Raw genomic sequence first — 268,931 nt, 5'->3', positions numbered from 1 at the left:
CAGCACGAAGCCAACAAAAGGAATCAAGTGGCAGGTGGCAGGGGCTGCGGGGGGAGCTACGTACGGGTGATGCGATACATGTACGAGGCACTTCTCACTCACCTATCGTTGTAATTAATGTCATGGAGTAGAGAAAGGCCGAGGCATAGGTCCACTTGTGGGTCGGTGCGTTCAGCTGGATGCCGCCTGGTGGGTAAACCTTTGACTGGCGAACGGCCCGCAGCAGTGTGTCCTGCGGAAAGAAATGCCACCAAAGGCAGACAGAGAGAGAGAGAGAGAGAGAGAGAGAGAGGGACGCGCAGGCAGGATGCGCCATTAGCATGAGAGCGGGAGGACAACTGGGCGACTGGGAGGCTGCCCGGAACACTCACCTGAAACAGCTGCACCTCCTGGGCGGCGAGCCGTGTCCAGTTCTCCTTGTACAGGATATTGAGATCCTCCGTTATCGACCACAGGCGATCGACAGTTCTGAAAAGATTCCAAGCAATTCCAATTAGTGGATGCCGAATGGGTGGATCCATCAGTCAGTTGCCACTTGCCTGGAGCGTATCTCGGCGTTGGCCAGCTCGGTGCGGGGATATGGCTTGGAGGCGGCCACGGCTGTCTCCACGGCACTGCCGTCCTCCAGCTCGCCCTCGAGGGTCACGAAGATGATCGACCCCATGGCGGTGTACAGCAGCACCAGCAGCAGGACACCTGAGGGCAGAGGGCAAAGGGGAAACTCTCTTTGAAGCAGCGCAAATAAACGACAGGCTGATGGCAGGATTACTTGAATGAATGATTGGCCCCGCCATCGACTGACTGGGTGATGGATTGACTCACCTGTTGCGGAGATGCAGTGGGACTTGGGCGCCCTGTTGCCGCAGCCGCAGAGGATGCCGATGCCGCCCTCCTCGCCGTCGTCCTGCTTCTCCGACTTGGACGATGGCCCGGAGTTCGACGCACTGCCCGTGGCGCCATTCGCGGCACCTCCTCCCTGGCGACCACCGCCGCGGCCACCGCCACCGCCATTGAGTGCTGCTGTGGCAGCTGCGGCTGCTGTGGCGCCGCTCCGCAGGCCGCCGCCGCTGCTGCCGGGGCTGCCGCTGCTGATGTCGTTGCCGAGAAAGGCCGCCATCGGAATTGGCGCCGTTTTAATCGCTGAGCGCTGAATCGTTGTTGGGTTTTGCCTGCCTGCTGCCTGCCTGCTGCCTGCCTGCGGCTTGGTCACTCAATCAGTCAATCAATCGGCGACGACGTTTGCTCCCACTTGGGAATTTGAATTTGATTTTGGACTCTGCTCCTGCTCCTGCTCCTGCTCCGTTGCTGGCAATCAAATCAAAAGCTTTGACGCTTCATGTGGCACATAATTTGCATCCTCCTGTCGCTGCTCCGTTCACCGTTCACCGTTCACCGTTTAAGCGTTAAGCGTTAAGCGTTAACCGTTCGACGCTCCGCTGTGTATTATGTGACCGTCATAAAATGTTGTCGCTTCCGCCCTGCGTCGGGCATCAGGCATCAGGCGTCGGGCATCAGCCACGAGGCATCCAGGCACCAGGCGCCAGGCAGATCTCCGGGTGGGGCGGGGCTTTTATGCTGCTCGGAAATGCTGCTGCTGTTGTCTCTTTATTGCTCCACTGGTGGCATGTGGCACAAGGCGGGCGCGAGCGAGGACACCGTGTCGCCGGATGCTGCAAATGCAAAAATATTTTCATGAAAAAAAAACGCTGGCAAAAATGTAAATGAAAATTGCGAATCTCTCTGCCTCGCTTCGTGTGTGTGGCATGTGTGTGTGTGTGTGTGTGTGTGCGTGTGTGTGCGAAGAGGCAAATTGCATGGCAAACGCCGTGTAATTGAGTCAACGGCATCAGGCTAAGGCCGGGAGAGTGCACGGGGAAAGCGAAAGCGAAAGCGAAATCGAGAATGTGCCGGTGGGTAAAAAGTAATATCCTGGCAAACCAATTCCTGACATGCCCCCATAAACACTTCATTAGCGATAAGAATTTTAAACAAGCGAGGGAAGGAGGGGGCTGCTTTCTTTCATTTAAGATCTCAACTCTACAGAGGGGCAGCCCCAGCAGGCAGCAACCGATGGGAAACAACAGAGGAAACGCTGCTCCTGCAACAGGGGAATCTTCCAGATGATTCCAGCTGCTTGTGGAGGGCATTGTCTTCCCCTGAAGCTCTGCAAATCAGCGGCAGCAGGGAGCTCTCATTGAACTTCCCATGAATCCAGCTCTCCTCGGGTCATCGTGTGCAGCTGCTGCCACTTGTTGCTCCGCAGACTCAAGACTCACATTTCGGTGTTTGCTGGCAGCTAATCTTCGCCTCAATCCCTGTCGTATCCCAGGAAATCCAAGCACTTACTCGAAGCTGCAAAGTGGCGACACAAATGAAGACAATTTCCATTCCACGGAGAGGCTGCTGCCAGGCTCAAAGGGAGTGCCAGTGGGTCATTATGCTGCTAATCACGTGGGTGCACACACACCGGACTGTATGTGTGTGTGCGTGTGTGTGTGTGTGTGTGTGCTTTGTCGCACATTCATCTGATAAACGTGAAGAGATGGCTGGCATTTAAATTAAAGATTGCGCCACCGCAGCACAAAAACTTGTCAAATTATCCACGAGGACACGATGGGGATCCTTTTTCGGCTGCTGTTAGGCACGTGCCACGCCCTGCCACATTGGGTCTGCGCCTCGTCCAACGGCACTCCAATTAGGGGGCAGGGCTCCGTTTTGTTTTTGCTTATTACTTGCATTTCTGTGTGCCGTCCCGCCCTCAATGCTAATTGTGTGGAAGACATCGCATCGCAGCACGTGCCGCCTCCATCTACGCTCTGTCGCCGGAACATGTTCAGTTGTTGCTGACACGAACGCTCCTCGCAGGACTGCTGCCCACTCCTTTGCTGTGGCATCCTTCCATCTGCCTCACGGCACAGCCACACAGTTGCCCCACCGATAGGTGAAGCGAAGGGCTGAGCATGTGGTGGTGGCCAGTGGTGCAGCTCGGCATCTGGGAAATCAACCGATTTAATTGCTAATTGTATTTGCATCTGCATTTGCATCTTTCAGTCGGTCGCTCACACAATGGAAATGGATATTGAGGCATCCCAAGCACACAGCTGCAGCCACAGCATACAGGATACAGGATACAGCGTACAGGAGATACTCTGCTGCTGGTGCAATTGATATTGAAATATTTTTGGCTCACCTCAAGCCAGGCGGAGAGTTCTCTGCCAGTTCTTGCAATGCAAATGCGCAATTTTGAGCAAACAGCAAAAACCCAGCAGCCCATCATCATTATCCTTCGGACTACTGCCCGATTATCCTGCCAATTTGCACACACAGAGCCCACCCCAAGTTCCTCTCCTTCACTGACTTTGGCCATCAATCATTTGGCGAAGCGAAAGGCCACAGACCAGAACAAGAGCCAAACTGCCAACAACGAATCAATCTCGCTCTCTGTTGGGGATTTAGTAAATGGACCACAAAGAAAGGCCTCAAAAGTGTTCCATTCCACGTGTTTCTGCTCGCACTGCGCAGAGATTTGTGCCTCGATCGCACAAGTGAAGAGAGAATGCAGGAGAAGGCCACAGAAAGACAAAATACCGATCCAAACTCGCTGATCTCAATCCATGGTTACAATAACTCTAATCTATCGTGCAGCTTGACATTTTTCTGTCAATTGAGTTCCATTCCATGCATTCCAGTGCAGAAAGTGAAGCTCTTGCCACCGTGCTGCCAATATTTAACACTAAATTCCGACCAGTTGTGCGTTTGCCGTGGAATACTCGCATCTCGCATCTCGCATCTTTTTTTGCAATACACAAATTCCTTTGACGGGGCTTTCATGGCGAGTGTTTCAAGGAATGCAGCTATTACACCCAACACGGCACACACACAATTCACACGCACATTTTGTGAGAGGAAATTAAAAAGAAATCCAAGCATTTTGCCTGGGAATTTACTTCGATTTTTAGCTTGAAGCTTGGCATTTTGTGGCAGAGGCTAGATTGCCTCTCGACACTCGCATGTGGACTCCGATTCCACATTCCGCGCTCCGATTCCGTGCATTCCGTGACACAATATTCAATATTTGTTTTTGCGTGCGCCTCGAGGGGTACGTGGGCGGTGCGTGGGCGGATGTGGCATTTAAATATTACACCTGTTTACCGCGCTATTTGACGCCCACTCGCGTGGCAAGCCGAGCTCCGCAGCCACGCCCACACACGCAGAGAGGGAGAGGGAGAGGCGGTCTGGCATGGCTTCTCCTCCGTCACCTTTCGCTGGGAACAACACTCGTTGCGTCTTTTTAATTGCTGACATTTATTGAACGCCCTCCTGCCTCGTGTTAAATCTACCGTGCGACGAGACGAGGCAAGAAGGAGTACGAGCACGGGTAGGGGTAGGGGTACGGGTACCTGTTATACGTATACATACATAGATGTATTGTTAATGTGTGTTTGCCTTTGACTTAAGTGCAAACTTATGCCAATTATGTGGAAGTCCCAGTTGCCGAGGGAGCGCTGCGCTGGTGTGCAGATTACACGGATCATTAGCTCAAATGAGAAAGCTGACATGCTTCCATGTGGCCACTGCCACACCTACTCTACATCTACATGTACATGGTGTATCTACATGTATGTAACGCAACCGTCCAGCACTTAATCAAATGCAAGAAGAGACTTTTGCGTTGAAGCCCTGCCAGGAGGAAGTCCCAGAAGATGGCACTGAAAGTGATAGATAAAGCTGAAGGGGAAGGAGGAAAAGGAAGAGCTGGGAGCTGCGGCTGTAGCTGTAGCTGAAGAGGGAGTCCTGACAACTGGGGATGGATTGTCAAAGCCCAGGAAAAGATGGATGCTGTGTGGCAAAGATGATGCCTGATTGAAGCGAAGTTACTTTCCAGCACACACGTGCAGTTATTTGCGGAATTTTGATGGATTTTTTTCTTCAAAATGATTTGCGCACGTACCTAGAGCAGGGCAGGAAAGGGCAGGACGGGGCAGGACGGGGCAGGACATGAAATTCTCATGCTTTCATACTCATACAGGATGGGCTGGGATCAAATGAAGCCGAAGTCCTCCTCAAATGGAGCGGGAATCTCCCCCCAACTAAGTGCAAAGCACTGTCCGTCCTGTCCTGCCACGAGTTCTGGCCCCATGTGCCGGGTCCTTGGTCTCTGGCGTCCCCTCCCTGGTCCCCTCCCCCTGTCTGTTCGCAGTCTGTTTTGTAAGTTTGTTGGCTTATTGATGAGTGCAGAGGCCAGAACGGGCCTGGGACTGGGGCTGTGGCTGGGACTGGGGCGCTGGCAAATCACGCATGCCGCCAAAAACGATTCTCGTGTCTAAGCTGACATGGCAGCAGGATTCCGGCCAGGACATGAATTCGCAGATGAAGGGGCCAAAAGGGAAGACGACACACAGAGCCACAAAAGTGCAGCAGCATAATGGGGCAATGGGCTAAAAACGAGACAGAAACAGAAACAGAGACGCAGAAATACCCAAAGCCAGAGAAGGAGAAAGGGAAGGAGAAAGAGCCAGGGGCATGAGGGTGAGGCAAAGGGGTAGAGCGGGGTAGAGCGGGGTGGCAGAGGTCAGAGATATCCAAATATCCATTTCTCACTCATTGCGTTTTTGGCAAGTTGCTGCACAATTAAACGGCAAATCACGCCTAGGACTTGGTAAAAGCATCCAACATTCGGCCCCGGCACTGAATGCAGCCACAAAAGGTTGCTGGCCAAGCGGGGGGAAGAGGGGAAGAGGGGAGGGGGAAACCACACAGAAAGCAATTGGGAAAATGGCACAAAAACTGGAGCATGGCCAAAGGCGAAAGAGAGAGTGTGTGGGAGAGAGCAGATCGGAGGCAGACGGCTGGCAGATTGATGACGAGTTGTGTGTGGGCAAAGCCACCAACCCAGCGGAGGAAGTGAAGGTGCAGAAGAGGAGCCACAGCCACAGCCATAGCCAAAGGCAGCGTCAGCGAGGAGCAAATTGAAAGTTGGCCCGGGGGCAAAAAAGTAAATTGCAAAGGACATAAAGGAGAGTGTGCGAAACCAGAAGACGGGAAGACGAGCCGCAAGAGAGCGTGGCGAAAACTGATCAGCGCGGCAAGGTGGAGAGTACCGGGAAGTACCAGGGGGATAACCAATTACAGTCCACTGTAAGGAGAGCGGAGAAGAGCAGGAGAAAGCGAGTTGGGAGTTGAATGAATACTCGCAGCGAGCAGCGACAGCGCAGCGAGAGAGCAATAAGTAGCGAATGGGCAGCAACGAGTAGCGAGAGGAAAGCAGCGAGCAACGAGCAGAGAACATAATAATGCCCATCAAATGCCAATGAATCGATTTCGGGCCAAACATTTTCCAAAACACACACACACACACACACACACACATAAAGCCACAGAGCTACCCACACAGAGAGAGGGAACGCACAAGAATTCCAATCCAATAAGCTCAAAGGTGGGCAAAACTATCAAATTGATTAGACCCATGCCAGGTGAGATTCCTGCATTACCTTTTCCCTCCCCCTCCCCCTCCCCCTCCCCCATCCACACTTACCGCAAATGGATCCAAACAATAACTCACAAAAATCCTCACAATTTGCTGGCCAACAACAGGCTGAACTTGATCCTGGCTGGGGCACGAGCGGGCACGAGGCCCGAGGCTGGGTGGCCGGCAAATGCTTAGGCTTAACCCACTCGACGGGCCCTGGGGCTGGATTGTAACCAACTCGAGTTAACCCATTAGTGTAGCGGCTGACGGGGGGCGTGTGGGATTGGGATTGCGAGGAGGACAGACAGGGGCGAAATGGAAATGAAAAACAATTTCATTGCAAAGTGAAACTTAGAGTCACGTCTGACGGCAGGCCGGAGTGGGAGTGGGGAAGAGATTGGTTCAAGGAGTGTAGGTGTGGGGTGTGGGGCGTGGGGTGTGGGGTGTACGTGTACTGTGGAGCAAGCAAATAAATTGAAAGAGCAAAAAGAAAACGGGAAACGGACAACAGACATACGTACTCCAGGACAAATAGGAGAAGCCGCACGGAAACATTGAGACCAAAGGATACCCTTTGAGGGCAAAGGGAGAGAGAGATTAATTATGGAAGGGCTCCTCCGTTACAGCTGGCAAACACAACAGAATGTGGAGTGCGAGCACGCCCTGTGCTCAAGTGTCGAGGGTGCAGGATGAGCAAAGAATTACGTACAAGAGAAATCAGTCGGAGCTGCCCCTTGGCTCTACACTTTCGTCATGTTGAGTCCTCGCAATGATTGAATGCCCCGGCACACAGACTGGGGGAAGACCGAGTGGAGAGCAGCTCTAAATTCAATTGAAAATCCGCTCCTCGCAGCAGCAGCAACGGGAAAGCAAATGAGGAATTTTCTGTGCATTTTTCTAGGGCACACGTACCCAGTGCGGGCTGTGTGTGGGCTGAGACCTTGACTGAGAAGAGACTGAGGCTGCGGCGGAGGCGACGGATCAAGACGTCCGAGCTAACATAAAATTTGTTGTACACAACATAAAAACCAAACAGAAACAGAAACAGCAAACGACACGAAAATGTGGCAAGAAAGAAATAGAAAATAGACGACGCCAGCAGACCAGTTCAGAGAGTAAAAAAACCAGAAAAAAAGGGGGGAAATAATGTAAAGCGAACGAAAATACTGAAGGCAGAGAGGAGCAAAAAATGCAGCACGGGCAAGTCATGAAAAATGTAAAGTAAGAAGCAAAAATAAAGACTTGCAACATGAAGCGAAGTGGAGGAAGGGGAAGGGGAAAAGCCAGAGGCGGAGGCGGGGACGGGGGCGGAGGCTGGGCTGAGGCAGGAGAACTAAATCAAAAGGGAAAAACACACAGAACGAGATACAAGTCCAAGTCCTCTTTGCTAAGAATTTCGATGCACTTGCGAGAATGTGCCACACGCACACATGGACACACAATGAAGGTAGAGCCTGCCTGTCGGGGGGGGTGGGGGTGGGGGGAGCTGCCACAAGTGGCACTGACGGAGGCAACGCTGATTGGCACAAGGACACGAGCGTTGGGCAACCAAACAACATTTCACTCTCGACTCTTTGCCTCCCTCTCTGTCTGCCCATCTCTATCGCACTCGCACTCGCTGTAAAAACTCACGACTTTCGAGTGCTGTGCTCCGCACAATGCGCCTGAGACTCTGGGCAGAGCGAGCGGCAGAACGGGCAGCAGGTGGAGGTGGAGGAACAATTACAATTGCAGAGGGACTCTCGCTGTTAAGCAGATTACACTCGCCACTCGCCACTCGCCACTCGCCACTCGTTCATATGGTAAGCGTCTCTCGCTGCTGAAAGGGTTCCTGCGGCTACCAGTAATTGGCAGCTTGAAGTTACTTCCATTGAAGGGGACACTAAAATGACCTTCTAATCCTCTCTCGCTTCTTACTTCTAACCAAAAACCACTCGCCACTCCTTGCTTTGGTCAAACTCCAACCCAAACCCAAGCCTTGGTCCGTGGCGGCATTCCAATTTCTCCATCAAGCTTACACATCGAGTGCGTGATGCCGCAGTCCGGCAACGAAGTGCGATGAAGTCGTGCTCGATTTGATTGCCAGTCAGAGCGCTCGCCCCTTCAAAATGAAGTCTCGGGAGAAGGGAGCTTAAAAACCGCAATAAATAAATCTTCTGGGCCCCGCCACTCGCACCAAAAAAAGGAAAGGAAGGAGGCAGCCAGAGGCACACACATCGGACATAACTGGGCCTGATGCTGCGGCTGTCAGGCTCTCTGATGGTCTGTGGCCACCAAAAACGGACACGAATGCGGTTGGAAATGGGAGCTACGAGACTGAGAGCTGAGCTGGGTGCCCGGTTGCCCGGTTGCCTGGTTGCCTGGGGGTCGGGTCATGGGCCTGCATAATGACCCACAAGCATAGAGCCAAGTTTACTTTATTTTATTTCATTTTGGCTCCCCCTTTTCGCCTCTTTTCTAGCCGTGTACCACATCCACATGCCAACAACTTGGTAATCTTTTGCATCATCGAGAGCGAATGAAGTACGTGGCCCCGGCCCCGGCCCCGCACGTTGGGGAGGAGCGGCGTAGATGCGGTGACTGTTGCTTCTTTTGGGGCGCCGCTGGAAATGCATAAACAAGCAGCCGCTGGTTGGATACTGCTCCTGCTCCTGCTCCTGCTCCTGACACTGGCAGACTTGAAATTACACGACCCTCGTGTGCTGGAGAAACTGAGAAATGGGCAAGCGAGAGCATCCCTTTCTTAGTCCGTGCAGGACGGAAACCTAAACCGACACTGAAACCCAAACCGACGCTGAGAATCGACACTGAGAGCTCACAGCTCCTCCCTCTCCGCTGCCGAAAGGAAGCCGCACAGTGTGACAAGAGCACAATCGAATGACAAACCGCAATGGAAAATGTTCGCAGGAATTGCAATTCAAATGGAGACTTAATGTTGGGCGCTCAGCACTTAATCCTAATCGATTTCGTGTGCAGTCATCGCATTAGCAACATTCGGGCGATATTCCTTTGCGCATAATTCGGGCAGGAGACCTTTTTTGCTGGGAGCACAGACCACTGTGTGACGGCGAGAGGCGACTGCCCTGCCCTGCCCCGCCCTGCCACGGACACTGCCTGCTCTTACATGTGTAGCCGGCAGCAGCACGTCCCTCATTCAATGCCATGAAACGTGTTGAGGAGTCGGAGGATTTTACTTCTCGTTCTTTTTCTTTTTGTGTATTTTCAATGCAAGTCTCGAGGAGTCCCCCGTCGAGCCCTGCGTGAGAGCGGGGCAGAGGGGAAATTTAATCAGTATGTGGCACTGGCACAGCCACTGCGATAGACAACCTGAATTTAGATAACAAATTATGCATTGCCCCCTGCCAGAGCCCACCCAACGATCATTGCGATTGCTGCACATGTGTGCGTGTGCGTGTGTGTGTGTGTGGTGTGTGGTGTGTGTGTGTGTGTTTGTGTGTGTGGAGCAGACGTGCTGCTCGGCTCTTTGTGGTGTGGCTGCTGCTCTTCCTTCTCCTCTCTCTCCTTCTTTTCGGGCAGAGGTCAGCAATTTTCATTTGAAGCTTCGAGCTGAAGCTGAAGCTGATGCTGATGCTGGTGCAAAATTTAGTAGGTCGACTACGAAATGACAGTTATTGCCATTTGCCTTTCTCAGCTCTCACCCGCCCCTGTCCTTCCTGTCCTTCCTGCCAGGCTGCTCCACGGACTTCGTTTTTACGCCACAATTACGGGCGATGAATGGAAATGCAATGGAAAATGCCTTTTTAAATGGACCCAACACAGGCCACGGACAGACAGTGGGCAGGGGGCTCTTCTGGGTGCGGAGTGGTGGAGTGGGTTGTGGCTGCCACACCGCCCCCACCCCTGGCTGACTGCGGGATTTGGCACAAAGCGCTCGACGCTCAAAAGTATGCTACAATTTTTGTTTATTTCTGGCCTGTCAGTCACGTGTTGACGCAGCTTCTCTTTGGGCCACACACACTCTCTCTCTCGCTCACTCTCCCTACCCTACTCTCTCTCCCCGCAGCCACATTTTTGGGCTCCCTCTTTTTTGCGGCGACTGCCGACTGGCCTCCTTCTGTTCCTTTCGTTTTATATTTATTTTTTGTTGGCTATAATTGCACTTTGGGTTGAGTTTCCAGCTCACTTCGCTCCGTTCCAATTCGGTTTGTTGTTTAAGCTGGAATTGAGTTGTACCACAATGCTGCAGAGGGGCGGGCGGAGTCCGCGGAGCGCTGCAAGCAGCCGCCCGCCCGACAGCCTTTGAGCACTTGCTGGTGGCTCAAGTCAGCTGGAAGGCAGCCTAAAAATCGACAACCCAATTGGACACACTGATTGTGCGAGAGACGACTAGCCAGCAACAGAAAGAATAAATATACGCAGCGGTCGGAGGAGTTTTTTCCCCCTGATTTGATTGGCAGGCCATGAAACTGATGAATAAGAGCAACGAAAACGCACGAATGACAACCAAATGGAAGCTGAAACTCTATGACTAGAAAGGGGACAGCTTGCAGCCACCAAAGAGGTCCCAAAGGACCTCCGCTCTACTCTCAGCTGATGTTCTATGACTGCAAACGTCTGGCACGCTGGCTGCTCCATGCCTTCTCCTGTTGCACCTTCGAACTCAACCTCACCGGATCCACTCCTCGCGCAACTTAATCTGCGGCACATAAATAAATGGCGAACAGAAATGACACAGCAAATGTCGATGGCTTTGAGGGCTTTAGCGGCTGCTGTAAAAAGCAAAAATGAAATACATACAAAAATGTCACGCAAAGCAAATCAACTTCAATCACTCGCCAAAGTCGCCAGCAGAAAGGGGACAGACCAGAGGGGAAAGGGTCAAGAGTGCAGCGCCAGCACAAACCCCTGGCCCGACACTTTTTGTCATAATCCAAAGCCAAAAAACCAATAGACCGAACCACTTCATACTCTGCCCGCCAGTGGACCGCCTGATCTAAGTCCCGTCTCTGCTCCAGCCAAAAGCAAAGCCCCAGCCACCAGCCACCAGCCACCAGCCCGCCGCTCTGCCAACCAAACCACAGCTGAACACACACACTGACACACTGACAGACAGATCAACACACACATGCACACATGCACATGTAAGCGCACATACGTGAGTGTCGAATTTTTGCACGGATTTCAGTTTTATTTGGTTTTTTTTTGTTTGGCTCCAAATACATGAAATGAAATGAAACATTTGAACAATAAATGCAAATTTAGCTAAGCCGTCTATTGGCAACTAAAACCGACACGGTCGACAAAATAGACAAACACCAACACACACACAAAGAGACACACACACACACACAGATGCTGCTGCTGCACACAAATCGGAAAGTCTACAAAGCAAACAGAAACCCAAAACCCGAAATACAAAATATAAAATAATACACACAAAAAATGTAAAGCTTCAAATAAAAGTAACGCGGAAGCATTTGGCGGCAGCGGGTCGAAAGTAATACTTTACATAGATTATTATTTCCATGCCCGAAGATAAAACAAAAATATTACAAAATGATTTCAATTAGCAACTGATCAAAGGCAAATCTGGCTACATCTTAACCGCAACTGGCAGCAGCTAAGGAAGTGCGAAAATGTACACATTATGCGAGCTTTATGTTGAATATTCTGTTGCACATTTAAGGGAAGGCACATCCATATGGTGCCCCTTTCGGCCGGGCAAATGTCGGGTATCAAAAGCTAACCGAAAAATGCGATGAAAGGAAAGTGGCGATGGGCGATGGGCGATGGGTTGGCCATGCAAATTGTTCGTTTGATTTTCACGCGCATCTGGCACACACACACACACACACACACACACGCACACGCCCAGCCAGAGGGAAATGAAAAGCTCTTTGCCGCTGTGTGGGTGCGCGTGAAAAGTGAATGGCAAAATGTGTCACAGATGGAGCGAGAAAAGGCAAAGAAATCGCTTTAAAAAAATATCTACAAATATTTCCAAATATATTTTTTTCCTTCTTTTTGTATTTGCTTAGCTGGCGCCTGACCAATTGTGTGATTTGGTGTGGCAATGTGTGTGTGTGTGCGTGCGTGTGTGTGTGTGTGCGTGTGTGTGTCCACATATGCCTGCTGGGCAAAGCACTCGACTAAGCCCTGATTCGATACGAAAACCAAGCACACAACGAATATTGGATTGGATTATAAGCCAACAAAAAGCAGCCACAAAGGATCAGCGACTTGCAGCATACACTGCCCCAAGCGACATGGCTGTTGGAATAATCGATGGGGTAATACGGATTTCCAACTGAATTTGAGAACTATTTGCTGTCTGCTTTGACATCTCCAAATGCTGCCATCAATTCGAACACTCTCTCGACTGCAGCATGCCTCCATTTGACTCCGCCGATGTCTCCCAGGCGGTTGGCTCGATAACTTTATCATCTTTCTGCAACAACACTCCGCCATTCGGCCATGCCGTTCGCCGTTCGCCATTCGCCGTTCTATAAAATGTACCCACAATAGCCGTACACAAAACCCCAACCCAATCAATTTGAGCATCCCAAACGGAGCAGGAGCAGGAGCCGGAGAGCCAGCACATGTGTGTGTGGCTTGGGTTGATGATTCGATAGCAAAGTTCGATGGCAATCGCTCAACTGGAACATGGGTTCGCGGGTGCTGCGGATGCCGTGGCTGGCTGGTCCCCGGGACCCACGTATGAACCGCGTTTCAGATTCTCTCGGCAAACGACTTGAAATTTGAAAAGTAAACGAAACGCTGATAAAATAATACAAATACAAACACAAGCACACGAGCACAGAGATAGAGTATGCAACTAGCATACATACATACATATATGTATGTATGTATATGTACATCTGTACATATCTGTATGTATGTATGTACGAGTAGATGGTTTCGGTTTTGGTTATAGATGGCTGCATATAAACTGGAAATCGAAAACCATATTTCAATTTGCGGCATTTAGCGCGCACACACACACACACACACAGAGAGAGAAAGAGAAAGGAAAGGGTAAAGGATACGCATGATCGAATTGATACGCTTGCCGTAACGAGCGGCAGCTGAATGAGGCAGAGGTGTGTGGCGTGGCGTGGCATGCTGCGGTGTGGCAAAAAGAGTTGTCTGTGTGCGTGTGCGTGTGGCATTTTGTAGCTGCGGCAACTAATCGCCTTCCACCCGCCCACACGCTCCGACTGTAGTGGCAGTGGAATCAAATATAAATTGCAACACGCTTCATGTCCGCTGTGCGCTGCTATGTACAAAGGTATGTAAATATGTACATTATGTACATACCTATGTACATACATATATGCACGCTCCTTCTGCTGCAATGCTGCTTCTGTTACAGGCAGTCTCCACTGTAGCTGCTGCTCCCACTCTCACTCTCTCCCTCTCTCCCTCCCCCTCGTGATTCCGCTTGCTGCTCAAACACGATTTTACACCTCGTCCGCTGCTGGCAGCCAACATTGCGGTATTTGCGTGCCTGCAGCTTCTTGGCGAGTGGGCAGAGGGCGGAGGGCAGCTGCCGGCGCTTCATACATCATTCAACAATGAACCGTTATCCCAGTGTCTGTGCCGTGTTGTTGCTTTCTTTGTGTGTGCGTTTCCACTGCTCCTCTGCGCGTTCCGCCTGCACCCGGATGTCATTTGTGTAAGTTTATATGGTGGGATTTTTCTCTCTCTCTCTCTCACTCTCCTTCTCTCTTTGCGGCATGTGTGGAACGACAGTGGGCGGAAGAGTGAAATAAGCTCGGCCTTTACAGGCCACAGAGAGTCCTCAAGGAGCCAGCGGCAGAAATTCGCCGCAAAAAGGCGGAGCAATTAATGCGAAGCGCGTCAATTATGCGCCTGAAATATGAACAAAGACAATCGCCAAAAGGCAGCAGCAGCAGCAGCAGCAGCAGCAGCAGCAGCAGCACCAGCAGCAGCACAAAGCTTAAGACATAAGGCAGAGAAGGAGAGAGGACAGCGGGAGAGGACAGCGAGGGAGGGAGCGAACGAGAGATCTGTGGGACAGGGAAAACATTTGTACTGGCTTCTGGCTTAAGTTCTTGCTTGGAGCTTTAACACTTATTTGGATGTTTCTTTGCTTTCTTTTTCTTTTTTCTTGCTGTTGTTTGTCTTTGTCTTTGTTGTTTTTGTTCGCTTTTCTTCTTGCTTGCTGTTGACTTTTTCCGCTCTCTTTCGCTCCGATCTCGTTGCAGTAGCTACAAATAGTTCTCCCATCCACTTCCGCTCCCTTCCCTATGTCAATATACACAAATCTGTCTTGCAGCTGAATCGCTTCCTCTTTTCGCCCGCTCACCTTTTCCCTCCTGCCGCTCCGCGATTCCATTCCATTCCATTCCATTCTCACTTATCGCATCGCTGCACACCGCTCTGCTCTCTCTCTCTCTTGTTTTTTTCTCTCTCTCTCTCTTTATGGCCGCCACCCTGTCCCCTCCATTGACCACAATTATGAGGTGCTTTTAATCATATTACAGTTATCCCTCCACCCTCCACCACTGGCGAGGCGTGTCTCAGTTGGCTTTCTCTCCTCTCCTCTGCCCTCCCTTTCTATTTTTGCATTGTTTTCAGAGCTACCCTTGACCTTCAACCTTTCCCCTTGTGCCGTGGAGAGTGACTTGGCTCCTGGCGAGGTGACCTTTTTCGAATGACTCTCCCTGGAATAAGCGCGTTCGCCTCGCCTCGCTGCCTATCGGTGCCGGCAGCAGCAGCAGCAGCAGCAGCAGCAGCAGCAGGACTCTGTGCCACAATTCTTATCGCTTTTCTATTAGACACGCGCCACGCCCACGCCCACTGGCAGTGCCTGCTCCTGCCACTCAGTGGTGCTCCTCCTGCTCCCCCCCCCCCAGCCAGCTTCCACAATTCATTTTTGTGGGGACGTTCACATTGTTTCAAAAGTTTTTGGCGCAATTTGAGCCACAAAACAAATTCCAACCGCAGCGAGGGGTGGGTGGGGGAGGGTGCTCCAAGCTGCTGGCTGGTGGCTGCTGGCTGCTGGCACTCCTGCAACTGTTATCCTTATTTGTTGTGATTGCTGTCCTCAACTTAAGTGATTCATTTGCGCTTAAGACGCAGAAATGATTTCGCTCAACGTTCAGTTAACTAAGTAAATAAGTCGGCAAGAGCCTCTCCTGCTGGCCGTCGCTTGTTTTCCCACTCGCATTTAGCCCAAAAACCGCAAAATGTAAATGCAAAGTGCGCATAATTTTACGAGGAAGGAGAGCGGGGGAGGGAGCAGCCAGGAGCCAGCCCGGACAGGTGTTGGACAAGTCTCTTCTGTGCCTAATTGACTGCCGCTTCAAGTGGGACTTTGACAAGCAGAATCTCCCCCAGGATTGGGGCACGGGGCACGGGGCACGGGTTATGCCAGACTTTTCGAAAACTTCCCTGCGCTCCTCCCCCTTGGACATTTTTATGCACAACACACGCCCGGCCCCTTCTGGCCGGTTGACAGGCAACTGACACTCGACGGAATATAATTTACAGTGCCCGGCGCAAGTTTTCTGCCGGGCAATGAAAGAAAAGAGAAAACCCCGCCCCTGGAGCGTGCGAATAACTGCGAAAGATTTTCTAATGAGCAAACTTGAAAGGCCGCGGAGGGAGGGAGGGGAACGGAAACTTCTGAAGGTGTGCTGGAGGAGGGGGAGGGGGAGGGGGAGGGGCTGTGGGAGGGGCATACATTAGGCTCATTATTGCATTCAGTTGAAAACAATCGGAGAAGCTGCCAGACAAAACTCCAATCAAAAACTCCAAATTAAAGGAGAGGGAAAGAGGCGACCAGAATGGTCCAGGGAGAGAGAGGGAGAAAGGGAGTGGCAGCTGTAATTGAGTTGAAAGCGGAGGAGTCCCAGAGTGGTGGCAAGTGGCAAGTGGCGACCGCGTGGTCGGGGTCGGGCTGCGCGCCACTCACAAAGTTGTATGCGAATTATTGAAGCGATAAATATATTAATTAAAGTCAAGTTGCTCCATAAATAAATAAATCAAAAAGATGTGCTGAAAAGTGAGCGAAAAGAGAGCCACTAAAAGCACAAAAAAAGCAGAAAGCAGAAAGCAGAAAGGAGAAAGGAGAAAGCACAAGGAGAGGCAACATTGAGAAGAAGTGCCAAAAGATGGTGGGCAAACCCACAGCGAGAAAAAGTATAAAAAAGTAAATAAAAAATGAAAAATGAACGGGAAAAAATAATGCGGAGGAGGCAGACAGCCTTTTGGCAGTGGAGTGCCGATCGGAGGATCCTGGCAGAACGCAGAAGCCAAAGGCAGGCTGCTGCCTGGAAAGTGTAGCAAAAAAGTCTCAGCAGCAGGCATTAAGGAAAGGGAAGGAAAGGAAAGGAAGGGAAAGGAGTCATAAGTCACAAGTGCTGTGGGAGTGGGAGTGGGGGACAGTTCTGCCTGGAAATGACGACCCTTCAGAAGGGGAGGGGCGAGCGCGGTCTGTTTGAGTCCTGTCCCCGACCCTTTGTGGAGTTGAAGTTGAAGTGCGGTCACAGCTGCGGTTGCTCCGCAAAAGCAGCCCCAAAGGCTGGGTAATTGGTGGTGAATTGATAAAGCGAAAGCTTAATGAAGAGCATGCCACCCCCCTGGGGCGCATGGCGTGCACTGGAGAGTGAAAAGTGGAAGGGAGGGGAGCTGGAGCTGAAGTCCTGAGGTAGATTAAATTGAAAGGCGCACGGAAGGCATAACGAATTTAATACAAATAAAAGGCTTACCCGAAAGGAATGGGAATGGGAATGGGAATGGAAGTAACGGAACGGAAGAACGTTAAGCGAACAATGTGGCAACGCCTTGTCGCTGCTTTCCAACACTGGCTTTGGGTTAAGTGTGCCAAAAGTTCACTTGATCTGCGGCAAGATCTGTTTCTGTTTTCCTGTGAATTTTGATCCACAAAAGAAAAGGTTGCTGGCCCAAAACCCTCTGCGGCCCACCAGCCATTCACCCGTTCTCCCCTCCAATACCAGGTGGCAAAGAAAGCAGAGAAATCCTTAGCCGCTTAATGAGAGAGCCGGTCCCAGTCGCGAGTCCCGATTCCCTTGCCTCCCCCGCCTGTTCGCCTTTTAATGAGTCTCAGCGGCATTTGGCACGGCTGCAGGACGCAGGACGCAGGCAAAGCGCATTAAAATGGTCGCCAGAGCGCTCCCAACTAAGAATCGGAATATTATATGGGCTAAGCAGCTGTGGGGAGTCTCGCGCTGTGCTGGGGCTGTGCCTGCAGCTGCGACATCAACTCGCTTGCTCTCGCTTAACTTCAATTAAAGATGCAGCAAATCTAACAGAACCGCTTTGGGCCACAGCCAGCAGCGATGGGGTCCTGCCACGAAGTAGTCCTCGAAGTGGGTTCCCGCGGACACAGAGAAGGATGCCGAAAATTGTGCCACACAAAAGTTTGCCCGTGCCGGCGCCCTGCAGGTGAGGGCGAAAGTTTTCCAAGACGTGCAGCTCATAAAAAGGAGTTCAGCGCTGAGCGCTGAGTAGGTGGAGGCTGCAGGGATGCCAGTCACTTGCTGGATAATTATGAAGGCGCAGAGCCAGAGACAGAGCCAGAGACAGAACCAGAGCCTATCCGCGCGACATCTCGGATAATGGCAACCGACGACAGCCAAACAAAAGGGCGTTGAGAGACATCTGTCTCCTGGCCCCATTGCCCTCGCTCCGCACTCTCTCTCCTGTGTCGTTCACCCTCTCCCTCTCGCTGCTGCCTGCTGCTGGCAAACGAAATAAATGAAAGGTTCGGGCAACTTAACCCGCTGCCTGCGGCGCCCCCGCCATAGCAGCCACGTAAATGTAATTAAACCATACATCAACGTGAAATATGTCGACGGCGACTGTCGACTGTCGACTACACAGACGAGGCCCGACTGCCGCACACACTCGCAGGTGCGGGGTGTGCCCCTGGGGGCCAGGGCCTGACTCCGTTTCCCTGTGCGGCCAGGGATCCCCTTGGAAGTGTCAGCCTCGCTTTGAACTGCTGTCAGCCGATCAGCAGATTGCAGGAGTCGGGTGTGGAGTGTGTGGAGCATGCCTCCAAGGAAGCAGCACTTCGGGCAGGGTATCCACAGTTCGAGGCCCAAGGAAATTCGCTAGTTTTCGGGCAGCAGCTAAGCTCTGCCTCCGCCTCCGCCTCCGCCTCTCGCTCTCTCTGTGTGTTGTAGGCTACAGGAAAAGGTAATATAAATACACGTAAATATAAAGCAGAATTGTAATTATGTGCTTAACGTGAGCGATGCCAGGCATCCACACAGTGTGGAGCTGCTCCTTCCTCCCTCCCCTGTTGCTCCCTCCGCTGACAGCCGCCGACTCTGCATAGCTGTGCCCTTGGGTGGGGGTGGGGTTGTGGCTGCTTCGGTGTTGAAGCCAAGTGCCGTGCAAGCGGGGCTGAAGTTGAATGGCATCGGGACAAGTTGCTCCTCGTTGAATTCCCATGCTGCCTTTTGGCCGTCGTCGATGAGGATAATGCTGATGCTGGTTAAGCACCCCCCTCCCCCCGCGAACACCTTTTGCTCTGCGGAGTTTGGAGCGGCTTTAAGTTGCGTTCTTCTTGACACATTTATTGGCAGTGCAAAAATGCATAAAACAATGAGGAGAAAACAGACGCAGCGCTGGGCGAATGCATCAGGCTCGGGGCTCGCCCGGAGGCCGCTGCTAATGCGAATTTCCCTACGTCCTGCCAAGGAGTCTCCCCCAAGCATGGCAGCCGCCTCCAGACTATAAATTTCCGGCAATGGGGAGTGAGGCAGGCTCCTGCCGATTGACGGGATGCTGGCCTCGTCCCAAGCAGTCTAATGATGGCAAACGTCTATGCCCAGGCTGTCCCCACCCTCCATCGGCTGGCAAAAACCAACTAAGACAAACTAAAGGAAGACATGAAAATGTTCGATATCCGTGCCTAACGACTGCCGGCACTTGAGAGAGCGAGAGGGAGCGAGAGGGAGAGGGAGGGAGAGGTGAGAAGAGGCAATGAGATTTTAAGAGCTTCCACTTCCTTCTAAGCAAAATTTGCTATCGCCGGGAACTGCTTTTTTCGGGGTGGGCTGCGGGGAGCGACGGGGCTTGGCCCCGCTTCAAATAGGGTGAAAAATACTATATTATATTGGTGCACAGAGGATGCTGTAGCTGTGTGTGTGTGTGTGTGTGTGTGTGGTAGTGGCACCATCCAGCGGCTGCTCTAACGAGCGTCGTGGGGGCTGGGGAGTGGGCGATGGGCGATGGGCGATGGGGACTCGGCTCCGATTTGCTGCTTGTCTTGCATTTAATGTCACACGCTTCATTATTTCTAATTGGCAAATTTTCAATCAGCAAAACGAACAGAGTGGGAGGGTGGGTGGCTGGATGCGGGTGCGGGGGGGTGTCGGCCCCGCATATTCCCAGCGCGTACATTTTGGTGCCCGCGCTGTGACTTAGCAACTTCAGAATTCAATTAAGCGCGACACAGCGAGCGAAATCAACATTATTGATAAGCCGCAAGGACAACGCGGACAGCAGGCAGCCAGGCGGCAGAGCGAGGAGCAAGGAGGTGAGAGATGGCGACAGATGGAGATGGATGGCAAGCAGAAGATGGAGAAGAGGAGCAATGAAGGAGAGCCTACAGCAAGAAGCGATTGCAGGCGAGTGGCAAGGAGGCAGCTAGATTGAGGCTCGGAGGGAGAGAAAGTGAGGTTGGGGCACAGCAAAAAGTGAGCTTAGACTGTGGCTATGGGTGGGATCTAAGCCGCAAAGAGAGAGTGGTGCTTGGGTGGGATCGAGAGAGAAAGGAAATTAACTAAGATCAGCTGCAGCTACCATCGAGAGAGCGAGAGAGAGAGAGTGAGGTTAGGCTACAAAGCAGAGCGCAGAAGTGAGGTTAGGTAGCAGCTAAGACACGCTGTGAGAGGGCGCCTAAGGAAGGGAGTTCCGGCTGCAGCTCAGCCACTGGGCAGATTGTGAGCCCAGCAAGACGCAAGTGAGGTTAGTGCGGACACAGGAATTGAGGTTAGGTAAGACAAAAAATACCTTCAGGTTAGTTGAGAGAGAGAGAGATAATCAGCAGCAGCGAGGCCAGGCCACAGGGGGAGGCAGCCAGTCCCAGTGCCACCCTCACACCCCTGCCCCCCCACCTTACCCCTTACCCCGCCATGCAAACTAACCAACAAAAGTTTGCCTCCACGCCCAAAATGGCAGGAGGCTGCCGCTGATGAAGAAGACGACGACCAGCCACGAGCCACGAGCCTGCATCGAGCATCCACCCGCCCAGCAGCCATCGCCCATTCAGCAGCCAGCAGCCAGCATCCAGCAGCCAGCATCCGAAGCAGGCCAACAAAAGAAAACGTAATGCGCAAATTATCGTAATTATAAATTAAGTCGACGTTGGTTTGGCGGGCCACGGACCGCGCGGACCGCACGGACGACTCGCGGCCAGAGGGAGCCAAGGGAGACGAGGCGCAGGGCGAACTCCTCTGGACTTTGGCAGGCGCTGAAATGTTGGGGGAAGAATGTAATGAAAAATACTTTTTGTAATGCGCACAGAACGCAGAGGGGCGGAGGGGTGGAGGGGTGGAGGGGGGCGGACCGCCTGACTGGCATTCGAAAATAGATTTCCAGCAAGGGCGGCCGGCCAGAGTCGTACATAAAATAAAATGCGACTACGACCACAGCTACGGGCTGCGATATATATGCGATATATATGCGATATATATGTGTGTGTACGATATATATGTACGATATATTTTATGTACACAATATCTATTTTTACTCGCTGGCTTGGGGGTAAGTTTCGGTAGGAGCGGAGCTCTGGCAAACTTGCGTCTTCGCTGTAAAGTGGAAAAGTTTCTCCAGCACTAACCAGACGACAGGCAGCAGCCTCCCCCCATGCCTTGTCCATAAAAAATAAAAATAGAGGGACTGCTGGAGGGGGGGGTTAACAAACAACTAAAGCTCTACCCCAAAGCTTGTGAAAATTTGCACTCTTTGCTGTTGTTGTTCCGGCTTTGGCGCTCTGGCTTCGGCTTTGGACTCGGCTTCGGCTTGGGTCCGGGCTCTGTGGATCCAGCTGTAAATGAAGCCATTTTGCGGAGGCCAATGGAAAGGGGTGCGGGGCACAGCTTGAGTTACCGTTATGATGCCTGAACTCCGCCGAGTTGGCATTATTTGCTCGGGCGCGCCTAATTGTTGCCCCCCAAGAATCAAGCGCATAGAAATGAACCAGAAATAGATTCGAGTAAGCTGTCGAGAGATTGGATACCCTGTGGGAGGGAGCCTTGGGCTGCACTTAGGAGCTGCCCGCAAGGGTTTATGGAGATATTTTTGGGCTGATACAAAAATAAACACAAAGGATGTCGCCCAACTGGTCGCCAAATCGATTTGCTAGCTGCTCAAAATGCTCAGAATGCTCGGAATACCCTTCAGAATGACACACAAAAGTGTTGCCTACTTGACGGCGTCTTTTAAGCAAATTCTTTGGCCATAAAGCAAAAGCGTTAATTGAGCGCCCAGCCCCAAAAGTTGCGCCGCCGAAGACAGAGTCGGGAAATTCTATTAAATGGATGAGGGATGGGAGGAGGGGCTGGCGGCAGGATAAAGGCACAAACATGAATGAAAATCTGGAAAACAATTGAAATGCCTCAAGTTGTAGGGCAGGACGAGGGGCAGGACGAGGCTACTTGGAAAAATGTACAACTTTTAATGGCGATGGCAGGGGGCAGGAGCAGGGGCAGGGCAGGGCAGCACAAAATGGCGCCCATTATAAGTGTCTCCACACGCACGCACAGAAAAAACTAAGCATAAAAAGTGTAAAGTGTCTGTCAAAAAGGAATTTAGTAGTCGGCAATCGTTTTGGCCAAACGAAGTTGCGATGCTCTTCCGTTGGGTTTGCCCCTGCCCCTGCCCCTGCCCTTGCCTCCCCCTCTAATGTATGCAAATCTTCCCCTAGCCACCCCCACCCGCTGTTTACTTTGATCCTTTGCCATGCGAAAACCATAACCATTCGGGGGTTATTGATGCTTGGCAACTTCTTGCACTTGGAGCCCATTCGCACATATCTGAGCAGTCCGATCGCTTCGGCTCTGCGCCTCGGCTCGCATGGTTTAATCACAAAGGGTGTTCCACCACCCCCACACATATCCCGCCCTGCGGGTGTCATCGACACGCAAGGACCACTCCCTCTCCCACTCCCCTCCCGCTGTCTGACAGACTGATGGATGTCCGGAGGCCGGAGGCGGGAGGCGGGAGGCGAGCGAGCGAGCGAGCGTCTTCCTCCGTGCATAAGTAGCCGGCAAAGCCCAGGGGAAGTGGAGCTGGGGCGGGGGCCCTAAGACAGCGATTGATGCGTGACAGGGGAGGGCTGGTCTGGGAGGGGAGAAATTCCATTGAATTGGTTATAAATTGAAAATGACTAAATGAAATGCGTAAATATTGACAGATTGACTGAAGTTGCCCGTCTCCACACTCGCCTCTCTTCACTCCCTCCCGCTCTCCCTCCCGCTCTCACTCTCGCTCTCTCTCTGGGGGTCACTTGAGCTACCCCCCTGGCGCACCACTTGAAGAGGTTTTCTTTCTTTTGGCGAGGCTAATTTGTTGATTTGCTTCAATTTGACTTTCCCTCCTACTTAATGCTGAAATTGTTAGTGTCCACTCAGCGTCAGCGTCAGTCCCCCACCCCTCTCCACCCCTCTCCACTCCGCTCCACCCTCCGCTGTGCCGAATTCCATTCCATTTCAGCTGTGTTCCATTCCATTCCCATTTCTGTTTTGGTCAGTTCTTGGCACTAGGCAAAGTTTTTTCCTGTCGTGAGCGACTAATGAGCTTTGGCGTTGGCTTTGGCAGTCGCAGGGGCAGCCGAATGGTGGGGGGTGGGGTGGGCTGGGGCACGGAAGTAATTATAATGGGAGTGGACATGATTTTTGGCATTCTAATTGAATTGAGTGTGGGGGAGGTGGCAGAGGGCAGGGGGCACGCTGAGAACTTGAGCTTTTGGGCTGTATAAACTCTGCACACTCCCCTCCCCTCCCCACCCATCAATGTCCCTGATTTAGGGATGAGTTGAGTTGAGTCTATTTGCTGTAATAACATTCCCCACTCCCCACTCCCCGTCCCACTCCCCCATTGAAATCTATACAGCAAGAAGGAGGAGGAAGAAAAGACAAGCAAAGGGTGGGGGGACATATGCGACGCATCGTCTGGGCCCCGAGCTTATCCTCAGAATATTCAACTAGACTTTATCTCTCTCTCTCCCTCACTCCCACTGTCGCTCTCTCTCGCTCGTGTAATAAATCGAAGTCAGGACAAATATAAATAATAAAATGTATTTTATTTTATTTCCACTCAATCTACAACCCGCACCCACACCCCCGCTCACCCTCGTCTCTTCTCTTTGCATTTCAACGTGCTTTTAGTACATAAATCTCGGGCTTAGCGTCGGTCGGGTAGCCCCCAGCCACCCCCCAGCCACCCAGCAAGCAAATCACCAAAAAAAGTGAAATACAAATAAAAATAAATAAATAAGCAAAAATAAGAGAGAGAAATAAAAGTTTGAGGGGAGAGCGCCCGAAACAACAGACAGACGGAGGACACGGAGGACACGGCGGACACGGCGGAGTATCTGCCCTCCCCCTGCACCCAGCCCAGCTGGTGTATGAATATTGTTTGTGCATATAAAACACTCGCAAGAACAAGCAGCAAAAAAAACCCCAGGGGGAGACGCCAGACAGGAAGTGGAACAGAAATTCCATGGCCGAAGCGCGGGTTGCCTTTTCGGATCGTTTTAGCCCATTCCCAGATATTCTCTGGCAGGTTTCGATCCTGCATGGGACAGCCCATGGTGCCTGTGGCAGTGTATGAAGCAAAACCAAGGCAAACCCCCGAAGTAGCAATAACAAATTCAATATGAGACGACAGAGAGACACAGAGCGAGAGTCAGAGCCAGCAAAAGAGATTGTCCATCCATCCATGTTTCGGTTACAATATTTGTGGGGCCAGCTGCTGCCCGAAACTTCGTTGTGCCACTCGTTGCTGGATAATATTTGCAGCGACTGCGGCAGTTAGCCCCACGTCCAAGGATGCGACAATTATCTTTAAATTTAACTGCAAATGTTCACCTTGGGCCCAAGCGTCCACCAGCCCACAGAAATCTCTGCAAAATACAATCAAGAGCGATCAAAATGTGAGCAAAAACAGGAGCAGACCCAGCCCTGCTCCTGTCCTGCCCTTCATTTGAATGGAAAACTACTCCACATCGAAGCCTCATCCTCTGGCCGGAGTCCCGTAACGGGCAAGGGTTCGACCCAGTCCCTGCCCCTGCCCCTACCCCTGCCAAGTGTTGCCAAGTGGCATGCCCCAAAAAGTGTTCTGCACTAACACCCCAAATCTAATTTATATCACGTTAATGAGCTTTTATGTCACCATTTTTCGTTCGGCAAAAGTTTTCCTTTCTCCTTTCTCCTTTCTCCTTGCTCTCGCAGCCTCCTCTAAGCCCGCTCTGGTCTAAGCCCGCTCTGTAGCCCATGCTCCGCTCTGTCTATGGTATTGTAAGGGTCGTTCACGAGGGGAGGGAGAGAGAGAGGGAGAGGGAGAGAGGGAGAGAGAAACTGTCAATTGTAAAAAGTTATGCCCGAGGGTTATCAGACGAGAATTTGTGGCAATAAAACGTAGGCGAAACGGAATGGCATGGAATGGCATGGAATGGCGTGGAATGGAACAAGGAAATGAAGAAAGTGGACCGAAGTGGGGAGTGGAATGGCGCTGAGGTGGGGCTTGGGCTTGGGCTGGGGCCTGGGCCTGGGCTTTGGGTAGAAACTAAGCCAATAACCGAAAGGTTATTTAATATTTGGCTCCCTCCCGCTCTCTCTCGCCCACAAAAAGCAACATCAAAGCCACACACACACACAGCCACACACAGGGTAAAGGCAGGGCGTGGCTGCTAAGAATTTCGCCCACTTCTCTTTTTTTCCTTTGTTTTTTTTGCGACTGCCTGCGGCCAAATATTAAACAAATCTAAGCGAAACGCATTGCCAAAGTTGTCAACTCTCTTTCAGATAACAAAACACAACCCTGCCGCTGCCGCTGCCGCTGCCGCTGCCCCTCTTGGCATTTGCAAGCGAAAACCTCACTCGGATTTTGTGTTGCCTTTTGTTCGGGCGACAGGAGCGAAGCGAAACGAGAAAAAGGCAAAACATTGGCAAATTTAAATGCAAATTACCAGACAAAGCTGATGAGCGGAATGTCACGAGTGGGCGGCTGATGGGTGGCTGCTGGGTGGCTGCTGGGTGGGTGGACTCTGCAGCACCCAAACGTATTGACAGCATGGAAAATAATGGCTTAAACAGAGCCAGGCACAGGGCAGGCGGCGGATGGGTGGGGCGCACAGGTGGCACAGCACCACAGGACGGGCTCTCCGGGCACGAAACAAACTGCCGCATATGCTGCTAATAGAAGTTTATCGACGGCAGGCGGTGGTGCCACACGCGAACGTGGCCATGGAACACGAAATGAAGATCCCAGCGGACAGAGAGCGAGCTTTGGATGGGCTGGGGATCATTTATTGAGCTGCAAAGTGTGTGGCAGAAATACCCAAGAATGTGGCTGATGTCCCCAAAGGATTTGCCAGCAATAAGCCCGCAGATGAAGCAGCAACTCAGAGCTATCGGAACACCGGGAGGACTGCGAGTATAACTTCTTTTGGGGCACACGATCCACGATCAAGTAGGGGAAGCCGCGGCCAGGAGGCGTCGCTAGGACTCTTAGTTGGGAGACTTGAACGAACCGCAGTGGGTAGACTCGATGGAATTACTTTTCCGCCCATGCTCTATGCTGCTGCCACGCCCACACAGAGAGAGAGAGAGCGAGAGAGCGACACACGCACAGGGGAATAATGTGGCTGGGGGGCAGACTCCACTCCACTCGATGGCTCGGCACGCACATACGCAATATTTTGATGCGATTTTGTGGCTCGCCAAATGATTGCGCTGATGTTGCTGCCACAGTCAGGCAGGCAGCACCCCAACCCCTGCGGGATTTGTAGCCATGCGACAACATGACAAAGTTCTCTGCCGGGAGACCAGAGCCAGGCCAGAGGTGCGCCGAGGTAGCTGGCATCATTCAGGTCGGGCCACAGAGCTCATCATTCGCTGGCTGTCTGGTTGTTGGCTGTTGGCTGGCTGGCAGGCAGCAATGAGACAGCAAACAGAGCAACAAGCAGACAGAAGCAAGCAGCAGCGAGTGCGGCTGAGTTTTAACGCAGAAATAAACATGTTTAGCTGCGGCTGTCATCGGATCAAACTACCAAAGGAGCGCCACAGAAATGGCGAGTCCAATGCTGCGCCACGTCCACGTCGAGTGTTCCCTTATTTGTTTCAGCAAATCATAAATATGAGGGTTTCCTGCACACACTTGGCATGAGATTTTCCGGGGCACAGCCCCGCATACTTTGCTGAATAAACAGAAGAAATTCGTTGGGGCAAAAGCGAGAGCAAGGAGAGGGAGAGCCCCATAGTTGCCGTCATAATTCAGAGACTGAATCAGCACTTGACTCGGACTTGACTCTGCCTCCCTCCCTCCCTCCCTCCCTTCCTCCCTCCCTCCGTTCTGTAGTGCTGGAAATTCACAAACAATTTATGCACTCTCCCGCTCCCGCGCCCGCTCCCACATTTGCCATTCGAGCTGCCCGACTGCTCCACTGCCCTCTGCTCGGCTGCCCTTTGCTCCTTTGACCATAACGCATGCCACCCACTCCCACTCCCACTGCCACTCCCACTCCCCCGATTGTCCTCCAACCAAGCGACAAACTTCATGACGGCGCCGAGCAAGGGGAGAGTGAACCTCAGGGACACGGGGACACGGGGGCACGGGGCACCCACTTGGAGCTCAAAAATCCAGCGCTCCAGCGCTGCATTTGGGAAATAGAAGCAAAATTTATTATTTATTTATTTCGTTATCACTTGGATGTAAGTCGGCAGCGCTGCTGGTAAACATTTATGAACTCGGCCACAATGGGGGGAGGACTGCCGCAGCTCCTGCCACAATCAAGTAAGTCCGAGGCAAGGACGAGGCGACCAATTGCCGCCCACAATGGAAATAAAAGTAATAGTTTAGTCCCCGTCCCCGCCCCCGCCCCTCGGTAATCCCTTCTGAATTATGGAGAATGTGTATTGAATGTGCCACGGGGTAGCGCGCAGGGCAGGGCAGGGCATCTGCAACACTCACCTGTGCGGCATTTGGTGGCAGAGTGGATACAGCCAGGGGGTAGCCCTAGGACCCAGCCAGTGCCAGTTTGCCTTTGCTGCCGCTTCCTTCTTTTTTTTGTTGGTTAGCAGCTTAAGCGAATCATTTCAACCCACTCCCCACTCCCCGCAGTTCGATTTGCCCACGCTGTGCACGCATTTACGATTAGAAAAAGGATACACGTAATTTTCCTGTCCGTGTCCGTGTGTGTGTCCGTGTGTCCGTCCGTCCGTCCAAACATTCCTTTTACGAGCTACGAGCCATAATAAAGGAGTTGCCTCCTCCCCCAGGTGGCAGTGTGGCAGGGTGGGCCGTGTGGCACTGTGGCAAGGTGACAAGTTAGCGGTTATTATTATGCCATACGTAGGGCTACGCTCCGACGAGCCCCAAAACCCCGTGAACCAGCCACCGACCGACAGACCCACCGACGACAGTCGCATTTACAATGGATTTGTTTTTGAATTGGAATTGGTTTTGCTCCCACTCCCACTCCCACCCACCACTCCCCACTCCACCCACCACCCCTTTTGGGGTTCGCTTTGATGGCATTTTTAATGGCAAGCAAGGGCCTCGCTTGAGGCTGAGGTTTTGAGTTGCTTTGGGTCAAATGTGGCCTACAATTGGGCTAGTAGAGAGCCAGACAAAGTGGCGATAAATCATTGTTTAGTTATCATCGATAACGATTATTTGGGGCACGGCACAACGACTGCAAAGTTCACGGAGACAACGAGGCGGTTGGATAGATTTTTGGTGACGCTTTTAGCAGCGATTATTGGTGTAACGATAGGCCATAAATGAATGCCTATCGGCTATCGATAACCGCGATAGCTAGCGATAGCCAATAAATGAATGCCCATCGACTATCGAGAGCAGCGTTAGCCTTTGATCTTGATCTCTGCTTAGCTTTGCCACAATTTCTCTTTCTTGCCTGCCTACAATGCTCTTTGGATATGGCTTTGGGTCTCCCTCTCTGTCGCTGTCTCTCCTCCACGCTTCCACGATCTATTTTGCATGTCACAAAAGTTCGTAATCAAGTGAAAATACTTTGACAATCACATTGTTGTCTCCCCAATCCGGAGGAGCTGCACAGGGCACAGGGAAAAGGGCACCGGGCGCAGTGCTTTAGCGTTTTGTGTCTAAAACTATTCGAGCATCAAAAGTTTGCCTCAAATTACCGTCGCGCTACATAATTCAGGGAAACTTTCGCCCCCGAAATGCCACCCAAAACGCCAGGCGCTCTAGCTGCTGCCATTTGGGGCATAGAATGAAGTTGTGCCCCCAAAGATGTTGCCTGCAGCTTGAGGCAGATGCAAAATGCTGCTGCCGCCACTGGAGTTGCATTTGTTGGCTGATTAGCTCGACAGCCGGCAGTTCGCAGAGGGGCAGAAGTGTGTGGGGCGGAGAGGAACTGCAAGTGGGATTCCACTGCAATTCCTGACATTTGCCAGCAAGTTTGTGCCTGCAAAACGTGTGCCTGCACGCCGCTCCAAATGAAAACTTTTCAATAAGCTAAACACTCGCCAAGCTGCCAGACAGAGGGAGGACATGGCAGAGGCGACAGACAGAGAGAGACGACAGAGAGACAGACGGACGGACAGAGAGACAGACGGACAGACGGACAGAGACAACTCCCCAAAGTCAGGCAGACAGGAACTTGACGCTGTTTTTCTGCTGGCATCACGAGAAGCTAATGAATTCGAGCGTGGCGCATAAAAATGTTCACGCCAGAGCTGCCACAGTTTGCCAGAGTTGCCACAAAAAGTGCAATGAGTATGCAGAGCAGTTGGCCTTAAAGGCAACTCCAAACTGTGCATTTAATTGATTTTGAGTGCCTCAAGCAAATGGCAACTGGCAACTGGCAACTGGCAAACGGCAAATGGCAAATGGGTTTCGGGTGGCACTGTTCAGCAAACACATTAACATTCCAAGGCAGGCAGAGGCTGTCAGGCAGGCGACTCAGTGCTTGAGTTTGAGTTTGAATTTGAGTTTGAGGCACTGCAACGGCAGCTCAGGGTGTGTCAGCAGGAGACACTTGGAAGGGGCAGGAAAAATGATTCAGATTAGAGACTACAATTCGGCAGAGAGTGTATTCAAGTGTCGCCTCTCCACTGGCAGACGGGCACAAAGGAAGTTTTTAGACAAATTAAATTTTGTGGATTAAGAATTGAAGAGGAATTCGTTCTCTTTTTTTGTGTGTGTTTGGTGTAGGGTTTGGGGATCATTTAATGCCACACCTGGCAGCAGTTCGTTTTGCAATTAAATATCCCCCAAGGGTTGCTCTCCCACACCCACACCCACTCCTGCTCTCTCTCTCTCTCGCTGTTTGCCTCTGCCTTGCATTTAAATTAATCATACGCACTGTGGCGCGCTGGGCCTTAAAGTGTTTGCCAGTCAAATAGCTCTGTATGTGTGTGTGTGTCTGCATTTGTATTGGTGCAATTTGCAAGATTGCTTGCCTGCCTGCCTGCCGCCTGCCTGCCTGCCTCAAATAATGCTGTTAATGATGTTGCCGCTTGCCGTTTGCCTGATCATCGCCTTTGGGCGCTTCAAAACTCAACTTTCGAGTGTCTATACACAGCCTGTCTGTGTGTGTGTGTGTGTGTTTAATGCACACAAAAATAAGGTTAAGAAAACGCTTTGCCCGCCCTCCCTCTCTCCCTCTCTCTCTCCCTGTCTCTGAGTTGCTCGTTGAAGTGGCGCCGGCCCTAACCTTAATTTATGTACAGTTTGAGCAGCATTGCAAATGTCTCTTCCCCGTGGTGTGTGCGTGTGTGGGTGCATGTGTGTGTGCTTGCTGGCTCTTGTTTGCATTTATGTGTGTGTATAAATCAGGCCCAGGAAGTACTTAGCTTGGCTTAGTAAGCAAACTACTCGGAGTCCTGCTGCAAGGCTCCATTGGGTAGCATCCCTGTCTGTCTCTCAGTCTGTGGTTCATTTCTGCTTAACTCAGCTGAAAAGAGCAAACATGTCAAGCACTGATCACTGATCACTGATCACTGATCACTCTCTAGTCACAGCTGCTACCCCCACAAATCGAGGCAGCTGGCTGGTGCTTTGCTGTCACACAAATCCTCAGATACTGGCACCAAACCACTTCCGAAACTACTGGCAGCACGAACATAACTAAACAGAAATATATTTCAAGTAGGAATATTCCAAGGTCAAAGGTGAGTGCCCGCTCCCAGCCCGGATCTGCAGCAGCTAAAACCCCCCACAGACCCCACAGATGGAGGCCAAGAAATATATTGACAATCCGTTCAAGGACTTTATGCAGGGCGAAATCGCGAGCCTGCAGAGCAGCGAGCAGTACATCAAGCGCTTGATCTGCCGCCATGTGAACGCGATCCTGGCACTGCCCGTGTCCGACAACGAGTACGAGGACGAGCGCGAGAACCTGTATGTGGGCAGTGCCGGCATCGCGTACATGTTCTGGAAGCTGCACGGCAGCAGCAAGGCCCACGACCTGTGCCCCGAGGCGCTGCAGCACGCCGCAACCTACATGGAGCGGGCCAAGGAGTCGGCGCAGCAGTTCAAGCGGAGGAGCTCGGAGCGCTTCTCGTTCCTGAACGGCAATGCTGGGATCTATGCCGTTGCGGCGGCCATATCGAAGGCGCGCGGAGACGACGACGAGCTGGTCGAGGATCTGGTCAACTTTCGGCTGGGCATAGCAGCCAGCAAGGCCAAGCTGCACACGACTGCCGGCTGCGACGAGGTGCTGGAGGGGCGTGCTGGCTACCTGGCCGGCTGCTACTGGCTGAACGATCTGCTGGAGAAGCCCGTCAGCGACGAGGAGCTGCTGTCCATTTGCGCCACGATAATAGAGAGTGGCCGCACACACGGCCAGAAGCAGGGCGGCCCCATGCCGCTGATGTACGGCACCCATAAGACCCATTATCTGGGCGCATTGCACGGGCTGTGCGGCATTCTGCACATGCTGCTGGACAGTCCCTGGTTCCGCAAGGGTTCCGCCAGCGCACCCCCCGCTGGAGTCGCCGCGGAGATCAAGAAGTGCGTCGACTACCTCGTCGGCCTGCAGGACGAGGAGGGCAACTACCCGTGCTCCCTGGAGTCCGTCCGGTACGGCAACTGCAAGGAGCTGCGCCAGTGGTGCCATGGCGCCCCGGGATTCGCCTACATGCTGGCCAAGGCCTATCTCGTCTTCAACGAGAACAAGTACCTGATGTCGCTGCAACGCGCCGCGGACCTCATCTGGCAGAAGGGGCTGCTGCTCAAGGGTCCCGGCCTCTGCCACGGCATCGCGGGCAACGGCTACGTCTTCCTGCTGCTCTTCCGCCTCACCAACGAGCCGCAGCACCTCCATCGGGCCCTCAAGTTCGTGCTGATGCTCGGCAAGCCGCACGATGCCCAGAAGACGCCCGATCATCCCCAGAGCCTGTTCGAGGGCTGGGCCGGAGCCATTTGCTTCCTCATCGATCTGCTGGAGCCCGACCAGGCGGCGTTTCCCTTCATGGATGTTTTCCATGACCCAGCCACGAATGCTTAGAGCCAAGCTCTATCCTTCCTTTCTAGTTTCTAGTTTCTAGTTTTGTTTCTTGTTTTGTTTATATTTTTGTTCACTTTTGTGGCTGTGTGGCGGGTGCAGGCGTACGCCAAAATTTAATTCGTAAATCATGCAACTCAAACAGAAACACAAACACAAACACACCGAAGAAGCAAACATTTTCGAAGATTATTTTAGGCAAAAATCAGTCAGTGGAGCGTAGGAAAAGCAGCCCCAAGGGAGGGAGAGATAAATAAATTGAAAGTGAACAGAAAATCGGTTCATCGGGTAGCATTTATGATCGCAAAGTAAGCGAAAGATCAGCGACTTGGAGGGCTAAGCAGAACTCCATAAATCACACCAAAGAGGCCCACAAATCAGCAGTCAGACTGAAGATCCCCAGGGCTTTCGGTGTGGTCCTTTGGCGCGCTCATCCGAAAGCATGATTTATGCGGATCAAGCGCGCTAAACGCCTGCCGTCTCTGGTTGCGACTCCCAGGATAATCCACAGACAATGGCTGGCGCCCCCCCCCACCGAAAAGTGCGGAGCCCTCGTAGAAGCGGGTTAAACGGTTTCTCGGTGCTGCAAAGATAATCCACAGAGCAGGCTGAGACACGCCACCCCATGCCCACACACACACACACACACACACAGCCATTTCAATCTATTCAGGTTATCCTTGCGATCCAGCAGCAGCCTCCTTCCCCATCTTGGTCGGGGTTCCTTGAGCTTCCCCTCTCATCACCCCTCCCAGTGCCATATCATATTTTTCTCTGCTGCTTGCTCCTTGCTCCTTGCTGCTTCCCCTCTAAGCAAAGAGTCGCCTTAACAAGCAGCTGGGCCTGACATTTTCCTGCTGCTGCTGCTGCTGCTGCTCATCCTCATCCTCGCCCTCATCCTCGCCCTCGTCCTCGTGGTGTTGGATATTATTTCGCCAACAGTTTTAGTTGCTTGTCGTGTGCAGGACTATTACCGTTAGTTGTTATAGCTCTTACTGTTGCTAGTTGCTGGTTGCTGGTTGTTGCTTTTGGCACTTGACACTAAACGAAAATGAAAATTGTTGGTCGAGCCGCAGGCGTCGACAGCGCTAAAACAGAACCAAACATGAGGGGGCGCCGGGGGAAACGCACCGCTTCCTCCGCTCACAAAAAGTTATAGCCGAAGACGGCATGCTCTTTCTTCGTCGAGCAGGGAAGCAAAATGAGTGCAGATTAAAGATTGAAGTTCCTAGAAGAATTGCTTAAAATAACATTGAGTTGTGGAATACAGATCGAAGCAATTTTGCTTTCTATTTGCTGTTCGAGTTATTTCTGGCAGCTCTTTCCCTGCAAACTTCTCTTTCGAAATCGTTCTTCCCTTTTGATATGTGCATATGCGTACGCGTACAATTTGTTATCAGTGTTGCCGCAGTGCATATGCTGACTGCCCTTTGCTGCTTTTTGCTTTCTTCCTTCCTTCGTTTCGTATGCTGAAAAATCGCACAGTTTCGCAGCCACTTGAGAAAGTTCCCATGCTCCCCGCTAGCTGCTGTCTCTCTCTCCGCCTTTCCTCGTGTCCCCTCTTTGTCTCTCTCTCTCTGTCTGTCTCCCTCTTGCTGCGACTTGGAGTTTTGCCTGCTTTCTGGTGGGTTATTTATAGCTGTCGCTCGTTTGTTGTGCGTATTTTTTAATAAGTTGTTTTTGCCTGTCGCTCGGTTTATATTTTGCATAAATTATGTCAGCCCCCCACCCCCTTTAGCCACTCAACTCAGCCACCTAGCCACCCGCTACTCCGCACACTGTCAACCGCCTGCTCCGCGCGGCTCTTCTTGGCTATGTCCCCCATCCCGCCACAACCTCCGCACCGCACCGCACCGCACCGCACCACACCGCCTTTATGCTCCACTCATTTGTCAGGCGGTGCGGGGGGACAACACTTTAAAGTTTTAATGGCACTGCACACTAGCCTACATGCTACGGTGGCGCTCTCCCGCTCTCTCCCGCTCTAGGCCGCTCTCTCCCGCTCTCCCTGTGTGCTGTATTTTATTAATGAGCTGTGCGCCAAATTAAGTTTAATACGAGTATGTGTGTGTGTGTGTTTGTGTGTTTAAATGCTGCTCCCCGTCACTCTCTCTCTCTCTCTCTCTCTTTCCCTCCTGTGTCCCTTCTCCTCTCTCGCTTTGACATTTATCATTTATAATTGTTTCGACTGTGTGGCCAAAGGATTCTCCCTGACTCCCTGATGAAGGAGTGCTTTCGGTTTTGGTTTTCGCTTTCCGTTTTATTTCCTTCCTCTCTTACGTTTTCGTCTGTTTCTTTTTTTCTGCTATTGCGTGGCGTGCGGGTGCGGGTGCGGGTGCGGGTGCGGGTGGGGGGCGTGAAGCGATGGCTTGCTGTAACGGTTACTTTGTGCATGCATATTTTGACATTTTGACATGCATTAAATCAGTCAAGCATAAGCCACTTTGAGACACTCTCTCCGCGCTCCCTGCTCTCCCTTGACTTCTTCTGGCGAGCATATTCAGCACGCTCTCCCACACTCTCTCTCTCTCTCTCTCTCTCGTACACTCTCTCGCTTTCTTCCACTCTCCGCTCTATGTTTACTTTGGGTGTTTCTTGGCGGGGCTTTGGGTGGCCAAATGCAAGCCACTGCAACATGCTTGTGCTTAGATTTTAAGCCCAAGCTAAGGCTTAAACTAATATTACAAAATGAATAAAAAGGAGAGAGAAGGAGAGAGTTTGCGTTAAAGAGGAATGTAAATATAACGAAATATTAAAGATGGTTAAGCCTCTTAAATGAGAAGTCTGTGAACAAATACTTTTCCATTAATTGATGTAGATAATTTTTATCTGAGCAAAGAATTTATCCGACACGAAACCTGCACTGCCTGACTGACTGCCTGACTGACTGCCTGACTGACTGCCTGACTGACTGACTGTTTGTGTGGTTGGTTTGCTATTGAGTCGCTTTTCAGCTGAAGGACAGTGTATGGTTAGGCATTGGTAAAGTTCCACTTCCACTTGTCGTCTGATGTCTCTTCTGCTCTAGTTGTTGTCCTTCGTCTTTGACTTTATCTGTTCCACGTGTTGTCCTTGCCTTGATTCCTCCTGTTCTACTTGCTATCCAGATCAGCCAGATTGCCCTGCCCCTGCACCTGCCCCAGATTCGCAAGATCTATTGCCTGTCTTTGTCTTCGTCTTTGTCTCTCAGTGACCCCAGACCCAGACCTCGACTCTTCGAGCCACACAATTAATGGCCACCCGACAGACGCAGATTTGGCGCTGGGGGCAACAACACAGTTTACTCCAAATTTATGTGCACAGAAATTTGCACATGTTTATTGCTACAAGCAGGGGCGTAGGGTGCAGGGTGCAGGAGGGTGGGGGGCAGATCTAACGGCTACTCAGCGCCAACGGGCTACTAACGGGCACATCCGACGGTCGCGACGTCACGACGGTGTCCGTTGACGCCGAAAATGCTGCGCGAACAAAATTTATGGATAAATTATCGAATTTATTTATTTTCTTTTCTTTCCGTTTTTTTTTTGTTTTTGCTGTCAGCTCTGTTCCGTGTTACCGTTGATACCCCGTGATAACATTTGGGCATATTGAATATAATTTCTTTTCATTTTATTTGGGTATCAAAAGTGACCAAAAGGGCCCAAGCACTCGATTTTTAAGTTTTCTTTAAATATTTCACCATAGTCCCAGCCTGGCCTGTGGCATTCCCTTTGGAAATCAGCTTTGGGGGCTATTTTATATGTTTATTGACTTTAATAACTGCCATGAAGGATACACATACAATAATTTATCCAAGAAATACTTTATTATGGCCATTCGGTAGATATTTTTAATGGCTTAGTTATCCATCGAGTAATGGGCGCATTGTAGTCGAAAAGCCTTTCGATATTCGATTTTGTTTCCTGTTTGTTTACTTGCAAATTTTCCTTTTTAAATTTTTTCATAATTTTGCCGTTGGCATAAATCAGGCAGCGCGAAAGAGTGGGCACAGAGAAATAGCTAGAGCGAGAGTGAGGGAGATGGAGACATATTTCTAGACATTTGTTTTAGGCAACAGTTTTGCAGTCACCGCACACACACACACACACATTTCCCCCCTGCCCCGACACTCCTCCCTTTGCCTTGCTGTTCTCTATTCTCCTCTATCGTTTTTCTCTGTATTTTTCTACTAACAAAAGCAAACAAGGACTAAAAAAAGGACTAAGGCGAGAGAGGAGGAGCGAGTGCGGGTGGTGCGGGGTGCAGGAGGGGGTGCTGGGTGGAAGAAGCGTAAGCGAGCATGAGCGACGATGTCTGCCACAATTACGACAGCAACAACAGCAGAACCCACTTCGGTCGTCGTTCTCGTTGTCGGTTATTACCGTTACTCTTTGGCGTCTTTAATTAAGGCCTGGCCAGAGAGGCGCTGCGGCCAACGGGACGACGGGAGGTCGGGAGGTGCCCATGATGTGACAAGGAGGCAGGTCGCAGCAGAGAAATTGTAATTTGTTTGCAATTAATATTCCGAGGTTTTATTTATACATTCAGCGAAATTCAATTTCCATGTGCAGTCAGTGGGTGCAGCATGGATGGATGCCTGGATGCAGGTGGAGGGGGAGGAGTGGAGCGGAGTGAAAATTCAGCAAATACGGCCACTCTGCACGGAGTGAAGATGAAGACCGATCACTACTGAGAGCCATAGATTTCAGTCAAGGAAAACTGTGGGGAGCATGACATCGGATAGACTCAGGCGTAAGATTCGGTCAGAAACTATGGGGCCTTAACTTGAAAAGTCATTAAGAATCGAACTCAACGTAATTTTAGATATTTGTCGGGCCATCTGGGTACATATTTCTATTCATCAGAGGAGACTGGCAGCACGTTGCAAAATATTCATTAATGATTCAGTGAAAATTCATTAATTATGATCTCTGTACAAAAATGTGGCGGCGTACCCCATCACAAAACACATAAAATGTTACAAGAAAGTGCCGCTCCTCTCGAGAACCCTAAAAAGATCCAAAATGTACCCAATTATTGTGCAACACTCAACGGTCACACTTATCGTTGGAGCCGCACACACACAATGGAGGAAATAATCAACGAACCAACGAATCCAACAACTAACGCACACGATCATCGGACACGAAATCGGGATTAACCTCTGTATACTCCCTCCCCTCCCATTCTCTAGTGGACTCACCTTTGCGGGGGGGCAACGAGCACTCAAGTGCGACGCTGCCAACTGTTGGTTAACGGTTTCACTCTGCCTCTCTGGCTCTGGGTGGATAACAATGGCAGAGCTAACGGAATCGGAATCTCTCTTTCGCTTTCGTTACGTTCGTTTTGATTTTGGTTTATGATTTATTGTGTGATTTATGTGAAACACGAATATTTACACTAATGCTGTTGGGTGTTCTGCTGCTGCTTAGGCTGCTCCTGCTCCTGCTGACGGGCACGCCGCTTGCACGTGGCGGCGTTGGCTTTGGCTACCGCCGATGACCGCATGGCTATTTGTCCCTGTTCGATTCGCACACACGATTCAGCTCTTTGGGCAGATCTCGATTCGCACTTCTCTCGCACAAACACTCAAAAAAAAATTGTCACAGATTTGGTTTTTAGATGTTTGGTTGTGGGGTTTCTTTTTGGCACAAATGTCGCGATTTTGGGTGGACCTCCGCTCTGTGTTGTCGGCTGTTCGATTTGCTCGATGTTTTTGGGGCTCTTTCGTTTTTCGTCCGCGCAGCATCCGTTGGGGCTTGGATTTGGTAAACAATTGTATACTAGCGAGCTAGTTAGTAGGAGCGGGAGCTTTCAAAATCGGCGAAACTTGTGGGAAAATGTAAGGTGTCGACCACATGTAAAACGTCACAACAAATTCCGAGGCTGCAAGGTAAATTACACCCTGCGAGTTCAATCCCCAAAAGCTCACGTCCTATTGGGGAGCTTTCAGTAGGGTGCGATAAGGATGAGGGCCTTAAAAAAAGTTCGTCCCATTTACCTGTGATGCCAAACCTTGCCATGCTCCTCTCACAGAGATGTTCAGGTGGCGAATTTACTCTCTCACTTTCTCCACTCTTTTTTGCGCATCAAATATGAGTCCAAAAATACCCCAGAAATATACCAAAAATATTATACTATAGTATGGGTCTTTCTCTACCCTATTTCCATTAACTAATATTACAATTTGGATGTTTATATATATCCATAGAAATACATTCTCGGTATCTATAATCGTAAAATATAGTTAAAACTTATCTCCAATACAGATGTACATGTTTTTGCATTCTAGGATATCCCTCCCCCCAAGGGTACTTAATGTGTCTGTAAAGATTATGTGCGGCGCAAGCTGGCACCCTACATCGAACATACCCTGCAGCTGGAATTAGCTATGTGCTTACAGCCACATGTTGAGTGTTTCCAGCAAAATGCAATGCTAACAACAGCAGCTGCCAGTGTGTCCACACCCTGTACAGTAGCGGAACCAGTTTCTCGCTCATAAATATCAATCATTAATATAACTGCAAACAACTGGACTAACAGGGCAAAACGTTGGTAATTATTAAATTTAATTTTCAAGGTTTATTTGGCGCGCTCTAACTCATTTGCCAAAAAAGCGGTCTGAAGTGGGATAAGTAAAGCTCTTTTTCCTATCTAGTATATTTTGGTATATTTCTGAGGGTCGCACGGTATATTTGATCAATAAGCCCCCGCTGTCACACTGGCGACCAAAACTACGTGGCTGAGAACGAGCTGGCAAAAATAACAATTTCCTGGGCAGAAAAACCAACAAACTCGAATTAACAAGATGCAACCGATGCTCGCCAAGCTGCTGCTGACTTTGTGCGGCCTCTGCCTGCTGGCCACCGCCGGCCAGGGCTTCATAGTCAGCGTAGATGCCCACAACGAGGAGTGCTTTTTCGAGAATGTCGAAGGCGGCACCAAATTCGGTGAGTGGCAGGCTGTCCCCTAAAGACTAAAGAAACATAACATTGATGTGGATTTGTTGCATGTTGCGACAGGCGTTACCTTTGAGGTGATTGATGGCGGCTTCCTGGACGTGGACATTAAGATCAGCGGCCCCGAGAACCATGTGATGCACGAAAGCGAAAAGGAGTCGTCCGGCAAGTACACGTTCGTGGCACCCGCCAAGGGCACCTACACGGTCTGCTTCAACAACGAGCGCAGCAGCATGACGCCCAAGCTGGTCATGTTCTCCATCGATGTGGGCGAGGCGCCGCAGCGTGCACCGGGCGCACCCGGCGAGGAGGAGGTCGGCCACACCAAGCTCGAGGACATGATCCGTGAGCTCTCGGGCACACTGACCAGCGTCAAGCACGAGCAGGAGTATATGCACGTGAGTCTTTGCCGTTTCCCCTCATTCCCTCTTCACCAAAGTCAATAAACTTTCTTCACCGATGTCCCAGGTGCGCGATAAGATCCATCGATCTGTGAACGAGAGCACCAACTCCCGTGTGGTGTTGTGGTCGACCTTCGAGGCGCTCGTACTCATCCTGATGACCGTCGGCCAGGTCTACTATCTGAAGCGCTTCTTTGAGGTCAAGCGCGTCGTGTAAAAAACAGGAAAAAAGAGGAATGGAGCGTAGCGCTGGCATACCACAGCGGGGGGGGTTGGGGGATTGTGTGGTGGTAAAACTAGCTGTGTCTCAGTCTAATTTAAATGAATGTTTAAAAGCCTTTTTGTAATAAACCTTCTCAAACAACAACAAAACACCAAAAACATTCAAGTTTCGTTTGCCTGGAACCCCTCCCCACCACCGCCGCATGAACTTTCCAGCACTGCAGACAGCCAACAGCTGTATGTGTGTCAAAAAATGGCCACATGCTCGTTTAGCCCATACGCCTTGTTGAGGCTGCAGCATGAGTTTTCCCAGTAGTTCCTGCTAGACAAATAAACTCTCGAATTATATTTACAATCAATAATCGCTGGCCAAAAATTGCATTTGATCTGCCTGTTGTGCGCTTTCCAGCACTACACCAAACAGCTGCACAGCTGCTGCCGGCCAGCAGCAGTAGCCTTGTCCTTGTCTAACGAGCGTCCCCAAAATATTTGGGGCTGATAGTGGCTCTGCCAGCCGGATATGAGACTGCGGTCATTCGTGCGAATTAATCAGCAGCTCAAATCTGTTTTGGACGCTCTATCGATGAGTCGCGACATGGGAAATTGTGATTTCAGCGAAATACTGACCTGGCCAAAGGCGCAGCCGGCACTGCCCAGCACTGTTTCGGGGAAGGGGCTGCTGGACGAGTGCCGTCAGCTGGCGAAGCCCCAGGTGCCGGTGAGTCTGGAAAAGTTGATGTCCCTATCGGATGGCTTTCCCGTTAAGGTAAGCGAATCCCAGCGAAGCTCCCCGTCGCTCAATGACTCGACTTCAATCTCTAATCTCCAAGTTTGGGACCGACAACTGCCGTGCGAGGACGCAGCCGGTGGGCCGCTTCGCGAATATCATGCAGCAGGTGGCCTCCGCCTATCCGGTCATACACGAGCGCACGCTGCTGCTGTACATTGGCTTCCTGGAGCACAAGCTGCAGTTTGGCAACAGCCGGGAGCGGAGCTTGTACCAGGGCATGTCCCTGGTGGCCTTTGTCCAGCGGCTGCTGAGCAAACGTTGCGTTTGGTTCTTCGACAGCTCCGACTTCTATCGGCTGATGGACGGCAGCCAGGGCCACGAGGGCTTCGAGGCGGTGGGCAGCGAGCAGGAGGTGCCGCCGCTGCTGCTGGCCGATGTGCTCAGCTACGACGAGATCAAGCTGTCGGCCCTGCTCTACGTGTCCACGCACTCGGAGTTCATCAACAACGGCAACCGGTCCAATGCCGGCGAGGTGACCCAGGACAAGGGCAGCATCGAGCGCGAGGGCGTCATCATGGGCCTGATCGGCGCCCGCTTCGAGCGACCCAATGTGATGGAGTACCAGGACATCATCGTCTCGCCCTCACAGAACATCGAGGCCAATGGCTATGGCAGCGACGACGGCGCGACGCCCAGCCGCGCCTCCGACTACCGGCGGCTGTGGCGCCAGTTCTACGAGGAGCCCAGGGACTTCCAGTACACGGAGGTTGCGGCGGATGGGAAGCGCTTCTCGCGCGTCGGCCCCGGCAGCCTCATCTTTGATCAGTTGATCATGAAGAAGCGCTACGCCATCAGCTTCGACACGCTGCTGCTGGAGGCTCAGGGGCGTGCAGTGGCAGCGGGGAAGCCCGCGTACGTCCATGTCGTGGGCATCGGGCTGGGCGTGTGGAAGATCAGCGAGCAGCAGGAGCAGCTCTTTCTGGAGTCGTTCGAGGAGCGGCTGCTGGCACTGGGCGATCGCCTCAGCCACATTGCCGTGGTGCACTTCTCCTGGTTCCACCTGCAGCGTGTGCGCAGCCTGCACGACGGCGCCACCATGCCCCAGTCGGGCATCCGCATACGCATCTCCAATCGCAATCCGGCCGACAAGCTGCCGACGGAGAACATGCTGCCGGTGGTCACCTATGCCTGGGATGGCAACGCCCTGCCCGGCAATGAGTTTTGGGCGGTAAGTTCAAGTCTTCATTCTTCCCTTCCCTTTGCGCGCTCTCTCAATGCTTTTTGCATTTTGCAGGGCAATTTGGTGGGCACTAGCGATCCCGCAGCCGCCTGTTCCACACTCATCACGGAGCTGCAGAATCCGCACATCAATGTGGACTACATGTGTGGCCGGAATCTGCACATTGCCTCGCTGGAGCACGGCCTGCTGCACATCGGGGAGTACGCACGACGCGTGACAGCCACAGTCGTGGATGTCTAGAGTCTCCCCCGTGCCATGCCACGGATTATCGCATTTACTCTTATGCACATTAATCGTTCTTCAATCGTTTTCCATTAAACTTTATAAACTAATGCCAGAGACAACTGCCCAAAGATGTTTTTTACGAGAGCAAAGTGGCAGAGGCAGCGGAAGGAAACGGAATTCACTTCATTGATAACACTGTGCGGCAAATGAGAGCTTTTTGAATGTAATTTGCTCTAGCGAAAAATTAGGTCGTAGTTCCAGGATGAGTTCCGTCCATTTGTTCGCACTTAGAACTTGCAATAAACCCCCAAAAATCTTTTATTTTTAACTCAAAACCTGCCGTTGGGTGGCTGTTTGCTCTCCTAATATTTACACAGAATCTGCAGCGCGGATATTCGCAAAACAGATTGATTTCGATAGACGATTTGACCATCTTTCACAGTATTTTTGATGCTTAGTGATGGAATGGAAGATGTGCCTGAAGTTTTCTACCAATTTTAAAGTTTCTTCAACTTTGATAATTTTTTAAAATATATTTTTGTATGGTATGATCATATTTTAAGACGCGAACAGGTTAGTGGCATCTGTTCTCCACAAAAGGAGCTACAAACCATTGAAATTGTTCAAAGAATGCCAAAGGTACGCATTTTTGAGTAGGGATCCACTCCTCGAGTGTCTCGGGAAAAGTGCAACTAGACTTTCGCACAGTGTAATTAGTAGTTCAAGTTGCAGTCTGCCAATTGCTGAGCTCTGTTTAAATTATGTTTAAATGATAATTGGAGCTGGAGTCCGATTTCGTTATTTGGAGAGCTTGAGGCTTGAGTCATCGTAATCCACACATCAATCACTAAGCCGCAAATTGATTCTCTCATTATTGTTTATTTATGCCCATGCCCCGACCACTCCCCCACTCAAGCTCGAGTTCCTTGGCTCTTTAATTTCAAGTGGTAAATGGATATTCTTTGGGGCTTCAAGCTAAACCAAACAAAGTTCTGGCACGGGAAATCGGATGTTTACATTGAGCAAAGGAGAGCGCCGCAGCTCGCGTTTGCTGCTGCTTCGATTTTCTGCTAGTCGCCAGGCAGGTGCAGCCTCCGATATCGGAGCTGCCTCAGCGGCTGCTTCAGTGCTTCGAGTTTCCAAGCGATAATTCTGGATTTATAAACATCAAATGTCAACCAGTGGCTACTCCGCTCTCATGGATATCCATGTTCGTTCTGCGAATATAAACATTAAATGTGAATGAAGTCCCAGACCCATTCGCCTCGAACTTCAAACTGCCAAACTGGGAACGGAACCCTTTATGGATCGTTTCACTTAATCTAAGCAAAGAAATTCCCCCGAATCGACCCACATATGTATGTATAAGTCTTGAGACAAATGAGACTCTCGGGGCCCGCATTTCAATGAGAAATAATCAACAGTTTGTGTGTGGCGTTTGTTTTGCTTTGTGTTTGCATTAACCATTATTGATTTCGTTTATTGAAATTGAATAGAATTATTTATTATTGGGGCTGTCAAACGACAGAAATATATTATGATATTATTGTATATAGATAGCAACAAGTAACACAAAATATTTGTTCTTTCCATGCTGTCCGTTACGCTGTCCGTCAGTCTGTCCGCTGTTTATCGTCTCTTGCTGCCTCGGTAGATACATATGTATATTTGTCTTTTTTTTGGTAGCGTTCCCACGGGCGTACACAATGCAATTCAGATTTATGTAGGTCCGGGCATGTGCGTACTCCTCCCCTGCGTACTCCTCTGTGTTTGTGTTTGTGTTTGTGTTTGGCATTCTGTCATATTCCATTTAAATATTAAAAATTATCATATGTGAATGTGTGTGTGTGTGTGTGTGTGTGTGTGTTATATATAATATATATATATTTAATTAATGCTTAAACAACTTATGAAATATATATGTAAATCGCCTTTTTCCTTTATGGTGTATACTTCTGGAAACATCATAGTCGTATATCGAAAACAATGATATAACATTCACAACAATTTCTGTGTTTATTTGTTCAACTATAATATGATATTAATATTATTATTTATGTTATTATTATATGGGTTTCCATACTCTATCAACAATACACCGGTAACAGCATCAATCAGAGCAGAGCGCAGCGCACTCTGTCGCTCCTTTTGTCTTTGAGTTTGTAGCACAAATTTATATGTACAAATGGGGCGAGGGTGGTACGTACATATATATGTATATGTATATGTATATATATAATATATATCATTAACAAGATGGTATATAGAGTTCTATTTGTTTCTTTGTTTGTATATATATAAATCTGCTAGTATTTTCCTTGGTTTTCTGTAGGTAATTAGTGCGAGAAACAGTGTACGTTACGGTATTAAAATCGAATAAACACGGGCACACAAAATGTAACAATATATGTATATTCCATTCCATGGTGTATGGCCTTGCAAGTAGAGCTATGCATTCTGTTGTATGACAAGGTATGGCTTTAGTCAAAAAGGTAGTTAGTTGGTAGTTTAGGTATTCGTTAACATTATATAGGAGATACATATACGATGGTAGGCAGGAGCGGGGGTATAAATGGGAAGTGTGTTTAAGTAGCTAAAGGCTTCAGCCTGCAACAAAACCAAAAGTTGTGTGTAAAATGAGTGACAATCCTTCAAACATTAAACATTAACATAGAGTTGCATCTGCAATGTTTAACAAGAAAAATCACTTGTCTTTCCAATTGTTTATTGTACGTGGTACGTCGTTCTTTGGAGGATGCTCTGTTGCACGTTGCACGCTGCACGTTGCACGATGGAGGGACGAGCCAGCCGTCGGACCTCTATGCTCGAACTACTCATCGTAGTCGGCTATCATGAGGCCGCGCTTGCCAAAGGCGCTCATGCCCATGCTCATGCCCATGCCCATGCCCATGCCCATCGGGTGTGGCCCACCATCTATGCCATCGAAGAGGTCACTGGTAGCGGAGCTATTCAACGAATTGAGCGTCACATTAAACGAGCCACCGCCACTGCTGTGGAAGCGTTCCTGCAGCTCCTGTTGCCGCTTCAAGCTGTTCAGCTCATCCCGCAGCGTCTTGTTGGTCACACGCAGCTTGTCCGCCTCCCGCAGGCCCTCGCGTAAGCTGCAACAAAAATACTTGATGCACTCTCCCTTCATTCTGCTCGCTGTCCCTCTCTACTCACTTGTCTATCTCGCCCTGCATGCTCTTGATGTACTCACAGGCCTTGATCAGTATCTGCGACTTGGAGTCGTTGGGCGGCGTGCGACCATTGGCGCTTTGGTTTACTCTGAGGCCGGGACTGGTGCTGGCCTCGCTGGTGCTCGAACTGAGACTGATGCTCACCGACTCCATTTGCCCGTTGCCATTGCCATTGCCATTGCCGTTGGAGTGCGCTGGTCGGTAGCGGCTGCCCTCGGTGGGCAGCATCTCCTTCAGCTTGAAGATCCAGCAATTGATTTTGTCGCGACGTCGACGCTCCACCTCGTTGTGTGTGGCGCGACGCTTGTCGTCGCGTTTCTTGTACGCATCCAGCTTGGCGGTGGATGTTCCTCCGACTCCTCCGACTCCTCCTGCGCCCACCTGCTCCTCCACCAACTTTAGAGCTCGCATTGTGCTCGGCGGTGAGGCTGCTGTTGCAGCCACTTTGGCTATCGTTGCGGCCACGTTGGGCTTCTGAGCTGATGCTCCTTTTGGCTCTGGCGTAGCAGTGGAGGAGACACTTTTGGAGGGATGCCCGCCGTTGCTCACGTACAGAATGTTCGTGGATGAGGTGCAGAGTTTATTTACAGTGAGGCCACAGCGATCGCTCATCGTGTCCGGCTCCAGCTTGATGGTTGCCTTTGCTGGAATGCTCTGCGCTTGAATGTGGCCCTGTGTCTGGGTCTGCGTGTGGGTCTGCGTGTGGGTCTGCGTGTGGGTGTGGTGGTGTCCACCCAGCTGGATGGGCGCACTGATGGTGGTGTCCTTCACCAGATATATCTCACAGCCCGTCGGCAGCTGCAGATTGCTCGGCAGCAGCGAGTTCAAGTCCATGTCGGGCTCCTGCTTGATGGCGTAGTACTCCTGCGACTCGTCCGAGTTCTCGTCCCCGCAGATGGTCAGTAGGATCTGGGCGCCGCCACTGCCATTGCCGCTGCTGGTGAGGAACAGGCTCTGGCCGTTGCCAAACGAACTGGCCAACAATGCATCGGACAGGTCGCTGGCAGCGGCACCCCCGGCACCCGCAGCACCCGTCACAGTGGCCGATGTTGTGGTCGGTGTGGCCGATGTGGCTGTGGCTGCGAGATCCAGCCCCAGGTCCAGGCGTTGACGTTTCTTGGCGTTCATGGCGTCCGCGCACGTTCGACTGCCCTCATCTGGCAGGCAACGAAATAATCTGCTCGTGTTTCCCCCTCTGCAGCGCCCGGTTCACGTAACGGTAACTCTAATCGGGATGGGAATCGGATCGGATCGGATTGGATTGGATGAGATCGCTCCAATTGGAGTTTTTGGCTCTCAGGCCCGAAGCGCGCTGGCTGCGAAGTTGCACTGCCGAATGCCTGCCTTTGCTGGACCTGGACCCGTTGCTGCCTGCTTCCTGGATATTAACTGCCGCGGTGGTGTTTGGCCACCAGGTTCTTCGCGATTAGAGGGCTCAACGGCGACTTTTCACGTATTTGCGTTGCCATTTATCCACACTAAATTTCGTTAACAACAACGATTGTTTGGGCTTCATTCAGTGGGACCGCGGAGTTATCGATACAATATACCGTGTTACCCTCATAAATATACCGACATATTCCTTCTCATTTTCAAAATATACCGTGTATATTCCGAGGAAAAGCATATTTCTTAATTTTGATATTCGATTAAATATGACAAGCTATTTAGGACTCTCAGCACTGAGCATATAATTTTATCCGATTGATGGTTTCATTTTCTTCAAGATAGGTCAAAATGAAAGACTCTTCTTTATTGGAGTGTTTATAAATACTCTAAATTAATGAGATCTTTTTCTGCAAAAAAGCTAAACAAAAACTACCTTTCTTACATGGTAACTACACGGTGAATGCTCATCATAAGAACTGATTTGAGGCTTGGTGGGCAACTGCTTTTCTTCGCCACTGTATCTATTGTGTATATCGATATATGTCAATATATAAATATAAATACATTTAACAATTATCCAGCCGACCGGACCGCCCGGGAAGAACCAGCCACCGCACACCCAGACTTCTGGCAAAGGCCTGAAAACCTTGACTTCCCCGATGGCGGCCCAAAGTAATAATAAGGCGACAGCAGCTGCTTCAGGACACGGGGCCGGACACGGTGCCGGCTCGGGCATTGGCGGCTCCTCGAAGCTGTCCCTCTGCCTGATACACTTCGTGCTGGCCATCAGCTCGGGACTGGGACTCAAGCACAGCATTGGCCGCTATGCCCAGGCAGCCTTTGGCATTTTCTTTGGCCACAGCCTGCTGTGCCTGCTGCGGCACACACACCCCAATCCGGGCGCAGTGCAGCGTCTCATCTGCGACAAGTCGCGCCGCTACGCCTCGGTGCTCTTCATCACGCTCATCATTGGCGAGCTGCAGCAGCTGAACAGGCAGCTCCAGCTGGGCACGATTGCCGGCGCCGACTGGCAGTGGATCTCCCTGATGCTGTGGTCCACCACGCTGACACTGGCCATCAGCAACCAGTGCCTGGGCGGCCGCAGCGCCCTCGGAGCGAAGATCGTTCAGCTGGATGCCGCCAATCTGGGCCTGTGCGTCGTCTGGAACATCTACTGCCTGTGGCACATTGCCATTGTCGATGAGTTCTGGTGGTCGCTCGGCCTCGCTCTCCTCGTGCTCATGAACCACTTTGTGCTGTGGCGCCTGCCGCTGCAGTTCAACATAACCCAGCTGGAGGTCGGCACCGTGGGCATGTGCTTCTCCGTCATCTTTGCCATCAATGCCATCCAGGAGCAGCTGGATGCCAGCTGAGGGCCGGTGCTCCTGCCCTTGGATGTGGATATGGGGCCAGGTTCTACGCTTAAGGTTTCCCATTGACTGGGATCTTTGTGTTTGTTTTGTAGTTGAAAATAAATCATCAAATGATTTGCATTTTGCCAACTTCCTGCGCTCTTTTAGCAGTCCCGCCCCGAACTGTCGCTTGAATGGACATTGGGTACCCTCCAACAGCTGATGGAAGGAACCCCACTGTGGGGCTTTGACCTTTCAAATGGCTACCAACGGCTAAAGGTGTTCGTGTGGTGCCACAAAAGTCGTTTAAAGAATATTTCAAATTTGATTTGTAATTAAATGAATTGCGGGAGGGAGCGAACTAAAAGAAAATGCTATCAAAAATGGTGCAAAATATATTCCAACAACCTTCAAGCCAACAAATTGTAGATTCAAAGTAAAGTTTGGACTTCAGCCTTTAAATCAAAGTGTTCCCCCAATGAGAGATTTCAGGTATCAGAGCTCCTTCCTCTACTATTTGTAGTACACATTTCTATTTGTTTTTTATTGGTAATTGTAAATCTATTTAAATTATTTTCTATAATGTGCTTCTGGGGGTATTTTTGCTCTGGACTCCTCTCGTTATCCGTGTCTGCGTCTGTGTGTGTGTGTGAGTGCCTATAACTATGTATACATGTATATATATCTGTAACTGTAAGTGTAACTGTAACTGCTTGTGTATGTGTAGGGTAAGGGTAAGGTGGCGGGGCGTGGGGGATGGGGATGGGGACACAATGTACGAAAACTGAAGTACAACTCTTACAACGTAACGTAAATCCAAGAGATTAAGGAAACGAAAAATATTACATGGAAGAAAAAAACACAGTTGATAATCCGAAAATAATTAATTAGTTAATATATGTATAAGTGTGTGTGTGTGTGTACTGTCTAGGCATGTGTGTTGTCATCCTCGACAAAGTCCTTGGCCTGCTCGCGGGTCACACAGTCGATGTGGCTGACCTTGTTGCGGAACCGCACGCCGTAGAACTTGTGCGCATTCTCGAGCAACTCCGGCCGGAACGTGGTCGTTATGAACTGCGCCGTGTCGCTCAGCTCATGGATCATGTCCGCCACCGCCTTTCGATGCATCGCATCCAAGGCCTGTCACAGAAACAAAAGGGAAAACAAATAAGTTGCGGTGCTAGAGGGGAATCTATGGGGGGGCCACTCACCTGATCAATCTCATCGAATAGATAAAACGGAGCTGGATCGCACTTTTGTATGGAGAAAATGAGGGCCAGGGCGACGAGCGACTTCTGGCCACCCGACAACTGGTTCATTTCGCGCATCTCCGCCTCAATGCCGGTGAAGGAGACGCGTATGCCGATGCCCGTGAAGGCATCCGAGTTGGCCACCTCCTTGGCCATCTCCTCGCCCTCGTTGTCCTTGGTCTTCAGTATCAGGTAGCCGGCGCCCATGGGCACCAGCTTCTTGAAGACCTTGGTGAAGTTCTGCGCCACCTGACGGAACGTGAACTGGATGGCCTCGACCTTCTGCATCTCCAGCGACTGGATGAGGCCGTGGATCTTCTGGTCGCCCACGTCCAGCTCCTCCTTGCGGCGGTAGAGCTTCTCCTTTTGCTCGGAGAAGCTGAGGAACTGGTCGAGCGCCTTCTTGTTCACGTGGTTGTACTTCTTCAGATGCTGGTTGGCCTTCTCCAGCTCCTTGAAGATGTTCTTCAGCGAGATGCGGCTGTAGTCGGCGTCCACGAGGGGCAGGGCGCCCAGGCCGGCTATCTTCTCGGTGCACTCGTCGATCTTCTGGTTGAACATGTTCTCCTTGGTGGTCCACTTCTCCAGCTGCTTCGAGTCCTTGTTGATGTTCTCCTCGGCCTCCTTCTCCTTGCGCACGTGCGTCTCCAGCTCCAGCTGGAGCTCCTTCTGCATCTGCACCGCCTCGTTCACGCGCTTCTCGATCTCCTCCAGGTCGGCGTTCACCTTCTTGATGCGCTTCTCCGCCGACACCAGCTCCGTGGTGCAGTTGTTCAGCTTGCGCTTGCGATCCTCCACCGAGATCTCCTGCAGCGCCTGAATCAGCTCGTCCCGGCGCCGGAACAGATTGTTGATCAGCAGATTGTCCAGCTTGTTCTTGCGCACCTCGAACTGCATGCGCTGCGTGAAGGCCTCCTTGTTCTCCTGGTTGAGGCGCCGGATGTCGTCGTTCAGCTGATCGATTTCGCGCTGGTCCTGCGAGGAGAGCGTCGACTGCAGCTCCTGCTTGAGCTCGGCCTCGAGGCTGATCTTGGTGCTGTCCATCGACTCCAGCGAGGCCTTGCACTGCGCCAGCGAGCGCTCCTTGGGCGCCCGATACTGCTCGATGCGCACCAGCTCCTCCTTCATCAGCCGGATCTCGCCCTGCACCTTCTCGAACACGTCCTTCGACTTGCCCTGCTTCGTCTCCGTCTTCTGCATCTCCGACACGATCGAGTTGATGTTGTTCTCCGTGGACTTCAGCTCGTTGCGCAGCTTGCTCAGCTTCTTCTCGAACTCGGCGATCTGCTGCGAGTACTCTGTGCGCTTCTTCTGCATCTCCAGGCGGGAGCGCGACGTGTTGAAGTAGCCGCCGGTGAGGGAGCCCTTCGAGGACACCTGGTCCCCGTCGAGCGTCACACAGTCGAGGCCCGTGCTCTTGGCCAGCTCGGTGGCGCGCTCCAGGTTGCGGCAGATCAGCGTCTTGCCGAAGATATAGCGCAGCGCCTTGTCGTGCTGCTCGTCGTACTTGAGCTTCGATATCATCGGTATGGAGTCCGGGTCGTCCGGGTAGTCGTGGATCTTCACCTGCAGACGGTTGAGGGGCATGAACGTCACCTCGCCGGGCAGCTTCAGCTTGTTCATCTCCTTGAGGATCTGCGTGCCCTCGTACTCCGACTCGACGATGTGATGGAACAGCCGATTGGCGGCGGTCACCTCCACGGCCGTGTAGATGGTCTTGTCGCAGCTGAAGTTCTCTATGACGGGGCCGTAGTAGGCGCGCGCAATCTCCGCCGACTGCCCGCCGCGCTCCACGAAGCTGTCGAGCACCTTGCGCACCGAGTCGCAGCCGTTGAGGATGGGTTTGCCGGCCATGCTGCGCAGTGCCTGGTCGGCGCGCGACAGCTCCTCCTTCTGCGTCTGCAGCTGCTGCGTCATTTGGGTCTCCTTGCGCCACAGCTCGTTGCGCATGGACTGGTGCTGGTCCTTGGTCTTCTTCAGTTCGTAGTACTTCTTGTTGTGCTCGTCGATCTGGAGACGGAGCTGCTCCAGCTCCGAGGAGTGCTCCTCGATCTTCTGGCCCAGGTCCTTCTCGGAGGTGGCGTCCTTGCGCAGATCCTCGACCAGCTTGGAGTGGTGATTGATCTTGTCCTTGGTCTGCTTGCTGATCGACTTGAGCTCGTTGTGGATCCACTTGTCGCGGTCCTCGCGCGACGAGAACTGCGAGCCGCGGCCCTGCTTGGCGTACAGCTCCTTGCGCTTCTGCTCCTTCAGCTGCAGCTCGCGCGAGCAGTCCTCCTCCTTACGCTTCATCGCCTCGTACTTGGGCTTCACATCGTCCAGCTCCTTCTCGCGCTCGGCTATCGTCACCTTGAGGTTCTTGAGCTCCTGGTCGGCCCGCTCCTTGGACTTGTTGTCGCCCTGCACCTCGTCGTTCAGGTCCACGATGGTCAGATCCAGCTTGGTCTTCTCGCGCAGCAGCTGCTGCTGCTCGGTCATCAGGACGGAGCGCTCCTCCTTGGTGCTCTGCACCTTCTTCTTGGCCTCCTTCAGGTTCTTCTGCACATCCTTGATCTTCTCCTGCGCCTTCTGGATCTCGATGTTGTAGGTTTTCTTCTTGTCCGAGGAGGACTTGCGCTGCGTGAGCAGCTCGCTGAGTGCCTTGCGGGTGTCCTTTAGCTCCGTCTCGTAGCGTATGTACTCGAGGGTGCGCCGCGTCTTGTCCCACTTCTGGTACTCCTTCAGCTCCTCCTTCTCCTCCTCGAGCGTCTGCAGGCGGTCCTCGATGGTCTTCAGATACTCCGAGATCTTCTCCAGCTTGCTGTCCGTCTCCCGCAGCAGGTTCAGCGACTCCTCCTTGCGCTCGTCGTACACACGCGTGCCAGCCACCTCGCGCAGCAGCTTCAGGCGATAGGAGTCGGCCGCTGTGGCCATTTGATTGATCTTTCCCTGCTTCACGATGTAGTACGGATTGGAGCTGGAGAAGCCAGCCGACTCCAGCAGATTGACCACCTCATTGCGCGGCACCACCTTCTTGTTGAGGAAATACTGATCCTTCTTGGCCCCAATCACGCGTCGCAAGAAAATCTCCTCCTTGTCAATCTGCACACGAGCACACGAGCACACGAGCACATGGAATAATTGAATATACTAATTGCATGAATGTGGAGACTAGAACAGTGCAGACTTACCGGCACTCGGTTGTCCGTGTTGTCAAAGATGATCTCCACATAGGCGGAGATGACGCGCGCCCCAGTGCCTTCGTGGAGCAGCGACTGCCGCTGCTCGGGCCGCAAATGTGTGAATTCATCGCTTAAAACAAACTGAATGGCTGCGAGCACAAACACAATCACGAGTCAGTAACCAATCCTGTCGTTTTAGCGCCTTTTCGACTCACCATAGAAGAAGTTACTCTTGCCGGAGCCATTGCGTCCGACCACAACGTTGTGACGCTTGTCGAATGGTTCCACCACCGTCTGGTCCTTGTAACTTTTAAAGCCTTGTATAATAATCTGCAATTGGAGGGGAATTCGTTGTAGCCAGTGTGTGGGCGTGTGCGGCACTGTTTACCCACCTGCTTGATGTGCATTTTATTATTGTAGACAACGATTTTTGCACAAAATCGCGCTCTTTTTGTTTACAACAAATACATATATGCCCAGCGCTCGAGTGTGACCGATCAAGTATGCCGTTTGACCCTCACAAATATACCGAAATATACCTTTGTATTTCCAAAAAATATACCGTGAATATACCAATGAAAATCATATTGCTTAATTTTGATCGTCGATTAAATATAAAAAGCTATTTAGGACTTTCAGAACTAAACTTGTAATTTTATCCGATTGATGAAGCAGTTATCTAGAATGTAGGGCTCCACTTGATTGGATTGTATGGAAAAAAAACACAACAAAAATCTACCTTTTATAAGTGGTAACTACTCGGCAACCACAAGCTTGCTTCATACCATCGACTATTGTGAGGAGTATAGACATATTTTGCACCCGATCTCAAATCAATATTAGAGCATAAAATATACATCTTCTCACCATCACTGCTTGCTTTTCAGATATAGTTTTAATTGCTGGTCCCACAGTCTTCAATTGAAGTGCAGTGCATGCGAGCATCATCGTGGAGCTGTATCAGCACCAGCACGAAGCAACCTATCGGCACGATTCCCATCTCCAGCACAGCTGTGTTTCTGAAGGAAAGAGAAAAACTTTGCAATTTTTTGGAAACGAGCTCGCAATGTCGGCGTTTGTGAAGTCTGTGTGCCTGGCACAGAAATTGTGTGCGGCCAATCCCGCCCTGGCCCGCCAGGCGGTGCGCAGCAGTAAGTTTTCCCTGGGCCGAACAACTTGCGACCATCTGCGGGTCCGGTCCGGCATTCTGTTTTCTTTACGTAACTTTTGTTACTTTTCGTTCTCGCTGCACAGTGGCTGGATGGAACAAGGACTACAAGCCAGCACCATTCCCAAAGACAGAGAAGGAGCGCGAGGCGGCCGCCAAGAAGTACTATCTTCTGCCCGAAGAGTACAAGCCCTATGCCGACGACGGCTTGGGCTATGGCGACTACCCGAAGGTTGGCGGTGGCCTCGGAGTGGAGAACAAGGATAGCTACTATCCCTGGGACTATCCCGAGCACAAGCGTAACCTCCACGAGCCCGTAAGTAGCAACAAGCATGGACACAATACCCAATAAACATTTTCCGCATCCCTTGCAGGTCTCGGCGGATCACGACTTGTACAGCGAGGATCGCTACTCGCAGGCCGAGCAGCCGCGCTACAGCACCTCGTACTACGTCTGGTGCTTCGTGGGCGTCATGTCCGGCTGCCTGGCCCTCTACTACTGGCTGGAGGACAAGAAGATGTATCGTCCCGTGGCCGCCAAGCAATACCCGGCTGCTGGCGTCAAGCACTACACCTTCGAGAAGTAACTGCTGCGGGAGGGGACTCAGTTCTGACCCGCTTCATAGGCCATTTATCCAAGCATCTGTAAAATTAAACTGAAGACAAACCCAATCGGCCCAGTCGCTCATCGGTGTAAACATTTATTAGGCGGAAACAAAAATTCAGGAATCGGTGCGGAGCTGCGGCCATCCGAGGACGAGCAGGACCAGCAGGACCAGCAGCCAATGCAAATCGTGGAAACTTAGAGACTAAACCTAAGACTGTGTGTGTGCGTTGGTTTGGGTGCGACTTACGTTTAAGGGAGCAACAAAAAGCGGAAAAAAGCGAAGGGGAAATACTAATGGATGTGCTGGGGATGTGGGCTTGGGCTCACTCCACGACATAGTTGGGATGCACCACGAGCAGTGGGTCATTGTCCACTGGCTCGTCGGCTCCGGGTCGGAAGCTGGCCAGATTCGACGTCTTGAGGGGAAAGATGACCTGGTCGTGGTAGATCAGGCGGTCGATTAGCTTCTCGATGAGGTTCTTGCGCGAGATGAGCTCGTCCTCGGACTCGATTTGGTCGGCGACCTGCTCCAGGTACCAGGTGACCACATCGCTGCGCTTCATGCCCGAGTCGCTGCCCTCGACCTCGCAGCGCGCCTCCTCGCCGCGCATGTGCAGCACCAGCATGGTGGACAGGTTCTTGTAGTCCTCGAACGAGAGGGTGAACTTCTTCTGGACGGCGGCGCCGCCGGCAGTGTCCGTGGAGGCGTCGGCGTCGGTGTTGGCCGCCGCTCCGTTGTTCTCCGCGTCCATGTCATGCTGAATGCCATCGTCCACGTCCAGATCCTCGTCGTCGTCCAGGTGGATGTCGGGCTGCTCCACGCGGATGATGGACTTGTTCAGCAGGCGGAAGGCCTCCTTGACGTGCCGCTCCAGCACCCGGTTCGAGCACTCCAGCTTGGCCATGGCCTCGCTCAGCCGGATCATGGACTCCAGCTGGCGCACGGTGATGCGCCAGGTGCTGCGGCCGGCGGTGCCGGTGTCGCGCTGCCGCAGATGGCCGTAGTTCTCGACCAGCATCTTGCCGGCCTCCTTGCCAATGACCGGCTTGAACTGGCGCGCGAATGTGACGTAGCGCAGCACCTCCTCGCGGCTGTAGGCCCGCTCCACGGACTCCTCGATGTTCGAGTGGAGATCGACAATCTTGCGGGCAATGGCATAGTCCACCACCTCGTTGCACTCGTCCACGAGGATGAAGAACAGGTCGAAGCGCGACATGATGGGCGCCGAGAGCTGAATGTTCTGCTGCAGGCTCTTGGATCGATCGTAGCGGCCGTTGATGGGGTTGGCGGCGGCCAGAATCGAGGTGCGGGCATTCAGCGTGGCCCGGACGCCGGCGCGCGCAATCGAGATGGTCTGCTGCTCCATGGCCTCGTGTATGGCCACCTGATCGCGCAGATCCATCTTGTCGAACTCGTCGATGCAGCAGATGCCGTTGTCGGCCAGCATCAGGGCGCCCGCCTCGATCACGAAGTCGAAGCTCTCCTCGTCGCGCACCACCGCGGCCGTCAGACCCGCCGCAGAGGAGGCCTTGCCCGAGGTGTAGATGGCGCGCGGCGAGAAGTCCGAGACCTGCTTGAGGAACTGCGACTTGGCCGTGCTGGGATCGCCGACAATGCACACGTTGACGTCGCCACGCAGCGAGGTCTTCTCGATGGTGGTCTTGGCCACGCCCCCGAACAGTTGGAGCAGAATGCCGCGCTTCACCTCGTCGTTGCCGTAGATGGAGGGGAAGAGGCAGGTGATGAGGTTCTGGTACAGATTGCGGTCCTTCGACATCTCGTAGATCTTGTGCCACTCGGCGTCCGTCATCTGCTTCTTCATGTCCTCGGCGGTGACCTCGGACATGGGCAGATCGGTGCCGCCGAAGCGCGCCGTTGTGGCCTGGACGCTGCACGCCAGGAAGGCCATGCGGTAGTTGAGTTCGCGCATGCCGAGCGCCTTCAGCCCGGTGACGCCCTCCATGCCCTCGCCGGGCTTGTGGCGGGAGCTGGACTCGGCCTTGGTGCCGGGCATGGCCAGCACACTGACATCGGGCACCACGATGAGGGTGCCGGTGAAGTCGTAGCGATCGCCCGCCTGGACGGTCTCCACCAGCTCGGAGCGGAGAATGATCTCGACGGCGCGCGGTATGCAGCCGCGGGGCAGCTCCGCCTGCGTCTCCTGGATGCGGATCTTCTGGAAGTCGAGGAAGAGGCTCTTCTCCACGTCGAGCATGAAGCGGCGCCGGTTGGCGCACACGGGATTGCGGCAGATGGTGGGATTGGTGAACTTGAACTGCTGCTCCACGTTGCGGATCTCGGTCTGGCAGTCCAGGCACATGAACGTGCCCGACACGAGCTCGGGGTGCACGGGATGGGTGCGCACCACCTGGCCGGAGATGCGGATGAGGGTGCCGATCTTCGAGGTGGTCAGGTCGCGCACCTTGTGGCGCGTCGGCACCTCCGTGAAGGCCACATAGCAGTCCTTGCTCGTCTTGAGGCCAATGCGGTCCTTCACGTAGTTGGACACCGACTGGCAGAGGAACGGGTAGACGTGGTAGTACTCCTCGATGATGGCCGTGGCCAGGTTCTGGTCGTACTTCTCCACATCCTCGAAGCTCACCTCGAGCGTGCAGCGATCGGGCGACTCCAAGTTGGCGGCCGGACGTGTGTACTTGATTTCGCCGTCCTCCTTGAACTCCTCCAGGAAATCTTGGAACAACTTCTGGGTGCGTATGCCCACCTCGTCTTTGACGCGTAGCTGTCCGATTTGTGCATCTGCCACATCCATAATTATACTCCAAACTGAGCTCTTGCCGCTGTGTCAATTGTATATCTAAACTAAATGCAAACGCAAAAGATCTCCGACGCGACGCGATGATCGGCAATGTTTACAGCTGCTGTGAGTTCTTTTGTGCCAATTTTGGCGCCGTTTTCTGACAGCCGCGCTTTGGCATGCCCTGGGGGTGGCAACGCTCTTGCGTGAGCACGAGGCTGCCACAGAGATGGCCAGATCAGACCAAATAGATCAAATCAGCTCAGGTGTACGCTATCGTAGTCATTTTAGGCTTGCAGAGAAAGGACGGAAATTGGAGAAATTGTGATATTCCACAGATGAACTCAATGTGCTTAAATAGAGCGGAGGCAAGTGGTTTAAGTTCGTCGTTTTCCTCGGTATATTTATGGTATATTTTGTAAAAGAGAACATATACTTCGATATACTTCTGCGGGTCAAACGGTCTTCTTTATCGACAAGTCCGCGGTCACACTGCGCGGACGACCAATTTATTGATTCTCTTTGATAAAAAAGTGGGTAAAACTGTGCAGCGCGGGGGAGATCACGTCTTTCGGTCGCATTGGAACGCAGCCCACACCACCTGCCCCAAGTACTTAAACTACATTGCCGACACCTGCCCCCTCCCCGCCTACGACCCCACAATAATTGACACTGTCCGCCAGGGACGATACCGAAAATGGTGGACGCTGCCAGGCAAATGCTCGATGAGCTAATGGGCCGCAATCGGAACCTGCATCCTTCGGAGGCAGGACTCAAGGTGAACTGGGAAGATCCAGAGGTGAGTGTGCGCTGCCAGCAGCCAAAAACTTTCCATGCACTTTTGTGCTGCGGCTGTGCTGTCCCACTGTCCCGCTGCCGGCAACAAAATCATTTCCAGTCATCACCGCACATGTTCATGTGTATATGTGTATGTGTGTGTTGCCTTTACATGTGTTGGTTTTTCTATTGCAGTTTTGTCAGTTCTACAATGTAAAGTTCTGCCCGCACGATCTCTTTATCAACACACGTGCCGACCTCGGCCCCTGCGCCCGCATTCACGACGAGGAGGCCAAGCATCTGTACGAGGAGGCGCGTCCGGCCCGCAAGCGCCAGTACGAGGATGAGTTCCTGCGCTTCTGCAACGTGATGCTGCACGATGTGGACCGCAAGATTCAGAAGGGCAAGCAGCGTCTGCAGCTAATGCAGCGCGATCAGCCGGCGCCATCGCTGCAGGTGAGCAAGCACCAGGACCAGCTGAACACTCTGAATGGGCGCATCAACAAGCTGCTGGCGGAGGCCGAAGAGGCCGGCATCCGCGGTGACGTTGACCAGGCCAAGGACCTGATGACGCTCTGCGATGAGGTCAAGGAGGAGAAGGAGCAGCTGCTGCAGCAGTACGAGGCCAGCCGCAAGGCAAACAGCAAGATGCTCGCCTCGGACCCGAACAGCGCGGACGATCCCATGGCCAGTCCCGGGACAAGCTTCAGCGATGTTCCAGCGATCCACAACAGCACCCCTACACCAGCCACAAACCCAGCCGCCAGTGATTTGGCTGAGGAAGCAGCAGCAGCAGCAGCAGCAGTGACAGGAAAAGCCTCCCCAACCGAAGTGGACGCAGAGGCAACTGGCGGTGGAGCGGCAGCTGGAGCCGATGCGGAGGACAAGCCAGACAATACAGACAACAAATCGCAGTCAAATTGGTCGCACGAGGCCCTGCCCGAGAAGCAGATGAAGGTGTGCGAGATCTGCGGCGCCTTTCTGATCGTTGGCGATGCCCAGCAGCGCATCGAGGACCATCTGATGGGCAAGCAGCATCTGGGCTACTCGAAGGTGCGCAACGCGGTGGCCGAAATCAACGATGAGCGGCAGAAGGAGCGCGATCAGGAGCGTGAGCAGGAACGCGAGCAGGAGGAGCGCAGGCGCCGCGAGGGTCGGGGCCAGCGCTTCAACTCCTACGACAATAGACGGTAACTAGGCTACGGCTTTGACAGCTCTCCGGTGCTAACAATTGTTCTTGTCTCTCATTAGCGAGCCGCGCGAGTATCGGGAGCGCAGTCGCGAGTATGCCCCGAACCGTCAGACCTCAGACAGGCGCCACCGTAAGTGTGCTTCCCCACTCCCTGGGCCTGCCTCTAACTGATGGTTTGATTGCTTTCAGATCACCACAAGTCGCACCACGGCCACTCGTACTCGCGCAGCGGCAGCAACAGCAACAGCAGCAACCGTAGCAGGCACCACAATCACAGCCACTATCGGCAGGATAGCCGCGAGCGGCATGGCCGCAGTCGCAGCCGCAGTCGCTACTAGAGACCAAAACAGAAGCAGAAACAGAAGCAAAAGCAGAACAAAACAAAGAAGAAGCTGCAGCAGAAGCAGAAGCACACCAAAATCCGAGAACTCAGCCGTCACTGCGCGGTCCTTTGTAGCTAAACCCCCGCCCCCCGAATGTACCCAATGCATCCAACGCGCATCCACAACCAGCACGCCCGAGTCCACGTCCCATCGCTGCTGCTGCGGCGAGCACACGAAACACACAAACCGCAAACCGAAACCGAAAGAGAAAGAGAAAGAGAAGAAGCAAACACCACCATCGAGGTACCCCAAAACAATAATTAACAAAAATTTCAAGTAATATGTATCAGAACAGTAAACAAAAAAAAAAAAAGAAAAAAAAGAACAGAGCAGAAACAGAATCAGAAGAGAGTGAGAATGAGCTGAGAGCGTGAGCTGGCAGGCGAGATCAGAGATCCTTGCCAGAGCATGGATCCACCAATGAGGTGAGTCGAACACTTGCTACTCCCGGTACCATCTACCATACCATAACGTACCGTACTGTACCGTACCGTACTGTACCACTTCACACCGTAGCCAATACCACAAGCTCTATATTCTGTTTAAATATATACAAAAACGACTCCTGTGTACGCATACCAGAATAACTTTGTAACTTCTCCACTTTCCACTCTCTCCACACTGTGTGAAAACTGACACTGAAAACTGAACCAAAAAGACAGGACCGCGCAGACGGGGGGACTCGAAAAGAAGACACTTGCTCCCTAGAAACTAGAGCCTTGTGCACACAGCCTTGGGCTCTGATTTCGTTGGGATATAAGAGCTCTCTCTTAACTTGATATCTTTAGATGTGCCTTGAGGCACTTGAGGTGATGCGACAAATTATACGACAAAAACCGAACTGAAATTATATTTGACAGTCTCGATTTCAGACTAGTGATAGGAAAGGGTTGTTCTTATAGAATTGCATAGAAACTGAAAGATACTTACCTAAGCTATCCCCTATAGACTCGTTCGTTGAGTACTAATTTGGAAGTATTGCTGGGAAGGAACTGGGAGGAACATGCCTGAGGACACTTGAGCAATGCATATATTTCGTTGACATTGACTGAGGTTGGTAATGGATGTATTATCTACTCACTAGAATAAACTTAATCATGATTTGAGCCGCAGCATAATTGTCATGAGTTTTGCAAGCTTCAAAGACGTTTCCACTGATTGCTTAGGGCATAGTTGGAGGAAGGCTTTCAGGGCTGACTGAACTGAGTGCTCGGCAGACAGATGAGAACAAGTATAACGAGTGGCCAAAGCCAAGAACAGTAACTGAAACAGGTATTTACCAAGCCATTCCTCGATATCGATATCTCTACTTTGCGCTTAACTAACCCAACAGATGCAGATTCACCCAACAAGCCCACCAAAAGAACCCCAATCCACCCACCACTTCCCCACATCACCCAGCAAACACACGCATACACACACACACACACATATGTACATATAAATATTGAGAAACGCATTTGCATGTCATTTGCCAGAACTGAGTATGGAGCATTGTTTTGGGTCGTCGTTCCGTCCCTCGGAGGTATGTAGTCGTAGTCCCAACGCCCCAAAACCCATTACCCGGGCTCAGGAGACGCACAAACAAAGGCCAAAGCGAGAGCAGCCAAACCAGAACCCACATCCATTTGGAAAGGGTTGTTCGTTGCCGCCGCTGCCTTGTTTGTGCTCTCTCCGTCCCAACGAGTGCATCCATCCAACTAAGTGATCCATGACTAAGAAAAGTATAAGAGAAACAGCAACCAACGAACCAACCAACACCAACGAGGTAATTGCACTAACGAAACACAAATCAAAATCAAAATCAAACCAAATGCAAATCGAATATGAACAAATCTAATGAAAATCAACCAATGAATCAGAGGGAGACAGCAGAGCAGAGCAGACAGTGCTGTGCAGTGCTGTGCAGTGCAGTGCAGAGCGACCGCGCGACAGCGACAGAGACAGAAACAGAGCAGGAGAAAGAAAAGGGCAAAGCCATATCCAGAGTGCCGTTATACATATCTACATATGTGTGTACATATATGTTTGTGCGTGTGTATTGTATGCTCAACTTTCCTACCCACACTCATCCACACAGGTAAATTGTGACTGACCCCCAGAGACCACCCCCCAACTTGATAAACAAAAATTAAAGTGCATAAATAAATACCCAAAATCAAGATACATATATCCAAGTGTGCATCTGCGTGTGTGTGTGTGTGTGTGCGTGATCAGTAAATATCCCACAAATTATGCAGATCTTTCCCCTCCATATCATACCACCCATGCCCGTACTCGTACCTTTAGATGTAAAGCCTTTCAGAGTTTCATCAAATTGTTTTCGATCCGAGACTCACACACACACACACACACACACACAAACACACATGCATTCTATATATAAAACTGATCAAGTCTCCCTTCTACAAGCCTCTCTCTGTCACACCCCAAATTCACACAAAATTTTCTCGCACATTCCAGGAGGGACATTCGGAATGCTCTAGAACTGGAACTGGCTTTGGAATGGATCTGTGGTCAAGAGAGGCAAAAAAAGATAGAGAGAGAAAAAGAGAAAGAGAGAGGAAGAGAGAGAGAGAGAGATGTATAGATAGAAAGAAGAGCCAACCAGGTAACTTCTATGCCACACCTCCCCCCCACACATAAATGTTTCTTCACGACAGACAAGGCCGCGGCATCGCTCCATCCATGAACCTCAACCACGAACCACGCACGCACTCTGCTGCCATCCACGATCCACGATCAACAAACTGTCCACCAAGCCATCTCTGATCCCGGAAGAGAGCGAGAGACACATCGCATAGAACAGTTATTAGAGACAAACGAGGTGAATTTCTATTTCTCTCATCACTAAATATACATATATATATAGCCCTCGACCCTGACCTCCCCCACCACGCATCTTCCACGCTGTCTCCCCAGTCTATGCCCAACGACTGGCCTTCACAGGCGGCACCAGACCAGATCTTCTATGGAGCAAGTCCATAGGCTAAAAGCCCTTTCCCTTTCTGATCTCTGGTGCGCTTGTGAATGCTTGAGCGAGGGAGCGCCTTTCTCCAAACCCAACTGCAACTATTCAACTTTCCCTTTCAATTCAATTGAGTCCCCACCCAGCCCATCAGTTCGTGGCAAAGCGCATCCCCATATTCCCATTCTGTCCCCAAAAAGGAATGATCAAGTTTGAGGACACTTATGTAGAGCCTAACGAATCAATAATTATTTATCTAACCATCGATCGATCGAACGCCCTGTAGTCATGTAAAGATGTTTTTAAGTATGATTTACGTACGCTATGAGTAAGGATACAACATTCTAAATAGTGAGACTCGCAATAATTTTCTAAATAAAGATCAAAACGAATCCCCAAAAACAAGTTGGCAATCTGTTGTTTTATTTTCTGCCGATCTGTCCTCCCATTTTCAGGTTTTAAACGTCATTCTTTTTGTTGTAACAATATCTTTGTTGTATATTTATTTATTTATTTATAAATTTAATGTTAACAATAATAGTCGCATAGTTATACACTTTATTTGCCATTCTTCACTGTATGTATTTGCTTTATATTTAATATCTACAAATTATGTACCGATTAACAGCTGCAGGGGTATGTACAGTACGGCTCAAATCTCTTTAGTTTCACTCTTTGAAACTTCGAATCGGATTATGTCACGCACTGAGCTTTAAGCTAAATGTAAGCTTTAATGTTGCATATTTACAGTCAATTATGATCGTAGGAAAAGCAGTTGGAGTGAGCTTGAGCGTTATCTGGGGATGCACTTAAGTTCCTATAATTCATTCACGGTAACTCGGTATTTCGAATTCCCTATTAAATACAGTTTGTTCTAGAGTAGAATCCATAAATGCATGCAGGAGGAAGCGCTGTCAAGTAGGAAACCCCGTCCGAGCTGTAGATAATTCCACTTGTACATCCCTCCTCAAATCGTGGATAATGATTAAGAATATTTTTACATAACAAAATGTCTTGTAGGTTACCGAACCGAAACGAACCAAACGCAACGAAAATGGTATAAAAAAAGGCGTTAATTTTATTACCAAAATAATAAGAATGATCATAATAATATAATAATAAGTATGCATACAAAATGGTATAATAATAAGATTGATAAAAAATATTTGTTTGGGGGCGCAGGATAGGAAACTTTATGAAATATCTCTTGTGTGTTCTCTTTTGTAATAATTTCGAACCAATATCGAACGACCGATCGATCGAGTTCTCTACAAATGTATTGCCTTGATTTTTGCGCGTATCTACAGTTGTTCCACTCTGCTCTCTAAATTCTTGTTCCGCTAAAATTTGTTCAACTTTCAACTTAATCTTTATCCTCCACTACCATCCAGCAAATACTCTTCGAAAGTGTTGAGCCGATCAAATGTTGTGTTCAGTGTTTTTCTAGGAAGTCCTACAGTTGTCTCGAAGAAGTCCAGAGTTAAGAGTTCGACAGTCAGTGTTGGACAATGTGTTGCCCAGCCCTGGCTAGAGTACGACTAATACCTAAAGAGTAGTTAGCATAGAGCAGGAGCAGTAGCAGGGGAGGGCTGTATGCAGGGCAGCGAGTGTGTCTTTCTTTATGTGTGCATGTGTGAGAGCCATCCGGGCCATCAAGCCCAGCACCATCCATCCATCCAACCATCTAGATTGCGGGCAGCTCCTCCTCCTGAGTTAGACACCGGAGACTGCCCCGATCCGGGCTGATTCGCTGCTAGTGACAGTGCTCGGTCACATCCACGATGACGGACTTCTTCCAGCAGAAGAGGAAGTAGCCCACTGCCGCGCCCAGCACCACCATCAGGCAGAGCCAGACGTTGTATGTCATGAAGATCAGCATGAGCAGGAAGGAGAGCGTCACCTGCAGTATGTGAAGCAGCGTCTGGTACAAATGATTCACCGAGAGCATCGAGGGTCTACGAAAGGGATAAAATTCGCAGTTAGATATCACATCAAAATTGGAGAGCAAATGATGAAATTGAAGCTCACAAACTGAAACGAAAACAGAAACGAAACACGGAACGGAACAGAAACGGAGCATCGATCTTCCAGCAGGTACGGTTTGTCCCTGGAGGTGTCGGTTGTTAAGTTAATCTACACTAGACTAGGGTTAGCATTACGTTTAAAGGTTTTGTATCGCTTCTACAGGTGTATGTGTCAGACATATATTTACATATAACTAGCTGCTGGCACGAGTACTGGTACAATCAATCTGTGGCAGACTTGTCACCCAATACGCGAATGGAACGGAAACAGTTGTGTGTTTGTTGCAATCGGACAGACCAGACGTCTGAGTCAGCGCCCCTCACGCTGTGTAAACATGTGCAGCGTCTCTGGGCAGGGAATACGATACGATACGATAATATCAACTCAAAATGTTAGCATTAAATTAAGTAGTTCTAAAATTGCACTTGGAATAATGGCTGAAAGAGCGATACTTACGGTTGCTTGTGCACAACTTCGCCAACGTATCTAAAAGATCGATTGAAGCGTGTCACAGTTGCAGATTCGTATTCGGGTTTGCGGATCGAGTGAACAGATGCGGATACGGATACGGATACAGATACAGTTACAGATTCGGTTTCGGTTTCGTAATACAATATACATCAATCAATTCAATCAGCGATTACGTTTAATGGGGAAAAGCGGTTGGTCGGAATGAGCGTGGATTTTGGCGTATTGAATTTACAAATGAAGAACGGCGACGAGCAGATGCAGATGCAGAATCAGGTTCGGATTCAGTTTCAGATGGTGCGGAATAATGATGATGTGGATGCGAATGCGGGATGATGGTATTACCCACAAGAGAGCGGATAGCGGTAACAGTTTACGGGATTTTAACAGGTAACGGTAACGGGTAACGGTAACGATAACGGCAACGAAAACGAGAAAGAAGAAGAAAGCATTAAAATTAATATTTACAACAAGAACAGAGGCCACAACGATCAAGCATGCGATAAAATCATTGAAGAAACGTGCTTCCCCGAGGGGGAACCAATAACTTTACAGAGCTGAGGGTAGCCCATGCCGGACTAGTACTCACTGCACTGGTGATGGGGCAGCCGCCGCTGGCGAGGGCAGGCGCGGTGCCTCTGGATTGCGCTGTGGACCCGTCACCGGGCGGTACTCGAGCAGGTTGTATGTCTTCCAGAACAGATACTCGCGGTAGTACTTTAGTCCCTCGTAGAGCAGGGCCAGCAGGAAGATGGCAATCATCGAACCAATCAGACCGGCCACCGTATCAATGTGCCACCAGGAGAAGAGGATCGTCTCGTTGTACCCAAAGTGGAACTAATCCAAGCAGACCAATCGGAAGATCAGAACGGGATCATGTGATGTGTCGTTTCTTGCTTACCGCCATGGACATCATGTGCTCCATGCCAGTGCCCGTGCCGCCACCGCCGCCGCCATGATGGTGTCCAGCGTGTATGTCGCGCACCGTGGGATCCGTCGTGGTGGTGGTGGTACCAATGGGGCTGATGCTGCTGTCCATCCCACTGTGGTCGTGGTGCATGCCAGCATGGTCGTGGTGCATGGAATGATCTGTCCGAATTATAGATTACTTTACCATGTCATGTTATCCCCCCCTCGTGATCCCTCGAGTACTTACCAACACTGGGCGCACTGTGATGGGCGTGGTCCATTTTTGCTGTCTCTGTCTCTCTGATCTCTCTGGAATATCGTTGATCTGGCGCTTATTGTCTGCGTGACGGGAGAGAAAGTTTCATGCCGGAATTACACATTTTGCCATTAAACAACTGATTCGACACGGCCCCAACCCAAATCGCAAGACACTCAAATTCCAATTAGAAAGACAATCTCTTGTTAGCAGCTGCCTCCCTGCCTCTCCATTCTCCTTTACCATTTCCCTTTTACATTCCCTTTTCCGATGCCCTTTTCCATTCACTCGTCGACGTCTTTTGTGTGGCATTCGAATGGCGCGGCGAAATTGAAATATTTGGCATAACTTCACGTGTGCCATTAAACCGCCCAACGGGATGGGGAGTGTGACCCCCCACCAGCTTTTTGCCACGAGTTTCTTTTGACCTTGCTGCGGCAGATGAAGAGAGAGAGTGAGACAAAGAGAATCCTCCACTCTGCTTACCGCTTGGAAGGCACTTCCAGTTCCAGCCGCTTGCCGCTCTGGTTCTGCAATGCCAGTTCTCGGCACAAAAACAGTTAGAAATTCTCGACTCGGATTCTTGGAACTCTTTTTAATGTTTTTGCATTGTGGTTCACCGCATTATTCGGCTGTCTGTGTACATATCTGCTTCTGTGGTGTCTGCATATCAGAGCACCAGCAGCAACAGCCGTAATTATGATAAGACTTGGGTTGGCCCTTCCGCAATCAGTGGCAAATGTTCCAGTTCCAGCCCCGCCGCAAACATGGCAACTATCTGATTGGAATGATCAAATTGACAATTACCGCAACATTTGGCTGATATCGCGAGTAAAGTGAAGGGAAGTGGCTGGGCGCCGCAAGCTCATTTACACTCAATCTGGGAATTTGCATTCCACAATTATCGCAATGAACTTACAGATGAGTGAAAACTGCACATGAAGGGTGAAATATATTCCGCTCGATGTTGAGGCTTCAAGTCAGCGCTCGTACATACATATGTATGTAGATTTGGATTTGCTTTACAGTAGTCTTTTGGCTCCACTGTGAATGCCCATAGAATATGACGATTCCAGAGAAATGACAGCCACGTACTTAGACATCTCTCTATTACTTTTTAGTGATTAAAAGGGAGGGGGAAACCCGTTTCAATCTCAGCGTAAATATGGAGATTCCCAGACGTTGCGCACACAGCAGAAACAAACTGCACGAATGCACGCGTGCACATGGGCAGTTCCAGATCAATTCAACATTATCTGATAGATCAAGCTTATTTGTTTGAGTGCTGATATTACACCTACACACACCTATGTAAAACTCAGGCAACATCCAAGCTTGAAAGCTTCTTTATTTCAGCTTCACTTCTCGGCTCCTCTTTCAGCTCCACTTTCTTGCTGGGCAAATCTCAATGGCGCACAATTGAACGGACAATTGCACTTTCTAGGCGGGTGGGGGTGAGGGCAATGAATGCTTTGATATTGCTTTGAGCATCTGTATCTGTGATCTGTTTGGGGAATGTTGGACGGAGGCTAGCCTTGGAATGGCGTGGTACGCTGACCGGCCCAACTGGTTGGATTGGACTGTATCGTTTGGTTGGGATTAGTTTGCTTTCAATTTGGCCCCCACAAAGAGCGCAAAATGAAAGGGAAATTGACTTGTCATGGAGAGAAAGAGAGCGCCTTAACGGTATCGTTGGAGAGAGAGAGATGTCGAAATCAGTGCACTCCAAAAGAGAACCAGCATAATTAACTTCGCTACTTGAAATATTGTATGTATCCAAATCTATAGATACTGCAATGGGTTTAAACTTTAAAGTTTAAACAGAGATAGAGACGTGCGAAACCGGTTGCAGACTCTCGCTTTCAAGTATATATGTATGTACATATGCACATACAGTGGCTCCATCGCATAATCGGACAGCGGTTTACTCTTTACGAATGTGCTCAAAAAGTATATAGAAATGCGTTAGACCAACCGTTTTTTCACTTTTTATACAACTTAATAGTATTACCTATCCAAATCATAAACAAAAAGTCATACCTTTTAGTGAGAACAGTTAGTTTTAATCGAAAAACCAAAAAAAGTCATGTTTTGAGACTCAACGCATAATCGGACAGGTCAAAAATGCCAAAGGAAAATCCCGTTTTTTTTCCAAAAATCTTTTCATAGTCCCGGTTTTTCTTATCGAATGTATGCCATGGATGCCTGAATATATACCAGACAAAACAAAAACATTTTGTATGCCCCCAGGAGAGCAATCCTTTTTCGAAATTTCGCTTGCTATAGACATAGAACACGGAAGGAAAACTGCTCGGAAAACCGCCAAATGGATTGAAAAAGGCTAAACCATGGTTCACTAAATAAATATAAGGATCCATAATAAGTTTAGGCTGGTCAAAATTATTCGGGAAGGCCACAGCTAACTTTTATATGATCCAAAAGAGCATTCGATATTAAAAAAAATTAGTAAAAATAACTTTAAAAATTCATAAAAATTAGAACCTACTTCAAAATCGATCGGGAAAATGGTTTTCCCAAAGAGGGGGGTCTTATACATTGAAAAAGTACCATTTGTATGAGAGATTTCCCCGACCTAGTACATTTGTGGGCTCTAACATTGAAATAATTAAGTCGAGAACTTGTACTGAGAAAATTAATTTATCGAATAAGGCATTTTGATGCTATATTCTCTAAAATTCCAATTTTTTTGATAGTGTTTATTATTAAAAGATATTATTTAATGAATGCTACCAAAAAAGTTTAATTTACGATGATATAGCATCAAAATGCCTTATTCGATAAATTAATTTTCTCAGTACAAGTTCTCGACTTAATTATTTCAATGTTAGAGCCCACAAATGTACTAGGTCGGGGAAATCTCTCATACAAATGGTACTTTTTCAATGTATAAGACCCCCCTCTTTGGGAAAACCATTTTCCCGATCGATTTTGAAGTAGGTTCTAATTTTTATGAATTTTTAAAGTTATTTTTACTAATTTTTTTTAATATCGAATGCTCTTTTGGATCATATAAAAGTTAGCTGTGGCCTTCCCGAATAATTTTGACCAGCCTAAACTTATTATGGATCCTTATATTTATTTAGTGAACCATGGTTTAGCCTTTTTCAATCCATTTGGCGGTTTTCCGAGCAGTTTTCCTTCCGTGTTCTATGTCTATAGCAAGCGAAATTTCGAAAAAGGATTGCTCTCCTGGGGGGGGGCATACAAAATGTTTTTGTTTTGTCTGGTATATATTCAGGCATCCATGGCATACATTCGATAAGAAAAACCGGGACTATGAAAAGATTTTAAAAAAAAAAAAACGGGATTTTCCTTTGGCATTTTTGACCTGTCCGATTATGCGTTGAGTCTCAAAACATGACTTTTTTTGGTTTTTCGATTAAAACTAACTGTTCTCACTAAAAAGTATGACTTTTTGTTTATGATTTGGATAGGTAATACTATAAAGTTGTATAAATAGTGAAAAAACGGTTGGTCTAACGCATTTCTATATACTTTTTGGGCACATTCGTAAAGAGGAAACTGCTGTCCGATTATGCGATGGAGCCACTGTACACTGCGCTGCCAATTACATACATACATACATATGCATGTAGTTCCATCCCCAGGAACTATCAGCGTTGCGTCAGCTGATGTCAGAGTAAATGAATGAATGCTGCAAGACTTTCAGTCAGTCACACAATCGTACATTTCCTCTATGCACATGTATGTATATTATTTCCATATCATATCATAAAACCAAGCACAAGACACACACACACACAAAAACGTGCATGTGTACACATTTGATCTCTTGTACCGTTGCAATCGCTTTGCGAAATGCCATGGAAACGAGCATAAGATAAAACAAGCAGAGACATGGCAATAGAGAGGCAGAGAGCAATGCAGAGCAACAGAGCAGCTGCAGCGAGTATTTTCGGTTGATGCGTATGGGAGCAGCAGGAATATGGGGAAAAGTGAATCAGGAGGGTGAGGGCGGGGCGACACTGTTATATCAGAGCGAGTTGTGATTGCGGTCTAAAATTAAAATCAATCAAAAGAGTGAATAAATCACTAGCGTACGTACGCATGCGTGTGTAGTTGTACGCATAACGGTTCGAATGGCGAATCACTGATAAGTGATCGGCAGCACTGATAATCGTAATCGGCATGCAAGCGTTCCGTTTCGTTCCGTATTTCATTATCGATAAGAGATTTGCTTTAATAGTAACTGTAACTGTGGTTGTTGTTGTTGCTATACTTACAGCAGCTGGTGTGAAATTCAGTACGTTGTTGTTTCAATGCGAATTCTGCGAGAATGCCGGCAACAACCAACCGATTCAGCGGAATGTGTGTGTGTGGCTAAAACAATATCAACAATTAACATAATCCACAAACTACAATCGAATCGTCGTCAGCAATAAATGTGAGCGAAACAATGACGCCCCGCAGCGACCCCGCGCGAGATTAGTGCAGCAACTTTTCAGTACATTTCCAGCTCCATGCACATATCATTTTATCGTTTAACATAAATATTGTATGCATTTGTGTGCATATACGTATTTACATCCGTAAGTATGGTATGGACATATGGCTTTGGATTCCAGTGGGTGGTAGAGCCTGCTCGCCTGGAATAGCAGCACAGGCAATAGCCTCCCCCAGCAGCCTAGCAAGAATGTGGTCCGGCAGCATCGCGATTTCCACTAGTTGACAACGCCCCCCCTCCCCCACCATTGGCCCTCTTTGACAACAACCATCTAGTTACGATAATTATTAAATAAACGCGAGCTCTTTCCACAAATACAGGTTCACTTTTGTGTTATTTAATCACATATATGCTTGTGCGTGTGTGCACTTTGCCGTTGTGTGCGTATCGATGGATTAAGAATTGTTTGCACATTATCAAGCTGCTGCAATTGTCCAGCTCTTTTGTTTATTCTTCTATAATGGCTTGGCTTACTTGTCTTTGCCGTTTTGATAAAACAAATTCCGTACGACGTCCGCCCGCAGACAACTTTTTCGTACGATTGTTGATAAATTAATAGCGAACATATGTTTTATTATTCAAAACCGCGATATGTACTCCTCAAAATAGCACTAAAAAATGACAAACACACAGATCTGCACTGGGAAAGATAAAGTTGCTAAAAGCTATTTTAGAATAGCAGTTGCCATTTATGTTTAGTTTCATCTTTAACAAAACGTTATTAGTTGGTGTTTTAGCGAATTTAACAATAATTAATAGTAAAAACAGCTAAAATCGTAGTGTGACCAGCCCGCTGAAACTATCTATCGATATACCAGCGATATCGTGGCTCCTTCCATCGCCAGCGACCAGCGGAGGCGAATGTTTTTGCGTAGTAAATTAAAGAAAACTTTGTTTATTGCCAAAACAGGTGTGAATAAAATGCAGTTTAACTCTTTATCTTATATAATAACTGTTCTAATACTTTTTCAGGTCTTTCGCACTCTCTATTGAGCCCGTTGCACCAGTTCCCTGTCCACCCGAGCAGGCAATAACAAAAAACACGTGCAGCCCACCCAGAACGGAATCAAAACAAATATCTATTTTGCCTTTCGCACTGCAAAAAGTAAATAAAACAGCCTCAACATGGGAATGGTAACGAAGCGTAAGAAGATGCACTATGGCGATACGCACTTGCAGCGTCGCTGGCGCGTCCGCAACCGCCGCCGCGACCTGGACCAAATCGATGACGATCTGCGCACCCGGAGTGGCGAGCTAATCAATCAAAACGTGGACCTGGAGAAGCCCGGCTTTGCCCAGTTCTACTGTGTGCACTGCGCCAAGTACTTCATCGACGACACAGCCATGCAGGCGCACTTCCGCACCAAAGTGCACAAGCGCCGCCTCAAGGCACTCGAAATCGAGCCGTACAGCATCGAGGAGTCCGAGCGTGCCGCCGGACGTGGCAGCTTCCAGCAGGCCAAGAAGCGTGGCATGGAAACACAGCCCACAAAGGAGGAGGTCATTGCCGGCAAACGTATCAAAGTCGAGGAGAAAGTGGAGACCACAGCAGCCGCCGTATCGACACCTGTAGCCAGCACAATGTCAACCAGGGCGACGCGCAACAGGCCCCAAAAGATGGAAACTTAGCAAGGCCAAACCCATAGGACTACCCCCTGGAAGTGTTGTTACACTTTGAGCATTACAATCGCATCGTATAAATATATTTTTCTCTTTCTGTATATACTCTATATGTACATATTTATGTTTGTTTCCCGTTCATGAGGATACTTGTGGATATACATAGATGGGGTGGGTAATCTATAATTATTCGAACTATGCAACACAACAACAAAAAATGGGTACAATAATGTGTGCCTGCAGTAGCACGGACTTCTCAAGCCACATCCATCGCCATCCAAAATGAGAGTGGGAGTGCCATTGGGCTGCAAGTAGGACAATGGATGGTGCAGGCTGCGGGTGATCACTGGGGGGAGGAGCCATGCAAGTGCTCTGCCACCACATGTACATGTGCACGTGTGTACTTATAAACTTTAAATTATATTTATTTTATATCCTTTAGGTAGTATTTTTTTCACTTTTCTTTCTTTCACTTTTAAAATTTTTGGTATTCCTCCTTCCTATTGTTCATGGTTAACACTTTGCTATAAAATATATATATATATACGTGTAGGTGTGTGTGTGTGTGTGTGTGTGTGTGTGTATGTGGTATAGTATGCATGCCTTTCCTTTTTGGTTTCCTTTGAGTTGAGTTGAGTTGAGTATATTATGCGATAGACGGCTACTGGGCTGCTGGCTTCTCAAATTCTCCAGTGAGATGCAAATTTGAGGTAAGTAAATGTGGCCGTGGGGGCTGAGGTGCTGCAGCGCACAACCAGCTGAGACGTTTGCTGCATGTACAGGTAATGATTTCGGATGTGCACAAATCTATATACAATGTACAGTGGGAGGAACGAGACTAGAGCCTTAGAGCTTGTTGAGCACCGTCTGGAGCTCCTCCAGTTTGGCGGGGTACAGCAGCTGCTGCTCAATCTCCAGCTGCTGCAGCGGCTGTATGCCCATTGAGACGGATTTGGTGGTGACACGGCGACGCGTCATCTGCCTGGCGGCAGCGGTGCGGCCCTTGCGCGGCGCACTGGCGACTTGCTGAGCTCCAGCCGTCTGAGAGTTCTGGCCCTGTCCCTGGCAGTTGAAGAAGGAATGCTGCAGTGCCTCGGCGGCGGTGATGCGCTTGTGCGGATTGACCTCCAGCAGGCGCTCCAGCAGATCGTAGGCGGAGGCCGGAAAGACCTCGTACGGCTCCAGCGGCTCGGTCAGATATTCACTCTCCTCGCACAGGCAGTTGAAGAAGTATTGGTCGCAGTTCTTGCACACCTCGCACTGCCCGTCGGGCGACTCGTACTTCTTCAACATCTTGGCGTCGCTGAAGATGGCCCGGTTGCGGAAGCGCAGGCACAGCTTGCGCAGGTTGAGCGGACGGGAACGCTGGCTGAGGGTGACCATGCGCTCGAGGGCCAAGGCCGTCTTGCGTATCTCCTGGTCCCCGAAGATGGTGACTATCTCGGCCAGGGCTATGTAGTCGTTGGGCGCCTTGAAGAACGGATACACCGACGACATGAGCGAGAGGAAGATCACGCCGACGGACCACACATCCACGGCCGTGGTCTGGTCCGCGTACTTGAGCAGCACCTCGGGCGGACGGTAGCCCGGCGTGCCAGCCCGCGAGGCGTGCACTTCCTTCTTCATCAGACAGTTGAGGCACACCGATGGGTTGGCAAAGCAGAAACACTTGCCGCTGTTCGTCGATCCAGTGGCGCTTCGGTTTGTGTTGTACTTGCTGCCGGTGCACGCGACTGTGCCCGTGCCAGTGCCAGTGCCCGTGGCCGAGCTTGGTGTCTGCTCAGGCTGCTGCTGCTGCTGCTGTTGCTGTGTGGACAGCTGTGGCTGCTCTGGTGCCTGAGCGACAACTTCTTTCGACTCGTTCTGGCCATGGGCAATCTCGTTGACCGGCTTGAGCGGCATCTTGCCCCAGCCGCCCTCCTCGTTCAGCCGCATGCGCTTCACTGCTCCCCCCAGGCCGGCATCGGCTGCGGCCACCGCTGCAGCACTAGCAGCAGCAGCAGCGGCAGCTGTTGTCTGCACTGCCGCCTCCGTCTCCCTGTCTCTGAAGCGCTTGCTGTTCGGACCACCAGCTGCAGTGTGGCGGCTGCGCTGCTCCTGCTGTCCTCCTGCGGCCGTGCCCGCGGCCAGGACCGGCGGATTGACATGTTGGGCCAGCCCAAAGTCCACCAGAAGAAACTCGCGGCGCCGCCGGTTGTACAGGAAGTTGCTCGGCTTCACGTCCCGGTGGATCACGTTGAACTTGTGGACGTGGCGCAGGGCCACCAGCAGGTTGCGCATGTACAGACGGATCTCGGACACGTCCATCTTGGTGTAAAAGTCATGGAACCGGTCGTGGGGCATGTAGGGCATCACGAAGGCAGCCGAGGCGTCACAACGCATGCAGCAGTGGATCCCAACGACATTGTCCATTCCGCTAATAACGAGAAAGAGTGAGATGGCACCAGGTTAGCTTTCGCTCTCTTCCATCTGCTGTGGAGCACCCTTGACTCTGCTCTGCTCCGCATCTGTTTGCATGCAAAAACGCCCACACACACACAAACACAGAGACACTCTCTCTCTCCCCTCTCTGGATTGAGTGTCTGTGATGGAGCGCGCGTCGACGTCACACAGCGATGAGCGATGGGAATACGCGAGCAATCGCCGTGACTAGTCATAATTATCGTCGCTGTGACGCAATTGGGGCTACGGAATTTGCGCAAATTGCTTGAACAGACACACAAAAAGAATCGCCGTGGGTCGTCTGAGGAGGAGGCAGCCAGCCAGCCGGCCGGCCAGCCGGCTAATGTCATGCACGTACACACGTCCGACAGACACCCACGCGACCACCTAGTGGGCTCTCAATAAGCTCAGGGGTCACAGCTCATCCGATCAGCCCCGTGCGCCAGGCGGTTCGAAGCGGTGTGGAACGCATTGGGTATGCGTCGGGCTTTTAGCCACTGAAACGGCTGGCCCTAATCTAATCTCAAAGCAGCTGTTGCTGTTGCTGCTGCTAATCGATAAGCGCCTGCTGCTAGTCTGGGATATGCAAACAAATATCCGCAGCTATTTACATATTTGATTCATCATTTTTGCACATTGCACTCACAAGAGCAGCGGCTAGAGTGGGACAGACAGACAGACGGACGGACAGCCAGAGTGCTGGCGCATTGTAACTGTAAATGAGCACGTGAATGGTGTGTGAAAGTGCAATAAACGTTCATTCGTTTCGCCTCTCGCTCGCACGCACGCTCGTTCGCCTGTTGGTTCGTTCGTGCTGCCAACTTAAATAAATTGCAATGACGTAGATTGCGAAGCGGCGGCTGGCGGTTACCGGCTGACGTCGGTTACCGACGTCTGACGCAAGCGAGGACGAAAACGAACGAACACCACCCACTGGGTGGCAGATCCGGGCTAGGGACATCCTCCTACACATGTATTACGCGAGTGTTGGCTGAGTGGGTGGGCAGCTGGTGTATGTGTGTGTGTGTGTGTGTGTGTGAAGCAACTCTGTTTTGAGACCTACCCCATTTTGGTCATGCACTGGAGCTCCTTCATAATGCGGTCGGGATGGCTGGTGGGTATGTGGTGCTTGATGGCGAACTTGCGCCGCATGCTCTCCGGCAGATTCGCCTCACGCTTAAGCGTGGCCAGCAGCACGGTGCTGAAGGTGCCATTGCCAATCCGGCTCTGTACGTCAAACAGGTGGCCCACGTCCGGGATGCGCGTCAACAAGTCGGTGATGGCATCTGTGGAGGAGTCAAACAAAAGGTGGCGGTGGTGAGGGGGGTTTTTAATCCAGGCACAGACACATTCTACAGGTCCGGCCACCCATTTGCACGTTGCCACATCGGGATGCTGGCTGGATGCTGTTCTGCCCGAAAATAGATTCGAAAACGCGCACCAAATGCGCTCTCCCATCGTACTTACCTTCGCTTTTGTTACGCAGCTTCATCAATCTGGCTCCTGTGGCCACATCGACTTCCGCTTTCGTTGCTGTTGCGGTTTCTACGGCTCCCATTGCTCCTGCCTCCTCTGTCGCAGACGGCAGCTGCTGCTCCGCAATGGGCGTTCCGTTTTGCTCCGCATTGGGCTGTGCGGGTCTGTTGTGCTGCTCCGCAAGGGGCTGCTGGCTGGGCGCAGGTTTCGCGACCGGACCGCTCTCATTGATGTTGAAGTGGTGATTCAGCTGCTTCTGGATATGCTTTGTCACTGCGTTTCTGACTTTGGTCGGCGTATCCAGGCGAGCCGCCTGCCTGGCCCCCGCGCCACCGCCGCTGGCATTGCTAACGAGGACGATGGGACTGGTGCCAGCGTAGAACTGGATTGTGTTCGGCTTTGATTTGCGGACATGCTGTGCGTGCTGCACATGCTGCTGGTGCACGGCCATCGGCTCGTGCTTGATGAATCGCTGCTCCGCCATTGCAGGGTTCAGCTAACAACTGGGTCTGTGTCTGGGTCTGTTTCTGTGACTGGACTGGGCTGGGCCTGGGAGTATCTTATTGTGGCAATAGTGCGCTTCTGCTGCTGCTGTTCATCGGTTTAGTCCATGGGGGGGTTGCGGGATGAGACGAGCTTTTTTCTCCACAATTCCCTGCGAGTGTGTGGATGTATGCGTGCTCGACGCGTGCGTGGGTGTTGGTGGGTTCGTTGGGGGACTGCGACGCGACGTCCAGCGCTGCCGGAATCCAAGAATTAAAAACGGTTCGGTGCTCTGCTACCTCACTATGTGGTTTCTGTTTCTGGGTGCACGCAATACATTTTTAGACCGAATTGTCGAGAGTTTCAACTGCAACTGACGTGCCTCAGGCTGCCTGCAACGTCTACTTACTTGTCTTCCGTCTCGCCTCAGGGATGTGTGCTTTAGTTTTAGCGTCAGCTTCCGATTGTTGTGTGTGTCGCCCCAGTCCCCGGCTTGGGCTGCCGCCTGGGCCACCCTTCACTACACTGCCCACTCTTCTTCAGCGTTGGCGTCTCGCCTGTGACGTTTGCGGCCTGGTGGCGCTTCGTTTTGGCCAATTACCTGCGTTGGCAAGACTGGAAACATCTACTGAGCCCGCACTTTGTCTATTATCTAATTAATTTTCGCAAATTCCCGTCCGGCTTTCGTTTTTAGGTGGCCCAGAATTCATTTCGCACTTATCGACAATCGATAGACAACAGGCGCGCCAGCTGATGCGAATATCGATGGTTTCCACTGCACTGGACTGCCAACTTGCATTTATTGCGAATACCGAAAATATACATTTATTTAACTTTCAATTTTAACGTGGATTACGTGCATACACAAATTGTAGACTACAGGACACTCTGCCGACTAGGCGGCTAAAAGGAGGGAGCCCTAGGCAACATAAAATAATAGATTTGGATACAATAAATAAAACAATAAATAGACAATTGAGGGAAACTAGCGCTCGCTGTGGGTGCGGCGATGGCCGTACTCCTCGCGCAGCAATGGCAGTCCGACGGTGTATGTGGAACTGGAGGCGTTGATCGATTGGTTCGCGTCTGTGCAGCGGACACAGGGCCCAAAGAGGCGCAGCATGCGCGTGCCCATCGAAGATTTCCTGTGCCTGTTCTGAGTTTGGGACTGGTCCAGGAGGATGGTCTCGCTGGTTCCCGTGTTATCTGGATTGGTGCTCTGACTGATATTAATGGACCGCACCTCGATGACGCGATTGTTGCGCTTGTCAAAGTAGTAGATGCCTTCGCTCTGCGCCCAGTCCTGAATCGGCGGAAATATGGTGGCTTGTGGCTGGCTAAGGTAGCGCGAAGGTGAGCGCAAATCGAGGGCCTCCACCTCGATGGCCGAGTCGTTGCTGCTTGGGTGGCTGCTCTCCGAGTTGTTGGGTGCCGCAGCCCGCTTGTTGGTGCCAGCTGCTCGGTTGGTGGCGGAGGCACCGCCTGCAACAGGAACAGTAAATATGAAAAAGAGCGGAGAGACAGCCAAGCTGGAATGACTCACCACTGGGCTCTGCTTCGGTGCTGTCGTTGCTAAAGTCCAGCGAGAGTGGCTGGATGTTCTTTTTGGGCTTGCCGGGATTGGGCTGGCGGGCGGCGGGGGCCACGCTCAGCAGGGCCACCTCAATGGAGCCGGCACTGCTGTCGTAGGTGAGATTGTTCACATTAGAGCCGGGCAGCGGCGTGGCGGTGTCCGCAAGGGCCAGCGAGAGCAACTCCTGGTCGGTTTGCGTGGCCTTCGGAACGCTCTCGGGCAGACAGAAGTTGAGGGACCGAAGCGAGTGACTTTGATTGCGTTTCAACTTCTGTTCGCAGTCGGTCAGATCGGTGCGCATCATCTCACAGCTGCGTCGCAGCTGCATATTCTCCATGGCCTTCTCGTCCAGCTTGGCCTGCAGATAGTCGCTGTAGGACTGCAGCCGCTGCTGCTCGTTCTCCAGGCGCACTTGGGCGTCCTTCAGGTCCTCCTTGTCGTTATGCAGGCGCTCATTCTCGCTGAGCAGCCGCTCGTAGCTGTCGTTGGCCGTCTTGGCGTCGGTCGTGTTGCCCGCACTGCTGTTGTCCAGCGACACGTCCAGATTGTGCAGCTCGTCCGCACTGAAGTGGGCCGCGCGCGCTCTGGCTGTGGCTGTGGCTGTGGGCGTCAGGTACTCCGGCATGGAGCTGTGGTGCTGGAACTTCTTGGCATTCCGACGCTGCTGGTCCTGCTCCTGGATGTCCGCTATGTACTTGGCCACTTTGCTGGTCACGTGCTTGTAGCGCCGCTTTGTGTACGCCGAGTGTATGTCCTGGTAGGAGACAGACTTGCTGCTTTGGGCACTGCCCATCTGCCCTACTGTGGGAATTCCTTCTGCCATTGCAGACTCTGCGAAAGCTGCATTGACCATAAAGATAAGTGGCAAACCTCTGCAGGATTAGGTGTTTGATCTGCTTACATTTATCCACCTCTTCGCCTTCCTCTTCTTCGCCCTGGTCACGGCCCACGGGGTCACTGACACAGGTCTTGGCACTCTTGTTGGCGGCATCGATGAACGAACTCTCGTCGGAGCAGTCGCTGGTTAAAAATGGCGCCGGATTGCGCTCAAACGCCACTGGCTTATCGTGTACGTTGAACTGCCTCTTGAACTGGCGCGGGGCACCAGCGCCCACGCTGTTTAGCTGCTCGAACAGTTCGTCGGCGGGAAAGCTTTCGTCCTCCAGACTCATATTTAACAAAATTACAAAAAACGACGACCAACCGCGAGAAGAACTTTACACAAAAACACTAATGTTGGACCGACGACGACTGGAAGAGCACCGTTAGGCACGAAGAGCTGCCAACTGCACCAAAAAATAATATTTATGACGTAAAAAAAATAGCTGTGTTTCTGTTTCCATCGATATGAGTGAAGTGAATATCGAACGATACTAATCGATGACAGCCAATGTGCTTTGCAAGGCGTTTGTCATTTTATAGAACATTCTAAACAAAAAAGGCGCCGGCGTCAAGTTGCTCGAAATTTCTAAAATTCCAAATTATCTTTTAAGTAAAGCAATAAATACAAAATTGTGCGATGTCGATGGAACAGGTAAATAGCATAACACACTGTTTTCCATTTAAAATTAACTCTCTTTCGCTTTTACCCATGAAAATAGCTCAAATCTGATGTGGACGAGTTTGCAGCCTTGCTGGAACAGGCCCAAAGCGCTCGTGTGAAAGGTGTGCTCACCACGGGCAAGGCAGAGGTGGAGCGTGAGATTGTCAATCTGGAGATGAAGGCACGCCTGGCCGCCGAGCGTCAAGCATCCGGTTCGAGCGAAGCCAAAAGGTGGGGATTCATTTAGAGACAAGCTTCGTGTTGGATTAACCTACCCCCCTCCCACCCACACAGATATCTGCATGAGCTTACCGACTACGGCTGGGACCAGAGTGCCAAGTTCGTGAAGCTCTTCATTACACTGAACGGCGTGCAGGGCTGCAGCGAGGAGGCCGTGACCGTCAACTACACGGAGACATCGCTGCAGCTGCATGTGTGCGATCTCAGCGGCAAGGACTTTGGTCTGACGGTAAACAATCTGCTGCACGCGATAGATGTGGACAAGAGCTATCGCAAGATCAAGACCGACATGGTGGCCATCTATCTGAAGAAGGCCGAGGAGGGCGTCAACTGGGACGTGCTCACCTCCATACAGAAGCGCCTCAAGCAGAAGCAGGACACCGAATTGACCAAGGACACTGACAATCCCGAGTCGGCGCTGGTCAACATGATGAAGAAGATGTACAACGACGGGGACTCCAAGACCAAGCAGATGATTGCCAAGGCCTGGACCGAGAGTCAGGAGAAGTCGCGCATGGGCAAGGAGTTCGGCGGCGCCGGTGGTCTCGACACACTTGGCGATCTTTAAGAGCACTCCACATAGATTCATAAAGTATAATAGCACTACGGCTTTTGATATGTACATACATCCAGTATACATAAACCCACATAGAGAGGCGCACTGCTCGCTCGTGCATCATGCATCCAATTACACTCACAATTTGATGGTAAATAAAGTACCCGCGCGGGAACTAAGTTCAGAATTGAAAGACTCCTCTCCTCCTTCCTCTGTTGTCTGTTGCTTGCTTGGGTTTCTATGTATAATTGTGTATAGGCGTTTATTAATTAAATTCATGTGATTAAAATCAATAGATTGCTGCCGATGGCAACACACTCTCGGTTGTGGTCTAATCTATTCTCCATTCGCAATAGTTAGTTTTTGCTTTCGAAATTAACTTGATAATTACACATTTAGGCTGCATTTAAAATACATTTTATATGTTCCACGGATATACGTATATCTATAACATTAATCGTTAATCATTAAACATTAAACCAATACGCAATCGAATAATGCTCCCCGAGGTGCAGGAAGGGAGGTTCTAGGCTCTCATCTCCTCCCACATATCGCTATCGCATTTTCTATATTTAATTGTTACATCCCCGGGGGTATCAATCTGCCAAATTGTAGCTATTTGTTATGTATCGTGTGTGTGTGGGTGTGTGTTTGTGTGTGTTTTTTGTTGAAACAATTAAATTGCTTCCATGTCTGCTCTTTGTTAAACAATTACTCATTAGTTTGGTAGCGGCGTGCCACTAGATTCTTGCATCTAGAATCTATATTCCTATGGGTACAACCAACTGCATTATTTTGGTGTCTGTCTCCAACTCAAATCAAGAAAGGAAATCAATAATTGCGATAATTATTCAAGTACATAAGAACTATACAACATGTCAGTGTGTGTGTGTGTAGTATGTGTGTGTGTGTGTGTAGGAAGAAAAAACACAATTACAATTACAAATACAATCTATATAGTGTTAATGTCATAGGTACGATGTACTAAACTAAATGTTAACTTTGCTATAACTAAAACAAATACAAAAAAAAAAAAAAAAAAAGAATATAAATCAAGTAATTAATGTTTTTGCATGTCTCCTCTGCAACGTATTTTCGTGATATATTTAATTCCGCAGGGTGTCCGTTACCCTGTCCGTTACTCTGTCCGTTCCTCTCTTCGGTGTCCGCATGCATTTTGTGACAGTTTCATCCTTCAGTTTTGGTTTGTATCTATGTGAGTGCGTGCGTGTGTGTGAGTGTGTGTGCAGGTAAAGAGCGCTTCAACTAGGTAGGAAAATATGTGCAGGACTGTGCAGATTTGAACTAAGAATTGCTGTCCAGTCCTGCACATACATAACTTACAGCCTTGAAACGCACTGTACGCAGGCATAACTGTGGAATATGATTGTGTCTCCATATTGGATGTACATATGTATATAATAGATATTTCTATGCTGTAAAAGTTGAGTTTCTTTTCTCGATTTGTAAAAGCTTTCGGCTACTCACACAATGGATCTATCGATCCGAGGATCGACGGGGACCGTTCCCCCTCTGCTAGCGTACAAAAATAAATGTGTTTTGTTCTCTTTCCTACGAGTCGAATTAGAAGATTGAATTTGCCTGAAATCTCCCATTAAAAATTTCTAGAAAACTATTCGTATATGTAATCGCATATAGGTATACGTATACATATGTATATGTTTGCACACATGTATGGGTTTTTGTGTGCTGCCGTATTCGATATAAGTTTGTTGTTGCCTTGTATATTTGGGGATTAAAACTTTTCTGCTATTCCTAGACCAAAAAATGCAGTTAAAACTTTTATCTCGAGTCTTTTGCAGTGTTTTTCAAATCCGATCATCGCCCGATCTTCAGCACAGACCGATAAAGTGAGGGTTACAAAAAGAGCGTAAGATACAGGAGAGGGCAGGAGACTTATAGGTGTCTTCCCCGCTTAGAGGTTTGAGGATTATATCGCACGATTGAGTATAGAGGAGAGAGAGAGAGAGATTGTGTTTATAGGCAAGGCTGTGGCCAGGTGAATTTACACTTTACACCTCACCACAGCGCATAAAATCACCTTTTCTAGTATATTCACCACCTTGGGCTGTGCTGAGTTTGTCGGGTGTCGGCATTGTCAATGAGCTAGCTCCTCCTGTTTCTGTTTCCTATCCTGATTCCTGCTTGAACGTTATTCTATGGCCTGCAAATCGATTTCCCTTTGGGTTAGCGGTATTTCGGGTCCCACTTCCACTTCCACTTCCACTTCCATTCCTCCATTCCTCTCCACTGCACACATACAAACACACAGCAGCAGCAGCGGCGACAATTCCAGCTTGGCTTTAATCTAACTTATGGACTAACCCCAAAACCCAATCCCAATCCCAATCCCAATCCTTTCTTTCCTTTTTCCTTTCCTTTTCCTTTTTCCTTTTTCCTTTGGGAGGTTTTTAGAAAACGCTCGGAGGCAGTCGGACCTTGGCGCTGGCGGCGGTTGAACGGGCACGGACACGGACACGGACGCGAACGCGAGCGCTGACACGGACGCTTGGCGTCCACAGGCGCTGCTAGTAAAGCTCTGTATGATGCCGCACCGGTGCCGGAATCTTGGACATGCCCCTCTCCCGTCTGGGCGAGATAACGTTGGTTGCTCCGGCTCCCGCTCCCGCTGCCGCTCCCGCTGCCGCTCCCGTGCCTGCTCTCGTTCCCGCTGCCGCTCCTGCCACTGTGGTGGAGTGATTGCTCTCGCAGGAGCTGGCCGCAGAGCTGCGCTTGGAACGCGCCTTGGCCGGGGGCGAACAGCTCTCGGAGCGTTCCAGGTTGCCATTGCTGTGGACCCACGCTGTGGTGAAGTCCTCGTACACGGGCGTCTTCTTGCCATTGGAGCCGGCCTTGCAAGTGGCTCCACCCACTCCCGCTGCAGAATTCTGTCCAGAATTTGCCTGGTTGACGGCCGCGTAGCGGGAGAGGAGTGTCTTCATCTTCTCGAGAATCTGGGCGTCGTTCTTGGCACTGCTGGCCGCCTCCAGCAGCTGCTGGGCCAGCGGGGATGAGGCGTGGTTCTTCACCGGGGACGTGGTCAGGGAGCTGGTGCAGCCGCCGCCGCGCACTCTCCGCCCGTTGCTGTCGTAGAGGATCTGCGAGGAGCGCCCCTTGCCGCTCCGCTCGAAGGGAGTGGGCGCCACAAAGGTGTCGGGCGTGCACTGCGGCCGACGCTTGTGGCTGCTGAGGTCCGCTCCAGCTGTGCGTCCGCTCCAGGTGTTGGTCACGTCCCGCACCATCGGCAGCTGCGACGCCTGCCGCGAGGCACGTGGCGGAGGCGTTGGCGTTGGCGTGGCTGTGCCCGTGCCCGTGGCCGTGCCAGTGGGCGTGGCGCGGGTGCGCATGGAGCGGTAGACGGGCTGTTTGCGATTGAAGCCACCAACGGGCGGGCAGTTGCCGACGCCAGCGACACCGCCACCGCCACCACCGCCGCCGACGGACGAGCGGCTGCTCAGATCCTGGAGGCTGCCGCCGGCCCCGCCGCAGGTGCTGTTGTCGATGCTGCGCCGACGCTGGGCCAAGGGCGAGCGGGGAATCTTGCTGAGCAGCGCCGCAGATGGCTGCGCCTCCAGCTTGGCGGAGGACCTTGGCGGACTCTTGGCCATGTCCACGGTAATCTCGTCATCGGTGATGAACACGCCCGAAGCCTCGAACTTGTCCGGCAGACACTTTGGCAGACTGAGGATCGCCGGCAGCGACTGCGGGCCATCGCACACGGAGTAGTCCACGTCCACATCCGCATCCACATCCACGTCTAGCTCCTGGCCATTGAGGTCGTCCTCCTCCTCGAGTATATCCGCAGCTGCCTTCTCCGGCGGCTCATCCGAGGGCGAGATTTGCGAGTCGCTGGACGTCTGATCGAGACGCGCTGCAAAGGGGGCAAAAGGGGGATCCCAGAGCTTAGAGGAGGAAGGGGAAACGAGGGCAGGAAGGGGTGGACTCACCATTGGTTTCAGCGTCATCCATCGAGGCCTGACTGTGCAGGGACTCGCGCTTCTGGGCACTCGACTGGATCACGCCCAGGCTGCGGTAGCCCTCGTCGCTGATCTCGCTCCCGTTGTCGCTGATGTTCTCGAACTTGCTCGAGCTGCTCTGCTCCGGTGCGGACACTCCTCCGCCCGGCGCGGAGGTGGCAGTCACAGCCCCCACTCCCACTCCCACTCCCACGCCTGCCTCCTCCAGCGAGCAGCTGTAGCCGCCAGGCAGCGACTTGGGCCCGTTGCTGTAGGAGTCCAGGGAGCTCTGCTTCCTCCGCATGTCAATCAGCCGCCGGGGACTGGGCGACATGGAGCGCCGGGCCAGCCCAGGGGAGCCCAGCAGCTGCTGCTGCTGCTCCGAAGCGGCGGCCCCAGTGGCTGCCACGACTCCATTGCTCTGGATGCCATTGAGAAATTTACGCTGCGGCGTCGGGCTGCGACTCCGGTACTTGCCCGAATTGGGGGACAAGCTGTTGCCATTCTGTTGGGCCACAGCCACAGACGCTGCTCCTCCTGCTGCTGCTGCTGCTGTGGCTGCTGTTGCTGTTGCTCCTCCTGCAGCTCCTCCTCCTCCTCCGTTGCAGTTCGAACTGGTGAAGACGCGTCGCGCAGCAGGCGGTGAGCTGTCAATCAAAGGATTGTCAATCATGGTAGGACAGCCAAAGATATGCGAATCCGAATCACTCACCGCTCGAATATCACCTGAGCCTTGTGCAGCTCGATGCCGTTGCTGGGATTGTGATTGGGCGACTGTCGCGGTATGAGACGAGCGGCCACCGAGCTGCGATGCTGCGCCCGGCAGCGGCAGGGATCGTGCTTGTCCAGATAGTGGGCCAGTGTGTCCCAGCCGCCACCCACGCGCACCATCACATGGGAGCGAAGTATCTGCAGAGGAAAACGGATACTCATAAGCGACTTCTTCCTGGACAGCTCCTGTACTGCTGCACTTACCCGCACAAAGATGAGAACTTTGGTGTCGCCAATGCGGTACTTGCCCTCGGACACGCGTACCATGGGAAACTGAGATGGGCATGTGCACTTCTCCACCAGATCTCGCACCTGCAAAGGCAAAACATTTATGAGTGGGAACAGGGGATAGTGCCCGACAGAGCCAGTGGCTTGGGTATCACTCCCTGCTCCGATCACTGCAGTTAGTCCCAAGGCTGCATTCGATATTTATCGATGCTCAATCGATAACTGATCGATATACGAAATGCTTGCTCCCCTTGCTCTAAGAAAGTTCAGTGTGGCCCTGTCTGTGCCCTGACACCCGCCACGCTGCCAGCCAACCTCCCCCTGGGCTGACGCTGACCCTCGGCATTGCATAAGCCTGACCCCAGCCGTCGTCGGACTGCCTGACCGACTGACTGCTGCAGTTGGAGCGCCGCTTTGCTGATGCCAATACAGATGCCGAGTCCACGGTCGAAGCCGAAGCCGAAGCTGAAGCTGAAGCTGAAGCTGATCCAGCGACGAGCGATGACGATCATCGGGGTCACCAAATAGTTTTTCACTGCATAAATTCACGCGCTGCCATTGTCCAACGAAACAAATGATTCGCGGAGAGGCGGCAGGCGGGGGATACCCTTGCCCTAGGGAGAGCCAAGCAGAGTCCATGGGAGCCAGACTGTGCCACAGCAGCAGCAGCAGCAACAGCAGCAGCAGCAGCCTGAACTGACGACTCTGTCCGTCCCAACTGGCGGCGGTGGACAAACAACAAATGACGACTTGGCCCGAAACTCCAACTACAACTACAGACTCCGACTCTGGGCTCTGGGCTCTGAGGTCTGAGGTCTGAGGTCTGAGGAGCCTGGATTCAGCTCTTTCTTCGAGCCCATTTGCTACTGTAGTTTGTGGCAAAGACCCGAGACGGATGGATGGGCGGCAGAGAGGACATGGAGGAGCGGGTGGGTGGTGGCAACGCATTTGCACCTTTGAACTTTTGCAAACTCCTTCGGCAGCTCTGAATGCGTGCTTGGGTGGAGCTGCTGACAATAAATCTTTCGACTGTGGGGCCAGCGTTGGGTGGGAATGGAAATGGGGAGGGAATCTCTCCCTCTCTCTCCCTCTGCCATGGCAGAGATCGAGGATCGGCGTGACTCTGACGCATACGAGATTAGCTGGCCATGGAGCGATGGGGCGATTGGGCGATGTGATCCTGGCCTAACCATAAATCGCATGCCACCAACATTCACGGCAGCCAGCCAGACAGCGGACAACAGGCCAGAGACGGAACGATGCGATGCGATGCGATGCGATGCGATGCGATGCGGACGTGCCAAAGCCCCAGTCAGAGTCAGAGGCAGAGGCAGAGGCAGAGTCAGAGTCTCCTACAGCCTATCGAGAGTCGACAAATGATCGTGGCTGGTTTGCTACTTCTCCCCTCTTTCTCTTTGGCTGCTGCTGCCGTTGCTGCTGCTGTTGGTGGCACATCATTTGATTTTCGACAAGTTGTTGAGGCTATTTGCTGATTTGGCTGCTGCTGTGGCTACCTCCGATGCAGCGCTGGCGCTGGCTCTGGCTCTGGCTCTGGCAAATAGATTGGCTGAGCTCGAGAGTCGAGAGTCGAGTCGAGAGTTGAGTGGATGGAGGATCGCCCGGGCAGCTTGTGGCGCTGCTTCATGTCCATGTCCACGCCAAGACCATCTATCCATCCCCCAGCTGTCGATCGTTGCTTAGATGTTGCTTTTGCTGCTGCTGCTGCTGCTGCTGCTGTTGCTGGCGGCGTGAGGAAATGTTTGTGCATGGCTTTCATTAGTTTGGACATCGGTGATTTCCATTGCGCCTAAGCCATCCTATATCCTCCATCCTCCATCCTCCATCCTCATCCTTTGTGGCCGCTGCTACTGCCGCTGTCGTCACACTTGCAATTACATTGACAATCGCAATTGTTTGTAATTGTTGGCTTGGCACATCGTCAGTCAGCGACGACGACGCCGATGGGGTAACATCTTGTCAAATTAATTTGACATCTCAACATGGCAGACAAACTGCCGCCCCCTAATTTGGCATATCCTACAGCTGGACAGGCAGACACCCAGCGGAAAACCCACCAAAGATTGCCTTAGATTGGTTTTCGTTTGGGTTACTGGCTGCCTTTCTGGCGGGTCTGCCAAGTTCCTAACTGGAAACTTAGCCATGGCTAAAAATGGTCTTGACAAAAGTTGCAGGCAAAACAATCGTGAGCTGGGCCATGAACAAAATGTACATACATACGTTTTACATACATTGTACATACATACATATGCATGTACTTATGTACATATGTATGTACATGCAGAGAAAGAGAAACCCCCGAGAGAAGTGGACACTGAAACAGGAACTGGGAACTGCAACTGCAACTGCAACTGCAACTGGGACAGGGACAGTGACAGCGCCACCTCTGGCGAGAAATTCTATTCGAACTGAAGGGATCGATCGACTCACCATCTCATCGAGGCTCTTTAGATCATTGGTGATTATCTGGGGCTGGGGACCGTACATCAGCATGGGATGCTCATCGGCATCGTCCTCGTTCTCCGAGTCGTCGCTGTCGTCGTACAGGTCCGTCTCGGAGCCCACAGTTGTGGTCGTTATTGTCGTGGACGTGGCCGTGCTGCTCAATGTCGAGCTGCAGGCGATTGCCTCCGTCTGCGTGCCGCTCTCCGATGAGTTGGCGGCGCCATTTGCCTTGATGTCGGCAGCGATTTCCCGATCGATTTGTCGCTCCATCTGCACCAGCATGGGGGCCAGCATTCCTATCCAAGAGAGAGAGATGCATTGGGGGTAAAGTGTGGGGAGATCCCTGTGGATTACTTACCAAACTTGGCGCCTCTTCGGGCCACCTCCAGCAGGCAGAGGATCACGTGCTTCTCGTTCTTGCGCATAATCAGATCGTCCGTTTCGAACAGCAGGCACTCGATGATCTTGAGGCTCTTTCTGCAAGGGGATTATCGATTGGTTGATCGAGCGATCGATTGGCATCGATAAGCGATAAGCGATAAACTCACCTGCACCAAGTTATGAAGTTGGAGACATTGTCGCGGGCAAAGAAGGTGCCGCTCTTGGCCGCCGGCAGGTAGTGGATGTTGCCCAGGGCCAGAATCGGTCCGGCCAGGCCGGATGTCATCGAGCGTGTCATCGATTTGTTGCGCGCCTGCCGCCGTGCCAGATAGTCCTCTGCCGCCTGGCGCACATAGTTCGCGTGCTGCAAACAAAGAGGAGGAAGGAGAAGGAGGAGCGTGAGGAGGTGCACAAATACCCAAAATGAGCACAGAGACACACAACAAGACAAGACAAGAATTTGCAGCGAAAGTCAAGATAAAAATACAAAACTAGAAAATGCTTCTATTTAAGCTTCCTAGCCAGAATATAGCACGACATTTTTGGGCTACCCACCCCCCAGGCCCCCGACTGTGTCAACCCCCCCTCGGCCAATGGTCGTTGAGCGATCAACGAACGCTGCGGCGATATTTCGAGAGGTTTTTTTGTTGCTTTTGCTTTTGCTTTTGTGCTCTTTTTGTCAAACGGTAAATTCAGGACAGACTAGAGATGAGCGAAAGCGAATCTGTTGTTTCATGTGTAATGCATATACACTTACATATGTACATACATACATACATACATACATATGTACATAGATATGTAAAACATACAGAAAACGCATTCATGCAACGGTAAATTGGATCCCTAGCCCCCTTGCACACCTTAATTTAATTCTGAAAAGTGCTTCAACCCCAACACCTATAAGTCCCCCCCTCTTTCGTGGCACACAACAATTTGCCATTGGCACATTTGACGTTTGAGGTTATATCATCCGCAATCCGAGATCCCCACGGCCCGAATCCCATATGCGATGCGATGCGCTGCGCTGCATGGCGCTGCTGCCAGCAGAGGCAGCGACAGCGGCAGAGGCAATCGTGTCTCGACGTGTCATGCATTTCCATTTGCATCATTCCATATTCATTTATGCACATTTTGTTGTAATAATTTAATATTTAAACAATATTATTATACCTGCCTCCCCTGCGACACCCCCCCTTTCCAGTGCACGCTGCTTCTTTTATGGATATCTGACAAATGCTTTATTTGGTGTTTATTGTTTCACCTTTCCATAATACCCTAGACCCAAAAAAGGGCATTCCCAGCAATGGCAACGGCAACGGCAACGGCAACAGCAACTACATCCCCATGCAGCGTGCATGATGCTGCTCTTCTGCTGACGTTTGCTACTGCTGTTGCGGAATGAGTGCGGAGTGCAGCGGCAGGGGCATGACAGGGAGGTCTAATTGTAAATATGCATATCAGTTCATGCCTCAAGGAGAGTGGAGAGGGAAATTAAATATTTCAGTGGACTTGCCTTTTCTGGCGGTGGCCCTAAGTTAGGGGGTATCGCTGCGTCGATCCTCCTCTACTGCCTCTCCATCTTCATTCGTCTTGGGCTCTTATCATGCAAGGTAAGCAGCGACGGCTACGGCAACTGGGACAGCGACGCCCACGATACATTTTGGCTACCCAGAGGCGTTAAATGCATCTCCCCCCGCCCCCTTGCCTATCATCATCTTCTGCTTCTGCGCTGCGCTGCCCACGAACAGCATTATAATACCCTAGCGGAGGGTATTATGGGTGCAACGTACAGAAGGAAGCGTGGAGACAAAAGCCCAACCAATGTACCTGCAAGAGTAGCAAAGACTTCGGCACACGTTTCGTTTCGGCACTGCTTTCGTTTCACTTGGCCGTTGGCAGCAGCACGGCAGTGCAGCAGCGCAGAGGGCATCGTAGCTTCGCTTAGAACCGAAGCCCCGCTTGTTGTGTTTGTGTGTTCGTGTGACTGTGCGTTCGTGTGACTCTGTGTTCGTGTGAGAGGAGCACTCTGAAATGTTTGTTGTTGTGTCTTCTTCTGAATAATGCATAGACAGCGGCGGGAGAGACGGGCGCAAATGCATATTTGATAATCCCCCCACAACGGCAGCCAGCGTCACCTTTTCACTTTCGAAATTCGACTGATGCTGGAGGATGGAGAGTGCAAGTTGTTGGCTGCATGGTGGATGGAGGGAGGGAGGGGGCACAAATGGATATATTATGACATCAAAACTTTCTTGCGTCAACAGAGTGGCACGTGCCGGTGGTTGTTTATGGATGCTAATGGTAATGAATCGATGGAGGAGCAAATAAATGCCAAAGAACTCAAAGCTTTCCATATCCCACAGTCCACAGCCGTATGCACATCCGCATCCGCATCTTCAGAGTCAAGTGTTGAAGCAATTAACGTGACTTTAGCCTCGCTCTTGCCTTCTCCTTTTCCTTCTCCTCCTCCTCCTCCTCCTCCGCCTCTTCCTTGTAGTATTCCTTCTTATTTTGCGCTGCTCAAGTGCGAGGGCCAGAGCGAGACGAAAGTGGGTCGACCTGTGGGCCACCGCCACTCAATCTGGCCACGCCCCCCCCCACGTCGCGTGTACGTGACGTTGATGCGATGTATGATGTATGATGGATGGGCTGATGCCAGGTGGTAGAGGAAGAAGACGCGACGCGCAAGGAAGAAGTCTATGAGAGGGCGGATGAGGAGGCGTGTGCTAGGGTGAGGAAGAGGGACAGGCTTGCAGGTGCAAGTGCTCTGCTCTGCTCTGCTCTGCTCTCTGGTTGCGTTACGTTTGCCGTCACGTAATTAGCTTAGATTTCCGACCCCCCTCCCCACCTATTGCAGTTTTCTCCTGTGCCCATAGTCCACCAGCCAGCCTGACCTGCTGCAAAATGTGTGTCAATATGGCGTTAATAACATTACATGACTGCTAAAAGCAATTGCAAAAAAAAGAAAAGCTCTGTCGCATTATAACCGTAACGGCTCAGTCGTAAGCGCGGGCGCGAGGCGCCGACAGAGGCAGCAGCAGCGACACCGACAGCGACGCAGTCAGTGCAAAGCCATTTTTTTTTGCTTCCGCAAAAGGCAAATTGAATAAAAGTAAAACGAAAACAATATTAAAGCGAGCCGAAATAAAAACACACATAAATAAAATGAAATTGCGAAAAATGCACAGAAAACTTGAAGTGAAGAAGGGAGCTGAAGCTGTTGATACCCTGCAAGATCTGCCAGATATTTGTGGGAGTTACAATTTGTACAACTATTTGTTTGTTCTATCTTCGGGCAGGTGGCCAAGTGCCAACTCCCATTTACAATCTCCCTCGTCTAGTGGGGCTATGCGTCCTGTTCCACGCTCTGCAAGGGTATGCATCGTACGGTAGACCAAATTTGAATAAATAAATAACGCACAATAATTGATTTGTGCAATTAAATGGACCCACACACACACGCACAGACATTGTGCTGGTGCTCTGCTAAGCGGATTTCAAACTGTTTGTTTTCGCATTGTCGATGATTGCCGTCATCGATTGGTCGCACAAAGCAACTCCGCTTTTCGCTACCCGCTTTGAGCTCCCAGCTCTCAGCCGAGTTCAGCGCCAGTCGTTCAGTGCCCCACGCCCCACTCCGTGTTCCACTCCGTGTTCCACTCCGCTCGGAGCTCAATCAAAATCAGCAACTGTCCACGGCCCATTCAAAATCATATTTCAAACGTTTTTCTTTTGTGTCTTTTGTGTCTGTTGTGTGTCTCTCTGGGGTTCAAGGTTCTCAGCGACGACGACTTCCTCTACCCACATCAGACATACGTATGTACATGGCTTTGGCAATGATAGATCGATCGATGATTCTGCTTGCAAATGATTTCTGCACAGTCGAAGCGAAACAGCCGAAAGAGCCGAAAGAGGCGAATCGGCAACAACAACAACAACAAGAACAACCGCAATGATCGATCCATCGATCTGAGAGCGACTATCGCTCACCTGCTCGGAGGTCTTTTGATCTTGGCTGGGCGACGATTAACGGTATTTCCATAATGCCCATAGAAGGCTTTTCTGTCTATTTCTGCTTTGGCCACAAAAAGTTTGTTGCTCTCTCGGCGCGGTGTGTGGGAAACCATCGAGCGACCATGGTGGGGCAGCATTCGATCAGCAGCATCGATAGATCGCGATGAGATCACTCCAGAAAGCCGCGATGGCCGATGACGATTGCAGGACTGGAATGCTAATTCTGGAAATTCGAGTAGCCCAAAGCTCATTACAAACGGAAGTGTTGTTTACGATAACCTTGTGTGGGCATTAGATTATATTGCTACAAACAAATTGTGTGATTCTTGACCAGCATCAACCTCTCAGTCAGGTACTTGACTTGATGCCAACTGCTGTGCGAGTCTCCCCCATAAATCAGACTCGTTGCCTTAAGTGTCGCACCCTTCGTGTACGTAGGGCCAATAAGGCGTTAAGGTTTGGGCCGTAGTAATAACAGCCAGAGCAGAAGTCTTTCTATGGCTGGATGGCTACTTGGCTATGGCCAAAGCTGGCAAGAGATTCGATGCCAAAAACCAAAAGCTGAACCAAACCGAACCGAACTGAACTGAACTGGTTTTGGTGTTGTCGTTGTTGTCGTTGTCGCTGGGGCCAAAGCCAAAACGAATTTTGAATGTGGGTGAAGTTGTTAAAAATGTGGCAAACGCAATCGAGGTTAGCCGGAGACAGAGAGACAGATACAGATACAGATACAGAGAGAGAGAGAGAGAGAGAGACACACAATGAGTTGTACCTATTAGTTGGCGCATATTTAGTTATAAACTTGAATTTAGACTCTGGCCAAATTAGAGTCTGGTCCCATGTGCTCGAGTAAGTGTGTTTTGGCCCCCCAAAAGTGAGAGCGAGACGACCAGCAGCAGCAACAAGCAACAAGCAACATCAAGCATTGCAGATACAGATACGGATGGTTTTACAGATGAAGATAAGGAGAACACAAGCCACAAACCGAAACATGAATGGAAATAAAAATGGAAACACATCGAAATGGCAACAGGCACCACCCGAAGACCCACTCGAAGCCGGAGCGAGAACCAGCCGCAGAATGTCGAGAGATCTGTTTGTCGCGCTTGTCCGATTTGTCCGATTTGTCCGATTTGTCCGATTTGGTGTGTGTTTCCTGCTTGGAATAGCCAAAATCCCAAAATGTCGAGTCTTAGATCTCAGCTGCGATCTTGAACAGCTCCGAGTTCTGTTCACATTCGTGTGACTCTCAATATCGATTTGAGCCAAGTTATGGCAATTGTAATCTCCGAAAGACGTTCATTAAGAATCCGCAAAGAACTGCGAAGATCAGGAATACGACAACAATTTCTCCATTTCCTCTGCATCAGGCTGATCGTCTGGCTACCGATATTCCGTGCTCGTCCTTTACCAAACTGAACGTTGAATGAGTGAATGAATCACACAGTTACCTCATGCCTCGTCTGTTTTAAGTTTCTCCAATGGATCACGGATCACGGATCACGGATCTCTGATCACGAAGCCGCTTTTGACCGAGAGAGACTGCGACTGCGACTGCGACTGAGAGAGATATCATCACGGACGAATTATGGTGCGTGCTGGCGCTGGCTCGCTGGGGATCTCCCGTTCAGCTCAGCTCAGCTCAGCTCAGCTTGGATCGTGCAAATTGCCTGGCCATGCCGTCGCGTCTGGATCTGGCCCGAGTCGACGAGTCTATTTGGTTATTTGTCCACTTTTGGCCAAACAAAACGGAGGCAGAGGCAGAGTCAGACTCGGAGTCGGAGTCATTGTCATTCGGTTGTGGCGTTGGGTTGGGGCTTGGGGCTTGGGGCATTTGTTGTGTGTGTAAATACGGAACATATGTAAATATTAATTTTATTAAGCAAACGTGACTCTAAGATCTTGGCTTGGCTTGGTCTTTGGGTTTTTGCGATTTTTGACGACAACCCACACGATGGGGACTCTGTCTCTGTCTCTGTCTCGCTGTTTGCTGTGCGACTTTTCATATTTGGTTTTTTCGATATTCGCAATATTTGCGGATGCGATGCGATGCGAAATGCTTTTGTTGCCTTTGTTGCCATCGTTACTGTTTTGGGCAGTCCGACAACAGTCGGCAGTTGCGTGGGAATTGGCTGGGCAACTTGGAGGAGGCGGCAGTGGCGGCCTTGCCTTTTGAAGTCCAAGTCCAAGTCCGAGTCCGAGTCAAAGTCTAGTTTCAGTACCACTTCCACCTGTCACGGAATTGCCAATTGCTTGCTCAGTGAAAGCAAATGGAGTGTGGCCAGAGCCGCTTGCCAGTCAGCCGATGAATCACTTCGTCGATCGATCAAACGATTGTTCTATCGATTTCCTTTTTGGTGCTGACTGACTGACTGACTGACTGGCTGCATGACGCACGCAGACTGCTCCTCCACCGCCTTTCCACTGACCTTTTCCGCTTATATAGGCAGAGAGGCAGGCAAAATGATTCTAAATTTAGAGATCGATTCGCACAGATCGTGAGTGGCTGCCGCGGCGAGTTCTGCTTCTAGTCACGCTCTCCCATCCCTAGAATGGGCATTTCCGCCGCACTGCCGCACTGCCGAACAAAGAACGCCCCCGAAGAGTTCAAATTAGTCAGCGACACTCCATAAATCAGACACAGACCTCCCCGTGCCGCACTCCGATAAAAACAATCAAATGGCACCAGGTCCATGTCCATGTCCGTGTCCGCGTCCATGTCCAGGCCAGGTCCAGGCCAAGTTCCACTTCAGACAGCTGCCAATTGGCTGGGTCCGCTTGGGCTGCCAGCGATTAGCATACAATTTGTTGCTTGGGGTGGGGGGTGGGGGGTGGCTGGACTCGCAGCAATAAATAATAATCGCTTGGAGTTTTTTTCTGTGTTGTTGCATTTTGTCTCTGTCTCTGGTGCAGACTGCCAGTGGTCTGGGTACAAATTGCAGCGTTAATAAAGTCAAAATCGGATTAGACACGGCCCGGCCCGGCCTCACCTCGTCACAGTCGCAGTTCCAGAGTCAGAGCCAGTCCCAGTCCCAATCCCAGTCCCAATCCCATTGCCACCCGCCACCTCACAGCTGTGGCCCCTCTGTGCTGTCAGCCACCTGTGTTGACCACCGAACCCACTCTCGGACAGCGATATTTGGCCAGCGACATGCACGAGCAATATCTGGTCATACATATGTACACCCCCACCCCGCCAATCAGCCAACTCCACTCCACCCGATGGATATCTGCGATGGAGAGAGAGAGATATTCGATCACACAGTAAATTCAGCACTAATGAATTTTGATTCGTTTCCATTTGCAACCGAATAACTTCAGCAATCAATGGAGCACGAGGGCGGGCAGGCCAGGAGGGGGCGGACGTGACCCATAAATGTACAACTATATCTGTGTGCAACTGAGGTACAGTAGGCACACACGATCGATACAACTGTGCGTAAAATATCGATAAAACTGTGCGTAAAAGATCGATAAGACAGGCAAATCCCAACGCTAGAACCTCCACCTTGATGCGGCAGAAGCCCAGCTAAGGGAAGGCACTTGCAGATCATTTACAAGCTTCCAGCTTCCTTGGCTCAAAGTCGATGTTTCTGTAACATAAATATGCAATCTATCTACCTAAGCAACAGCTGCGTGATCCACAGATGTTAGGCACTGCAAAGTACAAACGCAGAGGACTGTCGTAGTCCCTCAGCTATTGTTTATATACTCGTACTCTACGTGGATCATTGCGTAACTCCAATCAAACTAAAGTTCCTTCTTAGTCGTTGTAGATTAAGTTGTAAGTGTAAGTCCCTCCGTTTACACAGTGAAACTCCATCCAAAGTTCTTTATTCAATGGGAAATGATTGGCAATTCGAATGGATTGCATATCCTGCAAGCCAGTCTCTGAGGTCCACCCGGCCAGTGTCAATCGGTTACAAGAGGCGCGGATCGATCGTCTCTCCCATGGCGCGCATGAAGTCAACCAGGCGGTTGGCCTGGCCACGGTCCTCGCTCGAGATGTAGGAGATGGCCTCGCCGATGGTGCCGGTGCGACTCAGGAGATGAGTGAACTGGCCCAGGGTCGCGGGAAAGTCATAGTTGATGACATACTTGAATTCAGGCAGCTCGAATCCCCGCCATTTGACCTGGGAGAGCACGAGGGTGATGGGCGGCTGCTGGGTGCGAAGATCGTGGAAGACCTGCACTCGCTGCAACGGACTCATTCCGCGGTGGAGGCCCAGGCAGGGCATGCAGCGGCCGATGGAGCTAACCAGATAATCGACATCAGTCCGGTTTCCGACGTGGATAAGGATGTTGCCGTCGTCCTTTCTGAATGCCGATAGCAGGCCAGAGAGCATCGGCATCTTATCCTCCTCCCGGATAACCTCCACTCGGTGACGCAGGGGCAATGCGATCTTCTCCTCCGCTGGCAATCCCCGAAACACAATCTTCACGTAGTCCCGACGCATTGTGCGCGGGATCAGCAGCTCGACAGCCGGCGTCAGATCGACTGTCCAGAGGAGCAGCTGCACATTGTCGCGTGCCTGGGCAATGATGCGGCACATGTGGTCCCCGAGTCCCGAGGCCGTGAAGTGGTCGACTCCATTCACCACGAGAAAGGAGCATCGATCCAGCTTCACTCGGCAGCGTGGATCCTCCAGGTCTTGGGGGGTGCTCACCATCAGCGCGCAGCTCTGCTCCTCGTTGCACTCCTCGCCGCCGAGCCAGCAGATGGTGCGAATCCCTAGGGGCGCTGCGTAGACACTCGCCATCCGCGCAATCTTCTCGACTGCCTCGCGGCCGGGCAAGAGGATGAGGGCGATGGGTCCGCCATCGATGGCCGATGGCAACGGGCGCTGCTTATGGATGTGTTGGATGGCTGCCAGGATGTACGCCAGGGACTTGCCACCGCTGCAGCGTCTATGGGTCACGGCCACCAGGCTGCTGCCCTCAAAGACCACCGGCAAGGTCTGCGACTGCACGATGGTCGGCTCGAAGATGCCGCGTTCCTCCAGTGTGCGGCGCAAGTACGGGCTGAAGGGCATAGCCCAGAAGTCCCTCATCGGCCGGGGCAGCGGCAAATCACAGGAGCTGCCCATGCGCTCGATGCTGACGCCGCAACGCCGGCGGTAGATCTCCTGCTCGTTCTTTGGGGGCATCTGCTGGCGCACAGCTTGGGGGCTGCTGGAGGAATTCGACGACGATCTGCGTGGCTCGGTCCCACCACGAGCTCGTCGCATCTCCGCACGTCTTGAAGTGCTGTTGGCATCTCGCACCCGCTCCTTGCTGGCACTGCGCACATGACTGCGGCTTTTGCGGTCCAATCTGCTGGCGACTGGCAGTTCCGGTGAATCCTGGCTGCGTGGCTCAGCCTCCTGCTGGCTTCTCCAAGTGTACCGAGCGCGAGTGGGACAGCGAGAACGGGAACGAGAGGAGTAACGGAAGCGAGAACGAGAGCGAGAGCCAGAACGGGAGCGAGTGCGAGTGCGAGGGCCTAGCACGTCTTGCGGCAAATTCTCTTTGCCGCGCTGCTCCAGCTGCTTCTGCTTCTGCTTCTGCTCCTTACCCGGTGTCCTCTTGATCTTCTTCCTGTCCATGCCACTCGCCCGCTCCTTGTTCGAGTTCATCTTGAAGTTTTTCTTTGGTTTTGTGTGTGTTTAATTCTGTACTGTGTAGTTTTTACTCGGAGCCTCCTATTTCACCGAAATTCGATTTTTTACTGATTTTGTTGAGTATTTCAACGCCTGCCACAAATTTGCTGCAAAATAATTTCGGAACTGTCAAGCTGTCGCTCTCGGAGTGAGCTTTGTGAACCAGTGAACTACTTTCAAGTGTTGGTTAACTAAACATCGAGCTTGCCAGGACTGTACTGTATTTTTGTGCCAGTTTGGACACATTTCCTTGTTGGAGTTGGCTTTCCAAGGGCAGTACGAGGGCCCATGACGTGCACTTTGGGCCACGGCTTTCAATTGGGCCCATCCATCGCTTGATTAGCGAGAAAGGAGAGGGAGAGAGAGAGAGAGGCACTTGCATTGACCATTGTGGAGCATTGTGTGGACACGGACTTGGAGACGGTTTTGGAGTGGTTTTCGGCATTCGGCATTCGAGTTGCGGAAGTGGAGCGCATTTCACTTCACTCCACATAAGCGTTATTTAATCGAAGTTGGAACAGTGTTGGAGAGTGTTGGGAGGGGGGCACACGCATTATCTGCCCCCGTTCGGCGGTTATCAATGGATAATTGGCGAGTGTGTGCGAGTGAGTGTTTGGTCAATTAAAAGCATTCGCTGGCGTTTTTCTTTTCTTTCTTATTTTTTATCAAATTCAATTAGTCGCCGACGACGACGACGACGACGACGATGCAAACCAAGCAAACTACGAAAGAAGGAGAAGGAAAACCGAAAAGCAGAAGAAGAAAACCAACAACAGCCACAACAACAAAGTTGGGCAATCATCTCTGTGGTGAGGTGGGGTGAGGTGGGGTGAGGAAATGCACAAACTGATGGACTGTCAAATGCAGATTCATATTCCAAATTCCATATTCCATATTCCGCATTCAGCTGGATGTCGGACTCTCTATTCTAACTATAGAAATATTCGTATAATTAAGTAGATAAATTGGCAGGCAATTGGCTGTACAGATCGTTAAGACAATTCGCTAATGACCGCCAGAGACGACTAACGATCTCCTTTGGCTAATTGGCCTCCGGCCACGTACACCGAGCGAAAAAGCAGCCAGCAAATGGTGAGCAGTATGCCCAAATCAAAGTTAATTATGCTCTGTTTGCGCTTCGTTTTACGCTCAGTGTAGAGCCAGCAGACTGAAGTGCTAGACGTTGCAGATGACGATGATGTCGCGGCCATCAAGCCGAAACTACGACTCTTGTCCAGATGATGAAGACATCAGACAACACATCGACTGTGCAGTATCTGGGGATCTGTATTTGTATCGTTCAAGGAGACTTGTACCCCTTTGCCGCTTGTGCAGCTGCAGCTGGGCGCTCGTTGCTGTCGCAGAGTTTCAATTAAAGTTCCATTAACGCTTCGCGACACACACAATTATCCAAAAATTATATTTATGCTTATGACATTTCCGGCAGTACCCAGCACCAGAACAGTTCCCCCGACCCGTCCCCTCGGTTTATTGTGTGTGTGTGTGTGTGTGTGTGTGTGTTTATGCAAAATTTATGCCCGTGGCTGAGTCATTTCATTTATTTCAAGACAGCACAGACAGAAGATCAAAGCGACTTTATGATTATGCTGCACGCATATCCATCACCATATCGAGCACTCGTCCGGGTGTGGTGGGGTGCGGGGTGCCATGGCAGGGCAGAGTCAGCAAAGAGTTTCGGTGCAGTCCATAGAATCCCAGCAAAGAGAGATCATTCTCGCCTGAGCCTCTATCCGGATGTTTGTGTGAGCTGCGGAAAGAGCACACGAAGCTCGAATACGCGCACAGATTGGAGCACAACTCACACTCTCTCACTCTCTCACTCTCCCACTCTCTCTCGGACAACAAAAACGAAGAAAAACGGAAGGGAATGAAACGAAACGGAACTCCACGACGACGACGACACCGGCAAACACTAATTGATGGCCATTCTGGCAATCTTCAATGTTCTGCCACATGGGTCCACGGACAGAGCCAGCCGCCTCTTACACGTTTTTACTTTCGAGGACCCAGACGATGCCAGAGAGCATCGAGGCGGCATCTGCCACAACAATGCCGCCTCCCAGCATGAGACCCCAAAGAGGGCAACCACACGATGAGGCTGCGACTGTTGCTTCGCTGCTGCTGAGGCTGCTGCTGCTGCTGCTGCTGCTTCTGCGATCTCGTTGCCGATACAAGTCCGCAAAGTCTGTCTGACAACAACTGGCGGCAAAAAGTGCTGCAACAACTGCAACATCGAGCAGCAACAAGCAACAGCAAGTAAAGACAAATTGTCTACGGGTTGAGGTCTTGCTATTGGCCTCCAGCGTGACGATGTCGGGTGCTACTGGCGCCACTCAGCGCCGCAATCACAGGAGGAGGGCACGGCAAAGCAGTGCAAAGCAGTGCAGTGCAGTGCAGTGCAGTGCAGGGGAGCTGTGCGCAGGGCAGGGGGGTTGTGTGTTTATGGCATGTGCCACCCAACCAAACCAAAAACGAAAAGCAACCAAAACCAAAACCAAAACCAAACCAAGCCAAACCGAGCAAAGCCAAAACCAAAGACGAAGCCAAAATCAAAACCAAAACCGAATTAGAAGCGAGCCAAACCGACAACGCCCGAGATGGCAATGGCGATCATCGGGGAATGCCTCGAATGATGATTCAGTGGCTCACAGGAACACGACATCGATTCAATGCTAATTCAATGGCTTCATTTATTTCCCAGTCCGAGAGATGCTCCTCCAGGGGCCGCGCCTCGGGTTCCCACAGACAGCCGCTACTCCGACCCTTCCCTTCCCAATCCCCGAACGATTCCATCCGTTCGCACTGCTTGCAAGCAAGGGATTGAGAGGGCATAGAAGTAGAGCCGCGACCCTTGATGCGTGCATTTATTAGACGTTTGCCCCGCAACCATTTGGCCGCCTGCCTCCTGTTCCATTGGACACTTTGTTTTTGCATTTGTGCTCGACTTAATGCCAACTGTGTCACCCACAGAGCCGCGCACATCCATCCATTCAGTGGCTAATTTCCACTCGCAAGGATGCCCCGGCAGGGGTGCAACAAGAAAGGAAAGGAAAAGGCAAATGCAAATGCAAATGCAAAGGCAGTCTGCAGTCTGCAGGCTCAATGAACCCCCAGTGACCCCGTTTCCCGCTGCCTGGAGTGCATCAGAGTCTGGGGCAGGTGTAGGAGAACCTTTTCAGTTTTTGTGGAAAGCATAAAAGTTGAAATGGAAATCCGTTTGGGTTTTTAACACTCTTTCTAGAGTGTGTGAGTTCCATCCCCCCATTCCCCGGTTGCGACTTACCTTGCAGAGTGCCACGCCGGTGTCGAGTCGATCCATAAAGTTCTCGGCGTTGATGCTCAGCTCGGGATAGAGTGTGCTCAGCCACTCGGCCAGATCCTCCTTCATGGCCTCCAGATACTCCTCGCTGGACTTGAAGGGCCTGTAGGGCCGTGCCTCCAACATGGCCATGGTGTGTGGGGTGTGTAGGGTGTGTGGGGTGTGTGTGGGGTTCTGCGACTGCAGCTAACTCTCGGAGAAATGGAAACTGATTTGGCTTTCGCCTTATCTTTCGGATGCAGCAGAGTTACGTAGGATTATCGCTAGTCAGTGGCTGCCACAGCATTGCGGCTCGATTCGTTTCGGATTTCCTCTCGGATTTATCGGCTTCTGCAAAAAGAGAGTTGGGAGTGAATCAGAGATGAATGTGTGTTCTCTTTGCGCTGGAACATGGATCTGTCGCAATGAAATCACTTTGGCATCAAGTAGATCGTAAATTGTAAATATTTTAAGCAGACATTTCCCCAGCCACAGCCCCAGCCCCTCCATCACTGCAAAACAGCGGAAAAAGAGCGAAAATTTATGATTGTGCCACTGCAGCTGACATAATTATGGGACGCAAAAACCGCAGCAGCAGCAGCAGCAGCAGCAGCAACAATAACGCCAGTGCCAGTGCCAGTGCCAGTTGCCGCCAGCAACAGCAGCAACTGCAAAAGTTATACAAATAAAATCAATAAATAAAACATAAAAGTGACTCGCGGCAGTCGTCGGTTACTTGAAAAAACAAAAAAAAACCCCAACAAAACCAGCAGCAGCAGCGAGAGAGACCCATACACAATGCCCCTGCACCATGCCTCATGCCCCATGCCTCACGCCCCATGCCCAGACACGGCAGCAAACCTCAAGACATGGCTAAAAGGTGGCCGGCCAGCCATCGGGCGCCAGGTTAATGGCTCACACCCCAGCGCTGAGCGGCGTGCCGTGCCCCAAGTCCCACTTCCAATTCCGGCCACTAATTAGCGGCAAACGCAATTGAACTGTGAACTTCAGCGCGGGAATAGCTCCAGAAGATTAATGCCATTCCCATTCCCCATTCCCATTCCCATTCCCCATTCGCATTATGGGAATTCATCGCTGAAGCCCATCTCGAAAGGCAGAGGGACTGCTGAAGCGCACAAGGTCACGGCACAGCCCCTTGGGCGGAGGCTTATCTCAGCGTTTATCATTTATCGTTGTGTGTAAGGATGCTGCCACGAAAGGATTAACTCTGGCCAGGTGGAGAGAACAGGTTCGCCGAACAAAGAGAACGTCTTCACGCGCAGCGACTACTCTTGAGGAAATGTTTAACAAAACGGAGATGTTGCACACGGAAATATGGGTGAAGAATTGGGTACGAGTTGGGGAATAAACGGAAGACAAACGGCAGCCCCTTCAAGTACATTCTGCTGTGCAAATTCCCCATAAGTGAATGGCCCGAGCCAAAGCGACTAGAATGGCATTGATGGCCATTCTCCATGACTATTCCTATTGGCTTAGATGGAACTTTTCACAGATGTGACAAACTCCCAGGGAATATGTAGAGATTGCGTGTATGTACAGTCCCGTAAAAGACTTCCCAGTGAAGAGGTGGGATCGCATTCGAATTTGCTTCCCCGTTGGTGCTGTTTATTTGTTGTTTGAGCTTCGCATTTGCTCTTCGCTCTTCGCTTTGCGTTTTTCTTTGGTTGTAGCAGCATTAGCCGCCACTTGCGTAACACTCATGCCCGATGAGGTTGGTCTTAATTAAGGCACACCGTTTACATCTGTACATCTGTACATCTGTATGTACAATGTTTGAAGAGATTTCGCATTCCGCGATCCGCGATCAGCGATCAGCGATCCGCGATCCGCGATCAGCGATCCCCCCCAATGGTGGCGAGCGACCACACAGCGAAGAAGTCCATTGGTGTGTTGGCTAATTTGAGGCCATTGATGATGATGATGGGGGAATCGATGAATGGAGCGGTTGCGCGGCACTGGAATTGAGTCAGCTGATTGGAAATTGTAGGAGCCCCCCCGAGGGGTCTCTGACAAATTCGCATCTCATCTTGCTGGATGGTTGGCTGGACCTGCATGCAAATTCGTATTTGTTTGTCCAGATCGATCAATCTATTCACAGCCACGCCCCCCAGCTGAGGGGGAGGGAGGGAGAATGACAGAGAAGACATCGCCAGTTGATGTTTTCTTCTCTTTTGTTGCTGTTGTATTTTTTGGGATATTTTCGTTACTTTGTTGCCATTTTCATTTGGAGAGACAAGCAAATATGCAAATGTGTTCGCTGGGGCCTTTTGTTCGACTGATTAGCGGTATTTTTGAAAGTGAATTTAATTAAAAAATCCAAAATCGCCAAGCAAACAGATTCGTATAAATCGCATAGGATGCGTCGACATCATTTTCGCTTATAAGGCCCGTCCCATTCCCATTCCCATTCCCATTCCCATTCCCATTTCGCTTCGAGCTCCTCCTCCGCCACTCTGCTCCCTCTGGTAATTGCATTTGCCTCGAAAATTGTTTAGCGCCGATTGCCGAATGCCGAATGCCGATTCCCACATTTAAATTTGTGGCCAGTGCAACGTCACCCCCACTGGGCATAGTGCCTTGAGCCTTAAGGTATGTGTGTACATACATATGTACATTTTATGTAAACTCTCTCTTTTATCAACATTTCGGCACAGAGTTGTCGCTTGGCTAGCCGATACTCAAAGTCTTTGGTGTCCTCTTTTGAATTCTAACTATATTGATTGTCTGATGCATGCATGTACATCGCTTACTGGCATTTCATATGTCCATACATACATAATATGTAAATACATAAATATTTCTGGCAATGGAAACGAAACGAAAATGAAACGTTTCTGGACGCGCTCAGAACTGATCGCAAATATGAGATTTCTTCTGTTATTTAATTATCTTCTCTTCGTTCTTCTTTCTATTCTTCTCTTATTTTTGTTTTGTTTCACACTCCGCCTTCTACCCACTTTGGCCCTAGGCGAAAGTTGTTGGGTGTTTTTATGCTTGCTGGCTTTCCTCCATTTCCATTTCCATTTCCATTTCCATTTACACCTCGAAATGTGTGAATTGCCAAATGACAGTAAAAGTGATCGAGGGACACCCCGTAGGGAAAAATATGTTATAAAAGCAACAAATTTCATTTTTTTTTGTTTGTTGACTTTTTCAATTAACAATTACAAACGCCATGCCAGCGTTGGAGTTGGAGCTGGAGCTGGAGCTGGGTGGGGTTGGGGTTGGGGATCGCTCTAGTGTGGCGTGGCGTGGCGTGATGTGGGGGCCATGCGATAAAGTTTCACAATGCATTGGTCGCTTGGGGTGGGGGAGGGTGGGCGAGTATCGATACACATACGCGATAGATCCAATGAGAAAGAAATGCAAGTCGCATTTGGTTTCAAGTGTGTGAGAGGGCTCCACTTCACTTTACTTCACTTCATTCCACATCTCTGGCACCCGCCGCCGCCTCACTGCTCGCACTGCTCTCCGTCTCCGTCTCCGTCTCCCTTTGGCTTGCCACCCGAACGTTCAATGACACTTGAAGCGACAATCGAAACGATTTCATTTCGAGGCAGCAACATTCCCATCCCCATCCCCATCCCCATCCCCACACCACCGCACACACAGAGTCACAGTCGCAGTCCGCCAGCACATTCCCGCCATGGCCTGAACTTGATGCACTCGCACATGTCAGAAATCACCCATGAACCATGGGACCATGGACCATGGACCATGGACCATGATTTTGACAGGCAAAAATCCCCAACCCATACCCCTGGATGCAGCGCTCCATGTGCTCCATGTACCCTCCCCTCCCTCCCCGTTCCATGGAGCAGAGCAACAATTTCAAATCTCGTTCAAGTGCAAAAGTTATTTTCACAAGTTATTATCTATCCATTTTCAGCCATTGAGCCAACAATGGTAACAGCACTTGAATGGAGTTCCCTTACAGTCCCCAGTCCACAGTCTCTCTCCCTCTCTCTCTCTCTCTCTCGTTTGCATACACACGGAGATGATTGTGTGGCTCCTTTTATGGCTCCCTCCACCTGCATCTCCTCTTCTTTTGTCTCCTGATGCATTGCCATATGGAAAGAGTCTCTCTCTCTCTCTCTGTGTCTCTCTGTCTCTGTGGCATTGTCATCATCTCCTATGCCACATTTGCAACATCAAGCATCAAGCCATCAGGCGTCAGGCGTCAGGCGTCATCACTGTCAGCGTCACCATAAATGCGCCACTCGCTCACCCTCAGCCCCCCCTCCACCCCTCCATCCAGCTGTTGTAGGTGCTTTATGGGCAGAGTAGGGTAAATGCACTTGGCGAAGTTATGTCCCAGCTTTGTCTCTCGTTTCGGCACTCACAGCGAAATCAATAGAGCGAGGAACACAAAAGGACAACCAGGCAACGCCATTTTGCAGTTTGGCCACCAGAGAAATTAACAGTAAAATCTACGCAAATGAACAGTGCCATGGAGTGGACTTTTGTCGCTCTCTTTTGTTCTAGAACTTAGCATAAATACAGAAGAGAAGGGCAAATAAAATGGGGAAAATAAAAGCCAGTACGATTATCTTTAAAATGAAGTGCTCTGATTTGGCTTCTACTCGAACTGAATCGAACTACAATTATGCCAAAACACTCTCTTGGGGGATCTCTCGAGCATATCGAGTAACGGTATCCTTGGACTGCTGGTCCTCTCCGCGAGCTTTTACTGTAATTTATTTACATTCATATTTACATATGTATTTACATATTGTGTGTGTTTGTCTATAATTTGCATTTACTGCTCGTAAGCATGGCTGATGGCGTTGTCGCTGGCTTGGAGTGAGAAGCGTGTGTAGGAGGACGACGACCTTGGACTAGCTCCACTCTGGTGGAGTGGGCGGTGGGAGGTGTGCAAGTTGCGGCTGACTAAGAGGTAGTACGGCACTATCCATTGGCACGGCGCCAGCACTAAAGTTCACAAAAGAACTGAGTCACCCGGGGGGGAAGGCAAAAGGCGGCGCTATTTAGACCAAACAAATACTTACATATGTACATACATATGTATTTGTATGTATGTACATACATACATATGTCTGTATGTATAAAGAAGTCGTTCTTTTTATGTCTGGGACCTAAGTGATCAAAACTTACACGGGCATGTGGGTAACCTTCCGAAGCTGTTGTATCATTTGAAAGGGCAGACAAAAAAGCAAACAGCAACAACAAAATAAAAACAAGATAAAAACGACACCAAACTTAGGCCACCGAAACTCAAGAACACCAAATTTGGAATTGTATGATACATTTGTAGATCAATGCGGATGTACTGTAATGGATGTTTCCAAACTTTAAAACACAAACCTGAACAGAGGGCATTTTAAAGACGTCCCTTTTACTATTTGGTAGACAAATAAATGTCGCAAAAACCTAATTTATAATGTATTTAGCCTCCGACTGTAACGGCAGACAGCAGAAAAAAATACAGACAGTGAGAGGACAGAGCAGCAGCAGCAGCAGCGCAGCAGCAACAGCACAGCAGCAACAGCAACCGCTACAGCGGGGACAGACAGAGATGGAGACAGTGGGACAGACAGACGCGAACAAAGACAAAGCTGCGACAAGTTAAGAATTCGAATTCGAAACAAGAAACGCAACTTAAGTCTGCGTAGGTTTCTTAAGTAACTTCAAATGTTTTGATTAGACTTCAAATGACAAAAGCAACAAAAACAGCAGCGCCAAAAGCTTCACGGATCGAAGCTCCACATACCCTGACAGTCGCGTCTGTTGGCTTGTTCGGTTTTTTGTTTGAATTATCTGCGGAAACAAGCAAGTTTCCACAAATGGAATTATTAACAGATAATACATGTGTCCGTGGTATATTCTTTGTGTAGCTTAACAATAGGTTCTGCAAAGTTATCATAATACCCTCATCAAGGGTATAGCAATAGTCCCCAGCTTGCAGCCTGAGACTCGAACTCAAAGTCATTTGCGCAGTCGCCGTCGGAATCGCGGAGTGTGGGTTGCCCCAGTGTTGGGTGAGTGAGAGGGGGGAGTAGGCTTGGGTTCGCCTGCAGCGACCACTGCAATGACCTACCCTATCCAAAGAGAGTCACCGTGAGAGCGAACGAGAACTCAACGTGGAAGTCAACAACATGTTTAACTGCTTAGAAATCTTATCAGCTGAAATCCATCAGTCAATGGTGGGGAATTACATTGAGCAGCAGCCTGAAAAGTTTTTGCACTATCAAAGTCTTAAGTACCCACCATAAACTATTTATGTTTCTCCCAGTGACGTAATACCACTAGAATTAGACGGTTGGATCGGGAAGGGTATGCAAGGAGGGCGGTAGAGAGTGGTGCGGTACAGCTGCAGGGTGTAGGAGTGTAAAGCAGCAGACTGCTGGAAGCAACGGTGACCAGGAGAGAAGGGAAGCAGTAGCCGAACGCAGGAGAGGAACAAAGCCGGCGACTGCAAGCATTTTTCTACCTCGCCACTTCTAATGTTCGTTTCTCGAAGCCTCGCAGCCTCGCAGCCTGTCTGTCTTTCTGTTCTTCTGTCTTTTTCTGACTTTCATTAACCATGGCCACAAAAAAAAAGCGACGACGATGACAACGGCGACTGCGCTGCTGCCGGCGTATCTTGCAAGATGTTGTGCTGCTTTTGTCCGCTTTTCTCAGTCATTTCATTTGTTGTCTTTATACCCTTGCACAGGTTCTTATGATTCTCACTAGATTTTGTCCACGCAACGCAAGGCAAGGCAAGGCAACGCAACGCAAGAAAATGCAATTCACATGCACTCAATGGGCATGAAGACACTGAAAAGGGTATCAGTGGCATCGACCCTCGGGCGGGGCTAACCTTCATTTCTTGTCGTTATGGTGGCGGCGCTGCTGATGCTGATGCTGCCTCTGCCGACTGCGAACTTCTCTCCTCACGCAGCTGCACATCTCAAGCCAGACCAGGCAGCCACTCCCGCTCACTTGCTCTCCTCTGCTCTCACCAACCCAACTCTCTCCCTCGCTTGCGTTCACCTTTCGTTTGCCTGTTGTGTACGCGCGCGTGTGTGTGTGTGTGTGTGTGTGTTAGTGTGTGTGAAGCACACCTTTCAAGCGCAGCTTTTGCTCTGCTCTGCTCTGCTCTTGACCTTGAACTTGTGTCGGGTTTACTTTTGTTTTCTTTGGTCGCCTCGCCGTCACTTAACGTTTTTTCTCTCCCTGGTTATTGTTGCTGTTGCTTTCTTTCTGTACGGCTCCGATCCGATCCGGTCCGGTCCGACCCGGCTTGGGCTTTGGGCTTTGACTTTGGCTGAAGTGCTGCCTAATCAGGCTTAATGCCGTCGCCATCTCCAAAGAAGGGTGAAGGGTGAAGGGTGAGGGGGAGTTGGAGTTGGAGTTGGAGATGAAGGTGATGCCGAGAGACCTTTTCGAAGAATCCGCAAAAAGGGTAATTTTTCAGTATTTATGCAGAAATGTGTTCGATTCGTTTGGTAATTTCTATATGCAAAAAAAACACAAGATTTATATGTACATATATGTATGTACATATGTACATACATACATATGTACATATGTATGTATTTACATATGTATTTATACCTCATAAATTATTCCATTTTGAGAGAATCCTTTTGGGCTGGAAAGTTCTCGGGAAGTGGGAATCAATCGAATGATTAATAAGAAAAGAGGAAATGGGATACAAACATAAAAATACATACATACATACATATACATATATGTACATACATACATACATACATACATACGCGCCTTTACATCTCCCGTTAACGAGCCAACGGGCATTTAATGTTTACATTATTTTGAGGTCCCAGTAAATGAGGTTAGGGTTACAGCCCAGTTCTGGGCAGAGCGTGACCAAAGCCCTTGGGCAGTGGGTGCTGTCCGAGGTTCTGAGGAGGCAGACAACGACTATCTGATGACAATTGACATTGGCCAAGCGAGCGGAGAGAAGACAAGAGAGACACACTCCTCTGGTGGCCAAGAGGTGTGACACAATCGCCACACATCTTCATCTCCCGTGACAATGGCAGCGAGCAGCAAACAGAAAACGGAACGAAAACAGAACCCAAGAACAAAAGTCAACAAGATTGAAATGGAAACCGAGTCCAAGAGCAAGAGCAAGTCCCCAGGCTAGGCCAGAGCAGAGCAGAGCAGACCACACCAGAACAGAGCCACAATTAAAACTAGAACTAGGAGGGGGAACTTGAACTGGATCTGGATCTGGATCCCTGCACACAATTGGAGAATGTCCATAAAGTCTCTTGTCTGTTGTCTCTGTCCCACCTCCTTTGCCTTTGCCATTGCCATTTCCATTTCCATTCTGCTGCCAGCTTTGGCCAGGTGAGAGTTATGCGTTGTTGTTAATTAACCATTTACGGCCTGATTGCTGCCAGCCATCTGAGCCAAGCCGATCCGATCCGAGCCGAGCCGATCCGCGCATGAGCATGTGAGCATATGAGCAACAGTGTAACGAGGTCAGTGCCAAATGGCCAAAACGCACAATGCGTCCGCCGAGGAACCGAACCAGGCCACGGTGAACCAGACCTCAACTGGAGCACATCTAGAGCCATCCCCTACTAGCTCCAGCTCCAGCTCAGCTGGGCTTGGCCCTTCGTGTCCTACAGTTGCGAGACGTACTGTAGGCAGAGAACTTCTTTGGGGGGAATACACTCCGAGAGTATGATTGGTATGCAGCACGCATGGCAATGGATCACTCCAATTTATGCATCGAGCGACCAGGAAAACAAACCAAACTTCAACATCGAGTTGGACTTGGACTTTGCATTGACAGGAGAACGGGGGGAGCCTGAGGGCCGGGCCAGGGGCCTGGGACTGCGACTGCGACTGCGACTGGGACTGGGCGGTGAAGTTTGAGGCGTTGATGTCAACGTGCCTCCACCTCCATAAACAACTCAATTCGCTCGTGAGTCTGGCCACGTTATTACGAATCGGTTCAATCAACTACCAACTGCGAGTACGAGTGCGAGTGTGCGCCCCTTCCCACTCTGCTCCCCCCTCTGGCGATGTGTTTGATGGCAGGCACGTGATCCGCAGATGAAACGATCTTCCCAACCAATTCAAGCCGCACCGCAGCGATCCGAACGTACCAAATCTGAATGAAGAATTTATGAATGAAGAACTCGAATCGAGTTCAGTTTTGGATCACTTCACCAACCCATGAAGTGGGGTTCCACGCGTGAGCGTGGAAGAGATCTAGAGGTAAGTACATATACATATACATATACATATGTACATATGTATATATGTATGTATGTATGTATGTGGATGAGTGTTTTATGTACACGTTTCTGTGCGATAGTTTCGCTTTCAGTGCCGACTGCAGCGAGGTGTGAAGATATGGGGGTAAACCCTTGACTAGAGTTCCTCTCAGGTGGCTGCAACGGTTCTTCCTCTTCTCCTCTCACCATTCTCTGGGTTGTACGTACATACATATGTATGTATGTATGTATATCTGTGCATCTGTACATCTACTTTGGCACGCATGTCGCGCAGCTTTGTTGTCGCTGTTGTTGTCGCTGTTGTCGCTGTTGTCGCTGTTCGTCTGACGCATTGTCTGTCGTCTGTGCGTGGCTTAACAACTTGAAATTGTGGCATAAACACGTTCTACAATTTCCGGCATGAGTCTTGGGCGTTTTGTTGTTGCTGTCGACTAACTGACTGACTGACTGACTGACTGACTGACTGACTGAATGCTGTTGTCTACGAGTTCCATTGATCATCATCATCATTAACCGTTGAAACATATCCCACCAGAAGTATCCACAAGGAACACTTTCCATAAGGAACTCTGCAAAGAGTTTTCTTTTCTCATCGGCCAATGATCCATGCGATCCATTCGAATGATGGTCGCCTCGGCTCTGGCTCTGGCTCTGGGCTATTTTGGAGTCCCATTCCCAGGGCTATTTACGGCTAACCTTGTTGCCCCAAAGCACACACACACAAATACGTATTAGAGGTCTTTCATCTCTGGCTGCAGTCTCTCCATCTCCATCTCCATCTCCAACTCGTTGTCTCTTCGTCTCGACCTCCTCTAAGGCCTGTGCGTGATATTTCTGTCGCATATTTAGAACAATTAATTAGTGTTTGTCTTTTTTTTAGTCGGAGCAAACACAAACAGCGAACGGCAAGGCAAAGCGAGCTCTTTTGGGTGCCCTGCCAGTGACAAATCGATTGGCCAGGGTCAGAGGGGAGACGGGCACAGAGATACAGATACAGATACAGATAGAGGGCTACGGATACAAGTGCTGCGCATGCGCATGTGCGCACTTCATATAATTGTGTAAACGATCAAATTGGAAATGAATTTACTTTCGATTTTGTGGTGAAACGCTTTAAATTAATTTACGACGGCGGCCCTCAAGGAGGAGAGGCAGGAGGAGGAGGGGTTGAAGCAATTAAAATTGATCAGACCCAAAATCGATCTGATGATGATGATGATGATGATCATTAAGCCCCCCGAGCCATTGCTGATAATGATCCAGCAATCAAACATCGAGCAGCGACCAGCGACAGTGTGAATGTGAATGCCGAAGAGCTTGTCAAACGGCCGAAAAGCATCACAACAGAAACCACGGACAGGCCACCAAAAAGCGTACAGATCTTGGGCCAGTTTCAGTTTCAGTTTCAACTTCGATTTCCATTTCGAAATTTACATTTCAAGTGGACTTACAAAAATGTCAAAAGGGGAGACCACAAGCAACCCAATCGCAGCAGGTGAGCAGAAGAGCCGCTGGATAGAAGGCAGGAAAACAATCAATTAGCTTTCGATGAGGTCTCTTCGGTGCGAAGCGATCACTACACGAGATGATCGCATCATCGTCTCAACTTTGACACACACTCCGAGCAAAGTGCAACACGAGAGGAGCGCCGTGAACTTGTGTCCATAATTAGATCTCCGTTTCAGGGCTCCAATTAGAGATCAGAGATTGTTCGTCAATAGATCAATGGCACAGCTCCAACACGATCCATCAGCGATCGCAGAATGAGTTCCCTCAGAGACGACCCTCGAGCGAAGATCTCTGCCAGCCAAAGTCTGCACGCTGATAAAGTAATTCTCTGGAAAAGTTCGTTGGAACTTGAGGCATTGATCTATCTGTCGGTTCTTGCTGCCTTTACCTCTGCTCCAGTTCGATCTTTGGCATTCGCTACCATTGGTCAGCGCTTTGGCATTTCCGCATTGACCATCGAGCATTCGGGCACTCAGACTCAGGCACTCGATCATTTGGCATTCGCATGCAAAACGCGCATTCCCCGAGCACTGCCACTGGCACTGGCACTGCCACTGGCACTGGCACCCATATCCATAGCCATATTCGCTGACCAACGCCCAGTGCATTATTACGAGCTCGAGTATCATATTGTTCCGTCATATTTCACTGGCAAATTGCCGGGCGATCGTTAATGCGGTGACAGGAGAGGCGACAACAGCGTCGGCGCCACTATCCCGACAGTGCACGAGGCGGGGGAGCACTGGCACTGGCACTGGCACTGGCACTGGAACTGAGTCTGAATGGAAGAAATGCGAAACAAATGTGCCCGCCCGCCTGGCTGGGCTAATCGATTAATTGCCTCACAGCCAGAGCAGCACTTAGCGACTGCTGCCCCACCAGATGAATATTTCCTATGGACATTAATAATAATAATAAATGTGTACGAATGTTTTATATGAAGGGGTAGTTAGCTGGCAGAGAATTTCCTCTGCTGGTGGAGTAATCTCGTTCCCGTTAATGGGAATGGGAATGGGAATGGAACTACTGGGAATGGGAATGGGCAATGGGCATGGGCATGGGCATGGGCATGGGCCAAACGAATTGCGCAGCGATAAACGAGAACAAAGAATTCGCAATGCCCACAAAATGAGGCGTGACGTTTGGTGGGTTCTGGGTGGAGGGGGGAAAGGTACCGCTAATTTACATGGCAGAACGAACAGGAACGGAAAGAGCAGGGAAAGTAATAAAGGGGAAGCAAAACGCCAAAGAACGGGAATACAAAATAAAAGAAAGAGGCAACCAGAAGCACATGGACAGAAGTTTTGGCAAAACTAACAGCTGATCGCATCATGGAAGTCCTTCCACTTGTGCGAAATTTATACGGGAAAATATGCAATGGAATGAGCAAATCGAAAATCGCAAATCGAAAGAGTTGCAAACGGAGAATAAAAATGTGCTGGCCATGCAAGCCAGACAAGAGTGTTGTATGAGATTCTATTGATATCCATCTAGCGTGTAGATCTTCAGAGCGTATGGAATATATTTATGCACTTTTTAGGGCCGTTATGGCTGCTCCCACTCTGCGGCGCGAATCGGAAAACAGCCGCCAGAAGGGTGTTTTCCAATTAAAATGTATGCAAGTGTCACGGAGATGAGGGAATCCATAAAGCGACTGCAATGACAGCTGAGGGGACGGGCAGATCTAGAGGGAGACCCATGGGGGAGTCTGGCAATGACTTTAACTCCCACCCCAAATTCGAGATCTGTCAACGTTTGCCCCACACCCCTCCGCAGCCCCAGCAACCAACCAAAATGAAGACACAAACACACACTCCTGAGAGCCTTGCCCCATGGCACTGCAACCGGATGGAGTCGTTGGGGCAACTGCATGGCCATCCAGCAGGGCAGCAGCAGCAGCAGCGGAGTGGGGAGTGTGTCTTGTGGGGAATTGATGAAGGGGTGCTGCATATCACTTTTGTTGCACTCACTTTAGTTTTGAGTCGCTTTTTGTTGCTGTTGCTGTTGCTGCTGCTGTTGCTGCTGCTGCTGCTTGTTGTTGCTGTGCATATTATTCACTTGCCGCCGCACAAATGGAATTATTTATGCAAATTGTATGCGCCAATGCAAATGCGATTGGAAGAAGCAGAGGGAAAAAATGCTTTTTATATTGATAACAAACATAAATCTGAGCGATGGTACAGTGGTTGATCGCTGGAGCGACAGCGGAATACAAATTCAAACAGCAAATAAATATAATTGATTCGCTGCGACTCATGCACGCAGTTGGTACGCTGCAGAAAATGTTCCCTAGGCGAAAGGACACAGCGGGAACTCCACAGGAGAAGCTTTGCGTTGACTTCACGACTGTGTCAAGTCAAAGGCTAACCCCGAGCAGAGTTTCCACTGTACTTGTTAGTTGTTCGAGTCTGTCTGTACATTTATATTTTTACATTTATCTTTCTCTCTCTGCCTCTGTGTGTGTGTGTGTGTGTGTGTGTGTGTGTGTCTTTAATGCACTTTGAGTATGTTGATAGTTTTTGTTGTTGCATTTTTGCAATTTGAAACGAATCGAAAAACGTGTGGACTTCAGACGGTTGCGCGGGGGCAGGGGGCTAAGCCGGCAATATTCGGGGGGGCAAAGGGGGAAGTACAGTGTCGGCATTTTGTCAAAGGTAGCTCATAGTTTGTTGCTGTTGTTGTTGCAACGACATTGACAGTTGTTGCAACTTGTTGTTGCTGCTGTTCTTGAGCTGCGCATGCGCAACGAATTTGAAGCACCACTGCCCCTGCCCCTGCCCCAGCCACTCCCCCGCTACCAGGTAACACCCCAACCCCCTCGCAGTGCCACTGCACGAACACCCACCGCCTCGACGGGGCGCAGACTCGTAATTAAACAAATCTGCGACAACAAACAGACATTAACCCATTGACTGACCCCAAAACCGGTCACCCCGCCAGCCCGCCCGCCCGCACAGCCCCGCCACTCACCTTGTTAATTAATGTTAAAACGCACTGCAGACCCCCAGACAGACGCTGTCAAAGTCGCAGTCACTAATAATTCAAACAGTTTTAGTAAATGAGTTTGCAGCCAGCCAAATGGCATTCGGCGGCGGCTCACTCAGGGCCAACAAGAGACTGGGCCAACTATTATGGCCAAATGGTGGGGCAGCAGCAGCAGCAGCAGCCACAGCAGATGCAGAACAGAATACAGAATACAGAATACAGATTCAAACTCAATTATTCTTCACTCAGACTTCAATGCTCAACGGATATAAATCAAACTCAAACACGTGGAATGCTTGAGGTTTCGCACTCTAATTTCAGAATTACCCAAGCGGAGGGAGGTGGAGCAGTCGCAGTCGCAGTCGGAAGGCGTTCAACGATTATTTCCGGTAATTGGAGCAGCGAAGAGCAAAGGCTCATCCTCCCCACCAGCTGTTAGATGGCACAGCCCAAACCCCCAAACCCCCAAACCCCATTCCTCGTGCCTCAGAAATGCAATTGAAACTGAAACTGCAGCAACTATCCACGTGCATACATACACACATACACACATACACACATACACACATACACACATACATACATACATACATACATACATATGTACATACATACAGACCCATGGGGCCGCTTGGATCTGAACCGTGTGACTAGGTGGGCTGTGAAGAAGGAATGGAATGGAATGAAACGGATTGGATTGGCTTGGAATGAGATGCGATGCAGGAGGCAGGAGGCAGGAGGCAGGAGGGCAGCAGGCAGGCAGAAGGGCAATTGCTTAAGGGCTGAAAATTGAAAACCAATAAACTGCATAGTCTGCTCAATTGGAAAATATTTATGCCTGTGTGTCTGTGTCTGTGTGTGTGTGGACATTTTCCAGGGCAAAGCAATTTCGACTTTGCGCTTCAGTGGATCGCTCCTGCCTCTGCCCCTGTCCCCGTCCCCGTTCCCGTCCACGTTGCTGAGCCTGCGCCTGCCCGGGTGCCACCTTTCAACAAAAGTTGTATTTTATTTCATTTTATTTTGGCACGAAAGGAATGCACCACGGAAGAAGAACTCGGAATTCGAACGGGGCTGACGCCGCCGCCCCGAAGGAGGGCATAGAGACAGGGGGAGACACAGAGAGCGACGGAGAGAGACGGAGAGAGAGAGAGAGCACTGAACGATGTCTGCAGCATCGTTTTGTCGACATGCGATTCATTAGAAGCGAGCGCGAGGGAAAGGAGTGGAAAACGAGGAGGAACGTTGCAAGACGCTTCTTAAGTCGCGACACTACTTGCATACCTTACTATTTTTGTAGAGCTCCAACGACTGCATGTCAAATTGCGTAAGAGAAAATAATAAATAAAATAACAATTTCAGGGATTTAATTTCCATAAGAGAAGAGGCAGAAAGTGGAACTACGCCTCGGTTCTATCACGGCTACTCCGCCACTTAGTCGAGCATGGCCACTGGGTGGCAGATTGCAGGGTATCAAATCAGAAATGTGTAAAATGAACGGAAAAAAAATCATCAAGAAGAAAAGGGAAAATTCTTTTGGTCGGCGCTGAAAGGTAATAAATAAGCGCAAGATGCGGACACGTGTGCCGTTAATCCAACAGCAGCCGCTGCCGCTGCCGCCGCCGCCGCTGCTGCTGCTCCTCACCCCACTGCAGTTCCCCATCCTCGCGGCAGCAGTCCCTGCGACAGCAGCAGCAGCAGCCACCATGTATGGTGCATCGTTCTAATTAACTTCACAAGAGCAGAAACGGAACCCGGGCGACCAGGGGAGCCAGGGAACTGTGCAGCATACAAAAGATGAAAGTGGAAGAGGGCAAAGTAGGGCCAAGTAGGCGGTGTGGCGCAGGGGGGGAGAGTACATATGTACACATGCACATATATATATAGATTTATATAAAGTATGTAGTACATAAATGTATGTGCATCTTGATTCATTTCATATATGGGGGGTTGGGCCTGCGACTGTGACTTCAACTTCCACATTCACATTCACATTCCATTTCCATGCTCATTTCCCTCTCTCGGTGCTCGCGCTCTCTCAATCTCTCTGTGTCTCCGTCTTCGTGCTCTTCCAATTAGGGATTCGCAGAGCTCTCAATTGAATTGAATTGAGAGCATTCAAGAGAAATTACAGAAGGGCAACCCGAACTGGGGACGAAGTGGCCTTCGCTTGCCAAGGAACTTCTCTGACTACTTGGATATATGTTTATGCACACAGAACCAGAGTCGCGTTGCTGGTAGAAATGTCCCACAAGTGAACGGACTCATCTGCGAATACGAATGTGCTGTGGCAGGGACAGTTCCTACAATGATTGCCAGTGGTCTCAGGATTTTATAACAAAGAAAAAGAAAGACCAAACAACGAGCCACGCAGGGCGCCCAAAAGATGAGACCGGGGACAACTCCTTGCCTTGAGTGGAACGCTCCACTCTTGGGGCTCCACGAATGAAGTTGTTTGCCGTGTGTCTACGCCCACAGAGAGCAGCGCATCAAGCTACAACAAATGCAAGAGGGAAACAAATACGACAACAGCCAGACGGATAGATGGACGGATGGATAGATGGATAGATGGATGGATGGATACATGTGTACATGGTTAGATAGATTTGTTGCTGATGGCTGCTAATGGGCACGGACTAGGGCCGGTCGCTGCTGGGTCTAGTCGGTGCTGAGGCAGGGGATGGGCTACTAACCTTGACCCAAAAGTGTGTGCTGTGTGCCGTGTGCCGTGTGCTTGGTATGCACTGAAAGCGTGCTAATTGCAGAGACTTTTCAACACGATCCAATGGCCAATGCCCACACTCCCCTCCGCACCCAGCGGCCCAGCATCGCCAGCATGATGGAGTCAAGTGTAAACACAATAAAAACTACAGCACACAGACTGGGAGCTTCGGAGCTACAACTGGAAATAAGTTGTTAGTTTCTAGTCTTTTGTTTGTGCTCTTGGTGCCAATGATGAAGAGATCTTCTGAATCAACAATTGGGCCAGACATGAACTCACTCAATGTATTCTGGGGGTACTCCTCAGTGGCGTATCGTAGGTACACAGACACACACTTCTGGCTGTACGAACTCGTAGACTCTATGCCCAGATAGGAGCAGTCAACGGCAAGCCCTATCACAAATCGAACAGAAATCGTACGTAAACACACGAGATAAGATAGGAAGTAACTCTTTGGCTGTGACTAGCCGAGGAACTGGGCTGGCACTGGGCCTCACTTTGCTTATTTGCTCTTCGATTCGTGTCACCATATGGCCGGTGTTTGCCATACTCTGGGACTGAGAGATAGTGCCACACGGACCGGAAGTTGCCTCGAGCTGAGGCGCTTTCCTTTGGCATTCTGGCCTCTGGGATCATCTCGGCCATCGTTCGACACAGCGTTGAGCGGAATTCCATTCATCAAAACCCATCGCGATTGAGGGGCGGCAGTCGAAGTCGACTTGGGTTTCATTATGTCAAATGGAAAGCTGGCCAAATGCAAATCTCAGCCCATAAAATATCCATAAATGGTTGAAATTAAATGATCCATCTAATGTTTGGTCAATCAAGGTATCCCATCCAGCTGCGGGGCAGAGAGCGGAGAGCGGAGAGGCAGCACATTAAAGTGATCATAAAAGTTGCATGATCTCCGCTCGTTGAAGGAGGTGGGGCAACGGGCAACGGGCAACGGGCACGAGGCACGCTCTTACGCTTTTACGAGCACATCAGCCAATCAGGGGAATGACGAACACGCAGCTATGATACCCTGCAGCTAGCCAGCTGATCGTTTCCATATGGCCCACACACACACACACACACACACACACACACACGCAGCCGAAAGATCACCGATCAGCATCGGAAACCCAAAACAAAACTCGGAGAAGTCGCTCACAAATTGTGCACACCAGATAGTAATAGTAATTAAAGAAAAACACACAAAACACAGGAGATGATGGATCGTTTCGGGTGTAGGATTGAGGATTGGCCATTGGGGATTGGGGACTGAGGATTGCCAAGTCACAGTCCCTGTCCCTGTGCCTGTCCCTGCCGGTGATCCTTTTTGTTCCCAAAATGAGCAGCAAGAAAGATCACTCGAGATGAGCATGGGAATGCAGCCTGGCAGAAGGTTCACACAACAAGGTGGCTGAGGAGAAGCGAACCGATCGAAGCCCCCACTTGACACACTCCAGCGAGATGGTTGCCAAATCACCGAGAATAGAGTCCGAGCGAGGGGTGTCTCGAGTCTCGAGTCTCGGGTCTCAGGTCTCAAGTGCAGAGGTCTCCGTGTCCGTCTCTGGTGCCTCATGAGGTAATTCAAGCAACAAATTAGACAAATGTCGAGAGAGGAGAGACACAACTGACATTGACATAATGATTCTTGGCTTGAGTTTGCCCGTGCCCGTGCCCGTGTCCGTGCCCGTACAATTTCATGTCTTTGGTCTGGGGTCGGGGCTGGTTCCGGCCAACAGCAACGGTCTTGCCATTTGAGCCACTTAATGAGCCACAAAGCACACACACTGACTGGCATCTCGCATCTCGCATTCGCATTCGCGCCCACCCAGACACCAAACAGAAACTCGAAACTAAAGGCCAACTCCAAAGAGCTGGAGACAGAAATTCTTAATTGCCCGCCGCCAGCCTTTGAGCGATTCATATTGTTTTTTTTGGCTATGCCAAAAATACATTCAATACGGGTAGGGGTACGGGAGGGGTACGGGTAGGGGTACGGGTACATACGAGTAAATACTGTGGACCACTCCATGATGTAAGCTGCCCAATTTGTCTTCACCTTTGCGGCACATCAGGTTTTGGTTTTGATTTTGATTTTGGTTCATCTGTGGGATGGCGAAGCGCCTGCGCAACCATTTGGCATTCGCTGATCCACTGATCATTGATCACTGAGCACTGAGCACTGAGCACTGGACATTGGACACTCGATTGTCGGCTTGTCGCCATCATTCATCATTCGTCATTCATCATTCCGTCAAGCGGCAACAGCAAAAGACAGCGAAAATCCCTTGATGACTAAATGCCATTAAATGTAATGAAATTTAAGTGCGCACCGCTGGTACCCCTGACCCACTAAACAGTGCACCCAAACACCAAAACACCAAAGCAAATACATATCCACACACTCGGCACACTCGCACTTGTTGTGCTTGTGTGTGTGTCGCCGTATCTCGTAAATACAGTTTTGATTAGGGCCATCAGAGCATCGGCCCGCATCCGAGTTGATTTCGTTAATAGGCGACAATCGTCGAGAGCATTTAATCGGCTTCCGCGCCACTCCGCTGGCAACTCCATTTGCTGAATTTGGTGGGTAAACAATGGGCCTGGCCTGTTAATTTGATAATAATGCTGTGATCGTAGGCTGAGCAAAAAAAGAGTGGAATAATCATCATAATAAAAGTGATTTCACGCCTGCTTTGCGATGGGAAAATCTCCACAGCAAAAGCGAAGCCAAATCTGTGGATCTAAGCTGTGGATATTCCGGAGAGAATTGTCTAAGCTCTGAGTTAGGTAGCCGTTCGCTTGTGGGAAATTTGTACAGCTAAATGAGCTGCTGGTCGGTTAAGGGATTGCGCAGATCTTGGAAGATCTCTGGATCGAGGAAAGGGGATTGAGCTTAGCCCAGGAGATCATCTCCAGATTCACTTTCAGTGCGCAGATCATGGATAATGCGATCCGCAAAGTCTTGGCTTGAAGAGTCTCCGTCTCGTGGATCATTACATCAAATCGCATGGCACTCGGTGGAGGTGGAGGGGCGCCACCGCATACGCCTGCAGCACCAAGTGAAACTTTAGCATTTCATTGTCATCAGGGACAAGCCGCCTCAGGCCGATGGCAGACAACTTCAATGGTTTCACTTCACCCACAGCCCACATGGACTTCGAGTTGGAGATGCAGCCACATCATCCATCAAGAGCTGGCGAGGCCCGGAGTTGGGGCGGGGGGGGGCTCAGCAATTAATAAACAAATAAAATGGCAACTACATTTCGGGTTCATGACCACAAAGCCTCAACCCAGCAACCAGCAGCCGGCAAATTGCGTGCGCGAACAACTAAATTCACAAGGCGCCCGGGGCCCGGGGCCTGGGAATCTCTGTCGCTCCGGCACTCCAAGTGAAGTGGCTGAAGATGCTTGTAGATGTGGACGAGACTTACATTGATGCGTCTCCGTGTGAAGTGAATTGAAGTGTGTACAGTGGCTGCGACGAACACGAGGCAAGAGGGCATCAGCTCTTATCATCAGCGATTCCAGAACGATGATCGTTCGATTGCAGTCGGAAAACCCTTCCATGGTTTCACTTTCTGCTTGACAAATCGTTTGAATTCGTTGGCCCTTCCCTTTTGCCATGAAATATGATGATCGTGCCAAGAACTTTGTTGGCTTACAGTCCTACAGGCGACCGATCCGAGATATCTCTGTTTGATCAACTGCCAGACGATCCAACGATCGATTCCCCATCCCCGACGACACTCTTCCTCTCCTGCTACCTCGAAATAAATAAATAAACGCTCGACACGTGGGGGTGGCACTTTTACTGCTGTCCATTTCGGGAGCGGACGAACTGGCAGCCAAACCGATCGTGCAGTGGATAATCATAAATAATATTTAAGGGGGAAGACGGAGGGACTGCTGGGACTTCCGCACCCATCCATCCATCCATCCATCCATCCACCGATCGATCGGTCGATCGATTGTCACTTTTGGCAATCAGTGAATGAATTTTGCGCCGATTTATCGATGCGACAAGCGTTTGCCGTGAGCCGCTGAATTGAATTCCAATTGAGGCGACAAACACACACCAGCCACTCGATAAGTGAAACCGAAAATGCAGTCTTGGTCCGCGGCCCACTCGCGCCTGTGAGTCACGCATTTCTTTTGGCGCTCTGCCCATTCATGACCGCTCGAGTGAGCTGTGCGCTTCATTCGCACATTCTGATTCCCTGACCTACGACATAATCCCCCCGAAAATATTTGGGCAGCAAGAGGCGTCGTGGCGTCGTCATCTTGGTCTTCGTGTGACGAAACCACTTGTATTTTTATCATGGCCAAGATACGAGCACGATGCCACAGAATGGAATGGAATGGAATGGAATTGGGTAGCATGATTCATGCCACGACAGCGGAACGCTTTCCCAGAACTCAGACTGATTAAAGTGCGGTGGACGCATTTGCTTTCTAGATCGCGCCAGATCTGCGCCAAGCGTTAAGCTATCTGCAAATTATGGCTGTTCAGGGGTGCTCTTGGGGGATTCTCTAGAGCTTGCTCTGGAAAACAGAACCGTTCCTTATCAATGACACAATCACTGCTCATGTGCGGCTCACCACTGGGCAAATTCATCCACTGATCCGCGAGTTGTGCTGCTGAACGCGGAGAGAATAACGGCCCGGGGTCCTTCAACATTTATTTCTAAGATTTTACCCCATAAACTTACCGATTAAATGTGCTGACGTCTCTCAGAGCTCTTCTCCGCTTTGGTGTTTCGTTTTTCGTATTCTTCTCTGGTGATTTTGCCCCAGCTGAAAGGAAATCGAGAATGAAAAACTCATGTACACACGGATGATGAATAGATGCTCCATGACTGGGTCTGTGGGGGTACTTCGTACACATTCGAACCCATAATGCAATGACCGAGTGTGTGACATCATCGGAAACGTAAGTAGGAAAACGGTAAATGGAGTTTTATTTGCTTTTTGTCATTGAAACGTGAGTGAGGCGACACACACGCACCTCAGCACAGCACAGAGAGAGAGAGAGAGACAGAGAGAGAGGTGGCTGGCTGGCTGGTCTAAACAAATAAGTCAATAAATAAAGGCGTTAACTTGGCTCAAATGGCCTACGTAAATATGCGATGAAATGAGCGAAAACCCGCCCGAGAGGCCCGCCGCCAAAAGGTGGGCTCTACAGACGGTCCCAGTGCACCCCTCCCGCTCCCCCTCCCCGTTGCACACTCCGCTACAGATTCAGATTCAGATTCCCATTCAGATTCAGATTCGAATTCAGGTGTAGGTTTCTTTCGCAATCGCAGCTAGACATGCGACAGGGAGAAGCGGGGAGATGGAGCGGTGGCAGCGGCAGCGCCAGCGGCAGCGCCAGCGGTGGGTACAGAAGTTGGCAATAAGCTAAAAGCTGACAAATGTTTGACAAGCGGAAGTGCCGAAGAGAACCACAAAATAATAAACGTCAAACACGAAATTTGCGCACCAAAAAAAACCAAAACACATCAAAGGAAATGCGAAATGCTTCACCAAGAGAGCAATCCTCATGGATTGGGTGTGCCGTGGCCGTGGAGGGACCTCCACTGGGTATTGGGTAGCGGTCCCACGGGCAGTCGTGTCCACGGGAGTGACTCAATCGTAATAGACCACCTCCGGGGGCAAGGAATCGTAGAGTACATTTACGACACCTTTTGCGTTGGTGTCGACTCACCTCACTCGATGACTCGATGACTTTCCCACGAAAGAGCCTCAAGAATTCTGCACGATGCCGCTGCAGAAACTGCAGTCAGGTACTTGGGAATTGGGCAAGGTCAATGCCACAGACGAGCCGGCCATAATGCGCTTTTTGCGCTGACCTTTTCGGCAAACTCCGCGCAGCGAGGGGGCAGGGCAGGGAGGATGACACAAGGAGTGCGTGACGAATGCCCGCGCATGCGGTCATCAAGGTCAGACCTCTCACCCGCTCTCGCCCGCTCTCTCCCTCCCTCTCTCTCTCTCTCTGCCCGCAAACAGCTGACGTGACTCAATCTCCTGGCAAACAAAACACATCAAACGAGGCGCCCCCATGGAGGGTGGGATCGGTGGGCAGGCATCTGACTCATGGGAATTCTACCCAGAAAGGCCTTCACAATAGTTTCGCCAACAAAGGAAGAGTCGCCGCCACATTGTCATAGAGCGTCATAGAGCAGGAGTACATTTATGGAGTTCTATTCATGCAACGATGACTAAAAGGCTAGAGGGGAATGGTCGAGGGCCAACATTAATTAGGCAAAGATTTCGCGATGTTTCCCGAATCTGTTTCTCCATAGAAACACGGGGGAGGACTCTAAATCCCCAACCCAGAGTTACTTTTTCTGTGCTTGCAAATACTGATATGGTTTCCCCAGCTGAATCCCCACTGTTATCTTCAATATTTCTCAAGCCCAAGGAATATCTTTCTTTGTTCATGGATGGACTTTCTTATCGATGCAGCCATGAAGCTCTACGCAAATATTATCATATGAAAGGTGGCTCCTAGCTGAATCGTTGTTCTGCTGATCCCTCAACTATGTCCATATGTAGATACTTTATGGATAAATGTTCAAATTGCGCCCATAAAATGTACATCAATAAACATGTATGAATACCCGTCTGAACATACATATTTATGTACATTTTACATACATTTTACATATCTCGCATTTGTGATTTGTCATTTTTCCCCTTTACTCGTTAAGTGGAAACTTCAGAGAAACTTCAGTTTGAAGTTCATTCAAGATGGGTGGTGGGCAGGGGCTGTTATCAGGGTTCTGTTGCATGTGGAAAATACAATTAAATGCGCCACATGTTTGGCAGAAGGAAATGCGACAGTGAAAGTAGTCGATCACTTGATACCCTTCCGAATCGATCGATTATGTACTCTCTTAAATGTGTTTATGAAGCTAATTTCTGGATTTGCAGAGTAATCTGTGGTTTCTTGAGGCGGGTGTCTGCACTCAACTGATGCCATGGCTACTGTTTTTATTCCCTTTCTCCATTATTCCACCTTCTAGAGTACACCGCGTGCGGCATAGAACCGTTCTCTTCAGGTACACGCCGCCCAGACATTGCAGATGTACATGCAACGGAATGTATGTATGTACAGGTGCAACGATGGTTTCCCAATAAATAGCAATAACTCTGGCCAATAATAATAATAATAATAAGTTTTCAGTATTCGATGCTCCTTTAAAAGCTTCTCTCGCTCTTTCTCTATCTCTCACATTTCGATCAAAGGAAATCGCATTTCTGGCATTTGATTTCTTTTGTTTTCCCGTTAGCTCTGATTCGATTTTGATTTTTGAATGTGGCTGTGGCTGTGGCTGTGTTTTTTGGGCTGCGCGACACGCAAATCGATGGTTTCCACCCTCCACACGCATAGACCCTGCCACACACACACACACACACACACTACACTGGCTATACAATAATGGCAACAAAAAAAAGCACTAAAAAACAGCACTAATATTTACGGTTTATTCTGCGCTTACTTTTCTGCACGCGACCCGAACAGCGACGACACAGAGGTGGCTGCGGTAGCGGCAGCGGCAGCGGCAGCGGCAGCCGTACAGACAGCGAGAGCGACAGTGACAGCGTCGGCAGTGGCAGTGGCTCCAAAAATCGGGCACCAGACAAGGAAGCACGTTATTATAACGGTAAATGTGCCAAAAAAATATAAAACGCCAGCAGCAGGCGTAGTTGCAGCAGCGCAGTCAGCGTCAGTTATTGCACGTTCACACCACATCACAAGAAAAAAAACACATTGCAGAAGAGTAAAAGCAAGACCATAAACTATAAACAGTAAACCGAAGTAGAACCAAAAGCCGACACTGCAAGGAAGAAAGGATTTTGCCGGGGAAGTTGATGGTGCGCCCTGGACGTGGACCGCGCGACACGAAGTACCGCAACACAGCGACTCCGAGAATCCGCTACACGGCAGCACGCGACGACCATATGACTGACGACGACATCTCAGGCCACACCGCAAAAGAGGGTTGCTGCTGGTGCTGCTGCTCCTGGGCTGCAAATGTTCTTCTTCTGTTCAGCTTCCGCGCAAGTCCTGGGCCCAACTATTAGAAGAGAGGCCGCAACACGGTAGCAGCAGCAGAGAGAACTTTTGCCAATAGTTGGACCTTCGTACTGGCGCAAGGTGGAGCGGTTGGTATGTGCAACGAAGTAAATTAGGAGCCGATCGAGAGGGCAAGAGGAACATGTGGAATGTGAACAAGTCAGACAGCGAAGAGAGCACTTTGAGTCGCACATTTGTATGTGAGTATGTACAGACATATGTACATGTATGAACCCTGATATATTACGCAATAATATTCCCAACAGAAGCTAATGGCTTTGAATCACGTAAACTGGAAGCTCTAGTGGGTGAAATTGTTCAATTTATTAATTGCTTCCTCGAATCTTTAACAGAAAGCACAACATCACTGTTTGTCAAATGATCATAAAAGTGTTGACACATTTCGTTGCGACAACCACTGTGCATTGATTTCGAGACTCTTCCTGCAAATTATTGTTATCCATAAACGCTATCTGTGGTAGAGAGGGGTTCGGGAGGTGTTTTGAATGGAGGGCGCATGCGTTTCCCATGGCCCTGCGGAGCATATGGAAGCAGCGGGACTGTGGGACTGTGGGACTGTGGGACTCGGCTCTTCCCTCCAGATGTGTGTGCCTACATGTACAGCCATGTTGTGTGTGTGTGTGTGTATGTGCATTTGTTTATCTGCATATTCGTTCCACTGCGGGAGAGTGCAGCGGAAAGTCTCTCTTCTTATCAGTTTCACGCATTTACTGCGTTTCAAATCAAATTTCAACGAAACTGCTGCAAGGCTTTCTCGCTCTCTCGTGTGGTGGTGCGATGGGGGTTCGCTCTCTTTCGCTCGACTCCTCTCTGAGCTGTCGCTGAGAGCGTCCAACAGGCGTAAACAGCTGTAAATTGTTTGTTGACACACAAATACAAGCACACAAGCGTACGCATGCATGTGGGATCCTGTTATGTTTCATACGGATTATTGCTTTCAATTAACAAACAAAAATCTTGAGGGGCGACCGATCCGATGAGCGAATGAGCGGGTGTAGTTAATTTATGGCATGCAGCAGCAGATTTTAATTTTATTCATCATTCAATTTCCTGGAACTCCCGCCGCTCGAGGCACCCCACACCACAGCCCGGGCCCTACTGAGAACTCTGCACACAACCTCTGCCATGTGCCCATTCTTGATGACATGACGAATCTGCGTATCCGCCAATTTCCACAAAATTCACACACCAACTCGCTAGACCTATGGGGAGGGGGGGGGAATCGCAGCGAAAGTAAAGAGGAAGGGAAGGGCGTCTTTAAAGGCCAAACCAAATCATTTGATACCCTTGGAGAACGATCAGTGGACACAGAAATTATATGATGAACTTTTGTACAGCAAAGCAATCAACAAGTGCGTGTATGAAGAGCGTTTTGGTTTCGCTTGATAAAAGTTGTATTAACATATTGCTTTGCTGCCACTCGATTCTGATATTGAGGCAGCTACAAACCTCCCCTTTGTCCAATGCCCAATCTCTCTCGTGCTTGTGTGCGTGTGTGCCCCAAGCAACAGATGCTAAGCTTCGCTTTCTGCTCTGTTCTGTTCTGTTTTGCTTATTTTGTTTTCTTGTGATCATTTCTTTATCGAGCAACCAAAAAAAAGGTTAGCTCGAAACTTTCGTTGCATCACATCTTCCTCTCTGGGCTCTTCGTTCGCTTTTGTTTGCTTGCGAAAACGCGAAATAGTAAGTGGATGATAAATGGTAAACGAAACTGATAAGCGGAACCATTGGGGCAGTTATATTGTTCCTATGGGCAATTTATCAGAGAGCTATTAAAGTGCATAAATATACATACATACATATGTACATATGTACACATAAATAATTATGTATGAAAATCCTGGGTATCAAAATTAGGGATCACATTTATTATATGATGAGGCGGAAAGATTAAACCCTCTACAAACTTGCATGAAGATAAAGTGAAACGCCATTCGGAACGGAAATGAATAATGCTGTGATAAATTATTGCAAAATGAAATATGTGTGCATAAATGTTGTTGAAGAATTGAAAACCAAACCAACCTTTAGTATTCGTCGATCTCAGATCTCCGAGTAAATTTATGCAAATGGTATTTTTGTGTTTTTTTTTTTGTATGCTTAGCGAACTTTCTCACGAACAAGAATTGCAACAACAAAAATGGTGTCGAAACTGAATAGAATTAAATAATCTCAATAAACATTCATAGTCTATCAATATAGTGTACTGTATATTGTTGTTTGATATGCACACCGAATTTCGAAGGATCTCGGTATCAGAGTTCGTATTTCGCGTACTTGTCCGTTCGGAGAGCGCTTCGGGCCGACGACTGTTTGGACAGATTTTAGCTCGGTTTTCGACTAGCGCGGAATAACTGTTTTGAAAAACTGTTGCTTCGTTTGCACACGGGTGGCGGATACTTTTGCCGAACAAAAAAATAACTCAAAAAAATTCGCAACACAAAAATTGCCGTTGGCAAGTCGGTCGCATAGCGGGAAACGGTCGCATGCGCACGTTTAAAACATTCAACGATAAACGGTACGATACATTTTGTTTTGGTCCGGTGACAGTGTGACCGCGGCGTTGTCGGCAAGACATGCCGTCGCAGCCGTAAAAAACATACCGCAATATACCTTTTTCTTTTCGAAATATACATGAATATACGACGAAAATCATATTCCTCGCTTTTGAAATTCAGTTTTATGCCAATATCTGGGAATTTCGATGCCCTATGTTCTTTAATATACCTCAAGGGAGTTGAATAGATTGATATACCTTATATATGCACTTACCTCTATCTCGCCCGATTTGCGCGCCAAAAATTCTGATTGGAAGATACCAGAGTTCTCATTTTTGCGTTGACTTAGAGAGCGAATGCTATGCATTTTTGTTGATAATGTATTTATTGAACTAAAATATGGATATTTATGTGGCGTATTCATTAACTCTTCGAATATGTGAGCAAGTCACGATATTTGTGTTTTTTTGTGTGTGTTTAGATCATAGCCCGCATATTTGAATCATCAATTTAGCTCGCAGCTGTGATCCTTCGCTGCCAGAACTAGTTCCAGCATTGGTTAGAGTTGGCAGCCCCGCACTAGGAGGCGCAACATTCAAAACACTTGATCCCCTTCTGTGTGTGTGTGGGGCTTACAATTAAACAATTTCTAAAATCTTACAACTAACACTCACAATCAAAGGACTAACATTCAGACATTAAAAAACGCTTAACTAGTTGTGTGTTGTGTGATGAGTGATGAGTGGCTGTGGGGGACTACTCCTGGCTGAGCATCTCCACATCCTGCCAGAAGGGCTCCGAAATGTTGACCGCCTCATCGCCATTGCTATCACTCGCCCCAGACTCGGAAGACATCTCCAGTGGCTCGTTGCTGTGCACGATCTGCCACTCCTGGTTGGCGGTCTCGCTGGGCGTGGGCGTGGGCGTCGGAGTGGGAGTGGCCAAGCCATCTGCTCTGCCTGGCTCCGTGTCTGCGGCTGTGGCTGTGGCTGCGGCTGCGGCATCTTTGCTGCCTTCTCCGCCCACGGAGCCACCCAACTTCAGAGAGTTTATCCCATTGATGGCCCGCACGCATTTCGAGTCCACGCTGCAACGAAAAGGGATTAGAGACGCTTCTGGCTGGCTCTGCCGTGTGCCGCGCTCACCTGAGCGCTCGGTAGTAGTAGTCGAGGGCCTTGAACGGCTGCTTCTCGATGCGCAGGATGTCGCCCAGGAGGGTGTAGAGACTCTGATTCGGGTAGTTGATCACCTGCTTCTCCAGCAGCCTGATGGCCGCCTTGGTGGCGCCCTCGTACTGACAGATCTCGGCCATCAGGGCCACCGCCGGCGTGTAGCTGGCGTCGATCTTCAGCGATCGCTCCACAAACTTTTTGGCACTCCTTTTGGCCACCGGATTGGTGGAGTGGAAGAGCGTTCGCCCGAACATCTGTGCAATGGAATGGAATGGAATGGAATGAAATGAAGTGAAAGCCAACACACAATGAGGATCCCCCCCACCCCACCGACGACACCCACCGTGTAGCTGCGCGGTGATGTGCGGAAGCTGCGTATGGCCCAGACGCACATGGTCTGCGCCTCCTTGAAGCGCTTCTGGGCCACATAGCAGTGGAAGAGGCCCTTGTAGACCTCGAAGCGGTAGGAGGCCAGGCCCTGCACGTTGCGGAACGCCACGATGGCCTCGCCGTAGCGCTTGAGCGCGATGAGCAGGTTGCCGCGCAGCAAGTGGCCCTCGATGTGGCGCGCGTCCATGTCGAGGCAGCGCTCGACAAAGGCCAGTCCGCGCTGGTACTTGGCGTCGCTGTACATCTTCTGGCCGTGCACGAACCAGTGGGCGGGGCTGAACTCGCGATCGGCAGTGACGCGCGTGAAGAGCTTCTCCTGCTCGTCGGCGCTCTGCTCGTTCAGCTCGTAGACGACGGACAGCAGGCTGATGGCCTCCATGTTGTTGGGGTAGGCCATGACCGCCGAGCTGAGGTACTGCTCCGCCTGCAGGTGGTTGCCGTAGTAGTAGAGGCAGCGCCCGATCTCCACCAGCAGATGCTCGTTGCGGCGCAGCTTGGTGTTGTCGTTCAGCCGCTGGAAGGCCCGGGATGCCTCCAGGTGCTTGCAGCCGTACAGCAGTGCCAGACCCTTGATCCAGGTGCTCAGCCACTCGATGTTCCGCGGCGCAGGAGCAGCTGCAACATGCCAATGAGGAAGGGTTCTTTGCATTGCGTGCGGCCTCGCCGCCACTCACCGCCACTCACCGTTCATGACCAGCGAGTTGACTTCGATGCCATCGACGCCCAGCTCGAGCAGCGCCTCGATGGACTTCAGGGACATGGGGCACTCGCGGAGCACTTCCTTGTAGGACAGCACAGCGTCGGCCTTGCCCTTGCTGCCGGGCGAGGCGTGATGGTGCAGTCGGGCCAGCAGCATGTTGATGCGCGGCGTGCGGCTCTTTGCTGGCAGCGCCTGCAGCGTGCTGATGGCCTTGCTCGGCTCGCCCACCTCCTTGTAGCAGACGGCCAGCTGGTAGCGGAGCTCCGCGTCTGTGAACTGGCTGTTCATCATCTCGATGGCCGTCAGGCAGGCGCTCTTGAAGCGCAGCATGGTGCGGCGTGTGTGCAGCACGGACTCCAGCTGCTGGTGGGCCAAGCGGAAGTTTCGCTCCTTGTAGTGTGCGTTGGCCAGGTAGAGCATCACCTGGTACTCCATCTCCAGCGTGGCCACATCCCGATCGTTCTGCAGCAAAGTGCTCAACAGGCTGGCCTGCGTGGGGGGGAGAGTTGTGGAGGGATTTTGATTGTGGAATGGATTTTCCAGGATGTGCTGCTTACCGCTGGGATGACGGACTCGTAGAGCCTGTGGTCGTACAGCTTTTGCACATTGGCAAAGAGTGCGTTTTCCATGGTCTCTCGGGTGTCTCAGCGTCTCAGCGTCTCAGGGTCTCGGCCTTTCCTTTTGCTTTTCCTTGCTGCGCACAAATGCCGCCAAAACTCAGAGGTGGCTCAGCTGGTTCGCCACTGTTCAAAGGACTGGTTCTTGGAACTGCTAGCTTGCGCTTCGATTTCTGTAAACTCTTGGCTTGGTTTGAAAAAGTAACAATTGGAAAACTAATTAGCATGCGAAAAGTGGATAAATGTATTTATTAGGAGTTAACTTGAGCAGAGGTTTGTTGTATTTTCATATTTGCTAAAGAACCACTGAACGATGAACAGAGCCGAATCACTCAGCACAGTGTTGGCAAACGCCATGGCTACCTATCGATAGAAAGAAAAGGAACGGTTAATTTAATTTAACATATTTATATTTGTTTTGGCGAAAATACAAGTAAGTGTAACGTATAAAAACAAAGTCAAACAAGTCAATCAGCATAGACACTACTTAGGTACTAACTGGCTGGAGAGTGGCACCACTTCCAGGGACTGCTGCTTCTCTCCCCTGTCGCTTATGAAATGCAAAATTTCGAATCCCACCTCCACCATAATCAGGATAATGATCATCCACTCGAGGCGGATGTGGTGGGCGTCGTTGAGGTTGTGGGAGACCAGTTCGGCCAGCTCCACGCAGTGGCTGATCTTCTCGTTCATCACTTTGGTGCGGCGCGAAATGCTAAAGTAGGAGCACACCTGCAGATAGAGTCCCTCCAGCTCCTCCCTGTCCCAGTAGAAGTCGGGCGCGTCCAGCAGATCCGACGACAGGTTGATCACGTGACGCAGGGCGAACAGCTCGCCCGTCTTCCGCAGCATGGCCGCCCGGGAGATGCGCAGCCGTCGGCCCCGCTTCAGGTCCTCCGTCAGGTGCTCAATCGAGTCGATGTAGCGGTCCAGCGTCGCCTCCCACATGCCCAGCTTGATCGACTGGGCCATCGCATTGGAGAATGTGTACTTGTACAGGAAGCTGTCCCTGTCGCCCGTCACGAAGAACTTGCCCTTCTGGAAGAAGGCGCGCGCTGTGGCGTTGAAGTCGCTGCTCTCCGCCACCAGGTCGCCCTCCACATCGACCGCCGCCGACGGTATGTAGGTGTAGGGCATCACCTCGCTCTCCCCGTGCACCAGGGCACTCACGTACGACTCCCGCTCGAAGGAGCGCAGGAAGTTCAGCACGTTGTTCATCTCGATGTCGCTGCAGTTCCAGAACACCACGGATCCCTCGCGAAAGAAGAATATCTCGCGCGGCTGCTGGCCCGTCGGGTACTTGGCCGCCACGAAGAGCACGTTCTGCTCCACATCCAGGTTGTCCGTGGAGAAGAAGCGCTTCGTCTCGTACAGATTCTGCTCCTTGAGGGCAGCCTGCAACGCCTCCAGGTTGTACTCTTCGGCTGTGGTGTAGCCGCGCGTGTTGAGGAATCCCAAGGCGGACAGCTCGTCGGTGGCCAGCCGCTTCTTGCGCATGATGCGCGTCCTAATCGGCGACAGTATCGACTCCAGTCGCTCCTCCACCAAAGGCATTGGCTTCACACTGGGCGCTGGACCCGAGGCTGGGGTCGCTCTTTGTGTCGCCTTCTTGGAGGCAGCTTCTGTTTCCTCTGTAACTGCTGCTGGCGGTCTTGTGATTGTGTTCATCCATCGCCGGACTTGCCATTGCGTCTGCAAGTGCTGGCGCGGCTGGCGCAGGCTTCCTAGGATCAGCTTTTCGATTCGCAGGCGCGCAAAGTTCATTGTTGCTTGACTCAAGTTAAATGGGCTGCTGAAATCGTTGAAATGGTTTGGTAATACCCCAACCAGCCGGCTATTCCCGATTACCACTTGTTATGTTTATCGCTGCCGGTTCAGTGTTGTAAACGTACTTTCAGATGGTTGGCAGTTGTTAGTTTTTGATCATTTAATCACATTTAATGTACAGGTGAAGCAAAGCGCAAAGAACTGCGAATTAAGTTATAAATTAATCATCTGTCGTTTGTATTTAATGAATTTTCGTGCAATTTTCTTTGAAAACATAAGCTATCGATAGACCGATAGACCCATCAGCTGTTTCAGGCAGCAGCAATTAACGTGCTGCAGAATTGTACCCAAAATAAAGTGAAAAACTCGCAGCAAAATGCATCTGACACTGATCAACTTCTTTAAGAAAACTGTGCCGGGACACATATTCCGCGGCAAGCGGCGTCTGGTCAAGCCGGTCAGCAAGCGGGCCATGGAAACGCTTACCCGGGAATATGATCGACAGGAGCACATCATGTTCCTGCTGCGGCATCCCTACCTGACGCTGGTAAGTGGAAGCAGCCACAGCCTCTAGCTGTCTCTGCCCAGACACAAACTCACGCTGCCTAAATCTCTGTGCAGGAGCAATCGTCTGGCCATGCCAAGGAGCTGCAGAAACGCGAGAAGCTGGTGGCCAAGTGGACGGATGAGCAGACGATGCGCAAAATGAAGCCTCACGTGACCATCGAGGAGCGCCTGAACCACCTGAAAGTCAAGGAGAACTGGGACTAGCACTAAGATCAACTTGTGCCACCCCAAGATGCATTAAATTAATTCTAAAGTAAATATAGATTATTTTGTATGGAAATTATGTAATTCGACTGCCGGCTCCGGGGGCCAAGTGGAGCGTGGGGTGGAGGCGTCTCTGTCGCTGCCCCTGCTGCCATGGAGGGCTCGTTCGGTTGTGACAACTGTTCCCTCCGTTACTGGACCAGTTCTTAAAATATTCTTGAGCATTTTCATAGGAAATTTATATTTTGAAATTCTCGTGTGGAGTGCAAACGATGGATCACAGGATGTGTGTTTAAGGCAGATACTTGGATCAAGGAACAGGATGTGAAACCTAGCTTAATTGTCCCCCTAGGGGTCCATATACTGCAGCTGACAGCACGCCCGGGGACAAGACAGCCCGTCTCCCGTCTCCCGTCTGCCCCTGCCTCTGTCGTTCTTGTGTTCAGATTCGCCTTGCGCTCGCTTCTGCTTGGTGTTTCAGTTTTATTCGATAAATTGCATTTCAATGTATTGTATATAATGTATATTCTATGTATATGAACTCGGTTTATGTACATATGCAAGGCATGTAACACTCGATTCCCTCAGCAGTCTCCCCATCCCCAGCCCCATCCCCGTGCGCGACTCCCGGAATTTATTTTGCAATTGTCTTTTGTTTGCGGCTTTGATTACTTTAATGCACAATTTCAGGGGGTGGATGGTTCTATTCTCACTTTTAGAAAGCACTTTCAACAATTTGTCTCAAATTGATAGATCGAAAGATCACCAGAACGCCTGCAAGCCGTGAGGTGTGTGGGTGGAGGGGAGGGGAATGATCTGAGTGGGGTTCGGCTGTGGGTTTTGTGGGGATGTTTTAGGTCTGTTAACAAGCGCTGATCTCTCTCTCTCTCTCTTCAACATTCATCGTTCGTCTAGCAATAATACCAATAGAATTTATCTCTCTAACCTCTCGATGGAGATTTAAAGGCCTTTTGCTGCCTGCTTGCCGCGATGATTCCTTCATTCATTTCTGGTGTCCTTCCTGGGCTTCCTTCCTCCTCCTCCTCCTCCTCCTCTTCCTATGCTCTGCTCTTCGTTTGATTATTTTGTTGTTTGTTTTGGTGTGTGTGTGTGTGTGTGTGTAACCTCGGTAAAACATTTTGTAACAATTTTTAAATTAACTTTAAAAAAATAGATTTTTGCTGGCTGCTGTTGCCGCTGCCGCTCCTCCTGCTGCTGCTGCTGCTGCTACGTAATTAGTTCTGCCTCTGCCTCTGCTCTTCCTCCTCCTTCTCCGCCATTCCACTACAAGCCGCCCACTCCCAGCCCAGCCCGACCCGATCCGGATCCACGCTCCTATCTCAATCGGCAGCCAGTGGCGTAGCGCTGACCTTTTTCGCAGCTGCCGCCGGGGACGTAGCCCCAACAGTGGGATCAGTGGCCACGTCTAAGTCCAGTTCCGGGACCACATCCTGCGACGCTGCAAGCTGCACGGGCAGCGGCGGCGGCGAGCTGGACAACATGGCAATCGGCGAGGCACTTGCGGTGGCCGCTGCGGCGCCATCGCCCATCCCCCGCTCGGGTGCAACTGAAATTGGATCCGATTCGGCCGCTGCCGCTGCTGGAGTGGGCGTCGATGTTGGCTCCACTTCGCGGATCTCTCGCTCGACCGGGCTCTCGTTCAGGGGCGTCAACGGCGGCGAGCTGGGCAGTGGAGAGTCGAGCTGCTGCTGGCTAAACTCCTGGTTGGGGCTCTCCCTGGTGAAGAGTCCCATTTTCGATTCGGTGCTGGCCACGCCATCGCCCACGCCCACGCCAGCGCCAGCGCCAATTGTGGACCCAGCTGTGGCCGCACCCTCGCTGCTGTCCGTGGCCGTGCTGGCGTTGATGAGGGATGGGGCGACTGTGGGTGCCGCCGGGCCACTCACCAGATGGGGCGGCGCATGCAGCGGGACGTGCTGATGCTGCTGGTGTTGCTGCTGCTGATGCTGGGCGACATGGTAGCGGGGAATGTCCGCCTTGCGCCACAGCGTGATCTCCTGCTGCTTGAAGTAGCGCCGATCCTCGGTGTCCATCAGCACCAGGTTGAGGAAATACTTGACGGAGAACTTCTTGTTGATGTCGCGCATCGTGGGCGTCAGGTTGTAGCCGGCGAGGAAGACCCGGATGGGTATGCTCTCGCCCTTGACCGGCGCCCCGTCCATGATCTCGTACTTGGCGATCGTCTCGTTCTCGTTGAACATGTTCGGCCCGGTGCCGGTGGACTCCCGCTTGATGATCGCGATCTCCATGTGCTTGATCTTGATGCGCACCAGCAGGAAGTAGATCTTGCCGATGATCGTGTCGCGCAGATGGTACTTGCTCTTGTTGTACTCGAACTCGATGTGCAGACAGTCCTCGATGCCCACCTCCATCTTGATGGGATTGTTCATCTCCGGGTAGCTGCACAGCGTGTGCACGGCAATGTCCACCTCGCGCGTTATGTCACTGATCCGACGCACGATCGTGGCGCGCAGGAAGTACCTCAGCCTCACGTTCGAGCCGGCATACACCTCGAACTGCTTCTCCACGTTCGGGAAGTCGAACGGGTAGCTGTTGTTCTGGATGAGATCCCCGGGACGCGCCAGTGCCTTGGCCAGGCACTTGAACTCGTGATGGGTGCCCCGGTCGTAGAACAGCTCGATCTGTCCAATGAACTCAATCTTGATGCCCTGATGCTCCAGCTTGCTGCCCGGCTTCTTCAGCGTCACATTAACCTACAGCAGCGACAGTCAAAGAGAGCGGAAAACGAGAGAGAAACAGAAACAGAAACAGAAATGCAGATAAAGCAAAGATGAATGAATTGAGTTCGAGCTTGAGTTCGAGTGGCTGAGTGCTGAATCAGCGATGCCGATAAAGGCAAAGCAACGCCTCCCCCCTTCGCCCCTCCATCCACAAGCGACTGTTTCTCTGTGCTCTGTGCACTTCTCACCTTGCCGGACACTGTTTCGCCATCGTAGAAGAGCAGCATTTTCTCCACTTTGCCATCCTCACCCTTGACCTCGGCCGTCTTGTGCTCGGCGCCATCGAAGACAATCTCGATCTCGGCGGACTGGCCAAAGCCCAGGAAATTCATAATTGATCAACGTAAATTGGCCTCCCTCCTCCGCTGCTGCTTCTTCTTATTCTTCTACTCCTGCTGCTTCTTATTCTTGTTGGCTGGAATGTCGCTGTGTCGCTCCGTCCGTCCTGTCCGCCCGGTTGCAGTGCAGTGGCTGGCTGTGCTTTCTGCTTTCCGCTTTCGGGTTGCGTTTGCGTTTTGCGTTTGGAGCTGGACTCCACTCTACAAACACTTCTGCTGGCCGCACAATTTTTCTGCCGACACGAATTTACTGGGCGTTTTTCGCCTGTTTTTCTTTTTGGTGTAGTGTGTGTCAGTGTGTGTGGTGTGGTGTGTGTGCAGTGTGACCGCGGAATTATCGATACAGTTTACCGTCAGACCCTTGAAAATATACCGGAATATATACGTAAATATACCGTAAATCTTAAATAAGTTTCCTCGCCTTTCATGTTCTATTTAATACTAGTAGCTAGTTAGGATTCTCAGCGCCAAAACTATAAATTTAGCCAATTCATCATTCATTTTTCAGTTGCAGCGTTTGCCGAGCATATCATGAAATTCGAAACAATAAATATTTGTTTCGTTGAGTTGAACTTGAACTTGGCGCCTTCTTGCTTTTTTTTTTGGTCTTTTTTTTGCAAGCAGTACTGTAAAAGACCAAAACACAATTTACGCCACATTTTTTTTGGTTTTTTCTTTTATTTACTTTATTAACTAGTTTACTATGCCGTCTCCATCTGTTCATCCACCTTGCTACTGGTAGGCTTTTCTTCCGGCTTCTTCAAGCGTTCTAGCATGTTAAACGAGACAAGATCCAACTTTAAGTGCTGAACACTCAGGGCACTGCCATCCCAATCTCGTAGCATTTTCAATTTCAGTGGATCGCACAGGTTCACCAGCTCTGCTTGGAGACAAAAACTAATTAATATGTGTGCTTACTACCATTCAAAGATTAGATACTTGCCCATGCCGCCGCTTTTGTACTCGTTGCGCTCCTTTTCAAGAGTAATTGTTATGACGTCCTTGCGGGCAGCATGTTGGTTGGCGCGATGCTTTCCAATTGACTGCTTCAGGTTAATCTGGGCAAGTTCCTCGTCAAAGCGTTGCATGTAGAGGGCAATCAGGTCCTCGAACTCCTGGGGGGTGAGCGGAGTGGTACGGTCTTCTGCGATTTGGCCCAGGAACCAGGTCAGCTTTTCGCCCATGATGTTGCTTTTGATGGCATGGCCCAAGCGCACTTTATGTTTGTTGTTCTGACGGCGCGCCTTCTTACCCAGGGCCTTGGTCTTGCGGCTGTTCGGGTGTTTGCATTTCTCCAGCTCCTTGCGTAGGTTCGTCTGTGCACAGGGGATCTAAATGTTATGATTTTTCTAAGAAGTATTCATGGGAAACTTGCCATTTTTCTGCAAGAAATAAACTGTTCACGTTGTTTTAGCCTAAGTGTTGATAAGTGCTGGAAGGAAGACACATGTACAATCGATCAGCTGCTGCTGGTGGTGGATGAAGAATGTTTACCGCCCAGGGCTTCAAATTTAAATTTGAAATGCAAGTTGAATGCAACGGATTTTCATCACGTTGCAGTAAAACAATATAATTTTAAGTGGCTCAATAGAGACTTTAGATCGTAGTTAAATGTGTGCACATTCTATTTCGCAGTTATTTGTCTATCCTAGATCGATCATCTGTTGTGCATAACTGGTGACCAATACTATCGATAGTGCCAGCTCTATCTAGATCTAGAACCATCTGCTGTCTGTGTTGTCCCCAAAACAACACACACATTCTACACGATCAGCCAGGACAAATTTTACTCATTTCCAGGACCCCTTACTTGCTCCCCATCCTAGCTAAATGGCAACACACCTGCTCCGAAATGGAGCTTCCAGCTGGCTGCTCAAGCACTGTCTTTCCCGCCACCACACAGTGAGTTGATCCAATCAGATTTCCACTTGTTGCTGCCGTCCGCTATTTTCCCTCCAGCCCATGCACACAGAGACAAGACAGTGTTATGTAATCAACTCCGCACACGCACGCCCAGTGGTGCGGGCGAGACAGCAATACAAGTGCCGTTTTAAGAGGTCAAAATGCATGCTGCTCTCTTCTAAGCGATGTTTTTGCTTCTCTTTACAGCTGAAGCGCTGCCTGAGTGTGACCCCCAGCCTGGACAAGAAGGTTTCCTTCAACCTGAGTGACATCGGCGAGGGTATACGCGAGGTGACGGTCAAGGAGTGGTTCGTCAAGGTGGGCGACACCGTCGAGCAGTTTGACAATCTGTGCGAGGTGCAGTCGGACAAGGCATCGGTGACCATCACCAGTCGCTACGATGGCAAAATCACCAAAATCCACCACAGCATCGATGAGATAGCATTGGTGGGCAGGCCCCTGCTGGACTTTGATGTGCTCGACGAGGAGGGTGACGAGGATAGCGCCGACTCCAGCTCTTCTTCCTCCGATAGTTCCTCCAGCGAAGCGGAGACTGCCAAGCCATCGGCAGCATCGGCTGACTCCAGCACTGGTGGTGGCCGAGTAATCACCCCAGCCACTCCCGCCGTTCGCCGCCTGGCCAAGGAACATCAGCTGAACCTTGCCGATGTGCCGCCCACGGGCAAGAACGGACGCGTCCTCAAGGGCGACATACTGGAGTATCTGGGGCAGGTGCCGCCCGGCACAAATATCCCTCATCCCACGATTGCCGCCAAGCTGCAGTCTCAGACTGCTGCTGCGGCAGCCGCCGTCCCCGTTCCTGCTGATCGTGTAGAGGTGCTAAAGGGTGTCCGCAAGGCCATGCTCAAGGCAATGACCGAATCCCTGGTGAGTGAAGGAATCATTCAAATCGCAAACACAGAGACTGATAACTTCCCCCCTGGTTACCATAGAAAATTCCGCACTTTGCGTACAGCGATGAGATCGACATGTCCAACCTGGTGCAGTTCCGCGCCCAGCTGCAGGCCGTGGCCAAGGAGAGCGGTGTGCCCAAGCTGACGTTTATGCCGTTTTGCATAAAGGCGGCGAGCATTGCTCTGGCCAAGTATCCGATCGTTAACAGCTCCCTGGATCTGGCCAGCGAGTCGCTGGTCTACAAGGGAGCCCACAACATAAGCGTGGCCATCGACACGCCCCAGGGCCTGGTGGTGCCGAACATTAAGAATTGCCAATCGAAGAACATCATTGAGATAGCCAAGGACCTCAATGCGCTGGTGGAGCGGGGACGCACTGGCTCGCTGACCCCCTCCGACTTTGCTGACGGCACATTCTCCCTGTCCAACATTGGCGTTGTGAGTAGGAGGCGCTGGGGGTAGCTCTGGTTAAAAGTTTGACTCCTGTTTAATCTTTGCAGATTGGCGGAACCTATACACATCCCTGCATTATGGCGCCACAGGTGGCCATCGGTGCCATGGGCCGCACCAAGGCTGTGCCTCGCTTCAACGACAAGGACGAGGTGGTCAAGGCGCACATCATGAGCGTCAGCTGGTCGGCCGATCATCGTGTCATCGATGGAGTGACCATGGCCTCGTTCTCGAACGTCTGGAAACAGTACCTGGAGCAGCCGGCCCTCTTCCTGCTGCATTAAGTCCGCTCGCCGGCAGGGGCCACCGCTCGCTTCGACCAGACTATGGTCTGACCAACGGATAAGGCTGTTTTTGTTGCATTTATCTAGAAACATACGCATTTAATTCTGTTAATCGTTAGAGGTGCCATGCCTGGGCAACCGTGTGCCGCCGCTCTCCCCCCCCAAATGTGCATTTATAGGAGGCAGCTGCTCTGAGCGGCTCCTCGATAGCTTTAAGCTCCTGGCTGGCACGCGGTCAAGCCCCGGATCATGAGTATTCTCTTCAATTGTTGCCCGCTCTTAAGCCCCATAGCCAATCTTAGTGTGTAAAGCTGTCAGCTTCCATTTACAGTCCAACTGTAGTGTGTGCAATTATTTGAAAGCTCTGTTCCAATAAATATCCAATCGGTTTATGTAAATCCACCGCTGGCCTGCTTCTTCCAGGGCGCAAAGTTGGGACCGGAGCGAAGGCAAATTTGGACTGGGACTATCTGCTGCTATCGGGTTTGTAACGTTTTTGCAAATCAAATACAAATATCGATGCAGTACTGCAGCAGATCTGTATACCGTAATGCATTTCGATGCTCCATAAATTCCGCTTTATAATTATTTCGTCGGCATGTCATTTGCATTTTTTATATTATACATTTTTCAGCAAAAAATTGTACAAATAATTCTTTTGCTGTGATTTGACGGCCTATCGATACTATCGATAGTTCTTCGAGTATTTTGCAGTCGACCCTACAGCAGCGCACATGCGCGGGTTGGAATTCACCGAGAATCCAACAAGTGCGGCGTGGAAATGGCAATGGATGTGTGCTGCGTACCCGCACACTCGTGCACACTTTCCAGCCGACAGGCCAGCAGTATAGAAATTTCAACATGCGACGTGGGGGAAATGGCCATCCCAACACATACCATCAAGCGCTGATGGTGGGGAGCTAGTGAGGGGGTGGTGTCTGTGTGTGTGGTTGGTTCGGTTGGTTGGCGCTGGCGTCCTTTCCGGACTGTCAGTCACACCACGACCAGCGCGCAGTCAGCACACACACAAAGCTGAATTCACCGCTCTGCACCAGCTACGTGCGAAGAGAGGGCAAAAGGAAAAACGGAGAGAAAAAGAACAGTTACTCCAAATTGTTCAACTGCTTTGCATTCTTTTTTTGCTGTTCAGTGACAACCGTACATGGCAGAAAGTTAATTCTTCAAGTGCTACGCCACGCTACAAATTTTGTTGCTATTGCTGCAGTTGCTGTTCGGCTGCCTGATCGGTGCTGCCAACTCGCGATGTAAACAGAATGCAACAGCAACAAATCGTCGCACATTTGCAATAGTTAAAAGTTGAGAAACACAATAATTAGTGAATAAAAGACAGAGGTAAGTTATGGAATTTCATACGCATACATACATACATATGTACAAACCCTCGCTCAGGCTTGCCGCAGCATTGTGTATGTACTTACGTACATATGTATGTATGACCGTGTGTATACAACAAGAAACGTTATTTTTGTTGGTACTGCGCTGCTCTGAGCTTCTTTTTCTGTGCTCTAGCTCTTCTGATTTGCTTTTACTGCTGTTTCGTTGTATGTATGTTGAGTGCGTGTATGTGTGTACATATATTTTTTTGTGCTTAACGATTTTCCAGTGACCTTGTTGCGTACGCAAGAGCGTACAAATTTGTTGGTAGTATGTGTGTGTGTGTGTGTCAGTGCTGCTGCTTAGCCTTGTACTCCCACCCTGCGGCTCCCCTTCCCCAACCAGAATCCACATTCTTATTTTACCATCCTCTTTCCACACACACACGCACACACACATGTACGCTTGTGTGTGTGTATGTATGTATTTCCATTCTGCGCATATACATTTTTGGGGCCTACATTTTCGTAGCATAGCTTGGAGCGCAGTAGGAATTTATGCGGGAGCTTCCAGAGCCCCGCTGATATCCCCAGGAATTTTAACTTGGCATATTGCTTGCTCCCTAAAATAGGAATGTGTATGTGGGAGTAGATGAGTGTGTGTGTGGCCATGGTGGGGTGGTCTACTGATAAGACCAACCTTTTGTGGCCTTGATGATAGTCGGGCCTGACTACTAAGTGTGCAATTTTGATGATGGTTGATGGTTGATGATGTGGCTGGATGGACTCCCGTGGCCAGGTGGGCACTAGGGAATGCAACTGCCGAGCCCTTTATTGATTTTATGATACCACCACCAGGTCGGCAGGCACGTGCATGGGGGGTGGGAGGGGGGCAACAACAAGTCATTCACACCACATGCAGACCGAAACGGAACGGAATGGAATGGAATGGGAGCTATGGCACAAATGGAAATTGCTAAGCAAAGCAGACAGAGTGACAGACAGAAGGACTGCCAGTCTATGGCCGCCCACGGAAGAGCTTGCCCACCCCTCCCCTCTACGCTAAGTGGCCTGAGTGGTGACAGGAGACTCCCCTTCCCCTTCCCCTTCCCGTTCCCCTTTCACAGCGTTGCACGTACTTAATTCAGGCAAGAAATTCCATTGCACACGCATAAGACTGAGAGATCCCTGTGGTTGCTGCGTTTCCTTGGGTTTCCTCACACAATTCTCTCACTTGTGGCACACTCGTACCATCTCCATCCATTTTCCATGAGTGCTGAATGGTGCTGCACACTGCATTCTTTGCTAGCTTTTTGTTGTGGAATCATTTGTGGCATTTTGTGCTGCCTTCCCTTCAATTCAGTTTGATTGTTACGTGCAAAAGGCGCCATTCCACCAGTTCTGCAGCTCTAACAGAAGCCTTAGCCAAAAGAAGTTCCTTACTTGCCGTTTCCTGGTCACTTGCACGACTTCTTTGTGGGGCATTGCTTGTTGGTAACCAAAGCAAAGGCTTGGATGCATGTTTCCTGGTTGCATTAGTGATGAGTTTAAGAACAAAATCAGCTTCGAGTGGAACAGTGTTCTGTTAGCTATGCTCCCACTTGATCTCAGATCGATTCAAGTGATTGGTTCAAGTATAACCCACTCCCCAAGCAGAGCACAGTCCAAGCTGTCCAAGCGTCACATCTCTCCACTTCCAAGGATGATTTCATAATACAATTCACGCGTACCCAACGCGTACGCTGCTCCACGACGTTGGCAGTTTTTTTGTTCGGTTTTCGGTTAATGACAGTTTCTGGCATTCTGTTTGCTATTTTTAACCCCGACCCACGCGAACGGACGGAGAGTGTGAGCGAACGACATCCATATCCCATCCATGCTGATGTCATATCGCGCGCGTGAGGCAGATGGGGGGTCCGCGTGCGGAGTCTGCGGTCCTGCGGTCCTGCGGCTGAGGTCCTTTAAGTGGACTCCCTCGAATGTTGTTATTTGCTAGAAAAATAGCCCTACTTGTGGGTGGCTGCGGGAAGGGGTGGCACTGCAGTACTTGCTGCTAGGCTGCAGCCTTGACATGATTCACCCTGACATGTTGTAGCCATTGTGTGTGGCTGTTGTGTGGGAGTCCAGTCCGGATCGGGCCAGGCCGGGTCTCTGTGTGTGTTCGCTGGTTGACCAGGAGGAGGTTGCGGCACCTCCTTCCAGCATAATGAAGCTTGTCAGCTGCAAGCACGCTCCATTGGTGTCCCCCTCCTCCGCCCTTGGCGGCGTGTCATTCGTGTGATGAATGCGCTGATGATGTTGCTTGTTGGATGTTGATGTTGATTTTGACTTTGGTTCGCGTTTTGCTCTCTCTTTTTGCTGCTTGCTGCTTTCCCCACGTTTTGTTGGCGCGGCGGTGGTGGCCTTGAGGAAAAGTTTCACTCGGCACTCGCTGGGGTGTTTTCCCTTGCATTCCGCTGCCCCAAACTCACACCCAAACCCAAGACCCATTGCCATTCCTCTAGCCATTCCCACTCCCACTCCCACTCGACTGACGTCAATGGGATTTTGCAATTTGTGATTCGACGCTTTAAAGTATTTCAGCTTTGACATTCAATTTTCCCCCAGCTGAGTCCCCCATCCGCTTTGTGTGCTGCACGACAGTCTTCCAGGCGTCCTTCGGCACCCATCCCCCGTCCCACACATTCTGTCAGCCCCATCATTTCGTTGCGCCTGCGGCAAGGTCATCAGCCAACAAAGAGCAGGCCACTGACTTGACTTGACTGAACCCGAGCCTTGGACGGAGCATCCTTGGCGGAGTCAGAGAGAGTTTTTTCTTCTTCTCATATTTGCTTTAAGGAATGGTGAAATCATTTCATCGGATAGCAAAGGAAAGCACCAAAGAGTCCTGAAGAGTGCAAAACGAAAGGATGATCCCATGGTTGGCAAATATTTTGTATTCTCAGTTTGTTCAATGTTGAATTCTCCTTCTGTGTAGGTGCATGAACTTGCAACATTTTACCTCACCTCAAGATATATCACAAATATTCCGTTAAAATTCCTTTCGAGTTGAGAGCTTTTAGGCAAGAGTGAGAGAAATGATTTGGAAGCTAAAAGCCTGGAACTTACCTCAAGTATTCGCAGTGGTATCTCGTGCGAAGTTGCTTCGGTTCTCATCAATCAATGTCCTCAATGCCGCAATGATTGATTGGCCAGTCTTAAGCTAAAAATCGACACAGATTTGAGCGTAGCAAATATAACTGTTTGGGTAGAGCAGAAGAGTCGATGCCGAACTGTTGTACCTTTGTGAACCTCTGCTGAAGCTCTGCTTGGATGTAATCGTATTCTATTGGGGCAGGACATTGAGTTGTGGACTTGACATATAATTCCCAAGGATCATCTGCAGAAAGGGTATCAGCAGCCACCACCAGCAGAATGATCATCTACCATCATCTACATCTATCCACGCGTTGTACTCAGCATCGCCGGAAAAATCGAATTGGCCCAATGCTTAATGAATCAAAAATCGTATAACCAATCGTACGGCCATGGCCGCTTGGCCACATGGACACAGAATGGTGCCAGTGGCGGTCGGCGGAAGGTTGGGCATGTTCGGCTCACATTCTAATCCCGGAATGCCATGCAATTAATTACATCACAATTGCAGCGTGCGTATTAATTTGCTCCCTCTTTTAATGGCTTGTGGCAGCTCAAGGTTTCTCCTCGCTTTGCTGGCAATGTCGCCGTGGCCTCAGTTTTAATGGCGTCGCGTCCGCCGATTCCTAGCAGCACTTTTACTTTTATGAGCATTTTAGTGGAGTCTGTGGCGCTGTAACGTTCTGGTGTTTTGCAGCAGCGAGGATGTCGGACCAGCAGCGAGCTTCACTGTGCCCCCGCCTGGTCGACTACATGGCCATCGTGGGTGCACACACAACGCCGCCCATGCCCAAGGGACTGCAGGGCTTCAAGGCCCCGCCGGTGCAGGTAAGCTGGTGGCTGGTTGCTGGTGGCTGGTTGCTGGTGGCATTGCGTTCCCCAGGTGAATCGAGTCGCTAATTGAATTGAATTGCGAGTTGCAGGTGCCCGACTTGCTGCGACGCTATCCGCCCTCGGACCATGCGGACTTTCCCCTGCCCCTGGACATGGTTTACTTCTGCCAGCCGGAGGGCTGCACCAGCGTGGGTCCGCGCCGCACGGGCTCGGCCATCCGGGACATGACCTCGTTCGTGTTCGCACTGACGGACAAGGACTCGGGCAAGACGCGCTACGGCATCTGCGTGAACTTCTATCGGCCCATTGAGCGGCCCAGCACTGTGGCGGGATCGGCGGCGGCTGCCAACGAGCGGCAGGGCAGCGGCGGCCATGCAGCTGGTGGATCCGGAAACGGCGGACCGGGCGGAGCTGGCAGCGGACGGGGCGGACGACGCTCCTCCGCCTTCCGGCGCGAATCGTGGCGCAAGAGCATGGAGCGCAGCTCGGACTCGGCGTTCAGCAGGCAAGTGTTGTGTGCTTGGCGCTGGGTGGGTGTGAACCGCGCCAGGGATTGTCGATTGTCAGCTTCCTTCTCAGTCTAATAGATTTCAAATCACTTCCATAATAGTTACGGCCTCTTAACTACTTCTAGCGACTACAGAAGTAACGTAGCGCCCAGCGACTCGGATCGTGAACTCACCTCGCGTCGGGACTCTGACCAGCAGCGACTCCACCAGCAGCACCACCATCACCACCAGCAGCAGCAGCAGCAGCAGCACCAACAGGCACCGCCGCCCACATCGGTGCCAAAGCTCGGCCTGATGGCCCCCTCGGCGGACTCGGAGTCCGGTGGCAGCCATTCGCCGTCGCCGCGTGCCTCCCGCAAGCGGACAAAGCTGCGCAATCAATCGCTCACCTCGCTGTGCATCATCTCGCACCATCCGTTCTTCACGACCTTCCGCGAGTGCCTCTTCATTCTCAAGAAGCTGATCGATGCCTGCAACGAGTCCTCCTCCCCGAAGCGAGTGGGCGCCTCACAGAAGCTCAATCGGGACAATGTGTGGACGGTGCTGACGGGTCATGTCAGCGATGCGACGCCCTCAATCGTTTTGCATGATGTACGCGAGATCGAGACCTGGATACTGCGCCTCCTCTCCACCCCGGTCCCAGTGCCAGGATCGACGCGTGTGGAGGTAAGTCAGCCCCGGGGGGAAGGCCCTCCCCTGCATGGATTTACTAATTAATGTTTGCTCCGTTCCCAGGTGGAGGTGCTGTCACCGACGGTGCATGAGCCCCTGCTGTTTGCGCTGCCCGATCACACACGCTTCTCGCTGGTGGACTTCCCGCTGCATCTGCCACTGGAACTGCTCGGCGTGGAGACCTGCCTGAAGGTGTGGACCCTCATCATGCAGGAGAACAAGGTGCTCTTTCAGTCGCGCGACTACAATGCCCTCTCCATGTCGGTGATGGCATTTGTGACGATGCTCTATCCGCTGGAGTACATGTTCCCGGTCATTCCACTGCTGCCCACCTGCCTCAGCTGTGCCGAGCAGCTGCTGCTGGCCCCCACACCCTTTGTCATCGGAGTGCCGGCCTCCTTTCTGGTGTACAAAAAGAACTTCAGGTGAGTGCCAGACCACAATGGTTGATCCTAAACCATTTCAATTCATAAATTCAAATGCCAGGCTGCCCGATGACATTTGGGTGGTGGATCTGGACTCCACGAAGCTGACACCGCCCACCGGCGGCTACGAGGAAATACCCCCGCTGCCAGAGCCCGAGGGCACCATCCTAAAGAATCACCTGAAACAGGTGAGCGCCCGCCCCATCCTTCATCCTTTTTAGCTTTGTACATTTGGTCTATATTTGGGCGGTTTCACTTCGAACCAAATGAAGGATTGAGGCTGGAGGTCTGAGTTTAGTTTACATTTAAATTTTGGCGGATAATCGAGCTGTCACTCGAGTCTCTCAGGGCCCGTCGTCCAGGCTCTGCTTCGAGTCTTTCACCAGCTGCTGGCACTGTTCGTAGAGCGTCAGATCAAGCTGCCGCAGTTGCTGCTGGTGGATGTCCAGCATTCGCTGCAGTCTATCGACCTCGTTGCGCATCTTGTAGACGATGCCCGGAAGCATGGCCTGAGCCGTGATCACAACCCGCTCCTGCACCTTCAGGCGTTTCTCGCTGAGACCCTCGTGCCGAAACCGCTCCAGACGCTGCTCCTCCAGCTGCAGCTCCCAGTCATAGTGAATCTTTTGGTGCAGCAAGTGCTTGAGCAGGGCGCGATAGACGATCAGCTGCTCGAGACGTGGATCGGATGCACTGCCGCCAGTGGTGGAGTGCTGATTGGGCTCCTTGAGCTGCGGCTTGGTTTCGCCGCCATTTTCGTTGGCTTGTGTCTTGAATATGTGTGGACAGTACATGGCACTGCTATGGAATGTAAACTGTTCACAAACTGTAGAACTTGTGTAAAATGAACTGAAAATCTGAGCGTGCCTGATGCCCATTTGAAAACTGAAAACAAACCTGAGTCCTCAGTCCTTACGTTTGTTGTTGGTTTAAAAGTACAGTCACTACGAGGAGCTGTTACGAGTAGCTCGCGATTGCCGCTGACTGCGTTTTTGTTGTGCGTTTAGTTAATAAATGACAGGACTTTTTGGAAGTCACGGGCCTCCGGGTGGCAGGCTCAAGGCTGTAATCGTTATCGCTCTCATAATCGTTATCGTTTCACAATCGTTATCGTTTCACGCATTCAAATTTGCTATAATATCTACACGTGTGTGTGTGTGTGTGTGTGTACATCTTTTGTCTGTGTGCAGACTAACAGAGCTACCCCTCCCCATAATACACTCTCTCCTTCTTTCTTTCTCTTTTGTGTGTCTCTCTCTTCCTTTGTGTATTTGTATCCACTTTTTTATCCACTTTGTTATCCACCCGCCCATCGATGTGTTTCCCCCGTACTACATGTACATCTACATCTATCTACATACATAAATCTTCTATTGTCTCTATCTCTATCTCTCTCTCTCTCTCTCTTTCTTTCTCTCTGTGCCTCCTATGCTCTGCTATGCATCTGCTCTGCTCTGCTGTTACTGTTCCGACACTCATCTGCATTATCTGTTATATGAAACTTGTTAAACTCGATATCACAACTTTAACTACAACAACGAAAACGAAAACGAAAACAACTCCAATCAATCAACCAACAAAAACCAACCCACAACTATGCAGGCAATGCTACTAATGGATGAAGCTGGACTTGGTGTAAATATCGTTCACATAAATGTTATCGTTTCTAGTTTATCGTTTATCGTTTATCGTTTAACCGTTATTCCGTTTCGTTTCTTGGTTTCCTCAGTTCAATAATATATATTTTTGTGTACATACTCTAAGCATTAATCCATATATAAAATAATATACAAAATACTCAAATTTAGGATATATCTTAGGCTACACATTTGTAAAACTATCATGCATGCCTTAAGTACAGTCGCGCCATTCCACAACTTGTAGAATCTGACTCGTTCGTTCGTTCATAGCTAGAAAACTGTCAGGGTGATCCTCAGGGTGCGACACTCCACTTTCAATGGATCCAAATAAGCAAATCAGAGCTTCCATTTGTCCATCTATCTATCTATCTGCTGGGTATATGTACATGCATATATCTGGTACGTGCTCTCGTCCAATTCCTTTACTGCTTCGTGTTCTGCGTGCATGTCCTGTCAGCCCTGTCCCTCTATTTCTCTCTCTACTAAAGTAGCCTTAAATTAGCTCCCTAAGAGCATTCTACTAGCCCATAGCCTACCCCCTATTCCCCCTATCTCATAGCTAGTCATGTTGACGTCGACAGTTAGAGCTCCATTGATGGGATCCAAGCCAAACTAATTCGTTTATTGTAACTCCCTCCACAGGCACTCACCTCTATGACGGCCACCAATCAGGCCGTTTCCTCTCAGCAACTTCTGCCCTCGGTGAGGGACAGCCTCCAGGAGCCGCCATTGCTCGGGTAAGTCTTCTTGTGCCGCAGCTTCATTCCCCAGTGACGACTGACAAGCCTTCTGTGTCGGTCCTTTAGGGTCTCTCAGATGCGTTTGCCACTCCAGACGCCACCCCACTCGGCCCAGGCCAGCCAAAGGAACTCAATGTCCGCACAGGGCAGCTCCCGGCAGCCCAGTCCCATGAACTCGCCGGCCCTCAATCCATTTGTGTACGGCACGGACGTGGACTCGGTGGACGTGGCCACGCGGGTGGCCATGGTGCGGTTCTTCAACGCCCAGAACACGCTGGCCAATTTCGCCGAGCACACGCGTACCCTGCGTCTGTATCCGCGTCCTGTGGTCGCCTTCCAGATCAACAGCTTCCTTAGGTCGCGGCCGAGGGCCTCGCAGTTCTTGAATCAGTTTGCGCGGACACAGGCTGTGGAGTTCCTGGCCGAGTGGTCGCTGACACCGACGAATGTGGCCTTCCTGCGTGTGCAGACGGGCGTCATGGATCCCATGCAGGTGGGGGACAAGCCCAAGTGGTTCGCCCACTCGCTCACGCCCATCCGCTTCTCGGTGTGGGACGATGGCAGCTCGCTGAACGGCGCCCTGCGTTCCCTGAAGCAGCTCGAGTGCCAGCCCACGGACGAGAGTGGCTCCGATTCAGAGGGGGCGGATAGCAGCAGCTCCTCCTACTCCTCCCTCAGCGACTTTGTCTCTGAGATGGCCTCCTCGGACCTGTCGCCCAGTGTGCACGACGTGTTTGGCTCCTACAATCGACCCCATGTGGTGCCCCAGACGCTCTCCTCGAACCTGGATCCGGCTCTGGTCTATCATCCACCCAGCAAGCTGCAGTATCCCGAGGGACTGTATCCCGATGCGGCTGCCAGCAAGGCGGAGGATGAGGAGCGCGCCGACTCCCCAGTCTCGTCTTCTTCCAGCCGCTCGGATCTGAGCTCTCCCAGCTTCAACCGCGACTCGGAGTTTGACTTCCAGCCGAAAACGGGACAAGTGCAGCCTGGACAGCCGGGACAGGCGGCCTTTGAGCTAGCCACGCCGCTGTCCATGCGTCTAGAGGCCACCATCAAGATGGCCAGCATCGAACAGGAGCCGGACACAGGCGCCGCGATGGTAGCTGGCAAGAATATAGCCGCCGGCGCCAAGCTTCAGCGCCATCCCAGCGACGTGGAACGGCCCGAAAAGAAGATACCGGTAAGGAGATAATCTTCATTCCTCTGATGCGCCTTTTAACCCTGCCCCCTGCTCGTTGCAGCCACCTCTGACGCCGCCTGTGAAGCAGCCGAGCGTCAGCAACATTCTGGCCCGCACCGGCAGCTCGGGCTCCAGTTCCAGCAGCCCCGGACGCCAGAGCTCGCAGAGTTCGCTCTTCGAGAACTTTGCCTCGCATGCCAAGGAGCTGGTGCGCGAGACGACGCGCCAGAGCAGCCAGGAGGGACTGCTCGCCCACGTGGACAAGGTGAGTTCTGTGTTCCGGGTTGAGGGTCTTCTTATTTCAATGTGGGACTGATTTCGATGTGCTGTTGTGCCCGTGGTCGTTGATCTGGTATACTTTCTTTTCTTTCCCTTCTGTGGTACACTCTTCTGTTCGTTTTCGTTTTCCTTTTCCTTTTTGTATTGTGTTTTGCTTTCGTTTTGATTTCTTTGGCGCTGTCGCACGTTCCATGTGTCTGCTGTACTGTACTGTAGCATGCGCTGGACGAAGATCTTGACGACAAAATGCGTCATACCTTCGAAAAGGTTGGTACTCTCCCCGCCCCAGTCCCAGCCAACGAAAACACACAAAAAACGAAACACACCCAAAGATAGAAGCATTCACTAAAACACACGATACTCGCTACACATAACCGTCTACTCGTTCAATGCTACTCGCTACATAGTCTCAGGGTACATAGGGACCGTAAATAATGAATATTTATTTATTTATTTTATGTTTGCGCGCATCATCCATTTAAAGTAGTTGCACGGAAACGAAACGATTATTAAACGATTATTTATTTTATTTAATTATCATTACCAAATCATACCAAAATGATGTGATTACGGTCCCTGGTTGCTACTCGTCACAATTTGCATAACATCACAGCCACAGACACTCGCTACAAATAGCATTTACTCTTTAAATATTTCATGCCTACCACCCACATGCCACTACCAATTCCACACATGCCACCACACATCCTACATCCTACATCCATTCCCATGTACTGCGCCTAGACCATTCTTTATGTGGTGCCGTCTATCGTAGCCATTTGTTTACGCCACAAAAAGATTCCCAGTTGCTCGTTGCTCGTAGCTCGTTGCTCGATGTAGTGCCATCATCGTAGATGCCTGCCTGAACGTAGAGTCACTTGCAAGAGACTTGAGCTTCTCTTTGATTGCATTGAGTGCTGCAGTTCGAAGATTTTAGCATTGGTAAAGGCATTCCAGGCACTCCACTAATCCACTTCTTATATGATGATCCACAGTTCACGCTGCATGCAAAGAAGGCGGCGGGCGAGGCCTCAAAGCAGGCCCTGGAGGTGTCCAAGCAGGCGGCTGGCGTCAGCAAAAATACCCTCGAAGATCTCACTTATGTGGGCAAATCAACGCTGGGCGATCTAACGAAGACGGCCAAGGAGGCGGCCACCAAGAAGGGCATCATCAAGAACGAGGAGCACACCGGAGGCCCTATGCCGCCGACTGGCGGTGGCTCCAAGCCACCCGGTTCCCAGATGCAGATGCAGAGGCAGCTGCAGCAGATACCCGGAGGCGGTACCGTTGGCGGCAGCGGTGGAGGTGGCAATAATTTCTTCTCATCTATCGGCACCGACTTCAACGGCCTGGCCTCCTCCACCTCCACCATGTTCTCGGGCATGTTTGGGGGCAAGAGTAAGTGCTTAAAAATCTTCATCGATAACTCATGGCTGATCCACGCCACTTGCAGAGAATCAACAGAAGCAGGCTGCAGTGCAGCAAAGGCCTTCCAGTGCTGGCTTGGGGAAGGGCAAGTCGGGCATCAACTTTGACCCGTTTCCCGGCCGCAAGGGTCTGGTGGAGCGGACACCGCTGATCAAGCACTCGGGGCCGCGGCAGACGCAGGAGGAGCTTACGCGGCAGCAGAACCAGGAGCGTTCGCACAGCAATGCCGAGAATCAGGCCTTCCTCAAGGACGTGACCAATCAGGTGCTGGCCGGCGAGGGTGTCGGCTGGCTGAAGCTCAATCGCTTCAGGAAACTCATGGAGGACGAATCCTATCGGACGCTGGTGCTCAGCAAGCTGAACAAGACACTGGACCGCAAGATAGCTCCCGATGATCACATTGACGATGTGGTAAGTCCATCTCGCGAGACTCATTGCGAGGCATTTGCTAACCTCCGATCTGTTTCAGTGTGTGACCAAGCCCGTGTGGAAGGGAATGCTCAAGTGTGTGCAGGCCATTGCCTCCGGCCTGGATGCGACCTTTGCAAACTTTGGTCTGGGCGGCATGGCCTCGGTGTTTCAGCTAATGGAGGTGGCCCACACGCACTACTGGAGCAAGGAGATCAACGACGGCAGCGACATGTCCTCCAGCCTGCTCTCCAGCCACGCTGCCAGTCCCCTGGGCAGCCGCGAGAACCTGCGCTCCCCCAGCTCCCCCAACGGCTCGCACTCGGGCCTGGGCAGTGAGTGGGCCTCGCCGCAGGAGTCGCGCAAGAGTTCGACCCACCATGCGGCCATGCCAACGTCTCAGGCCGGCGCCACCCCATCGGCCGTATCGCGACGCCTGTCGGCGGCAGACAGCCAGGATGGCCAGTCAACAACGGAGATGTTCAAGGACATGTTGTCACAGAAGAGAAGTGCCTTGAAGAACATGCTCACCTCGTTCGATTCGGATGTGAGTAGGCCGCCATTGCAATCCCTGTGTGTGTCCAAACATAATCCAGCCATAGTCCAATCAGCGCTTGTAGCCAATATCTAGCTAGCAAATGCCAATGCATACCATAAGCTTACTTATCCATTGCAAAGCCAGTCAAATCAAAGCATCGCTCAGTGTATATATCGTATATCCGTATATCTCATCGTTTATTGTAGAATTTGCTTATCCGCATACTCAATATATATATATATATATATATATATATATATATATATCTGTATAGCATATATCTATATATCTGTATTTGTATATCGCACTTCTTGTGTAGTAGTAGGCTTTGCCTTGCGCCTCCCAGCTCCCACACCTGTCCTGTTCTGTCCCACTCCGATCCGCTCCGCTCTGCTCCGCTCTGCTCCGTTCTGTGTATTCGCACTTAATCTTGTGTGTTATGTCAATCCGTAGGCTGCTGGCTCTACGGGTGCGCTCTCCGTGGTCAGCGATCTGCTACCAATGGGCAGCCTGAGCGTGCGCATGCCCTCCAGCTGCCGGTCCACGGTTTCAGACACCGAATACGAAAATGTAAGTAATCCGAATACATGCATAGATGCGCCGCACTGAGGCTTCGTTCTCTGAACCGAATCTAAACCGAATCTGATCTGAACACAGATCAATCAATCTATGGTGTGCCTCGACTTCTGAGCCGCCTCGACAATCTCTCTTCTCCCACAGCCCACATCCAACACTACCCGAGACACGAACGTACATCCAACCAACTGACATAATCTCTCTTGTGCATTTCACAGACCACAACGTCAAAGGATTCGAAGAAGAGCGGAAATCTGTGGTCGGGCAAGTCAACGCTTAGTGCCGGCTTCCGTTATACGGGCGGACATCTGATCAACACCTCCTCATCCCCGTCGCCGGACAGTCCGCGGGTGTACCTATTCGAGGGGCTGCTGGGCAAGGATCGCTTGAATCTCTGGAACCAAATGCAGTTCTGGGAAGATGCTTTCCTCGATGCTGTCAGCCAGGAGCGTGACATGATTGGCATGGATCAGGTGAGTTCGGGGGAATATTTTCGATTTTCCTATCGATTTTACGTCGCTTTTTATGCAGGGTCCCATTGAGATGATGGAGCGCTACAAGTCGCTGAGTGAATCGGAGCGGAAGCGTCTCGAGCACGACGAGGATCGTCTACTCTCCACAATGCTGTACAACCTGACGGCCATCCTTGTGATGCTGAATGTGGGCAAGGATGAGATTCGACGCAAGATCCGCCGGCTGCTGGGCAAAAGTCACATTGGACTGGTCTACTCCCAGGAGGTGCACAATGTTGTCGATCAAATCAATAATTTGGTGAGCCTCCAAATGAGAGAATTTAATACCAAAAGCTAACCCAAACAAATGTCCTTTCAGAATGGAAATGATATTGACCTGAAACCACTGGGATCGAGGCTGTTGCATCGCCAGAGCTTCACTGTCCACCAAGGCACCGATGTGAATGGACCACTGCGCTTCATGGAGGTGCGCGACGATGGCCTGGTGCTGCGCTCCGTGGACGGCACAATTGTGGAGCGCTGGTGGTACGAGCGGCTGGTCAACATGACCTACTCGCCCAAGACCAAGCTGCTGTGCCTGTGGCGGCGCAACGGCGGCCAGACCCAGTTGCACAAGTACTACACGAGAAAGGTGAGTGGTTGGTTGTCTGCAGCCTGAAACGATGGAGTCTAAACTGAAGTGTTTGATCACAGTGCAAGGAGCTGTACAATTGCATCAAAGATGCAATGGAGCGAGGTGGAACTCCGACCAATGTGCCCGAGCTGGGCGGTGAGTTTCCCGTGCAGGACATGAATACGGGCGAGGGTGGCCTGCTGCAGGTCTGCCTCGAGGGTGTCGGTTTGTTATTCTCCAACAGCAAGGTAAGTGCTCCTCCAGCCCGAAATCGAAGTCGATCTCGAACCAAACACACTCACCTACACACCCACTCAGAAACGCACACACATGGCCACATCGAACTCTCTCCTTACTCAGCGAATCCACACGCGACACAGACACCCAGCCACCCAGCTACCCGCCCCCGACCCTAGATATCCGATATCCGAACTCTCCGCTTACTACTCCGCTCTATGTATCTGAAGCATCTGCCTCCGACTAAACCCCAAGACCCCCAAGACCCAAGAATTTTCTCTCCACACACACACACACACACGCACACACAACCAATACGAATCATACGAAAGAGACACCTCTGCGGACACGCTTTTGCCGGTTATTATGGTGTTGTCTGTGTCCACGACCAGGCCCATGACCAGTCAATGGGTTAGGGCTATAAGCAGCATGATCATCCCTAAGCCATTGCATACTAAATCTAAGACTTGGGTACGAAAATCGTTAGGGTTGGTTGGCTCCAAAATCGCAACCCCTGAGTCGGGTGCTGTGGTAAAAATTCCATATGCAGGATATGATATGATATATGTATGTGCATACCCGCGTACACCTTCATATTGGGCGTATTCTATCTATATATCTATCAAGATATCGATACTCGTGCATTTTCCCCCCACCCCCACTTGCCTTCGTTTCAGTGTTTCATTTCCAAACGTTTTTCTTTCGCTTCTGTTTCTGTTTCTTTTTGTTTCAGTTTCAGTTTTAGTTTCGATTTCGGTTGCCCCCCACCATTGTTTCCCTTGTGTTTTGTTCGATTTCCGATGATTTCCTGTTGTGTGTGTGTATCGTCAATCTCCATAGAAAGGACTGCATCAAAATCAAGGACCTTCTCAATATAAATGTGCATATATACATATACACACACAAGAACATGTATTTATATGTATGTGTACATCTATATCTGTTTATTTTGTTTGGTTTTCACTTGATCTTTTCTTTGCAAAAATATGTCTGTACAGAAATATAAACCCTAAACTGATCGAACCAGCACAGACATAGTTCTGAATCTGAATCACAAGAGGTCTCCTGTCTGGGGATGTCTGGATAAGCTGGATGATTTCCCATTGATTGTCCTTTCCTTTGAGTGTTTTCATTTTTGTTGGGCCAAACCCAACCCAACCCAGTACCAAACCCAGACCCGACCCCCGAACTTCGCATACTACTTACTACCCCACCAATCCAACCACCCCCAAGCTAACGTATTTTACTTTACTGATCTCTCTCTCTCTACCTCTCTCTCTCTAACAATCTATCTACTTCTCACTCTGTCTGTCTCGCTCTATGTCTCTCTCTCTCCGTTCTCTTTCGTTCCGTTTGTTGGCTTTGGTTTTGGCATTTTATTTTGACTCGCCTTCTTATATATTCTTATTCTACTTACATTATATTATTCCTAAGTCATCATATAACCAAAAAACAAAAGAAAAATACAAAAGAAAATCGAACAAATCAACCGAATCTCTTATCTTATCTAATCTTTTATCGATCAAGTAAAAGTATACATGAAAGAACAAAAAAAAAAACCAAAAAAAATCCAAAATATTTATATATACATATATCCAGAAAATCCATCTACTTATATCATATCCATATATTGTGCTAGTGAATGTACTGAATGCTATATTCATTATACTCTCTATTTTATTTATTATCTAACCGATTCAAACGATAACAAAAAAAAAGAAGAAAAAAAACAACCAAGAAAAGCATTTTTCCTTATTCTTTTGATTACTATTGACATTCTTTCGACTCCTACTCTTCGTTTGGTTACCAATATGCTCACCCACCGTTTTTGATAATCTCTTATTCGCCTTATCATTATGATTGTCTCTATTAACGATTAACGTTTAACGATTAACGATTGCTCTGATTAGCGATAACTCGATTAACGACTGCCACCGATTAGTAAATCTTTCGTAAGCGTACTGCCATTTACCCCTGTACCGCCACGCCCCCTAACTCCACTAGAACCAACCTATCGATATAGAAATGAACAATAATAAATATAATTAATAGTGCAAATAAAATACTCCTTCCTCATCGGAATTGCGTTGTCCCCCAGCTGCCAGGGACTGGCTGATCAGTCAACCCTCGTGATCGCCCCGAACTCCCTTCCACCACTCCCATTAGGCCCTGATTGCCCCTGTTTATCATTTAGCTGTATATATAAGTATATATCGAACCGAACCACTTCCGTGTCCCATCGCGACATTTTTTGTTTGTTTTATTTCTATAAACTAAAGTTTTGTTGTGTTTTTTCGCTTTTTATTTCCTTGTTAAACTTCATCCTTGGATCCGAACATTTATATATGTTTAATGTGAGAATACAAAAAGAAAACTGAAAATTAAAATACAGAATGCAGAATACAGAATACAGAAGGTGTTCGTTCTAAGCTGGTAACCTTTGAGATGGTCCTTGTGTACAATCCTTCCGAAAACCGTTTCCCTTCGATCTTTGGTTCGACTCTGTTTCGGCTGATTTGCTTACGTCTTTGATTTACATCTCGCTAGTGCTTCCTGTTCCCCTTTCCCCCCTCTCTCTCCATCTCTCTTTTTATATATACACCGACATATGTATATACTATATAAGAATCTCTCTCGATATCTCGCTCTGTCTCTCTTCCTATGAATCTTTATCTTTTCTTATGTTTTATGGTTTATCGTAAGCTCAGCAATATCTTTCGTACGCCACGTTTTATGTTCCATTGCCATTCCGTTCCGTTCCGTTCTTATTTCTGTATCCGTATCGATTCTCCTCTGTTCGTTCGTTCTCTCTTCTTCTCCTCCTGTTTGGACGATTTCCGTCCGTCCATCTTTTCCCTTAAGTATGATAACCAAAACAGAAACAAAAGTATTTTAAGAACCAGCAGATCCATGTCCCACCCATGATATATGTACTATATGTATCGCTCTCTCTCTCTCTCGCCCTCTCATGGAACTCTTATGATCCCCAAAAAAAACAGAAACCGATAAAGCAAGCCCCCATAGATTGTCCCACCCCGTCTAAGCAAACGACTCTAACATAACAACAACAACAACCACATTTCATATCGTTTCTATTTAGACTATCTATCCCAAAAAAAAAATACCACAAAAACTAAATACCCAAACCGATTCGCCAGCAAATTAGAAATTGAAAATTGAAACTAACAAAAAAAAAACAAAAAAATACAAAAGCAACAAAACTTTATGAACGAAAAACAAAACAAGTTTTCTCAACTTTCCTTTTATAATTTTCTTTGTTGTTTGTTTAATGTTCTCTGTCGAACGTGGAACGCTGCACATTTGCTCGCTCTCCCTCCTTTGTGGACCAACCAAATAATCACGTTCCGTCTCGAAACGAAACGAACCGAACCGACCTGAACTGAAACTGAATCTGAATCTGAATTGAAACTCGAATTGAACTATTCCAATGATTGGTCTACTTCTCAAACGCAAAAACAAACTTATCAAACAAATCAAAAACAAATCGCTCTAAAAATCGAAACGATAATGATAACGCTAAAAACAAACTGAAAAACAAAACGAATCAAATGAATCTATAATGAAAATACGATCTGAAAAATGTCTGAAAATACGATAAAGGATTTCGAGGTATTGCAATGAACAAATTTCTTCTTATATTTGAACTTAAATTTATAAGCAACTATTGTTCTTTAAATGCCCTGCTCCACCACCGCCCAACAACGCCGTCACCCAAAGACCCCACACACCCACACCCACACCCTTCCCTAGATCCCCACACCCTCCCTACAACCCTGCAAAAAATAAATTTAAAAAAAAACAAGAAAATATTTTCCGTTTTTGCATTAGTCATCATGATTTTTAACTTGGACTCCTCTTGCGTTCGAAATACACACTTGATTTAATCCTTCACTTTCACCCACTCACCAAACTAAAAAGTAATAAAAACAAACAACAACAAAACCAAAAACCCAATAAAAGTATACGAAAATATTCCGATGTGGCATTCAACAGTTGAAAAAAAAAAACAAAAAAACATAAAGTTAAAACCAAAAATTAGTAGTTGATATTGAATTTGAAACCTTAAACCGCAAATAATATATACACCATAATGTATATTATTTACATGTATCTTGTTTTTCGTTTTGTTTTCGAACTTTCTCTCTCTCTCTCTCTCTCTCTAACTCTGTACCTACTTAATTTTTGAACTGTTGGTTAATTAGTTGGTTGGTTGGCTAGTTGGTTTGATTGTGTTTGAACGGAATATTGAATTGAATTGAATTGAATTGACACTCAGCCGTACTCTTGTAAGGCCTAGAATGCGGAATAGAATACCAAAGTAATGCCGAAGTAGTTATGAACATTTGGTGACTTACCGCTTTTGATTTCGCTTTCTTCCCACCCATTCCAACAGAATAGAAGTACATGCTGTCGTTTAGTTAGTTATTAGTGATATTCAGAGCACACGCACATGGGGCACAACCACCACCACCACCACCACCACAACCTCCACTCTCCACTCACCAGGGCCACACACTGTCAGTCCTCCAAGTCTTTGAGCTTTCGCATGCCAAGCACTTGCCACACCGCCAACTCGAATCTAGTCCCTCCAAGGGCTGGGCACCACACTCCACACCTTTCTGCCCACACACACACACACACACACACACACACACACTAACACACTGTAACGTACCCCGCATGGAGATCCCAGAACAGATCCCGCTTTCAGAATCAATAGAAAACGAACGAGTTCATTGATTAGAATTACCCCACTGCATATTCGTAGTATTGATCCATTCCATGTTTAGTTTTGCATTAGTTTCAATTCCATTCAGTTATTTTCTGTGCTGTTCTGTTGCGTTAGTTTCGGACAAAGTCGGTGTCTCGCTCGCTCTCCCCACGTGAATGGACAGAAGAATGACTCTGAGATGAATGAGATAAAGAAAGCAAAGAACTTAACTCGAGATGAAAACGAGTCCCTGCGGAGGACAGCAAAGACAGAACGCATATAGTCGTATACTCGTATCGAACACTGGATCGTGTGTTAAGCTTGTTTGGTTGACTACTCAGTTAGTTTCTGCCACATGGTCGTAGAGTGGGTCAGACAATTCACCAGCGAGTAACCAACAATAGACAAAAAACAAAAAAGTTCCTTAGTATTGAATTTGATTTATGTTTTTGCTTGTGTAGAGAGTTCATTTTGTATACCAACGACTTGAGCATCACTAATTGTAGTTGTAGTTTAAAGAGTGACAAAAACCAAAACCAATTAACAAAACAAAACATAAATAATACCCAAAACCAAATCGTATCCTTAGAGACAAACAACAACAAAATAACTATCCTAGAAAGCCCTTAAATATCTATGAATTAGAATGAAGAAAGAAAAGTACAACAAAATGAAACAGCTCCGTTGGAGACAATGGCAATCTCTGTCCAATGCGCTTTCCTATACACTTCATCTCCATCTCTGTGTAACTTTTAACACTTACTCTAAATCATGCTCTGTTCTGTCTCTATTTCTCACTCATTTATAGACTTTGCTTGCGTTTGCCTCTTCTTCCATTTCCTTTCCAGTTTTGTTGGTTCCGTTTCGAAAGTTGGTGTCTTGGAGCAACAATTAAGCTTGTCTGAATGATCTGAATGATCTCATGCTTCCCCAGCTACAGCTACAGCTACAGCTACACCTTCATTTCCATAAAAAGCATCCAATAAATAGAAGTTTTTGTGCTAGTTCCACATGCTGCATGCTGTTACATGTGTGTTACGTTACCCACCACATTCCTTCAGTATCCGTATCCGTATCCGCATCCGCATCCGCATCCGCATCCCTACCCCAAAAAACCAGCCTTACACCTCGTCTGGACAACGACTAACGGAGAGCGACTGTACCCAACGATCTCTAAACCCACCCCCACACAGCCCCTTGTATCTTTTTCTGTCTATTCCCAAGTGAAAGCTCTCCGGGAGACTGAGGGCAGCTTGCTGCTGTTGAACTGCTTAAATGCCAAACGATTAAGTCCCTGAAAATCCGAACCCTTCCCCTGCTAGAAATTCATTTAGAAACGAAACAAAAATTTTGTTTACTTTTGATTGTGTTTCGATTTTTGTTTGTGTACTCATACTCGTGAAAGTCACTGTAACACACACACACCCACACCCACACTCACAGACTGTAGTGAAATTTTAGATGATTTTCTGTTTCCATTAGTGCCGATTGTACAGGGACTGTACTTTCTCTCTCTCTCTCTCTCTGTCGCTCTCCCACACATGCTCGCATATGTATGTGCCACAGTATATACTCTCGTACATGCCTCTGTATATACCTAGTTACATAACTATGTAGTATGCCTTAAGCTACTACTATCTAAGCTACTTAGTATGCGACCATCTCACAAGTGCTAATTAGAACCCAACCAAAACAAAATATATTCAAAAACCGAGAAACAATCTTAAAATTCCGTAATGAACATGCATACATACATACATACATATTTATACATATACTATGTATGGTAAAAGCGAAGAATGTAGAAACAAAAACAAACAAATGAGCAAGAAATTTATTTGATTTTGCTGCTGCATTCTCTCTCTGTCTCTGTCTCTGTCTCTCGCTCTCACTCTCTGCATCTCAGTCTCAGCTTTCGTTCCATTCCACTGTTTAATTTCCTCTTGCGTTCCACCTGTGTCGATCGCCCTTCTGTTCGGGTCCCCTGTGTTACCTTCTGTTATGTTTCGTTCCGTTACATTCCGTTTTCTCTATCTCCAATGCACCAATAACTAAATGCCACTACACCAGAAGCATGCTGTATATAGATACGATATTATGTAGTTGTAGTTGTAGTTGTAGTTGAATGCATTTGTACCCAAAGCTTTGCTCACGCCCTGCATGTGCTTGCCGTATCATTAAGCTTTTGTTTGCCTGCTCGCCTGTCTTCCGCCTGTCTTCCGCCTGTCGCTTACAATTTGCCTTCGTTTGTGTTCCGTTACATTCTGCTTCGTTTCGTTACGTTACGTTTTATTTCGTTGAGTAGCTGTACGTTTGATGACCACACCAAAAGAAACAATTGAAAGAAAAACGAAAAACGTTACCCCTCTCCCCCCCTCAATGCTATAATTTATCACGTGTATACGCTACCTCTATCTTCTGTACCTCTCTCTCTCTCGCTCTCTCTCTCTCTGACTCTGCATAACTGCCTCCTTCTGTCTCTCTCTCTCTCTGTCTCTCTTTGTTGAACAAAGTTTTGTGTGAAAGCTTTTTAGTTTTCCGCTTTATAATTTGCATTCGGTTAGTGTTCTTTTTTTGTGAATTTCAGTTTCGGTTCCATTCTGTTGCGTTACGTTCCCTTCCGTTACGTTCCAATCTTCCGTTCTGTTCAGTGACGGAGACGCATTCGCATGTGCAAACAGCAAAAAGCTCAACTAACCGCCTTCTTCCGCCCATAATTTCAGTTCTTTGTGCGCCTGGACCATATCCGCAAGTGCTTCACCCAGAAGGGCGGCATCTTCGTACTGGAGGAGTACAGTAAGTACTGTATACACACGCCAATCGATCCGTCAGGGGATCCACCTGTGCCGCCATCCAAACTGATCAAATTTCCGTTGCTCCTTTCAGATCCCAAGACGCGCAATCTCATCCAGCGGAAGTATCAGTCGAGCATGGTAAGCGCCAATGTACCCACCATAATTCACCACACTGCTGCCGCGCACACCCCACATTCAGGCACTATTCACCACACCATCCATCAATCACACCACTCTGCACTCTGCACTCTGTTCTTTTATCGACTGTTTGTACATAAACTTGCTTGGGCATCAGCCAATCAGAGCCAATCGATCCTTTGTCAACGAAGCCGCAAATTCTGTGCAAATTTGTGTGTAAAAACGATTAACGATTGCAATTTGAAATGTGTCACTGTAACAATATAATTGCACAGTTAGTTTTGTATATATACGATATTAAGATTTGTTTTTTTTTTCTTTCTTTTCCTTCTGTTTCCATATACGTCTTTTGTTTCCTTTTGCATTCGTTTTCTTTGTGAATATATTTCTATGTAAACGACATCAACAACTACAACAACAACAACTACAACAATAACAACAAAATGCCTGCAACAACCACAACCACACATGCCAAACACAACCACAAAAACCTCATTAAAAATATCATCGAAATACACCACAAACCACACCACAAACGTACCGCCTTCCACATCGACTCTTGAACAAATGTGAAACTGAAACTGAAACTGAAACCCAAAACCCCAACAAAAGGCATCGGAAATAGTCCTGAGCTTCCATCGCGTGACCTCCGTGCAGTTTGCCTACATCTGTCATCTGAAGGGGACATCCCGTAAAGCCAAAGCCAAAGCCCTTGCCGACAACCCACAAGGAGCTCCAGCCCAGCGTCGAACGGATCCACCACAGGAGTGCGCATCGGCAGTGGAATCCAGCGAAAATCCAAAGTGAAAATGTGCCTTGAATGTGCAGTCCCACATACAAAATCTGATGTAAATAAATTCTAGCAAAACATTCTAAATACTCTTATCTATAATTTGTACGTATGATCTTCCTCCGTCACAACTAAAACGATCAAAAAACACACACACACACACACACACACACACACACACACACACACACACACACACACACACACACAAACACACACACATACACACATATATGTACACATAATTGTAACACAAATGTTCAATTGGGGGGGATGTTGAATGACTTTCGTTTCTTTTGTTTCTGGCTTTGGCTTTTCTTGAGTTTGAATTTTATGTTTTCCAGACATCGCATGCATTCTGGGGTTTGTTTTTGGTTGGTTTTTGTGCCTTGTTGTGTCGTGCAAGCACCATTTCGTGCCACTTCTAAACCACCCAGCCACCAGCCACCAGCCACCAACCACTGACCCACAATCGACACTCAGTTCATGACAAAAACCCCAAAGCCAAAGAACCACAGAACCACACACGAACCAAACAACTTGAAGCAAAGCTAAAGTATAACCCACCCATCCCCTCTGCCACGCCACAACATTTGGCAGTCCGACCAGATCTGCTATTCGGTGCTGTGCGTCTTCTCCTACGTGGCGGCCGGGCAGGACCAGAAAAAGAATCCCGTTGTCATCACGCCTCAAATCCAGGACATACACGCCCAGCAGAAGCAAAAGCATCAATCGCAGTCCCAGTCTCAGTCGCAGCAGCAGCAGCAGCATCAACAGCCACCAAGTGCAGCTTCAGGTACTACTAATCCCGCCCAGAACCGCAGCAGCGGCAAGCAGCAGGGCGGCAACATCACCATTAGGCACACGGTGCCGATGCAGAAGCCAACAATCACCATGTCCACAGTCCAGCCGCAGGCCCGGATGCCCTCCTCAGTCACAGTGACTGCCGCCCCAGCCCCAGTTCCAGTTCCAGCTCCAGCTCCAGTTTCGGTTCCAGTTTCAGCTCCCAATCAGCCCGCCACAGGGGCAGCAACAGCCACAACCATTGTGAGTCCCACGCCGCATGGAAAGCTGCCACAGCTGCCGCCCCGAGTGCCCTCCCAGCCGTCGACGGAGAGCCTGGCATCGATCAGCTCGCCGCCGCCCAAGCAACGACTGGGTGGACCACCGCCCGGCCCGCCACCGGCCATACCGCCTCGGACGGGGGCCATCGCTCGCAGCGGATCCGTGCAGGCGCAGCAGCAGCCGCATCAGTCGGGGACGCGCTCCTTTGTGCGCCAGGCCTCGGCGAACTCGACGCCGCCGCAGTACACGCCCCAGCCGCCGCCGCCCTTCGTCATACCCAAGCGGCACACCGGGCTGGCCCGCGCCTCCACGCTGACGGGGGCACAGTCCAGCTCGCACCAGCAAGCGCAGCAGTCGCAGCAGCGCGCCAGCTATGGCAGCGTCGCCGCTGTGCTGCAGTCCATGCCGGAGGCGGAGGCTGGCCCTGGATCTGGCTCGGGCTCCGGGCCCGGATCCCCTTCCGGCTCTGGCTCTGGCTCCGGCTCCGTTGCAGGCCCTTCGCCACAGCCCCACCGCAAACACTGACGAAGGAGTTCATTCTTCAAGTTCGGTGGCGGCGGCGGCGGTGGCGGTGGCAAGAGCGATGTAGCTGCCGCAGCCGGAGGCGGAGGCGGTGGACATATGGGCGAGGTGCCGCATCCGCACAGCCACAGGCGCGATGTGTGCCGCACCATATGCATTCCCTGGTTGTGATCCGCCAGCCAGGAGAGCCTCGATCGAGCATAGATGTAATTTGTAGCAGCAGCGGCAAACCCACAGCAAAGTTTTCACATTCTCATCCGCTGCAAGGCTACTCATGCTGCTGATGGCTCGAGTATCCCCAAGTATTCTTGCAGCAAAGATAACCCTAAGCCATTCCCCGCACATGCCATCAGGTTCCAATGCAAGATCCCAACCCCAAAATGGATCCCATAAATATATTTACACACAAAATGATGGCTGAGAGGGGGCTGAATTTTCCACAATTAAATGACGTTGGGAAATCGGGAAACCCCTCTCCACAAACTGCACGGATAGCATAGCTTAAATTATAAACTAAATATTTGAATATATACGAGTACGAGGATGCACCATGCCATACAGTTCCGAGTCCATTTTCAGGTTTTGTTGTCTACTTAAACGTAGAGAGAACCCTTCATACGAGTAGCTGTCAGCTGTATTATATATGGAAATCCTAACTGTTTTTATCGAACACTAATCTCTAGCCACGATCATATCATTAGCCGCCACTAACTATGCCAAGACACACACACAGACACACACACGAATTGTTTCCTGCTCAGCTTTGAGGCTAAAATGAGTATTAAACTCGCTTACCATACCCAGGCTATGGATACCTATAGAGAAGAGATATAGTAAATGTATAGATAATACTTTTCCTCTCATGGAATATATTTGTATATTGTGGGCACAACAGAACAAGAGGGCAGGGGAAAGTGGGAAAGTGGGGAAGTGGGGAAGAGGCTAAACTTTAAGCAAACAAACAAAAGGAAATAACTAAAGGGGCACGTGAGGGCAATCTTAAGATAGGAAAATGGGAAAAGTCAACGAAAGAAAGTCGCAAACCTACAACCAAACACGCATTGTATGTATTTATGTATCTATCAATCAAGTAACTACCAACAGATAAACAGATCTATTTATTGTTATACTATGCCATAGTAATATTGGACTAAAGCGAGAATTTGTCCCGAGTTTCGGATCAGTTCGGATCGGTTTGGATGGTAAAATAGCTTAAGGAATTGTCAGGGAACACACAAAAGACAGACAGAAGGACAGAGAGATGGTGGAGCAGGAGCGGTGTACTCTTGGAGAGCAATAAGTATGTCTATATACACCTAATATACAAGTAAATATATACATATACATATACATATACATATATCTATTTTTTTGTTTCCGAGAGGACAACTGTTTGTTGGTTTTGGATGTTAACAATAAATAAATAAATAAACTAATAATGAAACCAAAACTGCACACACACACATGCATACATATACCTCTATCTGTGTGTATATGTATATGTACGAGTAATATGATCGATTGTATTTTCCATAGTTCAAATTGAAATAAACAAAGCAAAAGCTAAACAATAAACAATAAACAAACCAATAATAACATAATTGCAATAATCATTTCCCCTGGTCCGAGGCTGGATGGGATGGACTATTATTAGCCACTGATACTGATACCCCCAAACCTGACCCCCACCACCAGCCACAGTCCCACAGTGTCGCTCCCTGTGCGCGTCACATGGTCGTGGGACAGGCAGACGGCTGAGCTATTTGCATGAAATTTGCCTATTTTTAGACTAAATATTTGCGATTTATTTCAGACTACAAGTACGGGCTGAAGATGGAGCGATTGAGCGATTGAGCGATCATCCGAGCTGACTTTCAGGGCGGGGGGTTCAGTTTCAGTTTCAGTTGTGCCGCCGTGGCTTTATGCTCAGCCTGACCCCGTTGCCACTCTTCATTACCAGCTCGGCCAGCGGGATGGGCTGGTGCTCCTTGTCGGGCATAAACTGATAGCTGCGCAGGAGGCTGGACAGGCTGCACTTGAGCTCCAGCATGGCGAACTTTTGACCTGAATAAAGCAACCAGAAAGTAGACAAGGAGCGATCATTGGATCTGGGGATGTGGATCTCACCTATGCAGTTCCGTGGACCCGCACTGAAGGCGGCAAAGGCAAAGGGATGCATCTGCTTCTCGTTCAGATAGAAGCGATCGGGATCAAAGCGCTCCGGATCCGGAAAGTTGACGGGATCGCGATGCAGCATGTAGATCAGACAATTGATCGAGGCCCCCTTGGGCACGGTGTGCTTGCCCACCTGCATGTCCTCGAGCACCTGGCGCGAGAAGAACGGCACGGAGGGATACAGTCTCAGTGTCTCCTTGATGATCGCCTCCAGGTAGGGCATGGACTCCTTTTCGCGACCCTCGAGATCGCGCGCCTCCTCGTAGGCACGCTGCTGCACCTCCGCGTGCTTGGAGAGCAGGCTCAGAGCGAAGGCTATGGCCGAGCTGGTGGTGTCGTGGCCCTCGAACATGAAAGTGTCCACCTCCTCACGTATGTCGACATCGCTCAGCTCGGCGCCGCCCTCCAGCTGGGTGAGCAGCAGCATGTCGAGGAACGCCAGGCGTCTCTTGCCGCCCACATCGTTCTCCTCAGTCTCAGCCTCATCCTCGTTCTGCTTTTGCTGCTCCCGCTCCTTGAGCAGCTGCTCCCGCCGCAGTCGAATCACACGATTGGTCTCGTCATGCAGCACTCGCAGGGCGCCGTCGCGCTCCTTCCCCATCTCGGTGTACTTGAAGAATATGTTGAGGCGCTGCCAGAAGGAAAAGCTCTGCTTGTGCATCACCCGGCAGATGCTGGTGGCAGGGGAAAGGGATCCCCGAATGAGATGAAGCCACAAGCACATGGTCGATGGTACTCACGTCTGGACAGCCTTCACGTACTCGGAGTCACTCTGCAGCTGGGCATGCTTCTTGATGCCCATGGCCGTCTCGCAGATGGCATCCAGGGCGAAGAGCGTGATGTAGGGGTAAATGTCGAAGGCCTCGCCATTGGCACGCTCCTTCAGGCGGCTCACCAGTATGCGGCAGTTCTCCTCCATCGGCTCCTTGAACTCGCTGAGGATGCGAAAGTGGAAGCCGGGCGTGAGGAGCTTACGGCGCCGGTGCCACGACTCGCCGCCATTCGTGAGCAGTCCCTTGCCCAGCCAGGGCTCGAGGAGTCTGTAGTTGCGCGACTTGTAGAGCAGCGCGTTGTTGCCCAGCATCTGTCGGACATCCTCGGGGTCGCTGAACATCACCATCAGATCCTTGCCGAACCAGATGCGAAACACAGGCCCATGGCGCTCTCGCAGCTCCTTCAGCCAGTTCAGGATCTCTGCGCAAGGAGTTTAAGGATAAGCCAGAGCTCTCGTAGTAGCTCTCAGGACTCACTCACCTCCCTTCTTCACATTGGCTATCAGCTCGGCCACACTTGGTCCTGGCAGGGTCTTGGCGAACCGCTGCAGCCTCAGAAAGTTGAGAATCTGCGGCAGGTAGCGCAGGAACAGTGCCCAGAAGGCAAATGCCACCAACGCCCACGTATTCATGTCGTTTCTTCACTCAACTCTGACTCGCCAACTCTGAAGTTGCAACAAGAACACAGCACAGCAACAAAAAGGAAAAGAAAATATAAATAATTGTGTACAAGTTTTGGCTTGTTCTTCGGAGCAGCTGGCGTACTGCTCGGCAATCGATCTCGTTTGCAACTAATTCAGAACTAAAGAAAATATTACTTTGCTCGCAGTTGTGTCTCAGCGCAGACCCCAACCCAGACCCAATCTGGCATCGGCACTCACGATTTGGTCAGCACTCTGGATGCCCTCCCTCCGCTTATCGCACATCTGCCGCGGAAGTGGTGTCCGTGGGGTTAGCAAAATACGAGCGGAAGTTTTCCTAGACCCAATTTCGGCTAGGAAGATGATGCATCCAAGGTTGGTACATGCTGCTCCCAGAGAGATTTAATCTATGTGAAGAATGGGGTGAACATCAGCACAGCTTTGACGCAAACGGCAACTGCAGACTGAAAGCTTGCTGAAAGCTTCCATGGAACGGTAGTGCAGCGCTGAGTGCAATGATTATTCGCCCATGCCCGACCCAGGTGTAGGTAACTGGAACCGTTTGTCAAACTGGGAACCTCAATGATGCAGCACCCCAGCAGAGACGCACACTCTGTCGCTGTGGCTGCCTGCTAACATTGCAGAGATCGGGCGGCTGCATTGCCAGGCCCCAAAAACGAGTTGTGCGACAGCAGCAGCAACAAACAACAACAAAAACAGCAACCAGATTGACGTTGACCCACATATAAACATGTGCATCACATACAAATAATATGCACACACACATAAAACATAAGCATGTGAATATGTATGTATGTATGTTTGCATGGCATGTAGAAACGAACATCCATCGTCTGCGGCTGAGCTTGTTCTTCAAATGCATTCGTCACTGACTTGGTGGGACTGAGACAACAAATTATGCACACATGTACATACATATGTATGTACATACATGTATTTATGTGTGCATGTTTGCATGTATTCCTATTAGATACGTATGCAAATTGCAGTCATCTGATTAGGCTCAAATCTTATTGAAATGCAAGCAGTATTACCTCTGGCACACACACACTCGCACAAGTAGCTGACTGCTTGGTTGTGTGTTTTTTCTATCTTATCGACCCAGTAAAGCATTCGTCTCAAAGTTCATATTTTTGTTGCGTTTTATTAGATGGGGAAGCTCAATGGGCAATCTCAATGGGACGACTACTTATGCATGGCTGAAAATGTAATTGATTTTGCGACCCTTTTGGCACATTCAGGTTTCAAGTTTCAGTTCAAGTTTCCAATAGCTGTAATTGAAGCACCTTATCAGCCACTGCAACAACAACTGTCGCGATTCAAGATCATTGCAGATAAGAGTCAAGCAGATGATGGTCGTATAATCATTCGTAATACGTTTATGTGCGTACGTACGTACACATGTACATATGTATGTACATGCCTCGCAAGGTCGTTTGGTCTTATTGCTCGTATTACACTACACTTATAAAACGATCTAGTTGACTGCTGTTCCAGGGAACCGTGCTTGCCCATACGCACACCCACAACAACATATTTCTGCAGCTGTCTGTCCAAAGTCCAGCTCCAGCTCCAGCTCCACAAGTAGACACAGGCCAGCCGACTTCTATGCCATCATTACACACCATAACAAGCCAAGTAACGGGACTTGGAACCCTACGCTGTGGGTTTTTGCGAGCGTCCAAAAAAAGCACTCGAGTACTTGCATGGACATGCATACATACATATGTATGCATGTACATAAGTGTGCCGCAATATGCGAAAAGCTTCCTCGCGCAAGTGCTTCTTGCTTCTTGCTTTCTCCTCTGTTCTTTGAGTTCCTCTTGAATTTCTCTCTTGTCATACCTCAAGCAATCACATTGGACTTTAGTCTGTCGAATACTAATGCTACCCAATTGTGATACTCTGACGCTGCAGCAAAATGAACATAAAATCTACGGGTACATAAGTACAATGATCAGTAGCTACCAAAATATATTTGGCGAGCTGCAGTTCTCTAATAGAAATCGACTACAAATTAAAATATTTCAATAATAGATGCGTGATCTGATCCCATCATAGTGTAGTTCTATGCGATCGGTCCATCTGTTTGTTTGTGCTTACGTCTGGCTATCGAAAGTTGACTCAAGTCATTGACACATTTTTTCTTGTTCTTAATGGTGTTTATCAGAATAGGTTTTATTTAAATGATGGAAATTTGAATCCAAGCAAAACGGGAGGTAAAGCAAAGCTCAGTCTTAGAAATGCTAAAAGTATTCATTCCCGCTAGAAGAGTCCAAAGAGAAGTTCACTATTACTTGCCTCTGTTTATGGCTGCATCATCATCAATGTTAATTTGTACTTTTTGTGAAATATTGTTCCCATATTTACTCTCCTGTGCTCATCATCAGTATTTTGAGTGTCATTCTGCTCTCTGTTAATCCTTTGCAGAAAGGAATTAAAGAATCAACTCTGCAGATGGCTGAGAATCGAGCTAACGAACGTTCGGAGAGCGGAGACATTTGTTTTGTATTCAAAATCGAATGTGTAAACGGCAGCGGCAGCACACATTTGAAGCAACAAGTCGGTCAATATTTGTCCATAAATAATGACGCCGCACATTCTTCGGACTCTCTTGTTGTTTTTTTGCGAGTTTCTGTTTCTGGACTCTACTCCGGTTGGTTGGATTCTCTGCGTGTGTCTGTCTGTCCCCCACCCACCCGACAATGCCGTGTAAGGGCGCCAGCCAGAATCTTCTACAAAATGCCCGAACAGGTTCTGGCATCGAGCGAAAGGTGACTTAAGAACTTTCAGATCTTTGGGTTGGGATGAGGGTAGGAAGCAGAGAGGGAGAGGGGGGGGAGAGGTGTGTTTTATAAGGTTGCATTTGTGGGGCTTGTTTTTGGATTGTGAAATTGTGCCGTCCTCAGCAGTTTGCTCCGCCTCATGGTGCTGCTGCTGGTGCTGGTGCTGCTGCTTGGCATGCCAAGGCTGGACCGAGCTCTGCTGACAGTCGGTAAATTTGGCAATCAGATTGGCCAAGTTCTGTCGACTGCCTGCATTCAATTATGGCAAAAATGTGAGGCCAATCAGCCAGCGGGTGTTCAGGGTGACGTTGATCCAATCTAAGGGTGACACAGCCGATTGGCTGCTGATATGGATTTGGATATGGATACGACCATCACCTGTCGGCCAGGCGGGCACGTCCGAATGCGCAATCCCACGACAGGTATTTGGATCGTTTACGTTTTCGATTTGGCTGCCTTTTGGCTCTCTCAACCGAGTTGTAAGCCGCAGCCCAACTCGATCTTGACCTGCAACGGTAGCTGGCTTTTCCGACAAATTGTCTTCCAGGAAATTCACCTGAGATAAGTACTGCACATCATTTAGCTTTCGGAGAAGCCATTGGAGCACTTTTGTCATTGGGGTTTGAGACTCCATTGCATCTCAACGGAAATCGGAAGCTCCACCTTGGACTAATTGGCATCGGAGCTGCCATGGGTATTTAAAACTGACGAAGTAATTGAATCTTGGTAGGAATATTGGCTTATGTGGGGTATCCAGTGCACCTCCAGTTCTCATTTCCCATTGGAATGGGCACCGAGCTAACCTGATCCAAGTAGCAACTGACACGATGCTTAGCATCGAGATAACGAAGATCACCTTGGCCTTGGACTGATTCGCATGGAAGGTAGAGCTGCGGCATATTAAATGGTACAGAAAACTGCAAAAACAGAACAGAAATCAACGGTTTGGCCAACTGACAGAGAAATATAAACTTTGTTAACTAATAAGCTGCAGGTGAGTTCCGAGCCAGGGGAGAAGTCAATCGAAAACTGGCACAATATATTCCAACAATCTTTATCCTAATCTATGGAGCAGATTCAAGTAATGCCCATAAAAAGATGTGCGATCAGGACGGACTTCCCCTACGTTTCATTGTGAAATAATCAATTGAAAGTGTTTTTTTGATCAGTATTGAATGTAATACTTTAGTACTCGTACTACTCTGGTACTACTCCAGTACCTCGTACTCGTATGTGTGAGCAGAGGAAGCTGAGTACAAGGGCGTGGCTGTCGTTGGGCTTCAGTAGCTGCTGCTGTTTGAACTGCTTAGACTCGAGCCGAGCGGCCGAGCGGCTGAGCGGCTGATCGACTGTCTAGCAACCTTTGGCACATGACGACGAATCGTGGACCCTCCTCGGGCACGCCTCAATGCGTCGATCAGTTCCGGGCACAGACACAAGACGCCAGCCACGGGGTGGGGGTTTTCAATTGAAATCACTTTGTAGGCAGATATGTAGGTGCGAAGTTTGTTTTGGGTATCCGTGTCCAGCCATCCATCTATGTGTAGTAGGTGCAGCCCCCCCTAAGGGTACGTATATGTATAGGTACGTACGTCCAACTACTCAATTAAGTTTATGCAAATCGCGAGTTAAAGCATCACCTAGAGCTTCCCCCAATTAATCTACGTCCGTCCGAAGCTAGTTATTCGATTTGGCAAACAGCTTTTGGGCGGTTTGTTTTCGCTTGGAATTTCGGATAACAATACTCGCAGCGTATCACTTGCCGCTGCTGCTCCGCGTCTCCTCCAATGTAAACACACAGAAATCTTTGTCTGGCCCATGCCTCATATTTATAGCTCGACTTGGCTCGTCTTGGCCTTGAACCTGTGCCGGGGGGGTGGGGGCCGGACGAGTCGTAGTTGGAGTCATCATCTTTATGGCTTGAATTACTCAGCTAAACAGACAGACAGCCAGGGGGCCCAGTGCCAAAGCGTGTCCAGAGCGACACACGCTGGAAGATCCGGAAGACTGGCTTACACTACTGAGACGCACTGTATTATGGCCAGGCATGGACATCGCTTGGACTTGGATGTGAGTGAGGCGTTAAATATTCGAGCATAAACTGTTTTTACGGCATTTAAATTGCTGCCGTGCCTTGCCTTGCCTCTCCCAGCTCTTCTTCCGATTCCACCGCCTCCCCCCGTCGCTTCGGTTGTTTGCTGTTCATTATTTGTTCTTGTTAGAGCTTGTACAATGTACAATACACATGTACATACATGAACACACTTATGAACATTATACGCGTATTTCTAGCAGCAGAATAAAAACGTCTCCACTGACTTCCTCGTTCTTTGGCCAAGCTTTTACGATGCATCCGGACAGCATTGAAAATGTAAATGGTGTCGGAACACATTGTCTTTGTGGACTAAGTATGCCTCAGTACTTCCCTAACCAGAATTGAGGCAACAACTTCGATGCGACCTCCTCTTGAGGGGACACATTCCCCTTCAGCTATGTAAATACCTGACCTAACCCTAGCAGGAACCAATTTTGAGTCTGTTCGCTTCATGTGTGGAATATCTGAGAGGCAAAGATTAATATCTTTTGATAACCTTCACTATCCGTCCTTATCCGGCCATTGATCTTGATAGCCGGACCAAACGGTGACCACTCACCTGCACGCACCTGCCCCTAACTGGGCCCAGACCCTCGCAGAACTAAGTTCGATGGGTTTTTGCTTCGAAAGTTGTTTGCGGAATGTGGCAGCAGCATTAAGTTGTCTCTCTGCCTCCCCCCTCGGGGACGGACTGCCAATCTGTTAATCTGAGGATTGTGTACAGGTACGTACGAGTATTATGGGCATTATGGGATTTAATTGCTCACTAAATTTATTCAGGCAAATAAAGCACAAACAAAGCAACAAATTTAAGTCAGAATCCGAATACGAAAACGAATCTGAGTTGGAGTTGAAGTCGGGGACTGACTCTGTTGGATTCTTAATTTTAATTATATTTAATTACTCAGCGAGATTTAAATTTGAACTTTAGCATTAGTTCAACTCGTTAATGGGACAAAGAGCCATAAAGCAGGCAAATCTGGCTAACAACAATGAAAATAAATATAAATTAAGCAAAATAATGTGGGGATGTATTCCATCCGATTGCGATGGACTGTCGCTCGGTGTGGGATTGGGACTGGGACTGGGACTGGGAGTGGGACTGGCACTGGCACTTGCCTCAATGTGCATTAGCCAAGCTTCATTGCCCTTCAAATTGCAGGCACAAAACAACACAAAAACCACTTCTGCTGGCCATCATCATATGCATATCGCAACCAACACAGAGGCAGACGTTCCATGGTGGTGGCCAAGAAAGAGACCCACTTCCAGAAACAACAAGAAACTGTTTAAAATTCCACATACAAAACGTTGCAGCGCCAGCCAGCCCCCACGGAAAATGAAATTCGAATTGAAATCGAAATACAACGAAAATGCATGAAAGCTAAACTCGTCGCACCGACGCGTTGCATACCCTTGCACACTACACAAGAAGTCAAAGATATATACGGCAGGCACGTGAGGGTAGTGCCATCTCTAGCAATACGCATATGTAGGTCGCTCTCTGAGAGAGCGCATAATTTACTCTCTTCGCTGCACTTTCTCATACTCTGCCAGCGAGCGTGCAAACTTCGAAAGTAATTATTTGATTCTGTTTGAATACCTTCTGAAAGGGTATACAAATGGGTTACAACTTCGAAGGTCGATGATGGCAGGCGGCACCACACCAGGCAGTAGCAATGAAAACGAAACCGGCAGAGGCTTCAGTGCATATGAAATACAAACAAATACATGTAAACATAAACGGGACTCCCTCTCGCTCTCTCACACTCTCACTCTCTGCAATCCCAATCGAAATCAAATCATACGAAAGAGAAGAACTACGAGTATCAGCTGGTCACCCCTCCCTCAGCCGACACATCAAAAGCGAAACAAAAGACTTAAGGGAGACGAAAACTTGAACATAATTATGAGCATTGGCAGCGTCTGACAAAGTGCATGGGTGAGTGCATTGTCTTGAACGGAGAAGGGGGAGGGCACGATTAACCTATTGACACGCAGTCGGTGCAATATTTCGGCTTCCCACAGCCGCTGGACGGAGGGCCGACGGGTCAAGTGGGCTTTGATTGGATTGGAAACTCCAAATGGAAAATTTGTACACACACACAAACACAACCATAGAGATAATTTGTATACTTTTATCACTGATTTGAAGTGCCGAGACCAGGTTAAATCAATCTGTTGAGCTACCGCGCATAGATGGCACCGAGTTCGATTTACATAGGATTTTATGCAAGACGAGCCTCCCCTACCTCCCCCACACCGCTCGCTCGACGAACGTCGAGAAAGAAGATGCAAAAATGAAGAGCGCAGGTAGCGCTCACTAGCGTCACTTCCCTCTCCACAAACTTTTTGCTTTTCTGGAGCACCAGAATAAATCTGAATTGTTGTTATAGCTTCCTCCCGTTTGCTTCTGCATTGGAGTACTTTCAAAGTGGAGTTCATTATGTTGGTTAGCATAAATTCAAGATAACATACCAATTAATTGTTTCTTTCGCACTTTGTTCTTGAACTTCCGAACTGTTTATAGTTGAAACCATCAATGCGCTTTGCGCAACGCAAGAAGATTAAGCTCTGATCTGAAAGCTCTCATCTCCAAAGCAATGCAATTTGTTGTTGCAAAAGCCCTTCACTGCGTGGCCCCGTTATTTTAGTTATTTATTCTGTTATTGTCTCGTTTTCGATGTTACTCTTACTATCGCTAAACGATCGCCGGGAATCGCTTGAAAGATTCATGTACATATGTATTTACATATGTATGTACATATGTAATTACACGCGTTGAGCCCCTTAAGCTGCAAATGGAAATAAGGAAATTTTGATTTCGATATCGGCTGCAGTTCGAATGATGCACACGTACCATATTCTTCATGTTTTAACTAAGTTTTAATCGTTTCAATGTCTTACATGCATGACACACGTCATGCCGTGCCTTGCCTTGTCATGTCATCATCGTCATGGCTCAATGCTCCCCCACCAGCCGTGCTGTGAGTGTGGCCATCATCATCTCTTCCCTCCGACAGCTCAACCCCATAAGGTATGATCTTTGGTAACGCTGATCGCTGATCGCTGATCGCAGCTCATTGATCGCCGATACCCCCCAAATATCGTTGTTGCTACTCGCTGTTGCAGTCCGATTGGACAATTGTGTGGAAACAGCGCGGAAGGTCTCTTTGTTTTGGACGCTGGACCGGTTTGAGTGCACCACTTAATGCATTTGCATTCGGGCGATGACAAAAGGGGCTTGGGACATGATCCGCGCGGAGCTGCTGCCAAAGATTAGCCTCTGTTTGCTGTTGGTGGGGTATTCCCAGATTGTACCGCCACTTTTTGTGCCGCCTGCTGGCTGATGGCTGATGGGCAAACAAGAATTCTAACAGCGCCCCGCTAATGGCCTTTCGCGGAGGAACCGCGGGACCATGGAAGAGGAGCCCAAGACGAGCCCGACCGCAAGGCGGGGTGGGGAGTTTTGCATGAAATGCCAAAAAGCCAAGCCAACAACATTTGCAATTGGCAACGCGAACGTCAGACATTTTTGCCCAATTGCCACACTTGGCAGTCAGAGAGTCATCCAGTCAGCCAGAGAGTCATCCAGCCAGTCAGCTGAGCGGGCCGGACCAGGGGCCGGCTAATGTGGCAAGCTGCAGGTTGCAAGTTGAAAGTTGCAAGTGGTTCGTTGCCAACGCTTGTACGTTGGCTGTTGCCTCTTGAAAAATTGGCATGCAACATGCCACTTGGCGGCTCAGCTCGTGCTCTGCTCTTGCTCCAGCTGTTAATGAGAGTCGCCGTCCGAGCCGGCTGAGCGACGTTGGTTCCGCGGAACCAAAACTCGTTCAGATTGCGCCAGCCAGCCAGCTAGACTTGGCTAGAGCCGCCACAGTCAGAGCCAGCCAATTGCCACATTCTTCCTTTTGGCCACAAACGAAAGAGAATGGATATTTGGGCAAAGCAAATGCCTTCTAGTGCAGTCGCCTGCTGGGGTAGATCAGGCAGGTGACACGCGATACGCACAGAAATGACTCGCAATCCAAATCAAAGCGGAGAAAGACATCAAGCATCAGTAGGCCAATCGCTAATCTTTCTGAAGATATCAAAACTGAAACATTCCCTCGGGCCATAGGATCTCTGCCCTGCTCCTGGGTAGCAGCCGACTCGCAGCAGAGTCGCGGCTAACTCCGCTTTTAATTTGGCTATTTCCCGATGTAGTCTAGCCAAATATTTAGTGGCCAGTTTTGTTTGGTTTTGGTTTTGGTTTTGGTGCTCTGGTTCCGCTTGCAATTTGCGCCTGTTGCAAGAACCAGCCCCAGCTCCGGCTCTCTGACGCTGGCTGCGACTCCGATTTATGGCTAACCGTGCTGCAAATTGCTGTTCGGCTGCTCGGCCGTTGGGGTTGGGGTTGGGTAATTTGATATTGGCAACCAGGGGCTCACTTTCAATGGATTTGCGTCAGTTTTTTGTGTGTCTATTGCGAATTGTCTTTGGCAGGCACAACCAGGGGGGGGGAGTGGAAGTGCGAACTTACCGCCTGCCCATCTGATGGTCAGTAATCAAATGATTCTTTCACGCCTCATGGTCCCCATGCATGCATCCACCTCCATGGAACTTGTTTTCCTCTCTTTCCGTTTATGTTTCTGTTGTCATCAAAACGAGTTATTGGCCAACAACAGACAAACGCTGGCTGTAATTATATTTCCAAACTTTTTATCGTACGCCTGTTCCTCTAATGCGATTGATCAGCAAGAAATTGTTGCGACACAATCCCCCCCAACTATCCACCATCCAAAACCCATCCCCAGGCAGAACTCATCAGGGCCAACAGAGTTTCAGAGAGAGAGAGGGAAAGTTAATGCTGGAAGGTGTGTCATTAACCGAACAATCAGGATTGGATTCTGTTCGCTCCAATTGCCTTTCTGGTGTGTCATGCCGATTTGCTTAGTTCTTTGTATACAATCGATAAACAATATATTTACGAGTATTCCCGTAAACGAACAAAGATTCGGGTTCAAGTTTTGGGGCAATTTGTTGTTTATTATATTCAATATAAATACTGCAAATTGGGATTGCTGCATCTCATTTTTGTTTTTAATGTTTAATGTCTAGCCTATAAGCATTTGGTCGTAAAATGATGAAATTATTTGCTGCTTGCTGGGTTGGCAAGGGAACAATTCCCTCAGCTGGAACGCTGGAATCTGGAATGCTGCGATTTCTGCTGCGAAATAATAGATGAAGTGAGCTCACAGCTCACAGCTCACAGCTACATCACTTCCATGCGGTAAGGAAAGGGAAAGGAAAGCCACACGGCCTAGCGTTTGTGTCTGTTTTCTGGGGAAGCCCGCTGTCCGTATGGAGGTGAACGTGTGAGCGAGTGGAACAGCTGAGTGCCGAACCGAACCGAGCCGAACCTGCCTGCAAAAGCTTGGCCATGCCAGGCACGAATGTTCATGCAATCGATGCACAATTCTTGATCGGATCAGTATCAGTATCAGTACGGGAATGCAGAGCAGCCTCAGACTCAGACTCAGGCTCGGCTCGAAATTCGGTTTGCATTTGGTTTTGAAATTCGGTTTGCGGCTAAAATAGATACCCACACACACACACACACACACACACACGCACAGAGATACATTCACATGAACACTTTTAGCCAGCTGAGACTGCGGCAGAGACGGGAGCCGAGACTGCGACTGCGACTGCGGCTGCGGCTGAGACCGATGCCGGAGCTGGAGCTGGGGAGCTGCGCTGAGCGCTGAGCGCTGGCTAAACCCCCGAACCGAACCGCCGACGAACCTGAGCGGTCTTCGCATGCTTGGCGGCATTTGGACAATCAGTTGACGTTGAATGTTTCGTCTTGGCGGTCGCTTAATTTATCGCTGGCCCAAAAGTACACCCACGGAGATCCCAGATCCCACGAACACTCTGCTCTGAAGATTCTCTCCGGTCTATTCTTTCCCTTGGATAGATCGTTCGAACGTAATTTTGTTTTTTTGTGGTGTCACCATTATCTGTTTGCTGTGTCTGTGATTATGTGCCAGAGTGCCGAGAAGAAGTTCTAAGCGAAAGTTTGAAGCGATCAGCGATCAGCGATCCTCGACAGGATGATGCACCTGCCGCAACTGTTTCTGCTGCTGGCCCTGGGCCTGCGCCTGCCCAGCCACAGCCTGGCCCTGGATGGGCCGGGGGTGGTGCAGCCCACCTGCAGCCTGAAGGATAACTGCAATCTGGGCGACAATCTGCTGCGGCCAGCCACCGGCCACGGCTCGGAGGGCGGGGATGCCTCCGCGGACAAGCTGGAGAGCAAAATCGCCTCGATATTCGAGGACAAAGTGAACTACAGCCTCAAGCTGTTCGCGGACGACGCCGTGCTGGAGTACCAGGCGGGCAATCTCAGCGAGCTGCACACCAACTTTACGCTGCCCCAGCTGGAGACGAGGCAGCCCCGCGACAAAGACAGCCACGAACACGATGATGGGGATGATCAGGTGGAGGAGGATGAACGCGGTAAGTGGAGAAGTGGAGTGTCGTCGGCGTATCGATTACAGCTTTCTCACGCCTGCCCCACCGCCCACACACACGCACCGCGAATGGCCTTGGGCCATGGGTTTTTGTTCACCGATTTCTTTAATTGTAATGCAGAGTGGTGTGCCCCCTGCTTCTCCCCTCAAAACCAGTCCTTCCCTTTGGGATTTTGATTGTGACCCAAAGCGAAATGTTGCATAAGAGGCGCGTGCGTCAAATGAAATCAATTGCTCCGCAATCAACTTTTGGCCAGGTCTTGGCCGAGTGCGAGTGCGAGGGCGAGGGCTGTCCATGCTTTAATGGCCCAAAAGACCTCCGGTAATGGAACGCGCATCGAAGTGACAAAATGGACGTGACCCAGCCCCCTTTTTGTGTCGGCCAAGAACTGCTTCAATTGGCCAAATGCAAATTGGACTTTGAAGCGCACTGGCCATTTCCTGCTACAGTCAGAGTCAGAGTCAGAGTTGGAGTTGGAGTTGGAGTTGGAATACTCTTCGCAGTCCAGCAATAATATCTCTTATCTAATCCGATGTGTTTTTGCCAGTCGTTGCGCACTTATTCTTGTTAAAAGGTTTGGCCTTGTTGTTTCACTTTTTCACTTTTTATTTTCTGTTTAACGCTGCACAAACATCGGCGTATTATTTGCGGAACACATTAGGATGAGGATGAGCAAGTGGGGGAAGGCCCCTCCCCCCCTCCCCGTGCTCAGTGCCCGGTAACCGACTTAATTCTTGGAGCAAGTGTCAACGCCTGGGGGCGGCCAAATGTGTGAAGTCTCACGTAATAAAATCGTTTCCATGGGCCAATGATGTCACGTCGAGGACCAACCGAATGTAGTTTGATGGCTAATAAAAAGGCATGATGCAACGGAAGGCAGCTGCAAGTAGGGCAAGGAATCCACAGGGTGTACAGTAGAGTGCTTTACAGGATTTACCAATTGTTCCTTGGCAAGTGAAGGCATATTCCCTTTCCAGTCATTTCCACCATCAACCTCTCAACAGTGAGTGGCAAAGTGTCGTATGTCCCATTCCAATTCCATTCCATCCCAACCCTACCTAGCCCATTCCCATTCCCATTCCCCAAAGGCAACGCGACCAAGCCCAGGCCCAAGCCTAGGCCCAAGCCCAAGCCTAAGTGCTTTTTGCGCGCCCACTTTGCGGCTGGCTGACTTGTTTGTAATTGATCTTCGCTGTATTTGTCGCGCCTTCGCATCATCCATCCGACGCTTGACCAACCCCCAAGTACCGTTAAATGCCGCCGTAAAACTGAAAACTTGTTTCGACTCACCACGAAACATCCAAAGAGACATCTCGTTCAGAAACTCGCCATGCCATACGAATCATCATCAAAAATGATGCCAATCACTTGAATGCTGATGAAGAACCTCTTCAAGTGGAAGTTAAGATATGGCGAAAACCCATCGAGATATGGAAAAGAACTTCCAGCTGAAATCGAAACGGTGGCAAATTGCATTCCCCCCTCCCTGCACACACACACATGCACACTCCCCCCACAGACTGGGGACTGGGTTGAGCTGCCAATTTGCTTGGCAAATATTGAAATTTAGTTGCGCTCGACTGAGACCTGAGCCGGGCTCAGCTCAGGCTCAGGGGCTGTGTAAATATGCTCCACACAAAACACAGATCATCCGTCGGCGGGGGAGGGGCGTGAGGGTGACCGAAGTCGATCGTGATCGGGTTGCAGTAGCAGTAGCCGCAGTAGCAGCAGCAGCAGCAGCAGCAGCAGCAGAAGCCGCTCACGAGCTCAAATGTTTACGCTCGGAACTCGGAACAAACAATGAAAATGTTGCCGATGACAAATGTTGATCAATTTGTTTTCGATTGTTTTAGACAGGAAGGGAAGGTGTCGTGCCGTGTCTTGTCTTCTCTTTTCTGTCACAGCCTCTGCCTGCTTCTGAGAGCTGTGACACCATCAACCACAAAGCGTTCTTAAAATATCTGTAGTCAGGTTACATCGAACAGCTTAAGCACACTCAAACAGTTTTTGCACTCGAGGGAAAACAATGAGAGTTGCAATAGTATCATAAACATAAACATAAACCGAAACGATACGCTTATACATACATACATGTGTACATGCACACATGCCAGCCCCCTTCGAATTGGACTCCGCAAGAGACAGTTATCGCCCGTTGCCCGTGCGTATGTATGTGTGTGCGTATTTACATATGTACATATTTATGTACATTCTGGCCAGCTGTGGCGGCTCTGGCCAAAGCAGTTCCACTAACTAGAACAGTGTTGGGCAATCGGGCCAAGGATTGCGCATTGCATCGAAGGATTGTGCAATGCTCCACTTGTCCAGTTGGCAGCCAGCGACTGTCGGCAGTTAGCAGCTTACCCAAGTGGGTCACGCTCTCGAGAGTAAGCGAGAGAGAAACGGCAAACGCAGTTAATTAAGCCGCGTCCAACGATATTGGCCAGGTCCAATGTGCGATTCTTGGCTTACATAACATTCTGCTGCGGCGTCTATTTGGCCACTTAGCATGCATATCTTTCAGCCATTCATCATAATTGTGGGTTGGCATTCTCCGTATTAATTCACACACACATACATTTATGTGCATACATACATATTTACATACACATTTTCATGTTGGCGTTGAATTGTTTGTTGGGATACACTCTCTTGCTGCTGGTGGCCCGACTAACAGAATGTCGCAAACATTCTCTCTCTTCATTTATAGAGAGAGATAGAGAGCGAGAGGGAGAGTCACCCAATGAACCATTCCACGATTCCGCTTTAACTGGAATGTCTTTGCTTACATTCCAAGACATATTCGAAGAAACAGCTGAGGCTGTTGCTCCCTCTGCCTTCCCTGTAGCTTTAGTTTGGCAAATAAATCAATTAAAAATAAATTCAAAGGCATTCCTAGCTAGCTATTACACAGGTTACAAAATATCCCGTTCTGGAGATTTGATTTGTTTTGTTTTTCGGTATATCAATATCTGAAATCTCCGTAATTTGCCTTGCTAATGAGCGAAGGGAACAAACGAGTTGGAACTGATTCCCATCGCACACATCACACGACAATAGTTGCCACATTTCTATGCTGGAGGCAGATGGAGCCCGCGCCCGCGCCCGAGCCCGAGCCAGTGCCAGAGATTTGCACGATTGATTGGAGTGGAGTGCTGGGGCTGGGGCTGTGACTGGGCTGGGGCTCAGCTATCATAGAATTATCAATTCTTCCTTGTCCACTATTGGGCTGGATAGTTTTTCCAAATTTAGCCACGGGGATCAATCGCGTGTCGTTTCTCAATAGAATATGACGACAGGCCAGGCCGAAATTTCGCAGTCAGAGCTCGTCTGAGTTGACTCTGACGCATTTAAGCACTTTGGGGACTGCCCAGACGCCCATACATTCTCGCCCACCTCCGGACTCCTCCTCCTCCATCGAGTCAGAGATCTCTGAGACGTATCCAGGCAGCAAACGGATCCGATCCACTGATGGATCGTTCGCCCAGAACGCGCTCAGCATTCATAATGAGCGCTGGCCACATTGAACATTCGCCCAGCATAAAAATTTAAAATGTTAATAAGAACAAAGCCCGAAGCGCTGCCCCCGGCATGCTGATGATGGGAGAGCAGAGTCCAGCGCAGCCGGATACCGAGACTGGGCTTTTGTTTAAGGTCTTGGCATTGGCATTAAGCCTGGTTCTGTCCATCTCTCCTTGGAGATGCACCTCCACTTGCCATCCCATTGCTGTTGCTGTTGCTGTTGCTGTTGCTGGCGCCTCATTAGCCAATCGTTTCTATGCAATCTGCTCCAAGACCTGGAGCGGAACGCACAACCAAATCGATGCCCTCCCAGAATGGCTTGGGCACGCGCTCTGATTGACAGTATATGACTTCCTGTAGTGCCACGTGCCCAGTACCCAGTACCCAGTGCCCAGTGCCGAGCCTGACCTTGTCCAATTTTGTATTCTGACTGCAGAGCGTACAAGGAACGAGTGGAGTGGAACGACAGCAGCGCTTAAAAGCGAATAAAGATCCCTTCTATGATTCAAAACTTACCTTAAATGTGTTTCTAATCGAATATCGTAATATTTGTATCACTTCCAGCATATCTGCACAACATTGGGAAGCGCTTTTTGGCCATCACACAGCCATTCGATCCGGCCAGACATCCAGATGCTTCGACCCTGTGCCGCCGGCAGATGCGCCAGTACCTGGACGCCTTGGACAACTTTGATTTGTGGGCCCTGAAGAGTGAGTAAACACAGTAGAGATGGAGAGACATGCACGGGTTCTAGTTCTGCAAGTGGAGAGCCAATTGGGTGGGTCCGTTCGTTCGTTCGTTAGTTCGGCTCGAATTCGAGTCATTGCCAACTGGCCGGCCACAGGTGATGCCTCAGTCGCAGTCGCAGTCGGCATCGGCGTCGCTGCCTGCAACGGCAGTAAGAACGCCAGACGAGTCGACATGAATTGATAGACTCCAAAGTCAAATGCAACAAGCGAGCAAGAGATCTCAGCTGCAAGTGCAAGTGCATGCTCGTGCATGTGGCATTCAGCTAAAGTGAAGGCCAATCGACGAACTTTACCCACATTTGCTGGGGGCAGGCGGCAAGCAACAAGTGCATACATATGCATGTATGTATGCATATGCATGTGGCAGCCACCACAATGCCAACTGCAACAAAATTGCAAGCATCAACAACAATTCCATGCGAACTTGACACAAAAGACGGCAGAAACGCGGCAGCGACGTTGACCGACCGAACACAGCTGCTGGCAGCGACGCTTAGAACCAGAACGACGCGAGAGAGACGCAAACGAGTTGCGATCACAGTCAAGGTTACACATACACACAAAAATGCACGCAAGCACGCACACGAATTAGAGATGGCACCAACATACGTACAAGGACTGCCAACTCATGTCCTGGAGCTGCCTAAGAACTGCCCACTTTGTGCCATTCGTATGCTAATTTATTTCTATTTCTAACCTTCCCCAACTACACTCGAGCAGTGCACGATTCTAGCGGCAGATTAAACTCCGGAATACTGAATGGCAACATCAACCAGCCGGGCGACTTTGACCAGTGCCTGGGCATCCAGCAGCGGATGCACAGCGAGGACCCGCTCAGAGATGAGGAAACAGTCTTGCGGGGACAGTACTGCCTGGCCTATGCGCAGCCAGTGCTGCCGCACAAGTCCAAGCGTCTGCAGACCTTCTTCAAGCTGATCCAGTCGCATGGACCCTTCAAGAGCGAGTTTAACGATGTGAGTAGTTGGAAGATACGGGAAGGGAGAGCGCACTTAACCTACAAAACTACGTGCAAACGTACTTACATACATACATGCATGTGCATGTGTGTATGTATTCATGTAAAAGTTCGGTTTGATTAACATTATGCTGCTAATATTGGACTAGGCCGCAGTTCGACCATGAACTTGAAGGAGAAAGACGAAAATGCCAACAAAACGAATCGAATCGCGTCGAGTTGAGTCGAAGCAATCAAACACCGCTATAGATTGCCATAAAATGCAAATCCCAGCCGAGACGCCGATGCTCTACGCGGCCGGGGGGCACTGAACCCTACGACTCGACTTTCGTTTGGAATGATGTCACGCCGATCGGCGCCAATAAACAGGGATCGGTTAATTGAATTACTTTAAGTCCCGCGGATAACTAGTATTTGTTTATTATATTATAATTCAAAAACAAATATATGTATGTATGTACGAGTGTTCATACATATGTACATATGTAATTTTGCATGTTTATTACATTGAGACTCGTTCGAGCCGCTTTGTTGCGGTTCAACGGGCAATCGCTAATTGATTACTCTACCCCCCTGGTGTTTCCGTTGCAGCCCGGACATCGTGTGCCCCGCTACTCGCTTATCAACTGGGGACTGTGCGTGCCGTCCGGCTGCTCCGCCCGGGATGTGGAGTACACCGTGGCCGAGTACCTGAGCAACCAGACGGCAGCCACGGGCATCAGCTTCAATGTGCGCGTCGAGCCGCAGATGTGCCAGGTGCGCGATCAGCAGCCTTGGGACCGGAACACCACATGGGCCGTGCGCTTCTTTGTGCTCGTCCTGTCCGTGGCCATCCTCGCCACCATCTACGATCGCTCCACCAAAACGCAGCCGAAGCAAAGTAAGTGGAACTCGGGACACAGCAGAAGGCAACTCGAGCGAATTAACCCAAACAATTTATTGTAGATGCTTGGTGTACGGCGTTCTCGCTGGACAAGAATCTCCGATGGCTGTTCAGCACCAGCAGCGCCCCCGGCGACATTGAGGCGGTCCATGGCATTCGCTTCCTGAATGCCATCATGCTGATCTTCTCGCACAAGTCGATGGCGATGTTCTTCAACCCGTACAACAACCGCACGGCCATGTCCGAGAGTCTGGGCCAGCCGTGGACGGTGATCGGGCGCGCCGCCTCCCTCTACACGGACCCCTTCCTGCTCTTCAGCGGCATGCTCACATCCTACTCGCTGTTCGGCAGGCTCATGAAACGTCAGCCCATCCGCCTGAAGAACGAGTACATCAGCCGACTAATGCGGTAAGTCGGACAGGCCAACATATCCCTATCCCGGACTATCCCTAAGTAACTTGTGGATTCTTTGCAGCATTGTTCCGCCTCTGGCTGCGCTGATACTGTTCTGCACCTACGTGCTGCCGCTGTGGGGCTCGGGTCCGCAGTGGAACCTCGTGGTGGGCCACCATGCCGACATCTGCAAGAAGAACTGGTGGCGCAATCTGCTCTTCATCCACAACTACTTTGGCTTCAGCGAGATGTGCCTGACGCACACGCACCACCTGGGCATCGACACCGAGCTCTTTGCCGTGGCGCCCATCCTCATTCTGGGCCTCTGGCGCTGGCCACGTCGTGGCCTCTTCACACTGCTGCTGCTCTGCACAGTGGGAACGGCGGCCCGCTACTACACAACGATCGTGAACCAACTGTCCAACTATATTTACTTTGGCACCAAGTGAGTTTGGACTCTCCCCCGAAAGTGTCTGCAAATCCTGTAAAATCCCGAAATCCTGTAATCCACAGCATTCAGCGCCTGTTCCGCACTGCCGACTACATGTACTCCTTCCCGCCGCACCGCTCTACGGTCTACATCATGGGCATCCTGCTGGGCTACGTCCTGCGCAAGTATCAATCTGCCAAGCTGAGCAGCCTGCAGCTGCGTCTGGGATGGACTGCGGCCACGGTCTGTGTGCTGGCCTCGGTGCTGGGCCCCGCGCCCATGGGCGACATCAACTACGTCTACAACTCGACGCACGCGGCCATCTACGCGGCCTTCGCCCCGATTGCCTGGTGCCTGTTCTTCTCCTGGATCGTCTTTGTCTCGCACAATGGCTACACGAGTAAGCGAATGCCCCGACGCCAGCTGCCAGCTGCCAGCTCCCACTGAACAAACTGAACTGAACTGAATTTTGTGTTGCAGATAAACTGACGAGGCTGTTTGCCTGGCGCGGCTTCCAGGTGTCCACAAAGCTGTCGTATGCCATCTACCTGACGCAGTTCCCCGTCTTCTTCTACAACGTCGGCCGAAGGCGTCACATTCATCACTATTACAACTTTGTTTCGATCATTGTGAGTGGAGAGGGAGAGAGGGGAGATAATTGCTCGAGGAGCAGCTAATCAATTGGTTTGCTTTCAGCTCGACACCAACGAATTCATATCGATATTCCTGGCCTCTGTGGCCCTGACGGTGCTCTTCGATGCGCCCTTCCAGAACCTCAAGAAGCTGCTCATCAAGCGGCCCGCCCCCAGCTCCGCCAATGGCACCGCCAAGGTCAAGGCGCTGCCGGGAGCAGCAGTAGCAGAACAGTCGGGGATAGCGAACACGCCCACAGCTACGCCGCCCAGCACTGCCCTCCATCCGCACCCACACTCCGAATAGTCTGGAAACAAACATTCATAGCTGTAAATTGTAAATGTCCCTTTTTAGCATTTAGTGGCAATACGTTTAGATATTCTACCCCACCCCCAGACCCACTCTCCCTCCGCATAACCACGCCCAAGCGCATACCGTCCACCGTCCATTCCCAACCCATCATACGGCTCCCACACGCGACACCGATTCCCCCCGCCCTTAGTCATAGTGGAACGCTTTATACATTGTAAATTCTACTATTAGTCAAATCGAGCGACGAATAAGAAACGTTTCGTAGTCATAAACCAATCAATCACTGCTTCTTGTACGATATTATCTTGCTTCCATAAACCGGGTCCACGCAGTGGTCAGCGCACTGGACAGCTACGGGCTCCATCCCAGACTGCGGCTGTGGGACCCTTGTTTCTTAGATTACTTACTTACGTTACCTTAAGCGAGGTCGAATGTCAGCTTTTTTTTATATTCTAATTTAATGAATAAAATGTATTAATATGTTGAAACTATCGTGGACCAGAACACTGTCCCAGGTATGTGTGCCTGTCCTGTACCCCTAAGTATCAATCAATACGTAATCCGATCCTCATGCTATTAGTCTTCTGATGGAAGTAGATGCAAACGTAGGTCATGGTACTACTGATACTGGTACGCTTTGGCTCTGCACTCCGAAACTCATTCCTTAGCACAGCTCCAGTGATAAGTCAGGTCGCTAAACAGTTAAACCAGTCGCATGTCTCACACACAGCACATACGAATGAACTATGCCCAGTGAATGGAGAAACCCCAAGAGACAATGAACGTCTTGTGGCCAACCTTTTGCTTAAAGCTAGAACATCCAGGCCCCATAACTAAGAAGGCAATCTGGAAGCAATACAATTATGCATCGATGTCCAGCAGCGTTTAATGTGGGAACTGCTACCACTTTGGTATTGGCATCAAACAAACCAAAAATTTCCACCGAATAACGATTCAGCGTCGTTCCTTTTGTCTCTATATATTGTGCCGGATGTTACAAATGATTATGAACGCGTTTCCAATCCGCAGGCAGGGCTCCCTTCGGTGGTGGAGCTGCATGGCGGGACTGGAACTGACGCCCAGACGGCAGATCGGGACTGCAACAGGCGACAAAACCACCGGAATGTATGCGGCATCATCTTTTGCTTGCTTTCACGTTAAAAAAAAAGTGGCGTAAAAAAAATAAGCACATTTCTGTACCAACTCGTGGTCTCACTGTGGCTGCGGAGTCTCCCTTTTGAGGGCGGGCACATTGTTCACACAATTCAACGAAAAAAAATAAGCACAAAATTCACTTAACCAAATAACGTTCATTTATTAGCTGAAAAAAAGCTTTGCTTCCCCAAGCGGGAAGAAGCTTCTCGAAGCCAAAATCCGGCTTAAGGCTGATTTTCTACAGCAAATGAAGGTTGTTTTCTTTTGTGTTGTTGTTTTGTTGCTGCTGCGATGATGCTGTCCGTACTGGCCAAGGAATAAACCGCTGTGGCTTATTTGCCGGACTGGGTGGCCTTCTTGGGCTTGGCCTGGGTGCCCTCGCGGAATCCATTGCGGAAGCGACGACGGACAACCTTCAAGTGGCTCATGCGGCCAGTGCCGGTGGTCTTCCTCCTCTTGGCCTTAACGGACCAGTTGTCTGCATGGAGAGAAACAAGAAAAAGTTAGTATCGAGTCAATTCCAGCTAAACAACAGCTAAATGGGAATATACTTACACGAACGCAACTTGGCGGCTGGGTAGCCGCACTGGGCGCAAGTCGACTTCTGGATGTGGTACGAGGAACGTCCACAACGACGGCACAAAGTGTGCGTCTTGTTATGGCGTTTACCAAAGCTGGAGGTTCCCTTCGTCTGTAAAGGCAAAAAGTTTATTAGTATTGAATCCGTAGATCAAACGATCGATATGAACAAAAATAAAATCGCCAGGTTTGTTGTTTTTGTGGAATTGAGCCCTTTTGGCAGGCGGTGTGCGACAAATGCAGTTCAATTCACATTTATTAACTCCTTCACATATAAAAAACAATTTTTTTAACACAAAATGTTCACTGATGTCACAATAATTTAGCGATTTTATTTTGGTCCAACACAGAAATTTCATTTACCATCTTGTGTGGCGAATGGCGAAAAAAGAAAGAGACGCGGCTGTCACCTGTCAGAAGGTGGCGTGCTGGCAGAGTTGCATTTGACAGATGGGCATTAGTGTGACCGAGGATTTACCGATATTCATATAAAAAATATACAGAAAAATACCGCTTAAAATCATATTCTAACATTTGTATATTAAAAGCAATTATAAAAGCTAGTTTGGACACTCAGCACCACCACTCAGCCCTAATTGTATTCGATTGAATAATCAATTCTTTACAATTTACTCTTTTATTAGGAATCCTTTCTATTAAATTGTACACACAAAATTGTACATAGTAACTACAGGGTAATTACACATTTGCTACATTATGGTAGACTATTTCCATTAATAAATATTACAATTTTGTTTAAATGCTGCTTTTTGTAGCCTATGAAATTATGACTTGTTCTTAGACTGACATTTTTGTTACCTAGAACTACCATGAACTGCTAAATTCGTTGGAATTGCAAATAAATATGGAAAATAAGTTAATCTATTGGCATTCATTGGAACCAGATGACAAATATTTTATCAACCACCTCTTTCCCTACCATCAAGGAAATTTGTTAATTTCCTTTTCTTAAAATTACCTAACAAGTTTTGAAGGTTACCTTTTTCGAAATGACCCGCCGGGAAATTGGTGTGACAACAAAAGCCGGTCCGGTTCCGTTCTACTGGACTCATTTTTGCGTTTCAACCAGCTGTGCACAACAGCGTACTGTTGAGCGCAAATGCGCCTAACAGCACAGTCGTACTGTTAACATACATATATCGATAGGGGCCGACTATATCAACATGGTGTGCTGACAGTAGATTGACATTTCACTCAAACCACAAATTATTTAACTTGAAAAAACTGCTGACTTTTTTTATTTTTATTTGCGAAATCATTTTCTTTCCGAAATGCATTTTCCCACTTGATTGATTTGGAGAGTTTCCATCGAAAGTCGAGCACTATTCATTTACCCTGTCAGATCCTCCTCCTGCTGTGGAGGATTCGCCGACGCAATTTTGATACGATTTGATTAATTTAGATGCGTACTTGAAATACTTATTGATACTTCACTTCAAGAATGCCTGCGAGGGACGGCTGTCCATTCTAGTCGTAGAGACTGCTGCAGAGACTCCATTGGGTGATCAGAGGGATTGGGTTGAGAACAATTAGCACTTACCATTTTTGCAATTCGAAAATACATAAACTTCACAAAGCAATGTAAGCGGGATTCGAGATTTGAGATGAGCTACACCTGGAGGTGGACCATCAGCTTGGAGGTGTTTGAAAGTCGGACAATTGATGTACTTACTGTACCAAGGCAGCTCTCCCGGCATGGACGGCATCACAGGTGCCATTTGCAAGGCAGTGTGGCGTGCCATCCCTCAGCAAATGACTGCGTTGTACACCCGCTGCCTGGAGACAGGATATTTCCCTGCGGAATGGAAGCACCCTAGGGTGGTTCCACTCTTGAAGGGGCCCGATAAGGACAGGACGGACCCTGCTTCATATCGGGGTATATGTCTATTGCCAGTGCTGGGAAAAGTACTAGAGGGAATCATGGTGAATCGTCTGAAGGACACCATACCGGATGGCTGCAGATGGCAATTTGGATTTCGCGAAGGACGCTGTGTGGAGGATGCTTGGAAGCACGTCGTGAGCACGGTTTCAGCCAGTCGGGCGAAATACGTGCTCGGAATCTTCGTGGATTTCAAGGGAGCCTTCGACAACGTTGAGTGGAATGCTGCGCTACGTCGTCTCCTAGAGCTGGGCTGCCGTGAAGCAAGCTTGTGGCGAAGCTTCTTCTCCGGCCGGAGTGCGAGCATTGTCAGCAGGCATGGAGTAGCCACTGTTCCGGTGACAAGAGGTTGCCCACAGGGGTCCATAAGTGGTCCATTCATATGGAACATCTTGATGGACGTGCTGCTCCAGCGCTTGGAGCCATATGGCGCGCTCAGCGCGTATGCCGACGACCTGCTCCTCCTCATCGAGGGAAACGCCCGTACAGAGCTCGAGCGAAAAGGAGAAGACCTGATGTCCATCGTAGGCGCTTGGGGAGTTGATGTCGGCGTTGCCGTCTCAACTAGCAAGACTGCGATCATGCTGCTCAAGGGCAAACTTCAACGGCCGCCATTGGTACGGTTTGCAGGAGCAAGCCTGCCATATAAGCGCGAATATCGGTACCTCGGCATCACGGTCAGCGAGCGGTTGAACTTCATCCCGCACATCATGGGCTTGCGAGGTAAGCTGACCGGAGTCGTAGGGGCATTATCACGCGTAATGCGGACCGACTGGGGTCTCAGTCCCCGCGCAAAGCGGACAATATATGCCGGACTCATGGTGCCCTGCGCGCTATTTGGTGCCGCGGTTTGGTCTGTCGCGACGACGACGCAGACAGTTGCCAGGAGGCACCTGCTTGCGTGCCAAAGGATCATCCTGATTGGATGCCTACCGGTATGCCGTACAGTGTCCACCATGGCACTGCAAGTACTTGCTGGGGCCCCCCCGTTTGATCTGGTCGCCAGACACCTGGCAATCAGATTCAAGCTAAAGCGTGGCTACCCGCTGGAGGAGAGTGATTGGCTATACGGCGAAGATTTGGCAAATCAAAGCTGGAAGCAGAAGATGGCGCTACTGGACGAATGCATGCTGAGCGAGTGGCAACGCAGATGGGATGACGGTGACTCCCCAGGCCGGGTGACGCACCGCTTCATCCCGAACGTAAGCTTCGTCTACAGCGAGCGAAGGTTTGGCTTCACGCTGCGCGCAGGGTTCCTGCTGACTGGTCATGGATCACTCAATGCATTTCTGCATAAGATAAGCCGGAGCGACACGCCTGCATGTCTATGCGGCGCAGAGCGCGAGGATTGGCAACACATTTTATGTGTTTGTCCCCTCTATGCGGATTTGCGAGACCTCGATGGACTCGGAATGCAGCTCACTGATGGCGAATGGACTTTCTCGGAAGTGGTGGCTTCACAGGAGAGGATGCAGTTTCTGGATAGGTACGCGGGAGAGGCGTTTTCCAGACGACTACAACTGCTGGATCCATCGGCGACAAGCGGGCTGAATTAAATCGATGATGAATCACATGCCTTTGATAAAGAAATGATGCTGCCTTATATGCAACAGAAAATGCCATTGATTTGTGTCTTTCCATCAGGAACAGACCAGCTAGAAAGCTCGAAGAGGTAATAGAACAGTCCCCAGATATTAATTGCTTATTGGGAAGGGAACGTGTTGCACGTTTCAAGTCTGAACTAAACAAAAAACAAAATGCAGGCAACAAAAAAAAGAGAGAAGTCGATTACAATTTTCATGTTTTTATTACTGGTTGATCGATTGATTGGTTGATTGGTTGATTGGTTGATTTCTCGATGAATGGTCGTGAAATATACATAATTGTGCACACTCCTACATACATATAGCGGCGTGTGTGTATATTGCAGCGAATATACATGCGTACACATACATATGGATGAACACGTTGAATGGGGGAAGGATTTGCTGGTTAATTTCACATTTGTTTGTGTTTTGTTTTTGGGTGCATAGATGTGTGTGTGCGTGTGGAGTGTGTGGTTGTGTTGTGTTGTGTTGTGTTTACAAAATAAAATTACAATTACAAAATATTTTAGACATACACAAAAAAAGAATTGTGAACTAAGAACTAAAGGGCAGATCCGGGCTGCCATATAGCTAGCCATTTAGTATGTATGTGTGTATGCATGTGTGTGTGTGTGGCATGAGTGGTGTGGGTGATGTGTGAAAACGGAGAATGGAAAAAGGAAAGAGAGAAAGAGAAGGGAGAGAAGGACCGGAGTGATCTCAGGATGTCCACTGATTGGGCGGTGCGCTGCTTCAGTTGCGCTTCCTCAAGGCCAAACGACCGATGGGACGCTTCGGTTTTGCCTCCTCCTTCTGCTGCTGTTCCGATTCCTCGGCGGCGGCATCGTCCTCTGCCTGTTCGGGCGTCGCCTTGACCGGCTTGGCAAGCTTGCGCCGGCTCACTGCAAGAGGAAAAGTCACACGCCAGTGGTGGTCGAAGGTCAGCCAGAGGTCACGCACAGGGAGTCTGAGATGCACTACTTACATGCCGAGTTGCCCTTGAAGCCCTTGGATGGTGCCGAGGCCGGTGCTGGTGCGGCAGCCGGTGCCTGATCCTCCTGCTCGCCCGAGGCGGACTCGTCGCTCTTCTTGGCCGGCTTGCTGGCGGGCACCTTCTCGGCGCGATGCTTCTTGGCGTTCTGCTGGCGGCGCTTCAGGGAGTTGAGAAAGTCGTCGTTGGAGCGGAAGGGCCGGATTACGGGTCCCACCTTCTTGGGCGCCTCTGTGCTGGTGGTTGTGGTGGAGCTGGCGGACGCCCCCGCCTCATCACCCTCCTCCCCATGGTCGCCCAGACCCGCCTCCTCGTCGTATTCCTCGCCCTCGCCGCCATCGTTCTGGGCCGGAGCCGCTGTCGTCGTGGTGGTCGGCTTGGCCGCCTTGCCAACGGGACGGCGCAGGGCGGCAATTCTCTTGGCTGGCGACACGGAGCCGCCCTCCTCCTGGGCAGCCACTAGTCCATAGCACAGGGCGCAGATGATGAAGAGCAGGCAGCTGAAAGATGTAAACGAGAAGGGAGGGCCGAGTTTAGTTTCTAATCGGAAAGTGGAGGAGCAAATGAAATGCAAATATTCTTCTGGCGACTTCCAGTGGAAAGACGTGTCGGTCTGCCCGACCAGCCAGCCAGACGGGTTATTCCGTACAGAACCTGAAGTCGCAAAGACATGTGCAAACGCATTTATGATATGTGATCGTACATAAGCCTAAAGCATACATTTGTCGCCACTTGAATGCCATTTATTTTCCTGTAAGATTAGTTCGAGGTTTTCAGTTTTTTTTTCATTTTTTTGTATTGTTTTATAGTTTTGATATCGTGGCGTCGCGTCGGCGCTGCCAGATCGCGATGTGCTAACAGTTATTAATGTGTAAAGGTCAGGCAAACGGGTTTGTTCACTTTCGATTTCGATTTTGCCTCCACGCCGAAGCCAAAACTAAATTCGAATTCGAATTCGAATGCGAATGAATGTTGCTCTGTTTCTGTTGCTGCTTTTTGCTTCTCTCCTCTGCTGATGCTGCTGCTTCAGCAACGATGACGATGATACCCTGTCAGTGTGGTGGTGGCTCATTCTCAATGCTCACTTTTTATGCAAAACAAAAGAGCTGGGCACCGAACTCGTTTTGAAATTCTTTTCCAGCCAGCACATGGGTGCTTGGAGCTTGGTGCTTGGTGCTAGGTTGCAGGGGGCGGACAGCTGACTGCAGTCTGTGTGTGATTGTGTGCGCTGCCAGTGTTGCCAAAGGAAACAGGTGCTTATGCAAAAAAGGCACCAACAAAATGGGCAACAAAAAAAACAAAACAAACCAGTTAAGAGCCACGCCACAGCGGCGCGCCACGCCAGAATCAATTTAAGTGCGCACATTGCAGTTGGCTAATAACGGTAAAATGTGTGCATGCCAAAAGGCTTGTACTGCCTTCAGGTATTGTTTCTCCTTTTGATTTGTTATTCTCTCTCACTGCCCAAAGGTCAGAGAATTTTCATCACTGACTCAGGTCGAGTACCAAACACTTTTTAGGGTCATCCGTCGGAGATGCAGATAAGGCCCAGACAAAAACCAAATTATGCAACGCCAAAGGTGAAAGGCGTTGGCTTTCCACGCCAGGCTACGTGCCTGGAATCTGTAACTTATTTGCTTCTCAATCGAAATTCACATCACGGCAGGCAACTCCAACACCACTCCTGCAACGGGGCTGACATTTGACTTCGGCCAGGGCTGCTTCTTCGCAAACTCAACCGGTTTCGGATTGGCCAACGGGAATACAACATAAGACAACATCAACTCAACTCAACTCAACTCAAATCCAATCCGCCCCTAACAATGCAAACTACAGACCCAACACGACCCGTGGCCCGGGGTATGCACTAGCTGCCAGACCAAACGGTGCTTTGTATTTGTGTAAAGCAGTCTTTAGTGCCTCTCAAGCTCTCAACCAGTTATATAAGCCGACATTATTTGCAAATTTATGATAAGCATCGCCGCCAACGCGAGTCGGCCACGATGCCGCTGTCGGTCGCTTCCCTGGCGAGAACTTCGTAGCCAGGGCCGGGCGGCCAGGGAAGGCGGAACCACTTGTTTAATGTGCAGCATCATCTCATCATTACCATCTTCATTAGCGGTTTTTTAAGAGCATGGTTTGACTTTTAATGAATTTGATTTCGTGTCTTTATGCTGATGCTGCCTCTTCCATGACAAGTCTCTTATTCTCACTTCTGGTTTTGCACAACGATTTGCTCATCAAAAATTTGGCAAAATGGCTCAATGCGGACATGGAAGCAAAACTTGTCGAGCTTCTTTCAGCTGAAGTTGATCTTGAAGTTCCGGCTACCAGATTGCTCTGACTTATTCTAGTAGCGATTGTCTAAACGATTCGACTACCAACAGTGGTGACACTTGCCCCAGTAACATACATCTGTACATAAAGCCTATCGCATGCACGTTTTCTAATTGCCCTGGCGCCCTCATTAAACTCCCTACAACAACTCCACCCACCACCATGTGTGGTGGCTACCCAACACACACATGTATGCATGCACATATGTGTGTATGTATGTACGTGCACATTCGACACCAAACTCGAATTCGAATCAAATTCGTATTCAATTTGGAATTACAGTAAAGTGGCGTACGGTAAGTGGGTTCAATAACGGTGCATTGTGTCTGTCCGTACCTAACCTCTTGTGTATGTACATACATATGTGTGTATGCACGTGCATGTACGTGTTTGGCTAAGGCTTTGCTTTGGTTTGGCCCCTGGCTCCATGCCAATTGGAGGCACGAGTGGTATGTGGAGCGTACTGCAAGTTTTGTTGCCTGAGTCTTTTGATTTGTGGCGGAGTGTCGTGTATGTGCATACATATGTACATATGTATATGTTTACTTTGGCTTACACTGAATTGGTTTTGGCCCATAAAATGCAATCAATTGCCAATTTGAGATGCCAAAGAGCCCTTGAAGTATTGCCCGCTGTCATGCTTATCAATATTAAACATATGTACATACATACATACATGTGTACATGTGTATGTGTATGTATAATGTAGGCTATGATCTCAATCCGTCCAACTCCCTCATGTATTATTTATTTAAATACAAAATTGCATAATTCGCGCGAATGAAATGAAACGCATGTAAGCCAAACACAACAAAACCAACAAAATTCATACAAAAAACCGAAACTAAACTAAAATCCTGATCTTGGCGTCAACCTGGCGCTTGTTGTCTCTGTCTCTGTCTCTGTCCAACCAACGTTGCTTTACTGCTGCTGGTGCTGGTGCTGCTGCTGCTGCTGCTGCTGCAAGAGTGATTAATTCCCGCATACAACTCAGCGATAAACTCATATATATATTTCATATACTATGCTTACATATGTACATATGTATTTAGTATATTGCACATGCCTACATTACATACTACATATGTATATTTATCAATAAATGTATGCAGATGCAGGCATGCGCCGTGTCGGTGTGCGTTCGTTAGTGTGTGTCCGTCTGTCAGCTCGTATTAAAAATGCAACCGTTAATTTATAAGACAACCCAACAGCAACAACTAACGTCTGATAATTAATCCAATATGCTTAATTTGCTAGGTGCCAGCGCCCAGACTTCCAAACTGAAAAAACAACAACAACAACAACAAATCACATGGTGACGAAGAAGAAGGAGGAGAATCACGAAACAACGGTAAACGGCAAACGGCAAACGCAGCAGCATCAGCATCAGCTGCCGACGACCTTGAAACTTCTCTTATGATCAACTCGGATTCGGACTCGGACTCGGTCTCTGTCGCTGTCGCTGTCTCGAGTTTGCACTCCAACTCCGGAGGCAGCGCTTGAGTCGTTTGAGGTTTTTCTCCCCGCCCAACCCCCGAGATTCAAGCATACAAATGTACATCCATCTATCATCGCATTGCCTTTAGCAGTGACTGCTGTCTGTGGGGACTTAACTTTTGCCATTTCTTTGTGAGAATTATGTATGTGCCGTGCCGGCAAATGCCAGCCAACTCAGCCATCCCATCCCGTGACAACTTCATCAGCATTCAGCATCAGCATCGTTCAGGCTGAGCTGCATGATCATCATCATCATCATCATCATCGCCATCATCATCATAATGAGACTTTTGGCATTTTCGGCTTTGATTTCAACGTTTCAGTTTCAGTTTCAGTTTCAATTTCAGTTCCAGTTTGAGTTGCAGTCTCCGTCTCGTCTCGTCTCGGTGCCGTGTTAAAGTTCAAATTGGCAATAAGTCGAGGCAAGACTCTGTCTCTCTGTCCGTCTGTCTGTTTGTTACACCTGCATTTGGCCGTTCTTTAGGTGGTTATCGTGTCCCAAAAAGGTTGCAAGCCAATATCTACCCATGTAACAGCTCTGAGGAGAGGTCGGAGCCAAGCAACACGATTTCAAGGGGGGTGTCGTACAAAATGTCGAAGCTGGGAGAGTCTGCATAAATATGTAAGAAAAATGTACATAAAATGTATAAGCTATCACTGTACATACATTAAAATGCTAATTTATTTTGCACAAATAAGTTACCAAAAAAAAAAGAAGTCACTTTCAGTTTTTCAGAGACACTTAAAAATATTTCATTATACTTATGGCTGGATGGATCACTCACATGTTGAAGTACTTCATTTTGTCGCGATTTGTGTGTGTGTGTGTGTGTGTGTGTGTGTGTGTTGGTATTGGTGTGTGTTTTTGATTGTTGTACAAAAATTGAACTTGTCCAAGCGAAGATTTGGAACCAACAAAAAGAATTCAAAACGCGCACGTCTTAAACTAGAAAAAAAATACAGCGAACGACGTGGGGACGGAGGACGGACGATGGACGATGGACGACAGATAGTAGATGGACAGGCAAGGCAGACAGAGAGCCACAAGATTGAAGATTGTTGGTTCGAGCTTGAGCGGAACTGACTGGGCCACACGATCACGATCGACTTCTAGAGGCAGACTGAACGTTACTTATGCCGTGTGCACAAAGTTAACCTACGGCCATCCAATATTTTGTGGCAGCGACGCCAGCAGCGAAGCTGGCAGAGACAGAGTTGAGATTTCGCCTGGCCTGGCCTGGCCTGGCCCGGCCAACAACAGGTTCAGACCGCCGCCCTAGCCAACAGCCAACTGTGCCGCCGCCGCCTCCGCCAGCACCTCCAATCGACACCGACACCGACACCGCCATCGCCACCACCACCACCACCCCGGATCTATGCTGCCATGGCTGGGGCCTGCTGCTGGATCTGGCACTGGGTCTGGAACTGGCACTGGGATTTCGGATTTCGGATTTCGGATTGCTGCCTGAGTAAGTATGCAAAGAGTGCAGGAGCACTTCTGGTTTTAGTTTTTTTTTGGGGCCTTATGCTTCGGCTTCACAGCCAATTTGTCACGGCGACATCGTTGCCAGGCTGGTGGTGGCTTTGCTTATGACAGGTTTTGCCCGAATCCAATCCAATCCAATCCGAAAACCAACCAAAGAAACGCAATCTCGGCAGCGAGCAGTGCTGTTGGCTGTGGCTGCGACTGCGACTGTGACGCTGGCGGTGGCGCTGGCAGCAGTGAGATTCAGGCGAGGTTTGCAATTTGTATATTTTATTAATTAATTTATTGATTTTAAGCCAATTGTTGTTTTGGCTTTTTGGCTTTTTGGCTGAGATCTGGTAAATCCCGATATCAAGACCAAGCCCCCTCCGTCACCGTCTCATCTCGTCTCCAGCTACACCAGCGAGCGGCGGCGGCCCATCTGTAGCGCATGTAAATCTTGTGGCTGCAGATCAAGGAGTTCAAGGGATCGAGGGGGGAAAATCAGGGAGCCAAAAGAAAGGTTAGCCACGAATCGGGCACACCCTGTCCTGCCACAGCCACTGCCTCGCTCCTGCAGCTATTTTAAACACTCAACAACAAAAATGCATGGTAAACAGAAGCTCATTCATATTTGAATTTGATTATTCACTGTGTTTAATTAAAAAGAAATCACTTGGAATTACACAGAAATGATTTTCAGCACTTAAATTAAAATATATCTAAATTGAAATAATCCAATTTAAATCCACCCTCGAGTCAAATCTATTGGCAAACATTTTCAGATCCAAATGCAAATTTTACAATTTCAATCATTTTGTTCTCTGTGTGTACAAATAGGTCTCCTAACCAGTAGCTACTAAATAGCTCTTGGACTCAATTTACCAGCCTGTTGGGGAGATCAAAGTCAGTCAGCACGAAGAGCAAGAGGGCTCCCTGCTATTGCAGATTTTACAATAAATGTTGAGCGATTGAATTAAGTTATCTATTGAATTGATGCAAATAATAACCGCAATAATAACTCTAGTGAAGCAAAGGACCCAGCAGCAGTAGCTACTATTGCTAAGAGTTGTTCAAATCCATAAATAAAGCAGCCAAGGAACATATACATTTAATGGCCATAGTCACAAACGTGAACGCTTTTTAGTTTACGCAACTTCAAGTATCCAAAAAAACAAAATCAAGCCAAAAAGTGCCAAGGATAACTTCAGGATGGCACCCCAAAGCGATCCTTCATTGGGTTGTCAAGTTGAGTGAGGCAGCTCATGACATGGCATGGCATGCATGGCCGAGGCATTGATGATCATCACCCTGCCATGTGATGAAGATGTGGCGGCTGCGACTGGGGACCCAGTATGCCGATGACACCAAATTAAAAGGCTGTAAAAACAGCAGAAGAAACACCAGAAATATTTATGCATATTTTGTGGGTTCGCCGGGGCCTTGAACTGATTAGGTGGATGGTGTGTATGCTGATGGTTTTGAGGTGTGCTGGCTGGTCAGGCTGCTGGCTGCTGGCTGATAGGCGACGACGGTTTATGGGTGACAAAGCTAGGCGCTGCGATAATTAATCTTCCACACACACAACACTCACCACTCAACTCAACTCAACTCATGGACGGCTTGAACGTTTTTGCAGATGTGTTCTTCGGCCAGATGTGGCCACAAAAGTCAAAGGCAGAGCCAGAGCCAGAGTCAGAGTCAGTGGGAGGGCGTGGCCTGCCCTGGGATGTTTAGCGATGCTAATTAGTTGGCCTCAACGCCACTACACCTGGTGGGGCCACGGGGCTTCGGCCCAACTGTGGCCGACTGGCTGACTGGCTGACTGGCCAACTCACCTTGAACTACAAAATGTCAGCTGCCAAATAAAAGAGCACCACAGACACGGGCAGATACACGTAGATACACAGATACAGATGAACAGACTGGAGATACATTTTAATGGTCGGCTGGGTTGCTCGCTCGCCTGTGAAAGCCAGAAAGAGCCGTCACAACATAAACAAGAAACTTGTTAAATTATGAATAAAATAAAACAAAACAAAAAATTTCCATTTGTCCGAGTCCGGGGACAACTGCTGCTGGGCCACCGAATCTACATACTCGACGGGCACATCTCCCTCCACCTTCCATTAAGAGAGACCCTAAATCCATGGATAATGGCGGACGAAACCGAAACCGAAACCGAATCCGAAACATATGTAAACCGAAATCATATGCAAATCCCAATGCTAATACAAAATCTGGTTCCATGGCAGGCATACAACCTTTTCGTGCAATTTAATTTCTCATTTAATCAGACTGTTCGAAACTTAATTCTATTTTTTACATAACATATGTATATGTATATGTAGATGTAGATGTATGTACATATGTAATATATGTTTGGATATGCATAAAATGTGAATTGAATGCATTTCCGCTCATTCGAAATGTACCATTTAGGAATCTTTTAGTTTCAAGTTTTAGCTTCTATTTCTAAGGACCCCCTAGTAGTGGGGGGAACAGTCTCTTCGTTTTGTATAGCTGCATCCGCTGCGTTCCTATCAGACTTTTATTAGGATATGTGGGGGAGTTGCTGGATGTTGCTGGTTGCTGGTTGGGGAATGCAACTCAAAAGAAATAAATGCGGAAATCATAAAGAACAAAAAGAAATACAAACATAAATGTCAAATGTTGATTTTATACACATTATTACTTTATTTTGCTGGGTTTCGGGGCTGTGGTTTGGGAGCTTGGGCTTGGGGCGTTTGCAGTTCAGTTTCTGAGGCAATTCTGCGGGGAAATGCAACTGCAGACGCGCCTTAAACTAAAGTCTAATATATATATTTAAACATAAACATAAACGTAATACGAATGGATCGATCATCATGACAATAAAATAGTACAAGTAAAATACAGTTTTTAAAATAAAAAAAGAAAGCAATGGCTCGACTTCATTTTTTTTTACGACTAAGAAATACAACTGAAAAGCATGGAGCAGTGGCTTCTGGGTCTCCCAACCCTCTGCATAACTTTGTTTTTTTTGGGCACTATCCATTACTTTTAAATGCAATACGCTGCCGTCTCTCACTCTGTACACAAACTAAACAACAAACAAAAAAAAACACACACACACACACACACACGCAACATACTAAGGCTACACGAATGGAACGTGTCGACGATCCCCAGAGGAATACATCAATTTGGAGTCTGTTTCATAGGGAAAAGCCCCATATCAAATGAGTGAGTGAGTGAGTGAGTGGGAGAGTGAGAGAGAGAATGCTGAGTGTGAAGGCTGCAGCGCCATCGAACAGAAAATACAAATAAATAGTTTGTTTAGCCTAACAACTAAAACATATTGGATATTTAATACTTAAGATGTAGCCTTTTAAACACACACACGCAGACACACACACACACACACAGAAAAAGTCTGTGTTTCGTTTCGTTTCGATTCGTTTCATTTTCCTTTTCCTTTTTGTAAGCTTAGTTTCGTTTCGTTTCGTTTCGATTGATTCATGTCAAGCTCTATAAATATAGATATAAGATTATACATATATCCCCATTTATGGGAAGTTGCATTTGCATTTGCTTTAAGTAACTGATTGATTGATTGTTTGTTCATCCTTCTGGGTATGCCTCCACATCTGATTCCTACGACTAACTAACTACCTGCTACGTATGGTCGTATCGTCTATAGTAACTAGTGCTAGTGTAAATACGTTTTAAAATAGTGTTCTTTAAATGGAATACAAGTTAAAGCTTTGTAAAAAGGGCTCGAACTTAGCTTCATTGATTGTTTGATTGATGAATGGTTAATTAGGTTGCTTGATTGCTTTCGTTTGCGTTTGCGTTTGCTTTTGCTTTCGCTCTGCTCTGTTGCATGCTCGCTCTGACTTACAGGGATATGCTCTACGTGTATATATAATCTATTTCTATATTGTATATTTTCCGTTCACAATTCTTTGCTTTTCTTTTCTTTTTACAATATAAATCAGATTTGCAACCCAACAGCAACAGAAGCTAAATAAATAATACAAAAAAAAATAAGTTACAATTGTTACAAGGCATCAAGTTGTAAAACAAGAGCTGCGACAGGTCTATCTGATTTGATCCTCACTTAACTAGGTATAGCTCTCTCCTGATTGTGGTATTGGCTGGCCATTGTGCTGCTGAGTGTGTGGGTTGCCACAGTAGAACAGCACGTCAGCATAGCATAGCATAGCATACAATATAGTATTTATATTTATACATATAGAATATATATGTATATGGTACAATCTAAATGACATATCTATGGTTCATGGTTTATGGTTCATCGTTCATCCCTCTGCCCGCTGGCAAGTGGGTCTTCATCTTGCACTCTTCTGTTCTTTTAGTTTTGTTTGCTTATTGGTTTTATGGGTTAAAGAAGCGTTAGACGAATGGCTTACATTACACAAGGTTTTAGTTTTAGTTTGAGTTTCACTTTAAATTTAGGTTCTGTTTCAACATGTGTGTTTTCTGTTTTAGCAAGTGTTTTGGATAGTGGTAGGTTAAGCGTTAATTTCAATTATTGTTTCAGTTTCTGCTCTCGGCTTTCGGCTTTCTGTTTTGCTGTTTACTGCTTGCTGCTTGCTGTTTGCTGTGTTATTGCGCTGCATTCTCTCTCTCTCTCTCTCTCTTTCTCTAGCTGCGTCCCTGGATTCATTTCAGCGATGAGTTGGCTGGTAGCGTGGCGGAGCGTTGCACATTCACAGCGTACGGCTTGTAGGAGGAGCGGGTCGATTGGCTGCCAATTGGTTGAAGCGATGTTTGGATGATGGTGATGAGATGGAGAGATGATGATAATGATGGTTAGCGAGCGAGAGACAGGATGATGGTGATGGGGGGGAAGAGAGTAAAAGAGAGAAATACCATTCGATATTATTGAAACCAACACTGAGGGAAACACACTAAACACCTGGGGGTTGGGGTACGGTGATAAGTTAGTTGCTTAGATTAGTTTGGTTAGTATCGGTTCCTGCCTAGAGGGGAAGAAGGCAGGCAACGACGTAACGGTGCAGGCTATCAGGGCCAACAGGCGGCTCTCGTCTCTCTCTTTACCTGGGCGATATCTTGCTGCCGTCGGTGCTGTTGTTGTTCGATGAATTCGCCTTGTATCCACTCTTTTGGATACGCTTCAGCAGACGGGCCACCCACAGCGACTGCTCCTCGGGCGTGGAGGCCAGCAGCAGCATGTCGCGGGCACAGCGCGGATCATGATTCAGCTTGCAGGGCGCCAGCGGATCATGCTTATCCACATGCTCCTTGTGTATTTTGTTGCGGCATCTGCAGAGGAATAATAACAAATCAGAATTAAGGAATCAATTTAGTAGCACCCTTTACTTTACCTCTTGCATTCGTAAGCCGCCGGCGGCTTGAACATGTGCCACAATGGCTTCGGGCACACCTCGCACGCTGTGGGCATGTGGTAGGTGATGTGCACAAATTCATGACCTAAAATGGAAGCAACAACAAAGGGTTTAGCTTTAGCCATGGCTCCAGATATGGAACTTACCCTTGTGGATGATGGTGCCGGGACGCTCCTCGTTGCTGTTGCCATGCAGCACGCTCACATCCAGCTGGCTCTGCTCGTCGGGACGATGGGATGCGCCCTCGCCGGCATACAGCAGCTGGAAGATGCGCGGAATCTCTTTGGCATCGGCGCGTATGACATCGCCCTGGGTGACGCTGCGCACGTGGTATACCTTGCTGCAAAATCGCAATCAAAAGAACGAGCGTTAAATCTTAGATCCTAAATTGCATTTTGGAAGTTGAAACTCACCTCAGATCGAGTATGAGAACAGCGTCCGTTGTGTTGTGCTTGTCTATGTCCGAGTTGTAGAAGATGATTTTGCGCGACGAGACAATCACATATTGGCGCTTCCAGCCGTGGCCGCGGCGACGGTTCTGCTTGTTGGGGACACTCAGCCAGCCCTCGAAGACCGAGTCCTGTGTGAGGGAGAGCAGAGAGGAGTGCTAGAGAAGCCCAAAAGCGCGTTCGTGTGCAATTCGGAGTGTGTGTTTGTGTGAGTATGTGTTCTTGGCGGGATATAAAAGTGTGTGTGCGCGGATCTCGTGCCTCACCTGACTCTCCTCGGGATCGTTGTCGGCGGACGAGAGGGACGCCGTCTCGTTCAGCTTGCTCTGCAGATGCTCTATCTCGGTGGCCTTGCAGTCGATCTCCATGAACATCTTCTGCTTGATCTGCTGCTCCTCGGAGCACTGCTGCTGCAGGTCGTGGCACTTCAGCTGCAGCTTGTTGAATTTGTCCCGCTCCTGGGACAGCTCCTGCTGCAGGCGGCGCATCTCCTTCTCCTTCTTGCGCAGCTCCGCCGTGGACCGCGCCTTGCTCTTTTGCTCTGTGGAAACGAAGGGAAATTCGTATACTTTGGTCTCTTCATTCGCTTCGGAGGAACACTTACTCTGCAAGTCCGAGTCGCGGCGATGCATCACCTCGGCCAGCTTGTTGACGGCCACCTGCTTGAGCAGCACCTCGGTCTTGCACTTCTCGACCAGCTTCGATATCTCCTCGTCCTTGGTGACGCACAGTTGGCCCAGCTCGTCCTGCTGCTTCTTGTGCTGCTGCACGAGATCCTCGTACTCGTTGGCCTTCTGGCCGAGCTTCTTGTGCAGCTCTGTCTCCGCCTCCTTGAGGGTGGCGAGCGTCGCCTCCTTAGCATTGATCTCGTTGCGGTGCTTCATGATGAAGTCCTTCAGCTCGAGCTCCTTGATGGTCTTCTCCTTCTCGAGATCGGCCACCGTTTCCTCGGCTATCGAGCGGGCCAAAGCCTCAGAGTCGGCCCGAGCGACGGCCACTTGCACTTGGTGCTTGAGTGAGACGCGCTCCTCCTCCAAATCCTCGATCTTGGCCAGACGCTCGGCGCTCTCATCCCGATTCTCGCTTGCCTGCGTCTTGTAGAGCCGCGAGAAGCACAGCTCTGCATCCAGCTGCTCCTGCAGCTCCCGGTTGTTGGCCAGCGCCTCGTGGTGGGTGGTCTTCAGCTGCGACAGATCCTCCTCGAAGCGCCGCTTGGCCTCGCGCTGCGCCGACAGCTCCTTCTGCAGCTGATTCTCGCGAGAGCGCAGATGCGCCACCTCCGAGCTGAGCAGACTGAGCTCCGAGAGCAGGGCGTTGCGCTTGCTGTGCTCCTGGTCCAGCTGCGACTGGAGAGCGGCCACCTTCTCCGACTCCTGGCGGCACTCACCCTCGAGCTTCTGCAGCCTCAGCTGGATCTGGCGGTAGTCCACGGAGAGCATGTTCAGCTGGCGCTCCTTCTCGTGCCAGTTCTGGTCGGCCTTGATCCTGGCAGACTTCTCCTCGTTCAGCTTGGACTGCAGTGCCTTGACCTCCTGCAGATTGGCCTCCTCGCGTGAGACCAGTCGCGACTTTTCGGTCTCTTGATGGGCCTTCACCTCCTGCTGGTAGCGACCCTGGGCCGCCTTCAGCTCAAAATCGAGACTGGCATGGCTCTTCTCCAGCTCACTGATCCTCTCCACCAGGGCGCGGTTGTCCTCCTTGGCCTTCTGCTCTCGTACCGAGGTGCGCTCAATGTCATTGGTGAGGGTCTGCATCTTGTTCTCCGTCTCCTTCTGCAGCTCCTTCAGCTGGGAGCGCAGGTTCTTCTCCTGCACCACCTGCGCCTGCAGATCGGCGTTCTCCTGGCCGAGCTCGTCCTTGTGCTTCTGCAGTGTCTCGATCATCTCGACCATGTCGCGCACCTTCTCCTGCTGCGTCTTCAGCGTGAAGCCGAGCTCTGCGTTCTGCTTCTTCAGCTTCTGCGTGTTCTCCGTTTCGCTCTTGAAGCTGTGCTCCATCTCCTGCAGCTGCTTCTCCAGGGTGACGACCTTCTCGCTGATGTTGAGGTCGCGTGTGCGCGTCTTCTGCTCGTTCTCCAGATTGCGCTGCGTCTCCACCAGCAGGGCCTCCGTCTTCTTGCGCAGCTCGATCTCCTGCTCCACCTTCTGCATGGCCACCTTGTAGTTGTTCTTGCGCTGCGCCAGGTCCTTCTCGTACTCGGCCGCAATGCGCTGCAGTTCGACCTCCCGCTTGCCGCTCAGCTCGATCTGGTGCCGCAGGCTGGTGTCCTGCTTCTCCAAGGCGTCGGCCCGGCCGCGCTCCCGCTCGAGCAGCGCCTCGAGCCGCTTCAGCTCGTTGGAATTGGAGGTACGGTGGCGGTGGTTGTGCCCATGCCCATGGGCATGGTTATTGCTCGCGTTGCTGTTCACCGAATTGGGCTCCTTGGCCTCGGCGTCGACAGTGTCGCTGGACAGGAGCTGGTAGTCGCCCGTGTAGGTGAAGCCGATGAAGGGCAGGTGATTGCCATCGAAGCCCTTGGGTACGGGGAACACCTCCTCGGGCTTCTCGTCCCTCTCGATGTCCTCGAAGTTGCGCGTATCGTCGTCGGAGGTTAGCTCCGGCACAACCGGCGGCACACTCTCCCGGATATTGTCAAAGGACCAGGTGTCGTTCCGGAAGAACGGATGCGCCTTGATGTCCTCGATGCCGTAGCGGCCCAGACGCTGCGTCCGATCTGTGAGGAATGCCCGGATGAGGGCCTTGGCCTGTTCGCTGATCTCCACCTCCTGGGGGAAGCTGAGCGAGTTCTTGTGGTCCATTATCTTGCCGTAGGTGCCCACCAGTGAGTCCGCGTAGAAGGGCGTCTCCCCGAAGAGCATCTCGTAGAGGAAAATGCCCACAGACCACCAGTCGCACTCGCGTCCGTACTCATTGTCCACACCCTGCGACTGCAGCACCTCCGGACTGATGTAGTCCGGCGTGCCGACCGCATTGCTGGACACCACCTGCCCATTGGCGCCCATGCGCATGCACGTGCCGAAATCGGCGAGCTTCAGGTGACCATAATTGTCCAGGAGCATGTTGTCCGGCTTCACGTCACGGTGCACAAACCCCATGTTGTGTATGGTGTCCAGGGCCAGCACCACCTCCATTGTGTAGAAGATGGCCCACTTTTCGGGTATATCGTAGTCCCCCATCAGCGAGACAATGTCACCGCCGGGCATAAAGTCCATCACCATGTACAGATATTTGGAATCCTGGAAGGCAAAGTGCAGTTGGACAATCCACTCGGAATTGGCATGGGCCATGATGTGACGCTCCTCCCAGAAGAAGGCCGAGTCCGGGCGTTTCATCATCTCAAATTTGGACAGACGCTTCATGGCGTACACCTGGCTGGAGGACTTGTGCCGCACCAGTTGCACCTCTCCAAAAGCGCCGGCGCCGATTAGCTTAATGAAGTCAAAGTCCTCGACATTCATGCGCAGCTGATTGATCCGCTGCGCCAGGGGTTTATCTGTAGATGATGGATGAAATGCATAATTATATTGTACGCAGAATCTCTGGGTTTCTGGACTTACATTTGGATGCATACTGTTCGATGTTTTTCAGCCGCTTGAGGGTGTCGTGGTCGCAGTCGCTGACCAGCGCGGATACCGTATCCAGCAGGCAGTCCACATTGCAAATGCTGGTCGGATCGCGCATCTCGCGCTCGAGCGTGTTCGCTCTGTACACGAAAAAGAAAGAGAGAGAGAGAGAGAAAGGTTAACAGAGTTCTCAAATGCGGAAGCATCCTAATTTCCGTGCACAGTGGTTCCCTGATTCAGAGCTTTAGAGCTGCACAATTTGTTTATTATTTCCGTTGTTATAAGGTGTATATTATAAGCCATTGTAGTCCACAGGGCATACATAGGTAAACAAAGAAACAAGAAACAACACAACACAAAACAAAACTACAAATGTACGGAAAGTGCGCACATTAGTCATAATTTGCAGCCTTCAACACCTCATCATCTCTCTCACATGGAGGAATCAAACAAAGAGAGGGACAGGACAGACAATTAGCGTTAGTGTGATTCAGAGAGAGCTCCATACATACATATGTACATGCATAGGTGGATCGGCTAGGTTTCTGGGAATGGTACCGTTATGACGAGCAACGAGCTGCAGCGCGACAGCGCAAATCGTAGACAAATGGGCGACAGTGACAGCGCATGTCAAGCAATCTGCATGGTGGCCAGCTGCACGCTTTATCATACATGCATATGCACATTATTTACACACATTAGTATGTACAATAATTAGATGTATTAAGTTTCATTCAGAGGAAGGAGACAGCGCACAGCTCGGCGCGAATACGCACAACTTTGACAAATAGAACAAGGCAATGGAGAGCAGCGTGTGTACACAAGATGAATATGCATAAGTATTGGAGGGGGCAGCAGCAGCAGCAGCAGCAGCAGAAGCGGCAGCAGCAGCAGTGGAAGGAGGCCTTGACTTTATCGCGCAACTCTGTTGACTTTGATAAATTGTGGAAAGAATGCAAGCCATGCCGGAGAGTGCCTTCCACGATGATGGCGACGTCGACGTCTACGGCGACAGCAACGTTGATATGGCTTACTTTTGCGTTGCGTTGCGTCTGTCTGACATACAACAACAGTGAGATTTTTCCCTTTTTCTTTGGCTTTCGTGCTGCGTTTGTGTTTTGAATGAATTCGAGAAAAGAAAAATCAGCGACCCAGCAGCAACAACAGTAGCAGTATCCAACCTGACCCCTCCCCTCCTTCAACAACATTCATTGACACATGCAGATGCACATACATTGTAAGTACATACATACACATGCAAGCATACATATGCATGTATGAAAATAAGAGATCAGCACTTGGCAAGGCTAGAAAGAAGACAAGAGGGAAGAGGGAGAGGGAGAGCAACTTGCTCCCAAGCTAAACTGAGCATAAGGTAAGGTAAGTCCGTGCCGGATAGCGCCTCATTTGAGGAGCATAGCCAGGATCAGTGCAGTGCTTTGTGTCTCTCTTTGACGCTCCCGCCCTGGAAGGATCTAGGGTTATTGGAGTTCATGGAATATGCCAGCCGATCACACCCTTCAATTGAAATTCAATTAGCTGAAACTAAAGACAAATATTTGCACCAATCTACGGCACAAGGCAGACTGCTCAGTGAGATGGGAATGGAGCATGGCGGTATGGAGGAGGCGGCCAAGCCAAGCCAAGACAGCCAAGCCGCTGTCGATGACAGTCGTCGGCGCTAAAATAAAAATTGATACTAAAAGGTGTTTGAATTGTTGTGATTTCATCATCGCCACTTACGGCATGACAGAAAAGTCAAAAACAAAAACAGCAACAACAACAACGACCAACAGAAACAACAACAACAAACGCAAACAACTTTGGGAAAGTGGAATTTTCAAAAAATGAAAACATAAAAAACGCTTCGCTGTTTTAGCCAAAGCGGCGAATGGCAGGCAACAAATACAACAACATTATTATTAACAACAAAAGCAACAATCATAATAATACATAATCACAACAACAACAACAATGGCAACGGCAACGACGACAACATTATCGTCACCTATAGACAATATAATTTTCAATTTAATTTATACGTCGTCTTCCCAAATAAGCTGGAGAGCATTTTACGTTTGAAACAAATTGAAAGCTTCAATCCTGGCTTCAGAGCTTTTGTCGGGGAAACGTATGGGGAACGAGAACGGTGAACGGTGATCGAACGGGATATGTGGCTCTCTAGCGAGTAGAGAGTTTGGTGCGGGTGCGGGGGCTGGCGAATTGTATCGAATCTCTTTCACACAGAATTACTTTTTGCAATTAGTTTTTATAGAGGCTTTACGACCAAATGCGCACACTGCAATTGCCAATTGCCGTTTAGCGAATTTCTGCTTTTCTTCTTACGCAAATATAAATATGTATAAATACACACATACATTTATGTACGGTACATGCATACACACATTTATACATTTTGTTGTTTTTGTGCACTTATTTGTACTTGGGGCCGAACCAGAGATAGCTTTTTGGGTAGGGGAATTGAGTGGATGGTGGAAAATGAGTAATAAAATTGAAGAATTTATATGCATCGCAGGCAGTCAGAAAGCTTCCGTGAAACAGTTACAGGAGGCCCGGAGAGGGGGTAGGAGTGGAGGTGGAAATAGAGGTGGGTGTGGATATGGATGTAGATGTGTATGTGGAAGCGTGAGCGTGGAGAGCAAGAGCACAACATACCGTTCCAGCTCGCTCAAATGGAGTGCGGCCGGCATTCGCCATGGCCACATGCCCTCGCCCTCGCCCTCTGGGATATTCAGCGGGGTGGTTCAGAGTGGAGAGTGAGATCGGTCCTAGTCCTTGTCTTAATTTTTGGCTTTGGACCAAACAACGATAAAAACGCACGCTTCACGCATCCGATGCAACGCAACGACTGCCCGTTGCCTGTGCAACAAAAGCAGCAGCAGCAGCAACAGCCAGTGCTGGCTGGCTAGCTGGCCTGGCCCGCTTCGGTTCGGTTTGGTTACAAATTTTAATGCGAAAATGGCAAATTTATTATAAAGTCGCCCCCCGTTTTGTTCACTCGCTTGTCAATTTGATTGCCGCTCTCTGTCGCTGTCGCTTTGAACATGAGATTATGGAAGGTGTTTGCTGCCAGCGCGGTCGGTCGGTCAGTCTATTACTTTTTAGCCTATGTATTTTGTTGTTTTGCCATTGCAAACAAAGCTCAAAATTTGCTGCCTAACAAATCGAAAAAATCTATGGCTGCGGCTGCCATTCAGGTGACAATTAATTGAGTGTAGCGCAGTCGCTTTTGGGTCGCCATCTCATTCTCATCTCGTATCGTATCGTAATCGTAATCGTATCGTGGCTGGTAACGCAACACAACGCGAAGTACACATATCTCGTGCACATTCTCACTCACCGACGCCGCCTTTCCACGTCCATGGCTAGAACGTCCCAGTTGGATAGTTGCCGTCGTTATTGTGGTCACCACCAAGCGCAAGCATACAGCTACAGCTGTGCTCCTGCAAGTGAATTCGCATCAGATGCGGAATTAGTAATGCCAGTTGTTGTTTTGGATGGTTAATGGTTAGGGGATGTCTCACCTGTTGAGTCCCTGCCGACGAGCAGCTCTCGAAGCAGCCTGAAAAACCATAGGAAAGTTGCATTATTTTTGGTACTCTTTCATAATATAAATCGAATTTTACCTTTTTAGGGTCTCTGAAAATATCAGGAGGATCAGTATTTGAGTTGCGAGTGGTTATGCTAGGGAGGTGGGGTGGGGGAGGGGCACGCGTCAAAGCTGCCGCTGCCGCTGTTGATCGTTGCTGACGATGAGGTCACGAGCGTCGCTTGCCGTTTGTTTGTTCACTGCTGTCAAACCACCAGATCCACTTGGGAATTGGGATTCGGTTTTGGGTTCTTTTGCTGGAGTACCGCCAACGCCACATACGGACGGCACACTGGCGGGGTCACCGCGAGCTCACGGCGTTCCCAGGTGCGTGACAGAGTGTGCAAACACTTGGCCCAGTTCGTGCGTTGGGCCCGTAAGTTAATAAATTAATTGTTGCTTTAGTTCAACAGGTGGGTTCAGGATTCAGCAATAGTGTCCGTCAGTATCGATGGTGGGGTTTGTATGCTGTCGTTTGTGGTGCCTTGGATCCGCTTTGATTTGGCCTTGGTTCTCAGTTCGACGCACGGCACGGCTTGGCTTAATGCTGCGCGGCGCGATTCAGCATGCAACAGTTGCACGGGAACTGGCTTTGGCACGGACCCTAGTGCTGGAGCTGGCACTGGGCACAGGAACAAGCACGACTCACAGTCTTCTGGCCTGGGTCCGATTGATGGTAGCAACAGGCGAAAATCTCTGGAGCTTGCGCTTAAATGTTTTCGACTTTTATTTGTTGTACATTTTTACGATACCTTTTCACACAAACACTCACACTGGCGGGCGCGCGCTCAGACACACACGCGAAACACACACTGATATGTATACGTATAATAAATACAAACACACTTTTTTTCGTCGGAACGTCGAACGTAGCAAAAGCAAAGCAAATGCTACAACAACAATAACAAGGCACACGGTGAACACCGACGTGCGTCACTCGAAGGGAGACGGGGGCGGCAAAAAGGCGCCTACTTTGGCCGCCAATTTTGCTATTTCACGACTTGACTGCGGCCAAATCAATCAATTATCGAAATTAATTTTAATTAGACGCTACGCGTTGCACTTCTTTCAATGTTAGGCCCAGTGTGACCGATTTATTACTAAAAGATATACCAAAACATACGGTATCATTTTCAAAATATACTGTAAATATACCGTAAATATAACGTAATCAGAAAACATATTCTTCAATTCTGATGTTCTATTTTATATTACCAGCCAGAAAAGACTTTTAACACTGAAACAATAATTTAATCCGATTGAACAATAAATTTGGCTTATAATAAATTCTCCTTTTTATTAGATTGTCCACCTTTTGACCATATATTTTACAAATTTGTATTTGACTTTTTTATTAAAATCACCCCTTATGGAGCTTTGCTTCAGTATGTAAATGTATGTATCATGTAGAGACACATGTATGTTAACTGATATCATAAACATTTTTGAAAAATAGCGCGCGCAACTATTATTAAGAACTCAAATTGTCGAAAGCCCATCCTCCAGAGCTGAAAAAGTATGTATGTAAGTCCGAAATGTAGCAGCATATTAATCTGCGCCTTTGCGGTTTAGGTACATGGACAAGCGGATCCAGCTGAAGCTAAATGCAGGACGCTCAGTCAGCGGTGTAGTGCGGGGCTTTTATCCGTTCATGAATGTAGTACTTGAAGAAGCCGTTGAGGTGTGCAAGGGCAACACGAAGAACACCATCGGAAAGGCGGTAAGTTAGATAAATAGGTTGGCCTTATTCAGCAATAAAGAATTACCCCTACAACATGCAACATGTCTCTACTTTCAGGTAATTCGCGGCAACAGCATTGTCATGGTGGAAGCAGTGGAAAGGGTCTAACGACTGCCTTTTAGCTATTAGAAATAGTTTTATAATTTAACAACCTTCTGTGAAGCTACAAAACTCTTTAATACATTTAAAAAAAAACACAAGTGTGAACACATACTCGATTGATGATATTATATCGGGGGTTTTGAATATTTCAAAGCCTGCGACCCTCTCCTATTTCCAGATACTGCGGGGAATCATGATTAAGATTTGGATCTACAAGCAGCTTACACCCGACCAAACCTAACAGAACATCTACAGTCCACTCTGTTCTAGCTTCATAAACTGGGGGACTTGCGTTCTAAGGAAATTTAGGTATGCCAATTGGCTATTCCAGCACAGAACTTTCCATATGGCGCTAAGGTCCATCAGTTATTTGGTAAAAACAATAAGTAGCACACATTGGTATCGTATTATCGCTTGTTATGGTTTCATTTTAATCCTCCCATTTCTGAGAACGCGCCTCAAACGAGAAACGCTTAAATTATAAGCTTAAAAAGGTTTTAGACTTCGCTTAGATGGGCGATCCAGCGGTCCGAGTTTACTTGGAAATGACAAGGGGACCCGTTTGCTTGGCGGCATCACGCTGCTTGGCCACAATCTGGTTTGCAATGCGATCCAAATCACGCTGTCCGATGGAGCTGAGCTTGCGGCCACCCTCTGGGTGCTTCTCGACCAGGCGGGCGTGCTCGAGGGCCTGGAGAGCCTTGCGGGCAGCACCGTCAGCGGCGCGGCAGAAATGCGAGGGGTGGACACCATTGCGCTTGCGACCACCATAGATCTTGGTGATGGAGCCAACACCAGCGGGACTGCGGTGATACAGATGACGCAGAATAGAGGCGCAACGCACATAGAACCAGTCGGGATCGTAAGGGGCCAGCTCCTTGAACTTGGCCGTCTTGATGATGTCCATCTGGTCGGGCACCTTCAATTTGCCAGTCCTGCAAGAGACCAAACACAAACAAAACAATTGTGAGGTTATGTGATACAAGAGATTGAAGTGCGTACTCACTTCTTGAGGAAGACGGCAACCGCCTTGGTAACGGCATGCTGGTCAATATCCTTCACTGTGACACCTGGCATCTGAAATTCAAGTGGAAAACGAACAATTAGAAGCGCCGCGGAAAACACGTTGCCGTCAATCGGTCGTGAGGCACAACGCACACGCACACACACACACTCTCAAGCAAGCACAACAAAAACTGCGAATCCACGCTGATTTGCTACAATTGAGTGTTTCGGAGGAATGCCATCGACTCTCGGCCATTTGGCTTGTACTTTCATTCACCACCCAGATAGGGCGCACATTTTCGTTTAGTTTCTTGCATTTGTAACATAAAAAAAATTAGTTTCACCAAAAAGAAACTCGAGCACAACCTTTCTTGTTAAAGTCAACCGGAAAAAAGAACAAGACGCGTGAAGTTGGCTGCAGTCGACAGCGGGTCTATCGATAAAATATACTGCATGACCCTTAAAAAAGTACCCATGAGTTGGCGCTGCCACCCGGTGGACCACCAGTGCTGGTAACCACCACATTAGTGTTGATTTTACGCTATCGAAATATCGATTTTGTCAATTGAATTAAACTTTAAATTTATTCATGAAATGAGAGAAACGGGCGCCAAGCTAAATGTTTGCCTGCTGGCTCAAGCCTCTTCGGTACAATCGAATTTTTTCCAGTTTTCGGCAAACGACTTGACTTTTACAATGGACTGTTGTTCCTTTCGAGGCTTTCGCCAAGCACTTGGATTCAGTTCCAGCATTCCGCCAATAATTTCCTGCAAATCAATTATGGATAGTCACTTGGTACATAAGAGCAATGAGTAGCCAGCTAACCTGTGCAAAGTTCGCTGGGAAACGATCCTCGTCCTCGATGACATGGGCAAAGCCCGAGTCCATGCCAAAGTGCACCCAGACGTATGGGAGGCCCTTGGGTATAACGGCCCTCAGCGATTTGTGGCGCAGCGAGACGAGCTGCTTGTTGATGCACCACTCCTGCTCGGACTCCTCGATGGCCTTCTTGAAGTAGAAGGGCGCCATCTCGCCCTGGCTGTCGGGTATGGGTATGCAATGGACACTGACATGCGGTCGCCTGTGCAGCTTGTTGGCAATCTCATAGAATATCACATCCTTGCGCTGGGCGGCAAACATGCGGGTTAGGGCCTTTCGGAAATCGTTCAGCTCCTCCCAGCCATCCTCGTCCAGCTGCGTGGAGCAGGACACGTGCTGCAGGGTGCTCAGGATGCAGTGGCCATTCTGCAGGCCCACATGCCAGGGCAGGCTGAGGTAGATCATCTTGCCCATCGACACCATCAGCTGCTTCTCCAGCTTGGGCGAGTCAAAGCAGCGATCGCAATTCGCGAGGCTGGTCTCCAGCCTATTCGCCTCCCGAATGGCACCCTGCAGCTCCCGCTTCTCGGCATCTGCCTCGCTGATATTCTTTCGGACCTTGTCCGCAAATATGTCCTCCAGATCATCGTTGGGGTTCTTGTGCTTGGACACAATGTCCGCGTACTGCAGGTTCGATTCAGCGGCCGTGGCATGCTTCTCGCGCTCAAACTGAAACAGAAAGCGGAACAGGATTAGAGAGCATTCTCCCGCTTGGTTGCCAGCGTCCACATTGAATCTTACCATTTGCTTGATGTCGTAGCGATCGTCGTCTGCAAAGTATCTCACCCGTTGGCCATCCACATGGGTGTCGACCTTCTTGTTGCTGCGCTTCTGACCCCTGCGGCCGCCGTACAGCGAGTTGGGGTCCGTCGCGCCCGTCGCGGCCTGCACCAGGGGACGCACATTGCCGCATTGATCGGTTTTGGTGAGGAGAACATGTTCCTGGGATCTCTTTGGCTTGGCAGCGGTCTTCGGCGGCATGTTCCCAGTGGCCAGGAAATCGGCGCGTACCTTGCGTGCTTCGGCCAACTGTTGGTTGAGCTCGGCTGCCCGCTCAGCATTCCCCATGATTTCTGCTTTGATGGCTTTGCCGGCCAATTCATTGATTTGCTCATCCGTTAGGCAGGCAGGCTGGGCAGACTGGTGGGCAGCCTTGTCCGCCGTATCTTCATCAGATGATTCACTTTCTGACGTAGATTTACTCCCTCTCGGCGCAGAGGGGCTATGGCTGTGTGTCTTGGCTGAAGGCTTCTGCCAGCCTCTTGTCGAGGTGCTCTGAGTGGAGCTGTAAGAATGGGGCTCTGTCTCGCGATCATCGTCGTCCTGTGGCCTCTGGAAGCCGGGCAGGCCTGTGCCATTGCTCTTCCAGTAGGGATTCAGCTCGCGTCCGCTCTTGGCCGGATCGTAGGCATCGATCTGCTGCAGCTTGTCGTTTGGCTTGGTTGGCTCCTTGCGTGTCCTGGAGAAGGTTTTCAGCAGGAGGTCGTCACTGGTCATCCAAGTGTCGCGCACCACTGGTGCATCCTCAGCCTTGTCCTTGGCCTTATCCTTATCCTTATCCTTAGCCACAACTGGCGCGCGTTCCACCCACTCGTCTTCGCTGTGGTTCCCTTTTTTGTGGCTTCTTTTGGACTTATTCGTCTTCTTGCGTGTCCTGCGTTGCTTCTCATCTTCACTGGATGAGGACGAAGACAACGACGAGGGGGAGGAGGAGGAACTAGAGCTATCACTGTCACTGTCGCTATCGCTATCGCTGTCACTGCTGCTCTGAGCCTTTCTGCTCTTCTTCCTCGATGATTTCTTTACTTTCGAGGACTTGGAGGACTTTGATTTTTGCTTCACTTTCTTCTTGTTCTTGGCCTTTTTCGATGAGCCACTTGGGGGCTTCTCCAGTTTCTTGGCCACGGCTGGAAGCATCCAATCGCTCTCACCCCGCAATTCCCTTTGAAGCTCCTTCTTCTTGATAAGGCCGGCTCTCTCCTTGGCCTGTTCCAGCATCTCGGCGCGGGCTTCCCTTATCTGCTGGCGAGCCCTCTCCTTGTCGCTGCCACTTTCAAATTGTATGTAGTTGCTCATTGCGTTTAATTGTTTATGTTTCTCAAAACAGCGAAACTTTGTTTTTTGCCAACCAAAATGTTGATATTGATTAGTGTTGGTAAATGGTAATTGCTAAATCAGATGTTTGCTGGAGGAATTTCACTCTCTTCCGTAAGGCTTTACGGTATATTTCGGTATATTTAAGAGGTTCGTACGGTATATTTTATCGGTACATCCGCGGTCACACTGTATAACAAAACCCAATCCCAATTTAAATTTAAATAGCCTTAAAATCGAAGTAATAAGCTTCTCAGGATGCCCATCTACGAGAGTGTCATGCAGGAGAAGCCACCAATCGTCTTGGACATTGGGAATGCGTATACAAAGTGAGTCACACTCAATATGATGGAGAAACTGTTGTGGATGATATCATCATTGGGGTGTCTCGTCTGTTTTTGAAGGCTGGGCTTTGCTGGGGAGGCGTATCCACGGAAAATCATGCCCACGGAGGTTGTACTGACAACGACAGGGATCACGAAGCGGCTATTTGACTATGAACAGAAGGATGAGCTGTACGACCAAATCATTGACTTTTTGCAGACGATATTCTTCAAGTAAAACAAATCGAAATTTTGCATTGAGGCTGAGGCTGAGCTGACCATTTGTTGCTTTCCAGGCACCTGTTGGTCAGTCCCAAGGAGCGAAAGTTTGTGGTGGTGGAGAACATATTTGGCCAGACAGTGGTCAGGGAGACCTTGGCGCGGGCACTCTTTGTCCACTTCGATGTCTCGTCGGTGCTGTTTGTGCCGGCTCATCTGATAGCGCTGTCCACGCTGGCAGTGGCCACAGCCGTGGTCGTGGACATTGGCTACAGCGAGACGAGCATCATGCCCGTCTTTAGTGGAGTCCAAATCATGTCTGCCTTCAAGGACCAAAGCTATGGAGGCAGCGCCATACATGCGGAAATCAAACGGCAGCTGCTGGAGACGGGCGTCAAGGAGTCTCTGCTCACAGAGAGCGTTCTGGAGGACATCAAAGTGCGAACATGCTTTGTGAGCACCATGGATCGGGCACATTCTCGCTCCAGGGGCGACGAAAATGCGCCAAAGCCTCCGCCCAGCGTGGACTACATCATCTGTGATAATGATACGATGGTCGAGGTGCCCGGCCTCCTTCGGGAGACCGTCTACGAGATAATGTTCGAGCCGAACAACGAGCGCGACAGCCTGCCGCATCTCATACTGCGCTCCATTCTCGACTGCACCCTGGACGTGCGGAAGCCCCTGGTCGAGAGCATTTTCCTCATCGGCGGCGGCTCCATGGTCCAGGGCCTGCTGCCACGCCTCCAGCAGGAGTTGCAGCACCTCCTCACCAACGATCCCTACTACGCCGAGCGCTTCCACGGTGAGCTGCAGTTCAAGTTCTTCAATTCCATTGGCAAGCAGAATTTCACCGCCTGGCTGGGTGGCGCCCTGTGCGGCGCCACAGATCTCATCCAAACACGATCCCTGTCCAAGGAGACGTACCTGAAGAACGAGCATGTCCCCGACTGGAGCAATCTCTGCGACAATCGGCATGCGGGCTCATAAAGAGCGTGTGCATGGCTGAGGCTGAGCATGGGAGGGAGCCAGCGAGAAATTGTTTTTAAATTATTATCAGAAAATGTATTTTTTAGCTTGATCTGTATTATGCGTGATGCTTAAGTGATGCAAGAGATTAGATTATAAAATACAAACCATAAAACATGTGACTTTGAATGTCCTTAAAGACGCCAGCAAGGCGCAACTGCACATATTTTATGGCTTCGAATAAAATCTCACGAAGAAAGACAAAAGGACCGAGCTCTATCGGGTGAAAAACAAAAGGAGGAACCTTTGCACCTATTTAAATCGGTTTTTAAACTATTTCTGCTGCTTCCACTCTTCCATTAGAGCTTTGTCTCGCACCTCGTTACAGACTGAATACTTCACAAGTGAGATGGGAGCAATGTAACGTCTTAGCTTCCGCAATCTGAATTCAGGAATCTTCAATTCAGGAATTGGTTGGGTTGGTTGGTTATCCCCTGAATAAAGTTTGCGGTTCTCTTTTCGAATTTGTAAATTTATTTCAAATTTATTACCTCATTTCGATTTTGTTTTCTTCTTCGGGGATGTGGATGGGGATGATGGTTTTGGGTGTGGGGAGTCGTTCTTCGGATTTCATTTAGTTTTCAATATAATATATATACAATTCCTGGGAATAATATATATACTACACTCAACTCTAAGTGTGTGTGTGTGTGTGTGTGGGGGTTTCTTTCTGTTCATATACAATTTGATATATTATATTATATAATAATAATTCGTAATCGTTGCCTATCAACTAAGCCTAAGCGTAATTTCATAAGTATTCCTTTCATAAGTAGTACAATATATATATATATATATATATCGGTATATATATATATATAAACCACAATGTACATACATATGTACGATGCACGTACTGAAATTTAGATAACTCTATTATACAAAGTGGAACCTGTGGGCTGTGGGGGCTCTTAGGGGGAAGGGGAGGGAGCACATGGGAAAGCACAATTCATCATTTTGCATTATCTTTTGCCTATATATAAAAAGTGTTAGTGTGTGTGTGTGGCTTCGTGTTCGCGAGTGTGTTTGTGTGTGAGGCACAGGCGGATTAAGAGCCCGGCTTAATGGCCGACTCATGTCTCATGCCTCTTCTGAACGTAAGCGTTTTTCGAGTATTGGCATTATGGTTGGTATTATCGATCCCATTCGACTCTCTCTCCCTATCTCTTCTCTTTGTGCAGTAGGCAAATTTAACAAATTCCGAATAATAAATAACAAGGCAGTGGACAAGTCCCTTCTTCACTGCATGGATATAAAATAATAATAATAAGAGTTAGGAGCGATGGCTTGGGCGTGGCGCATGGGGCATGGGGGAGGGAGGGGGACCTAACTAAACTAATTTTACTGGATAATTAATATAATAAATAATTTAGAGTTAAAATTTCATCATTCTTTTTTTTTTTTAAGACTGAACTGGGACTGGGCTGGGGCTCTGGGTCTCTGGGAGTGCGCCGCCATCGTTTTCACGCGCGCTTCATCCTCTCCGGAAACGGAGAGCAGCAGCGGCTCCATCTTCTTAGCTAGTTAACTATTACTTTAAGTTCAGTCGTCGCTAGTTTGGCAGCCGAGGTGACCGTGGCAATGCCCGTCGTGCCCGTGCCAGTGTCCGTGCCCGTTCCCGAGTCAGCAAATGGGACTGGAACTGGAACTGGAACTTCAACCAGAACTGGACCCGCCACGGCTGAGGCGTTTGTGGTGGTGGTGGTGGTGGTGGTGGTGTTGGTATTGGTATGCTTGGTGACCGCTGCTGGCTTGGCTGCTGCTCCTCCGCCGCGGGGCCTTCGTCTCCTCCTCCTCGGCGGCCCCTGTCACTTGTCCGAACCAAAGAGCTTGGTCAGATTGGCGTTTTGATTGCTATCCATGATGTTGTGGCTCGTGGTGCCCGTGCCCGTGGACTTGAGTTTGTGCGGCTGCATCGGTGGCAGATTGGCAATCTGCACCTCATGGCGGAATAATTGGTTCACACTGCGCCCCACCAGCTGGGCGGTCAGCTTCTTGAATATATCCTTTTTGGCGCGATCGACCTTGTTCCCCTTGACGGGGGCCACGGCGGTTTTCTCATCGAACTTCTGAATGTCCGCCGCATTCACGCTGGGAATGTGTTGTAGCACCTCGCTGAGTATCGGGAATTTGGGGCGCAACAGCTCGTAGAATTGCACACCCAATGTGATCAGGCCGGACTGGTTAGCCTCGTGCTGTCCATGCACCTGCATGCCCTGTAGCACGGCCGTGAACGCGCTCACCGCCTTGTTCTCGTCCATCAGATGTTCGGCGGCCAGGAAGCGCATCACTGGAGCCGCTATGTTGACGGCCTTCATGTTCACCATGCCGTCGTTCCAGGCGATCGCCTTCAGTAGGGTCATCAGGATGTAGTTGCCGATGAAGTCGTTGCGCAGCAACTTGCCCCCCAAATCGCTGATGATGTCCGAGAGCAGGGCCGACTGTGAGGCCCGCGACTGGGGCGCACTGTCCATCGAGTGCTCCTCGTTCTCCATGGCCACAACATTGGCGGTGCCGCCGCCAGAGGCCACATGGTCGGACCCAATCTGGCCACCCACCAGCGCTATCTTCAGCACATCGAGATACTCACGCGTCAGTGTGCGATTCAGCTGGTCCTCGAGCACCTCCTGGGTATCGTTGACCTCGCCCGTCAGCTGGCCGCTCTCGTACAGCGATGATATGTAGAGCCAGCGTCTGGTGAGGCGTTCGCACATCAGCGGCGTCAGATGAGCGAACAGCGGCACCAGCACATCGTCGTAGAAGATGGGCGGGCAGGAGTAGACGAAGGGCTTGAAGAACACACGGATGATGGGACGCATGCGGTAGTCCGGAATGATGTCCATGCAGCTAAAGACATTCGTGATGATCGCACTCGCCATGCCATTCAATTGGTAGAGATCGCGCCCCAGCGATGGTCCCGCGGAGCCCATCAGATGGTAGCACCCCTCCGTGACCAGCATCATGAATGTTTGCATCTTCTCGAAGGCGGTGGGCTCCCGCTTGATGGTGGTGTCCAGGGGATCGGCTGGCAGCGCACAGATGCCCATTAGCAGCTTCTTCTCGTGCTCGAGCATGCCGTGGATGTTGCGATAGCCCTCGGAGAGGGCGGCCAATGCCTCGGGGGTGAACATCTCGTTGAGGACACGCATCAGGTTGAGGACGTGGGAGAGCACCGGCACCACATGCTTCGTGGCCGGGTTACGGCAGATGGGATTGCCCACCTCGGTGCAGGCGATCACAAAGCCACCGCGCTGCGCACGATCCGGGTCGTCGGGCCATGTGCATCGCTTGACCACGCCCAGGACCACATGGAGGGCGTCGATGATGCGCGACCGATTCGGAACCGCCGGATCGCTGTCAATGGCAAACACGGGCGGCTTGTCCAGGCCGACGAAGCGCATGAAATGCAGCGCCGACTTGAAGGCATCCTCAAAGGAGAGCCACTCGGAGCGCTTCTCCAGGACAATGTGCTCAATGAACGCCGTCTGGCGTTCGTAGTCGCAAAAGTGATTGGAGATGAGGATGAGGGCCTCCTGCAGGGTGGTGCGCATCACGCGGCACAGCTGGTGCCGGTTGGGCTCCTTCAGCAGCAGCTGCACGTGATTGTTGATCTGGTCGAAGACGGGCAGCAGCAGCAGCGGGTATTTGTGGGCCAGCTTGACCAGCAGAGAGGCGGCATGGCGGCGCAGGTTCTTGGCCGCTTTGACCTGCACCTTATCCAGCTCGTTCGGTGGCTTCAGGACGAGGGCGCGAAAGATCTTGTCGAGGACGCGGGGCAGCAGGGTGACACCGTTCATGGCCACACAGTTGTTGGAGGTTATCTGGCACGAGGACATGCTGAGAAAGACGAACAGGGCCGATATGCAGGAGAGCAGAATCGAGTAGATCAACGGATTTGTGGTCTCCAGCTTCAGGCAGTCCTCCAGCAGACGCAGACCGGCCGGCACCGAGGGACGCTCCGAGACGAGCAAAATGCGGCTCAGCACACCATCCAGCACGCTCACGAGGGCATCCCACTCGAGGTAGACAGGATCCAGCACGCTGCACGACATCCCAGCGCTCTCGGCAACGGCATTGCGGAGGCGCGACTGCAGCCACTGCTCACAGAATCCGTAGGTGACCAGGGGCTGGACGAGGGTGGCCAGGCGAAAGATCTCCAGGAAGTCGGTGCGGCAGCGGAAGAAGTACAGCGTGAACTCCTCCTCGCTGTCGTAGTCCATGCGGATGTACGACTCCGTGGTGAGGCTCGTGGGCGAGCTGGCCGGCGGATACGGCAGCTTCACAATCCGCGGCGCAATCGTGTGGATCAGTTTGGGAATGTAGTTGATCATGGCAAAGTCCTTCGAGCAGAGCTCGTGCTTCAGCAACAGCTGCCAGATCTGTGCGGCCCCATGGGCAACGCTCAGCGATGGATGCTGCACCAGCAGCAGCAGGCACTCGAGCATTATCTCCAAGTGCACGGGCCGCTGTGTCGACTCGTCCTTGCCCCACAGCGCCACCAGCTGCTGGTTCATGCCATTGAGCACCGCCAGCAGCTTCTTGAGGAACAGGTGCTGCTGCTCGATGGCCAGCGAGGAGCTGGTGTCGGCCGGTATCTGGCTGGATGAGAATATGTAGCGCAGCGGCTCCTCGTTGTACAGCTGCATCAGGGGCTTACGCTCCTTGGCCTGGCCCTTGCGATTGGTGATCTGGGCGAGGCATTCGGCCGCATTGCTCTGGAATGCTTTGTCGTTGAGTAGAATGCAAAGGAAATGCATGAGTTTGCCGTTGTTGGACATCACGTGCTGGATGCTGACCCATTCCACAAAGCCGCTCAATGTGAGGAGCACCATCTCGACGACACGGCTGTGGGCATTCGCCTTGAGGAAGTTGCCCAGACGCGTGGTTTCGCGAAACGCCGTCACATGCTGCTCCACCAGGCGCAGAAAGAACTCAAAGATGTCGTTCATGTTGTTGTTGAGCGCCTGATACATGTCCTTGCGGCGCTGATTCGACTCGATGGTCTGCAGCAGGGCCACATCCTCGACCAGACGCAGAAAGACCATCAGCACCAGCTCCGTCTGGGCCTCCCCATTGGTGCAGGCGGCACTAAGCTCGGGCAGCAGGTCGGACCACTGCTGCGGCCACTCGCGCTTGATCATCTCGACAATGATCTTGGACAGGGCGTTCTTCAGGGGCAACAGCGATCGATCCTCGGCGGGGCCCACACCGATGTTCAGCATCTTGATGGCATTGTCCTTGATGTAGACCTTCTCCTCGTGCGTGATGCAGTTCCATTTGTATTTGATTGTGTACTCGATCAGTTGCAGACCAAAGTGACGCACCTGCTGATTAAACTGGGGCGAGCCGGCCAGAAGCAGGCCCACCTGTGCACAGAGCGGGGACTCCTCCTTGAATCGCTCGCATGCCATGTAGGCCTCCAGGCGAGAGTTCTGCTGCGTCATCGGATGCATTATCACCTCCACAGCCTTGGCCAGTTCGGCAGCCAAGGCCTCGGTGTCTGCCTGGTGTGCCATCGCTAGCTGTAGCTGCCTCTCTGCAAATGGAAGTGGAAGCGAAGGAAAGCGAAAGGGGAATTTAGTTGTTGCACTCTCCGCTCCGCATAGCATGTGATTGCAGATGATTTGCGATGCCTCCGCCTGGCTGTGGCTTGACTCGACTTTAATTTCAATTGGCACCTCGACTTACCTCTGCTGGCCCCTGCCCTCTGCTCAATATTAGTTTCTGCACCGTTCCTTTAATTTTAGGGCGAAGAGTCTGCCACTGCTGTTTTGCCTTCCTCTTTGTTGTCTCTTCGTCGGTTCGTGCTTCGTTCTCGTTTTCGCTACTTTTTCTTGCCAATGCGGTGCGATTAGAAGTGTTTGTTGTTGTTGGCCTCGCGCCGTGGCCTGTAGCTGTCGCCTTCGCTTCGTTTCGTTTCACTTGGGGTGCAGGTAATTTTGGAAAGGATATGAAGTTGGGATCGCCCGTGTGCGCCAGTGAAAACCTCGTTGAATGGCAAGTGTTTCACATTTGAATTCATATATATATGTCTATATAGCCCACCCAAATGGCTTTTCCGGCTAGGTTCGGGTCGGTTTAGGGTTGTCAAAAATATATCATAATATCAACATATCGATATTTTTTTCACCATAAAAATATATTTATATTGTGATAATTGTTTTGACAAAATATCAATGTATTGATATTTCTTTGCGATATTTTTTGATATTTGATATATATTGTATTTGTGGTTTGGTCCCAATTACCACGAGGGCCAACGGAAAAGACCTCCGCAAAAGAATTTGTTATCAGAGTTTTCTAGAAAATTAGGAAAGTTCAATTTATGCAGCAGTGGTTTTTGTGAAATGTAAGGTTTCTGTTTTCTTTATGGGAATTATTTATTTCCGCGGCGCGCTGAATTGAATTTTAGCAAGTATATATATCAAATATATCGATACTTTTGCACTATTATATTTGAACTTTTGCATGGTTGCAATTTTGGATGGCTTTTTTAGAATTTACTCCTTTTTGGGAGTTCAGGGAGAACAGAGAAACATCGATGGTAATGTTAGCCCCTTTTCCACCAGTGGGTTTTAAATAAACACCCATATTATAAAACTGGAATTTTAGCACAATTCAGGTAAAGGATATCGAGGTTATATTTATTTTGAGTAGAGAGGATGGTGCTACAAGGCATTTACAAAAACAAAATTTTTCTCAATGTTTAAGTCAATGTGTTAAACTTATAAAGTGGTGGGGTGTTACGTGGGCTAAGTTCAAGCATGAACGTATTTCGATATATAATTACGGTATGAGAAGGTATATTTAGGTATATTTTTTATGCTCATGCGGTATATTTGATATTTTAGTATATTACGTTAAAATAATCATTCCTATTACTTAATTCCTTAGAATTTATTCTCTGCTAACAAACCACAGGGTGACGCATCCACAATGGCAGCCGCATCCTCGCCCCCGAATACAGCTAACGAGAAGTCCACCAAGGAGGTGGACATCTACCGCGATACCTTCATCCGTTACATGGGTAAGCCGCTGAAAGTGGAAATTCCACAAACCCGTTGGCCGTGGGTGACTGACACACTGCTCTTTCAGGCTACAGCAATGAGATTGGAGAGGCCTTCAGACCCCTGGTGCCCAAGTCGATTGTGGCCGCCTCCTACGGCATGGCCATTGGCTACGTGTGCACAGACACCTTCGATAAGTCGCTGCGCCTGCAGATGGCCGGCGCCTCCAATCGCGATGTCGGCATTTTGGCCGGCGATGTGTTCAGCTGGCAGATGATGGCCTCTGTGATCATTCCGGGCCTGGTCATCAATCGGTAAGCGGGCAAGGCACCTGTACTGTACTCTCCCAAGGCTCATCGACAATTCTCTTCCAGAATCACTTGGGCCAGCAGACTGATGCTGAGCAAGGCGCCAGGGGCCATTGCGAAGACGGTGCCCACGCTGATAGGACTGGCCAGCATTCCCCTGATCATCCATCCCATTGATAGTCTCGTGGATCGCCTAATGGATGAAACTTACCGCAAAAAAGTGCGGTAGTGAATGCCTTGCGCTCCGCACTCCTACTCCCTGTCCCGGTGATAGTCTGTAGCTCTTAAGCATTGCCAAATGACAAATGATACATGATACATGCCAGTCTGCTCTGCATCGTAGATGCCAGCCAGGGCCTTGACCCAAATGCAATTTGAATCAATTCGTAACACGTAACACGAAACACGTAGATTAAATTTGATAAATTTACGTTTTATTGCAACTGAGACAACACGGACACTCCTCGAAAGGGATTTGGGGGGAGGGCCGAACAGGGGGGACGGGGGGTGAAATGTACAATATGCTTTACAAAAATAACTCTTCTCTTTGCACGCATGAGGCCACTGGTGGAATGCCGCTCGATTGGTGGACTGGCGGGGACTGCAACTAGTTCTCGTCCTCGTCATCGCTGTCAATCAGATAGGGACTGTCGAGAGCACCCAGGCCAGCGGCCACGCCGCCCTCATTGGCCGTCGACAGCTTGGTGCGAAGCATGTGTCCGGCCTGGTAGTTGTGAATGATATGATCGGCATCGCCAATGACCACCCCAAAGATTCCCAGCTCGGAGACCATGTCCACAATGGTGGGCGGCATCTCGGCACCGGGACGCACCATATATCCCTTGGTCAGGGGCGGATGTATTAGGTCCATAAGAATCCAGGCCGAGCGCTCGACGCGCGACATACGCTGCAAGGCACAGAAGCGATTAGAGAAGGATTTTCGTGAATCATGGGGCTGGATCTCACCTTGAGGGCATCTGGAATGTCCACGCCATAGACATTATTGCCACCGCCCTCGCGTTGCGGCTTGAGCACGAACTTTTCGGGTGTGCGCAGGGCCATCTCGTAGGTGGCATTGCCTGCCTCGTTGTCGTCCAGCGAGTAGAGGCCGGTGAAGATTTTGCCCACCGCCTTCATTTCCTCCGGATCGTTGATGAAGCGCTCCAGCACCGCCGGCTGGGCCAGCGCCTGCTGCACCTTCTTCGTACCCGCCAGATGGTACTGGATCGACGGACACTTAATGGCCAGCGACGTCTCCATCAGGTAGCGGGCATCCCACTCGTCCTGCGAGTGATAGTGTCCGGGCTCGTAGCCGGCACGGAAGTAGATCACAGCCACCTCAAGGCCACCACTTCTGGAGGAGAAACAAAAAGAGAAACATGGATTAGAAAGAGACCAGAGTCAGAAGGGTAATCGTACGTACAGCAGGAGCTCCTTGTTCAGGCCGAGTTTGCCCTCGCGATGGACATCGGTGAGGGTGCGACGCAGCACCTTGATGTGTGGATAGGTCTCACGGATGTAAAACTCGTGGAAGCGCTGGTCGCAGATGTTGTACGACACGTCCTCGATGATGAACAAGATCACGGACTGCGGCTTGGCATAGATGTCCCAGGCCTTGACCATTCCGTCACAGAGTCCAGCCAGGGCGTTGTTATGGGGCATCTAGGGAAAACACAGAATTAGCTTAAGGAATTCTGAATATGGAGACGGGGAGTACTCACATTTGGCAGCTTGTCGGCATGTCCCAGTTCCCTCAGCACAAAACTGATTTGGATCGCAGCAGAAGATTGGAGCAGAGAGAGAGAGCAGAGAGAACAGAGAAGAGAGATTAGCATAATTCTGTGCCCAGGCCAGCGACCAACAACAACAGCAACAGACAACAAGAACAACAGGTGAGACGGGGGGAGGGTTTAGGGTTTTAGGGGACAAAGTTAGTTACATTTATGCCACAAATAACATTTGTAGTAAGAGATAATCAATGGTGTGGATGTGTAAATGGGTTTGGTGGTGTGGCTGAGGCTGGGGTTGAGGGATGGGTGTGGGATAGAGTGGGGTTTTAGACATGGTAGAATGTAAGATGCGCAGAAACACCCGAAGGTAAGCTGGGAGGAAGATATTATGGATTATTGAACAAGCCATTCATGAAGAGTGCATGAAGAGAGGGTACCATGAGGACAGACGTTGCACATAGGAGTGGTTAGGTGTGTGTTTGGGGGGGGTCGCGGCATGCAAGACACAACAATAGAACAGCATCAGAGAAAGAGAGAGCGAGTAGGAGAGAGTGATAAGCCTCGATCTATGGAGATTCTACTACATTGAAGATTCTACGGATGAGCTTTGGTGTGTGCGCATGAGTGGCAATGCTTGGGGGGGAGTTAGAGGGGTTTGTTGCAGGTGTGTAGGTGTGTGTGTGTGTGTGTGTGTTTTTGTAAGTGTGAGAGTGATAGATAGAAGAGCGCTTAATACTTCTGCAGCTGCACCAAGTGTGTGGCAATGCCACCGAAACTGGAGGCAACCGTGTTGATTTCGACCTGCTTTATGGCACAGCCCTCGTACACGTGACCCAAATAGTCGGAACGCAATAGGCCGATGCTATTAGCCTGTAATTATGATCATTATACATTATATATATACATTTCACAGCAACAAATTCCCTTACATGCTAACTAAACTTAAGCCAAATCGAACAAGAAACATATTTAAACGAAAGTGAGAAAAAAAACAAACTAATTGTATTGATTGATCAATAAATCAATCAAAATGTATTTTGTTGCGCACCGTCCTCCCACAGTCTATAAATTATATATAGAGAGAGAGAGAGAGAGAGAGAGCGATAGAGAGATGGAGAGCGAGAGATGAGGCACAGTTATAAGTGTGGAGAGTGGAGTGGAGAGTGGAGAGTGACAAAACTCTGGCGATTGGCATGGATGAATGGAATGCGAGGGGTTATATGAAGTCTTCAGATTTGTATTGAATCAGCTGCCCATATCTAACTCTATTCTATACCAAGGTCTGTTTCTGCTCCGTCACTGCGCAACCCCCCGCCACGATGACTGCTTTTTTCGTATTTGTTTTGCTGTGTTGGTGTGCGGAGAAGGCAACAACGATAAGCCAGCAAACAGCAAAGCAGCTGATCCACAATGAGTGGCCACATTTTTGTTTTGTTTTGCATTTTGTATTTTGAATTTTGTATTGTAATTAGAAACCAATTAAAGCAAAAACAGCAACAGCAGTAGCTCTGGAACTATCCATTTACTCGCATTTACCGAAGCTCTCTCCCCGTCTTATCTCTTTGCGTTCCAAATGAATGTTAAGCAATGTCAGCTGGCATTCTACTCTATTCCTATCTACTCGCACTACTCTTGTATTTAAAATTTCTCTAGTGGGAGGTGCACACACTTCTCGAGATATATTCTACACGTGTCTCCGCTCTGGTCATGCGGGGAGGGAGACACTGCCACTTACAGACACTTGCAGAAAGGCACAGAAAAAAACATGAACGTTATGGGGGAACTTGGATGATCTGGTTAAAGAAATGTCGATTAGTTGGCTGCTTTGATTAGAGGTTCAAGCGGGGGATGCGGGCGATCGTCGGAGGAGGAGGCGTAAGGCGGAAGGCAGCAGAGCAGAGCAGGCGACAGACTCAGCATTACTCAGCATTCTGTAAAGGGTGGTGCGGTGGGGCGACTCAACCGAAAATGAATCAATCAAATTAATTAGCAAAATACATTTAGAAATTAAAGATATGCACACATACATACATATGCATGTAGGTGTATTTATAAGTAGTTAAAATTCAAACGGAACGGAGAACAAAAGGAGTTTTAGCTTAGCTTCCAGCTTCCCTCCGATTAGGCTACAGGAAGGACACTACAAAGGCAAGCACACACGAAGCGCAGTGAGTGAAAGGACTAACACAGCGGTTGTCTACGGGTTGTTTTCATAAAGGAACAGTGATCAATGACCAGTGATCAGGTTATCAGGTATCAGATGTGTGTGTGTGTGTGTGTGTGTGTGTGATAATCTATGATCTATGGGTTGGGATGGTGGATTGATGATGATGGAGTGTGGATGTGTGAAGGTGGAGGATTTGTTGGGTGACAGTGACAGTGTTGTGAGGTGTTTTGTGGGTGGGGGCTGGTGAAGGGGGACAGCACCTTTGTACGGTTTTACTTGCTGGTCCCAAATGGCCAAAGCCCGAAGCTATCGTATTGATCTCGACCTGCTTCCAGCAGCAGTAGGCCGCCGCCTTGCGATCCTTGGATGCCACGGTAGCGGTGCTTACACCAGAGACCGTTGCTCGACTCAGCTGCTCATTCCGCTTGACCGCCGCCTCTTCCTCCTCCTCCTCCATCGTTTCTGCCTTAGCCCTGGGCTTGCCGCCGCAAACGCCAACGCCAACGCCTCCTCCGCTTCCAGTCCCAGCAGCAACAGCAGCAGCAGCAGCAGTCGCTTGACCATCCTCGCCAGCCTCTCCTCGCCATAGCAGCGCCTTGGGCGAGAGCTCCGGGCATCCGGACTCAAGCATTAGGTCGCTGCGCAGCATCCCCAATGAAGTGCGCTTCGGGTGGCGATTGTTTGATTTGTTTGTTTGATTGATTCGTTGGTTGGTTGGTTGGTTGGTTGGTTGATTGGAGCAGTGCAGAGCGATGCAATGATTTACGGATAATGGAGCAACAAATTGTGGTTGAGTTTGATTGATCAATTTGGACAGATTTCGTGTTGATTTGGTGTGTGTGTTGGGTGGTTGGTTGGGTGGTGGTTGGTGGTTGGTGGTTTGTGGCGGTGCATTGTGCCGGGTTAGATTTGTTTTGGTTGAGTTGAGACGCCGAGAAAAGCAGAATGCAGAATATATGTGAAATTAATTTCGTATTAAATAATAAAATGCGAAAACATATTAATTATTCAATAAATAAAGACGGAGAGAGAGAGAGAGCAACAGCAGGGGACGGGGTCTGAAAGATGTGGAAAAGGGAAATGGGACCTGGGGCTCTGGCATTCACAGAATTTTGTAGATTTACAAGCTAACTGATCGACTGGCGATAAGGAGGCCGCTCCTCCAGGATGCGCGCATAAATTTCGCGCGAGATTATCTGAAGCTTCCACTATGCACAAGGCTATGGCTATGGCTATGGCTGGGGGCGATTTATGGATGGGATGGGATGGGCGATAAGATTACACCGACTGACCGACCGATGGGCGGTGGAGAGGCCGCAATAAATTAATGAGAAACCACCCACTGGCCTGCCCCTGCCACTGGACTAGCTCTAGCTCCTGATGGAATGTCTACAGCCCGTGGCTATGGCTATGGCTTTGGCTATGATGAGGTGTGTACTGAAGGGTGGCTGTAAGTGTGTGTGTGTGTGCTCGACTGTGTGTGAATGCGGATGGAGGAATGCATGTGTAAGTGTGGGTGTGGGTGGACGCAACGAAGCAGAAGACGGGGTCTCACCTGGGTGAAGCCATGGGCCAGCACTTTGCGATAGATGTTGAACAGATTGGCGGTGAACTCATCCACCTTGATGGTCTCCGCCAGTGTGGTGGTGATGAACTCCTCATCGTGGGCCACATTGTGCATCAGACGGTTGATGATCGGCTGCAGGGCCACCGCCTTCTCGAACTCTTTGCGCGGAAACGAGGAGGGGACCAGCACAAACGGAGCAAACTGTTCAACGTACCACCAGGGCAGGGCATAAGCAATTAGCATTTGGCTGCGTAGCGCTCTGCCGCTCGCTACTCACGTTCAGGGAATCTTCGCTGAAGTTGCTCTTGGAACGCATCGCCGCACCGTGCATGATGGCATAGTCCTTGGCCTTGGCCGTCACCTCGATCAGCTCGTCCTCGGGCAAAGGCAGGCGGATGCAGTTCCGCAGAACGGGTGTGTTGGGATCGACCGACATGGTTATGATTCTGCTTTAGCTTCGGATTCTGGGATGTGGCTATGGCTGCTGCTGCTGCTGCTGCTGGCTGAAAGTACACAAGCGATGGTCAACGACTTTCCGTTACTGCGACTTGGGGAGAGTGACTCACATTGGCCGCCTGTTCGTCGAGAAGGCTCGCTGCTGAATGCCAGCAGTTACAGTCAGTAGGCAGTGGGTGTGCTTGTGGAAAACGCTATCTAACGCTGCCGCCGACTCTATTTCGTCACCGGTCGCAAGCCCTCGCCGCTCTGCTCTCGCACTCTCTGCTTGGGTCTGGGCTGTTTCTATGGTTACACTCGTCGTCCCTTGCGGTCGGGTGCACAACAATTTTGGCCAGTTATGGATTGGATTGGATTGTGTAGTGGAATTTACAAATTATATCTCAAATTGACGGGGGGTGGGGGAAAAAACTTAAACAGAAATTTTCAACAAAACCAAAATACAAGTGTGACCGCGGATTTATCGATAAAATATACCGTGTGGCCCACGCAGATATACCAAAATATACCTTACAATTTTCGAAATATACGGTATGTAGAGATGAAAGTCATATTCCTCAATTTGTTTATTCGATTTAATGTTACAAGCTGACTTTACCAATGTATCTAGCTTATATTAGAAATAGAAGAAATAAACGATTGCATGCAATTTTCCAATTTGACAGTCACCCGAAAGCCGGAGCATGGTGAAATGAGTTCACAAACTAGTTCACAACATTAGCCTTTTAACCCACCATCGCCTCCAACATGGCAAAAAAGTAGGCCAAATTTATTTTTCTACATTTTTCTTACTTAAATAAGAAGAAGAAGAACAAAGAAGAAGTTTTGTTTAGTGTTGCGTTTTCAATATTAAGTGGAAAATGCAAAATGTTACAGCTGCCGGGAAATTTATATATTTTTGGAAAGTTTTCTACATGGTGAAAACTGGGTAAATATGTAGATCAGCAGAGACACCTGATGTTCATTTCCTTGCATGGTGGTGTGGCCGTGCACGAATAAGGTGATTTGTTGGCCACACTGGCGCAGTGGCAACAGCTTGAATTTTGCCCGGTCCCCCAGCGGGCGATTTGAAAATCTCTTGTGTCTCGTGTAAACTCCAGATAGAGTTTCGCTAAGATGGAAACCAGACGAGACGAGACGATACCCCGTATCTCGTTATGTGTCTGATGGAAGCGTAGCCTGATTTCGTGGATTTTTTGAAACAGCGGACAGCTCAAATTCAAATAAATAAAGTCAAACGTGCAGCGCATTCGGGATGTGGCCACATCTGGCTGTGTTAAACGATTGTAAATACCAGGCGGCTGTGATAAGCTGTGGCCAGCCCCCATCCCCTGGCGCTCTGCGGGACTCCAGCACGCTTGGCGGCTTTCTGGGTCACAGCAGAATCGAATAACACTTTTACTTTATGGCTCGGAATCGCCGTGGCCGAGGCTGTCCATATGCATTTGCCACCATTTTGCTGCAACTGCAACTGCAGCAGAGTGCAGCATCCCAAGACACAGACGCACACACACAAGTACGCACAGGGGCCCTGGGATTGGTCTGTGGCTCTGATTTGCTGCTGCCTCATGGGAAAAACTCGTTTTGTGGCGATCCCGACTGCGCCAAGGCGGCACTTGTTGCACTTGTTTTTCCAGTGGCACACTGTTTTGTGGCAGCGAGGGGGAGGCGGCATGCGGGGGCAAATCCAATTTCACATCTAATTTAAATATTTTGTGCCGCATTGTTGCTTTTTTGGGTAATTTTTTGATTCGTTTTCGGCATTCCTCTGGCTGCAAATAAAATAAAAAAATCATGAATATCATTATTAAGAGATACTCTCACATATAACTTATTGATTTGTGCGGCAGAAAGGAAAATAACAAATAATATGCTCACAAATTTAATGCACGAATTAATTATAAATTCCGTTGGGCACCCGTTGGGTGACCGCTGCTCGGGCGCCCGTCGTCCGTCGCCCGCTGTCGGACTGTTTGCTGCGAAAGCGGACAGCATAAGCACCAGTTGATAAAACATCAGCCAAATATCATGATAAATACTTGTGTTTTATCGCTCTTTTCTTCTTTTGGTTTTGGTTCGAATTTGACGCGAAAGTTCTTTATTTATGGCCGCCACTTCGCTCCACACGCCACACGCCACACGCCCCATGCTCCATAGACGTTAGCCAACACTGACCTGAGATGCTGCTAGAAATGCAGTTAGGCATCGCGCAAAGAGTGAAGAAAGTGCGTACCGGCATGCAAATGAGAAGAAATTAACTATTTTCGGTGCCGCATTGTGCGTGGCTGTTGCTGCCACATCACATAATTGAATTCTAATTGCGTACTTGATGAACTTTCTTGGTGCGTGCGTCAATTTCCATAGAGATTGGAGCATTGCAGGTGAGCGATCCCATCTGTGAGCATGTTCATGTTCATGTGTGTGTGTACGTGTGCGTGTTCGTGTGTCTCTTTGGGATGTTCGTACAGTGGCGTCCGCTTCTAACATGCACACCGTATGTACCTCCACTCACATTTCATATCGCCTCTGCACAATGGACAACTATTGAAGCTCCGCGATACCAATTGTGGGATATTGTGAGTTTCTGTGTGCTCTATGAGTAGAGACCGTTTCCCCATCTAATATCGTTTTGGGTGAACTCTAGACGTATCCAAGGGAGCGTGTGGTGTGCCTGCAATCAGCACTTGATATCTGGGCTCTCTCTGCCAAGAACAAGGTGTGTTCTTGTCACCGCCGTTGTCGCCGGCTACTGTTACGGTTACTGCCACTGGTTCTTCAGCTACAATGTACTCGAGCTGCTGCTGGTGCTGCTGCTGCTGCTGCTTCTGGCTTTCTGATCAACGTGCGAGAGGCGAACGACAGCCTCTACATACAAATGGAGATGGACGCTGGACGCTGGACACCGAATAGAGGCTGGGTCTGGCCCAACTCTGAGATGTTTGTGATTTAATGGCCTCTTTGTTATTCAAGTGTGCAATACCATCTCTGGCATTGCCATAGGGCATACGATCTTTTCAGAGAGTATCTGTAAGCAGCGCACTCCACCCAATCCCAATCCCAGTCCCAGTCCCAGTCCCAATCCCAGACCCAGTGCCAGTCCCAATGGTCACTACTTATTATGGTGTGCTGAAGAACCCAACCTCCTCCTCTGGCGTTTGCAAATTTATGATGTTTCATTAGCATGCACAAAGAGTGGACAATAAATGGCTGGGGCCACAGCATGGACTGACGGACAGACAGACAGACAGACAGACGGGCAGAGAAAAAGTGTTCGCTGTGTGGAGATCCCGAGCTCTCGAGCTCTCGAGCTGCTGCTCCCCCCCGGGGCTTGCAGATCTAAGCAGCTCTGACTAACTTAAGTTAGTCACTGGGTTCGGGTCAAGTTTGTTGATTTGGAATGCTTAGCGGCTTTCGTTGGCCTCTCATAATCTCCCCGCGAAGCGAATTCAATAAATTAATTGAGTTTTTCTGTAGAAACTTTTGTACCGCAAAAGAAATCTGCATAACTGCTTCATCGTCGCTCGGTCGCTTCTCTCGCTTCTCTCGCTTCTCTCGCTTCTCTCGCTTCTTTCGTTTCTTTTGGCCAAAAGGTCAATTTCGCTTTTTTTGTTGTCCAGCGCCTGAACTTTCGCACCACGTGTGGCATTCCATCTCCATCTCCATCTCCATGCCCATCCTTTGTGCTCGAACAAATCACAAATAAATCATTCGGAACGAAGCAACTTTCAATGGAAGAAAGGAATATTTTTGGCTTTCATTTTAGGTGCCATTCCACAGGGGATAGAATTTCTATTTTAGGATGCTCAGCGGATCGATCTTTAGCTGCGACCCGAGACTGGCGACCTGCGACTGGCGTAGGGCTCAGCCAAACGGTTTTATGGGTGACGTGACCCATAAATGGCCCTTTGGCATGGCCAGAAAAGAAACTTTCATCCGCCTTGTTTGGCAAATCCCAGAGCCCCCTTCCATCCATCCACAAGTAGATCTGCGCTCTGCGGGGTTATTAATGATGGTGTCGATCCATTGACCCCGCCAGAAAGCCACAAAGCCACAAAGCTGCTCCCCAAAACAAGTTCTAGAAAGAAAGCCAAAGCCATAGCCAAAGCCAAAGCCAAAGCCAAAGCCTGATGCTGTCTTGGCTGATGAATAATTCAGAGCCCTCCGGTTCGGAGGAAACCGTTTTCGTATTTTCGCATTTTCGTATTTCTGGTACATTTCTGACGTTGCCATTTGGTTTCTTTTGGCAATTAGCTGTGGGTCAATAGGTCCGCGGGCGAGCTAATATAAGTCGCGGCCGGAGCGTCGGACAGCTCAGTTTTAGACGCGAGTCGAGATGAGGAATAGCTGCGCTTGGGCCCTGCTGGCCACCGCCGTGCTGTGGCTGGCCTTGGCCGTCACCACCACCACGGCCGAGACAATGATCGAGGTGGACGAGAACGGGGAAGAGTACGAGCTGAAGCGCTTCTACATCCAGGGGCGCCAGCTGACCGGCGACGGCAGCAAGTCCCAGTGCGTGGTGACACGCCGCAAGCGCTCCAGTCGGGCGGCTGCCCTGCCACAGTCCGTGTCCGTCAGCTCGCAGCAGTTGAGCGTGGAGCAGCTGCCCATCGTGGAGCATCGCGAGGGATCTGCCACGATTGGCGCAGACCACGAGAGCGGCGGCACCAAGCGGCGTTATGTGGCCTTCACGGGCGTGCACCTGGAGCCAGCCGACGCGGAGGATGAGCACAATGATGATGCGGACAATGATGGCAATGAGGATGATGATGATGATGATGAAGATTTCAACGAGAGCGAGGATCAAGAGGAGCAGCAACCCAAGGCCCAGTCCCAGTCGCAGTATGTGCCCGCCGCCTTGGCCCTGCCATTGGCCCAGACGAGCGCCTCGCATCTGCCGCACGGCGTCAGTGTGGTGGCGAATGCCGCCAGCCAGGCCAACGTGGCCGGAGACGCTGGCATTGTCGTCGTGCAGTCCCACCAGCCGCCCAAGGTCAATCCCGACACCCACGCCGTCTTCGAGCTGAAGCCCGTGCAGTCGGACGCAGTCCACGGCAGCGCCAGCGCCAGCGCCAGCGGCGTGACCACGGTCCAGGGCTACTACCCGTTTGTGGCCGGCAGCCACGCCAACTGGCAGGAGTACGGCCTGCCCGGGGACGCGGACGAGGACGATGACTACGAGGAGGAGGGTGAGGAGGACTACGACGACTTCTACTACGGCCAGGGCGGCTACTTCAGGGACCGCCCCGGCTACCATCCGCTGGGCGAGTACGACGAGGAGCTCATCACCGAGGACAGTCCGACGACCACGACGGCCGTGTGGAGCACTGGCACCGACGACGACGACATTCATCCCGTCATCAATCAGGCCAACTCCAGGCCCAACAACAACAAAAAGAACAAGAACAAGAACAAGAACCAAAGGAACAAGAATCAGCGGAACAAGAACAAGAAGCAGCAGCAGCAGCAGCAGCAGCTGAAGCGCAAGCAGGAGCTGGCAGAGAAGGAGCAGGAGGAGGAGCAGCACAGCCAGGACAATGTGAGCGTCAAGGAGCAAAAGCAAAAGCAAAAGCAAAAGAAGAAGCCACAGCAGCAGCAGCAGCAGCAGGAGAGCTCCTTGGATGTGACCAAGAGGCCCATGAAGAAGCCATCGTCCAGCAGCAGCAGCGGCAGCAGCAGCGGCAGCTCCGTTTCGGTTTCGGCTTCCTCCGCGGGCAACACGGCCGCCGTTTCGGTGATCAGCTCCAGCGGGGATCTGGGACCCAACACGAACAAGAACAAGAACAAGAAGAAGCGGCCCAGTGGCTCCGGCGGTGTGAACAAGCGGAAGACCAGGCCCAGCAGCAGCCAGCAGAAGAAGAAGCGTCCAGGAAGCAGCAGCGGCAGCGGCAGCATCTCCAATGGCAACAAGCGGAGACGCCCCCGTCCCAACTCGAGCAGCTCGAGCAGCTCCAGCAGCATTGGCGGCTATCGTCGTCGCCGCCCCCAGCAGTCGCTCAGCCAGCAGGAGCAGAAGGAGCGTCGCCGCCGCCAGAAGCAGAAGCAGCAGCAGAACCAGAGCCAGAACCGAAAGCGCCAGCAGCAGCAGCAGAAGCGTCGCCGGCAGGAGCAGCAGCGCCGCCGCAGGAATCGCAACAAGAATCGGCAGTTCTACGGCGATGAGCCCATCATCAATTGCATTTACATCAACAAGGATCCACCCACGACCACCACCCAGCGCCCCTTCTGGAATATCCTGGGCCGCGACACGGGCAGCAATGATCCCACACCAGCCGCCGCAGCAGGAGCAGCAGCAGGAGCAGCAGCAGGAGGAGCCAGTGCCAGCGATGAGGACACAGTGGATCCGGTGGCCAAGCAGGCCGTGCTGCAGGCAGTCAGGCGCAACTTTGGCGACTTTGGCGGACGCAAGCGAACCAATCAGAGATTTGTCTCCTAAACATGGCTGCAGATCCCATCCCACCCCATCCGATCCCATCCCAGAGGTGCCGTAAAAGCGCCCCGAAGGATGTGTGTGTATCCTTGGTGTAGTTTTTTTTTTGTAGCCCCCTAGCCTTAGTTCTCTTTTTTTATCGTATTTATTTATTTATTGTAATTGAAAGAACTTTTCGTGTTCGACGTCGATGAAAGTGCTTTTACCTGGCGACACGTGGACACAAGTTTGCTTGGGGGAGGCTTGCGGGAGGGTTCGCCTCGCGGGTTCCGTTTGGGGATGGATGCACTCAGCCACCCTGGCACCCTGGCAGTCTGGCACTCTGGCAGTCTGGCACTCTGGAATTCAGGCATTCATTATTGATTATTCTCTGGCCGCAGGGCCACACGGGGAACAGAACAGGTGTGTAACCTGAATCTGTCTCCTGATTCCTGCCCCGCCCTCGCCATCGCCATCGCCTCGCGTGTCCTGCGCCCAAACTCAACCCCCGGGACAGACGACATGAGAGAGATACATACGTGTCCGGTCCGTCCCGGATGTATCAGTGCACACCGAAGCACAGAGCACGGAGCACACAGACATGGACTTAGCAGAGAGTCTCCCGCACACACACTCACACACACTGAACGCTGAAAGTTTGCATCCACTTGCAGTGACTCACTGTGCCTTGGATCGATGGCAGCAGCCAGGCAGCTGCATTGAGTGCAACTTGCGCTTGAAAAAACTATCTAAAAGATACAAACACACAGAGAGAGAGAGAGAGAGAGAGATGAGCGGACACGGACACGGACACGATGAGGCGCACTTTTCTGGTCTGGCTTCCCGCCCAATGTGTAACTTTTAGGTGGTAAGTCCTAACTCGGGGTATTTCCCATTTGGAGCACACTTTGGCACCCACGCGACACGCGGGAGAGCACCTCGGTCGGCCAGCTCTTGGGATATTCCCTCAGTGCGAAAGTTTGCTGCAGAATATTTCATTTATTTCTTTGCACAAAATTTGATGGGCAACGTGCATCTAGATCTAAATTTACTCATTCATAGGCATCCTTTTATAGGATTCTAAGTGGGTTCCTTAAAGACAGCCCAACGAACTCTTAGCAGCAGCCTTCGCACAATCCCACACAGCTTTCCCATGCATCTACATCCGAAGAGGTCTTTTGTGAAGGGTATTCAGTGTGCTACGCCCCTGGATGATGTCGCAGAAAACAAAAAGCGTGTGCATACGGGACACAATGGCAGGAGAGGCATGGCCAGCGGGAGAGAGAGAGAGAGAGAGAAACTGGTGGGTGCGGAAGTGGAGAAGGAGGTGGTGCCGAGGCCAACATTCGGCAAAACGCTTTTAGCAAGTCATTCTAGAGGGGGCTCGGGTCTGCGACTGGAACTGGAACTGGAACTGGGGATACGCTGCGGACATGCAAGGGATGAAACGGACTGTAATCTGTTCTTTTTTCCCCACATGGACACACACACATGCATGTGGGGTTCGTTGGCTGTGTGTGTGTGTGTGTGTGTGTGTGTGTGTGTGTGTGTGTGTGTCTGTGTGTGAGGCAGAAAACCACACAAAGTGCAACTTTCTGCAAGGCAATATCCCATCTGGCTCTGGTCGGAGGAGGGAACCAGGAAGGAACGCAAGGAACCAGCGGTAAGGCCTCCAAGAATAAGGAAACTTGTGCTCAAATTATGGCCAAATTCTTGCCAAATTCCCACTACCAGTCGAAAGTCTTTCCCCGTTACTGTTTGAGCAATATTCCACCATCCATTTCCATTTCCATTCCCATTCCCATTCCCATCTTTGTTTCCGTTTGCTTTGCTTTTCTCACGAATCTTCGTTTTCCGTGGGCTTTGCCTGGTCTTGGGGTCCTAGGGGGTTGTTCGCTTTTTACTGGGGGGGAGGGCAGGGAGGTTTGAGTCACTAAAATATCCTGCGACGGTTGCAACTTTATTTCTGCTTACTTTTCCCGTTTTCCCTTTTTCTCGTTCGTTTTTTTCTGCTCTGTGTCTGAGCGCACGCAAATGTTTGCGCGGGGCAAACACAATTGCAGCGAAGGAGGAGGCTTTGCCACAGCGTGGGCAGGGGGAGGGGGAGGTTGTCCTATCCTGGGAAATATCCTTGACCATCGATCTGGAGCAACAGCAGCCAGAGCACGGCTCCCACACAGCTGTGGTCAAGCGGGAGTCAATCGTGCGCGGAGTCTGTTGGCCGCCAACTGATTTATGGACACTTAAGGACGCACCCCACCTCCTGCGTGCCACTTCATTGCTTCATCCCCATCCCCATGCTGTGGCCAAGGTGTGAGCAGCAGATTGGACACTCCGGACAGATGTTTCCCTGCCCTGATCCTTTTTTTATGAGCGTGGGCTGCGAGTTTGGGTTTGGGTCTGGGTCTGGGTCTGGGGTTCGTGGCTGCTGCTGCTGCTGCTGCTGCCCTCGACCTAGTTACGCAATGATTTGTCCGATTGTGGGCGTGTCTGCGTGCCTCATAAAACCCTCGAGTGATAAATGAGTGGCAGGGGAAAGGTGCGTCTCTTTAGCCATAATTGGCTGCCTAATTGGTTCATTGACCAGGTTCATTCGGTGCGTAGGTGTCGCTCCGAAAGGGAGAATCATTTTAGAAGATTAGGGAACTTCCATTCGAGGCAGAAACTGTACGCCAGGAGACTCCACTCCACTCCTTCCTCTCCTCTCCTCTGCTCTGCTCTCCTCCCTCTCTGCTGGCTGTGCTCTCCGCTTTTCAGCTGTCGTCTGAGGGATGCTGCAAGGACAGCGCGTCCCGATCAGACCCGATCAGACCCGATCATCAAGTTAATTATAAAGCGGCTGCGAGGCCTCAGCTGTCCGGGAGTGGCTCTGGCTGTGGCTGTGGCTGTGGCTGTGGCTCCCTCAGTCGCGCTAAATTGGAGCCGAATGTGTGGCATGGGCCAGTGTCTGGCTGGGGCACGGCACGAGCCACAACGAACCGCAGAAGTGCAGCTTGCAGTCGGCCATCCGAGTGGGGAAAGGGTCCGTCTTGAAGGAAGAAAGGGAGCGGAGTGAGTGCCAGGAACAGGTCTCGCATCATCATCATCATCATTGGAGGGGGAAGGGAATGGGAATGGGAATTGGAATTGGAACATTCATCCTGCCAGAGGACAATGACGCTGCTGACGATGATGTTGCAGTTGCAGATCGAAATTGTTCAGGGGCAGGGGCCGATGATCTCCCTCGCGATCTCACTGCTGCCGCTGCTGCTGCTGCTGCTGCTGCTGCTGCTGCTGCTCTGTGGCACGGGGCACGTGCCCCTTGGCTCGTTTATTTACGATGCCTCGGATGTTGTCTGATGTGGCTGCAAGGATGCAAGAATGCCTGCCTGCAACATGCGCGTGCCGTTCGAGGGATTCTCAATGCACCTGTTGGGCCCATTACCCATTTAGGGTGCCGCTTCTCGGGAAGACAGCAACACAGCAACACAGGAGCCAAGGAACCAAGGAACAGGTTCATCGCCCGCCACTCTACCTGTGGCAACCGCCTCCCTCTCCCTTTCCCTCTCTCTGGCTCTGGCTATGAATGATGCAGCATCAGGATCGGTTTTATTCAGCCCAGCGGCAGGGGAACAGTTGCCAACCGCCAAGGACATGCAGCAGCAGCAGCAGCAGCAGCAGCAGCAGTTGCAAGTGCAACTGGAATTAGAGCCATTCGAGGATACTCATGCACACGGAGTCTAGGGGGAACAGCTCGTTCGAGTTGATGCCGAGAGGCCTCTCCAGGAATGGTTCGCTGCTGCCACAGAACACTGCACTTTGGGTACACAAAATAGAAGCCACTTCGATCTGTCAATGCATAGCCCCATGGGTTGGGGCACAGAGCACTGTGGAGCAATCGCTTCCTGCTGAAGTGGAGAGTGCAGAGGGTCGTTGAAGCCTTAGAGGTTCTCTGTCTTCCAATCTTCCAGCATGTTCGTGCAAGGATCTGCCCGATGTACGTGTAGGAAAAAGGTTTTCCACACTCTGAACCTTAACAGCAAACCCTTCTGTCTGTCCGTCTCTCTGTCCGTCTGAGGCCAGCAGCAACTGATGGCCAGAAGGGGAAGCCCAGAGGCACAGGCAGAGTCAGAGGAAGCGGGAGAGACATGTGCATGACTTCTTAATCTAATTTAGCTGCAATGTCGGGGACGTTTTAATAGGAAAAAGAAATATAATAAAAACGAGAAAGAGAGGGAGAGAGAGAGAGAGGGAGAGAGAGAGAGAGAGAGGAAGAGGGCTGAGAAAAATAAGGAAAACCTGCGGGAATGCCAGGACAGCAACAGCAAGAGAAACGGCAAGAGAAACACCACAAAGCACACAGCCAGAGGGCCTACAGTCCAGAGAGCAATTAAAGAAAACGAAACGATGGTCATAATGATGATGATGATGATGGTGATGGTGAGGGAGAGGGAGAGGTAGCTGCTGGCTGGAAGATACTCGCACAGATGGAGGTAGGAGATGGGCATGTGGTGTGGGTTATGGGGTGTGGGGTGTGGGGTGTGGGGCGAGCACAGTCAACCGCAGCGCCGGAAGTGCTGCACAAAGAGAGAAAGAGATAGATAGATACGAAGATACAAAGAGATGAAGAGCAGACCAGGCCAGGCCATCGTCGATTTGGGCAAGAGCCGAGACACCGAGACACCGAGACCGGGGCACCCGCGAGATCTCAAGACCAAAGTCGGGGGCATCTTCCTCATTTATCCAGCCATTCATTTGTTGTTGTTGCTGCTGCTGCTGCTGTTGCTGTTGCAGTTGCATTTCGCGCTTGAGAGGGCACGTGCCCCTGTGCAGTCGTCGGTGAACCCACATGACATTTTTGTGCCCCCCCTCCTACAGGGTACGCGCACCCCGAACGTCGCTCTGCTCTGTCTCTGCCATTCGATTCGAAGTGGATCTTTGAGGGTCTTGAGATGGTTTCAATACTGATACTTGCCGCCCCTGCCTCTGCCTCTGCTGATTCCGATGACAGTGCTGGGTGGCAGGTATCCAGCAGTCCAGCAGTCGTTTCCTCTCATTTATTTCCCTTTGTACTCACTTGTTCTGGTGCTGCTTTTCTGCTTGCCCCTGGACATGGACTTGCCGATGTCGGGGCATGTCTTTGGTTCGGAGAGGGGTCCAGCTGCTGCCCTCTCTGTAGCTGCTCTTGGATCCAAAACACCTCAAGATCGACCCACATTTGAGTGGAATTATTGGTCTTGTTCCCTTGCAGATCCATCTCCGATTATGGGCGGGTCTTGGGGGGCTTCGTTCTTCCTGGTTTAATCAGCTTAGGACCCAAGAAGTTGCACAACTGCCAGGAGTGGGCAAGGGAAGCCCACACGACGCTGCCCACATGCCACGAGCAGGCTGCCACACGTTGACGTGCCACTATCAAGATGATGACGAATGTCGCCTTGCCTTGCCAATGAATCGGCATGGAGTGGCCTTGCAGCTGGCTCCCTCTCTCCCCTACCTTTCTCTCTGTGTAATTTGCCTGGGCGGAGGCTCTTGTAGCGCTTCTTCCCTGCCACACACACACACACACACACAAACAGCTCCTTCGTGGGCAACGCTTCAGCGACTCAGTTGATTTGGCATTTGTCCTGCTGCTCGGGGCATAATCTGGACCGTGGTACGTGCTACGTGCTACGTGGCCCCTGGCCCCTGGCCCATGGACGGGCCACACGCTGTCGCGTCAGCTGGAAGAGTTACTTAGTGCGGTGATCCTTTGCCCGATCGACTTGACAATCGCTCTCCTTCGTTACACCACACGGCACACGACAACCTACGACAAACGACACACCACGGCCACCCCTGTCCCTGTCTTGGCTGCTTATCACGAGAGACCTTCTGTCTTGGCGGCTGTCTTCGGTTCGCTGAGCAAATGGCGGGAAAACAAAACCCAAATCCACACATGGAAAGACACATGTCCATCGCCTTATCGGGCATATTCATTGCTTGCCTGCTGCTGCTGCTCTCTCTCTCTCTCTCTCTCTCTTTCCGGGAGGATCCCATGCGGGCGGATGGCGAGCCAAAGGCAAAGCCAAAGCCAAAGCTCCAGCGATAAGCGATAAGCGCTGCCTGGGGGCGCAGCTGGGGGCGTGGGAAACCCTTCAAAAAGGTGGGAAAATGTTTCGTACCTTTACTGAAACCCAAACAACTTTTCAACACATTAGACTATGGCCCCGGGGCCTGGGTGCCGCTGCTGGTCGATGCCCAAATTCTTATTGGCAACGGTGCACGCCAGAATGCCATTGCGCACGGTGCAGGCGTGCAGAACCTCCTGGAGGGAGTCGCCGTAGAGGCAGGACTGGTTGAGCAGCTCCACGGCCTTGTCGGGATTGTGCCGCTTCATCTCGAGGGTGGCCAGCGGGCCGTAGGGCGTGGCGCAGCGGGGATCCAGCTCGATGGCCTCGTACAGGAGCGGGATGACCAGCTCGGCGTCGTCGTGCTGTTTCAGCTCCAAGATGGCGCGGTTGGCCAGCAGCACGGGGTTCCAGGGCGCCAGCTGGGCGGCCTTCTCGAAGCAGGTCAGCGCCTCGGCGAAGTCTTTGCGCTCGGACATGATGCTGCCCTTCAGCATGTGGCCATCGATGGTGCTGGGGTCCGCTGCCGACACTTCGTCCAGCCCGCGGAGTGCAGCCTCCATGCCGGGCTGGTCGTCTTGGAGCTTCGCCAGCTTGTACTCGGTGAAGTGTTTGAGGGCCAGGGAGCTGACGTGGCCTGGAGCCAGCCACGCGGCCATTTCGAAGTCTATCAGGGCCGACTCGAAGTCCTGGAGCTTGCTGTGGATCAGGGCGCGCTGGTGGTGCAGGTCGGGATTGTCGCACACCAGCCGTGCCGCCTGCTCGAAGGCGTCCATGGCCTCGTCCTGTTGCTGCAGCTGGAAGCGAAGGGCGGCACTGCGAATGAGGGCGTAGGCGCGCAGCGTGGCATCCGCCTCAGCATCGCCGATCAGAGCCTCAAAGTCTTGCTGGCACTCCGCGAAGCAGCCGCACAGTAGATGGAAGGTGCCGCGCAGCAGACGTGCCTCCGGCTGGTGCCTGGCCCAGTGCTCGGTGGAGTCGATCTCCTCGGTGCAGGCGGGAACGACGTCCTCGAAGCGCTCCTCGCGGAAGGCCCAGTGGGCGCGGGGGAGCCCCTGCAGATCCTCACAACGATCGAAGCTCATCGCCTGCAGGGGATCGGCGATGAAGGCGCTCATGTACGAGTTGATGTGCACCTTGGAGGGCAGGCGGGGACCCCGTTGGCGCATTATCTCCTTGGCATCGGCCTCTGCGCTCTGCTGGAGGATGCGCTGCAGGAATGACTCGATGGACGCGTACTCAGGGCTATCTTCGGAGATGTGTGAGATGTGGAGCAGGATGCGGGCAGCCGCCAGATCGTTCAGGCACTCCTGCAGGTCCCCGGTGGCCTCGTTTGCACGTGCCCGACTCAGGTAGGCCGTGTCGTTGCGGCAGTCGAACTCCAGGGCCTTGGCGCAGTCCTCCTTGACCGCTGGCCAATTCTTGAGCACCTCATGCCCCATGGCGCGGCTCTGGTGCAACACGGACATGCCCTTGCGATGATTGCTGATCTCCGTGCTCATGGTCACGCCACATTCGTCGATTGCCGCGGCCACGCGACGATGCTGCATGGTAGTGTCAGACACCTCCGCCATCACCATGCCCTCCAGCTGCTCCTGCTGCTCTTCTCCTGTCTTGGCCTGCGGAACGGTTACCATCTTGGCCAAATACTTGCCAATGCCAAAGGCCACGGGTGCGCCCACAAGGAGCCCCAGATGCAATTTGCTAATCGTCAAATCCATTGAAAACGTTTTCAAACTTTCAATTTACTGCTTAAAAAATTTGGAAATCAATATTTGTGCGTATATTTAGTTACTGCTACTAGTTCGGGTGCGGATTCGTGTTTGAGTTTCTGTCTGAACTGTTCCCTCTCTCTGTGTGTGTGAAAAAGCACAGCCGCCTGAGAGGGCAAACAATTTGCGTAAATATTTTGGGGATATTTCGTATACTTATGAATAAAGTAAGTAAAGCAGATCCACATCAAATATGATGGCAAAACATGAGCCAGAAGACACTTTCGTGTTTTAATTTCATTTCATTGTTGGCTCCTTTGGAAGATGATTCTTGCATCAATTAATCATTACTTCATTGATGATTCTTGGCTGATTTCATGGCAGATTCATGGTCGAATTGCCTTCACTCTCCACACTCCCCCCCTTCCACCACCTTCACTGCTTTGTACCAGTTTCATGGCTTGCACGTGATAATTGCCGGCCACTTGCATGTGATTTACTATACATGCATACATACATACATACATGAACATACATACATATGTATGTGTGTACGTATTTGCTTTCTGTTTCGGTTTCGTTTTCACTTTCGTTGTTGCTGCTGCTGCTGCTACTGTCTTGTGTTTTGTTTCATTGATTGCATCTCGATTTAATTTATTATATACACAACACATACGTACGTACATAGATGGTTGCATATTTATTCATTTGTTTTGTAACACCAAAATCACCTAAAAGTGCTTCGATGCTTACAGTCTCATTTCACAAATATATATGGATGTACATACAATCGCAGCATTGCGAAGAATAGCAAACTGATTTAGATATTTACAACTAGTCATGTGCTTTGAGCTTTTCAGGTATGTCTCTCTCGTTCTGCCCAAATACGATCGAAGCTGCATGCAAAATGCTGGGTAAACGTAAACAAAGCGTGCAGCCTCACAGACATGAAAGCTCTGCGTGGAATGGCATTGGAAGAGTTGGGTTCGAAATTGAAAGCTCATAGCCCAGCAGGAGGCGAGGCTGCAAAAGTTTAGCCAGAGTCAAAGACAAACTGCAATTGATTTAAGCTCTGTATCTCGCTCTCGCTCCCGCTCTCTCTCTCTCTGCAATATGCAATCTGCGTGTTTAGGCCTTGAACACATATATTTATATACATACATTCATAATAATACATTGTATTAAATGTACATACAGGGAATTTATAGTGCTGACCGAAAGTCTGTCTAGCGTAAAGCATAAAGCACGAAATGCACGGAAAAAGTGGAAAAGCGTTTCCTGGTCATGCTGTGGGCGGAAGGAAGTGCATGGAATTCAGCACCCCATCCTCCATTCCACCATTCCCCATCCATCTCTCTCTCTCTCCTGCTGCTGCTGCTGGTAAAATGTCAGATGTCTGGGCCAAAAGGAATCGGAGCGTTGAGTCGGCGTGCCGAATGCAATTATGGAGTGTCTGCTCTTGTCTGCTCTCCTCCAACCAAAATGCCAGAGCCTTTGGGATTAGCCAACAGAGGAGGCCACAGCAGAGCAGTCACAAACACAAAAAACAAACGCAAACAGAAACCGAGCCAAACCCATGCACACAGATGCTTCCCGCAGAGCGTGGGCGAGACGTGGGCCACACCCAGTCCCAGTCCCTGGCCCTGGCCCTGGCCCGACAGCCACCCTTAATGTCAGCCGCTTAGCTTCACCTTTTGGCCCCGATCCCTGCCCATCCTCAGCGCTCATGGTGTGCGTTAAAAGTCACGATTAAGCGCCGCATCAGCCGCATCAGCCCACTAAAGAACTAAAGAACGAAAGAACATCCCCCAACTCCCCTCATTGCACTCTCATTTCCCCTGATGTCGCTCCCTGATGTTGACTCTTCCGCAACTTTGTTTTTGTTGTTTGGGGGGTGGATGTTGCTGGGCCATGGGCTTGGCTTTCGGCTTTCGGCTTTCGTCTTTCGGCGCATAAACTGCATGAAATGAAGTAATTAATTTGGGAAAAGTTCACTCCGCAGGTCACACCATGCGGCAAAAGGTCAGCAATCATCATCAGCAGCAGTGATGAATGTGTGCAGATTTATCATATTTGATTAGGTGATGGCCCAGAGCGGAGTGGGATGAGTTGGGCAACAACTGTAGACTGATTCCATATCCACATCCATGATTACTTCTTTTAGTTTCTTTTCTAATCTGAATATTGATTAAAGATCGTTTTATTTATGAATTATGGCCCTCTCGCTACCAAAGACTGGCTCCATAATCGAAGCATATAATTAGGCAAGGAGTCGACTGAGGGGACACACAGTCATGGCATAGATGAGGCATGGAGCAGCAGCTCTTTGGGTGCCCAGCTGGTTCTTCCGGCTGCTGATTGCCGCGAAATATGTCTCACTTGAAGCGGGAACTTGAAAAGCGAAACTAGTTTGCGCCTTGAGAGCTTTGGATGGGATCGGGCACTGGGTTCTAGTTCTAGTTCTTGTCCAACATGACATAAGAAAACAAAAGGCAACGCCCTGGACAATGGACCACTCACCGAGGGACTGCGAACGAGAGAGAGATGGCCAGCGCAGAGTGCAGGGTGCAGGGTGCAGAGTGAGACAAAGAGATGGTCAAGGAGCGAGCACAAAAGCACACAATGAGTGGCCGGCCGGCCAACGGTCAAGAAAAGTTCCCAGCACCAGCACCAGCGCCAGCGCCAGTGCCAGCGCCATTTGCGACCCGATCTGGATATGGGATAGGCACAGGCACAGATCGGGGAGCTAAAGAAACAATAAATAAATAGACGAGACGAGACGAGACGAAGCGAAGGCGCATCTCGCATCCCATCCCGAACGAGAGCGCGAAAAATGCAAATGAGCCTCGAGACCGGAATGGGATCGGCATTTGGGACGGAACGGGACGGGACAGGACGGGACACTAAGTAGCCAGCAGCAGCGGGACTGACCATTGTCCAGTGTCCAGGCTTGTTGCAGGGAAGGAAGGAAGGAAGGGCACAAGGGTTGAGCCTTGCTCTTGCTCTTGCTCGGCGATGTCTTGAAGTTTTAGGTCAATGCAATTTCCCGCTGCCACTGCCCCTCTGCCCCTCTGCACCTCTGCACCTCACCCCCTCCCCTATGACTGTGCCCTTTGCCGTTTGCTCCCATTATAATGAGTTTCGCGCTCGTTATTCACCCCTTCCCGATGCCCTTCTTGGCCTGCAAGGCCCGACCCGATCGCAGCCCTCCCATCCGACCACGGGTCGCAGTTGCATTTGGTCAGCAGTTGGCCGCCTTAATTTACGGCCCTCGGGCCCCGATCCGGGCGACCTCATTTGAATATTAGTTGGGTTGGGTCTGGGTTGGGTCCGGGCTGGTCAACGATCTTGATTTGCTTTGCGGATCTACGTATCTATCCCCCTCTCGCTTTATCTTTATCTCTGCTGCGACTGTGAAATTGCCATTGCCAAGACATTCTCACATCCTTAAGCATTACACGCTTGACCAAGCGTTCCCCGTGCCCGTGCCCCTGTCCCTCTCCCTGTCCCTCTCCCTGTCCCTGTTGCTGTCTGTGCTGCCCTGAACTCATATTTCATGCCACTGACCAGAGTCCAGAGAGCCGCGTCCCAGCCCGTTCTGCGACTGGTCAACATGCGTATTACAATTTGATCCGCAGTCCGAATCTTTGCTTGATTAGAAATTTGTTTTATGACTGCGTAATTTTTGCGCCCCTTCCCCTGCCCCTGCCCCTGCCCCTGCCCCATCCCCTTACCCTTACCCTAGGGCCCTAGCCGTTAGAATTTATGCTTAATTTATGGATCCTCCTTTTGGGTTAATGAGAGTTTGATCTCACTGCGATTTATCTCTGGTCACGGAGCTGGCCATCAGGGCGGAGTCCTTCTGGATGGGATTCAATTATGATGTTGCGGTCATCTGTGGGGGCAGATTGCTGTATGGATGCACACCATGGAGGAGCCCGATACAGGAGCTCTCCACTCCGTTTGCCACTTCGGAAACCATTTCTAGGAACCCCAAAGGAATTTCCATTGTGAATCGAGGATCCCTTTGGCCCCTCTTCTGTTCCTTGGCCATTTAGGAGTCGCCTCAATTAAGTGCAACTCGTTCTTGTTTCGGTTTCGGTTTCGGTTTCTGTTTCGCTTTCGGTTTAAGTTCGGAGTTTCGGATCGGACCCAGCCGAAGGGCGAACCCGATCGAAATGAGGTCAGTGGCCAGGAACGAGAGAGAGAAAGAAAAAAAAAACCAAAAGGAAAAGGCAAAGGCAAAGGACAAGCTGGCAGGACCCTTGGGCATTGTGCTAAGACGTAACGGCTTTTCGCTGCTTTTATTATTTTTGCTTTTTAGTTCAGAGTCCGAGTTCGAGCTCAGAGAGAAGGAGGAGGACGAGGACGAGGAGGAGGAGGAGAAAAAGAACAACAACGAGGAGTATGAGAATGGGAATGGGACGTGTCCGATGAATGGAATCCTAAATGAGAGCAGGACAAGTTTGCCCAAGGATTAGGCAGAGGCATACCTAACGGTCAGTTCGCTGCCAGAAACATCAAATAGAAACTGAAACTGAAACAGAAACAGAAATAGAGAAAGACTTTGGATAAGCTGAAACTTGCAGGACAAATCTTTGAATGGCAGCTGCAACTTGAGGAGAATCATGAAGGGAAAACTATGAAAAGGAGCAGAGAAATTTAGGAAAATATTTTGCAGAAAAAACTTAAAATCTGTAGGAGAAAAATCTAAAGCAATGCGAAGGGAGTGTCAATATTTTGGAACTAAAGCAGTGGCAGAATCTACATGAAAACCCAAAAATTAATCAACAAAAGCATATTTATAATTATATTTCTAAATGGCAGACTAAGCCTCCGCCAGGTGCACAATAATCTGCCGGAGCTTTGCCATTGGCTCGTGCGGGAACAGCCCGGATTGGTCCAGATCAGACCACAAGAGCGACCTTTGTGCCAGCCTCAATAATGGATGCGGAAAACAGACATTTTCCAACCCAAAAAGTGGCTCTTAACTTCGGCGTAACCCTCAACCCAAGAACCCCTTGGACCAAGTACACAGAAGCTAAGACAACCCCTGGCATCCCTTTGGGTTGAAAGTTCAAAGGACTTTGTCGGACATTTTTAATGGAATTGCAGCAGCAACAAATTCAATTAATTTTCAGCTAGAAAGTTCAACATTTTGCGCCCTGGACATTGGTCATCGTCGTACCCAACCCAACCCTGTCCTTATCCTTATTCACATCCTCACGGATATGGCAGGGGCAGGAGGTTAGGGAAGCGTAACGAAACTGGATCTCCGGTCAGTCAATGACGATGCAGATCAGATGATTGAGTCACCCTCCTTGGCGCGGTAAGAAAAAGGTTAAGTCGCCAAACTGGTTCCGCGTCCCAATCTCTCGCTTCTCTCGCTTCTCTCGCTGTTGATTTATGAGTTCGCAACCCCTTGAGTGACCCTCTCCATCCCCTCCGAGTCCTTGGAAGGTGACAGGAGCCCGGGGCGAAAGTAGAGCATCCTCCGCAGCAGCAGCGGCAGCGGCAGTCAGAGTTGGGATGCTATTTAGATGATCTTTGGCCTGGCCACTCGTCTGCGTGTCAAAATCCCTCAAGTCGGGTGGTGGCTGAGGCTGAGGCTGAGGCCAGGTTTACCCTTCGATCTATTGTCCTGCTTCGATCGGCTTCGGCGATCAGCTGCCTAACCAATTAGTCAAATGTCCTGTCCGCATCTGTCATCATCTTCTCATCATTGGCGCAACTTTTCTCAGGCTCGAAATGGGAACGTTTTTATTTTGGTTTTTGTTTTTGTTTTTGTTTTGAGTTTGGAAAGTGGAAACTGGAAACTGGAAACTGGAAACTGTTTTGGGGGGCAGTGCAGTGCAACCTCGTGGCCGTGCTACGATTATTTCAACATAAATCCGCTGAAAGCTTAAATGCTGGACATGGTGAGAGGTGAAACAAGTTTCGGATTTCCACAATTTCAGCATCATTTGCTTCGCTCCGTTCTCAGCACCTTTTGACCCACGCCGAGTGTCGGTTTAACTGCGCCCCAAACGGAGACAAAACCGAGACACCACACACACAGCACACAGCACACAGCACACAGCACTCGTAATATGTTTTATAGCCATAAAAGATATTGTTGCTCTGCGCTGCTCTGCGCTGCTCTCCTCTGCTCTGCTCTAGATGAAAGCTGACCGAACTGGGAACTGGCCGAGGCAGTGGTCAGTGTTTGTCGTCTGTCGTCTGTCGGTTGTCGCTTGTCTCTTGTCGCTTGTCTGTGGCCAAACAGTTTCCGTTAGCACTCTCGCAAGTTGGCCAGAGAATCCCCATCCCATCCCCACTCCTCTCCACTCCACTGCGACCCAACAGCTCCCTGAACTTGTGATTTGGTAGCTCGTCTCGTTTGACAGACAACAACGGCAGCAAAAAGTGACAAGCCAAACTCATTTAATTACGAGTAAGACTTGCGATGATCTTCGTGTCGCTGGGGAATGATTTGTGAACGCAGAAAGCACACAGACAGCAGAGACAGAGGAACAGTACGAAGGAGGAGCCGCAGAAGGAGACTCGCAGATTGAGATCCGCATACTCTGGCATCGAAATTGTCTCAACTGCAATAGGTGGAACGCTGCACATTTGACCTCCTAGCACCGTAGCTCCCCCCTCCACCCGTTGGCACCTTTCATCTGCAGCAGGAGCCTGCAGCCCCATCTGCATTTGGAGTTTCTTGAAGCAAAACCCGGCAGTGATTTGATCGCATTTCCAGGCAATTGATATGCGAGCACTTCCTCTTGCTGGAGCGTAGATATGGATATGTCTATATGTATTATATATATACAAATATTGTTAATTACAACAGCAACAAGATGCCGCATTGCATTAGCAGAAATCAAACATGCAACGCAGCAAGAGGCAGCCGAGCAGACAGATGGATGGATGGATGGATGGATGGAAGAGCGCGCTGCCAAATAGTTGCAACATTTTCAATTATGAAATGTTTCTGCTAGTGCTGCTGCTGCTGCTGCTGCCAGTGCCTTCTTCTTTCAGTTTTCGAACCAATTTTTCATTGGGTTGTGCAGTTTTTGGTTCGTTTTTGATTATATAAAGCGAGCGCAAATCATAAAAGGCACCTGAAAAGCTGCGCCAACAGTTTTCTGTATCTTGCAGATACGAAAATTGCATCGCAGCGCGTGCCGCCAGTTAAAATGTTGGCTCATCGCCGTGCCACGGCAGAGGAACTCAGCCAGAGAGGTGTTGTTGGGCGCTGCGACTGGCTCCAAGAGTGGCGGCTCAGCCAGCGGCTGAACGGGGGGGCTGGCTGTTGTTTTTATTAATTGCACGGCAGCCACTGCCACATTCGGAGGAGCAGCAGCAGCAGCAGCAGCAGCCACGCCACCACCTCGCACTCTGGAGGCGGGCCATGGAGAGTGGCTGCCACTGCCTCTGCCACTTCGCGTTGCTTCTGTTGGTTGCGCATGCGCCACAAATTTGTTGCATTTACGCGAGATATTTATTATGATTTCGCTCGGCTTTTGTTTTGTTTGTCTTATGAATGGTACGGCCAAATGGAAATGGAAATTGAAGAGGAAAATTGCAAGATGCATTTCTTAACAGCGCCACTCGCGGCCGTGGGTGCTGGCTCCTGGGGTGGAAGTCGCTTTTCTATTACTTTTAGCACTACTTAGCCGGGGGTCACACATCCCCAGAGTAATCTCTTTCCCAGGTGCACAAGTCCCCCCCAGATTGTAAACACTTTCAGCTTATTTTTGACTCGATTTCCGACTCGTATTCGTGGAGTGGACATCCAAGTGGAGTGGACACCCAACCCGAAGATAGCTGACCAAAGCGTTAGTCTCGCGTTTCCGCGCATCGATGCCAAACGTTCCCAGCGGTGTTCCACTTACACATGTCCATGTCCATGTCCCTCCCCCTTTTACCACTATTTAGTGCCTGGCCAGGCGCACGCGCAACTCCCCGAAAATTACAATTATTTGTATTATCTGCATATCCGCATGTACATACATACATACATCATATGTGTATCAACATGTGCGGCTGGCTGGCACCAGCCGGACAGTCGTGTTATTCGAGGCCAGCTCTTACGTCAGGAGGCTGCACCGCACCGCAAAAGCTCACCGATCAGCCGAAAAAGTGTTCGTTCCCGTTAGAATTCTCCCATACTCATACTTGCGCTCAGACTCAGCTTTCTCCTCTCTTATACCCTGCAGGCGGAGTCCAAAGGCTTGCAGCATCTGTTGAGCAGAAGATAAGGACACAGCAATAGTTCAGATTTGTGTTCCATTTTCCCCATGCTCATTCCTAGTCCCCTACCAAATCAAAGCTCTTCCATTGTCTCCATATGGAGTGTTCCTGCATAGCTAACGTACTCCGAGGCAGTGTAGGGTGTGTGAAATTGCGGCAACGCAAAGTTCATCTTTCCTTCTGTTCTTCGGTCTCTCTCTTTGGGGTTCGTTCGTTCGTTTTTGCTGACTCTCCCGGTGTCCAGTGCACTTTTATCGAGAGTGTGAGAAGAAGCTCGCGCAAATCGGCCGAGCGGCAGTGGGAAGCGGGGATGGAGGTGGTCGTGCTGGGCGGGATTTACAGCTATCAACTATCGCCATAATCGTGATGATCTCTCTCTCTCTCTCGCTCTCTTCCTCTCAATCGATAAACCATTGCTGGCTGGCTGGCTGGCTGGCTGGCTGGATGGGTGGATGGGTGATTCGGTTTTGTCGATTTCCTGCTTCACACATTAACAGTCTTGGGGCGTCCATCGCTCCAAAGGGCGGAGCCCCAAAGAGTTCTGCGCGGCCACCACTTCGGGCTCGAACTGGGGCCAGCTGCCTTTTTTTCGACGGTCACGTTCTGTACATAAATATCCATAAAAAGTAATGCTCACATCCGTCCGGATGAGATCCGTTCAAGCAAGAGCACCACATCACAGAGAGAGAGAAGCGACAGAGGGAGAGCGAGGCGACACAGAGGCGATGATTGTGGATGGGGATGGGGATGGGGATGGGGAATGAGTGTTAGAAGAGGCGTAGAACTGAATCTTGCAACACTTTCGTTAGTTTAGCCGTTCTCAAGCCATCAGCCATCAGCCATCCCGCCGCTCTATCATAAATAATATTGCGATAAGATAAAGACTCGTAAAAAAAAGTCAAAACCTTCACACGATCAGAGGGAAATCAAATAACGATACACTGAGAGACACATGACACACACACACTCTCAGCTGAGGGTACACACACCTGAGAGATGCCCCTCAGATATCAACCACCGTGGCATCCAACACTCCTCTCCACTCCACTCCACTCTCCTCTCAGCGCTCAGCGCTCAGCTCACCTCACCCAACGAAAACCCAACCGAAACGGAACCAAACTGAGGCGAACCAAACCGAAATTCGATCGAGTTGCGGCGCTGAAAAAGTTTATCAGCCAGTACGCAGGTGTCCACATCAGCACAATCCATCCATCCATCCATCCGTATCCGTCCATCCATCCAGAGGGTCCAGAAAACACACACAAACAGAACAGAACCGAACAGAACAGAATGTGTCCCAGAGTTTGTTGTGATTTCGGTTTATTGCGGTTAAGTTGATTCAATATTGACTCCGCTTATCGAGCACCCACAACTGTGAGGCATGCAGCAGGAACGAGGAACGAGGAACGAGGAAGATTCACATTCCCAGAGGGTGTTCGTGGGACTCTCCAGGGGAAAAGCGTAACAGCAAAGGGTTCGGGCAGATGGAGACTTCCAATGAGAACTTTCACTGCTCAATCTCTCAGCTAGCCCAGACCTTAGAGCGGCTCAAGTGCCCCCAAAAGCTGGTGGAGGCTTCTTCTGTTCAATCAACTGTGGGCTTGCAAGGTTTGCGGACTCTTTGACGCGACTGGCAGAACGCCTTGAACGCAATTCGAGCCGCATGCAATGGCTCGTCCATGCCCAAGTGCAACACACGGGCACATCCGCCCACATGGGAGACCATCAGAGCACCAGCGGCAGCGGCAGTGGCAGTGGCGGGGCAGGGCAGGGGCAGTGGCAGTGGCAACAAGAAGATGCCACCTTGAGAAGAGCCAGCGAAGCAATCAGCGGCGAGTCAAGGCAGTCAATGTCGTGCTGAGCGGACCCACATCCTCCCGGCCAATTAATAATATTGTTATTCCAAAACTGTGTATGCACATAAGTAATTCAATTAGCCAATTATTGGCCCGAAGACATTAGAGTCGATTCGCCGATACCCTGACAAATGCCCAGCCAGCGAAGTTGAGGATCGAGGATCGAGGATCGAGGAAGGAGCCACAAGTGGCTGCCTGGAGCTGCGTGGCATCAATGGACCAGTGGAGGTCCTCCCTCCCAGTGCTAGTCAAACCACAGAGCACAGCGACCCACACGGGGCATTATGTGTGAGTGTCTGCCAATCCAATCTAATGGCAGCAATCAAGGTGATAAAATCAATGTTGCGGTTATTAGAGCGCTCAGCCGGAGGAGGCGGAGGCGGGGGCGGAGGCGGAGGAGTGCGAATGCAAAAAGCACAAACAAAATCAAATGAAATAAAATAAAAAGCGAAGCCATCAATTAACCGAGCGCACAACCCCATAGACCTACAAATATATTTGTATCCATTGTACATGTGGCACCTATGCAGATGGGGGAATGACTACGAGTGTCTGATGGTGTGTGGTTGCTGGTTGCTGGTGTGGGGCCAACAAACCCATTTAACCCACAACACAAGAGACACAGAAGTGGCCAATGTCTTGGCTTGTCTTGGCTGGGGAGTGCGTCCGTTTAATTATGGAAAATGATCATGACGGAGAGCATTTCCTGTCTCTCTTTCACCAAGTCCAAAGCCAGCGACAGGGAGCAGTGGCAGGGGCAGAACCCAGACCAGACCAGACCAGACCAGACCAGACCCGTTTCCATATGCGACGAGCAGTATCTGTGCAATGTCTTTCTTCAACTCTTCAATTTACCTGACTGTCTCTACTCCTTCTGCTGTTCGTTCTTTCACTTTGATAATTTCTCCGCACATCGGACAATGGCCATGTCCAAGACTCCACTCCACTCCCATCCCCTCCCCTCCCCCCTGGCTATTGTCTGGCTTTTATGAGCCCGAATAGTTGGGCCTCTGTGCTGCATCGATTTGCTCTCAGAATTTTAAGTACTTGCGAGTACCACCACACGGCGATCGATCAGTTAGTCGCTGCAGAGAGTCCCTCGATCTGGCCTGGCCTGGCCTGGCCGCCTGCCCAAAACCCAAAACCCAAAGCCCATAATCCCACAGATCCCGTGTTAACTGTTGCTCGTGCTCGAATAGATCACAGCAGATCGATCCGTAGATCACCCACACACAAACAAACAAATAGACCCCAAGAGATCCTCTAGGCACGTGATTGTACTGCCGATCAGAACGCTGAATGGCAAGAGACGCGTCTGGTGGTCAGTGATCCTAGACAATAATACACAAAATGCTGAGGAATCGTTCCAAAAGCCCTGATAATGCTTCAGAATAGTCAGGGGCTGGCTCTTTTGGCACTAGATGCGATGATTCCTTCACATTCTGCTCTAGGGAATCCAAAACCAAATCTCCGAGAAGGAGACTCAGCAGGCAGTTGGGAGAATCCATTCAATATCACAAATATATTCGTGAGACACAGTAGGCTGTGACATCGATTGACAGCACACAAAATGGGCTAGGGAATATCTGGGAGCAAATATTCAGTTCGAACTCACAGCTCACAGGCGATAAAGCAAATTTTAAAACTACACAAACAAAATTATTCTTTTTGAACATGGGTGAGTGAAAAATATGCCAAATAAATATAAATTTTAATAACTAATGATACTTCTTGTAGGTTCTCAGAATGCTCAACTGAGAGTGCCAGTTCCACTTCCACTTCCACTTCCACACTTCCAATAACAAGAATAAATATTGTAAAGCTCGGTTTCCTTAATGGAGAATACTACACCTCAATCCACACACCACATTGATGCCACTTGCATCCATCGCACCGCATTGCAGACACGCGTTTTAATCTTTAACCTTTAACCTTTAACCTTTAATCTTTAATCTTTAATATGGGTAAGTGAAGAGAATGGAATTGGAATTAAATGGATGCATTTTAATTGTAAATTCTTTGCAGCTTCGTTGGCTGAAAACGCCGCCACAACAGCGCCTGGAGACTCACTGCCAAAGTCTCCAGGGCGCCAAGAAGGGATCGACAGCATCGACGGAAGTACCCACAGCTCCCCCTTGGTGCGGCACTTCAGCTGTCTCCCACATTAAGGATTACAGGGGACTACTTCGAGCCTGCGACATTGCGGCTGGCCCGCAATGCCGAAGGACAACAAAATATTAATAACTGCGATCAAATGCGGACCATCTCCATTTAAACACTTTAAACAATAAATGCAACAAAAAAACACAGCTAAAACTATTTTTTATTTTGAGGGGTCAAGTGTCGATGACGTATGCCTCCAAGCCTGCTGATTGCCATTCAATTTGGTGTGGAAATCTAGGGGAAACCAAGGCTATTCACCAAGGAAGTGTGGAAACATTCTCTGTGTTTTTGTTGGGACTGAGAGCAGGATTTAATGTGCATATAATAATAAACTTTTGAGCAACAATTCAATGATGAGGCTAAGAACATTTGCATGGACTTTATGGGCTGCAACTTGGATGTGGAACTGGCATCCCAACCCGAGCCCAGATGAGTGTCCACTGCCTGATCCAAGGAGCGCACAGCGCGACAGGCGAACGTGTCCGACATGCTCGTAAACCTTGAGGCTGCTTTTCTGAGGAGCATCATTCAGCCGAAGAAGCAGAAGCATTTCCTTTCGGCTGGAGTTGTCAATGGCAGGCATCGCTCTTCGAATACTAATTTCGAGTGGGGATGGAGGCGGGAGGTGGGAGGCGGGAGGCGGGAGAGCTGCCATTAAATTGGTACTTGATGTGGATGAGAGGAGAGAGAGAGAGAGAGAGAGGTTGCTGCTGGAATGTCTCTCCACATCCATCTCCACATCACATCCATCTCGAGCTACAGCTACAGCTGCAGCATTTGCCATTTTTTGAGGTCGCTGCTGCGTCTCTCTCGCTTATTTAATGACTTTCCAGGCAGCCGGGGCGTGATGCGATGCATACTAATTGAGCTGTAGATGGATGATCTGGGCATCCGATGATCATGATGCGTTAGGCTAGTTAGGTAAGGCCCCAAGCAGCCAAGCAGCCGAGCAGCCAAGCAGCCGAGCAGCAGAAGATGATGTCGTCCGTTGTCGTTGTCGTTGTGCGTCCGCCCACGCCACAGCTTGACGCTCCGTGGGAATCCGTTTAAAGGCAACTACAACAAGCGGCTACCAACCAAGACAACAACAACAACAACAACAACAACAACAAATATCAAAAAACCAAACAAAAACCTCTACAAATTTCGGTCGAAAATGTATTTTATGGGCAAAACGTGAGGATGCCTTAGGCTGGAGAGGGAAGTGCTGCTGCTGCTGCTGCTGCTGTTGGCCAAGGGGCTGGCTGGCTGGCTGGCTGGCTGGCTGGCTGCTGTTTGGGCTTATTTATATGCCAGCCGGATCATCATCAACGGCCCTCAGATATGCGCGCACTCGGAATTGGACTGGAGCTGGAGCTGGGACTGGGACTTGGAATCAAGAGTCCGAGTCCGAGTCCGAGTCCGAATTGGATTTGGATTTGGTTTTTGGCATCTGGCATTCACTCGTGCTGTGACATAATCCATCAGACAGACAGACAGCAGCCGGAGACGCACTTGAACCACAATCCAAGCCACAGTCCACAATCCACAATCCACGATCCACAATCCACGATCCAATTCCGCGACAGCAACAACAACATCCTGAAGGAGGTCAAGTGATTGCCCAATGCCGCTGCTGCTGCTGCTGCTGCTGCTGCTGCTGCTGCTGCTGCTGCTGCTGCTGCTGCTGCTGCTGCTTCTCATTGTGTTTTCTCCTCAGGTGCGAGCTGCGGACTCTCTTTGACTCTTTGACTCTGCCTCCCCTTTGAAATATGAGACGAGTGCACACTGTCGTGTATTTTTGTATGCATGATCATCCACACCAGACTCAGCCTCGGACTCAGCCTCGGACTCGGACTAGACCCTGCCCCATCCGATCCTCAGTTGGAGCCTGTAGCTGAGGGCCCACCTGCACGTGATCGGTTACAGTTTGCATCCCGTTCAATGGCATCCTGAGGAAGTCAGGTGCCTAATTGTTTCCGTTTCTCTCTCTCTCCTTCTCTCTCTCTCTCTCTCTCTCTCCTTGTCCTTTATTGATCTCTTCTCGCTTCGCTCCATTGTGCGGTTAATTTTTGTCACCTGATCCCATCGATAAGCTGATCTCATGATCTGCCTCTCCTCCTCCTCCCCCTCCTCCTCCTCCCCCTCCTCCTCCTTCTTCTTTTGTTACTTTTTCTCCGTTTTCTGCTTTTGAATTTCTCTTGCCCTGAGAATCAGCGTCCATAGGGTTTCCTTTGCTCCTGTTTTTCGGTCTCTGGTCTCTGGTCTCCTGTCTCTGGTGTGTGGGATCGTTGAATAATTGGGTAAATAATTGGGTAAGTTTTCTGGGGAAATTTCTGACTCGAGTTCCCCTGCCCATGGGTTGCCACGGCGGAAGCAGATGCTCCTGGAATGTGTCGAGAATCCCTTGAGGAAAAGGCAAACTTCAGTCTACGAAATGCATTGGAAATGCTCAGAGCCAAGAGCTGGCGGACGGACGTGGAGCTTTCCCGGGCATTCAACAGAGTATTTGATATTCAAAAGCTGATCCCAACGAGGGGGCAGTGGCAGTGGCAGTGGCACTGGCACTGGATGATGATATGTATCTTTGGGCAATTGGAGCACAACCGACAGGGCGACTGCGACTCCAACTGCAACCGCGACCCCGGTGATAAGGTGCCAGTTGGGATTGGATTGGTTTGGTTTCTAGTTTCTATCCAGTTGTGAGCTCTCCCCTTGTCCACCGCCGCACCGCATGCTAATTGAATCAAATGTAAACGCATTTCCACTCCCTCCCTGCGCCCTCTCTCGCACAGCTGCGTCTGCCTAATTTGCATAAAATTAACTTAATAATCTTTGTGCCAATTGCGAGTAAGCACCCTCTCCCTCCCCCCGCTCCACTCCGCCCCTAAGCTGTGGCTGGAGCCCGCGAGGGATCGTGGGAAATGCTTGGATTAAATACATTTTCAATTATTTTATCAGACGCAAACGTTTTGCGGCTGTGGTTTCTTTTTATTACATGACATATTTGTTTGTGTTTTTGTTTCTCTCTTTCTGCCTCTCTCTTTGTTTTTCCTTTTCGTTTATCAACCAAAACAGAGGGCTAGAAGCTCCACTTCTTGTCACATAATGTGGCGCAGCAATTAAACGAAACGAAACGAAACGAAACGAAACGGCCTCAAAGCAGAAATTAAGCCAAAGTCCCCCCAGCGCACTTTGCATACCAATTGCTCCGATTTGCTCCGATTTGCCAGCGACTTCAGCCAGAGACTGGGATGGCAATGGGGTAGGGGTAGGGGTAGGGGGGACTGGTATTTCGATTTAAGGCGAAAACGAGAGTGGAAAGAGGGAGGTCAGACCACACCACACCACACCACACCACACCAAAGTGACCCTCCCTCCTCCTTGCTGCTGCCGCAGAGCAAGTTCCGCAGAGCTGACCCCCGAGCCACACTGGGCACAGGGCTAGGGGTCATCTCTTTTAATGATGCGCGGATTTGTCTCTTGATCATGTCGCTGGCTGCTCGTAAAAACTCAAGGATCGTCGGGCAAGAACACGGTTAGTGGCTGGGGCAGGGGCAATGCAGCAGCGGGGTAAGGTCAGTGCCAGCCAGCCGGGTGGGCTTCGGCTTCGTCTGTCGGCTGCTCTTTGGTGTGCGCCGATATGACTAAGATCCGGAGATCACCGCTTCCCTCTCTTCAGTTGCTCTTTTGTTATCACTTCTCGTCAGATGTGTCCCCCCTGTGCCCCCCCTGTGCCACCCTGTGCCCCCCTGTGCCCCCCTGTGCCACCCTGTGACCCGCTCTGTGAGCAAATATTAAACATCTTCGAGCGGAGAGCTTTGACGCCGTTCATGTTCCCATGTTTGCCTTGTGCCTTTGATGTTTTTATCTGTTCCGCGCTGAGATGCTCCACATCCCAGCACATCCCCTCCCATCTCACGTGGCCCCTGGCTCATCATCGCAAAGCGATCTCCTCGAGCGATCTCGTAATCGCCATCCGGGCCGGAACTGGTCGCATGCCACGCCACGAAGCAAACAGCAACAAACACACAAATATATACACAAATAAATGGTAAATGGTTTATGGTAAATGGTTTATGGTAAATGGGCTTGTGGCTTATGGATGGGTGCAGAGTGGTGCAGCAAAAGCTTCGTTTTGGGTGAAGATTTGCGAGAGGTTTGGGATGACATCTGCGTGGATAGACACTTATTCCTCCTCCCTTTTCTGGCTTATCAGCGGTTAGGCAATTGCCGCAAATCCACAATTCGTGGACTACAGCCACAGTCAGCGACAGAGCCCAGAGACAGAGCCCAGAGACAGAGCCCAGAGCCCAGAGCCAGACTGGAGTCAACTGGGTCAAAATCAGCATAAAAATCCGCAACTGATGTCGCGGATTTGATCGTATCGTACCCGTACCCGTACCCGTACCCGTACCCGTACCCATACCTGCAACCCGTATCGGAGTGGATCGTGGATTGTGGATTGTGGATGGGTTGGATCCAATCGGATCCAATCGGATCGCGTGATTGGGTATCAAGTAAGTGCCGGGGAACTTATTGCAATTGTAATGCGGTTGAATATTGATGAGAGAGGTTTGCTCTTGGGGTTGAGATTCGAGGGGATTCGCTTGGATCCGATGTGCGGACAGACACGTGGAGGAACCCCAAAGCGAAGCTGACACCCAAGCAAAAGTCCCATTTAAATTGTTAAACACGCGGGCGCACTCGTCGTGTTCCATTGAACTTCGACTGAAGGCGCATAAATTGTCCCCCCGCCTCCGTTGAAGATCGATCAAAGATCAAAGTACACCCATGACTGGGGCCCTAAACGAGTCTTTGGTCTCTTGGCCGATGGCTGAAGTGGTGTTCAAATGGGAAACATCCTCATCGGGCAGGGAATGGAACCGCAAATACTTCCGCTCCGACTGGCAGATAGGCGGCTGCTTACTCACTGCTTCCTGTGGTGCCACATTTGAATGTTGACCTTTGCCACAGATAACGACTAAATGTAGGAGCAAAATGCGAGTAAAACTGTCACAACAGAAGCAGCAGCAGCAGCAGCAGCAGCAGCAGCAGATCCTGGACTACCTGATCCTCATTAGGCAATTCACTTCCATTTCCGTTTTGCCGCACAGATAACTACTGTTGCGAGATAGATACACGTACGTGTGGCTCTCAGATACATTTCCATTAAGGTGAAGCGGTGCCTGGTGCTTATCTGCCACACGAAAACCGAACCAAAACCAAAACCAAACCCAAAGCCAACATTAAGTATTCAATGAGCAATTAAAACCCAACGAGAAGATCAATCTCTATCTCTGTCCCTCCGCGGGCTCTCCCTCTCCCTCTCCCTCTTTGTGGGTGTACCTGAAAGATTTCAAGAAGAAATCCAAGTGCCAAGCCATGCTGACAATGGCGAGGCATGGCAAAGCATTTTAATATAGAAATTTTCTTATGATTTTAGGCCAACGGCCTACAACGGCCTCTGGCTCTGGCTCTGGCTCTGTCTCAAGACAGCAGCAGCAGCAGCAGCAGAAGACCCAAACGGAGAGCCAAAAGTCTGCAGAGCTCTCGAGCCATTGAACAGCCATCGATGGGGCCCACGATTCATTGTCCATAGAAGGGCTCATGTAGTCGTAATCCCATCCCCCTCTCCGAATGGATTGGCTGACAGCGGTTTTGTTGTGTGTTTTTTTTTGTGGCTGGTCGAAAAGAAAGTCTCTGGCCGGTGGCTTTTGGTTTCCATTGAAGATTGGCGCAGCATTGAGGCAGCGGAGCCACAGCTCTCATGTTGCTGCCACACAGAGTTGACACCGCTGGCGATGCAGTTACAGCTACAGCCACAGGCCTCCAGCCACATCGACAAAGAAAAACACACCACATGAATCTTTAATGAAGAATCACCAAGTTGGGGGCCATAAACGCGCCAACCGCCAATCGCCAGCGTCGCCAGCGTCGCCAGCGTCGCCATCGCCATCGTCGTCTCTGCCATCGTCTCTGCCATCGTCTCTGTCGCCGTCTTTGTCGTCTTTTTCGTCGTACATTTTCTTTTATTGAGCCGTAAGATTCGAATTGTAATTGTTGCTGCTGGCTCTGTGCTATTTGTTTACACTGGCACATGCCCAGCAATCGTAGTTTCCCGAGGGGTATGCCCAGCCCAAGTAGGTGCATGTCGAGAGTGCAAATTGGTGGCTGAGAGAATGCCTGAGAATGCCTGAGAATGCTTTCCCCAAAACCCATATAGACATATCTGGTTTATATCTGTTGCAAATTCTACTCCAAATCGAATAAATATTGTATGTGTTTTATTACGATTGTCCCATTGTCACTTAGAGGGCAAAGCACAGTTGAGAGATTTATCCATCGCTTTCTTAGCTCTTTTTTTTGGATGTGATTTCGTATTTGGCGCGGCATTTGATGAGTAGTGGAGGAGGAGGAGGAGTAGAGCAGCAGCAGCCATCATCGGACACCGCCATCGATGACATCGAGCCCAGTGTCGTGCCCAAAGCAGCCCCACCATCGGCCATCAGCCATCGGCCATCGGCCACCAGCCATCGGCCCGACCATCGTGCACCCATCGCAATGTTAATGTATTTGGAAATCGTGCCTCTGGCTATGCTCCTCCTGCCCCCGCTCCCAGTCTGCTATATCTGTCGGATTTGAGAGAAGAAGAATTGGAAAGCTTTCGCCGAACCAAACGAATGGCAAATGCTCTTCGCTTGCGATATTCACATGGGGAGAGTGAGCCAAAAGAGACCGATAGAGATGGGGATGGGGATGGGGATGGGGATAAAGGAATCCTTCAGCTAAATGGTTGCCGCATCCGGGGAGTCGCGGTGGCGTGGCGATCGGCGGAGGTAGTGTATGAGAACGAAAGAAAGAAATTGATGGACAAACTATGCATTATTAAAAAATGATGTGTACATGCGGTGCGTGGCTCGTTTGAGATTTGTTTAATAATCAAAATTCATTATGCGCGAGGGGCTGGGCCAGCGAGGAGGTGCCCCCTGGCTGGTGAAATTAGGCACACATGGAGAGAGAGGGAGAGGGAGAGGGAGAGAGATTCGACAGTCAATCGAAGAGGCCAATAAAGATGGACAGACAGTCAACGAACCGAACCGAACCGAACCGAACCGCACCAAAACCAAAACCAAAGCGAACCCCGAACGTGGACCGTGAAAGTTTCCCCCCGTACACGATTCTGACCTCAAAACAAAGGGGGGAGGGAGTGGGCAGGGGGTGGATCATGCTCGTAATTATGCGAGTAATTGCTGAAAATGAGTGTACAATATGCAAGAGCAGCCACAGACGGTTCTCCGCACGGAATCTGCACATGGCAGTGTCTGCTCCTTTGTGTCTGCTGGTCCTGCGGCTGCCGCCTTGTGGAGTGGACATCAGTGGAGTGGACTGTCATGCGATATGCTGCTTGTAAAGCTTCCTTTTCATTCCAGAAGAGAGACCGGGCCAGAAAGGATACCGAGCAGCGAGTCCAGTCAAGCAGTACAACGTTTCCGACTTTCCGACTTCCGATTCCGACTGCGGCTCTCGAATTACGCCTGAAATGTGATCAATGCTCTGGCGGGGGAGCGGAATGGGATGGGCAGGGAAGGGAAGGGAAGGGAAGGGATTACGGCAAGGATGGGGATGTGGACTGACTGCCTTTCACTTGATTAAACACTTTTAGCAGCCAAAAGGCAGCCAATATGACGGCAACGGCGATGACCCTTCCTCAGAGTTCGACTCTGAGATGGAGAGTCGGAGAGTCGGAGAGTTGGAGTTGCAGGCTCGAGTCCAAGTGCCATCCCTGGCGATTCTGTGAAATGTGTTGCAAAGGGGTTGAGAACTTGTTCCCCCGGTAATTTGATGCCAGTCAACGATCCGATCCGTTGACGCTCAAGATCTCTGCGAGCGCGAAAAAGGCAACAAACTGGGGAAGAACGGAACGGAACGGAACGGAACGGTTACCGCAATGACAGGTGCACCGCCAGTACCAGCAGCAGCAGCCACCACCACTATAGAGGATGATGATGATGCAAGGATGCACCTTTGTGCAACTGCAGAGGGTTGCTCCTGCTGCTCCTGCTGCTCCTTCTGCTGCTGCTGCTGCTGATCAATGTGCTCGAGTGTAATGCAAGACGTGTGTCGACCGTTTAAGCGAACCAAACACCGCTACAGAAAAGAGAGAAAAAACAGAAACTGTGGCAGCAGTCAGCACTCAGCAGCAGCAGCAGCAGCAGACAAACAGACAGGACAGAGGACAGAGGACAGACAGGTGTGTGGTAGTACAGGTCAGGGCAGAGGAAGCTGAGTGCCGCGCGACGTTCATTCAACTGCTGTCAGGATACAGCAGGACACAGGACACCTGACCAGTTGCCGCCTGGGCCACTGGGCCAGGATCAATGCTCTTCTTGGGCAAGTTTATTGAACCATCCATCGACCGGCTGGCCACTGGCATGAGCTCTCTCTCTCTCTCTCTCTCTCGCTCTGGGGCCAAGAGGTAACATTGAGTGGAACATCCTGGAGGATGCTGTAACGAGCAACTCATTCACGCATCTATCCATCCATCCATCCATCCACCCATCTGGTTGTGCAAACTGAGGAGCCTTACAGCCAAATATCGATTGCCAGGCACGAATATTGTGTGACAGAAAGACCAACCGAAGCTGGGAATACCCTGGAGCTACAGGCAGAGGCATTCGGGACTACTCTCCTTGCGCCCTTCGACTTTCGGCGAACTGCCAGGCACCGCCCAAGCCACCCACACTCCGACTCATCCGTCAGAGTACATCCAAAGGTGTGTCTGCTCTGCTCGTGGTCTGCTGTCATCACCATCGCTGTCATCGGTGCTGCGTCAACAAATTAATCAGTTCAAATAAGAGATACAGATACACGGCGAGCGTTTACGGTTAGGTTACATTTGAATATGCAGCCGTCAGCCTCTACCACCTCCACCACCTCTCCCGCTGCAAACCACTTCCAGTGCCACTTCCACTTCCATTTCCATCTCGTGCTGCAACTTCCTGCAGCTACGCGTATCGGTGTTGGTGCCACGGCTATGGGGTTGCGTCTCGTCTCGTCTCGTCTCGTCTCTCTCTCTCTTGCTGACTGAGTCAATATTTTCATTGGCTTTCTGGTGCTGCTGCTGATAAAAAACAACAAAAAATACAATGACGAAATCGAAATCGAAATGAGAGCAGCAGGAGAGGAACATCACTCGGCGATATTCACACTCGGATCCCGCGAGTGCAGATGCGCTCCCTCCCTCCCGCGCTGTTTGCCCAGCGGTGCTTGGGGAGGGGGACAGGCGGGGAAAAGG

The 268,931-nt window shown here is 50.0% G+C and overlaps 38 protein-coding genes across 76 annotated transcripts in view; 16 read left to right on the top strand and 22 right to left on the bottom strand.

Annotated features, from left to right (window-relative positions):
* LOC117903274 overlaps positions 1-2,894 on the bottom strand; it is a 16,210-nt gene extending 13,316 nt beyond the window's left edge. The window contains 5 exon segments of the mRNA XM_034815177.1: positions 103-232; positions 372-468; positions 540-696; positions 823-1,201; positions 2,814-2,894. Of these exon segments, the coding sequence (XP_034671068.1) occupies positions 103-232; positions 372-468; positions 540-696; positions 823-1,201; positions 2,814-2,894 (844 nt within the window).
* A 27,826-nt stretch (positions 2,895-30,720) lies between these two features.
* On the top strand, positions 30,721-32,371 carry LOC117901044 (lanC-like protein 3 homolog). 2 transcript variants are annotated; one of them, XM_034811655.1, is made up of 2 exons: positions 30,721-30,810; positions 30,861-32,371. In XM_034811655.1, exon 2 carries the CDS (start codon positions 30,870-30,872, stop codon positions 32,145-32,147), a length of 1,278 nt encoding a protein of 425 aa, XP_034667546.1. In that variant the 5' UTR covers positions 30,721-30,810; positions 30,861-30,869; the 3' UTR covers positions 32,148-32,371. The 2 variants fall into 2 exon arrangements, with proteins under 2 accessions (XP_034667546.1, XP_034667555.1); XM_034811664.1 differs by having other exon boundaries at positions 30,745-30,810; positions 30,870-32,370.
* A 6,479-nt stretch (positions 32,372-38,850) lies between these two features.
* Positions 38,851-39,704, top strand: LOC117898230 (transmembrane emp24 domain-containing protein 2). Its single transcript, XM_034807468.1, has 3 exons — positions 38,851-39,073; positions 39,146-39,480; positions 39,551-39,704. Exons 1-3 carry the CDS (start codon positions 38,932-38,934, stop codon positions 39,698-39,700), a joined length of 627 nt encoding a protein of 208 aa, XP_034663359.1. The 5' UTR covers positions 38,851-38,931; the 3' UTR covers positions 39,701-39,704.
* Positions 39,705-40,161: 457 nt separating this feature from the next.
* On the top strand, positions 40,162-41,994 carry LOC117898220. Its single transcript, XM_034807456.1, has 3 exons — positions 40,162-40,471; positions 40,536-41,663; positions 41,730-41,994. The coding sequence occupies exons 1-3, from the start codon at positions 40,226-40,228 to the stop codon at positions 41,913-41,915; spliced, it is 1,560 nt and encodes a 519-aa protein (XP_034663347.1). The 5' UTR covers positions 40,162-40,225; the 3' UTR covers positions 41,916-41,994.
* A 1,820-nt stretch (positions 41,995-43,814) lies between these two features.
* Positions 43,815-46,624, bottom strand: LOC117900406. Of its 2 annotated transcripts, XM_034810773.1 has the most exons (3): positions 45,084-46,624; positions 44,712-45,022; positions 43,815-44,673 (listed from the first exon to the last, which is right to left on the bottom strand). In XM_034810773.1, exons 1-2 carry the CDS (start codon positions 46,226-46,228, stop codon positions 44,731-44,733), a joined length of 1,437 nt encoding a protein of 478 aa, XP_034666664.1. In that variant the 5' UTR covers positions 46,229-46,624; the 3' UTR covers positions 43,815-44,673; positions 44,712-44,730. The 2 variants fall into 2 exon arrangements, with proteins under 2 accessions (XP_034666664.1, XP_034666656.1); XM_034810765.1 differs by having other exon boundaries at positions 43,815-45,022.
* A 402-nt stretch (positions 46,625-47,026) lies between these two features.
* Positions 47,027-47,991, top strand: LOC117889613. The gene has a single exon (XM_034794038.1). The coding sequence runs from the start codon at positions 47,149-47,151 to the stop codon at positions 47,860-47,862; it is 714 nt and encodes a 237-aa protein (XP_034649929.1). The 5' UTR covers positions 47,027-47,148; the 3' UTR covers positions 47,863-47,991.
* A 403-nt stretch (positions 47,992-48,394) lies between these two features.
* Positions 48,395-52,745, bottom strand: LOC117894470 (structural maintenance of chromosomes protein 3). The gene is made up of 5 exons (XM_034801575.1): positions 52,645-52,745; positions 52,468-52,582; positions 52,262-52,401; positions 49,053-52,172; positions 48,395-48,981 (listed from the first exon to the last, which is right to left on the bottom strand). Exons 1-5 carry the CDS (start codon positions 52,657-52,659, stop codon positions 48,769-48,771), a joined length of 3,603 nt encoding a protein of 1,200 aa, XP_034657466.1. The 5' UTR covers positions 52,660-52,745; the 3' UTR covers positions 48,395-48,768.
* A 499-nt stretch (positions 52,746-53,244) lies between these two features.
* Positions 53,245-54,092, top strand: LOC117902303 (NADH dehydrogenase [ubiquinone] 1 beta subcomplex subunit 8, mitochondrial). The gene is made up of 3 exons (XM_034813624.1): positions 53,245-53,403; positions 53,507-53,736; positions 53,795-54,092. The coding sequence occupies exons 1-3, from the start codon at positions 53,319-53,321 to the stop codon at positions 54,005-54,007; spliced, it is 528 nt and encodes a 175-aa protein (XP_034669515.1). The 5' UTR covers positions 53,245-53,318; the 3' UTR covers positions 54,008-54,092.
* Positions 54,093-54,101: 9 nt separating this feature from the next.
* Positions 54,102-56,944, bottom strand: LOC117902148 (DNA replication licensing factor Mcm6). The gene has a single exon (XM_034813320.1). The coding sequence runs from the start codon at positions 56,796-56,798 to the stop codon at positions 54,351-54,353; it is 2,448 nt and encodes an 815-aa protein (XP_034669211.1). The 5' UTR covers positions 56,799-56,944; the 3' UTR covers positions 54,102-54,350.
* A 306-nt stretch (positions 56,945-57,250) lies between these two features.
* LOC117902202 (luc7-like protein 3) lies at positions 57,251-62,508 on the top strand. Of its 2 annotated transcripts, XR_004649384.1 has the most exons (5): positions 57,251-57,582; positions 57,756-58,750; positions 58,812-58,882; positions 58,942-59,560; positions 61,599-62,508. XR_004649384.1 is itself a non-coding variant. In XM_034813501.1 (4 exons), the coding sequence occupies exons 1-4, from the start codon at positions 57,481-57,483 to the stop codon at positions 59,088-59,090; spliced, it is 1,317 nt and encodes a 438-aa protein (XP_034669392.1). In that variant the 5' UTR covers positions 57,251-57,480; the 3' UTR covers positions 59,091-59,707. The 2 variants fall into 2 exon arrangements, 1 of the variants encoding a protein (XP_034669392.1); XM_034813501.1 differs by lacking the exon at positions 61,599-62,508 and having other exon boundaries at positions 58,942-59,707.
* Positions 62,509-63,428: 920 nt separating this feature from the next.
* LOC117903409 (high affinity copper uptake protein 1) lies at positions 63,429-70,846 on the bottom strand. Of its 5 annotated transcripts, none has more exons than XM_034815410.1 (7): positions 70,722-70,846; positions 70,023-70,123; positions 65,753-65,844; positions 65,498-65,685; positions 65,186-65,433; positions 64,585-64,614; positions 63,429-64,058 (listed from the first exon to the last, which is right to left on the bottom strand). In XM_034815410.1, the coding sequence occupies exons 3-7, from the start codon at positions 65,784-65,786 to the stop codon at positions 63,857-63,859; spliced, it is 702 nt and encodes a 233-aa protein (XP_034671301.1). In that variant the 5' UTR covers positions 65,787-65,844; positions 70,023-70,123; positions 70,722-70,846; the 3' UTR covers positions 63,429-63,856. The 5 variants fall into 5 exon arrangements, with proteins under 5 accessions (XP_034671301.1, XP_034671299.1, XP_034671304.1 ...); XM_034815408.1 differs by having other exon boundaries at positions 70,027-70,123; positions 70,722-70,845; XM_034815413.1 differs by lacking the exon at positions 64,585-64,614 and having other exon boundaries at positions 70,027-70,123.
* Positions 70,847-71,017: 171 nt separating this feature from the next.
* Positions 71,018-71,977, top strand: LOC117903410 (zinc finger protein 593 homolog). The gene is made up of 2 exons (XM_034815414.1): positions 71,018-71,157; positions 71,220-71,977. The coding sequence occupies exon 2, from the start codon at positions 71,373-71,375 to the stop codon at positions 71,874-71,876; it is 504 nt and encodes a 167-aa protein (XP_034671305.1). The 5' UTR covers positions 71,018-71,157; positions 71,220-71,372; the 3' UTR covers positions 71,877-71,977.
* LOC117903405 (cell division cycle 7-related protein kinase) lies at positions 71,929-76,993 on the bottom strand. 2 transcript variants are annotated; one of them, XM_034815401.1, is made up of 4 exons: positions 76,678-76,993; positions 75,777-76,588; positions 75,373-75,595; positions 71,929-74,283 (listed from the first exon to the last, which is right to left on the bottom strand). In XM_034815401.1, exons 2-4 carry the CDS (start codon positions 76,267-76,269, stop codon positions 72,714-72,716), a joined length of 2,286 nt encoding a protein of 761 aa, XP_034671292.1. In that variant the 5' UTR covers positions 76,270-76,588; positions 76,678-76,993; the 3' UTR covers positions 71,929-72,713. The 2 variants fall into 2 exon arrangements, with proteins under 2 accessions (XP_034671292.1, XP_034671294.1); XM_034815403.1 differs by lacking the exon at positions 76,678-76,993 and having other exon boundaries at positions 75,777-76,631.
* Positions 76,994-77,077: 84 nt separating this feature from the next.
* LOC117903407 (protein swallow) lies at positions 77,078-79,131 on the bottom strand. The gene is made up of 3 exons (XM_034815406.1): positions 78,743-79,131; positions 77,812-78,681; positions 77,078-77,750 (listed from the first exon to the last, which is right to left on the bottom strand). Exons 1-3 carry the CDS (start codon positions 79,011-79,013, stop codon positions 77,254-77,256), a joined length of 1,638 nt encoding a protein of 545 aa, XP_034671297.1. The 5' UTR covers positions 79,014-79,131; the 3' UTR covers positions 77,078-77,253.
* Positions 79,132-79,225: 94 nt separating this feature from the next.
* On the top strand, positions 79,226-80,307 carry LOC117903408 (calcyclin-binding protein). The gene is made up of 3 exons (XM_034815407.1): positions 79,226-79,375; positions 79,443-79,615; positions 79,679-80,307. Exons 1-3 carry the CDS (start codon positions 79,361-79,363, stop codon positions 80,190-80,192), a joined length of 702 nt encoding a protein of 233 aa, XP_034671298.1. The 5' UTR covers positions 79,226-79,360; the 3' UTR covers positions 80,193-80,307.
* A 112-nt stretch (positions 80,308-80,419) lies between these two features.
* LOC117903404 (GAS2-like protein pickled eggs) lies at positions 80,420-128,053 on the bottom strand. 3 transcript variants are annotated; one of them, XM_034815399.1, is made up of 10 exons: positions 127,551-128,053; positions 122,134-122,218; positions 100,961-101,326; positions 88,168-88,364; positions 87,978-88,096; positions 87,605-87,915; positions 85,133-85,240; positions 84,870-85,066; positions 84,149-84,804; positions 82,730-84,072 (listed from the first exon to the last, which is right to left on the bottom strand). In XM_034815399.1, the coding sequence occupies exons 3-10, from the start codon at positions 101,126-101,128 to the stop codon at positions 82,730-82,732; spliced, it is 3,099 nt and encodes a 1,032-aa protein (XP_034671290.1). In that variant the 5' UTR covers positions 101,129-101,326; positions 122,134-122,218; positions 127,551-128,053. The 3 variants fall into 3 exon arrangements, with proteins under 3 accessions (XP_034671289.1, XP_034671290.1, XP_034671291.1); XM_034815400.1 differs by lacking the exon at positions 127,551-128,053 and adding an exon at positions 124,927-125,198; XM_034815398.1 differs by lacking the exons at positions 122,134-122,218; positions 127,551-128,053 and having other exon boundaries at positions 80,420-84,072; positions 100,961-101,128.
* LOC117903406 (anaphase-promoting complex subunit 7) lies at positions 110,351-131,121 on the bottom strand. Of its 2 annotated transcripts, XM_034815405.1 has the most exons (8): positions 130,843-131,121; positions 130,270-130,774; positions 129,539-130,200; positions 129,169-129,449; positions 128,903-129,110; positions 126,090-126,100; positions 114,737-114,741; positions 110,351-110,362 (listed from the first exon to the last, which is right to left on the bottom strand). In XM_034815405.1, coding segments are annotated over exons 1-8 (1,746 nt in total). In that variant the 5' UTR covers positions 130,915-131,121; the 3' UTR covers positions 110,351-110,360. The 2 variants fall into 2 exon arrangements, with proteins under 2 accessions (XP_034671296.1, XP_034671295.1); XM_034815404.1 differs by lacking the exons at positions 110,351-110,362; positions 114,737-114,741; positions 126,090-126,100 and having other exon boundaries at positions 128,637-129,110.
* A 198-nt stretch (positions 131,122-131,319) lies between these two features.
* LOC117900499 (required for meiotic nuclear division protein 1 homolog) lies at positions 131,320-132,767 on the bottom strand. The gene has a single exon (XM_034810892.1). It carries the CDS (start codon positions 132,664-132,666, stop codon positions 131,386-131,388), a length of 1,281 nt encoding a protein of 426 aa, XP_034666783.1. The 5' UTR covers positions 132,667-132,767; the 3' UTR covers positions 131,320-131,385.
* A 212-nt stretch (positions 132,768-132,979) lies between these two features.
* Positions 132,980-133,498, top strand: LOC117900507 (ribosomal protein 63, mitochondrial). The gene is made up of 2 exons (XM_034810904.1): positions 132,980-133,216; positions 133,291-133,498. The coding sequence occupies exons 1-2, from the start codon at positions 133,046-133,048 to the stop codon at positions 133,438-133,440; spliced, it is 321 nt and encodes a 106-aa protein (XP_034666795.1). The 5' UTR covers positions 132,980-133,045; the 3' UTR covers positions 133,441-133,498.
* Positions 133,499-134,704: 1,206 nt separating this feature from the next.
* Positions 134,705-136,867, bottom strand: LOC117891597 (vacuolar protein sorting-associated protein 26). Its single transcript, XM_034797132.1, has 2 exons — positions 136,391-136,867; positions 134,705-136,175 (listed from the first exon to the last, which is right to left on the bottom strand). The coding sequence occupies exons 1-2, from the start codon at positions 136,532-136,534 to the stop codon at positions 134,781-134,783; spliced, it is 1,539 nt and encodes a 512-aa protein (XP_034653023.1). The 5' UTR covers positions 136,535-136,867; the 3' UTR covers positions 134,705-134,780.
* Positions 136,868-137,209: 342 nt separating this feature from the next.
* Positions 137,210-137,985, bottom strand: LOC117891615 (translation machinery-associated protein 16 homolog). The gene is made up of 3 exons (XM_034797155.1): positions 137,916-137,985; positions 137,484-137,856; positions 137,210-137,420 (listed from the first exon to the last, which is right to left on the bottom strand). Exons 1-3 carry the CDS (start codon positions 137,916-137,918, stop codon positions 137,242-137,244), a joined length of 555 nt encoding a protein of 184 aa, XP_034653046.1. The 5' UTR covers positions 137,919-137,985; the 3' UTR covers positions 137,210-137,241.
* A 271-nt stretch (positions 137,986-138,256) lies between these two features.
* On the top strand, positions 138,257-140,489 carry LOC117891606 (lipoamide acyltransferase component of branched-chain alpha-keto acid dehydrogenase complex, mitochondrial). Its single transcript, XM_034797143.1, has 4 exons — positions 138,257-138,442; positions 138,650-139,330; positions 139,396-139,794; positions 139,857-140,489. Exons 1-4 carry the CDS (start codon positions 138,371-138,373, stop codon positions 140,088-140,090), a joined length of 1,386 nt encoding a protein of 461 aa, XP_034653034.1. The 5' UTR covers positions 138,257-138,370; the 3' UTR covers positions 140,091-140,489.
* A 591-nt stretch (positions 140,490-141,080) lies between these two features.
* LOC117903594 (MAP kinase-activating death domain protein) lies at positions 141,081-165,926 on the top strand. 15 transcript variants are annotated; one of them, XM_034815819.1, is made up of 23 exons: positions 141,081-141,443; positions 145,260-145,387; positions 145,483-145,898; positions 146,004-146,568; positions 146,638-146,999; positions 147,061-147,187; positions 148,602-148,634; positions 149,282-149,376; positions 149,446-150,562; positions 150,624-150,827; positions 151,058-151,108; positions 151,837-152,239; positions 152,295-152,680; positions 152,739-153,224; positions 153,669-153,785; positions 154,010-154,264; positions 154,323-154,562; positions 154,623-154,895; positions 154,958-155,125; positions 158,736-158,744; positions 162,570-162,642; positions 162,733-162,779; positions 164,170-165,926. In XM_034815819.1, exons 2-23 carry the CDS (start codon positions 145,265-145,267, stop codon positions 165,157-165,159), a joined length of 6,540 nt encoding a protein of 2,179 aa, XP_034671710.1. In that variant the 5' UTR covers positions 141,081-141,443; positions 145,260-145,264; the 3' UTR covers positions 165,160-165,926. The 15 variants fall into 15 exon arrangements, with proteins under 15 accessions (XP_034671710.1, XP_034671711.1, XP_034671713.1 ...); XM_034815820.1 differs by having other exon boundaries at positions 145,257-145,381; positions 145,477-145,898; XM_034815822.1 differs by having other exon boundaries at positions 145,257-145,387; positions 146,028-146,568.
* On the bottom strand, positions 147,222-147,877 carry LOC117903600. Its single transcript, XM_034815841.1, has one exon. The coding sequence runs from the start codon at positions 147,875-147,877 to the stop codon at positions 147,344-147,346; it is 534 nt and encodes a 177-aa protein (XP_034671732.1). The 3' UTR covers positions 147,222-147,343.
* A 669-nt stretch (positions 165,927-166,595) lies between the features above and the next one.
* On the bottom strand, positions 166,596-187,575 carry LOC117903597 (probable cytochrome P450 4s3). 3 transcript variants are annotated; one of them, XM_034815838.1, is made up of 5 exons: positions 187,564-187,575; positions 168,586-168,755; positions 168,072-168,525; positions 167,284-168,005; positions 166,596-167,220 (listed from the first exon to the last, which is right to left on the bottom strand). In XM_034815838.1, the coding sequence occupies exons 2-5, from the start codon at positions 168,734-168,736 to the stop codon at positions 167,057-167,059; spliced, it is 1,491 nt and encodes a 496-aa protein (XP_034671729.1). In that variant the 5' UTR covers positions 168,737-168,755; positions 187,564-187,575; the 3' UTR covers positions 166,596-167,056. The 3 variants fall into 3 exon arrangements, with proteins under 3 accessions (XP_034671729.1, XP_034671727.1, XP_034671728.1); XM_034815836.1 differs by lacking the exon at positions 187,564-187,575 and adding an exon at positions 176,126-176,247 and having other exon boundaries at positions 168,586-168,769; XM_034815837.1 differs by lacking the exon at positions 187,564-187,575 and having other exon boundaries at positions 168,586-168,886.
* LOC117903596 lies at positions 179,473-188,547 on the top strand. Its single transcript, XM_034815835.1, has 9 exons — positions 179,473-180,145; positions 184,247-184,393; positions 185,153-185,406; positions 186,000-186,288; positions 186,354-186,699; positions 186,767-187,129; positions 187,198-187,514; positions 187,595-187,743; positions 187,811-188,547. The coding sequence occupies exons 1-9, from the start codon at positions 179,743-179,745 to the stop codon at positions 188,051-188,053; spliced, it is 2,511 nt and encodes an 836-aa protein (XP_034671726.1). The 5' UTR covers positions 179,473-179,742; the 3' UTR covers positions 188,054-188,547.
* An 802-nt stretch (positions 188,548-189,349) lies between these two features.
* On the bottom strand, positions 189,350-190,255 carry LOC117903601 (probable 60S ribosomal protein L37-A). Its single transcript, XM_034815842.1, has 4 exons — positions 190,157-190,255; positions 189,770-189,905; positions 189,530-189,692; positions 189,350-189,449 (listed from the first exon to the last, which is right to left on the bottom strand). The coding sequence occupies exons 1-3, from the start codon at positions 190,157-190,159 to the stop codon at positions 189,547-189,549; spliced, it is 285 nt and encodes a 94-aa protein (XP_034671733.1). The 5' UTR covers positions 190,160-190,255; the 3' UTR covers positions 189,350-189,449; positions 189,530-189,546.
* A 3,508-nt stretch (positions 190,256-193,763) lies between these two features.
* Positions 193,764-199,235, bottom strand: LOC117903598 (brain acid soluble protein 1 homolog). 2 transcript variants are annotated; one of them, XM_034815839.1, is made up of 3 exons: positions 194,991-195,028; positions 194,265-194,770; positions 193,764-194,181 (listed from the first exon to the last, which is right to left on the bottom strand). In XM_034815839.1, the coding sequence occupies exons 1-3, from the start codon at positions 195,011-195,013 to the stop codon at positions 194,033-194,035; spliced, it is 678 nt and encodes a 225-aa protein (XP_034671730.1). In that variant the 5' UTR covers positions 195,014-195,028; the 3' UTR covers positions 193,764-194,032. The 2 variants fall into 2 exon arrangements, with proteins under 2 accessions (XP_034671730.1, XP_034671731.1); XM_034815840.1 differs by lacking the exon at positions 194,991-195,028 and adding an exon at positions 198,890-199,235 and having other exon boundaries at positions 193,765-194,181.
* A 3,007-nt stretch (positions 199,236-202,242) lies between these two features.
* Positions 202,243-213,650, bottom strand: LOC117903503 (rho-associated protein kinase 2). 3 transcript variants are annotated; one of them, XM_034815606.1, is made up of 11 exons: positions 212,604-213,650; positions 212,502-212,539; positions 212,318-212,420; positions 208,951-209,096; positions 205,998-208,886; positions 205,660-205,934; positions 205,358-205,551; positions 205,091-205,284; positions 204,924-205,029; positions 204,637-204,861; positions 202,243-204,493 (listed from the first exon to the last, which is right to left on the bottom strand). In XM_034815606.1, the coding sequence occupies exons 3-11, from the start codon at positions 212,338-212,340 to the stop codon at positions 204,457-204,459; spliced, it is 4,089 nt and encodes a 1,362-aa protein (XP_034671497.1). In that variant the 5' UTR covers positions 212,341-212,420; positions 212,502-212,539; positions 212,604-213,650; the 3' UTR covers positions 202,243-204,456. The 3 variants fall into 3 exon arrangements, with proteins under 3 accessions (XP_034671497.1, XP_034671477.1, XP_034671486.1); XM_034815586.1 differs by having other exon boundaries at positions 202,243-204,322; XM_034815595.1 differs by having other exon boundaries at positions 202,243-204,322; positions 205,358-205,524.
* A 313-nt stretch (positions 213,651-213,963) lies between these two features.
* LOC117900578 (probable small nuclear ribonucleoprotein G) lies at positions 213,964-214,803 on the top strand. The gene is made up of 2 exons (XM_034810991.1): positions 213,964-214,286; positions 214,365-214,803. The coding sequence occupies exons 1-2, from the start codon at positions 214,143-214,145 to the stop codon at positions 214,413-214,415; spliced, it is 195 nt and encodes a 64-aa protein (XP_034666882.1). The 5' UTR covers positions 213,964-214,142; the 3' UTR covers positions 214,416-214,803.
* An 8-nt stretch (positions 214,804-214,811) lies between these two features.
* Positions 214,812-215,877, bottom strand: LOC117900568 (40S ribosomal protein S19a). Its single transcript, XM_034810979.1, has 3 exons — positions 215,781-215,877; positions 215,416-215,486; positions 214,812-215,344 (listed from the first exon to the last, which is right to left on the bottom strand). The coding sequence occupies exons 2-3, from the start codon at positions 215,484-215,486 to the stop codon at positions 214,945-214,947; spliced, it is 471 nt and encodes a 156-aa protein (XP_034666870.1). The 5' UTR covers positions 215,781-215,877; the 3' UTR covers positions 214,812-214,944.
* A 126-nt stretch (positions 215,878-216,003) lies between these two features.
* On the bottom strand, positions 216,004-218,462 carry LOC117900338 (CWF19-like protein 2 homolog). Its single transcript, XM_034810680.1, has 3 exons — positions 217,035-218,462; positions 216,240-216,962; positions 216,004-216,181 (listed from the first exon to the last, which is right to left on the bottom strand). Exons 1-3 carry the CDS (start codon positions 218,367-218,369, stop codon positions 216,050-216,052), a joined length of 2,190 nt encoding a protein of 729 aa, XP_034666571.1. The 5' UTR covers positions 218,370-218,462; the 3' UTR covers positions 216,004-216,049.
* Positions 218,463-218,570: 108 nt separating this feature from the next.
* Positions 218,571-220,080, top strand: LOC117903216 (actin-related protein 10). Its single transcript, XM_034815117.1, has 3 exons — positions 218,571-218,716; positions 218,792-218,944; positions 219,007-220,080. Exons 1-3 carry the CDS (start codon positions 218,646-218,648, stop codon positions 219,917-219,919), a joined length of 1,137 nt encoding a protein of 378 aa, XP_034671008.1. The 5' UTR covers positions 218,571-218,645; the 3' UTR covers positions 219,920-220,080.
* Positions 220,081-221,053: 973 nt separating this feature from the next.
* Positions 221,054-226,042, bottom strand: LOC117903213 (exportin-5). The gene is made up of 2 exons (XM_034815103.1): positions 225,647-226,042; positions 221,054-225,494 (listed from the first exon to the last, which is right to left on the bottom strand). Exon 2 carries the CDS (start codon positions 225,472-225,474, stop codon positions 221,767-221,769), a length of 3,708 nt encoding a protein of 1,235 aa, XP_034670994.1. The 5' UTR covers positions 225,475-225,494; positions 225,647-226,042; the 3' UTR covers positions 221,054-221,766.
* A 790-nt stretch (positions 226,043-226,832) lies between these two features.
* LOC117891788 (mitochondrial fission process protein 1) lies at positions 226,833-227,670 on the top strand. The gene is made up of 3 exons (XM_034797463.1): positions 226,833-226,985; positions 227,054-227,279; positions 227,340-227,670. The coding sequence occupies exons 1-3, from the start codon at positions 226,895-226,897 to the stop codon at positions 227,500-227,502; spliced, it is 480 nt and encodes a 159-aa protein (XP_034653354.1). The 5' UTR covers positions 226,833-226,894; the 3' UTR covers positions 227,503-227,670.
* A 147-nt stretch (positions 227,671-227,817) lies between these two features.
* On the bottom strand, positions 227,818-233,627 carry LOC117891759 (glutathione synthetase-like). Of its 9 annotated transcripts, none has more exons than XM_034797379.1 (8): positions 233,304-233,626; positions 233,015-233,240; positions 232,726-232,938; positions 231,431-231,834; positions 228,995-229,037; positions 228,697-228,935; positions 228,240-228,624; positions 227,818-228,180 (listed from the first exon to the last, which is right to left on the bottom strand). In XM_034797379.1, exons 2-8 carry the CDS (start codon positions 233,171-233,173, stop codon positions 227,881-227,883), a joined length of 1,743 nt encoding a protein of 580 aa, XP_034653270.1. In that variant the 5' UTR covers positions 233,174-233,240; positions 233,304-233,626; the 3' UTR covers positions 227,818-227,880. The 9 variants fall into 9 exon arrangements, 8 of the variants coding, with proteins under 8 accessions (XP_034653270.1, XP_034653291.1, XP_034653280.1 ...); XM_034797400.1 differs by lacking the exon at positions 231,431-231,834 and adding an exon at positions 229,740-229,873 and having other exon boundaries at positions 233,304-233,619; XM_034797389.1 differs by lacking the exon at positions 231,431-231,834 and adding an exon at positions 229,740-229,873 and having other exon boundaries at positions 228,240-228,627; positions 233,304-233,618.
* Positions 233,628-237,526: 3,899 nt separating this feature from the next.
* On the top strand, positions 237,527-239,626 carry LOC117903273 (probable serine/threonine-protein kinase mps1). Its single transcript, XM_034815176.1, has one exon. The coding sequence runs from the start codon at positions 237,527-237,529 to the stop codon at positions 239,624-239,626; it is 2,100 nt and encodes a 699-aa protein (XP_034671067.1).
* Positions 239,627-245,745: 6,119 nt separating this feature from the next.
* On the bottom strand, positions 245,746-264,335 carry LOC117903058 (protein TOM71-like). Its single transcript, XM_034814805.1, has 2 exons — positions 264,331-264,335; positions 245,746-246,872 (listed from the first exon to the last, which is right to left on the bottom strand). The coding sequence occupies exon 2, from the start codon at positions 246,852-246,854 to the stop codon at positions 245,772-245,774; it is 1,083 nt and encodes a 360-aa protein (XP_034670696.1). The 5' UTR covers positions 246,855-246,872; positions 264,331-264,335; the 3' UTR covers positions 245,746-245,771.
* Between the last annotated feature and the right edge of the window lie 4,596 nt (positions 264,336-268,931).

The sequence above is a fragment of the Drosophila subobscura genome, chromosome A (assembly GCF_008121235.1).
Source record: "Drosophila subobscura isolate 14011-0131.10 chromosome A, UCBerk_Dsub_1.0, whole genome shotgun sequence".
NCBI classification, from domain to species: Eukaryota; Metazoa; Arthropoda; class Insecta; order Diptera; family Drosophilidae; genus Drosophila; species Drosophila subobscura.
This window is presented reverse-complemented; position numbering and strand designations above follow the sequence as displayed.

What these genes read in the sequence shown, in the direction of transcription:
- LOC117903410 (XM_034815414.1), top strand. Translation starts at nt 71,373, where the DNA reads ATGGGAATGGTAACGAAGCGTAAGAAGATGCACTATGGCGATACGCAC.
- LOC117903404 (XM_034815399.1), bottom strand. Translation starts at nt 101,128, where the DNA reads ATGGCCATGTTGGAGGCACGGCCCTACAGGCCCTTCAAGTCCAGCGAG. An exon ending in CCGAAGAGGCGCCAAGTTTG is followed by an intron (nt 87,916 to 87,977) that starts GTAAGTAATCCA and finishes TCTCTTGGATAG; the next exon opens with GAATGCTGGCCCCCATGCTG. An exon ending in GCTCAGGTGATATTCGAGCG is followed by an intron (nt 84,805 to 84,869) that starts GTGAGTGATTCG and finishes TTTGATTGACAG; the next exon opens with CTCACCGCCTGCTGCGCGAC.
- LOC117903213 (XM_034815103.1), bottom strand. Translation starts at nt 225,474, where the DNA reads ATGGCACACCAGGCAGACACCGAGGCCTTGGCTGCCGAACTGGCCAAG.
- LOC117903601 (XM_034815842.1), bottom strand. An exon ending in AGCCGCCAAGTTGCGTTCGT is followed by an intron (nt 189,693 to 189,769) that starts GTAAGTATATTC and finishes CTCTCCATGCAG; the next exon opens with ACAACTGGTCCGTTAAGGCC.
- LOC117903408 (XM_034815407.1), top strand. An exon ending in GGTTCGAGCGAAGCCAAAAG is followed by an intron (nt 79,616 to 79,678) that starts GTGGGGATTCAT and finishes CCACCCACACAG; the next exon opens with ATATCTGCATGAGCTTACCG.
- LOC117903405 (XM_034815401.1), bottom strand. Translation starts at nt 76,269, where the DNA reads ATGGCGGAGCAGCGATTCATCAAGCACGAGCCGATGGCCGTGCACCAG. An exon ending in GCTGCGTAACAAAAGCGAAG is followed by an intron (nt 75,596 to 75,776) that starts GTAAGTACGATG and finishes ACTCCTCCACAG; the next exon opens with ATGCCATCACCGACTTGTTG. An exon ending in CAGTGCATGACCAAAATGGG is followed by an intron (nt 74,284 to 75,372) that starts GTAGGTCTCAAA and finishes TCTCGTTATTAG; the next exon opens with CGGAATGGACAATGTCGTTG.
- LOC117903503 (XM_034815586.1), bottom strand. Translation starts at nt 212,340, where the DNA reads ATGGACGTGGAAAGGCGGCGTCG. An exon ending in GACGTGGAAAGGCGGCGTCG is followed by an intron (nt 209,097 to 212,317) that starts GTGAGTGAGAAT and finishes TTTCGTGTACAG; the next exon opens with AGCGAACACGCTCGAGCGCG. An exon ending in GGCAGCAAGATATCGCCCAG is followed by an intron (nt 204,323 to 204,636) that starts GTAAAGAGAGAG and finishes ACCAATTGGCAG; the next exon opens with CCAATCGACCCGCTCCTCCT.
- LOC117889613 (XM_034794038.1), top strand. Translation starts at nt 47,149, where the DNA reads ATGGCGGCCCAAAGTAATAATAAGGCGACAGCAGCTGCTTCAGGACAC.
- LOC117900507 (XM_034810904.1), top strand. Translation starts at nt 133,046, where the DNA reads ATGCATCTGACACTGATCAACTTCTTTAAGAAAACTGTGCCGGGACAC. An exon ending in GGCATCCCTACCTGACGCTG is followed by an intron (nt 133,217 to 133,290) that starts GTAAGTGGAAGC and finishes ATCTCTGTGCAG; the next exon opens with GAGCAATCGTCTGGCCATGC.
- LOC117903409 (XM_034815410.1), bottom strand. Translation starts at nt 65,786, where the DNA reads ATGGACCACGCCCATCACAGTGCGCCCAGTGTTG. An exon ending in GCTGCCCCATCACCAGTGCA is followed by an intron (nt 64,615 to 65,185) that starts GTGAGTACTAGT and finishes TCGATCTTTTAG; the next exon opens with ATACGTTGGCGAAGTTGTGC. An exon ending in GAAGTTGTGCACAAGCAACC is followed by an intron (nt 64,059 to 64,584) that starts GTAAGTATCGCT and finishes TCCCTTTCGTAG; the next exon opens with ACCCTCGATGCTCTCGGTGA.
- LOC117891597 (XM_034797132.1), bottom strand. Translation starts at nt 136,534, where the DNA reads ATGAATTTCCTGGGCTTTGGCCAGTCCGCCGAGATCGAGATTGTCTTC. An exon ending in GCGAAACAGTGTCCGGCAAG is followed by an intron (nt 136,176 to 136,390) that starts GTGAGAAGTGCA and finishes TCGCTGCTGTAG; the next exon opens with GTTAATGTGACGCTGAAGAA.
- LOC117903273 (XM_034815176.1), top strand. Translation starts at nt 237,527, where the DNA reads ATGAGGAATAGCTGCGCTTGGGCCCTGCTGGCCACCGCCGTGCTGTGG.
- LOC117894470 (XM_034801575.1), bottom strand. An exon ending in CAAGAGTAACTTCTTCTATG is followed by an intron (nt 52,402 to 52,467) that starts GTGAGTCGAAAA and finishes TTGTGCTCGCAG; the next exon opens with CCATTCAGTTTGTTTTAAGC. An exon ending in TATTCGATGAGATTGATCAG is followed by an intron (nt 48,982 to 49,052) that starts GTGAGTGGCCCC and finishes TTTCTGTGACAG; the next exon opens with GCCTTGGATGCGATGCATCG.
- LOC117900406 (XM_034810765.1), bottom strand. Translation starts at nt 46,228, where the DNA reads ATGAACGCCAAGAAACGTCAACGCCTGGACCTGGGGCTGGATCTCGCA. An exon ending in ATGCAGGGCGAGATAGACAA is followed by an intron (nt 45,023 to 45,083) that starts GTGAGTAGAGAG and finishes TTTTTGTTGCAG; the next exon opens with CTTACGCGAGGGCCTGCGGG.
- LOC117903216 (XM_034815117.1), top strand. Translation starts at nt 218,646, where the DNA reads ATGCCCATCTACGAGAGTGTCATGCAGGAGAAGCCACCAATCGTCTTG. An exon ending in ATTGGGAATGCGTATACAAA is followed by an intron (nt 218,717 to 218,791) that starts GTGAGTCACACT and finishes CTGTTTTTGAAG; the next exon opens with GCTGGGCTTTGCTGGGGAGG. An exon ending in TTGCAGACGATATTCTTCAA is followed by an intron (nt 218,945 to 219,006) that starts GTAAAACAAATC and finishes GTTGCTTTCCAG; the next exon opens with GCACCTGTTGGTCAGTCCCA.
- LOC117903407 (XM_034815406.1), bottom strand. Translation starts at nt 79,013, where the DNA reads ATGAGTCTGGAGGACGAAAGCTTTCCCGCCGACGAACTGTTCGAGCAG. An exon ending in AGGCGAAGAGGTGGATAAAT is followed by an intron (nt 78,682 to 78,742) that starts GTAAGCAGATCA and finishes TGGTCAATGCAG; the next exon opens with CTTTCGCAGAGTCTGCAATG. An exon ending in CACCGAAGCAGAGCCCAGTG is followed by an intron (nt 77,751 to 77,811) that starts GTGAGTCATTCC and finishes TTCCTGTTGCAG; the next exon opens with GCGGTGCCTCCGCCACCAAC.
- LOC117891615 (XM_034797155.1), bottom strand. An exon ending in GTACAAAAGCGGCGGCATGG is followed by an intron (nt 137,421 to 137,483) that starts GCAAGTATCTAA and finishes GTCTCCAAGCAG; the next exon opens with AGCTGGTGAACCTGTGCGAT.
- LOC117891788 (XM_034797463.1), top strand. Translation starts at nt 226,895, where the DNA reads ATGGCAGCCGCATCCTCGCCCCCGAATACAGCTAACGAGAAGTCCACC. An exon ending in TACCTTCATCCGTTACATGG is followed by an intron (nt 226,986 to 227,053) that starts GTAAGCCGCTGA and finishes CTGCTCTTTCAG; the next exon opens with GCTACAGCAATGAGATTGGA. An exon ending in CCGGGCCTGGTCATCAATCG is followed by an intron (nt 227,280 to 227,339) that starts GTAAGCGGGCAA and finishes ATTCTCTTCCAG; the next exon opens with AATCACTTGGGCCAGCAGAC.
- LOC117898220 (XM_034807456.1), top strand. Translation starts at nt 40,226, where the DNA reads ATGAGACTGCGGTCATTCGTGCGAATTAATCAGCAGCTCAAATCTGTT. An exon ending in CGGATGGCTTTCCCGTTAAG is followed by an intron (nt 40,472 to 40,535) that starts GTAAGCGAATCC and finishes CTAATCTCCAAG; the next exon opens with TTTGGGACCGACAACTGCCG. An exon ending in CCGGCAATGAGTTTTGGGCG is followed by an intron (nt 41,664 to 41,729) that starts GTAAGTTCAAGT and finishes TGCATTTTGCAG; the next exon opens with GGCAATTTGGTGGGCACTAG.
- LOC117903596 (XM_034815835.1), top strand. Translation starts at nt 179,743, where the DNA reads ATGATGCACCTGCCGCAACTGTTTCTGCTGCTGGCCCTGGGCCTGCGC. An exon ending in TATATTTACTTTGGCACCAA is followed by an intron (nt 187,130 to 187,197) that starts GTGAGTTTGGAC and finishes TGTAATCCACAG; the next exon opens with CATTCAGCGCCTGTTCCGCA. An exon ending in ACAACTTTGTTTCGATCATT is followed by an intron (nt 187,744 to 187,810) that starts GTGAGTGGAGAG and finishes GTTTGCTTTCAG; the next exon opens with CTCGACACCAACGAATTCAT.
- LOC117891606 (XM_034797143.1), top strand. Translation starts at nt 138,371, where the DNA reads ATGGCAACACACCTGCTCCGAAATGGAGCTTCCAGCTGGCTGCTCAAG. An exon ending in AGGCAATGACCGAATCCCTG is followed by an intron (nt 139,331 to 139,395) that starts GTGAGTGAAGGA and finishes TGGTTACCATAG; the next exon opens with AAAATTCCGCACTTTGCGTA. An exon ending in CCCTGTCCAACATTGGCGTT is followed by an intron (nt 139,795 to 139,856) that starts GTGAGTAGGAGG and finishes TAATCTTTGCAG; the next exon opens with ATTGGCGGAACCTATACACA.
- LOC117900499 (XM_034810892.1), bottom strand. Translation starts at nt 132,666, where the DNA reads ATGAACTTTGCGCGCCTGCGAATCGAAAAGCTGATCCTAGGAAGCCTG.
- LOC117902303 (XM_034813624.1), top strand. Translation starts at nt 53,319, where the DNA reads ATGTCGGCGTTTGTGAAGTCTGTGTGCCTGGCACAGAAATTGTGTGCG. An exon ending in CCGCCAGGCGGTGCGCAGCA is followed by an intron (nt 53,404 to 53,506) that starts GTAAGTTTTCCC and finishes CTCGCTGCACAG; the next exon opens with TGGCTGGATGGAACAAGGAC. An exon ending in AGCGTAACCTCCACGAGCCC is followed by an intron (nt 53,737 to 53,794) that starts GTAAGTAGCAAC and finishes CATCCCTTGCAG; the next exon opens with GTCTCGGCGGATCACGACTT.
- LOC117903598 (XM_034815839.1), bottom strand. Translation starts at nt 195,013, where the DNA reads ATGGCATTCAAGTGGCGACAAAT. An exon ending in GCATTCAAGTGGCGACAAAT is followed by an intron (nt 194,771 to 194,990) that starts GTATGCTTTAGG and finishes TACATCTTTCAG; the next exon opens with CTGCCTGCTCTTCATCATCT. An exon ending in CTTCAAGGGCAACTCGGCAT is followed by an intron (nt 194,182 to 194,264) that starts GTAAGTAGTGCA and finishes TTCCTCTTGCAG; the next exon opens with TGAGCCGGCGCAAGCTTGCC.
- LOC117903597 (XM_034815838.1), bottom strand. Translation starts at nt 168,736, where the DNA reads ATGAATACGTGGGCGTTGGTGGCATTTGCCTTCTGGGCACTGTTCCTG. An exon ending in AGCCAATGTGAAGAAGGGAG is followed by an intron (nt 168,526 to 168,585) that starts GTGAGTGAGTCC and finishes CTCCTTGCGCAG; the next exon opens with AGATCCTGAACTGGCTGAAG. An exon ending in GGGTCCACGGAACTGCATAG is followed by an intron (nt 167,221 to 167,283) that starts GTGAGATCCACA and finishes TGCTTTATTCAG; the next exon opens with GTCAAAAGTTCGCCATGCTG.
- LOC117900338 (XM_034810680.1), bottom strand. Translation starts at nt 218,369, where the DNA reads ATGAGCAACTACATACAATTTGAAAGTGGCAGCGACAAGGAGAGGGCT. An exon ending in GCTACGACATCAAGCAAATG is followed by an intron (nt 216,963 to 217,034) that starts GTAAGATTCAAT and finishes TTTCTGTTTCAG; the next exon opens with TTTGAGCGCGAGAAGCATGC. An exon ending in TCCCAGCGAACTTTGCACAG is followed by an intron (nt 216,182 to 216,239) that starts GTTAGCTGGCTA and finishes ATTGATTTGCAG; the next exon opens with GAAATTATTGGCGGAATGCT.
- LOC117902148 (XM_034813320.1), bottom strand. Translation starts at nt 56,798, where the DNA reads ATGGATGTGGCAGATGCACAAATCGGACAGCTACGCGTCAAAGACGAG.
- LOC117891759 (XM_034797379.1), bottom strand. Translation starts at nt 233,173, where the DNA reads ATGTCGGTCGATCCCAACACACCCGTTCTGCGGAACTGCATCCGCCTG. An exon ending in CTGAACAAGGAGCTCCTGCT is followed by an intron (nt 228,625 to 228,696) that starts GTACGTACGATT and finishes CTCCTCCAGAAG; the next exon opens with TGGTGGCCTTGAGGTGGCTG. An exon ending in ACATTCCAGATGCCCTCAAG is followed by an intron (nt 228,181 to 228,239) that starts GTGAGATCCAGC and finishes TGTGCCTTGCAG; the next exon opens with CGTATGTCGCGCGTCGAGCG.
- LOC117900578 (XM_034810991.1), top strand. Translation starts at nt 214,143, where the DNA reads ATGGACAAGCGGATCCAGCTGAAGCTAAATGCAGGACGCTCAGTCAGC. An exon ending in AGAACACCATCGGAAAGGCG is followed by an intron (nt 214,287 to 214,364) that starts GTAAGTTAGATA and finishes CTCTACTTTCAG; the next exon opens with GTAATTCGCGGCAACAGCAT.
- LOC117903594 (XM_034815819.1), top strand. Translation starts at nt 145,265, where the DNA reads ATGTCGGACCAGCAGCGAGCTTCACTGTGCCCCCGCCTGGTCGACTAC. An exon ending in CAGGATCGACGCGTGTGGAG is followed by an intron (nt 146,569 to 146,637) that starts GTAAGTCAGCCC and finishes CTCCGTTCCCAG; the next exon opens with GTGGAGGTGCTGTCACCGAC. An exon ending in TGGATGAAGCTGGACTTGGT is followed by an intron (nt 148,635 to 149,281) that starts GTAAATATCGTT and finishes CTCCCTCCACAG; the next exon opens with GCACTCACCTCTATGACGGC.
- LOC117903600 (XM_034815841.1), bottom strand. Translation starts at nt 147,877, where the DNA reads ATGGGCATCAGGCACGCTCAGATTTTCAGTTCATTTTACACAAGTTCT.
- LOC117903406 (XM_034815404.1), bottom strand. Translation starts at nt 130,914, where the DNA reads ATGGAAAACGCACTCTTTGCCAATGTGCAAAAGCTGTACGACCACAGG. An exon ending in ACGAGTCCGTCATCCCAGCG is followed by an intron (nt 130,775 to 130,842) that starts GTAAGCAGCACA and finishes CCCCCCACGCAG; the next exon opens with GCCAGCCTGTTGAGCACTTT. An exon ending in TACTACTACCGAGCGCTCAG is followed by an intron (nt 129,111 to 129,168) that starts GTGAGCGCGGCA and finishes TTTTCGTTGCAG; the next exon opens with CGTGGACTCGAAATGCGTGC.
- LOC117903058 (XM_034814805.1), bottom strand. Translation starts at nt 246,854, where the DNA reads ATGCGCCAACGGGGTCCCCGCCTGCCCTCCAAGGTGCACATCAACTCG.
- LOC117901044 (XM_034811655.1), top strand. Translation starts at nt 30,870, where the DNA reads ATGGAGGCCAAGAAATATATTGACAATCCGTTCAAGGACTTTATGCAG.
- LOC117902202 (XM_034813501.1), top strand. Translation starts at nt 57,481, where the DNA reads ATGGTGGACGCTGCCAGGCAAATGCTCGATGAGCTAATGGGCCGCAAT. An exon ending in TGAACTGGGAAGATCCAGAG is followed by an intron (nt 57,583 to 57,755) that starts GTGAGTGTGCGC and finishes TTTCTATTGCAG; the next exon opens with TTTTGTCAGTTCTACAATGT. An exon ending in AACTCCTACGACAATAGACG is followed by an intron (nt 58,751 to 58,811) that starts GTAACTAGGCTA and finishes GTCTCTCATTAG; the next exon opens with CGAGCCGCGCGAGTATCGGG.
- LOC117898230 (XM_034807468.1), top strand. Translation starts at nt 38,932, where the DNA reads ATGCAACCGATGCTCGCCAAGCTGCTGCTGACTTTGTGCGGCCTCTGC. An exon ending in CGAAGGCGGCACCAAATTCG is followed by an intron (nt 39,074 to 39,145) that starts GTGAGTGGCAGG and finishes ATGTTGCGACAG; the next exon opens with GCGTTACCTTTGAGGTGATT. An exon ending in ACGAGCAGGAGTATATGCAC is followed by an intron (nt 39,481 to 39,550) that starts GTGAGTCTTTGC and finishes CCGATGTCCCAG; the next exon opens with GTGCGCGATAAGATCCATCG.
- LOC117900568 (XM_034810979.1), bottom strand. Translation starts at nt 215,486, where the DNA reads ATGCCAGGTGTCACAGTGAAGGATATTGACCAGCATGCCGTTACCAAG. An exon ending in GTTGCCGTCTTCCTCAAGAA is followed by an intron (nt 215,345 to 215,415) that starts GTGAGTACGCAC and finishes GGTCTCTTGCAG; the next exon opens with GACTGGCAAATTGAAGGTGC.